Source organism: Bicyclus anynana, chromosome 1 (genome assembly GCF_947172395.1).
Source record: "Bicyclus anynana chromosome 1, ilBicAnyn1.1, whole genome shotgun sequence".
Taxonomy (NCBI): domain Eukaryota; kingdom Metazoa; phylum Arthropoda; class Insecta; order Lepidoptera; family Nymphalidae; genus Bicyclus; species Bicyclus anynana.
The window spans coordinates 6,175,738-6,396,970 of record NC_069083.1 but is presented as its reverse complement, the minus strand read 5'-3'; the positions used below and the strand labels follow the sequence as shown (position 1 = coordinate 6,396,970).

At 35.7% G+C, this 221,233-nt stretch overlaps 3 protein-coding genes across 10 annotated transcripts; 2 read left to right on the top strand and 1 right to left on the bottom strand.

The window, feature by feature from the left end:
• Positions 1-1,124: 1,124 nt before the first annotated feature.
• Positions 1,125-6,307, top strand: LOC112043013 (uncharacterized). 2 transcript variants are annotated; one of them, XM_024078256.2, is made up of 2 exons: positions 1,125-1,199; positions 5,814-6,307. In XM_024078256.2, the coding sequence occupies exons 1-2, from the start codon at positions 1,140-1,142 to the stop codon at positions 6,174-6,176; spliced, it is 423 nt and encodes a 140-aa protein (XP_023934024.2). In that variant the 5' UTR covers positions 1,125-1,139; the 3' UTR covers positions 6,177-6,307. The 2 variants fall into 2 exon arrangements, with proteins under 2 accessions (XP_023934024.2, XP_023934023.2); XM_024078255.2 differs by lacking the exon at positions 1,125-1,199 and adding an exon at positions 3,675-4,037.
• Positions 6,308-6,419: 112 nt separating this feature from the next.
• On the bottom strand, positions 6,420-34,030 carry LOC112043014 (adenylate cyclase type 2-like). The gene is made up of 20 exons (XM_052882734.1): positions 33,924-34,030; positions 28,230-28,412; positions 26,386-26,532; positions 24,959-25,124; positions 22,668-22,870; positions 20,558-20,707; positions 19,281-19,399; positions 17,934-18,078; positions 17,393-17,529; positions 15,473-15,622; positions 13,356-13,500; positions 11,954-12,028; positions 11,168-11,304; positions 10,645-10,812; positions 9,908-10,223; positions 9,468-9,831; positions 9,209-9,387; positions 8,761-9,022; positions 7,806-7,930; positions 6,420-7,345 (listed from the first exon to the last, which is right to left on the bottom strand). The coding sequence occupies exons 1-20, from the start codon at positions 33,924-33,926 to the stop codon at positions 6,902-6,904; spliced, it is 3,618 nt and encodes a 1,205-aa protein (XP_052738694.1). The 5' UTR covers positions 33,927-34,030; the 3' UTR covers positions 6,420-6,901.
• An 8,388-nt stretch (positions 34,031-42,418) lies between these two features.
• On the top strand, positions 42,419-158,264 carry LOC112052131 (tsukushi). Of its 7 annotated transcripts, XM_024091081.2 has the most exons (5): positions 69,897-70,894; positions 104,112-104,186; positions 111,423-111,449; positions 121,425-121,513; positions 153,971-158,264. In XM_024091081.2, the coding sequence occupies exon 5, from the start codon at positions 153,999-154,001 to the stop codon at positions 155,727-155,729; it is 1,731 nt and encodes a 576-aa protein (XP_023946849.2). In that variant the 5' UTR covers positions 69,897-70,894; positions 104,112-104,186; positions 111,423-111,449; positions 121,425-121,513; positions 153,971-153,998; the 3' UTR covers positions 155,730-158,264. The 7 variants fall into 7 exon arrangements, with proteins under 7 accessions (XP_023946851.2, XP_023946850.2, XP_023946848.2 ...); XM_024091083.2 differs by lacking the exons at positions 69,897-70,894; positions 104,112-104,186 and adding an exon at positions 42,419-42,698; XM_024091082.2 differs by lacking the exons at positions 69,897-70,894; positions 111,423-111,449 and adding an exon at positions 42,419-42,698.
• Positions 158,265-221,233: the final 62,969 nt, after the last annotated feature.

The following is a 221,233-nucleotide window of genomic DNA, read 5'->3' as shown; positions in this document are numbered from 1 at the left end:
TTTACCTACTCTACGAGTAGGTAGTCTTTTTATACGTACAATAACAAAATAGATTGAAAAAGGTTTTTCTTCTCTGATTACATATATGGTTTCACCGCCTACTCCAATGTTTCCACCTACAATAACCTACATTTTTTAAGAAATATTACACAAAGGTTTTAATGTACAATTATACTTACTTACGACTATTTTAAGTTAATTAGGCGAAAACCAGCTTAAATCATGTAGTACATACTAAATGTAGTAAGTAACTAGGTATGTAAAAAAAAGTACTATAAATACTTAGCATATAAAATGGGGTAGGGCCCATTTTATAGAAAGTAGTAGACCTAATGTAAAAAAAAGTTAAAATTTACGGACGGTAAAGCAGTATGTTGACTGAATTTCAGGCGGGCCAAGCAATCGGATTACCTCATGGTAAGTGATGGTTGTGAAATAAATGAATTTTGACTTTGACTTTGAATTTGAACCATGAGTTTGGTAGTGGAAACATAGGTTTAATTTAAAAGGAGGAAGGAGGGAAATAGGTGGAAACACGTATGAAAATTTATTCTTTATAATTCGAAGTGTAATGCAAGTCGGAAGCATCTGCTAGTAAATTAAAGGAAAGCCTGATAGCCTTTTTTCCCTCACATGATACTCGATATTGATTAAATAACAATACATACTTATGTAGGTATAATTACACTCATAACACTTCCTTTTTTTGTAGATAGGTAATATAATATGAATCTAAACCTGATATATAGTAGTACGGAACATACCTATGTTCCATACCGTCTATTTGAAATATCATTTTTCTTTTTTCCTAAAAAAAATATTTGTGTTACATACCTACCAGACATTGCATTGCATAGAAATTTCAGGTTATGTATTTACAATTATCTATTTACGGATCAAAGTACATTCGTGATCATCGGTGCTTACGATGATCTATGACTGAAAAAAGGATAAAATATGCAAATCAATATAAATAAATTAAAACAACAATCTATATAAGATAGATCCTGACACTTTGGTATTTAGTTTCGAAGTTATAGCTATCGTCTATTGTTTTGAATTACATTTGAAAACATAAATAAATAAATAAATAAATAAATAAATAAATAAATAAATAAATAAATAAATAATATAAAACTATGTCTAACACTTTTTGGTTATTTGCTTTCCTTTCGGTTGTAACCGTTTATGGAAAAAGGGTGAGTTTTGTAAATCTATACTAATATTATAAAGAGGTAAAGTGTGTTGTGTGGTACAGGGTAATCAATGGATCGACTGAACTGGTTTTGAAAATTCTTTTACCGCTAGAAAGCCACGTTATTTGCGAGTGACATAGGCTATATTTTATCCCCGTATCCTCACGGGAATGGGAATTACGTGGGTGATACCGCGGGGTGTCGGCTAGAATATTATATGTCTCTTTAGGTATTCCTTTGAAATACTTAAAATATTTATACTCTTTCAAATTAACTTTTTCAAAATGATATAATACGTCCATATGGAATTTAATTCAGCCGGAATTAAATGACCGTCTATAGATAACTAAAACAGGCCTAGGTATAAATAGGTGACTGCATGAAGATTCGTTTAAAAATTTCAGAGATTTCGGGGTTAAAAGTACATAAAGGGTTATTAAAATTAATCCAGGTAGGTAATTAGCTTTGTAGTCATTGGTCAGAATTTTGCCTATTTCTCTTCATATATCATTGCTAGGCGTATTGGATCCTTTTAACCGATAACTTGCAAAGCCATCATAATCCAAATTCCATAGTGACCTGCCTACAGTACTAACCTGCCTACTTATCGTAGTACCCAAAGTTTGAGCTTTCAAAAAATTACAAAGTAGGTATCACAAGCTCTTTGAGTAAATTTTTTTCGGTTGGATCGAAAGTCGTGTGCTATAAATAAACATAAAGGTTTCAGTTTTATTATATTACTAGCGGACGCCCGCGACTTTGTCCGCTTGAAAATATATGCATTCAACCCCTATTTCACCCCCCTCTATATTTTTCGAATTTTTTGTACATTATTATTAATCATTACACATAGATACAACTCAAAACATGAACGATTTAAGTTAAAACCGCCGACAACTTTTTAACCCTATAGGGGCAGAATTTAGAAAATCTTGATTACATTATTTTTAGAGTTTTTTGGCAGTAGGTAGGTACAAATACCATATTTACAAAATATGTAATTTGAAAAATGTAGGACTTTCCATAAAAACTTTCAATCCCTTTTTCCCCCACCCTGGTTTTATTTCCGCGACAAAAAATATCTATCTATCTAAAATACCTTCTTCGTTTTATGGTTTCTTGTGCTAAGTTACACGTGAATACATTCAGTAGTTTCAGCGTGATGCCCGGTCAACAAAAACACGGACACACAGGCAAAAAATAAATATTTTTGGCTTCAGTATCTTCTGTTATATAATGCCCTCCAATTCAAATTTTAAATAATATCAGGACCTCTTGATGTTTTAATTTAAGTATAAATAAATAGATATAGATGAGTAGATGCCTGTGACGTCATTTTACTAATTTAGCTATTATAAAAACCGAAGTATGTAGGTATAATAATAGTATTACCCATAGATTAAATTGAGATTCGTTCATTTTAGGCCACGGTGACCATTCCACCAGAATATGCAGCTGAACTAGTAACCGCCTCAGTGGGTTGCGTCCGGAATACTGGGGTGGACCCGAACATACTGGATCAGATAGTGCAGTGGAATTTCCAAGAGACTGACAATGTTAAAAAGTTCATATACTGTATGTCACTAGCTTCAGGCTTCGGTGATAGTGATGGTCACCTTATAATAGACAAGGTGGCGAGATTAGTTAGTGATTCTAATAAGAAAAAGGACGAATTGATAAATGCGCTTAAAGAATGCAATACTTTATCTGGAAGTGACAAATATGATACGCTTTTTAAAACGGTTAAGTGTAACCGTGAAAAACAGCCAATAGTGTTCAGTTTTTAATAGATTTATTAATAGTTGAAACACATTATTGCTATGAATACTATTGGTGGTTTCTGGTAATGTTTATAATTAAGAAGATATTATCAAAATCAAGTATCTTCTTACTTAAAGGGTTGTGTATAATGGAAATAAACTAAAATAAAAGGTTAAAGTAAAAATTATCTTTTAATTCGATATAGTGCTCCTTACATACAACACTCAAAATATATCATTATTTCTTACATAGATTTAAATGATACGAGTACCAAGGTTACGTTAGGTTAAAAGTTCTCACAGTAACATGGTTTGTTATTAAATGATTACCTCCTATTTAACTTAATGACATTCGAAATTAAACAATCATAATAGTGACAAAAAGTTGTTTGTTTAAAAGTAAAAATATTTATGATTTGTGTGAAACATATGTATGGAAAGTCTTTCTGTATATTACGAAGATTATCTAAAGGTTTCCACGCGGATTAAGTCATGGGCATCTACTAGTTGCTTAAAAAAAAACTTAATAGTCTTTTTGCCCTGAATAGAGACTCGAAAGCTTACATTCAGCTTTCAAGTTTAAATTCAGGGCAAAAAGGCTATTAAGTTTTTCTTTTAATACTTAGGTATATAAACAAAACTTAGGTAGGTATAATATGTTTTTTTAAACGTATGAAATATGAATGTAAACAGTTAGTACGTTACGTAGCGTCTTAAGAAGTTACCTACTATCATTTCTTTTTCTTCAATTTTTTTCTGTCTTTTCTTAGTTTTTTTACTAGACTATTGTATTGCGAGAAGTTTCAGGTTATTTACAATTAACTACTAAGTTATCAAAGTACATTCGTGATCATGGCGCAGCTTTGCTTATTATGATTGATGAAGGAAAAAAAAAGATAATTGCAAACCAATACAATATAAGATAGAGATTGATATTGCAACATTCAGTTACAAAGTTATAGAAGATACGAGTAGGTGCAATCGTCTATTGTTCTGAGTTAGATTAAAAAAATATAAAAGTATGTTTAATACATTTTGGTTATTTGCTTTCCTTTCGGTTGTTCTCGTTTATGGAAAGAAGGTGAGTGGTATATGTATGTAAATAGTATATATCTATCTAATATATGAAATTCTCGTGTCTGGTGTTTGTTACCAAACTCCTCCGAAACGGCTGGACCGATTTTTATGAAATTTTCTGTGCATATCGAGCATTTTCATACTATATGCTGCGTGTCTACAAAAAATTGTAGAGCCTCAATAGCTCAACGGTAAGAGCGGTCGGACTCATCACCGAGAGGTGGTTTTTCGATCCTCGAATCGATTTCGATCGGTCTATTGTCGTACCCACTCCTAATACAGTCTTTCCCGACTAGTTGGACAGGAATCGGAATATTGGTCATATTTAAAAGATATGGCACATATTCTTTATAAAAAAATACAAAAAAAAAATCGGTTATCTGTAAAGTCGGTTTACTGACGATAGTTGAACGTGACAACGTCCTAAGAAAATACTGGACTGGTAGCATTTTTCAACAGAAAATGTTCGTTTTTCTAAAATAATCTAATAATAGTAATCTTCAAAGACCAGACTTTATTTCTTGTAAAAAAAGTTGGCAACCCTAGAGCGAGGGAACGACGTATGACGTCATCTTTTATAGAGTGTGCCGGTTTCACCAAATTATAAGACGTTGTCACGTCAAAAAGCAAAATCACCACAAAAAAGTATAATCCGAATTTACGAGTAGGTAGCTCCATTGGAAGCACACATGCACAATTATTTTGTGTTTAAGTACATTATATATTTATGTATATAATGTACTTAATAGGTACATATATAGTTTATATACTTTCTGGACACAAAACATTTTGTTACCGGGTAGGTTTGAGAATCGGCGGTACGGTAACTGCTTCTGCTGCTTCGGTAACAACTTGCACAAGATCGCGATGAGGTAGGTGTTACCGGTCTAGGGTCTGTGCCAAAAGACACAGCGCGCCACACCCTACTGAATCCGTTAGGGCACACAGTCATTGTGTCAGGGGAAAACACTTACTGGTTTCCCTTCTTCGGGGAGACGGTTTTAGGCAGACTTCTCGCTGTTGAGCGCTGTCAATTACATACTTGACAGCGAAGTATGACCTCACGTTGCATCCTTTTATGAGACCGTTATCGGCGTAAAGGGATCGGAGCAGCTGAGAAAGCGGGCGCTTAAGGCTGACCTGGTCCGAATACGAAGAACGGGTGGCAGAAGGCGCCAATATGCGCACCTCCCTCCACCCTTGTAGACACCACTGACTGCAACGACGAACGCGTTGGGATGGGGAAAGTGGGCTCTTTTCGCCATCCTTTCCCACCCCAATGGGAACTTTAGAAAAACCAATATTACGTACGGGTTGTACATTATTACCTTATCTACATTATCAACCGATAGACGTCCATACATTACATATTACATAAGTATTATTATCATCATCATTATCAACCCATATTCGGCTCACTGCTGACCTCGAGTCTCCTCTCAGAATGAAAAGGGTCAGGCAGTCCACCAATCTGGCCTAATGCGGATTGGCAGACATCACATACGCAGAGAATTAAGAAAATTCTCTGGTATGCAGGTTTCTTCACGTTGTTTTACCTTTACCGTTTGAGACACGTGATACTTAATTTCTTAAAATGCACACAACTGAAAAGTTGGATGTACATGCCCCGCACCGGATACAAACCCACACTCTCTGGATTCGGAGGCAGTGATCATATCCACTGGGTAACCACGGCTCTTAATAAGTATTATATTATATTATCTTGTGTAGTAAGTGAGTATAAGTTTATATTATAGATTAATTGAGTTTTTCATTTTAGGCTACGGTGACCATTCCACCGGAATATGCAGGAGAACTTATAACTGCCTCAGTGGACTGTGTAAGAGATACTGGGGTGGACCCGGACATGCTCAATCAGATAGTGCAGTGGAAACTCCAAGAGAATGACAATGTAAAAAAGTTTATATTCTGTGTAGCAACAGCGACTGGCTATGGCGATAGTGATGGCCACGTTGTAGTGGACAAGGCGGAGAAATTACTTAGCAACTCTCATAAGAAAAAGGAGGAATTTAAGAATATTCTAAAAGAATGCAATAAGATATCTGGAAGTGACAAATATGATACACTTTATAAAACGGCTAAGTGCAACCGTGAAAAACAGCCAATAGTGTTCAGTTTGTAAAAAAAACTATGAAGAGTTTAAGCATACGAAGGTATTAACAAAATGAAGTAGACGCAAGGCTGTCTTCTGACTTTCAAGTTTAGTTTAAATAAAGGGTTGTGTTTAAGGGAAATAAACTAAATTAAAATATTTGAGTAAACATTTTATTTAAATTTGTTTTAGTGCTCAATCATTACTTAAATTTAAATTATACTAGTAGGTCAGTTATATGTTGAAAGGTAATTTAGTAACATGTTTAATTAACTGTTATGTGTTAAAAGTTAATTCATTATGTTTACTTTATTTATTATCTACTAGCGGACGCCCGCGACTTCGTCCGCCCTTAGACCTCTTTAATCCAGCCCTTACAGTAGTATCGCTGTAAAAATGGAGTAACTTCTCCCGTTTTCTCAACATTTCCCTTTACTGCTCTGCTCCTATCAATTGTAGCATCATGAAAAGTACACTATAACCTGCCCAGGAGTATGAAGAATAATTGTACCAAAAATACGCTAAAATCCGTTGAGTAGTTTTTGTTTCTATAACGAACATACAGACAGATAGACAGACAAAATTTTACTGATTGCACTTTTGGTATCAGTATCGTCACTAATCACCCCCTGATAGTTATTTTGGAAATATATTTCATGAACAGAGTTGACCTCTCTACAGATTTATTATATGTATAGAAGATTTAACTTAAGGACATTCGAAATTAAACAATCACAACACTAAAGTATACTTAGTCAGCAACGAGTGACCATAATATCATTTTCTGTATATGGCACACTAAGATCATCCCATTTAGATGTCGGAGAAAAAGTTTCCACATCTACTAATTCACTAATCGATCTATTAAACTTCCTCACATTTGTAAATTCATCTTCGTCTATATTCTCATTGTCTGATGAAATGTCCCAAGGGTAAGTGGAATTTTGTGAGGAAGATTCGAAAATACCAGTTTCAGCAGAAGCACCGCTGGCTAAAGTTGTTCTAGCTTGGTATGGTGGCCCTTTGTCATTGAATTTCAGGTAGTCTAAGGTACATAAGTTCTGCTTTACTAGATTGAATTCATCGTCTAGAGGCACAAAGTAAGTCTTTATCAAGCCCCTTCCTTTTATAAACACCTCGCCGCGACACTGTGTAATTATTCCGCATTCTTCTAAAATTTTTGCTGTGTTTTCCGTTACCTGAAATTTAGAATACAGTAGATATTATCCAATGTCGTATATTATTATCCAAGTATGTTGGTATGGTAAAAAAAATGTAGTATAATGTACTAATATGAGTTGGCTACTAAAGGTACATAATAGATATATATACTTAATATTATAAAGCTGAAGAGTTTGTTTGTTTGTTTGAACGCGCTAATCTCAGGAAGTACGGGTCCGATTTGAAAAATTCTTTCAGTGTTAGATAGCCCATTTATCGAGGAAGGCTATAGGCTATATAATATCCCCGTATTCCTACGGGAACGGGAACCACGCGGGTGACACCGCGCGGCGTCAGCTTTTGGTCATAATTAGGATTAATTTATATCTAATGGTCAAATGCGCTTTTTGAGTCACAACAGCCTAATCCGGTTTGGAAACTGCATTCGCATGGTGCTGAAATCTGACCACATGTCATAAACATTGCATATATACATACTTGAATCCGGCCCGATTCTCCAGTGGAGTCCATACGGGAGGCCATGTTGACCGCGTTTCCCCAAATATCGTACAGCGGTTTGAGCGAGCCGACCACACCCGCAGCAACTTCGCCGTTAGATATACCTTCGGAACGAATTATTTATTTATCAACTAAATTTTAGGTGAACTTTATTGAAAGGAGACTTTTTTGTACAGTTTTGGCGATTTGGTCTCCGCAAAATTATGGTTTCCACATTTTATTCCAAATAACAGCAAAATCCAACCTGTCTGTTTTTATGTGAAAGAGTTCATACCATCATTACTAATCAGTTTTTCGCAAATCTCGCGGGAACCATAGATTCTCCCAGAGTAAGTTATGTATTACTCTAGAAAATTATCTATTTCCAATACCAGCTAAGCCGGTTAACTAATCGCAGCGTTAATAAGTAACAATCTCGGTAAACCATGATTTTTTCGAGGAAAAGAGTAGCCTATGTGTTAATCAAGGGTATTATTATCTATCTTCACTTCAAACTTCTGTCAAATCGTTTAATTACTAGCAGCATGAAAGAACAACAAACATCCATACCTACTAATTTTCACGTTGAAAATATTAAAAAGTAGGATAATTAGCAAGGTCAATTATTTATCTTTGTGTATTTTAACGTAATTGGCTCAAATCTACCTTGATAAAAAAGGCAAAGATTTGTTGCAAAGCGATTTCGATGGATTTGTTTGTTTGAGAACATGTTGAAGTTGCAAGTGGCATTAATTTTATAATAGAATGCATCGTCATTAATTATTTGTAGAGATCACAATTAAGCATGAAAAAAACAACAATGAAAATTATCGGTCCTTGATAATTGCGCAAACTTTTAAAGGGTGAAAATCATTGTTTAAAGTTTCCGTTACAAACTAAATAAAGAAAAGATTAAAGGCGTGATGAAGATACTGCTGCACATTTGAATGCTTACCTATCCTGAGATTTAATCCTTCAAAACTTTGGAAAGATCCGCGATTAAAATTTTGCAACTGCATCATCATAGCTGCTGCAAACTCTACCATCGTGACGACTATTGTACGATTGTACGGAGTATTTTTACTTCTGTCAACGATCGAGGTGTAAGAATCAAATGAATCACGTCGAGTCGGGTCCAACCCGCAGGCTGCCATGTACGTCCAACCCGCCATTTTTATTTTCTCTACTTTGTGTTTGGATGATCCACTTAACAGGAGCTAAAATCATAATTGAAGAAACTTAATTTTATACTTGATTGAAAAGTTACAGAATAATTGCAGCATTGAAAATTAGATTTATGCATTCAGATAGAAACTTTGTAAAATGAGTTTAATAATATCACAATCCTTTTACATAGATAGGTAATCTAAATAAATAATACAGCACATTGTTATAATACGTACCCGATCAAAATCAGATATAACTTCGTCGAGTATGCTTAGGACGAATTTATCGCTCATCTCTGCATCGTCTTCTAAACCTAATTTATAATCTGTTAACGAAGCAAACATAACGGCTACGTTGTCGTATTTCTCATAATATAACTCATCTAGTGACCTATTCAAATCCAAATATACCTGTACTAAAACAAAAAGTTGGTGTGATTTTTTTAAATTCTCAAGTTATATTTATAAGCTACTACAAACACATTATCTTACTTACCTACGTGTGCAGGTAAAATATTCTCTAGCAACATGTTATTAACTTTCAACATAGTTTCGGCCTCTTCTTGTTCTTCACTTAGCTGTATTTGCCACAAATGATCCAATCGATTTCTATATTCAGTTGTTCTATCTACCCAGTACAAAGTTATAGTTATTATTATCACTGACAGAGTATGGGATACTCGTGGATCTAAGCCGACGTTCCAAGTTGTGTCGACAGAGAAGAGGGATGTTTTAATCTCCCAAACGATCCAGAGGTAAAATAAAGTCATACAACCAGCAACAATCCATTTAAACATGAAAAACACTCGGCTGAATAAGAAATTCAATAGTAACGCCAAACTCCAACACTGCGTAACATGCTGAAATAATAAATATCCTCAAATAAATAATAACAAGTTATTAAGAACCACAATACCAAAAGATAAATAATATTACCCAAGAAGACACACAATTTGATAATACGCTCTCCACTTCCGGTATGATTTTTACTTCTTTGCAAGCAATAACATTAATCATCGAAGTTCCAGCAAGGCCCAGACTTATCAGTATATATGTACCAGTTCTTATTTTTGGGCACTTGATTATGGACAACGATAAATCGTAAATAAATCTGAGAAATTTATTTCTTGGTTCATTGACGCCTTTATATTTTGTCCATGCAAATTGAAACCAGGACAAAGGTTGCATTACTATTAAAAAGGCCAATAACAGAGAGAGCAACATTACTGCGTACCATTTGAATTGATAATACCTGAAAGTAAAATATTGTTGATTTTTCTGGACATTTCATTAGACATTTTGTAACGTAACTTAATAGCGATGATGACAGTTTTTCTAAATCATATGTAAATTAAAATATGCTAGTAGTGAAGCAATCTTGTAAAAGTACTAGCGTATCTGCGATCATTACTTTCGAAATTACAAAGGTTTAAAGGTCAATTTTGCGGCTCTGCCACGGATCGCTACAAAACGCTCCATACTAAATGGTAGGAAATCGTTAGATTTGTATGGGCGTTCTAACAAAATTGTACTCCAAAAAATGAAAAATGTACTCTAACATCCAGAGAATCTTAGATTTTATGTATTAATTAGTTAGCATTGGCCTTATTTACCTCTTATAAAAATCAATATATTAAAACCTTGTCATCGCTATTGCAATAAAATGTGCTTACCAGTTTGTGGTTAACCCATTGATAGTCATAATCAAGCACAGCATTAGAAGGCAACACAAGATGTAGTATTTGAACAAAGGATCCGGCTGCAGGAGAAATGATTTTTCCAGTTTTAAGTTGTTGTACACGAGCGTAAATCTGTTAAGCCGAGATTCCTGAAATTGTTCCCTATGGATAAAATTCATTATTAGACGTGTCATTATTGTAGTTACTCGTGTATTTATTATTAAATTCTTCTACAATCCATTTTACTTTTCAACTTTATCGTGTGCCCTGATACAAAGGTCATAACTACTACTACTTCTCCTGAGCGTGATTTCCGTTCCCGTAGAAATACGGGGATAATATATAGCCTATGGCCTTCCTGGATAAATGGGCTATCTAACGCTGAAAGAATTTTTCAAATCGGACCAGTAGTTCCTGAGCCATTCCATTAGCGCGTTCAAACAAACAAACAAACTCTTCAGCTTTATAAATTAGTATAGGTACGTACAGTAAATAATCTTTTTTAATACGTACGTACTTTCCATTGCTCATGTCGTCAATTTCCTTAGCCATTTGTGCGTCGGCCGCTTTGAGCATTTGTTGGTATTCAACTAAATTCTCATCCATAAAGGTGGTTGTTCTACGAAGAGTTGATGAACTTCTATTTTCCAATCGCTACTAGAAATAGATAATATGATATTTGTTCTGAGATCAACTTCTATCAAAACTTGCATTAAAATGTAGCTAAACCTAACATTTGTAGACTTTTTAAAAAATACTCTTTATTGTTCTACTCAATATGTAGGCACGACTTCGAGTAACTTAGTAAATTATGTAATAGGTACAACCAAATATCCAGAGAAAAGTCCTTTATAACATTTCATGTGAAATGTAGGCTTTTTATCCTAAAAATATAAGCACAGGCTTTTTTCGAGTTATTTGTCTAACTGACAATAATAATTCGATGCATTTATTTGGTTTCACACTCGTAGAGAATATAGAAAATTTTCAATTAAGCAAATTTCCTCACGATGTTCTTCTTCATAGTTTATCTAGGTGTGTGAAGTCTGCCAGTTTGGCTGATGCTGATGAGATGCTGGTCAAATGCGGCCAAGGCTTAACCCCCCTTATTCTGAGACTGTGGCTTAATAGTGAGCCGAATATAGGCTGATAATGATGATGATAATTATGGTTTTTCTTATGCAATAAAAATTATTTGCATACAAAATCGATAAAACAGTAAAAAACCCTTTTTGCAGTAGGGTAAAAAAAGCTGGAGAAAAGGATAATTAATATAGGTAACTAAACAATATTATAAACTTACTCTACCACGTCGCGTCGGTATAATTTTATTGAAACCCACTGAAGCTCTTCGAAACGGTTTGTAGTCTATAAGTGGCTGCGAACAAATATTTAAATTTACATAAATATTATTGTTTATACTAAAACGCGTGTAAACATTAGCAAATTAACCATTTTAATAGATTGGGTACGAAGACTAGCTTTCTTAAAAACACAATAAATGGTTAGAAAACACTGGCATATGACGTTGTTACTAACACATTAGAGAAGTGTTTTATACTTTGTATTATAACTTATCTTCTCTTAGAGGCAGAGCGCAACGAATATTTTAATATGTACAGTCAGCATCAAATCGTCTCGCTAAAGTTAGGACTTAAAGAAAGAAAATTAGTTTATTTGACACACACATACCTACAATACATAGAAGACAACAAGAAAATAAATATTTAAAATAAAGAAAACTAAAATTAAAAGATAGATATCAAATAAAGCTAAAAATTATGTGTATGGTACTAAAATGGTCACCACTCAGCATGTGCTAAGCTAGTGATGGATCCACCAGCGCTGGTCTTCCGTGGAGCCATGTGGTGATGTGGTGTGGTACAGTATTACAAAATTCAATATTTTGCAATTAAATACAGTGGAGTCGAGTGATGCAGATGAAATCCAGAGTATTATTATTGAATCTGGTGTAACGTTGGTGCATAGATTTGTCATTGTTTCGCGGAAATAGCAAAATAAATTTATCATCATAAACTAAACGTTTGCTATTAAAAATGATTTGATGATGACATTCAATACTTTTTAATCGACGACCTCCGTGGCGCAGTGGTATGCGCGGTGGATTTACAAGATGGAGGTTCTGGGTCCGATCCCCGGCTGGGCCGATTGAGGTTTTCTTAATTGGTCCAGGTCTGGCTGGTGGGAGGCTTCGGCCGTGGCTAGTTACCACCCTACCGACAAAGACGTACCGCCAAGCGATTTAGCGTTCCGGTACGATGTCGTGTAGAAACCGAAAAGGAGTGTGGATTATCATCCTCCTCCTAACAAGTTAGCCCACTTCCATCTTAGATTACATCATCACTTACCATCAGGTGAGATTGTAGTCAAGGGCTAACTTGTAATGAATAAAAAAAAAATTAATTATTAGTTTATATGATTTTGCTAATAAAAATGTAGAGTATTCTGTAAGCTTCGAATTGTTGTTAGTTTGTCTAGCTAAAACCCAAAAACGGCTTCACTATTTTAAATATTTTTTGTTATGTTTGTTATAAGAAAGGAATAAATTAAATTAATTAAGAAAAATATCTACTTAGATTATTAGCTATTCAACGTAGGTAAGAGTATCTTTTTTTGATTGATCATTTGTTGATGCTGACTGTACTTGTGCTATCAAACTAATGTTACGGTATTTTAAAGTTTACCTTTTGCGGTCTCGAGAGTAGAAATGTTTGTAGCTTATTCTTCATTATGAATGGATCGTTCTGGGACGCAAAGTTCGGCTCTATAATGTATTCGCGTGCATGGTCCAACAGAAGATCTAGCGTTTGTTGCGTTATATGCACTTTTCTGTAACAAAATTACGACATTGTTTGATATGTTACTAAGTAAGGAGTAAAAACTTTTTATAGTGAATAAAATTGCTGGCTTTGAAAAGATAAAGATAGGGGAGATATTTGATACAAGATTTTGAAGGTAAATGTCATTTTATTAGCTACGAAAAAGTCGACTTGCGTATTTTATTTTTTTTATTTTAGTTTTTTACATAAGTCGAGTATACAATTTCTAACTAGTGTAAGTGTAGGATTAGCACAAATCTGGGTGCCTAGTGGGAGTTTTTAATATTTTCATACTGTTACTATCGCGTTAACGTTAACGCGAATTTGTATGGAGTTGAAACAGTTGTGCAGTAGTGTCACTAGATGGCGCTGTTTCTATTTATTAGAAATTCGCGTTTACGTTATCGCGATAGTAACAGTATCTAACTGCCACTAGATCCTCTGGTGTAGTGTTCGGAGGGTAGTTACCAACTTAGTGGCAAAGAAGTACCACCAAACGAGTGGAGCTTTAAACGAATCTTTTTTGTTTGTTTTATCTTTACATCGTAAGTTTACTATTATGGTAAAGTACCATAACAAGAAATCCTCAAATTTAAATAGTTAGGGGCTAACTTTTCGTTAAATGGAAAAAAACAGAAAAATCTGAGCGTATTTCCACTCTATGTCCTATACCGCGTGCGAATAGTCACTCATAGTTATACTTCGTTGGTCCTGCCCTGAATAAACAAAACACCGTTTTGTTCGCTTCTATTTCTGAACGAAATAGAACAGCTTTCTCGAAATTCAAATTCGTCTGCAATAACTGACAGAGGGACCCCACCTAGGATTATCCTGTCTTTCCGTCACTCCAAAGTGTCCTCATTTTTGAAAGGAACAAAAGGCAATACGAGAGTACAGGTAGAGTATTGCATCAGATTTATTTATTCAATTACACTGCAGCTTTCCAACAAATCAAGTTACAGTATTCAACGTTTTGTTGCATGCAGATAATCAATCTCTCTGTCCCATGTCGGTCTGTCTGCATGAAATTGCAGAACTATTGTTTTAATGACAAGCAATTCTGGCTTTGTGCGTGCGCGTCAGGATATATTGTGGGCCAAAACAATTACCAGATGTACGTGGATGGTAGCTGAAATATGGTGGCATACTCCATTAACCGCGTTGTTCTGTTTTACTAAGGCTACCATATAAATTACTAGCAAATGCCTTGCGGTTTCACACACGTAGTTCACATTCCCGTGATAATACGGGGATAAAAATATATAGCCTATGATAATCACAAATAGCGTAGCTTTTCAACGGTAAAAGAATTTTCAAAATCGGTTCTGTAGATCGAAATTAACCCCCTACTACACCATAAACTTTACCTACTATCTCATTAGTATAGATAAATAGTATTTATATAGATGATCATGACTTCAAATTAGGTAATGTGAAAATTATTTGTCTGATATGTACCTACTTTTGTTATTGAGTTTTCTATATAGCGCGAGTTTTAGAAAGAGAATCGATGTGTAAGTTGTGTGATGGACCTGCCAATGCATAGCTTTAAGCAATGTGTTAAAAACATTTACTTAGTCGAGGGTACTACAACATTGATGAGTTCCTAAATGATAAAGATGCTTGGAGGCTGTTGGATCAGCTTCCACCTTTACAGGAAGTAAAACTATAAGAAATGTAAACAGTAGTTGTTATCAATTGTAAATTATTATAATACTGTATGACTTTTTCAAAAGAGCAACTGTTGAGTTTCTTGCCGGTATCTTCTCAGCAGAACCTGCCTTCCGAACCGGTGGTAGAATCTTTACAAATAGTCAACTGACGTGTCAAAAGTGCTTGTAAACTGAGCCTACTTGAAATAAATGATTTTGATTTTGATTTTGAAGATGGCTAGAGGTCTGAATTTTAAACCAAAATTATTTACACTAATGTTAGTAGAATGTGTGTGGGTAAATAAATAGTCAATATTTCCGTTAACTTACCCCGCCTTTCCTGTAGATTCCATTTTATTTGCAATAGTGACGTCTTTCGACCAAATATCGAATTGCCACTTCCGAATGCCGATCAAACCGCTTAATATTTTACCTGAATGCACTCCGATCCTCATATCAATATTCAGAGCGCGCTTCTCTCTGGAAATAATAGTTGTGCTTGCTTCATTTTTAGCAATTTTCATGTTATCAAATTATGTACAAAACTATTACCTACTGAATTTATAATATATGTTTATGTATGTCTTTTCCTCCTTTACGCCGACTTTACTGAACCGATTTGGCTGAAATTTATAATGGAAATAGATTTTACCCAGGATTAACATAGGCTATGCTTTGTATACAGCGCCGGCCCGATGTAAATTTTAAAATGGGGCGAGATCCTATTATGGCGCCTCTCCTGTTTGCTCCTGATAATATGCAGATACCTATAGCAAATTATGAGTGTTAAGTAAGAATGGAATGCGAAGATCTTGACCATACTCTGGAGTGATCAATAGAAATCAGGCAGTACCGTCGGTACGGTTGAGTAGGATTATCATTTAGGCGCTCTCTAGGATTTGGCGACTGGAGCGACTGCTCTGTTCGCCGTATGGACGGGCCGGCCCTGTTTGTATATTTTCCGCTACTCTGGTTTTTAAGACAATTAAGTTATGTTTACTTATGATTTTATTGGTAGTCATCATTATCAACCCATATTCAGCTCACTGTGGAGCACGAGTCACTCTCAGAATTAGAGGGTTTAGGTCTTAGTCCACCACACTGACCCAATGCGGATTAGCAGACTTTACCTCTTAGAGAATTAAGAAAATTCTAAGGTAAAAGTTTCACATAATGCTTTTCTACTAGCTCTAGAAGACAATTCGGATGAAGTCTTACCACTAGACACAGTAGACACAGGGTTGGCTGCTCGCCAAACAGATTATTGTCTGCAGGTAAGCTATGATATTCATATAATGTGGGTGCTCGACGTGCTCAAGGTTTTAATGCATAGCCTTTTGTATGAGCTGTGCGATTTCCTCGTTTTTAATATCAAGATTTTTAATATCGCAAAAAAATATGGGGTTTTTATTAATGTTATAAGTTAACCTGGTAAATTTGGAAAACCATCGCCTATAAAATCCAACTATCCTACTAATATTATAAACGCGAAAGTTTGTGTAGATGTTTGGATGTATGTTTGGATGTTTGTTACACTTTAACGCCGCCACTACTGAAGCGATTTGGCTAAAATTTGGAATGAAAATGGATTTTACTCTGGATTAACACATAGGCTACTTTTTATCTCGAAAAAATCCATGGTTTCCCGAGATTTGCGAAAACTCACGCCTCGACTACTTAACCGAATGAACTGAATTTTGGTATTAAGATATATTATAGCATGGATTAACATATAGGCTACTTTTTATCGGAAAAATCCATGGTTCCTGAGAGATTTGTGAAAAACTAGAGCAATACTTCGCAGTGCCTGCGAGGAACAAAGAGCCGCTGTGTCCATCAGCCTGACGAGTATGTGGTATGTCTATTTGCCTGAAACAACCTTTTCAAAAGGAACACAGCAATGTTTGAAAATATAGAAATCCCTTGTAACCTTCTGTGACCTACTCCAAGATATCTCTGTAACACTAGATAAACCATGCTATAGTTATCTCATCAGCCGATGGACGTTCATACACATTGGTCTTCTGAACGGACTTCCCACGGTCCTGAGCCGCTTACATTCTGGGTATCCCTGTGTGACGCTTGATGTCGTCAGTTAGTGAGGGTTCGTCAGTCACTGCCCGTTCCGGTGAGGGTTCGCTATTCCAGCATCTCCCGTCCATTGCCACTGCAGCTTCGGGACTCGTTGGTTATTTAGTTTTTCTGCTAATTTCAAATCAATCAATCAATCGATCATGAAGAGATACTCACCTAACATTTTTAATTATGTGGATCATTTCAAGTCCCAGATCTACACAGTTCTTGGCATGTTGCTGCGTAGGTTTGGGTATACCACTCACGCAGTAGTAGCAGTCTCCTAAAAACTTGATGCGCAATACGTCATGCTCCTGAAATTGTGAATAGAAAATTCATTATTGAATGAAACCTGCTTAATTATTTAAGTAAATCTCAACAGTTTCTGTTATCGCTTAGAAACAATCAGGCAGCCTAAAGTGGAATACCTTTGCCTAAAGATACCCAATTTTGTAGGGAAAACAGAAGCAGAGCATTTCATACATTTGCAGTGCGTTTAAGGAATGAGGAAACCAACCAGTAGTACGCGTCCAAGGGATATCGAATATTAACGTAATCTCTACGTATAATGAAATCAATAGAAAACTTAACCGGCCTGCGAATGGTAAAAATCATTTCCATTTAATTTTAATGATTCGATCCCTTCTATTTTAGATAATTCCAAACAAAGATTAACATTTAAAGGTATTAGTTGGATAGATAGTTGGACAATATTTACCTCAGAAGCTTCATCGAATCTGCCAAACAGTTCATTCAGTAGTTCTACCATTCTCAAAGGCGACAAAGTTGTAGATATTTGTGTGTAGTTAACGACATCTGCGTATAAAATGCTAACGTTTTCATGTTCTTCCACGTAGAGTTGGCTGCAAAAGACATATAACCTCGTAAATCCTACATCCTACTATCCTACTAGCCTATCCTACTATCCTACTACCTATTTCTACTAATAGTATAAAGGCGAAAGTTTATATGTAAGTATGTTTGTTCCTCTTTTACGCTGCGGCTACTGAAGCGATTTGGCTGAAATTTAGAATGGAAATAGATTTTACTCTGAATTAACACATAGGCTTTTCATCCCGGAAAAATCCACGGTTCTCTCGGGATTTGTAAAAAAACTGAATTCCACGCGGACGAAGTCGCGGGCGTCCGCTAGTACATAATATTATTATATCCATAGTCCACACTAGGTAAGTCTGAATGTCCCTAACTTCTCTCAGTTAAACCGTAGAACTGATTTCGATTGAATTTTGGTAGAGTGATAAATGGGACCTTGGAGAACATAAGCTTCTTTTAATTATTTATTTATTTTCATTTATATATACTTCATTGCATAAAAGAAAAACGACAACAAAGAAAACAGATGAAACATAAAACACAAGTCAGAACATAGAACGCAAAGTCGGTCTTATTGCTACAAAAGAAAAACAACAACAAAGAAAACAAATGAAACAATATAGTAGCAATATCTGTCAGACAACCTTTGGATAAATGAATTAATGTAATGAAATGCGGGATAGTGCAAAAAATACACGGAGAAAACAAAATGAATATAATAATTACAAACAAAAAAAAAGGTACTTAGCTATAAAAATTAATTTATAAATACTACTTTTAAATTCCATTGATCAGAGGGGATTTGTGAATGCTCTGTGAATTTCATGCAAATATATGTACGTCATCATTTCCAAAAGCCTGGGTATTCGCTAACTCGATCTTCATCATCATCATTATCAACCCATATTCGCCTCACTGCTGAGCTCGAGTCTCCTCTCAGAATGAGAGGGGTTAGGCCTTAGTAGTCCAATGTGGATTGGCGGACTTCACTCACGCAGAGAATAAAAAAAAAATCTCTAGTATGCAGATTTCCTCACGATGTTTTTCCTTCACCGTTTGAGACACGTGATATTTAATTTCTTAAAATGCACACAACTGAAAAGTTGGAGGTGCATGCCCCGGACCGGATTCGAACCCACATCCTCCGGAATCGGAGGCAGAGGTCATATCCACTGGGCTATCACAGCTCTAACTCGATCTCTAACAGATATAATATAATCAAAATAAATACCTAAAAGATCTCATGTTGTGACTCTGGCTCGGTGACCTGATGTTCATGAACATATTTCGTATATCTTGTCTTACTCTTGAAACTATATGCTCTGGTAAAATGCTCAACATAAGACGTTCCTGAAAATAATGATATTCATAATAATTAATGTGAAAAATGCTTTAACCATAGCAAATATATATTCTTCTTTGTCGCGGTCTTCTTCTTTGTCGCGGTTCTTTGAGCGGTCGTGGTCTTTAGGACGTGTGACATTCGTCACTTCTCCCTTTATACAGATATAAATATATTCTACTAAATTTTGCTACAAAACTTTGTTACAAAAATTTAAATGCATTCACTTGAATATTTAAAATTGATGGTAGTGGTTCATAAGTAATTTGTGATTTTCAGAAATGCAAGTAATAGCCTATAAAACTTTTCCAACGAACGACAACTTGTAATTTCGCAGACGAAGTTAAATTGAAGAAATTGAAATTAAATTGTAATTTATGATACCTACTATTCATAAAAGAAGTTTTTGGAGTAGTAGGTACATTTATATGAATGAATGACCTACTTCAACAATAACCATAGTCTACTTACAAAAAGATATCTTTCTCTAGTAGGCAAAAGATGACAAATCATAAGTAAAGCTACTGTTACACATGCTCATTTCAAGAACGAAAGCATGCCACTATTGAGCAGTTGATACTTATTATATAACTATTGCAATGAATAAGGACGTTCAAACTTAGTAAGTTAGTTGCTTCGACTGGTGGTGAAATGAAACAGAAAGGCTGGTTCATTTTTTGGGCAAAGGATCAGCCTGCCTATTCAATGCGGAAATGCTACCAGTACTCTTGCTAGCATTCCATGTGGGCTTAATTTGTTTGGTTATTAGGAAAAGTCAGTTTAAGTTTCCCATAGTATTCTTTCTCAATAAAAAATAGTAAACTATATAAAAAAAGAGTTGCGATAGCCCAGTGGATATGACCTCTACCTTCGATTTGGAGGGCTTAGTTCGAATCCCGTCCAGGGCATGCACCTCCAACTTTACAGTTATGTGCATTTTAAGAAAATAACTATCACTTGTCTCAAACGCTGAAGGAAAACATCGTGAGGAAACCTGCATACCTGAGAATTTTCTCAATTATCTAGGTGTGTGAAGTCTACCTATCCGCATTGGGCCAGCTAGGTGGACTATTGGTCTAACACCTCTCATACTGAGAGGAGACTCGTGCTCAACAGTGAGCCAAATATGGTTTGCTAATGAAAGTACTCGTATGTAATGATCTTACCTCTTGATCCTTAACAAATTTTAGTCGTAATGTACTCTCCACACACGCGCGTCTGTCGAGGAAGGATCGTCGCGTGACTATCTCGTTCATCAGCCTGAAGTAAACTCCCATAAGGTTGACGCCAATTAGGTAGATAATTTCACACGCTACCTAGAACGAAGGGTCTCTGTTTATTAATAGATAAAAAAAAGATAGAATTAAGAGCCCCTTAGAATGGAATTTCATATTTCGCAACATAAATCGCAAATATATAAATAGTAGAAACCGAAATTATGTAACACTTTTTGTTTTTTGTACAAAAAAATAAGAGAAAATAATAAAAATAAAAAATGAACAACATTCTAAAACGCTGGTATGATGAAATTACAATAGTTTAAAAAAAGTGATTTTTGGCAACTTTTATAACACAATCACACAAAAAATTCGATTCGGAAAAACATGTAGCTGTAATTAGATTATTTAAAAAAAAACAAAGTCCACTCGCAAAAATTGTCAAATGTTTTAAGTAATTTACATAAAATTAAAACGATGGTTTTCTGTATATTATATGCTATAAAGTAATTGATATTTTGAATAAAATAAGGAAAAATTTCAAAATAGAGCTTTTTGAGAGAGGACCGAAAACGGATAGGTACTAGGTACCTTCCTACTGTCTCGCAGGCAACATCCCACTTATGGCTCTTGATCAATTTTTAAAAAAATATTATGATGTATAAAAATAAGAAATAAAAATAATTTAGGCACTTTATACTTTATCAGTAGTAAGTTAATATAATAGTAGTGTCAATTTAAAAATACTACTTTTATATATATAAAAATGCATAAATAAATTACGATTACATTGCACTTTTACTCCTGTACAGACATTTTATAAAAATAACTACAAAGTCTACATTAAAAATCTATCTTAGTAAGTGTCGTAAGTGTCAAGAGGATTATCCAATATCGATCATCATTTAAATGTTTTGCAGTACAAAGATAAATTTTGATTATAGTTTGTGTTATTGAATGCCTTTCACACAATCAACATTATACAGTTCGTTACTAGGGAAATAAATATCTTACTCGTAATATTATAAATGAGAAAGTAGACAGACAGACAGACTGTTTGTCTGTCTGTTACCTTTTCACGGCTAAGCGGTTGAACCAATCAAGATGAATTTTAGTATAATAGTAGTAAATGGGACCTTGGGGCAAAACATATGCTATGGTGCAAAATATATGGGTATACTTTTTGACCCTAAAATAAAAATAGAAGGGGGTGAAATAGGTGTTGAAAGTTTGGTAAGAAAATCCTTCATTTTTAACCGACTTCAACAAAAGGAGGAGGTTCTCATTTCGAGTGTATGTTTTATTTTTTAGAGTTCTGTTTTAAAATTTTTAAAAATAAATAAAAAGAAATGCAAAATATAATGTATTTAAAGAATTTTTAAAATTGGTGAAATAGGGGTTGAAAGTTTACATTGATTTCCACGCGGACGAAGTCGGAGGGCTTCCGCTAGTTTTGTAATAAATGAGTTTAATTTAATTAGTGTATTTATTTTGAGACAAACACCTAAAGAAGATTTCACTTAACTGTTGGATCGAGGGTCGGATACAGAAGGCGAGACTTCTTGAGACGGCGCGTATTGTGAGGAGATATCTCACTCTGGAGCCCTGACCAACGGTTGCACTCAAATGCAGCTGGAGGATTGGTTTTTTATATAGTGTTTTGTATTTTACTAAAATTGTTAAAATTTAAAAAAAGTGTGGGTCAACTCCGACGCACGTATGGAGTTTACTCTTTCAGATCGACTGTCTAAATATGTGTAAGTTGCCCCGCAGCAAACACTACTCGGATGTACGTCTCAATACCTACGTTGAAAAGTGAAAGGTGCGCAACTGAGGAGTAGCAGCAGCAAGCCGCGTAAGCGCCCGCGGCAGTGCAAGGTGATAGGTGCGCAGAATAGGTTGCGCACAAAAAACGTAGCGCTGTCATTCGTTCATCAAATTGTACTGCCCATATTTTTTTCAAGCCAGAGTAAACTCCAAAAAGGACAAATAAAAAATGAATGATTTCTGGTGCTCAGTTGGTAAAACCTTTGTAGATATGCTAAAAATGCCATCTTACCAGTAGTCCAACATCGGGCGTTTCGTAATACGTGAAGAATGCAAACACGAATGTGTATACAACGCTGACCACCACGCCCAAGATTATTGCCAGAAAGTTATTCCTCATCGGCAGGAATATGTACACAGAGAGTAAGGCCATGGTGGAGTAAGCAGGGCGCAGGAGCATGCCTTCGAAGGAAGTGAAAATGGCGACGGCAACATCTGTAAACAATTAACAAGATACATATAATCATCATCATTATCAGCCGATGGACGTCCACTGCTGGACATAGGCTTCTAGCATAGATTTCCAAACAAAACGGTCTCGAGCCGCCAGCATCCAGCGGTTCCCTGCAACCCGCTTGATTCAGTCCACCTAGTGGGGGGTCGACCAATACTGCGCTTTCCGGTACGGGGTCGCCATTCCAGCACCTTGGGACCCCAACATCCATCGGCACTTCAGCTTCGCGACTCGCTGAGCTATATTAGTGACTTTGGTTCGTCTGCGGATCTCCTCATTTATGATTCGGCCTCCTTTGTGATGAAATTCAGTTTGGGGTGCATTGGGCTATCAGTTTGGTAATGTTCCATTGGGTAGTGACTAGTGGCAAACTCATATCGGATTTCGAATATGATTGATTTATAGTATGAGGATAAATTATTGATTCGTAATTAGGTGCATTGCAATACATCAAAAACCTATGACTCATCGACTGCTGTAAGTGAACCTTTTAATATGATAAATTAGTATTTTTCATGACCTCTGCCTTCGATTTGGAGGGCGTAGCCTAGGCAGTCCGGGGTATGCACCTCTAACTTTTTAGTTTTGCGTATTTTAAGAAATTAAATATCATGTGTCTCAAACGGTGAAGGAAAACATCATAAGAAAATCTGAACACCTGAGAATTTTCTTACATGTATGAAGGCCAATTCGCATTGGGCCAGCGTGATGACTATTAGCCTAGCCCCTATCATTCTGAAAGACCTAGTAGGTATAATGCTGGTCTAGGATTAGAACTCAGGACTTCTAAGTCCGACGCCACATATGGTAACCACTGGAGCTATAGGACAATTGATGCTTACCCATAGTACCATTTATCCTTATCCGGGTATATCACAGCAATTTATATAGATTTGTCATTAGATAAGATAGTTTATAAGTACTGTTTTGTTCACAAGGACGTAAAAGTAAAGCTTGGTACTTTTGGATTCAAACAAAAAATCAAATGAATACACAAATCAAGCGGCTAAGTGCGTGTCGGGCCACGCGCAGTGTAGGGTTCCGCAGTTGTACGAATACATTATTATTTTTTTTATTTATTCTTAACAAGTTAGCCCTTGACTACAATCTCACCTGATGGTAAGCGATGATGCAGTCTAAGATGGAAGCGGGCTAACTTGTTAGGAGGAGGATGAAAATCCACACCCCTTTCGGTTTCTACACGGCATCGTACCGGAACGTTAAATCGCTTGGCGATTTAGCGATTATCAATGTTGACTTAAAATAATGGTTGGTTATCTACAATTTTAATCTCTACGTAGCTGTATAGTGATCCTTTTATTTAATCTATACTAATATTATAAAGCTGAAGAGTTTGTTTGTTTGTAACGCGCTAATCTTATGAACTACTGGTCCGATTTGAAAAATTCTTTCAGTGTTAGGTAGCCGATTTATCGAGGAAGGCTATAGACTATATCTACGTATTCTTACGGAAACGGGCACCACACGGGTGGAACTGAGAGGCGTCAGCTAGTTTCATTACATACTATTTCTGTGAAGTTGCTGTATAGAGCTTAGACCCACCATGCTGCTTCAATGAGAGTTGGCGGGCTTAGAGTAATAATATTTAAATATGTAACGATCATTACCTGTTAATAATTATTACCGGGTCGGCTTAGCGTGCTTTACGAAGCATGGGGTTGTAACATCAGCAAATCCTTATTCCAAACTGAGATTTTTTACTAAAAATTTCTTGGAAGAAAAAATAGCTCAATATTTCAGCCTGATTCTAAACTCAAACCCAGGATCTCGTGGTAACCACTGAACCTACGACATCATCATCATATCAGCCGATTGACGTCCACTGCAGGACATAGGCCTTTTGTAGGGACTTTCAAATATCACGATTCTGAGCCGCCTACATCCGCTGTCTGGCTCTGTGTCTTTTTATAAGGCCCATAGTCCAGCGAATTTCTGCGACTCGCTTTATGACGTCATTCCACCTGGTGGGTAATTATTACATCACCGAGGTAATTACAGTTAAAATTACCCTAAAAACTATTAATCCTAAAGGTACAACTAACAAATACCTGACATGACGAGGTCTGCAGTGAGAATGAATGTGACGAGTATAGGCATCCAATACCACCGATTCTTCAGCGGATCGTAGATGCATTTGCAGAATGAGAACGCTGGCACAGTTATTCTTAGGACATACATTCCCATCGAAAAACAGGTTGACCCCCACTGTATTTGCTGGAAAATTCCAGAAGAAAAAAAAAATGTAAGTGTGAGTCAGCCCATTGTGAGTTCCGTACAAATTTGTAACATAATTACGATATTTTTTTATGATTATTATTGAATTAAAAATGTATTATATATTATATATAGTTAAATGTATTATATATAGTTTCAGATTTTCCCTATAGATTGTAAACGTCTTATACCTACGTATTAGACGATATTATCCTATGAATTTTTATTAACTTAAAAGTGTCGAAACATACAATTTTGTGACACACGGGTGAAAACGGGCTTATAATTTATTTATTGGACTTTGAAGTTTTATTGATTGGTTTTAATTTTAACTCGATACCTCCACCCGTTTCCGAGGTATAGGGTCAGACAACAAAATTATTCTATAGGGTTCTATTTTTTTATCCTTTTGAGATACGGAACCCTAATTATAAATGTGACCTCAGGCATTAATTATTTCTTTAAACCCATACTATTACTCTCCTATTAAAGGTGGAGATTCAGAGCTTAGACTTACGGCTCAACGCGATTGACGCAATTAATATGAATTTTTCTTTACAGATTCTATAACAGTCACTATTAGTTGATGTTTGACAACAGAAAATAAGGCGCTTGACGACGTCTGTGGTACAGTTGGCCATGCTATGGTTCGGAACAGAATGGTCATTCGATTCGATTCTCAGCTCGGATCACTTTAGGCTTCTAAACTCTCTAAAGTGGTTCAGGCTATGCCTGGCGGTTGACATCGCCTGTGGCTAGATGCGCTAGCTTCAGGGGTTCTCTGCAACCGTTTATTGTTATTTATCCATCCAGTAGAGAGTCGAACAGAACACAGAGCTTTATGGAGAGAACGCCATTCCAGCGCCATAGAGGCTAACCTCTATCTATTACACTGTATATTTAAATACATATTTATTTATAAGTAAACTAACTTCTCTGTAAAGAGATAGCACAGTGGATATGACCTCTGCCCCCGATTCCGGAGGGTGTGGGTTCGAATCCGGCCATGCACCTCCAACTTTTCAGTTGTGTCCATTTTAAAAAATTAAATATAATATTGTCTCAAACGGTGTAGAAAAAACATCGTGAGGAAACCTGCATACCAGCGATTTTTTCTTAATTCTCTGCGTGTGTAAAGTCCGCCAATCCGCATTGGGTCAGCGTGGTGGACTAAGGCCTAACCCCTCTCATTCTGAGAAGAGACTCGAGCTCAGCAGTGAGCCGAATATGGGTCGATAATGAAACAACCTCATTTACATACCTGATTGTAAGTGTATACTATAACTAAAACAATATGGACCGTCGAAAAAATCACAAGAAGTGACACGTAGATATAAATTAATGTCTCTCTCAGCTTCTCGTCGTATTTCCGATATAAGCCTTCCAGATCCTTTTGATAGAATTGATCCTGCAATAATAGAAAACGATGTTTTAATTGTAATTGGGAGTTTTGAAATAAAGTAATAAAAAGTGTGATCAGCTAGTAGACAGAGAGCCAGCGATATCCCGACTTGCGACATTTTATATATTTATTTAGTAGGCACTTACAGAATATTACCTAAATTAAATTTTTAAAAAGAAAAATGTTTTTAGAAAAACACGCTATTTAAATGTTCACCCATGACCAAGGTATGCTGGTGTTATTTTTACCCCATTGGCAAGGCTTATCCTTTGGGACAAATAAGCGCCAGCACCTTGTGCCACCTCCGTGGCGCAGTGGTATGCGCGGTGGTTTGCGCGGTGGATTTACAAAACGGGATTAGCGTTCCGGTACGATGTCGTGTAGAAACCGAAAAGGGGTGTGGATTTTCATCCTCCTCCTAGCAAGTAAGCCCGCTTCCATCTTAGACTGCATCATCACTTACCATCAGGTGAGATTGTAGTCAAGGGCTAACTTGTAAAGAATAAAAAAAAAAAACCTGATGCATGGATCATTACCTAATTAAAGTTATTAAGTTACAACTATTTATTATGACACGTAACACATGTTACATATAAAATGAAAGCCTCATTAATGGAATATTAATATGGTCAAAACTCAAGTTAACTTAACAAGTTAGTAAAAAGTGTAATCTATAAAAATATTTAGTTTAAAAGCTAACAGCTGTAATGAGGTTGTTTAATTTATAGTAATCCGAAGTTAATCAGTACAAAAGACACAAGTCACCGTCGCAAAACATTTGTATGCGATAAGGAACATGCGGTTTTCACGGTTTTCAATTTATAAACACAAATTATACGATAATAAAATTTGTTTGCTCTTATCAGTTGGTACCTACGAGTGTAATATGTTTTCATATTTAAAGACAGACAGACAAACACGAAAATTTTAAAAATCTTAATTGTGTTTTAGTATTGTGTAATCGTAAGAGCTGTGATAGCCCAGTGGATATGACCTCTGCCTCCGATTCCGAAGGGTGTGGGTTCGAATCCGGTCCGGGGCATGCACCTTCAACTTTTCAGTTGTGTGCATTTTAAGAAATTAAATATCACGTGTCTCAATCGGTGAAGGAAAACATCGTGAGGAAACCTGCATACCAGAGAATTTTCTTAATTCTCTGCGTGTGTGAAGTCTGCCAATCCGCATAGGGCCAGCGTGGTGGACTATTGGCATAATCCCTCTCATTCTGAGAGGAGAGTCGAGCTCAGAAGTGAGCCGAATATGGGTTGATAATGATGTATTTCACGTGGAAGATGTCACGGGCAAATTTTAAATAAGAGTAAATAAGGTATGAAATGACACACGCGTATTATACCTTCATTTTAAATTTGTTCAAATCGAGTATGGCTACAGTACCTACCTATATTTATAAATGGCAATGGGCAGAGCATATAGTTCGAAAAGCCGATGCACGTTGGAGTCCCAAGGTGCTGGAATGCGTGTTGTTGGTCGAAACAATCCCCCCCCCCTCCCTACCCCCCTTCCCCCCTCCCCTAGCTGAGAGACCGAAGACATCAAGCGGGTTGCTGGGAGCCACTGGACAAACAGGCTCGAGACTGTGGTGTTAGGAAGTCCATCCTAGAGGCCTATGTCCAACAGTGCCTTCGGCTGTTAATGATGGTGATGATAGTTATAAAAAATAAAATATTAAAACCTAAACTCACCCTCAAATACTTCCAATTCCATTGCTTGCCGCCAGTTTGCTCAGACTCTTGTGTCCTAAATTCGTGCAGCGATGACAAGACGCTAGTCGCTCTGCTCGAGTTCATTGAATACCTCGCCAGCAGCTCCAAGGCACCCACTTGCAGTACCACGGAGCCGGTCGTCCGGGACCAGGTGCCATCATCCTGTCATATAAAAAATATTTAGGGCCGGTTTCACTACCTACTGCGCCAGTCTCCTCTCAGAATGAGAGAGTTTAGGCCTTAGTCCTACGTTGACTCAATGCGGATTGGCAGACTTCACATACGTAGAGAATTAAGAAAATTCTCAGATATGCAGGTTTCCTCACAATGTTTTTGGCCTCGCCGTTTGAGATACGTGATTTCTAATTTCTTAAAATGCACACAAATTAAATGTCGTAGGTGCAAACCCGGACTGGATTCAAGCCTACGCCCTCCAAATCAAAGGCAGTGGTGATATCCACTAGACTAGGCTATCAAGGCCCTTTCACAGTTTTCATGTATACATTTAAATAAAATTGAAGTGCCGTCAGTGATTTCCAGATAACTGTTTTCTCAAGTGCTCATTGTTATTTACACGATACTAAAACACAATCAATATATTTTTTTTAATTTTTGTCTGTCTGTCTGTCGGCTTATCTCTGGAAAGGCTGCACCGATTTGAAACGGGACTTTGGTACTTTTGGATACTGAAGATAGATTAACATATATAGTTTACTTTTATCCCGGATTAATCCATAGTTCTCTAGGGACATACGAAAAACTGAATTTCACGCTAATGAAGCTGCGAGCGTCCGTTAGATTCACATAAGCAAGAAAATCACAAAACTTACAGTTAGATTATCCGACACACCTATCAGAAGACTTAGTGGGTTTATGGTGCTAGATGGAACATAACCCGTCTTATATATGGAGGAAGGCTTAGCTTATAGTGGGCTGTTAATGATTTATTTATTTGCTTGCTGAGAATCCAGATTAACATTTCAGACGCACATAAATTTATTTATTCAAAAGGTACGTACATACTTTTTATTTGTAATCAGGCTACAATATTTTCAGAGACTTTCTTTCAGAAACCCGTTTTTTCGTTATACAAAAATATAACAGAATCAAACCCAAGACCTCGTGATCTGAAGCCACATAATCACTGGACCAACGAGCTACACAAATCAAAAGTTATTAGTTACATAAAAGCACATAAAGTTAGCCCACCATGTCTGTCAATTAAAAAAATAAAAACGTGTAAGCAGGTAAGCAGGTGTTTCCGGAACAACTTTATTTGGTACGGTACAATTTGACCGACACGAGAGAGGGACTTTACTTACTCCCAGAGGGTGTACAAAGAGCAGTTTTCAAACTTCGGGGGCTGATTTGAGCTTGACAAACCCGGCCTGAACCGAGACATGAGCCCTGGACTTCATGATTCATAAGCGTAAAAGCCAACTTGACCAATTTTACACTAAACTTGTTATGTAGCCATACTTGATAGAACAAGTATGTAAATAGCCCGTGTTCTTAAATATCCCATACTTCAATATTTTTTTAAATAGATTAAGGAACTCATCTAGGTGAGTAATTTAATCACGAATTTGAAGGTAGTTAGGGAGAAGTCCACCATGGTCAAATGCCAGCGCGAACCGCCATCATGAAAAACTGGGTGATTTGCTCCTGGTTGACTCATTTTGATGGTGAAACCCAGTCCTAGATGAATAAAGGAACGATCAATTTCTTTACCTATCCTAATAATAATACAGTCCAAAATTGTAATGCTTAGATACCTATCCAAAAATTTCCGAGACATCCAAAGTGAATTCAGTACGTTGTCGCCCAGCGAGCGATCGACGAGGTAACGGCGCGAGATAAGCTTGTCCAGAGTAGAAATGTTTCCGTTAATGTCCGAGGCGTAATAATGAGTTTTGACCTTGGAAAATATATTTTGTGTGATAAACATGAATTTTTTGTCTGGGTGGTTTGTATTAGATGTTATAAATATTTATTTATATAACGTTATATTAATAAAGTGTCTTAGTACCTACCCATAACACAGACTACTTTAGGGCTAGATGGTGATAATTGTCCTGGCACATTTTTTTTAGATCGGATTATGCTTCGTAGCAGAAATAAGTAAAATTGCCTGGAGGGACAAGTCTGGCATGATGACAACAATAAATAACGCTCCATACTCATGATTGCCACTAAGACGGGTGCTGTATTTAACCTAGTCAATCAAAGGAAGGCTTTCTTTGTGTTGTATTACTAACAGATTTAGTATAGTTTAGTATTCGAGTTTCAGAGGTGACGCTCTTAGAGAGTCGTTCCGCCCATACTCTGCTTCTGCCTTCGGGCCCATCAGTCGATTCTTCTGAGCTCACCCAAACCCCCCGGTGACGCTGCTGAGGTCCCCTATGCAGCCTACGGCACTTACACAATCAGAAAAAAAAATTGATGTGAATTTGATATATTTCGTAACTACTTTTCATACGCCTGCTTGAATTCCGCTGATAGGAATCTGTACAATGTACATGCGGCCCATTAAGACTACAGTGCTACTTCAGAAATCAATTTCGCTTTATCTATAGGTATCAACAAAGTTACTGATATACGAGTATTTTATTGGGTCAGGTCGGCGTTTTTAAATAACGCAAAATCAATAAAATGCTACTGGATAAGTAAAAATAAATTGATGTTAGAAATTGAGTAAATATAATTTTTTGGTTTGCGATATCAAGTTCAAGTTTAATTTTAATTACAGAATAGAAGCCGCTGGGAAGGTTAACTTAATGTAATTTTCTATTTCTATATTTACCTATTATTAGTTTATTTGTTATAGCGAATGCACTATAATAACTATACGTGAACTTTTGTCAAACAAAACGTAATAAAGTTCATATTTTTATCGAATGCCTAAAAAATCAGAAAAAAGAATTTCATAAATTAAAATGTTAAAAAATATTTCTCATAACTATACTAATAATAATTTTAAGAATAGAAAATTACATAAATTTTAATCGGTTGAATGACGACTCTTAAGTAAACTTTGACACATTACAAATCAAATAAATCTTTGGAACGTTGGAATTGGAGAAACAACGAGATTTAGACTAATAGTTTACAGCTGGACTTTGTTAATAATGATCAAAGTTAGCGATCGGATTTGTAACCCATTGTATTTTACGTCCAAACCCACACCAAGTTCCATTGCAATTGATATCAAGGAGAATATTATATTTCCTCTAGTATTTCTTGTTGAAGGGTGTTTATTATTTGACCGTTTTATTGACTGACAACATTTAGTGCAATTTGTAAACATTAGTATTCGCCTACACTTAGCTTAGTTCTAATCGTATCAGTATTTTCTGATAAAAACTACACGTTTCATTGTAAAACAAAATGTTTCTTCATCTATACTTTTATAGGTATTTACTATTAATATTCCGGTAAGTTCGGGAAAAACAGACAGACATTAAAATGTGCGTGAGTGATATTATATGGGTTCCGTTTTTGTACTACGTACGTTCAAAGTTAAGGTAATTAAGATGCTTTCGTTGAACTGCTGGATCAAGGGTCAGATACAGAAGATTGCTTAACCGGTTGCTTGGACATCAAATATCTCTACTCTACACTACCCTACCCTACCGCCATCCTACATCTATTCTATTCCTACCCTACCCCTGAATTAATTTGTTACAAAAAATGTGATACCTAAGTGAAGAATAGTTAACAATAAACTCAAGAAAGCAAGCTAGTCAAGTCGTCACGTTAAAAGTGGCATTGATATTTATTATAGGAACTAGCGGACGCCCGCGACTTCGTCCGCGTGAAACTCGATGTAAACTTTCAACTACCCCTACCCAACTCTACCCCTACTCTACCCCTACCCTACCCCTATCCTACCCTACCCTATCCCTACCCTACCCTATCCCTACCTTTTCCTGAATTTTCTTTGATAAAAACCTCACGGAGCCCGAGACCTTTCCAACGAATGCAAAACCGTGGAAATTGGTTCGTGCGTTCTGGAGTTATAGCGTCAGGAAGGAAAACCCGACTTATTTTTATATTTTAGATTAAGATACGTCACTGTTCCAATGATAGTAGCTAATATTGATAAATTCAAATTAAGGAACGAACAAAATAAATCCGATAGTTTTGTATATAAATAAAACAATATTGTTATCGATCAAGAATTCTTGCGCTATCCTTACAATGTTAGATTATAGAGAGATAATCATGGTTTTGTGGAAGTCGGTTTTTTTATGATTCATAATAATTAATTGCAACGGTAGCGTATATCTCTACTATATAAAAATAAGTCGGGTTTTCCTTCCTGACGCTATAACTCCAGAACGCATGAACCGATTTCCACGGTTTTGCATTCGTTGGAAAGGTCTAAGGCTCCGTGAGGTTTATAGCAAAGAAAATTCAGAAAAAATTTCAACGTAGGGTAGGGGTAGGGTAGGTGTAGGGTAGGGGTAGGGGTAGGGGACGGGTAGGTTTATATATGTGTAGGGTAGTGGTAGGGTACGAGTAGAGTACAGATAGTTGAAAGTTTTCATCGAGTTTCACGCGGACGAAGTCGCGGGCGTCCGCTAGTTACTGATAAAACTATGTAGCTGAATTAAGAAATAGCAAAACATACCATCGTCGTCATCTGGTTAAATAATTGGCTTAATAAAAGTATTTTTCTTGAAGAAAAATAAACGTCTTTTATGTCAAATCTAGGGCAAATGTTTGCCTGTGAACCAAAGCGGCGAAGTAATATATTATAAATAAATATACCGTATTTTTTTTGTATTATTTTTTTCTGTTACCAAACAATAAAACGAACAAACAAACCAATCATAAGTCTTTCAAAAATATCGTTGCTCAGGTTGTATGGTCGACGATCTTAGCTTGTCCCCGTTGAGGACAAATTAAAGATAAATTAAAAGTGTCGTAAAACGTTGCAGCAAACTTTTTTAATAAAATAATTATTTCACTATTAAAGTAGAATTATCAAGATTTTTTTAGAAATAAGTAAATGGCTGGGTAGTTAGGGTAGGCATGGACCTCATCCAGTTAATTAAACGGCATTCCCTCTAAGGGTGAAAGCGTAACAAAACAAACTCACTTTGATATATAAATAATATCATCATCATTATCATATCAGCCAATGAACGACCACTGCTGGACATAAGGCAAAAGGATCCCCAAACACCACGATCTTGAGCAGTGACGTGCATAAGGTATTTAACTAGGGTATGCATTATACGTTCAAATTGTACAAAATGAAAAATTTCTTTTCCATCTTGTTCGCAATAATCCGGGTATGCAGTGCTTCTATGAAGTGCACTCCACTGGTATTGAGTCATCAGCATCCAGCGGGTCTCCGTGATCCGCTTGATGATTATATTAATAACTAGCTTCCTGTGACTTCGTCCGCGTGGAACGTAACACGCAGTGTAAGCTCTCAATATGAATAAATCCCCCGATTTTGAAACATTCTTCATTGGTGTTCTCTCCTTTTAGGTCTTAGCGTGATAATATAGCCTATAGCCTCAATAAATGGGCTATCTAACACTGAAATAATTTTTCAAATCGGACCACTAAGTTTTGAGATTCAAGCAAACAAACACACAAACTCTTCAGCTTTATAATATAAGTATAAATTGACGGATATTTAAGTACACAATAACATACCATGATTATCGGATGACAATGGACATTCTTGTCTATTACTAAAACCAGATAAACGCACGACACTAAGTTTTCCGAACACAGTAAGCACAGTTCACTCTAGCACAGTACGTGAATCACTGAAAAGGAGCTTGGCTATGAGTCGGTCAAGTGATAATTGTTGATAACTGATTTGATAAGCACCACTCGTCCATCGTTATAACTAAATTACGATAAAATTCTTTGTATCGTATACAGGTTTTGATTAATTACCATAAACTTTCCAAAATCCTGCTTTATTTGGTACCATGATTAATTAGTCGTTATCAACCCATAATCGGCTCACTGCTGAGCTCAAGTCTCCTCTCAGAATGAGAGGGGTTAGGCCAATAGTCCACCACCCAATGCGGATTGGCAGACTTCACACATGCAGATAATTAAGAAAATTGTGTTGTTGTTTCCTCACGATGTTTTTCCTTTACCGTTTAAGACACGTGATATTTAATTTCTTAAAATGCACACAACTGGAAAGTTTGAGGTGCATGCCCCGGATCGGTTTCGAACCCACACCCACAACAATCGGAAGCAGAGGTCATATCACGGGCCATAATTAATTACTATAAATTTTTTTTTTTTTCAAAAACCTTCCATAGTTGAATGTGTAAAGGAATGCATGAATTCCTTTGGCGCTGACATGTGACCAAGTGAAGAGAAATAGACAAGATGTCAACCAATGGCGTCAAAGTTGTTCCAGCCCTATGTCATTCGTCCCAACGCAATGAAAAAGATAGCGGTATTTCCGGGAGCACCGCCATTGATTGAATTTCGTCAATGTAGGTCTGTTTATATCTACAGACATTTGCCAGTCACGTGCCGTGGCAGACAAAATAATATTCTTCTATACAGTGTTTATTAACGTATTTATTATATAAAGCTATCGTAACGCGGCTGCGCAGACGTAGTCAGACCCGGGCCGCGCCTGGCTAGTATTCGCGGAAATAATGTTTTGCAGTTCATGTCTGTAGAGTCTTTTTCATAAAACCTGAATTAAAGTTGACAGCGCCTTACACAAATTACAATAAGATCGCCATTACCAAATAACAATGAGAGCCAGTAAGACATTAGCGCCGCCTCTGGGAGACTTCTTTCATGAAAATGACTTTAAGTGTCTCTGTGACTTTAAGTGTGTGAGCTACCTGCTGCAGCGTGAATAGACGATGTCTGTGGGTGTCTGCCACGCTACTTGTAATGGTGTGCGAGTAGTTTGAGATATGCCTTGTATACTTTTTGTAGTTGTGGCCGGAGGCCCGTGTGCGGGAGCCCTTAGAGCTTAGACTACAATATTATAACGTTTCTAATATTATGTCACAAAACAGCCATAATTGTACTTGTGGGTACTTGATGATGTACAATTTATTACACATAGTAAACCTTTATCCAATTGCACTTGTAAATACATTAGTTTAGAATCATGATTACTGATATCACGACAATTGTGTAGGATTACGATAGGCGAATGTTTGCTAGAGCATGCGTATAATCTTAATAAAAAAATCTTATTAAAAAACAAAAAACCCGACTTAAGAACCCGGATCTCCTATAAGGAGGTAGTGGACTGTTAAAATTGGCTGATAATAATGAATGTCAATGAATAAACACCAGAATTTTTACACTATCACACACACTAATATTATAAAGGCGAAAGTTTGTTAGTGTGTAAGTGTGAAAGTGTGTAAGTGTATAAGTGTGTTTATTCCTCCTTTACGCTGTGGCTACTGACATGCTTAAATTTGGAATGAAAATAGATTTCACTCTGGATTAACACATAGTACTTTTCATCCCAGAAAAATCTATGGTTCCCGTGGGATTAGTGAAAAACTGAATTCCACGCGGACGAAGTCGCAGGCGTCCGCTAGTAAATAAATAAATTGAACCAAAATTGTACACTTCATATTATAACAAAGAAATGCAAAAGAACTTAGCACCTATAAGACTAGTTCACGTCATTTCAAACGTTGTTTAATCAGAACTTGGCAATTTTTTCACATATATGTTGCTGGCAGATGATTTACAAGTTCACACGGTCATATCCAAAAACGGCGAAACCAATTACACAATCCTCGAGCTAGAAGCAATGTTCTTAACGAATCACAGCAAAGTCCGTGTGAACTTGTAACTTACAAATTATACTGCTCCGTCTAATTGGCTCCCAAATTCATTAGCTTTGCTACTATTTGGAGCGGGCGTATCAAAGTTAAGTTTATCACATTACAACCCAGAATGGAGTCTTTTCTAACTATGTGAAATTTTAATTTTATGTCAAATGCAAGCTTATTAGCAAATGCAAATATTCCAAACGTTGTTTAATCAGAACTTGGCAATTTTTTCACATATGCTGGGAGATGATTTACAAGTTCACAATCACACGATAATATCCAAAAACGGCAAAACCAATTACACAATCCTCGAGCTAGAAGCAATGTTCTTAACGAATCACAGCAAAGTCCGTGTGAACTTGTAACTTACAAATTATACTGCTCAATCTAATTGGCTCCCAAATTCATTAGCTTTGCTACTATTTGGAGCGGGCGTATCAAAGTTAAGTTTATCACATTACAACCCAGAATAGAGCCTTTTCTAACCATGTGAAATTTGAATTTTATGTCAAATGCAAGTTAGAATGGAGCCTTTTCTAACTACATAATTTGAATTTTATGTCAAATGCAAGCTTATATAAAAAAATAAATTATACCTAACTAGCCAACGCGCTTTCTGTCGCTAGTCCTGTTCCCGTCAAGAATTTGGATATAAAATATAGCCTATGACACTTACAAATAACGTGGCTTTCTAGTAGTAAAAGAATTTTCAAAATCGGTTTAGTACTTAGATCAAATTTTTAAATTCAACCTACCAAAGTGCTTTTATACTAAGCCTACTTGAAATAAATGATTTTTTAAATTGAATATTGAGTTTGAAGACCTCATGATCTCAAACTACACAGTCTAAGCACTAAACCAACGACGTAGTAGGAAAGAAATAAATATAATTGTATTTAAAGTTTTTTTTTAATTCTTTACAAGTTAGCCCTTGACTACAATTTCACCTAATGGCAAGTGATGATGCAATCTAAGATGGAAGCGGGCTAATTTGGTAGGATAAGGATGAAAATCCACACCCCTTTCGGTTTCTACACGACATAGTACCGGAACGCTAAATCGCTTGGCGTCTTTGTAGGTGGTAGTGTGGTAACTAGCCACGACCAAACCTCACCGGATAGACCTAGACCAATTAATAAAACCTCAACTCTTCCGTCTTCCTCCTCCATGTTGTAAATCCACCAAGCCACGCCACGCCACGGAGGTCGTCAAAAAAATTTAATTTGAAAAATTAAGGATATTATCTCAAATATTGATTATAGATTGTGCTAGTTAAGCATGTTTACAAATACAAACAAAACACTACCGTTAGGTAAGTAATTAATAATGCCGACATATTAAATATTACAATTGCTCCATTCGATTCTAAACATTAAATACAAATATTTATAAAACTTAATGAAGAAACCCACGGCAGCTGATTTATAATGGACACAAAAAGTAGGCGGATGCTTTCTATGTTAGCGATGACAGATGTAATAAGAACGGGTGTAAAAATATTATAGTTGTCTATCCTAGTATAGGAGCAGGTGACATGATTTAATAATAAGTTTTAAGTTTGATAGTGCTAGTCTAAGAAAGCACTACAGATGTATTTTATATGTAGCATTTGTGTATTAGGGCTTTTGTTTAAGATTTCTTACAGGAGTAACTACAGAGAGTATTGGCGGTTTTTTTCAGCAGTTCCTGCCTTCCGAACAAGTCGATATCAGCTGTCAAAACAAGCGTAGAAATTTGAAGTTTCAAAGTACATATACTTGAAATAAATGTCTTCAATTTTATGTAGTAGCATTTCTAAAATTTCGGATTGAAAAGTAAAACCTGTAATGACAAGCACGGTTCTACAATGTACAGTACAGTGTGCAAACTGTATAGAACGGTGTGTATTTTTTTATCACAATTTTTTATTACAATCTCACCTGATGGTAAGTGATGATGCAATATAAGATAAAAGCGGCCTAACTTACTAGGAGGAGGATGAAAATCCTCACCAAGCTCTTCGCCTATAAAGGTAGACACATGAATATCTCGTATTGAAAGGGATTCAGGGTAAAAAAAATTGCACGCCCCGTTGTGACGTCGGCCATTGTTGGTATAATTCTTTAGAATGCCGCAGTAATTTTTCATAGCACGCCCTGAATTGACATGTCTTCCTCGAAGCGATTTATCTAAGTTGAGCATTCGGTCCTTTTTGGATACAAGAACGAATATAAATTGTAATCTTTACATTAACAGTCACAGAAGATAAAGTGGCGATTGAGTTAACAAAGAAAAATTGTTCTGGTTGTGTTAATAATAACTAGATACTGATACATTTATTATTATTGTATTTAAAGTAAACTGCCTCATTTTTTAATTGATTTGGTCATTTACGGGTACGGATCTTACGTACAGATACTAAAGCCATACTCGATGTGCATTGTTTATCAACAAACAAATTAAAAATGAGGGTATAAATCGCTAGTCATTTTACACTAAATATTAAATATACTCGTAATTAACTTACTGTATAAATGTATAATTGAAAATAAATTTGATTAATAAGCTTAGAACAATTACTACTCGTAGTTAATATAACCCTCACATTATGAGAGGAGACTCGAGCTGTGAGCCGTATATAGGTATTATTGTATTATTTATTGGGTTAAGTTAGCTCAAGTTCCTTTTTATTTCTCTATAAAAAGAAAAAGAAAGAATACAGGTTGATAATGACGATGATGATGAATACATTTTATACAGTAATTAAAAATAAATAAGTTATGAAATGACATGCGTTTTCTACCTTCCTTCTAATTTGTTCGTTAGTAAACAGTGTACATCGAATTAGTGACTGATTCTAATCCTAGGTCGAGCTTTTCTTTCTTCTTAGAAATTTTCAGTGCAGCCTGGAGTTGGAATTTCGGTGGTGTTAGCACGCTAAGTCGTCAGCGTCGGTCCCGATTATTATCATTTATAACAGCTGATAGTGATCGTTAAACAGTCATACATTATTTGAGTCAATCGCATTGGAGAAGCGTGGTGGGTCTATGCTCCATAACTCCTCTCGTATAAAGAGGGAGGCCCTTTAAAGTAGGCTGATAATGATTTATAGATATAGGTAACGCACATATTTGAAAATTTTGTAAGTCATAATTAATTTTACTTACACTGCATAAGGCTAAAAACTTTTAGCATATACGAGTAAAAAACGAAGGCCTGGCTATATCACGCTCTCGATCTACTTTATTGTCATAAAATAACTGTGACATTATAACTAAATACTTATATTGGAACCTGTTGACGTAACATTTAGCAACTTTCTTCTCTGACAATGTTATTATTAAAGTGATAAGTGGGTGCGATTTTTTTATCTTCTATTTATTTATGGTTAGCTGAGGAAGCATTTTTGAAATGTACCTCTAATAATTTTATTCTTCTGTTTATAGTCATAGTAAAATGCTAAACTGTTTGCACGCTCTTTAGGTATCGTCACTCGTATTTAGGAACATACGTATAAAACATTTTTGAAAATTACCATCTTTCATTTATATAAATATATTCTATATATAAAAATACGATTTATGCTTGGAGTATCTCTGCGTGACCGAATCAGAAATGAGCAGATCCACAGAAGAACCAAAGTCACCGACATAGCTCAACGAGTCGCGAAGCTGAAGTAGCAATGGGCGGGACACATAGTTCGAAGAGCCGATAGACGTTGGGGTCCCAAGGTGCTAGAATGGAGACCCCGCACTGGAAAGCGCGGTGTAGGTAGACTGATAACATCAAGTGAGTCGCAGGGATTCGCTGGATGCAGGCGGCTCAGGAACGTGGGCCTAACCCTTCTCATTCTGAGAGGAGACTTGAGCTCTGCAGTGAGCCAAATATGGGTTGTTAACGACAACGAGTTGACGAATTGACAAAAAATTAATTAACTGACTAACATCATCATTTTCAGCCCCGTTGATCATTCACTCCATACACCAAAGTCTTCTAAGGGCAACGGCAAGCACTCTTTGAGCCACCTGCATCTAAAGCCCTCCTGCTTCCTGTTACTTCTTGGATGTTATCGGGTAATGGAGAGTTACTACTAAATAACCATAAGTACTTAACATCGAATGTTATCTGCTTATAACATCAACTACCTATAATAATTATAATCTAAGGTAAAGTCCCCCAACATTTATCTAGAGATTTAGTCAAGCGCTAACTTATCGCCAGAAAAAGTAGTATTTCTTTCAAGTTTGTCTTGTACATTTCAAACAGGAATTCGCAATCTTAGGTATTAATCTCGGCACTTCGAGCATCGCCTGGTAGGCGGTAACAAACGCAGATACTTCGAGCCACGTCAGTTAGTTATCCTGATTCAGACGCCAATGGGCAACGCGTAGGCAAACTGCCAAGGGGGAATAATAGAATATGACAGAACAAACCGATGCGTAATATACCTAACCGCCATTAATCTTTTAATTATGTTTGTGTTCTAGTATGTTTTCGCTGGCAACAGCATTGTCTGTAATAAATCTCTTAACGAGCGAATATCTACTTGATGTTCATTTGAGCGATTTTGTTTGAACTGCATCTAGTGGTCTAAAGTCTGGCATTATAAATATATACATACCTACCCTCATCTGTTATTTATTAGTGATAAGAAATAAATGATTCATAATATTCACAGTCAAATAGGTTGCGTAATTAAATTTCAGTCAGACAATTTTTTATACAAAACCTAGGAAAGCGTGAAGTAGATCAAAAGCAACTTAATACAGTCAAATTAAGGATTAAATGAGCTTTCGTTTGACTTATTAGACGACTAAATAACTGATGATGATATTAAATAACATTACTCAACTGTTTATATCTGGCAACCATGTTGAAGTGTGAAAGCAGGCACCTTTTAAGTTCATACGTAAGCGTACGTTTTTTAATTAATTCATGAGGGAAGTAGATTAAATAACTTAAATAAAAAAATAATCGCTTAATATTATGCGATCGCAATTTTTTTTCTAATCCCGAAGAAATAACAGATGAGGGAATATATATATTTCTTAAGCTAGATCTAGTAGGTACTATGAGAGTGCATGCTTAATCTATATTCTCGTTCTTGGACCGAAAAAAATACTTACTATACCTACTAAATAAAGCCCCACTCGATGTGTACTGTTTACCAATAAATAAATTAAAAATTAAGGTATAAATCGCTAGTAATTTCACACCAAATAATAATTATAATTAACTTGTTTCGAAATTAAATTATATCGAATAAGCTTAGGACAATTAAATGTAGTTAATATATTTAGAATAAGACTTTTTAAGCATACCATAGAGTACATACTTAATTTAAAACAAATACGATTAAGTTATGGGAAGGCATGCGTTTTCTACCTTCATTTCTAATTTGTTTGTTGATAAACATTTTATACATCAAGTAGGTTTGTAGTATACTCGTAGTTCGTATATAACTGATAAGGTCTTTTGTTTTCTAGAGTTGGTAGAGAGCAACGTAGTTGTCATGGAAACGAACTCTCGTCAAAGCGCTGTAACTTTACAGAATCGCTATCCTGAACTTGATTTTTGTCCATAAAGATATATTTTCTTTCGCATCGAATAACCCCTTGTTGTTGAAAGATTCTTGCGATTTTGTCTAAAATGGGCCCTAAGTTTTAAGCTGACAATGACTGCTAATGTAAATAACATAATTACAAATAGAATAACTCATGATACGTGGTTACAAAATAGGTCACAAAGCTTTTTTTGGGAAGAATTTTTCACAAAGTTATTATGACAAGATATAAAAAATTATATTTCAAATTTTAATGATATTTTATTAAGGATAATGGCCCAAGAAATAAATTGTTAATAATAAAGTCAAGGTCAAAGGCCTTTTTTGTCTTTATGAAATTAGAGAAAATAGAAACATGAGCAAAAACGAGCTTTTTCTAGTATCACACGTACTTTAGTTAGGAACGTTATTATACAACGTTGAATTAGAGGGAATATAAAACTTTTCGTAGTGGTAGGAAAACATACAGTTAGAATTTAGTACAAACTAAACTAAAAATAATTATACAAAGCATAAACATATACTAAGCTACACATACACAAAGTCATAATACACATTCATAATCATCAAAGCCTTTTCGGGATTAAACGTAATAATGTGTTCTAAAAACACATTTAATAAATGCAGAATTAGGTAAAGGTAATTCAATTACGTTGTATGCACCCAAAGCGGGCGCCGCCTGAGCTCCAGCAAAAACAGCTTTTGACAGCTTGGCTTTGGAGCTTATGCGAAAATTTATAGAAAATTGCATGGAACACGCGTTGCGCTCGTAGGGTGCGCGGGAAATATCGGGGGGTGTATATTTAGAAAGCTTCAGGACGTAGACCGCCGGCAGTCTACGTCTCGCTTGCTAGCGGAGCGTACGTCTCTTCGGCTCCCTCCCGACATCGACGCACGCTCGATCCTCGTAATTAACATAAATGGAAAATAATTAATACGGTTCTAATTTTGTGTTCTGTGCCCCGAACTGGATTTGGACGTGTTTGTGCTGCGACGCCGCTTAAATTTGCTCGATAGTGACTGGTAATCTAATAACTGCCGCTTCCCTGTGTGAATGGACTCTTATATTGAAAATTGAAGCTATTTGTATGCGAGTTAAAGGTACGTGCAACTGTTAATTATTGCTATTAATTCTCCATATCAGCAGTTTCAATCAACCATTTCACTCGGTTGTTTCATTGTGTTGTTTATTGTATCGCGTATCAGAACTTTTTATTACCTCATTATCTGTATTTCAATTTTATTATCGTTAGGGTCACTTTGTTAGGTTTATCAATTATTGGACAATGACACGTGTTTCATATGAAACGACATTACTGAACGGAAAAAAATAAACAAGTATGAGTTATTGACCGTTCGTAAAAACTAGTTAAACTTACCGTTTAATTACATACCTCTCTTTCTTGTTGGAACTGAGATTGCTTCCTTATTTCTTCTAAAGTCTTTCAAATCGTAAATTAGAGTTGACATGACAAGCGACACATGATATACAAAAAGCTTATACGAACAGGAAATATTCATGAAACGGTACATGATTTATAGAACATTACGTGAATAGGTCGTATCGCAAATGTGACGTATAAGATATATTTATTGCTGTATCTTTTTCATGTTGAAACATTAGACGGCCGGTCAGTGAGCAGAGCAAGTGAGGCATGCGAAGAATTTCCACTATACGGACATTGCCCGCCAGGAAAATTCGCCTTTAGATATTTACAAAAACTCGACGTAAGGTTTCTCGGGGTGCGTGATACGGTTTATTTACCTTTACCGCTGTTTGATATTTTGTATATAATGCTGTGAATGGCGATGTTAAAGGGTTCTGTTATATTTGGCGGGGTAGAAGAGAGAAGAAGACTTAAACATAGGTCAAAAATTTTATTTATTTCATTAAACGTTTCAATTTGTTAGCATTTTAAAATAATAGCTAGCGATTTACTAAATTCAAATATCAAAAAGTTCATTAGTAATTTACAATAGATTTGTTTTTATTGAAAGTGCGTTTTCATTTTTATATTAAAATTCTGAAAATTTCATGACGATCATCTTTACTTAAAATAAATAATTATGTTTTCATTTTACTTTCGAAGTTCTTTCTGCCATAACTTTTAGATAATTTTGAACAATTTAGATGTAGGTATGAGTTATGGTTAGATTATAGAATATTATGACGAGTCAAATTACATATAGGTACTACCTACCTACTTAACTATATTTTTTAAATAAATATATTTAAGGAAGTCATGTTTTTTTATACCTAGTCAATACACAATATTTTACCTAGTCAATTTTATTTAAATTTAAGTAAATAAATAAGTACCTATCACTGTATTATTGAGTGGACAATTTTAATCTACAAAAACGTACTGTTAGCGTTTAGGAAAAACATAATTTCATACTGTATTATTTAAAGTAGAAATATGTAAAAAGTAACGGTATATTCAGACTGAAAAAAAACGGAATATAGGCCACAATATTATTATTGAGAGTAAATGACACGCTCTTACAAGAAATGCGTGCACTGAACCGTTTTTCATGTAAGTGCTCTGGGCGGTGTCTTTCTGTTTTATAAAATACTTTCGGGCTTCATTCACAAGAGCTTTCCGAGCAAAAAATCGTCAGAAGTGTTTCACATCTGCGGACGTGTATAAGATTTCTGCTAAACGTACTCTGTTACAATTTTAAGAACGCTTCAAAGGAAATGGAATTCATCTGCTTCGCGTGAACGCATTTGGCAATAGAACGTTTAATAATATTGTAAGCTTATGAGTATATACTCATAATACATATAATAAATATTTTGCTCTACTTTCGACCAGATCTATTTTCACTCATTCCTATCTTATTAAAAACTATCGGACGCCCGAGACTTCGTCCGCGTGGAATTCAGTTTTTCACAAATCCCGCGGGAACCATGGATTTTCCGGAATGAAAAGTAACATATGTGTTAATCCAGAGTAAAATCTATTTCCATTCCAAATTTCAGCCAAATCGCTTTAGTAGCCGCAGCGTAAAAGAGGATCAAACATACTTACACACTTACACACAAACTTTCGCCTCTATAATATTATAGTGAAGTGTGATTAATTTTCACGCCTTTACCAGTATTATTAAGTCACGAAATTACCTTTCATTGCGTATTAGTTACTCAATAATTACATTGCAACTTAGCAGAGCTTTTTGTGAAAACCTGGAACGATGAAGTAAGCTAGCGCCATGTTTAGTCCTTCCGCTAAAGACCATCGCCATTTACCAGTATGAGGGGCGCTGTAATTATATAGCTTGGCAAATTTGTTCGTAACACTCCCGATAGTGCGGCCGCGGCCGGGGCGTGTAGCGATGAATGAAAAACCCACGAATGATGCAACTCACGCGCACGCACGATTTCACACCCGCGCAGTCTTTCCACCCGTCGCCCGCATATCATGGTAGTGTCATCAATTTGCCAGACAATAGCAATATTTCTCTTTTGCTTAGTATAATTAAGGTGTGCCTGCATGACCTTCATTTTGCGTTGTTATAGGGATAGTTTGTACTACCCCTATAACGTTATAAGTTTTATTAACTTACAACCACCCTTACCCATACCTTACCTCAACATATTAATTGCATAACTTTGTACATAAAAATGAATTTGTTATGTATCTATATCTATTAGTTTGTTTGAGCGCGCTAATCTCAGGAACTACTGGTCCGATTTAAAAAATTCTTTCAGTGTTAGATAGCCCATTTATCGAGGAAGTCTATAGGCTATATATTATCCCCGTTTTCCTATGGGAACGGGAACTACGCGGGTAAAACCGCGCGACGTCAGCTAGTGTATTACTAAAACTAATTACTTCATGATACATCAAACAATGTTGTAATACTAAAACGTAACACCGTGTAAGACGATATAAAATGATTTCGCCTAAGATTTAATAGTCGCTCGGGACGCTCTGTATACTATTACCACCAATTAGTCGGTACAAGGCGGTTTACTTTGATAGCCGGCGGTAAGGCGATTGTAAACAGTAAATTGATCTGACCAGACCGCCCCGAAGTCACCTATAACACTCCGGGTTTAGATCGACTCTAACGATCATTAAAACTTGAAATTACTTCTTAATGCGGTTTTTATTTTGGTTACCTTCTTATTTATGATAGTAGATTTATCATTGCCTGCTACTCTTTTTAGTATTATAGTAGTTATAGATATATATTTGATTTTATCGTCATTATCCCAAGAAATCCTACTAATATTATAAACGCGAAAGTTTGCTTGGATGTTTGTTACTCTTTAGCGCCGCTACTACTGAAGCGATTTGGCTGAAATTGGAATGGAAATAGATTTTACTCTGGATTAACACATAGGCTTTTTAACCCGGAAAAATCCATGGTTTCCGAGGGATTTGTGAAAAACCAAATTCCACGCGGACGAAGTCGCGGGCGTCCGCTATTAGAATAAATATTAATGACTAGCTGGCCCCGCGCGGGAATAATATATAGCCTTCCTCGATAAATGGGCTATCTAACACTGAAAGAATTTTTCAAACCGGACCAGTAGTTCTTGAGATTAGCGCGTTCAACCAAACAAACAAACTCTTCAGCTTTATAATATTAGTATAGATAGTTTTTTTTACAGATTCTTATAGTTGACGGAACACACGGATGGTCTAACAAAGTAATGATATTACACAATATCACGATGTTTTATAGGTGTACGTGGAGTTTTTAAGGCATGGTTATTTTATAACCGATTTTTTTATTTAATGATTCTACCCATACTTCTGACGGTTTCTCCGCAGCATCGTATCAGAACGCTAAATCGCTTGGCGGTACGTCTTTGCCGGTAGGGTGGTAACTAGCCACAGGTGAAGCCACATTTATTATTATCACCAGACAAAGAAAAGCATCTCAATTCAGTTGTTGCATTATTTAATTGCTTAAGCTTAGCTTCATTAGCTGACCCAGTAAACGTTCTGCTGTGTATTTTTCTTTCATATAAAAATAGAAAAACTTGCCATAAAAAAAATTTAAATCGGTCAAGCCCTTTGCACAAATGATGTGGAAGGAGATTTTTAATTAGTGAAGAAAGCTGCGTTTATAGTAGTTCTACTTCTTCTTCTTCTTCTTCTTATAGTGCCATCTCCTATCGGAGGTCAGCAATCATTAAGGCTAATTTAACTTTGTTCACTGCTGCCCGAAAGAGTGATCTGGTACTCATACCAAACCATTGGCGCAAGTTCCTGAGCCAAGATGTACGTCTACGACCAGGCCTTCGTTTCCCCTTTATCTTTCCCTGGATAATAAGCTGGAGCAGGTGATATTTGGAGTTTCGCATTATATGATATACCCCATTATCAACCCATCTTGCTTCACTTATGCCTAGGATGTCTATGTGTAAACGGCACATCTCTTATTCAGTATTTTGCAGTTTTCCATCACTGTATAGGCTTCGCACGTTCCATGTTGCAATCTTCATAGCTGACCCGGGGATTCTTAGCACCCTCTGACCATTTAAGGTCCGCCGGAAACTGAGGGCCATTTTATAATTGTTTTCAGCCATAATGATTTTTCCTGGGAACATATAATGTGGTGGTATTCCGTTGCCTTCCACATCGCTGTTTGTAGCCGTATGAATGTGGTGTCCACTACTCAAAACGCCATACAATATCTGATTATCAACTGTTCCAGCCTCCTTAGCCTCCACTTAATAATCTATCAGTAGCGCAGCTGCCCGTTACTGAAGGAAAACGCTTATTTACTGACGGCGTTGACTCGTCAGGTCACAGAATTTTCATTGGATCTTATATAGCTTTTTGTAAGGAACCCTTTCCTAAGGAGTTCCCACTACATCCTCCAATTCTGCCGGTGTGTGGTCGGGAACTGCATACACAGTTAACCATGATATCTCAAGGTCATTCCACTATCCGCCACCTGTGGACCCCGGTAATAGCTCACACCTAAACCTTACCAGTTCTACTATTATATTCAATTTTTGTTTGAGCTTTCGTAATTTATAGTTGTGTTCGCTTAAGTCCTTGAATTGGTTTAATTAATATAACAGCACGACGTGTATTGGCAAACTAATGTACATGTATATTATGTTATCGATTAATAACGCTCTTGAAATCACCAATTAGCGTTGCGTAACTAAATCGATAGAATCTTAATAATAAATGAACCAATTAGTTGGCTTAGTGTTATGTTGATGAACCGGCATGAATTATGTAACTACCTACAGCCTACGGGTTAATGAAGAACGAATATTGCGGAAGCATTCCGTTGCTTTGGCTTTTATTTGTTTATTTTGGTTACTGATTGACTAAATTATTATTTGTTCTGTTGTTATTGAACAATTAGGCGAGTTGTGTTATTATCACACTAATATTATAAAGGCGAAAGTTCGTGTGTAAGTGTGAATGTTTGTTTCTCTTTTACGCTGTGGCTACTGAAGCGATTTGGAATTTGGAATAGATATAGATTTCACATAGGCAATTTTTCATTCCGGAAATATCTATGGTTCCCGTGGGATGTGTAAAAAACTGAATTCCACGCGGACGAAGTCGCGGGCGTCCGCTAATTTTTCATAAAGACTTGTTCTTAGCCTAATGATTATTATAAAAGGATTTTTATTAGTAATTACTAATTAATCTACTTTGCTATTATCTGCGAAAAACTGACGCATCCATCCTACTTTATATCACTCAGATTAAACAGAACTTAAACTATAGATTGTTATCATAAGGCAACTTAGATCAGTCTGTCTATTTTTTTGCTGTTCTATTAGCCTATTTATTAGAGATGGGCCGAGTATTCGGTTGATACTCGGTACTCGGCGTACTCGGCAGATTTTTTGATACTCGTACTCGGCCGAATAACTCGGTCGGTGAATGTACCTTGTTTAAGAAAATCATTATTTAGGTACATATAATTAAATCAACAGTGTTAATCAAAAAGTATTCATTAGTATTCAAAGGAAATCTTTGAAAATCTCAATTCAATTTAAATAAAATTAAAGTGAAAGATTTAATAGAGCAACTGTTGAGTTTCCCGTCGCTCTTCTCAACAGGAGACTGCGCCTTCTGAGCTGCTGGTAGAGTCACTACAAATAGTCAAACTTGAAGTTTCAAAAGTGCTAGTGCTAAGCCTACTTGAAAAAAACAATTTTGAATTGAATTAATACTTGTTTACGCGCGCGCAATGTGAATTTGATTGAACCGAGTTACTCGGCCGAGTATTCGGTTGAAAAAAAATTGAACCGAGTAAAACTCGGTATTCGTTACTCGGCAAAAGTGTTACTCGGCGCATCTCTACTATTTATTATTAGCCTAAAAAATATAAATACATTGCAGCAGTTAGGCACACTTTATCGGAGTTAATTATTGGATGGGTAATCTTTTTCAGCGTGTAGTTATTTTATGTGCCCTTCAAGATTCCATTCCATTACTGTCGAATACGCTTTTAAGTAACGGTTTCCAGAATCATTATCAGATTTCAGACTGCAGGAGATATGTCGCTTAGACCCACCATGTTGTTCATACATGAAAATTTCAATAAGGAAAGAAAAACTCAATATTTCATAATACAACCAAGGAGTCAAACCTACGACCTTTTCATACGGAGTCACAAAGCCTGAACCACAGGACCGATGAGGCAGTTTTCTTTATGTCGATTCAACAAAAATTAAAAAAAGAAAATTCATTCCAAGTTAGAGTAACTTTTTAAATACATTTCTGCTAAGTTAGAAATGTTTATTAAAGAACAGATATAGATCTTTAAATAAAAAAATGCCGATACAATCATTTTCCCATTAACGGACTCTAATTGTTTTTCGTCATTATCATACCAATTTGAAAATGTCAGTTATATTTTAATTGTCTGGATAGTGTGCTATTTGATGGCAGAGTTGTTTATGTTATTACAGTTAATTGGAGCTGTTAAAGTAATTCACCTTGATTCGTGATGGATTGTTTCAATTCTTATTAATTAATATTAACCGGTTATTAACCGGTTATTTTTCCGATCTTTTTTAAATTTTCACAGTTGCAGAGTGGAGTAGTAGCAAACTACACATTCAAATTTATTTAAATTATAGGTAATGAGAAAACTTTTGATACTTACTTGTACTATTAAGGGTCTGCGGGCCTATTTTGTATCTAGGTATAACCTTCAATTAATGAGTCTCTACATCGTTTCTCATCGTATTTTCATTTCATCGTATTTTAATTTAATAAAAAAATAATAATTATTATTATTTATCATCTAAAATAGTTGATTTTTAGTTACTAAGATCATCTAACGTGATCATTTCAACGGAATTACGTAAATACTACTTTTTCGTTAAAATAACGTTACTATCGGCTACTAACCACAACTGTACTAATTTTACTTTACGTAAAATGACTATTTATGTCATTTCGTTCAAAACACAATGTAAGATGATTGCAAAACGAAAATTCTACGAAATTATGTAGTGACTGATTGTTTGAATGGTACATCGAGGACTCTGGGAGGAGCATATTCTATGACAAATTAGCCCTTGACTGCGATCTAACCTGATGTCAAGCGACGCGATGCAGTTTATAAGATGGAAGTAGGCTTACTTGGAATAGGTTTAAGTCTACCCTTAGTTCTGACTGTTTCTACGGTAAATCGTTTTGGCGTAATACCCCAGTGTGGTAATTAGCCACGATCGAAGCCTCCAGACAAACTGCTGACAAACTTTCAGGCTTCTTAAAATGAGGTATAGCCTATCTCAGGTTCTTAATGTAACACTAGCGTGAAGTGAGGCATATAACTAATAAATAATGTTATTTTAAACATTATAATAAGATGAGCAAAATTACAGCAGCAGGATTTACGGGCTGGGTAGAGTTTGACCCGATGCCGGCTCCATGTAATCCGCACCGCGCGAAAGGCGTTAAAAGTTCCAAACAAACTCTAAACTTTGTTCTTACATTCATAAACATTTTACTTTGCGAACTCCCGACCCGATCCAGCGCACTTAATATTTCACGCCTAAAACATTTGAAAATGTTTTCTTGGTGTATTTTGTGTTAACTGGCCGTGTTGAAGTTGGAGTCGATTTGTTGATTTTTCTTTAATTGACTCGAACACTATGATTATGCCAACGACTTGCTGTTTACGTAGACAAAACTTAGATATCATGTCTTCAACTAAATCTCACCAATATTAGTGATCTATTTTTTGTGTGGTTTTTACAAAGCTTATAGGTACATTAGAAGAATACAAATAGAAATAGAGCCTTAAAATCTATTAAAGGTAAACTATAGACATGTTGTTGGCCTTTCAGTCTAAATGTAAGATTGAGTTATTGCGCCAATTTTAAAATAAGAGTAAAAATAAGTCTTTTGCTGTCCTAGATTTTGATTGGAAAAAGTCAAGTCTCTTTTATAGATAACTAGCGGACGCCCGCAACTTCGTCCGCGTGTAATTTAGTTTTTCACAAATTCCTCGGGAATCATGAATTTTTCCGGGATAAAAAGTAGCCTATGTGTTAATCCAGGCTATAATATATCTCAATACCAAATTTCAGCTAATTTGGTTAAGTAGTCGAGGCGTGAAAGAGTAACAAACATTCATATCATTAAAATCATCAGTTTTCGCAAATCCCGGGAAACCATGGATTTTTTCGGGATAAAAAGTAGCCTATGTTTTAATTCAGAGTAAAATCCATTTCCATTTAAAATTTTAGCCAAATCGCTTCAGTAGTGGCGGCGTTAAAGAGTAACGAACATCCAAACATCCATACAAACTTTCGCGTTTATAATATTACTAGAATTTTCAGTAAAAATCTAAATTTCGTCATACACCTACAGATACTATGTGCCCAAATAATTAGATTTATATCAACAAGTACCAATGTTTGAAGAAATTGGTCTTCAAGCACTACCTTACATCACATACCTACTCATACGTTTTTGAACCTAACCAAATATTATTATGAATAAATTACATTTATGTATCCCACCCTTATCCTGAATGGTGTACCTAACCATGCCATTAGTGGAACACAGTCGTATCTTAAAATTTAGATGCCTACATTTATATGCTTTTATCGTACGTAAAAGCTATGTTATGACGTTCTATATTGGCTTTTATTCAAATAAACTGTCACTTATCAGAGAAGTAACATCCTTTATGGACTAATTTTATAACCTCATATAGAAGTTACAGGGCATTTGATAGGCTCTTTAAGTGGTTATAAAATTTATAACAACTTTAAGGAATTTTTCGGCGGCAATACGTCTTCATAAATAATAAATGTTCAAATTAGGTGACAGTATTTATGGTTTGTGTTCTTGTTGCAATTAAAACTTACATGATGACTGCACTTTCACGCTGTTGCGCCTCAGAGTCTCAGGTTCGATTTATTATTAGCATTTTTTTTATTTAAATTCGTGTTTCGTTCGCTTCGTGCGTAAAAAAGTTTGTGCTTAAAAACGTAATCAGAATAGTTTTGGAATATATATTATAAAATATACTTTGTTTTATTGAGACCATACGTAGGGTAACTAATATTACCTACTCGAATTACCCATGCTTGCGAATGTATTCGCGTAACTGTGGTAATCGCTGGTATTTTATATGAGAAAATATATTCAAATGGGAGATTTGCGCTAACCTAGCTGCACTGCATTTGAATAACTACTCACCTAGAAAGAAAAATGTAGAGCACTCACTGCAAGTAATAAATTGAAAATCAATAAAGAAAATATCGTACACACAGTTGAGCACATAAATAGCGGTAGAGTAAATGCTGAAGTGTATGCCGTAGCCTATTATAATGGCACATAATGAAAGAACGGACACGAATACAAGCAGTGTGAATAAATTATTTACAGGCTTGTCCATTTTGTATGCTGGCACTATATGAGTATGCAGTATGCAGGGAATTATCACACTTATTCGGTTAAATCTGAAGGCCGCTTGGCGCAGTGTGACCCTGCTTTTTGCAACCACGGCCGAGGGTTCAATTCCCACAATTTGTGTGACCATGTTTTCCAGTGACGGGGTACGTTTATACTTTACATACGCACCTAATTAGTATAAGTACGTATAAATTCATACGTACGTATTTATATGTAGTAAGAACCGTGATAGTCCAGTGGATATGACCTCTTCCTTTGATAATCATGCTTCAAAATGCACATAACTATAAAGTCGAAGGTTGGACCGGATTCGAACCTACCTACAGGGAGTAGGTTAGGTGGGTGATTATTGACAAACAGTAAAGAAAAAACCGTGAGCCTATAACCGTGATATCTGAGAATTTTGTTAATTTTCTACGTGTGTGAAGTCTGCCAATCCGAATATGGGTTGTAATTGATTATAGTGATAGTGATATGAATATAAATGTATTTGATGAAATCAGCTATCTTATAGTAGGTACCAATAACACAGACCATGCTTACTTTGGGGTTAGATAGTGTATTGTCTAAATATGTTGATTTATTTATTTAAAACTAAAAAATACACGTTTCGCTGAATGATTTTTGTTACATTTATTCAGTGCGAAAACCGTCGTTAACATTCGCAAGATTGTGAATGATAAAACACACGCATTCTTATCTTAATACCTGTTTTGTAAATAAGGTTAAACAGACGCGGAGAGCTGAACAAATATTTCGCATTTGTATATGTTGTTACGCATCTACTTTTGTATCAACAAAATCTGACGAAGAAGTGTAACTCGTACCTACCATTAAGGGAATAATTTTATTTTCTAATTTAAAATGTCAAAATTGTCATACGAGCTTAGCTTAAGTTATTATTAATGTTTAATTATGTGAATTTTGTAGCTTGATTGAAACGTAGATTTGCGTGTATAAATTTTAACATGAGTATAAACTTAATTACTTTAATAGACAGAAAACAATTTACAAAATTTGACACACATTTTTCACAATTTTTCTATAAATTATTTTATTTAATTATTTAAAGATCTGATAACACGTTTTACATTAAAAATCCAAAACTGGTTGTAATAAATTTAAAATCTAAACTTGTAAATAAAGTAGGTACATAAATATTTACTTTTATAAACTTAGCATCCCTAACAATTACGAGTAGCAGCAAATTTTGTCGTATTTGATTGCTACTTAATTTCCCTATTAAAACTTTGTCTATGTTTTACTTTTATCTTTTTATCACCACCCTTTTTTACCCGCTTAACTTTTTTTTTATAAAATACATCCCATTAGTATGAGCGTACTCGTAATATAAACGAAGGGGTTAAATTGTGACGGAGGATTTTTTATCTTTATACATTTAGTGTAGTCGTGGGCAGAAAAATATTGTTCCATTTTATTAACGACCTTTTCTACCGTTTCACATTATTTTTATAGCCTCCAATCCAGTATTAACATCGCGAGGTATATCTACACGATAAAAAAATAAACATTTTTACGTGTTATTTTGACTTGCTGGGTTATTCATGAAACTTTATCACAGAGAACATTAGGTAAAAATTAATGAACTGAATGTATTTTCTAAGTCTTCAACAATAATATCATAGACCTAAACCAATAGACCAGTACCCTCTTTTTATGTTTTAGAGAAATATTGGATATTAAATATAAACTGAAATTTCTGAATCAATCTAGAATAAGTAATAATACAGAAAAAAGGGTTCCATTATTAAATTAGAATAAATATACCCATCAAATCTGCGACCTAACGGCCTAAATTAACTTTGCCCACAAATTGTCATAGAATGTGATAGCTCCTTGATTTGTGTTGTACGATTTAGGTTACACAGTCGGTGTTACATTTTCTTATTGGGAAAATAAAATATCCCCATTACAAATTCCTCATTTGTAAAATATGATAAAAAAAATACTGCAGTTTTTTATCTTTATTCATTAGTGCTTTGTTCTTCTTATTCGTACAATTCATATTTTTTTGGAATATACTGACAACCACTTCCAATAAAAAAATACTAAATAAAATTATTGAGTATTTTTTTAAAATATACTCACTCGCATAGAACCTACCTCCCGACCTGCAAAAGCTAAACAGCAAAGTCTTTTTGTTAAATTTATTTAAGTTAATATATTTAATCATATGTCAGAGTAAATTATTCAATAGTTAACATTTTAAAACGCAAATCAAGGTATTCTATTGTTTTCCAAGAAGTAGTGAAGATTCCTCGTTTTAGAGCCCTGACCACCGGTTGCGTGGGCACTTTTAAAATTATTTTGTATCATATTCTATTTAATTATTGAAAATTAAAAAAAAAGTGTCAATAAGTAATGAGAGACAAAAAAATTATTATTAGTTTTTAATAGAATGACTTATTTAAATAACATTAAATAGTTTAAAAATCTAATAAACATGCTTTTAGCACGCACTAAAATTACAAATATTGGATTTAAGTCACGTGACTATTTTTTTCGTATTCCTAAAAGCAAACCCTTTAATTTGATATTATACAGCCAGTCCGCCATCTTCGAGAGGCCGCCATATTGGATTTGTAATGATATTTCTTAGCTAGTCATGTATTGTCATCAGAACTCAGAGCGTGTGCAAAATTTAATCCTAATCGAAAACCGGGAAGTGGGTTAAATTAAGATTCCAAGATTTTCTTACATACATAGTTACAAGTGAAGCTAATATAAAGCGTCTAAAAAGATCTCTAATTTTTCACTATAAAGTGCATAGCAAGGTATTCTTTTGTTTTCAAATGGAATAATCGCCGAGTGGGCCAGTGTCTGGAGCCGGTAACGACCGACACATCAGGGTTAAGGGTGTGCGATCAATATTCAATATCCGGACAGATTCGCCTCTTCCGAGCCCGGATATACCCACTACATGTATAACCGGATCCGTCTTCCCGCTGCTTAACTGAGTAATATGGTAAAGCATTTGATTTATTTGACGATACTTACTATTAACATTTAGTTCGTCGAGTTCTTTGGAATGGAATATTTTGTGCCTTACGAGGGTCTGGACTTCTTCCTGCAATAAGTGGTATTAATTGTATTTCCCTATGTCTCTATTCCTTTGTATTCGTGCTGGGCTGGTGAATAATATACGATATCTAACTTAACTAACACCTTACTTTATAATCAGTTTTATTGTCCCGAGCTATATACTGATACTCATATATTTTTTTTAGATAGACTACTTTGTGCCTGAGGGTTAGCTACGATGAGGTTCTATATTTATTTGGGTATAATATCTGGACGATATGGTTTATGGTTTTCTCAATAGAGGTTTTTGAAGTTACTTTAGATTATGAGGTCACTTGCTAAGCCATTTAGTAATGTCAGTAATATAATTTGCTTGTTCTATTTATGTTAATGAAGGTTTTTATATTAAACAATTGATTTTAACCAACACAAGTTTGGTATGATCAAAGTGAGTATGCTTTTCGTTGAGCTTCTCCTACTGACACTACCAAGAATCACTCCGTCTCATATTTTTATTACTACCTACTAAACTATGAAATAAAAAGAAGTAAATATTTGTAAGTGAAATACGTGGTAAGAGGCACTCATGGTAGGTATAATATTGTGTCTGAGGCGAAATTTTAATTACTTAGTTCCTGTTTCGCAGTTTGAAAGGAGCTTTAACTTTTAATTTAGTTTATTAGACGACACGAGGAAATTTTCAGAAATAGTGTTTACGAAGTTTCCGAGCGTGTGTACCTACTTAATGTCGACCCGCAAACTTGTACCGTCGGCAACAGAAGCGCTTAAATGTACAAAATCATTTCGCGCTGAAGTGTATATTCTTGTTAAATCCTTTTGCGGAGCATTCCGAGCTCGTACTGAACTAACATACAGTGTGAACAGAAATTTCTTTTTTTTAAATTTAATTTTGTATAGATATTTCATTGTTTATATTGTAATTTATGGTGTTAATATGGGTCCTTAGGCCCATACTTAAATTTGTGAGGTTCCTGTTATTGAACCAGTTGGGCTAGTTGCTTAGTCTGGGAAAGGAAAATATAAGATATGTTTAAATTGGCTAATTTATCAAAAAAATCTCAATAAAGGTAAAATAACATTATTATGTAATATCTAGTTATATTTTCTTTTTTACTTTCATTAATGTATTCTTTCTTTTTAAATTTTCATAAACGATTATAAACTAAAAAAATAACTGGTAATGATAATGTATCAGCCGATGGACGTCCACTCCAGGACATAGGCCTCTCTATTCATGCTCATAAATTTTTATTATTTTCGGTTATACTTTTTTGTCCAGTATTATGGATAGTGATTCATTTGGTGAAAGTCAAAGTCATTGTACATTTTAACACGTTCGCTGCGTCACTGATTTTTCAGTACTTTACCAAAACAATACGAGGTTAATTGACCTCGTATCGTGCAATACGAGGTTTTTTGACCTCGCACTAAAACTTGTTGTGGTGTTTTACGAGGTTAATTGACTTCGAACCGCAGTGAACGTGTTAATAATTATGTTCTGCTGCCCATGCGAACACTGGGCAAGGCACTAGTAAAGTAATAACAAGCCGCAGTAATAGCATATTGCCCTAAAAACTCTTTGCTAACTCTACAATTTAAAACGGATTAAGCGCTACCACTGACATCGTTCTTTAGCTGGCTTTATAAAATATTGCGCGACTGCATTTTATAAAGAAACTAGCAGACACCGCGCGGTTCCCGTCCCCGTAGGAATACCGGGATAAAATATAGCCTATAGCCTTCCTCGATAAATGGGCTATTTAACCCTGAAAGAATTTTTCAAATCGGACCAGTAGTTCCTGAGATTAGCGCGTTCAATCAAACAAACAAACAAACTCTTCAGCTTTATAATATTAGTATAGATTGTAAATAATATAATCCAAGGTATTCTGGATTTTAAAATACCGAAAAATCTACATGAACAGTGAATACGAATTTAGGTAGAAGACACATTTAATATTTTACTTTACCGTCGAAATTAAATAATTCGTGGTGAAAGCTTGAAAAGTACAATTTTTATCCTTATTCATACTAGTATTTTAGGGAAAGTGCAGATAGATTTGGTAGGTATATTATATATAGTCATGTTCTATGATATATAATCTTATATATTACGAGTATCGTAAAGAAATTTGTTAAAAACATATCTATATATATACTCAAAGGCACATAATCTGCCCACTTTAATATGACGCGAGTATATTAAATAAATAAATAAATAAATATACTTAAATATACGTAAACAATACACATGACTATCTAGCCCCAAAGTAAGCATACAAAGTAGCTTGTGTTATGGGTGCTAAGATAGTTGATATTATAATATTAATATAAAATTATATTCTACATATAAATACTTATATAATGTATAAATACACACAGACACTGGAAAACACCCATGCTCATCACAGAAATATTTTCCAGCTGTGGGAATCGAACCCACGACCGTGGATGCAGAAAGCAGGGTCACTACCCACTGCGCCACGCGGCCGTAAATATACATATACCAACTTCCAAATAATTGTAAATGCTTCTGTTAACAATTAGGTAGTTTATAAACAGTCTATCGCGCTGAATCTAGTCAAACGCTCCATGTTTCTCCACATTTCATTAGGTAAATTACGCCGGTTCCGCTAGAAGTGCTTGCGTGTCTGCTCTTATCTAGGATACTCGTTAAGACGCCTTGCTAGTTGGTTAAGTTGTTAGGAACGGAGGAATTCCAATTGATTTTCGATTCGCATGCAATTACATTCAATCTACGTTCGGTAATTTCTGGGGCCCGATGTTAACGGAATGTTTGGATACTGGAAATTATATTTGGTAAAAGGAATCTTTTTGCTGTGAATTAAGCCAAAGAAATATTCGGTGTATGTTCTGATTTGTTCAAAATTAAATCATAATGCCAAACGCTACAATAAGTTACTTGCACTTTTTGTAGCGTTTGGCATTATGATTTAAGAATGAATCAAAATTCTAACCAATCAAAGTTATATAATTTCGTATTTCCCTTTTGGAAAATAACGATTTATGAAATCTTTAATAAGGGGTAATAATTATAGCTGAAGGATGTCTTTGATTCGGTTTATATCTCATATTTTTTAAATTAGTTCAGTTAAATCAAGTTTTGAAGATTGCAAGATTAATATTTACCCTTCCGGTGAGATACGCCTGCCAAGTTATCGTGTTGTTCTATGTATTACAAGTAAGCCCTTGACTACAATCTCACCTGATGGTAAGTGATGATGCAGTGATGCAAGATGGAAGCGGGCTAACTTGTTAGGAGGAGGATGAAAATCTACACTCCTTTCGGTTTCTACACGACATCGTACCGGAACGCTTAATCGCTTGGCGGTACGTCTTTGTCGGTAGGGTGGTAACTAGCCACGGCCGAAGCCTCCCACCAGCCAGACCTGGACCAATTAAGAAAATCTCAATTGGCCCAGCCAATTGGGATCTCAATTGGGATCGAACCCAGGACCTCCGTCTTGTAAATCCACCGCGCATACCACTGCACCACGGAGGCTGTCAAATTTTTTTTTATAGTCACTCATCATTACTTATTTATTTGTCCAAACTTTCATAACATAAAGCCCGAAATAAAATTTACTGGTACTAACATTTCTCCATAAAATCTGTTATCAGATCTCATCCCAGTTCGATTTTAATAGCTGGTTCGTTGTCCTTCGTCTCTCACGGCCCGGCCGCCGCGCCGCAGGTGCATCGCGCACACCTGCCGACCCGCCAACTCACCATAAAATGCGATTCAACCTACCCTGACTGAAGCGACTCCTACTCCCTCGCACCCCTTGAGAGTAACCGAGATAGACGTACAATCACGATCGGCATTATCTCAATATACGGCCGGTGGAATATCAGTTTTTACCGACGCAAAAACTATAGGAATTTCAAGTTTTAGACCGAGAGTCAGTCATCGCAAACTATTTTAACGAGTACAAATCTTTTGAATGAAGTCTATTAAAAATATCTCTTATCCCCGTTTCGAGATAGAGCGGGAATTATTTTAACTGGCAGCTGGTTATCACAAACGAATCTCGGTCAAGCCTCCGGCTCTTTTATGAGTTTTACTGCGTTTTTACAATTTCGATGTAGGCATCTGATGCTATAAATCGTATAAAGTGTCTGCCAAATTGTTTTTTATTTAATGTTTTCGATTACTGGCTAATGGCTCCAAGCTCCATATAGCTAATGGAATTAATGGTTACGTATCAATAAATAAAAATATACCGTACTTAATTGACAATTGAAAATTGGAAGCTTCAATAACTTGCAACGAATAATTAAATAAATACACTCGTGTTTTGTTATAACAGGGTGATTCACAGATAAAAAAAAGCTGCAAGCCACATCAATCGCCGTAATCAGGCACCGAAGCCGACCAAGAAAATACAAGTACTAAGTTGAAACACTAAAATTTAATGATGAAATGGTCGGGCGAGCACCTACGTACCCAATACAAAAAACATACATACAGCTGAACGTAGAACCTCCTCCTTTCTAGAAGTTGGTTAAAATCTATATCTCTGCAGGCATCGAAGCACGGTCGTGTTTCGTCCGGGACGCACACAGCAAACAGTGCATCAACTGCTTTTTATAAATCGTTCGTGAATTTTGATTCCGTGCCTCGTCCACGCTTCGTACGTGGCACGACTCGCGCCAGCTATGGTCTAGCATAAATCATTCCATAAAATTGTTAGCTATACCTTAGTAAATCTTTGTTACTAGCTCTTTGCCTATACAGACTGGTCGTCGTCGCAGCCACCAGTACGGAACTCACTCTTAAAACAATATCACTTTATATTTCATCGGACAGGTGTAATTTATGGAGCGCCCGTCTCCCTCGGTTGTAATTTTGATTTTTAGGGTTGCTTACACCTGGTATGAAATGCTTATGAGTGAATATGAGTACTCGTACGTTTTATCACAATCTTTTATTTTTATTAGAGGTAATGCATACTCTAATTTGATGTATTTATACTCTTCTGGTCATCATTATCAGCCGATGGACGTCCACTCCAGGACATAGGGCTCTCTTTATTATTTTCGGTTACACTCTTTTGTCCAGTATTATGAATAGTGATTCATTTGGTGAACATTAAACCGAAAGATTACATAAAGTTACGGAATCTTCTACTACTAGCTGTATAAGATTATTATTAATGGCGATGGACCGGTGCGGACCACTGCCGAAGTACGAGTACTCTTTGGCAAATAGACTTTAACGGTTTCTGACTGGTAAAACGCAGGAATAGGCGTGAACAGTTAAGATGGGCAGATGACTTAAAGTTATTCTCAGGAAATTATATTAAATCGAAATTATATGTATCACAGTCTGTAAACGAAGTATTATAACATGAAAAATATGCGGAACCTCAGTCCAAGCAGTGCCGGATCACTCTAAACCAATTTGAACGCCGCAACACTGCGCCGTGAACGTTATTCGCCTTCACAGTTTTATTTTACTTTTGTCTGGCGTACGTCTTGCAGTTGCTGTTTGTTTAGCAGTTTGAATTAGGTTCTCTTTTTACTTAACTCGCTTAGTTCGTAGCCCTGGTATTGTGGATTTTCAACGGGCATATTAGATTAGAAGTTGAAGTCTTTTCATGCTTGGATCGTTTAACTTCATAGATTGTTCTATTTGGTTTTGAAATTCATTTGTTTAAACAAGCTTTAAACTTTTGTAAAGTACTGCTGGAGTCATTTATATTATTTCTTATAAAATGTGAACTTAGATCAATAATAATTATTCTGTAAGCTTTTACATTTAATACATGCCATACTAACCATCCTGACTGTAGTTTGAAGCACACATCTACCTACACGGTAAATTTTCTGAGACTACGTATATTGTAATAAAAAGAAACATACATACAGCCGAACGTAGAAACTCCGCCTTTTGGGATGTCGGTTAAAAATAAGTTAATAGATGACTATGAAAACTCCAAACCAAATAGGGACTCATTTCAGTGACCTTTTTGATCGAAATTTTCACGTAGCTCTGCTATGAATAAAATTTTGAAATTATTCAAAAAACGATAAATGAGATTGGATAGGAGCTGGCGTTACTTTGCGAAAGTTCGTCATGAATATATAATAATTTATTTATTTTGCTATTATCCGCGAAAAGCCGACGCGACAACATCACTCAGGTCAGACAAAATACTCTCTACGTACGTTTCACCCTGAAACCGAAGCATCCTCAGGAGATGTTGGCTCTCGCGTTGGGATTCTTTACAAGTTAGCCCTTGACTACAATCTCACCTGATGGTAAGTGATGATGCAGTCTAAGGTAGCGGGCTAACTCGTTAGGAGGAGGATGAAAATCCACACCCCTTTCGGTTTCTACACGGCATCGTACCGGAACGCTAAATCACTTGGCGGTACGTCTTTGCTGGTAGGGTGGTCCCTAGCCACGGCCGAAGCCACCAGCCAGACCTGGACAAATTAAGAAAATCTCAATCTGCCCAGCCGGGAATCGAACCCAGGACCTCCGTTTTGTAAATCCACCGCGCATACGACTGCGCCACGGAGGCCGTCAACAATTCAAAAAAGGAATACATTTAAAAGAAACACAACAATCCAATTACGTTTGCAGCAGTAACAATTTCAATCGATAAAAATCAATTACCTATTAACATCGTCAAAGAGGGGCACGAAAAAAATTAAACCATTGTTACAAGAAAATAACTGGCAGTCAAAACGGATTGCTATATCAAAACATGAAATCAATATAGACGCGTGTCCGAATATCCATTCATAGAATAACGGGACTGCTGTTGTGTTCAAAACTTTTTCACTTCCAAAACTCTTTTGTTTCCTTTTGCATCGCCCTGTTTACAAATCAAATAGATAGCGGTTGTTTTAAAATGGAGCCTTTTGTTTTATATTGTTATAGAAAAACTAGACGGTTAAATCTGGTTAAATTAACTAAATTGTCTCTTTTAACTTGTCCTGTTTGAACTTACGTGTCTAATCTTAGAAGCTTATTCAGAACCACTACCTGATCTCCGATTGGAGTCAATTTTGGTATACTTGCTTGTTTATTTATTGATATACAATAAATAAATAATATATAACAATGACCACAAGAAACATTAATAATCTATACATAGGTAAACTTAAAAAGTACTAGTGCTAGACGAAGCCATCTTTTGTAGGTATCTATACTAATATTATAATGCTGAAGAGTTTGTTTGTTTGTTTGATTGAACGCGCTAATCTCAGGAACTACTGGTTCGATTTGAAAAATTCTTTCAGTGTTAGATAGCCCATTTATCGAGAAAGGCTATAGGCTATATATTATCCCCGTATTCCTACGGGAACGGGAACCACGCGGGTGAAACCGCGCGGCGCCAGCTATATACAATATACAGCATTGTTGTCTGTTGTCCGGTTAAATTAAACTACACATAAAATTACAAATTACATTTACGTCAAGTGTCCTATTGATTAAATTGTTAAATAATTACAATCAATCAATCTATACTAATAAATCATAAAATGAAACAGTTTAATTATAATGAAATTAATAAATCGAAATAAATTAAATGTAATTAAATGTGAATGAAATTGAATATAAATGCTTGTTTGGTGACAATGCGATAATATGGTACCTGTGGAAGCTAGTCAGATGATGATAAAGTTGCAAAATGGCAAGAAGCACTCCATCGAATTTGGGCTCTTTATGATTTTCTTTTCTTAATCTTTGCACAAATGATAATAATTGGTAAAAGAGACAAATTGATAGACTCTATAAATATAAAAACAAGCTCTGATGCAAATTATTTTTAATATTTTAATAATACACTTAGACGAAATAAGCAGATGGCCTACCTGATATAAAGTGATAATACATCGCCTATATAACAGAACATCACCTTGCAGGATAATGCTAGGAACGTGTCCTACTGCGTTCTGTGATCGTTAACATGAGATACCTGCTTATATAATAAGCTCTACTAGTATAGGTATCGTCGTTTTCAATCCATTTTCGGCTCACTGCTGAGCTCAATGTCTTGGCAGAGTTTTTGGCAGAGTTCACATACGCAGATTATTAAGAAAATTCTCTGGGATGCAGGTTTCCTCACGGTGATTTCCTTTACCGTTTAAGACACGTGATATTTAGTATAGGTATAAGGAACCTATTCTAGTCTAAGGGTAATTATATATCACTGTCTAGTATACTCAAAATAACTCGATCCTTTGAGAAACAATCTTACCCGTACTCCATATACAATCATTGATATGTTCGCATATTCGTAGTTTATTAAGTAATTATTAGCAGGCGCCTTGCGGTTTTACCCGTGTAGATCCCGTTCCTGGAGGTATATGGGGATAAAATATGGCCTATAGCACTCGGGGATAGTGTAGCTTTCCAACAGTGCCTAACAAAGCAAACAAACAAACATACAATCAAACCTTTCCTGTTTATAATATTAATATAGATTAAAAGACGCACCGCAGTTTCTCCCGCGTAGTTCCCGTTCCCGTGGAAATAAGGGGCTAAAATAGCCTTTCTATTGGTCAAAGAATTTTCACTCACTCAAATTCCAGGAGGTAAAGGTTAAGCATAACCATTTCATTAATAAAGATAAAGCACATGTTGAAAATAATGTCCACTTCCTTTAATTTAACCGTACGTTCCCTAACTTTCAAATCAAATATTAACTCTCAAACAACATCTAAATAAATATAAAGCGGGAGCCAAAAGGATATAGAGCAAGGCAAAGGCCAAACTTTTTAAAAGTCATGCCGCAGCCCGCTGAACAATACGACTTAATTAAAACCTTTGCGGACTGACGTTAGCCGGCATGCCATATAATTATTTGATAACGTGCGCCTAGATCGATCGATATCACAGAACGTAGAAAACGTTAACGCTTTTGATCGATATAGACCAGACTATATTTTAAGTAGTAGAGAAATGTAAAATAATTTGTACTTATGATTCAGCTTTGTCTACATAGTTTTAATTATTCTGCTTAATAAAATTCAGGTACAAATTTTGGTTGATAATCCTACTAATATTATAACACGAAAGTTTGTATGGATATTTGTATGGATGTTTATTTGGATATTTGAATGGATGTTTGTTACTGCTTAACACCCGCAACTACTGAAACTTGGAATGTAAATAGATTTTACTCTGGATTAACACATAGGCTTTTCATCCCGGAAGAATCATGGTTTCCGAGGGATTTGTGAAAAACTAAATTTCACGCCGGTGTCCGTTAGTATTAAATATTTTAACAAACTTTGTGTTAACTACTGAAACTTGGAGTTAGTGATGACCACATTTATTAAAATCAGTCAACTGATTAAGTTAATTTGGTATAATATCAGTAAATATGACTGAAATTTCTTAAAGTTTCAGTCATATTTACTGGTGTAAGTTACTATACTAAACTTTATGTATGTATCTAATTAATAAGTAGATTTTTGTAGCATCACACTAAAACAACCAAAACCATCTTAATGAAAATTTGGCTAGATACGTTATAGTTATAAAAGTTATCGTTTACCTTTCTAAATACGTGTAGGCGTACAAAAATTCTTGTAACCGTTGTTTTAAAGGTTCATACGTTCCTTTGAATAGTTAAATCGTACTTCTATTGTTTTGTAGAAAAATATTCAAGACATTTCACTTTAGATACACAGCCTATGTATGCTGTAGATACCGATGCTATCTACATCATACATTCCTTCATTTTACAGTAAAAAACCAACTAAACACCGAAGTAATTATACGCACAGAATCTGCATCAAAACCCGGCGTAGGAATTTGAAATTATGTGATGCGTCCGTACCTATTATTGTTCCCGGGAAGATATTACGTCTAGACCGGCAAGAACGCGACAAGAGCAAAACGAATGCACCTGGGATTGGCGCACAGGACACCGGCCTATTGTTAGCGTGATATGCCACAGTAAATCTAACAAACTACCACTAACATTTATCCCACTGTAATTACCTGATATAATTATACCATAAATCTCTACACTGTAACACGACCAAAATAAAAGAGAGACACCCATTGATATACAAAAATCTAAAGACGGACGGATTTTTTCCATCATTAATTCATTACTTTTATTTAGTTAGAATTATTTAATTAACTCTTGTTGCAGAATCACTACTTTATTATGGTGTACGGTTGTAGTAAAGTATGGTTTCAAAATACGTATTATATGGGTTGAACTTTCTTCAGAGCTTTTTTCTATCTTATTTCATTTGGATTTCAATCTAAAATTATTATCGGAATTGTTATTTTTGGCGTAAACAAGAACTGATGTTAAATTACCTTCGGTTAATTTAGATGAAGACAGAATATATACAAATTTTATGAATACCATTAAAAATCGGAGCTATAGTTAAACGTATATAAAGGTTAAAAATCAATATGACTATGATGCTGACATAACGTCACTGTAGTATTCAATTACCTGTATTTGCAACAACTTTATTTATTAAAAAAACGTACCTATATTATTTTTGCTATAAAACTGAATAATATTTAAAGATTCATCTATTATTCGATTCTAGTTCTTTTGCAAATTTTAACTTGGAGTTGTGTATTCTAGATTTTAATATCAATAGAGGCATCGCCATTAATTTCGATTTGCGCTATCAAGTTACGTGTTAAGAGACAACTGATTAATCGGTGACTTTATCGTCCCTAAGTATCGGCTTATCGGCTCTCAAAATGGCGACCATCACGCTCGTCCCGCTGTTCGTGACACACGGAAAATAATTATTTTCCATAGTCTACAGCTAAACAGTTAATAGTTTCAGATTTTTTACGTAATTAATGATAAATCCTGCACCTGATTACTTAAAACATCCCAGATATTATTTACACCTAATGAATAAATTCTACCAATCAAGAAAATAAAGACTTTTGATTGAATCGTAAATTGTCAATGGTTATAATTTACGAAATGTGTCCCGTACCCACATAATTTTAAATTTAATTAAGAATTTACAACATTTAGTATTATAATATGTAGAAAAAACAGCAACTTCATTCAAGTACAAAACAGTTGTTAGTTATATTTAGATTTACGCAAAGAAAACAATAGAACGAACCCACCAACCCCATGTTTAAATGGAACTCGTTTACGCGGCCGACAAATCAAATAAAAAAGCTTTTACTTTGAAGGCAAATATGTGAGTTTATTAAAACAAAACATCAACCACGCTCATTTTCAATTCCATCGGGGGAGTGCGCTTCTTAACATTCACGGGGAGCTTGCGTGCGGTAGGTGTATTTAATTTGAATTATCTCGGACTGACTGACGGAATGTCTAAACGACACGGGAAAATAACAATAAAAATGCCTATAGGAGACTGTGGTAGCCAAATCTTCCGAATTTAACAAAGTTAAAGTCAAAATACATTAATTTAAGGTAGACTTACTATATACTCGTAGCGCTGATAAGGTAAACTCCAAAACTTGAAATTATAGTTACGAGGGTTCCAAAGCTCAACAAACTCAGCCAGAGATTTAGAAAAGCTGAAAGTTTGTCAGCTCATGCTATTGCCTTAGGTAAGCATGGTAGGCTGAGGCTTTATAAGGTAGCATGTTTTAAACGGTACAAACCCTCAATTATCCTGAGACAATAAGAGTTTTTGTAATGGTACAAAGCGTATTTTTTCCCTAGTCCCAGTAGCCAATCACTTCGCCAGTTACATCGCGGTAACTGTTGATATCTCGTACAAAATATCAAAAAAAACTAATAAGTTTTATATTTGGACGAGTAATGCGTAGGAAGGAAAGTCATATTACTAGAAAAATGTTGAACGTGCAAGTGGAAGGACATAAGAAGAGAGGAAGGCCAAAGAAGAGATGGTAGGATTGTGTGAAAGAGGACATGTGTGTAAAAGGAGTAGATGATGAGTTGACGAGTAATAGAGACGAATGGAAAAGATTGACATATTTTTCCGAACCCACTTGAGTGGGATAAGGGTAAGGAGATGATGATTTGGACCAGTAAAGATCAGGACTCTTGAAGCTATTACCTCTCAAAGCCATCAACATCCAAACTCCAATGTCTTTCGTATTTATCTATGGTAGGAGCTTAGAAACTTTTAACTTTTATAAAATGAGGATGGTCTGACCACACAGGATCTTCCACTATAACAAGAAAAATTCAAAATAAAAGGAACTCATTGTGTCTCTTAGAATATTAAACGGCTTGCGCGATTATTCCAAAAGCGACCGCAACATGAGTTGCGAATGAAAAACTCTTGACTCATACGCGATTAAAAGGACCGATTTTAGACAGGATGAGTGATGCACGTGATTTTCTAGAATAACAATGTTTTTTTTAATACCAGCGGATATTATAACTTCGTGATAGGAAGGCTTCGCGTGCTGATGCATACAAATTAAGGCGCCCGTTTAGATTCAAATAAAATATCTATTTAATCGTGAATTTATTGTTCGCTTGTGATTTATGGTCGCTCATTCGGTGTAATCGCCTACACTTTGTCGTCTCGGGAACAAGAATGGAACGAATATTGCTGAGCTAGTAGATCTTGTCGCTAGCTTAGATCGTTGTGCTAATAAATCTCTTCGGTCGATGTTATGGTTCGCTGACAGAGTAATTATAACAAATTGGACATCTCGTTACACTGGTGGTGTTAATATAGATAGTTGTACTGTCCACATTTCATCCCAAATCCTAGATTAGACAAGATACCTAATTATTCGTATTCAAAGTGTACGGCTACATACTTCTACACCATTGATAATATCTTCCGAAAGCAAAAGTAAATTCGAAACCTTTTAAGGACAAAGGTTCTTAATAAATGCCCCTTCTTGTAATTATTATCTATAGCCGACGCCCCGTGGTTTGACCCGCGTAGTTCCCGTTTCCGTGACAATACGGGGATAAAATATAGCATATTGCACTCGCAAATAATTTGACTTTTTAGTGGTAAAATAAATTTCTTAATCGGTTTTGAATATCTAAAGATTATCCACTACAATACCACAAACTTTACCTCTATATAATATTAGTAGAAAAGTATACATGTATGTTTATATTATATATCTGTTATTTGTGTGTCTGTGTGGTTTGTTTTATTACCATTCGTTTTCTTTAGCAAAAATTCTTTCACTGCTCTTTGGTCGTGAGATCGTGTTTAATGATAAGCCCGCTTTGCTAGTTTTACTTTTGTATTTTTTTTATTACTTATTTCTATTTCATGTTTTATTTTTATATGCATTAAAGAGTTCATCTTTGTAACTTTTTTATTTTATATTAAGTATATCGCGTGGCTCAGTTTTGTGACCCTTTTATTATGGACAAGGTTTGCCAACGTACTATTATTATATTTCTTCGAAGCTGTTTCTGTACATTGTATTCCATGCGTTTATGGTTCCATTAAAGCTCCCGCAGACATACCTACATTTCTAAATTGACTGAGTTGGTACGTATGAATAAGTTTAATGATATACATATTGTGCTATAAGTTTTGACGGCTTCCGTGGAGCTGTAGTATGCGCGGTGGATTTAGAAGACGGAGGTCCTGGGTTCGATTCCCGGGTGGGTCGATTGAGATTTTCTTAATTGGTCCAGGTCTGGCAGGTGGGAGGCTTCGGCCGTGGTTAGGTACCACCCTACCGGCAAATACGTCCAAGTGATTTAGCGTTCCGGTACGATATCGTGTAGAAATCGAAATGGGTGTGGATTTTCATCCTACGCCTAACAAGTTAGCCCGCTTCCATCTTAGATTGCGCCATTACCATCAGGTAAGATTGCAGTCAAAGGCTTACTTGTAAAGATTAAAAAAATAGCATTAGCCCGCACAGCTCCATCTAAATCGTTTATATCAAAATCGAGGTTAACTTTCGATTACGCATGATTAAAAAGTTGTCCAACTATGTTATAAAGTACGCAATTTAGTCGTCCAGTGGTCGGCTAATTTAGAATTGTATTGTAGGTCTGTGGGAGCTCTTAGGCGAATGCTTTAACAGTGGAATTTATAGACGTTGCAGAGGCACCCCCAGGGGATCATTCAGCCGCTGAGTGTCGAATTTAACCTCTATTTGTTTGAGAATTTGACACTCAGCGGGTGAATGATCCCCTGGGGGTGCCCCTGCAACGTCTGTGAATTCCATTGTAAGTGTCGCCGGCGCGTGTTGCTGAGACTGACAGTTTGCACCTTGCAGCCTCGATAATCCAGTCTCGAACGCCACTCTAAATATAGAATAATATCACGAGATGATTGCAGTCGAACGAGTTTCGCGGTCTGCATGCTTCGTCTGCGGTTACCAGTTTTTCATTCCCAGCTAACAGTCTGTGTCAGTAATTCGTTTGCACTCCCGAGTTTTAATTCCACTACAGTAATAACTCGTTTCATTAAGACACTATCAATCATATTGTGTGATACACAGTGATACGCGGATCATTAATTGTAGGGAATGGTATATTTTTTGTTAGACGAAAATCACGGGCACATTAATCTTTCTCAACATTTACGCGCGAAAATCGCGCCGTTCCTCTGTCGCCATAAATCATTACCATCAAACAGACCTCCTCGCGACAACGTCGCTTTTCATCGGACGCTTTCAATCTGGGCCTCCATTATTTCATTACAATAAGTAATTCCTTCGCCTACAGTCCTGTCACATTTCGGTAAACACTACGTGAAATTGGCAATAAATTCCGATTAAAAACATTGTTCCGGCGTCGGGAATGCGCGACAACAATAGCCAGTGATAGAGACGTTCCTCGATAAAGATGTTCACTTGGATGTTTTGTTAGGATTAACAATACATTTTATTTGGCTACGAGCCTACGCTGCCCACACGCCTCAGCTAATGGCCAGGATTGTATGAAAATGTAAAAACTGAATGGATGCGTTTGTATGGGGCCAATAATAAGTTCTCATGGGGGCTATTGTTAAGATTTCTTTTTGCTTATCGCGGTCTTTGTATAATGGGGTAGGTGTCAATCGCGGGCAGGTGTACGGTTTCTCGGTCCGACGGTCGAGGGATAAAAATGCTCATAATTTAGTATTGCAGCTGCCCGACGGTCGGCCGGTCGATCCGGGCTCGAACTTATTCCTTTTGTTATAACGAATTCCAGAATTTCAACTCGCAGTCATCATTTTTAATTTGTGCTCGGTTACGCTCGGCGTGGGTTGTAATTAGATGGTATTCTGGCGTAACGCCGAATTAGCCCAACTTGTGTCTGTTATGAATATACACGGGTATGAGCTTCAATAAGAAATTTGAATTAAATATCGCCCGAGGGCTTTGTGCTGTGGTTTTATACATTCAATTCTGTTTGATGGTGAATCAACTGTGTATGAAGAACAATAGCCTTAGTGGTGAGCATTACATATACGTATCTACATAATTATAACTTTATTGTTGTGATATAGATCTGCCATATCATGTGTATATTTACTACTAATATTATAAACGCGTAAGTTTGTATGGATGTCTGGATGTTTATTACTCTTTAACGCCGCTACTACTGAAGCGATTTGGCTGAAACTGATTTTACTCTGGATTAATACATAGGCTGCTTTTTAACCCGAAAAAATCTATGTCGTTTCCCAAGATTTGTGAAAACTGATGATTTTGATGATATGAATGTTTGTTACTCCTTCACGCCTCGACTACTTAACCGAATTAGCTGAAATTTGGTATTGAGATAATTTATAGCCTGGATTAACATAGCCATAGGCTATTTTTTATTCCGGAAAAATCCATGGTTCCCGAGGGATTTGTGAAAAACTAAATTCCACGCGGACGAAGTCGCAGGCGTCCGCTAGTATTCAATAATTATGTTCACCATTGAAGTTATACGTGGCGTACCGAACTAATGGTAATAATTAAATTTAAGCAGTAATGAATTACTTAGAGAATATAATATAATTAGAGCAATTAATGTTGGCTTCCAAAATCAACTCCGCGTATAATTAATCATAATCAAGACACTTCAATAATATTATTCCAATACGCTCCGGTGGCGTTCCATACGGGCATAAATGGAATTTGTATTCTTGAAATTATTGTTTTAATATCAGTATGAAGAAAATTTCTGAGCGGCATGCTCGAAGCGCCGTTAATCTCCTTTGAATAATACATAAGATGCTCGATAGCGTTCTAGAAGGGTTAAGGCACATTTAATATGGCTTACTATTAACAATACGTAGGGTTGCCATTTATTTTGAGAAAAAACTGAGACTAAAGTATAAACCTATTTCTCGCTTAACCGATCTGAAGAAACATGGCATATAGATTAATAAAATGGTTAAAAATATCGTATTCTTACTACATATTGTTCATTTAGGTAATTACTTGATTTGATTGTAACGTCAGATGTTGACTCTTTGAAGTTGACAAATCTATTCATAAAGAAATTGCGCAAAGCAACGTCTTTTTCTAATAATGATATAATAATAATCATTTATTTGCAAGAATTATTGTTCTTTACAATATTCAACTAAATTAATAGTTTGCAAATATTATTCAATATTATTTGTGCAAAATAGTTACACATATTTTATTCTATGTAAGTGTACTAATTTCTATTTTCTCTTTTCAGGTAGGTACAAAAGACAGCGAAAGTTAGTGAAAACGTTTTGATCTAAAAAGGTATGTTAGACTATCCTTAGAAGTAAAATATGCGTATCTTATAAAACTAAGCGAAAAGTCTCACCAAGTATTTGAACAACGAGAGATAGTATCCTACTGCTGAACGCCAAGAGGTCTAGTCTAGGATTTCAGCCGACTCCGTGTCTTATCACACTAATATTATCAATGCGTAAGTTTGTGTGTCAGTGTGTATTTTTGTTCCTTCTTTGCGCTGCAGTTTTGCGAAGCGATTTGGCTAAAATTTGGAATGAAAATAGGTTTTACTCTGGATTAACATTTAGGCTATTTTTAAAAGTAGCGGGTTTTAAAAATCTGAATTCCACGCAGACGAAGTCGCGAACGTCCATTAGTCTCTAATAAATCTCAAGCTACATGGTGCGTTTGAAGGTTTTTAAATACGGGAATGAAATAAAAAATAAGTTTTACTCTGGATTAACACATAGGTTATTTTTAAAAGTAGCGGGTTTTAAAAATCTGAATTCCACGCAGACGAAGTCGTGGACGTCCGCTCGTTTCTAATAAATCTCAAAAGCTAAATTGTTTTAAGGTTTTTAAATACGGGACTCGTGATTCAATTATCTTAATGTGTGGCGGTACTACAATATGGGGCAACTGAAGTAATCTCAACGCACGCGCTCCTAATGCTACCAGCTTCCGCCGCTTAATTAAATCTCAATAAAAAGATACTCTCCCGAAAAGGGGAATTCGTAATGCGATGTTAATGTACATTTCTTAGATACATTTATGATTCGCGTGTAGGAGTCGTGCCTTGGTTATCTCGAACTGAATCGTTGCGTTGGCTAACCGTATATAATTGTATTGATTTTACTTTATGCTTGTCGACTTTATATCACTGCTGCCTTTTTAGCTCCGAAGTCAGTTGACAGCTGCAGATTTTAAGATCATTAGGTTTATCAACTGCTAAATAAATTGCGTATGTCACGTAGTACCTACAGCGCGAATGGTGTTTTATTTGTATTTTCGAAATAAATCTTCTAATATACAAACTGGAAAAGGAAGAGTTTTATGTTAGAAAGTCGTCAACCCATATTCGGATCACTGCTGAGCTCGAGTCTCCTCTCAGAATGAGAGGGGTAAGGCCAATAGTCCACTATACTGGCCCAATGCGGACTTCACACACGCAGAGAATTAAGATAATTCTCTGGTATGCAGGTTTCCTCACGATGTTTTCCTTCACCGATTGAGACACGTAATATTTAATTTCTTAAAATGCACACAACTGAAAAGTTGGAGGTGCATGCACCGAATTCGAACCCACACCCTCCGGAATCGGAGGCAGAGGTCATATCCACTGGGCTATCACGGCTCGTATGTCATGATGTTAGAAAGTACCTTAATGTAATGACCAAATATCGATTATATAATTGATACTTTATGACAAATATGGATAAAATTTATTAATTTTACATCTATAATACATACCTACGCCTAATAGTGAAGAAAATTAAGCACGAAATCATGAAAAATCTCAAGTTTCGTTGACGCCCAAATTTTTTAAAACTTTTTTTAAATAGTAAAATAAACAAATAATTCGTTGTACAATACTACGTCAGATATCTCTAATGTATTCAAATAACATACATGCATTTCAAATGTAATGTGGGCATACCGATTCGTGACGGTTTATCTCTTATAATTATACATTAGACTCCTAAATAGGATATTAAATATCGATATCCACGTACCTATGTGGTACGCCCTTCGCACAATCTCATCGTTTCAATTAACTCTCCCACGTACAACATAAACCTTCCTCGATCTCGGTGTCTATGGGCCAATCAATTTGTTTTATCTTGGGCTGCCTCTTATCGCTGAGTAAAATATTTACAGCACAATAAAAGTCGTCCCCAAAATAATAAACTTCATAACCGGATAACACGGTGTACGAAGTTGGCCAACTTGTCAAATAGTTGGTTGACGAGTTTGGCCAACTTGTCAAATAGTTGGTTGACGAGTTTGGCCAACGTTTTAACCAATTTTTTAAATGAAGTCATTGATATCTAAAAGTATCATTAAGTATTTTGATTGTGATTGTAAGTATTAATAATGGATTCATTAACCGTGTTTAAAATACGAAAATTCCTTTTATGATAACAGTAATTTAGAGGATGGGGCAGAGGTAAAATAAACGAACGTAGTAACTACATTTTTTGTTAATGCTAATCATAAGTCTACATGTAATGTATGTATGTAAAATCATAATCATTTAGGTAAACATTATAATTGTACATAACTTAAATTAACTGTAAAGTAAACTATCATTATCATCGTATCCCATTTCTATTGGTTTGTGATTCTAAATAAAAATAAAAGTCAATTAAGTAGACTTTAAATTCGTCTGACGTCTAAATTTTTCTGTAAATATATTCCTTGACCTATAATGTTCATTCAGCTAGTAGGCAGAATTTAAGAAAAACATACTGTTAACTATGAGATTGTTGGTCAAACGTGTTGGCCCAACCATTGGTTAAATATGCGGTGTGGCGCAATAAAAGATTGGGACACCAGTGTGATATGTGTACGCCTTTTTATCATTAAGTTCCTAATTTGATTTGGACGATGTAATAAGTTTAATACTTTCACGCTTATTTATATACTTTGTGGGTGTTGGTGATAGGTTTGTTGCAAACGATTAGTGATGTAGTGAGAAATATACAATCACTTTTATTCTCATAAGCTCGCTGAACGTTGTCCTGTCCAAACGAAAGATAATTCATATATATTTTTTATATATGAAGAAATTGGTGGAAAATAAAATTTTAGGGTTAGGTACCTAGGTAACTTCAGCTTTATATCTATACTAATATTATAAAGCTGAAGAGTTTGTTTGTTTGATTGAACGCGCTAATCTCAGGAACTACTGGTCCGATTTGAAAAATTCTTTCAGTGTTAGATAGCCCATTTATCGAGGAAGGCTATAGACTATATTTTATACCCGTATTCCTACGGGAACGGAACAACGCGGGTGAAACCACGCGGCGTCAGCTAGTATTAGCATATAGATGTTCGAGAGACTGCAATAATGATTCAAATTTCGAAAGCTCGTCTATATTTTTAGATCCTGGACTATAAAATAAATAGTTTTATAATTCTAAAGCAACTTATTCTACTGTTATGTATAAATCCTAACTTTAGTGAGCCGCCCGCTTCCGGGAGCGAGCATTGTTGTAGCAATAGGCAGCGCAAGTCACGAAACGAATGTAGGCGGTGCAGCCCCGGGCCGACTTGGGGTGGTCTACGTTTGTAATATGCTTTGTAGGTTGTTTACCCAACATTTTATATTAAGCCATCACGACTCGTAGGCAGAAGCATACAAAGTATATAGCAACTTTTTAATTGTGTAAGAATTTTTAAACGCGTCTAGTAATCGCATCTACAGTAGGTACTGTTGGTTATGCAGTAAGTAAAGTAAGTTCGCGTGGGTTCGTATCACGCTCAGACCAATTATAGAAGGACCTGTATCGCACTCATAGTCACGAACAAAATTGTCTGTCATTTTCTGAAGAAAACGAGCTTAGATTTGGTATATATCTTATACTAAACTAGAAGTTTTTGCCCGTTTTTTACACAATTCAATTACACAAAAAGGTATTTTTACGGAGCTCTTTAACCGACGAACACGATTACAACTATTTAACATCGATACTATAGAGACAGTTTCTATAATCGTATTAGATCGTTGATCATATAGTTTGACAGAAAAGTTACGTCTAGCGAGGCAGGTCCTATACAATAATTGGTCTGAGGTATCACAATACCCTTGACGGTATCCGTGGCGCAGTGGTATGCGCGGTGGACATACATGACGGAGGTCTTAGGTTCGATCCCCAGCTGGGCCAATCTTTATGGTCAAGTTCTGGCTGGTGGGAGGCTTCGGCCGTGGCTAGTTACCACCCTACCGACAAAGACGTACCGCCAAACGATTTAGCGTTCTGGTACGATGTCGTGTAGAAACCGAAAGGGGTGTGGATATTCATCCTCCTCCTAACAAGTTAGCCCGTTTCCATCTTAGATTGCATCATCACTTACCATCAGGTGAGATTGTAGTCAAGGGCAAACTTGTAAAGAATAAAAAAGCCCTGGGTTCGATTACTGAATCGGCTAATACAAAACTGAGCTTTTCTTTTTTTAATTTTAAAAGCTTTTTTTAAGCTTTTCTTTTTTAAAAAGAAATTTTCATTCAAAAAATCTTAGAGTTGTTGTTGTTGTTACACCTCCAAAAACACTTTAAGCCGTCCGTCGCGATCAATGTTATTAACATCTAATACTGGTCTTCCTAGTATGTCTTCCAATCCGTATTAAAGCAAGCGTGGTGGGTCTAAGCTCCATATTCCCTCTCCTATAAGTATAGAGCATGGACCGTTAAAATAGGTTGATAATGATGAAATTACAACCCACTTAGCACACGACATTCTGAATACTGATACTAGTACAAAATAATACACCTCAACACACACATCCCACTTGCATTCCATTATGTAATTATATACGATGTCTTGTCCAACTGTCGCATCTATTCTTTGGAACGTTTAACGCCTGTCCCATTATATTATGTAAGATTGGGGCTAATTTGCTGTATTCATTCCAGACAGGAAACATTGGTATAAAAGAATTCATTTCGCTCTACGCACGACTTAGCATCTCGACAGAATTAATTATGAGATGGATGTGGTATATTTAACCATCTGTAACCGGGGAGTGATATCACATTGAATAATATTTATGAGGAATTGAGAACAATCGTCTTCTATAGTATATGATGATAACATCATTTCATTGGCATTGATGTATTATAAATGAATTTATTTATAAGAAATGTAACAATGTGTACCTACTTAAATTGTGAAGTATTTGTTTATTGTGCTATTATGACGTGAAATGGACCAATAAATAGTCTACAATTGCTAAACTAAAAATAATAATCATTATCAACCCATATTCGGCTCTCTGCTGCTGCTTGAGTCTCCTCTGAGAATGAGATCCTTAGATCCTCAGTCCACCACGTAGGCCCAATGGGGATTGGCAGACTTCACACACGCAGAGAATTAAGAAAATTCTCTGGTATGCAGGTTTCCTCGGGATGTTTTTCCTTCACCGTTGATATTTAATTTCTTAAAATGCATATAACTGAAAAGTTGGAGGTGCATGCCCCGGACCGGATTCGAATCCACACCCTCCGGAATCGGAGACAGAGGTCATATCCCCTGGGCTATCACGGCTCAAAATAATAATATTTTACATATTTTCCGAGAAAATCAGAAGCTTAAACTTTTCAAGTTATTGAAAGTAAAATGCATAAGAAAAGAATAATAAGCATTTATTTATATTTCAACGTTTTAGTTATCAGCAAGTTTAGAAATTTATTAAAGTTTACAGTACACACAAATACATTCCTAATTATAGTAAAACGTAAAAAAGTAGGTACTTAACTAAAAGTGATATATTCGTAAGTAAACGAAATAAATAGTTTACAGGACTATTATTTATGCACCTAATTTTGTATTCCTAACCTGTTTTTTGCTTTTGAAATTATCAATTGTATGTTATGTATCATAGAGATTTCCTTAACTATAATTATTCAAAAACAGATATAAATATTCAGGGATCTCGTTCATACCATGGTCCAACTTATAAACTGGGTATTTAAAAGTGAACACACCGGATCTGCAGCTAGAGGGAGTTATTGTAGGCCTGTTAAAATTGTATGTTAATGTTGTGGACACCTGCTGAATATATTTAAGAGAAGAATCACAGGCGTTTACAAATATAGTCCCTATGTTATTAACAATAAGGGTGATAAGCAAAACACCTTTGAGTGGTATAGTCCGTCTACAAGTCTGTTTGAATGCTCAGTCGAGTGCACTCGGGTATGTAAACTTATTAATATAAGCAAACTGGCTATGAGGTGTTATGTAAATTGTTAGATGTACGTGGCAGTTAAGCGATTATGGGATTACAATAACTTAAATAAGTATTTTAAAGTATTATCTTGTTAGTTATTATTGAAACTATGTAGTCGGTTGTAATAATAATATCAATTCACGTTTAGTTACTTTACTAGCTGACGCCGCGCGGTTTCACTCGCGTGGTTCTTGTTCCCGTAGAAATATGAGGATAGTATAACTTCCTCGATAAATGGGCTATCTAACACTGAAAGAATTTCTCAAATCGGACCAGTAGTCCTTGAGATTAGTTAAATCAAACAAAAAAACAATCAAACAAACTCTTCAGCTTTATAATATTATAGTATAGATGGGAACATATTTTATATTTAAATGTTGCGTAACTTTATCTAACATACTCTATGCTAAAAGCTGAATGGAATTGTAATCTATACTGAAAATATCCTATGACATAGGTAATTTGTTTTAACCTTCAAAACAACAAACACAACAGAATACATAACACTAGGTACTTACTTAATAGGTATCGAAAATATTATTTTTTGTTAATTTAAATCTAACTATATTTTAGATTGGAATCTAATTTTTTTACGGAATGTAACATAAATCGAGCAATAAGACGGTTCATACAAACTGTAACAAAATACATTCATTATCAGACAACGAAGTCTACAATCTTGTTACGTTACTTAAGTTAGTACTGTAATATTGACAAGGTTTTTGTATCTTCAACTCTCATCTTGGGACTATCAAAGCCTTTCTGTGTGATTATCGTAATACAAGAAAAAAGTTTTTAACTTATCGCTGCTGTCAGAATCGCTAATCTTGCATCTTACGGAATGTCCGGACAGTGACGTTTCGTAATCGTTGCTGGACGAATTATTAGCCGTTAATACGGTGTCGTAACGTTTTAGAGCTTCATAACTGCCACTTAGGACGACTGTTCATGTTATCGCATCGGAAAGCTTTTGTTCAACATCTGGAATTAAAATATGAGACACCAATCAAAAGTTTATCGTTTAAATCTTTTATTCAAAAGATTGCTTTGAACACTCGTTTATCTTCATACTTATCAATATTAGCTTCTGTCTATGGTTGTTAATGTTCTCATAATTTTATACTTAGCTACGTTTTTTTTTCGATTAATAAGTATGTATTTTAAATACAGTATAAAATAAAGACGAGTTATGAATATTATGCTGTGAATTATGTGCCGTATCAAATGTTCGATCGTCGTGCCACTTTCGAAATGGAAATATTTTATCATTTAAATAAATCGATCACTTCTTATCGAGCATTTACATAGGAAGCGCATTCGAGACGCAATCGGCGTGATAGATATAAATGAACTAAAGTTATCTCACAACCAGCAGTTCGTTAATTAATGTACTCCAGTTCAGTATAGTTTGACAAAGAGCGAGAACTTCCAAATGCTTGTTACGTATTAAAAAGTAGTTTGGGAGCTTTGCAAAGTACTTAATTATGGTGAACTCGGCGAGTCATTATTGGAAAACAATTAAGGGAAACCTAAGGCAGCCCCATCCATTGCTCCTCTCTTTAATTGTGATCTCGAAATGTTACAGAATACTCAATTACAGTCTCGTACCTTTTTGTATATTGAGATAAAGTAAATACACTTGATACCGTTGCATTTGGTACCAAAATTATGGGTTAAGAATTAAGTAGCACTATCTGGTAGTCAGTTAATGAAATGTCTGATTTCACTTATTACACACCACGAGTATGTGGAACACTGACTCTATAATTTGTTAGCTTTCGATAGTACGAGTACCAAGGTACCGACAAACAAAGATTGTACTCGCAAGATTCGGTTGACCGGATAGATATCTATTAATAATATTCTACCAGTGCCGACGGTCAGATCTATAAATGATGAGTTTCATTTCAGATAAGATCGTATCCTACGCATGATTGATGGCCCCCGATGGAAATTACTTAGTAATTCTATTACCACTGCCGTATTGTTTTGGTCAATTATAGTTATGTTAGCGTGTATCGGCTTTGTTCCGAGTGATTTCCATTAGCCGAGATATGAGCTATGATTTTGCAAATAATACTTGCGAAAAAAATTGTTTTAATCCTGCTTACTAAGCTAATGTTTGCGTAGGTTTTACTAGTAGGTTAGGTTATTGACTTCATGTGTGCGGGCTGCGCTGACCTAAGAACAGCGGCCCAGGGGCCAAGGGGCAGCGTGGTTGCGCAAAACCTTATTGCACGCATGCTAGTAGACGTGGAAGAATGGAGGAAATACTCTCAGATGCTCAGAGCAATCATGATCAGGAGAGAGGAATGAGAACGGGCAGAAAAAAAGGAAAGCGAGAAATTATAAATAGATAAATAGAAAGTCAGTACGAAGAAATGCAAAGCGGTTCCGTACTGACTGGCAGGAAAAAAAAAAAAGGTTATTGACTTCATATCTGTTATAAATATCCCGACAATTTTTTAGCCTAATACGTAAAAGCGTTATGTGTGTCTTCTTAAGGATTGGGAATATAAAATTTATATTTTGGCTTCATTCTGCTATAGCCAAAGGCCTCGGCAACCACTTATTGAGAATGTATCATCGCTTACTCTCGGATAAGTTCGTTAACAAACAATAGTTTTTTCTTTTTTTTTAAGAATATTTGCCATATCTTTTTAAATTTGACCAATATTACCATTCCCCTCCAACTAGTCGGATAATACTATTTTAGGAGTGGGTATGACAATAATTTAAGAAATTAAATATCACGTGTCTCAAACGGTGAAGGAAAACATCGTGAGGAAACCTGCATACCAGAGAACTTTCTTAATTCTCTGCGTGTGTGAAGTCTGCCAATCCGCATTGGGCCAGCGTGGTGGATTTGCGGAGCTATTGACCTAAGCCCTCTCATTCTGAGAGGAGACTCAAGCTCAGCAGTGAGCGGAATATAGGTTGATAGCGATGACAATAAACCAGCGGGCGGGGACCTTTACCACTGCGCTATTGAAGCAGTAATTTTGTCATGGAAAGAAGAAAGATTTTATTTGGCAAAACACAAAAAAGGAAATCATGACACATAAAATACAAATAGAAAGATATTAAATATTACTACCAAATTTTTGTGAGTGCCCCAGCTATCTGAACTAGTTAGAAACTGTATCTCAGAAAGCTGGAACTTCCCTACTATATATACAATCCAATCCTATAAATATTATCATAAAATTATGCCCTTGTACGTTAGTATTTGTGTGTGTGCAATTGTGTGTGTGTGTGTGTAATTATGTGTGTGTGATTATGTGTGTGTGTGATTGTGTGTGTGTGTGTATGTGTGTTTGCGGGTGTGTGTATGTGATTTATGATTTTACATTTACATAACTATACACTACAATGATGATGCTAGCAGTCAGCCTCTTGATATATCTATAGTCCTATATATTATGTAGACGGTTTGATAAAGCGATTCAGATTATCTTAGAATTTGGAGTAATTCTTCTGTTTGCTCATAAGAGCGGGTCTGCAACCATTTTGTTAAACAAGTTTTACACTGTTTGATGGTAAGAGGATAGATGTTAATGATTCTGTTTAACTTGTTATAAATTCTGGAACTAGAAATATAGAAATGCCTCCGAGCAACTTGTGTTCTGTGTTTGGTAGCGTGACATACTATGTCAGATCTTCTTTTGTTTAGATTATTATGAAAAGCTAGTGTTGAGTGTTTTCGTAAAACAGTCTGCAGAATATAAAGTTGACGAACTGTAAGCACATTACAATCCTTGTATAACTCTTGAGTAGAATATCTGTAGGGCTTGTGAGTCATGACTTTTAAGATGGCCCTTTGGGATCTCTCGATACGCAACATAGATGTCTTAGAGCTACCCCCCCAAACAGTGATACAGTAACCAAGTATGGATTGCGCAAGAGCATAGTAAACGGTTAAAAGTGTAGATTTGTCAGCAGAAGTTCTCAGCTTACGGAAAATATGGATCAGTTTTCTAGCTTTTGCAGTAATGTTACAAATGTGTAAGTTCCAAGATAAAGTACTATCAATCTGTACACCTAGGTATTTTATGTCATGAACATATTCGACAGCTGGGCAGGAACAAGAACTGGGATTTTCAATTGGATTCTTACAGCTATGAATTTTGATATTTAAATTTTGAGATTGAGGTAGTGTACGAGAAGAAGTATGGAACGCTAGAAATTTAGTTTTCCCAGTATTTAAACTTAAGACATTTGTCGACAGCCAATTAGACACCTGTCGTAGGGCCTTTTCTGTGTTCGTCAAGGCATCCTCCCAGGTATCACCCGTTAACAATAGGACTGTGTCGTCAGCATATGACACAATTTTACCTTTCGAAATGGGTAAAAGACATAGATTGTTCATGTAGATAAGAAACAGGGTAGGGCCTAGGATGCTGCCCTGTGGTACACCAAAGGTCAGGTTAACTTCATCACTGAGGTGGTTACTTATCTTAACTTGTTGAGTGCGGTTAGTCAAGTAATCGGTAAAAATTTGTAATGCAATGCCCCTGATACCAAAATGGATAAGTGTAGATAAGTGATTAATCTTCTTCACGAAAACTTGCCGAATCCGTAGGACATAATCTGTTTCTAATGAATATTTTGGTAGATCCCATAAAAATAAAAACTGGTTCATTGTACGATGAATACTTAAACATACATGTACTTATTTATACGTACGTATGTTGTATGCTCCCGTACATAGATTCCGCACTCATTGTATGAAACCTACGCTTTCCATACACTTTTGTTTGGATAATGAATCCTCAAATACAAAATCGCTTCAATAGCATATCCAATTTGTTTGAAAATAACAAGCTTCGAAATCTGGCGTCAACAGTTTGCGAGTTCAATTTTAAATAAATCAGACCCTATAAAAGGGATGAATTGATGGCATAAGCGCGTTAATTATAAAGGTATTAATTAAATTAAAAAAAAAAAAATTAATATATCATGCTTATAAAATGGAAATCAATTCTTTTAGATAATAATACTGAATTTTGTTGGAGTCAAAATCTTGAAGCCGAAGAGTTCTTTCGTTGAAAGAATTATTTGTATTAGATGGCAACAAACAATTAAGGAAGGCTACAGGCTGTTAAACGCGAAATGTCATCACGATGGAATATGGCAGAGAGGTAGTTTATAGCTTGAAGGTCCGCTAAGAACGGATTTTGCGACAGGGTTGGATTCCCTACGGCCAGGAGGTCTAAGGTCTTTTATCTTAACACATAGGCTACTTTCATCCCGGAAAAATCTATGGTTCCCGTGGGATTGGTGAAAAGTGAATTCCATGCGGACGAAGTCGCGGGCGTCCGCTAGTATACGATAATTTTACGCTGAAACCGCTGACGCACAGTTAGTTGTAAAATTAAATTATACACAAATAATTTGACAACAGAGATGCGATAAAATTATTGTGGAGAATTTGAAGAAGTTCTGGAACACATCATTCTATATTTGAAATTACACATGACTTTTAAATATTCTCCTGTCATCATGTTAACGATACTCAATACCAACATGGAGTGACCGGCACAAACGGCATCCTCCTCGTGATTAAAATGACTATTGTTTAAATATTTCAATGATGTCGACATGCATGTAAGTTTGTGGGTAGCTACATATACAAAAGTTAGTATACTTTAATTTTGGTACTTTAATGGTCTATAGTTTGTTGTTTTATGACGTCACGTAAACACTAAACCTTAGCCAAATGGTTTAGTGTTTGTCAAAATTATTTGTAACTATGTTATTAGATTGACGTTTATTCCTTTAGGACGTCAAGTAATATTGTGTCATCACAAAAAGGACGACAGCGTTTGAAAAAATTGATAAAATACATAATTTTTAAATTAAGTTTTCTACGAAATCCTTAACTTTTATTAATTAATATCGATATATTTCGAACCCTCATTCCATGTTCGTTCGTTATCAACCCATATTCGGCTCACTGCTGAGCTCGAATCTCCTCTCAAAGTGAGAGGGGTTAGGCCAATAGTCCACCACGCTGGCCCAATGCGAATTGGCAGACTTCACACACGCAGAGAATTAAGATAATTCTCTGGTATGCAAGTTTCCTCACGATGTTTTCCTTCACCGTTTAAGACACGTGATGTTTAATTTCTTAAAATGCACTCAATTGAAAAGTTGGAGGTGCATGCCCCGGACCGGATTCGAACCCACACCCTCCGAATTCAGAGGCAGAGGTCATATCCACTGGGCTATCACGGCTCATTCCATGTACTATACTAAAAGTTATATTGTTTCCTATTGACAGACTTTGATACAGAGTAATTTTTTTAACTTAATTTTTTATAGTTTGAGATTACCTGGCAATTGTTTACAATCTTTTACTTTTTAAATTTATCAGTGAATGTGAGGCCCGTGTATATATAGATATCAAAGACGCATTACAATGTGTGGTTAGCTAGGCTCAAATACATTACCATACAAATGTGAATAGCGTCAGTGATACGGGCCCTTAGTTCACTTCCTGGTTTGCTTTGTAGATAGAGTGTTAACTATGTAGTAATAGACAGTTGGCGTTCAGTCACAGAATACTTATTAGTATAGGAATTCAGTATAAATCTAATAGCGGACGCTCCGTTCAGCGTAGTCTATGTCCATGAGAATGCGCGTAAGGTATACTTTATACCCGTATTGTCACGGAATATACTGGCTAATAATGTAGCTTGCCATGGGTGAAAAGTTTTTTAGTAGTTTGATCATATAAGTGTAACGAACAAACAAACTCATTCGCAATTATACCTAATATAAGTATGGGTGACGAACAAGCATAATTATAATGTACCATTTTCTAACATTTACATCCATAAAATAAAACCATATTGTATTATATCTATTTTGAAAATATAATTTTAATTTTTCTTATAATTGGTATCCAGTTTAAGGCCTCTTTGTAATAATAGGTATTAGTTTTGGTGACGATATAATTAGAATATTTTTTTATACTAAGTACCTAATCGACGTACCTATAGACCGCCTGATGATAAATGGCAAACTATCACCTATAAACATCCTTCACAGGACATGCAAAAACATTTCCTGCTAGTGCCGCCCATTGTCCAACAACCGAAAGCGTAGATGCTAAGCCTCATTTGACTGTAATTACGCCGGCACCCATGCCTTTCAGATCAGCAGGACTGTTCTGTAATGATGTTTTGTATAACTCCCTAGTGCGATTTGGAATTTACCTCTATCTCTTTCTAACACGATACTATAGAAAGAGAACGATAGATGTAAATTCGAAACTCGTACTTGCAAGTTACACAAAGCATTGTCACAGAATAGCCCTCTAAAACACACAGCAATGCTAGGTAGAAATAAGCATAGCGGTAGTAGGTACTTCCACAAACAAGCTCTATAATAAAAACTAAAGCAAAAAGGATTTTTTAGAATTTCTTCATATTCACCACAAGTAATGTAGGTTTCTTTACAGTACTACGTGCTCTAAATAGCGTATGATGAACCGTAAATTAAACTAAGCACATTCACTTTGCCATTAAACTCGTTTAATTAATTAAGTATTCACATAAAAAATAAGCATGCTATATTAGAATTTATGGGACGTATCTACATAAAAATAGTGTTAAACGCAAATGCTATAAAACATAAACCTGACCTGTAAAGTCGGTGAGCTTTTATATTAAAATATCGATAAGAATTACGTAGATCTTCGAAATTCTCTGATTAAAAAGCTTTTTTGTAATAAAATAATCAACACTGTTTTTATTTCTAACTTTTTGGTTGACAAAACCCTCAAATGCCCGTCCTTGCTAAGCATGATTTGATACACTAAACTTTTTAATCAAGAGTGATTATGATCTCTTAGGCAAGGGTATCCCAACGTCGACCTAATCACTGTTTCATCCATTGATAATGGATTGTAATCAAGCGCAGTATAAATAAAAAATTTAATAAACAAAATTCAACCGACTTCCAACTCAAAAAGTAACCTAAACTAAAAAGCAAAAACATCTTACCTATGAGCTATCTTAAAAAGAAAAGTCAAAAAAAACGTAGAACCTGTTCATTTTTGGAAGTCGGTTAAAAATACGATAATGCGTTTATCTTTTGACTGATTTCCAATTAATATTCACATTTTGGGTTCACAGATTTGGATTAAATAGAAGTTAAATCACTGCAGACTATTATTATATCGAAACCGAATGATCCATGATCAAAAGTTCGTGAAGCTAACATTGCATGAGTAATTTATTACACATTTGAATCATTCGATATTATTAAGTCGTTATTAATAAATAAAACATGGCAGACACGATACGTGTTCAAAATATTCGGACTATTATTTTTTAGTTAATAAAACTGGATTAATAGAGGCCGGCCAGTAATTCGAGCCTCTCTAATGGTTATAATGACTTAAATGACCCACAACTTCCCATCTTGTAGCTGATGTTTGTAACGAATAAAAAATCATTTAATGAATACGATTATAAGGACAGCTGTGAAATGGTCTTGTGTGAAAAGGTTCCGTAGTGTTTTTGATATTCGTTTACTAACAGGTAAAATAAATGCAGCAAATGTTTTCTTTTACATTTTGTAAGTTACTCAATATGTACAAATATATATAAATGTTACCCAATCTACATAAAATCTATCAATTTTACTAAATATAATAACAATTAGATGCATAATTGATTGATTGACTATCTTCTCGAAATCTCGAAAACTGTTTGATGTACAAAGTTGAAATTTGGCAGGGAGGTAGTTTATAGTTAGTAGTTAGTAGTATTAGTTAGTAGGGTCGGATCAAGGAGGTCTGAGGGCGGACGAAGTCGCGGGCCTCCGCTAGTATTATACAAATACATCCAGTTAGTAATGCAATCAGTTCACCTGCGTATTAGGATTCGATATTTTGGTATCTCTTTTTTCTAAATCAAACCTCATTTGAAAAGAAGTTTACCACCATTGCTTAACCTCCCAAATATATTCCCCATATGAATATATTTAGTATAAACACAAATACATTACATTAAAAACCTCGCGCACCTAAACACGAACCTATGAATAGAAATTCAAAAACCATTAAAATGAAAATCCAGCTCTTGCATGCATCTAAAGGAATACGTATCCCTAACAATCTAGTGAGCCGAAACAAAAAAGAAATACACATTGAATATCGGAACGGGACCACACACTCGTTCGCCTCTTGTTATTCTAATGATATGCACGTTTATTTGAGAGCAAACTATTCGTATATATTTGAACATTATATTACTATATAGAAAATAAAAGTACTTATAAAAATATTTTTTTGTTTTTACAAGTAATTTAATAAATTACGAGTACTGTATGTTAACGAAGCTCGAAAGCTGGAAAGTTATAGTCTGGCAAGTTCGTTGATAACACTCCCATGATATGCGGGCGACAGGGGGAAAGGCTGCGCGGGTATGAAATCGTAAATCTAAAAATGGAAATCAGTGACATTTTGTTAAGTTACCTATTTGACACGTCAGCAGCTCCCGTAATTATTGCTATTGCGAACGGCTTATATGTGGAGTAAAATCGGCAGTTAAAGGCCGCTTTAATAAATTGTTGATGTAGCAGCATCCAAGAGCTTAATCTCCCTTTCCGTAGCATATAGAAAAAATTCCATTTCTTATGCAATATAGACTTGCGCTTGTCTAAGTTGGAGCGCGTTTACCTAGAAAATGTTTATTCCTCATACCTATTGTATCAAAAAACATTAAATACCTAGGTAGGTAAAATAATAATAGAAGATAATATTGCTTTTAAAAAATATAAAAAAACACATTCTACAAGTTCTCACAATAACTAGATTATTCCTTAATTCGCATGCAAACTTTGATAAAGTAGAGTTTGTATCGTTGGATTTTCTTTGAATGCAAGCCAAATTATTATGTAAACTGGCTCAGTGCCCGGGAAGGAAATCTTGTTTTCCATAATATAATACTAACATAATGTCACCATTTTTCATAAAAATCTGCATAACAATAAATTTAGCATCCATTGTTATACAGGCGGTGCCTAGTCAGCTTATAGAAGCGAGGATATTGGCGCCCTTTCCAGAGTTCCCTAGTTAAATTTATTAGAAACCATATGTTCCTATTCCTTTTTTATTATTAACAAGTTATCCCTTGACTACAATATCACCTGAAGGTAAGTGATGCAATCTAAGATGGAAGTGGTCTAACTTGTTAGGAGAAGGATTGAAATTCACACCCCTTTCGGTTTCTACACGACATCGTACCGGAGCGCTAAATCGCTTGATGATACGCCTGTGCCGGTAGGGTGGTAACTAGCCACGGTGGAAGCCTCCTACCAGCCAATTCTAACTCCATGTATTTCAGCGAATATTTGTATTTTCAGTATCTGAAAGCTAATACTATATAAGCTGTTACAAGCTAGTTGAACCGCGTAGAATGTAAAAAAAATAGAAGTTACACTTTACATTATGATTATCAGCTTAATCATCGAAACTTAAATCTATTCAGCCGTTTCAGAGATTAAACCGCAACAGAGAGACAGACTAAGAAACGTTTTAAAAATATATATTTAGGGTTACGTAAACTTTCATATGCAAAGCAAATGTTTATTTCAAAATTACAAATAGTACACACTTAAATTTTATTTATTTGTATAAAATTATTTTACCCTTCAAAGCCTTGCATTTTCCTTTTCAAGACTGGAATACGTTTCAAGTGTAGATGTAGATAGTTAGATACGTACTTGTATATAAAGCGTATTGAGCCTAATTCAAATTTACATGAATTCCACCCCAAGCACAACGCATGTTAAACAATGATAATTCCTCCGTCGACTCCAAAAGGGCCAGCTTGTTCCTCTACCACTCCGTTGCAATATAAACTTTATGTTAAATAGCATAGAAATCAATTTCGTGAAAGTACTTGTGCGGTCAAATGTATGCTCCATGAAACGTATCGTAAGGCGGTGACAAGAATCCATGCTCTAATCTGCATATGGATGGGACCAAAACCATCTTATCTAGGTAATTTGCTGAGGGATTCGACGCCCTATATACTAGACGTTAAGGCCTAGTTACCTTTATAAAACGTCCGAATAAAGTATCCACTTTTAATTATCCGGTCCCAACTAAGTTCGTATGCATAAATAAAGTCGGTAACAGAATTTCATTAACAGAGTCATTATTTTTTCCAGCAGCCCGCGTTATTGTCCGAGTGACATAATACTTCATTTATATTTTTAACGAGGGTTGTAGATAATAATAGAGTTTTCGTATACAATGTTTTGCAAATAAAAATGTCAGCCTCTATTTATTTTTATTACACAGCTTCCAAGAAGCGCAATAAAAGTCGGGTAATAATTTCTAGTTATGAACCGTGATGGATGATTTTACACAGGTATGGGGGAGTATAATTTTTTTGGGATTAGAAAAAGGTTCACCCAAACATAAACATCATCTATTATTCGGATAACAAAAGCCAAACTGGCGAAGCGAGTTAAAATTCGTCACGGCTGTTTAACATTCTTAAATAGATTTTTTTTGTACATATCAATAGCCGTTAATAACAATTTCGTCTCATTAATAACCAGTGGAGCGGTGGAGAATGCTTTTACATTTAAAAAAAAGGTTAAATTCGTAGTAAGGCGTACTAGAGAGAAAACGATTTATTTACTGGACTTTGAGCTGACATCATTATTAACCTGGTCGTTAAAGGTCTCTTGTAAAGATTTCTAATTACCATGTTCTTAAGCATGCATCCAGCCAGGGTTTAGTTGGTTGGGTTTATGATGACTGCTGTGGCTAAAGGGAGAGGGGATACAGTAGTGCCGCATAAACCAAACTGATTCAGACCTCGTAGCGTGAACAACTGCATGAATAAGGATCCCGTTTGGATATTAAACTATTTCAATTATACCTGTATATTGTATTTCTTTGTGCCACATGAACTAGACATACGCTGTTATATCTCGACATAATTATCATGCTAATAAGGGAGGCCGATGTTGCCTAACATAATATAGTACAGGAAATAATTTTTTTTTTTAGGCACCAAGGACCAACCACATTAAAAATTGTCACATCTATCTAAATGTTTAAATTGTTTAAGAATTAGTAATAAATAAATTATTATTATTAGCTACTAGCTGACGCCGCGCAGTTTTACCTGCATGGTTCCCGTTCCCGTAGGAATACGGGGATAATATAAGCCTATAGCCTTCCTCGAAAAATGGGCTATCAAACACAGAAAGAATTTTTCAAATCGGACCAGTAGTTCCTGAGATTACCGCGTTCAAACAAACAAATAAACTTCAGTTTTATAATATTAGTATAGATTGATATTTTAAAAATCAACCTAAATAGAAAAAAATAGCGCTATTAGTGATTGATGATACTTTAAAACTTGGCAGGACTTCTGCTTTCGTGATGTTAGAATCAACAACGCTGGTTTTAATAAATAATGGTTTTTCTTTTTGAATCAGTGTACTACGGAGTCGCACAATACTTTAAACAGGAACACATAATACAGCACATTAATAACGTTTAATGTTTTCCATTCCGGTCGTATAATGCTTCGTGACATAAAAAGGGGTTCTAATTGTTATGGCGCGTGTGTAATTAATATCTATTCTCCTTTTGATAATACATTCGGCGGCGAGTGTGTTCCACTCGTGTTTACTTTGAACTTTCCGCCAAGTTTGCTTGCCATAACGTTATCATAATATTGTTTTGTGGGTAATTTATTTAGTCCGTTGGATATCCGTAAGTTTTTATGAGACCCAAACTGAAAAATACATTTATTTTTAGTTGTAAGTATAAATAGAATCTATTATATTATACTCGTATATAAAACAAAGTTGAATACCTAAGTCACCGTTTATAAGACAAGAATGACTGTAAACATTATACTACTAACCAAATCTTTGGAAAATTAAAAATAAACTTAGATACTAGAACTAAGTGTGAAAAATTTTGGAAAGAAACAAAGGAAGACAAAATATTTTTTTCATACATTTAACAAGTGTAAACGAGAATTTTTTGATGATAATCTTGAGAACTTTCATTGCATACCATGAAATCAATGTTCCGGTTCCAAGACATTTAAACAGGTAGGTAATGTCTGTATTACGGGTTTGTTAGTTAAATGTATAGGTAAGTATATCAACTTCCACAATTTATATTTTTTCTACTTATCTCTAAATTGGTATCAAATTGGTAATCATCTTAGAAGAAAGTATCAGGGTCTTATTATATCTAAGCTACAACCTTTTATATGCCTGCTTTCTAATGAATAAAAAAAAGAATTATTACTGTTGGTGTAATATCTTATAACTAATATATAAGACACACCCTGTATCTATGTAATTACGTATTATAAACCCAAAACATGTGGTAGCATATTATTGATAACAATACAAAAAAATGAAAACATTTTTATACCGCGGATACGAATGCACTCACACACCGCTGAATAAATTATTATTGAGGGTAATAGTTGAACTAGTTCACGTTCTATTGCGTCCATAGAAATTTTCAACCTTTTCAATTTTTCCGCATTCATAATTCTATACCGGCTAATTTATTTCGACATCCGTACTACCGCGAGCCCGTTTAACGTGGAAAAATTAAGTAATTCATTCGCCATGAAAGGGTGGACTGTGTTTGACGTAAAAACTCCGGGGTATATAGAGCCATCGTTCGAAATAGACGCGCATGGGTGATTCCCAACGGGCGCCTGCCCCGTTCTACCGACCGACGCGTTCTTATTCCGATGTTTAGATAAACATTAATAGGTCCCTATTCTATCTGAAAGTTCCCTTGTTTCAATTATTTCCGGGCAACGATTTATATTGCCACTGTTTATCGAAGCGAGATCTTATCGACTGTATGCACGCGGTGGCGCTAGTTGAGCTTTTTAACGTAATTAATTAAGACCGTTGTACTACGAAACATTAAAAGAACAAATGAAAGCGCTGCCGAATTGATAATTATTATTAATTAAACACTTTTGTGATACAAGCGTTTGTTTGTGCACGGTATTTAATTAACCACATGTGTGGAGACTCCAGTCGCGGGGAACGAGGAAGTATCACAATGGAAATGAAGGATGTGTGTCAAGAGGCCCTGGATAGCTTGAGCTTTCGTCGGAATGGCCGCCCGAGTGCTGAGCAAGCAAGCAAGTCGGCGCTCGGCGGCTAATGAAGATATGCGAGTGCACTCGACCGTGTAAACAAGCGCGGCCCGAGGCTGTGTTTCTGTTTGCTCCCGCGGGATTAGTAATTTAAAAGTCAATGCGGACACTCCGAAGGGTCAATCGCATCGCGCCGGCCGTATTGAAAACAGATACCCTTTTCTGTATTCCGGCGGTAGCCCGTGAAAGTTATAAGGGCCGAGTTGTTGAACTATGTAATTGACTCGGCTCTGCGGTCGCGGCCGGAGGGCGGCTCGTCTAAAACGTCTCTAAAGCTGAGAAACACTACGAAGTTGATATGTGGACTCGCCGGCGGTCCCTTGTTTGATTTGCAAAGAGCTATTTGCCCGAAGACTACCGACGGGCAGGAAATTGAGCGCCGCCGACGGTTTCGACTGCGCTAACACTTGTCCAATTACTTCCTTTCAACAGTTTAACTGTTAAACAAGTTGGAGCGGCAATCGTTTTAATAAAGGGCAGTGGACTCCGTCCTTTGTGACGAGGCAATTTCCGTGCGCCGGGCACACGTCGCGAAACTAATATGTTACACGGGAAAGTGAACAAAAAGCGGCCGTCAGACATGACGCCGCTCATAAAATAGACAAAAGCGTTTAGCTTTAACACGAATAGTGAGCTATTTAAATCTGAAGCGGTCCCCGCGCCATCAATTTTATTTTCTCGCACAAAACATGTCGGCTGTCGCAACGCATTATGCCGGCAGCGCACGCCACACGCAACTTTCGAACGTTTTATTTTGGGCAAACGTGGACGTTTCCAATGATTGACTTATCCGGGGGTAATTTGAGAGGCCACTAGCGAGTCGGACACCGCCCGGCCGCGCTGCCTCCCTGGTAACTCTACACTCGCTCACGACGAGCGGTGACAAGTATTAAAATAGAGGTCCTTTAATGTTACCGAAGCATATCGAAGATATTCTCAACTTGCCGGAAGCACATTGATTCGGCGTCTGGAGTTAATGAACGCAGGTGGATTTTTTTTTTTTTTTTATTCTTTACAAGTTAGCTCTTGACTACAATCTCACCTGATGGTAAGTGATGAGGCAGTCTAAGGAAGCGGGCTAACTTGTTAGAAGGAGGATGAAAATCCATACTCCTTTCGGTTTCTACACGACATCGTACCGAAAAACTAAATGTCTTTGCCAGTAGGGTGGTAACTAACCACGGCCGAAGAATTGCTGTGAGAGTACATATATATTGTTTAAAAATACAACCATCCTATAGGAACTTTGTCTCGCTCGTTCTATAGAATGTCATTATTTATTGCCGGTTAAGTATTGTGTTTAAATACAATTCTATATCTAGTATAAACAGTATAGTAGCAAACTTTATAGTTACCTACTATGGTTTTTGTGTAACACATAAAAATATCTATTTTTACACACCAATTTTACCTCCACCGAATTTCACCGATAGCCACTAAGTTATGTAAACCTATAAAGTTAAATTTATTCACTATGTGCTCTGTAAAGTAAAAATGTTATAGCCTTTTTATTTAGAGGCAAAATAGAGAGAATTTTAAAACATTTGTATCGTACACAAAGTTTTCTCTTTGCAGCTTCGTCCGACCCGCGATAATCCATCTTAGTTAGAAGCCGAACAGATACATTCGTTTATTTACAAGACAATATTGACGGTCCCGTAAGATTTAAAAGTCTTCTGTTTTAAGAGAAAACCAATACGGACGTACCATCTGCGTGTTGTCTTTTTCAAATGGCCGGGATACACGTAACCCGATACGCTACTCCGCACAGGATGGAGTATAAAACGAACAAATACCATTGTAGTGAATCTAAATAGCAGTACGTGACTTAGGAGAAATAATCAATGATACAAATGTACAAGAGCTTAGCTCAATGAAAAGAAAATAGATTCCAACAGAGCTGGCTTAACGCATCACCATAATTCAATCGCTACTCTACCAAAAGAGCATCGAATTTATTACAAAGCTTCGACCCCTGCCTATTATTTATGGCAGTCGGTTGGTCTGTCACAAAAAACGTACGGGTGCTTCCAACGACGCAGCGGGTAGCTGAGAGCTGCAATAACACGCACTTCCTCGAGAACAACGGCTTGCAATAAAGTGAACCTTGTTTCTTTTGACTTAAAACTGTTTAAAAAACCCGAGTGCGTTCATATATCAATGCGCCTTTGCTGTAATCCGGATTTATTGAATACTGGATTGGACGGTACTGAAGATAGGTTTTAATGCGTACCATGTGGCAAATGTGGGAACACCGCCAAGACTTTGCCCCACTGAATGATATTGTTACACCATTGTTATGTTGCTACAGTGTACATTTAAATAACGTAAGTACGCCGTTTACAATTCGTTTGTTCTAGAAAGCGAATTCCACGGAATATTACCTTTGTTGTACAAACAAGCTACGCTATCCAGATTTTAATTACGATTAGTTTACTTTTATCATTCGTGTTCAAAGAATGATTTATGTGCCGTTTAATTTGTGAATGCTAATTAGTAAGTAAACTGCGATAAAAGAAAATTTAATTAAGTTATGTTTCTATTATGGACCAGAAAAACACATTTTATAATTAGTCCTTCGATGTTCGCCGAATCTTGTTTCTTTGTAAATTATTTAAAACTAACTATCATCTTTGACTTCGTCTGCGTGAAGTGAATAGCAAAGTCAGTGGAAATATTATAGAATAGACTAGCTGACGCCGCGTGGTTTTACCCGCGTGGTTCCCGTCCCTGTAGCAATACGGGGATAATATATAGCTTATAACCTTCCTCGATAAATGGGTGTGTAACAATGAAAGAATTTTTTAAATCGTACCAGTAGATCCTGAGATTAGCGCGTTAAAATAAACAAACTTTTCAGCTTTATTATATGTATAAGTAAGTACAGATAGGTATAGGTACTTAATTAATTTGGAAGTAGATATAATACAAATAAATTGTCCGGAATCTTTTTGTATTAAAGACGTTGGATCTGTAATAAAATAATAAGGAAAATTAAAAAAAAAAAAACAAAATATAATTCTCAACACGTTTAAATACCTATTCTCAAAACCCAGGTGTAAGGCTCTATTCATAATGTTCTGAAGTACCTACCGTACCTTCACAAGTAGGTACTACTAATATAACCGGATACACATAAAAAGCTTTTCCATAAACCCAACGAGGTGATATCATTGAAATATCTTTAGTATAAACCGTAGGAGCATTCTTTGCACGAATCCCTTTAAAGCCCGCTTTTGTTATTGGAGAACACTTGAAAGCTATTCCGTTCCAATACTAATTATTATAAGATGTTCCGAGCGAAAGATTCATAAGCCATCTGCGCTATTTACATTTTGAGACACATTCAACAAAGGAAAAAGCCTTTACAGATGGGCCAACTCAAGTCTTTGTTTATCTTGTAAAGAAGACGATTGATTGCCGACAGTCTTTATGTTTAATGACTAGAAAGCTCTTGACTGCAATCTCATTTAATGTTAAGCAATGGTAATCTACGATGAAATGGCGTAAAGCTATGGGGTTCAGCTTAACTTCAGTCGTATCTATTGATTGGTTCCAACATAGTACTTACCACTGAAAAGGCTACCACAACTTCTAAGCCGATTTATAAAGAAGTTTCTACCCGAGCTGGGAATATGGTCTTAGGACTGGCTAGTTATAAATAAAACTTTCATTGAGAAATCGTTAAATAGGTTTTGAGGTTATAGCGCATTCATAAAGATTTTGTTTATTATTACTTTATGTATCAAGTTTAAATGTGAGAAGTTCCTTAAATGGATAAAATTCCATACTCAACTTGCATTTGCTTTGTGATAAATAAGACATTATATTGAGTCTGGACGAGTTGCCAACCATCGTCGGCAAAGTAAGGCTACTGACGTAAATCGGAGATGGAAGTTGGCACATCTGTAGACGCTTTTATCAAAGACACATTCAACAAAGCAAAGACTGTCGTTCGGGAGCGATCAATTTTAATCCTAAAAACGAGACAAATATCACGAAGCGGGTCAACGGAGCTATCTTCTCACGTTTGTTGACGACTTAAAGTGTGATAATATTTATTAAACGATCCAGTCAAGACGACCGACGTCTATAAATAACCCTGGAAGGCCATTAAGCGTCTTATAAGATTTACTATGTATGGTAACTACGGTTTTTTAGGGTTCCCTATAGACAAAAATAAATGAATGAATGTGGATAACATCAACGTTAATATTACATTGATGTAAATGTTATTATCTACGAAATACTCAAATAAATCTAATCTTATTACAAATATCGACAAAATATTAAATAACCAGACTAGGTACACTGATTATTCAGAACGAAAATTGAGGATAATAATATTCTTTACTTTAATAATAAAAAAATTACATGCTATAACATCTTATAAAAATACTTCTCATATTAAAATATAGGAGCATTATTTTTGCTAATCCTGTACTTACGAGTATAATCGTCCAAAACATATATCGTCCAAATCAATAGTGATTCGGTCTTATTCTCCCTTATGAATTTACCCATTAATTGACCATTAAAACTTACTAAAACAATACTAATGAATCCCAACATCTGTATATAACCTTTAATTTGGCACGAAAACTTACTATACGGCGCAAATAAAAGTTATTTCTAACTTTATTGGGGTATTATTACGTAACAAAATTTTATACCGGGCACGGAACCTTATGGACTGAAGGCGGAATGCCCTTGTCCATATTTTATTATACGAGTATGTAGTTCTCCTAAAGCCGTTTTATAATGCTAAGAATTTTGGTCGCGATGTTATCGTTATTATTTTAGTTGTAATTAGTATTTATTACTGGTTCGTTGGTGTGGTTGGAGGCGGTCTATGGCCAGTAAACACACGTATTTAACGGAATCCATAATTTACTTAGACATTCAATCTTAGATATTATGTATATTCAATCTTCTATACTTGTAATAAATCTGTAGAGAGGTCAATTCTGTACATGAAATATATTTCCAAAATAACTATCAGGGGGTGATTAGTGGTCGATACTGATGCCAAAAATGCAATCAGTAAAATTTTTGTCTGTCTGTCTGTCTGTCTGTCTATCTGTCTGTATGTTCTTTATAGAAACAAAAACTACTCGACGGATTTTAACGAAACTTGGTACAATTATTCTTCATACTCCTGGGCAGGTTATAGTATACTTTTCATCACGCTACGATCAATAGGAGCAGAGCAGTGAAGGGAAATGTTGGGAAAACGGGAGATGTTACTCAATTTTTTAAGCTTTCGCCGCGTGTGCAGCCTTAATAGGTAGGGTAGGGGTAGGGTAGGGGTAGGAACTAGGGTAGGGGAAGGGTAGGGTAGGGTTGGGAAGGAGTAGAGTAGGGCAGGGAAGGGGTAGTTAAAAGTTTACATCTATTTTCACGCGGACGAAGTCGCGGGCGTCCGCTAGTGTTCAAATAATTGTACCTACTATCTATAAGAAGGCTCAGAGTCACACAACGGGCGATGGAGCACGCTATGCTCGGAGTATTCTGCATGATCAAATCAGAAATTAGGAGATCCGCAGAAGAACCAAAGTCACCGACATAGCTCAACGAGTAGATCGAATCTGATGCCGCCCGCCCATTGCCATTGGAGGTTGAGGTCACAAAGTGCTGGAACGGCGCCCTCGCACTACAAAGCGCAGTGTTGGTCGATCATCAAGCGAGTTGCAGGCTCAGGATCATGATGTTTGGAAGTCCCTACAAAAGGCCTGATATGATGATGATGATGATGATGATGATGATGATCTGACCTGTAATTTTATTTTAATTCGAAAATCTTTTCTATATAAAAAAAAATCTTTTGAAGCTCTTAATTCGAATGAATTTCATGGCGTGTGTTGGAAGAAGCTGAGTCTACGTCTCACGCGATGTAATTTAGTTCTTGTATTAATTATAGGATTTACGTCTCCTCTCTTTGTTATACAAACTATTATTTAATTTAATTCGTTTGTATGTACTGTCTCAAGTAATCTGTTTCTCAAACACTTTCTGAGTTTCTGGCATACGATTGAGATGAAATTCGGTACCTATATAGTTTCGCAAATTGAATTAAAAAAATATATTGACAATCTAGTAGGTAGTAAGAGAGCTTAAAAAAATAAAAAATTCAATCGTCTTTCAGAAGAATTTGATATTGAAATGGTAAAGGGAACATAAAAAAGCTTCTTTAATGCATTTCAAATTATATACTCATCATCATCATCAACCCATTTTTGGCTCGTTGCTGAGCACGAATTTCCACTCAGAACGAGAGGGGTTAGGCCAATAGTCCACCGCGCTGGCCCAATGCGGGATTGGCAGACTTCACACACGTAGAGAATTAAGAAAAATCTCAGGTATGCAGGTTTCCTCACGATGTTTTTCCTTCACTGTTTGAGACACGTAATATTTAATTTCTTAAAATGCACATAACTGAAAAGTTGGAGGTGCATGACCTGGACGGTATACTTCGAATCCACTGGGCTATCACGGCTGTAAAAAAAAAGCTTTTTCAATTGTATTTAAATAAAATTGTACAACTCGTATCTGCATTAAGAACTGCGCATCGTATCCAAAGACGGCCGGTCTTTCATAACGAGATGGTTTCAAGTTTGAAAGCGGTCTCGGAGTGAGTAATGTGGTCAAAGAATAGATGACTTGAGCAATTAAAGCGGTTCTCGAATGGGCACTGGGCAGGCCATCTTAGATGCGGTGTTGCGATAGTAGGGGAATTTATATCTATATTCCACTATTGTGAGAGTCGTGTGTCAAAAGTGTATGAATAATGACGCTGATTCAATTACTTGGGAAGAACGAAATTAAAACATTCATTAAAACTTAATAGCTTTCTATGAAAGCTCCTCACATTAAGCCATTAAGGTCATATTAAATTTGTTAGAAGATATAATCTTAATACATTTTATCACAACAATGTTGTAACTTGTTTATAAAAGCAAGTATATAGCTTGTAAACTTCGTTCGTAAAACTCCTGATGTTTCGCGCGGGCCGGGGGGCGTGTAGCGATGAATGAAAAACCCACGACTGATGCACGTCACTTCCCCGCAGGCATTATTTCACATCCGCGCAGTCTTTCCCCCTGTCGTCCGCATATCATGGGAGTGTTATCAAGGAACTTGTCAGTCTATATTATTATTTTTTTTTTTATAACATTGATACATAACAATGAAAATGTTCCTCTGATCAGGTATGCACGGAAGATGAAATTTCATTTTGGTTACAAAATATTTCCCATAATATTTGGTATGTTTTGGAAACACAATCGGCCCACACAGATCGGTAGCGTGTTCGACAAGTTGACAAAACAAAAAATCGGCTACCGTCCTCCTCGTTCTTGTGAGAATTTGCCCACCATCTGCCGGGAAGGCGATACGACGATATTAATGTGCTAGTTAACGCTTAAATAACCCGGGCCTACCCCCGCCGACCCATCGTTCCGTATAAATCATATGATAATTGAATCATATGCTGTACGTCAAAAGTAATTAACGAACGACGATACGCATCTCGGCAACATGTGCTTTTTTAATATTATTCTCCCAGCTTCCTCTCGTACACGCGACTCACGCTCGAGATAGCATCGCATACCATTTCTTTAATGCGTATGTAATGAAAATTATTACTCTACTCACTGGGCAGAGATGGCTTTATTATATTAACTTCTTTGTGAGTAAATTGGTCGTCTGTGGTGCTACGGGTGAGTAGATTGCTTACGCAGATGTAACGACATTTTTTTTTCTCATACGATGTCATTATGGGCTGCTAGATAATTTAGCTGCATGTTGCGCATAGCTTAATAGCGTTTAAATATAGTTTATTTATGAACTTGCACAACAGTTTTTATAACAGATGTCCGTGACAAGGCGTCGTAAACACGGACCTTTAAATTCTATATACATTCAGTGGTTTGTGGAGCAATAAATCCTGAGAGCCAATTTATTGGATGCCAGAAATTGTTCCATCTTCATCTTGCCTTATATTAAATTTAGCCAGGGGCGCGTTCTGACAATGATAGGTCCGAACGTAGCCTAAAACGACCGCCTCGGGCTATAAAACCATTCTGAATTCGTACACCAAATTACCTTAATGTTACTACCAACAGAACAACCTTTTTTGCAAATCGTTCATCAGCCCATTCCCACGAAACGTTGATTACTAATGTAATAAAGGCCGTGCAATATAAATGTTCGGCGAACAAGATCATATTGAGTAACCGTCAATCATATTAGACAGAGCCGTTTTTCTAGTTCCACCTTCATCAGGGCTCCCTTTTAAGGATGAAATATTAGAGGTATCGCGTGCCGCTCGCCCCGTAATGAGGCCCTTAGGAATACGAAGCAATATCTTAATACTCACCTCGGCCCGGGGTGACAAATACAGGTCATTCGCGTGGAAACAGTAAATAATTTATAACCGCGTACTTTACGACGTTTCTAACTCGCGCGTTGACAACGGGGCCCGCGTAAAGATATTGCACGACAAACACCGGGCCACCTGACGAGTCGCTATGCCTATTAGCTTTCATCAGAGCAAAATCAACTCTCCGTATGTCGTCTTAAATCTCAAACTCGGTTGTACAAATTTCGGAGATTAAACACCCCTTGGCTTGGTACTAGTATAAAGTAGAATTATTGCTGACGAGCTTGCGCGAGTAGTTACATTTTCTCATTGAGGCTTAGTAATTTTACCTCTCAGACACTTCAAAGGTAAACGTAAGCGATATTCCACTCGAGAATTTCAAACTAATATAGCAATGGTTGAATGACAAATACGTAATGAAAATTCGTTTAAGGCTTGATCAAAGGTGGCGACTGGTAATAACTGTTTCGGATCTTCAAAGATATGGATATGGCGGGACACGTTATGTTTTACGAGTGAGGTATTAATTTATCTCGTCCTGGAAACAATCGGGCTTCCTAAGAGCGTCCTGAATGTTGAAATGAAAGCGCTCATAAAATAGTCGTAAACGGTCAACGAAGAGAGCGCGTGATTATTTTTGATGACAGATTCGCGTTCGACCATGTACACCTGACGGTATTAAAGATGCATTTCCTACTTAAAAATTATATACAACTAGAAGAGTTACGATAGTATACTTTTGTGTCTTTTAATAGATCTTCACTTTTTTATTATTGAAATTAAAAAGAAACAAAATGATAAAAAGCACTGTAAGCTTATATCAATATGAAAATGTAGACCAATTTCGGTCACGACTGTGATCTCATCTTGATTCTTGTTATCATTCTGATTTGCACCGGAAGTACGAGTATTTTGCACTCGTATATAAGTACCTATGTCAAAATATAGACCGTACACTTTCTATGACATAGTTTTATTTAGTCTATTCATTTATTTAGTCATTGCAAATAATCATCTGATGATCAAAATAGGGAATAGGAATATTGGGAATTATTTAAAAAAATATGTAAAATTTGCACTCCAGTAAAAGTCAAATATTGTATCTACTCTTAAATTGTTAACATCTTGTAAACATGTTTTTATACAAATAAATACAAAAATATATGGCAAATATACTTTTAAAAATCTGACGGGATCGATTAAAATCGTTTCAGAGCTAGCACGCAGGCGCGGATATTGACATCCGTGCTCCCTTGCGCCAGAGTCGACAAAAGTTGTATGTGAAAGAGCTCATAAAATGGTCGTAAAGTGTCTGTTAGGACTTAAGAGCGGGCGCGCTTTCAGAGTGGGCGATCGGCACTTTGATTTGTATGAGGCAGCTGTTTGGAGCGTTAATAACTTAATTCGTCAGAGTCGACGTTGCGGAAGGGGATTTTGAACGCCGTCTTGTACTGTAACATCCGATGGCGTTGGTTACATCGGCGCCGGGGAACATATTTCTGTACTTATCTATTTGTATTGTGCGTATTTATTAAATGCAACACGTGTGCACGTCGGCTTATAAGAGTATAACATGCTGGGTTTTAGTTTTGTATATAATTAACTGGAGTGACAGCTAAGGTCTATATTGGATACACTTCTACATCATCATCTCTTTACCCTTATCCCACTTAAGTGGGGTCGGAAAAATATGTCAATCTTTTCCATTCGTGTCTATTACTCATCAACTCATCATTCACTCCTTTTACACACATGTCCTCTTTCACACAATCCAACCATCTCTTCTTTGGCTTTTCTCTCCTCTTATGTCCTTCCATTTGCACATTCAACATTTTTCTAGTAAGACTTTCCTCCCTACGCGTTTAAATGTTCATACCAAGTTACAATTCTTCACAATTTTTCTGATGGAAAAAGAAAAAAGGAAACAGTAGTTTTCAACAGGACAATAACATGAATTGTTGGCTTTATACATGTAACAGAATTTTCAAAAAAAATAGGTTCAATGTCGATAGATCTTGAGATCACCTTATAAGTTATAACCTCACAAACTCCCAAAAGTTACATAAAAATATGATAAACTAGTAGACGCCGCGCGGTTTCACCCGCGTGGTTCCCGATCCCGTAAGAATACGGAGATAATATGTAGCCTATAGCCTTCCTCGATAAATGGGCTATCTAACACTGAATGGATTTTTCAAATCGGACCAGTAGTTCCTGAGATAACGCGTTCAAACAAACAAACAAACTCTTCAGCTTTATAATTTTAGTATGATATATAGATCAAAATCGCCACCTAAGAAGCATTTACTAAAATATTATTAACTTGCAAGTATCTTCCTATCGTCCATAAATAAACAAAACCGTTTCGGTTTCCGCGGACGCGTTTGTCGAAGTTTTTTTAGAGGCTCACTGATTGCCTATTGAGTCGGGAGCTATTTCAAACGCAGCTTAAAAGGATAATCGTTTTAAAACCCTCCACCAGTGTTTGAACTGAAATAGTTGTATCAATCAACTGAGGGTGCCGTTGCAGACACTTTCTAAACGGAGGATAACGCATTGATGTCTTCATTTACGCCTTTGGCTCTTAGGTAGGTACTTAACTCGCGAAGTGTTTTAAAATAATGGGTTGGAACTGTTTTATGAATGTACTACTAGCTGACGTCGCACGGTTTTACCCGCCTGGTTCCCGTTCTCGTAAGAATACGGGGATAATGTATAGCCTATAGCCTTCCTCGATGAATGGGCTATCTAACACTGAAAGAATTTCTCAAATCGAACCTGTAGATTAGCGCGTTCAAACAAACAAACACTCAAACTATTCAGCTTTATAATATTAGTATAGATTTTTATTTGTTTGAATCTAATTGTAAAGCAAGGCTTCGGATAGTCTTATAAATAATAATTCAACACTTACTATGTTTGCAAACTTTTCATTTTAATTTTGTTCAATTAAAAATATCCTCTCCAATTAGACATAAATACTATGTATACGATTCAGTTCAAAGTCAATCCAACGGAAGTCAAACCTATGACTTATCGGAGGCTTCTTAACAGTGTAGTGTGTAGTTACTGGGACTTCATAGATAACATTAATCAAATTGAAAGTATAAAACCAAATCATATACTCGTAATTTTAAATAAACCCATTTGCGTTATAATTATAGGGTTTTTTTTTTTTTTTATATTCTTTACAAGTTAGCCCTTGACTACAATCTCACCTGATGGTAAGTGATGATGCAGTCTTAAGATGGAAGCGGGCTAACTTGTTAGGGTGTAGTATGATAAGTACTATGTATAGTCTATAGACATTATATACTGATATACATGAGAGTTAAAACTAATAATTAATTCAATAACAATGATTGAAGTCACACAAACATTTCCAAGCTTTGTTATCATTGAATAAATAATTAAACTAATAACACAACAGTAATTAATTAAAATTCCTCTCAACAGGTATGCTCTTCAAACTCCTATGAGAACTGTCACCGTAATCGTCTTTATTTGTACACTCAAATCAGAAGCACAAGGGTAAGTATGATTAATATTTACACAAGCAAAAACAACCTTAATATTTAATAGCTAAAGATTGTTTTCCTGTAAATGTTTCTTGAGTGAAAACAACTTCAAATTTAGATTCTCTCATAATTCATACTGACGGTTCAGCGCTGAAGCCACTCTAAAACTTGTTAAGTATCATTGGAACTCACCTTAACATTATTTTTATAAGGCAACTAAAAATAGTCGTCGAGTGTCTCTCTCTTAAGCTCTGTATAAATCGTTAAATATTTCTAACAAGCTAAGCTGCATTTTTGATGTCGACATACGTCTTACAATTTCTTTTCATCGCCTACGTTCATCCTGAGATGTTTAAATAACTCTATTGTTATATTATTATTTAAGTCTAATTATTGTACTTTTATAATATTCAAAGTAAAATTAAATTAATGCGTAGAATTAGATACAGCTATAGTACAAAATTGTTTTAACAGTTTTGGTATTATAATACAGCGTCTTAAGTTATAAGCAAGATCATAGGCTACTAAAATAAAGTCTATAAAGTCGGTTTACTGACAATAGTTGAATGTGACAACATCATAAGAAAATACTGATGGAACGGATGAATTTTAAAAAAAAATGTCCGTTTTTCTAAAATACTGTTCATTAGTCTTCATAGACCAGAATATACTTTATTTCTTGTAAAAAAATTTGGCAACCCTAGTGCGAGGGAACGACGCATGACGTCATCTTTTTTCGTGTGTGCAGCCGGCTCCATCGAATTATAAGACGTTGTCACGTCAAAAATAAAAAGAACTTGGATGTATTTGGATAGAAGCTGACGAAGTCGTAACCGTTCGCTTGTTTATTGATATAAGTACTGGTGAATACAATGTACTTTGGGCATTTACTATTGAGTGGCTATTATGCATTAATGGAATATCGTCGACAAAGTACAGTGGTGTACATAAGTGCTACGAAACACCATTAAGGTTATTCCGACTACCGCGACACGAAAATGTTATCGTACACAGTTCCACAATAAAAGCGACATAAACTGGAAGCGTCACGTACTACGAAACGGTTCCAGCCTAACTAACGTTCATATTCTGTAGCCGTAAGCACTAATTGGAGACACGTATCTACAGTTTTAGCACGGAAATCGATAGTTCTTGTTTGATTAAACGCCAAGGGAATACTCTGCTGCCATTTTGCCGTAGTTCAATAGGCGTACCACACCCATCTCTAATTAACGGAATTGGCTCACTATCGAGCTGTTTTACGTGGGAAAAAGTTGCTCTACATAAAATCTGTTGTGTTATGACATATCTATTGATATTACTTTTATTTATATGATATTAATTACAACCGAGCTCGTCTGGTTCAACTCATCCTACTTCCTAGTAATATTATAAACGCGAAAGTATGTATAGATCATGGTTTGGATGATACAAACTTTCGCGTTTTTAATATTAGTAGGATACCTAACACTTTTAAGTCTCTTTGTCTAAAAATACCTATTTACTGTATTAAAAGCCGAAAACCTAAATACGCTGAATTAATTAATTATTATCTTCTTGTCTGTAGAATAGAACATTTTGAATTGACTATTCATTCTATAAATTCTAGATTTTATTACTTAATTTTCATAATTACATTTCACATGAATATACTCACTAATTCATGTTTTGAAAAAAAAATGACTAAAGATTTGGAGAACTGCACATATTTTTTAAAGTTTACTGTTTTACATTATATTTTAAGCAGTAGTTGGTTCTTACCTATTCCTTAGGTATCTATTTCCTAATGTAGAATGTGTTTTGATTTTGTTCGGATTAATGTAATTGGCTTGATTTACCCCTCTCCCCATTGATCTGTTGAAAAACTTTTTTATTACTTTTGCGTAATAAAATTTATGGACGTCTTTGTGTTTATTTTAGTGTTCTTTATTTAAACTTATTTATCTGAGATTAACAACAACTTCATATATTGGAACTAGCTTTAATAGCTTCAATGTTAACCGTGAATAAGTTCAGATCTGTGAATCCCTTAAAAATAATAGCTTCTATTAATTAAATATTTAATTACTTTCATTATATTACTAAAGAGATGTGATAGCCCAGTGCATATGACAACTGCTTTCGATTCGGAGGGCGTAGGTTCGAATCCGGTCCATATTATGTGCACTTTAAGAAATTAAATATCACTTGTCTCAAACGGTGAAGGAAAACATCGTTAGGAAACCTGCATACCTGAAAATTATCTTGGTTCTCTACATGTGTGAAATGTGTATTGGTTCAGCATGATGGACTAAAGCCTAACCCCTCTCTTTCGGCGAGAAGACTCATGCTCAGTAGTGAGCCGAAAATGGGTTGTTAATGATGATGATATTTCTAATACACTTTTTAACTTCATTTCATCGTTATGTTTTTCATTTCATGTCATATATTTGCAAGGTTACAAAAGACATTTGTTTTTTAAAAATAACATTATTGTAAAATCGACTTATTATACCTTCTTCAAAAGTTTTTATACTACCTGTATTCACCTACATAATAGGTATCCTAACTATTATTGAATAAAAAATTAACTAGATTTTTGGTAAATAAGAAAATTTTACGAACCTTCAACACTAATTGCTCTGTTCTCTAAACCAATAAAAACGTGAACGTATTTGTTTCCTATACTGCGACAATTCGTATAGCCGCCAATGTGTGAGTTTCAAGGGTCAACGAATTGTTCCCTCATTTAAAGTTACCTTGTCAAAGTAAACAACTCTCGAGTTTAGAGGAAGTTCTCAAAAATTTACAAGTACGCCCTGATTGTCATGTCTCTGTTGCACTTTTAGATACATTTATTTTATTCCATTTTGCTACGAAAATGTTTGTTGAGTTTGAGTTAAAATTGTCGCTAATATATTTTGTATTATGCTCTTATGATAATGTTTTTTGGTAATACAATATTTTAAAGAGTAAATTAACCTATCCACGAATATAAGCTAGCTTCAGCGTTGTCCATTTTTTGTGATTCTATCCATAGAGCCATTCAAAACAGAGAATTTCTATTAGTTGTATTTTGTATGTGGTAGACAAATATACGATTTATGGATATAATTTTACACTAAAAACATTCTGAATTATCTTTTTTCTTATTTATATTGAATAAAGTCTTTATCCGTAAGTACTTTAATAATAGTGCCTGTATGACCGGGTGCTTTGCTTGTTATTTTTTGGTACTTTTTTTTTATTATTTACAAGTAAGCCCTTGACTACAATCTCACCTGGTGGTAAGTGATGATGCAATCTAAGATGTAAGCGGGCTAAAATGTTAGGAGGAGTATGAAAATCCACACACCTTTCGGTTTCTATACGACATCGCACCGGAACGCTAAATCGCTTGGCGGTACGTCTTTGCCGGTAGGGTGGTACCTAGCCACAGCCCAAGCCTCCCACCAGCCAGACCTGGACCAATTAAGAAAATCTCAATCGGCCCAGCCGGGGATCGACCCAGGACCTCCGTTTTGTAAATCCACTGCGCCACGGAGGCAGTCAAAAACTAGCTACTAGTATTTTCTTAAAAACTATTAATCGCTGTTGAAACCACTGCATATTAAAATTTCATGAAAATCATTGGAGTCGTTTCCGAGATTCAGATTATACAAGAATTGCTCATTTAAAAGTGTTAGATAGATATATTATATTATACATTTTCTATTTATGCGCCTTCTTGGTATATACCAAATGTTACAGTAGCTTTCTAAGCAGGGCAACGTAGTTCTATGTACCTACGTCGCGATCTGCGATCTTTGTTCGCCTCACAAAGAGAAACAAACTGTACTTTACGAGCGAATGGCGATTGTACACTCTTTGAAATATCACTTCTATGTAAGAGCGTTAATCCCGCAAACGTATAAATATTGCCGCTTGACAGCAAATAAAGAGTTGAATAAGGAACGTGTGTAGGCAATATTGTGACTGTCGACGCTATTGTGGGGTTAATATCTGAATCCAACAAAGGCGAATGCACTCTCGTTTCCAAAAACGAATAAAAGTGTAGCACCGAGCGTCAGATTATAGGAATAAATTATTGGGCACTTTTGTCCAATCGAAGCGACCCATTCAATTACGTTCCAGTTCACATTCAAGGAGCGCGTCTCTTCCAGATATTTGTGTAAAGGATTAGTCCGGGATATCTGTGTCGGTATCTGGGCAAGATAAGTACGAATATACGTCAACGTCGGACAACTAAGCCGATTATTTTAAATGTATTCACTTCCTTAATGGACGTCGTTTTTCAACCGGCCCGTGACTCCGCTCTGACTTACTGAAGATTTGGTTATGATCCGGGCAATGACTGGACGGTATTATTGCTTACTTATCCGACATTTATTATATTGTCTATCGCTACCACCAAGGGGATAAAAAGTGGTTAATGGAAAAAATATGAAACGCTATAGTTGCCCCTACGATTTTTGAAAGTTCCCCTCGATTTGTCCAGGATTCCATCATGATTACAATGGGACCATTCCAGGAGTATACCCTTTCGAAAAAAAAAAGAATAATTCATATCGGTTCAGGCGTCTTAGAGTAATCGTTGAAGAAACATCTTCAGTCATTTTTAACATACACACAAAAAAAAACATGACTCGAATTGAGAACCTCCTCCTATTTTTTGAAGTCGGTTAAAAATGACTGAAGATGTTTCTTCAAACAATTATTGTAACGTAACAGTAAAGTAAAGAGCAGTGATAGCCCAGTAGATGTGACCTCTGCATCCGATTCCGCAGGGTGTAGATTCGAATCCGGTCCATGGCATGCACCTCCAACCTTTCAGTTGTGTGGATTTTAAGAAATTATCACTTATCTCAAACGTTGAAGGAAAACATCGTGAGGAAACCTGCATACCAGAGAATTTTCTTAATTCTCTGCGTGTGTGAAGTCTGCCAATCCGCATTGGGCCAGCGTGGTGGACTAAGGTCTAATCCCTCTCGTTCTTAGAGGAGACTCGAGCTCAGCAGTGAGCCGAATATGGGTTGTGAACGAACAGTAAAGTAGGAAAATCGTAACATAAATAAAAAACTAACAATTTTTAGACTAATATGAACATTTGTAAAATATGTTAAATTATATAAGTAGGTAAATTATAAAAACGATAGTATTTGAAAGAAAATATGAATAACAGTACATTCGAATTGAAAAGTTCTTTTGTAATATTTGTATTCGAAAATTCAAATTTCCACGAAACCAGACACGAGTTTGTATAATAAATACAAACACGGTAGATATAAAGATGTCACTAGATTGTAGATTGTAGACATACCTAATATATTATAGTGCTGTCTTGTCTGTGTACACACAAAAGAAACGGTTATACGGCATGTTATGACATATGTTTGCGTTTAAAGAAGATATTGCGCTACCAAAATATTATAAAGTAATAACTGTACGGTTCTGCCCACCTGCGCGGCGCGGGCACTGACAAATGCCACACTCATAATAATATCTACCGTAGCTTCACCGTACGTATAAAGGTAACATCACAAGCATTGTGAAAAGCTTATACCAGCTATAATGTGTTTTTTAATAATATTTGCCCTGCCTTTTAAATATAAACAATATTCCTTAAGATTAAATAGATATTTGAATAGTCGGAAAGTAATAAAGAAGTGTTAAGAGTGAGGATGACTATATCGGCGAATAGGGATCGAACCCTTGGTCTCTCGGCGTGAATTCGGCTACTGTACCGAAGACCATGAGGCTTCCAAGTGCAGCTAAACTTTATTTATAATGTGTAATTTTCAGTCTTTTATTTGTATTGCATGATAATAGGTCATGTAGTAGTCTACCCTGGAACGCGATAGCCTATAGGATGCATATAAAATTTTGACGTATGATTAGGTTAATTAAAAGATAAACAATTGCAACGACCTTTTGCATTTAAATTAACAAATTTGGCTATATCAATATTTTGCTCGATAAACAAAGTGATTACATCAAAGCTGATGTTAATTACTAATGTTATAAAAAGTTATTATTTTTTTTTCGGTCAGTAATAATAATGTTGTATTTATTTCTGTTTCGTGTGACAACACCCTAACATTGTTTCTAAACATATGATTACATTTTCACCAGACTCTGGTATAAAATATTCCTTACAATTAACACAAAACAGGGTGCGAGTAATTTTCTGAGAAACTGGTTGGAATAATGTGAAAACGAAAGATAAAATCAAGATATTTTAAGTTCTTACAACACTTGCAGGTGAAGAGATAAATGTAAGCATTTGATGTCACGAAAGCTGTCAATTTAACCTTTTTGAATAATAATTACACACTTCACGAGAAAAATAATATGTAAACTTTATACGAGCAAAATTCAATGTAATATGTAATTATATATGAATAATAATAAGTACCTTGTTAAGAACGATTGCGTGGAATATTTTTTCTACGATTATAAGCTGATGGGGTGGTTGTTTCAATAAAAGGGAGATTTTATAACAGGTGGGTTTCTAATTTATAGAAGGGTAACAACCCTTTGAGGGGGTTAGAAATTAACCGCATCGTTTGCATATTTTTTTACCTTAAAAACGCCGTTACAACATGTGGTCGTCCTCATATACTTTATAATGGTTTTAGTAACATCGCATACAAAATATATTAAAAATAATTTAACTTTGTTTGGTGCATTTCTATACGCCAACAAAATCATTACATTCCGTATTTTGTGCCTTTTTCGTACTAATAAACCCCATTATATTGGCAAAAAATATCTCTTTATTATAGGTAAATAAGTAATTAATAAAATATTAATGATTGCATCATCACTTACCATTTGGTGAGATTGTTGTCAAGAGCTAACTTGTAAATAATAAAAAATCCCTTGCCAAACTAAATGCAAAGTAAAGTAAACTAAATAGACTAAATATAAAAAGATCATGATCATTTTCATGCAGATCATTTAATAATAAGGGTTCCGTTTTAGTTCGTCCGTTACATACGTTCGAAACCCTAAAAAAAATATTTAAAAAAAAACATTTCTATTACATTTTCTCACCTTTTTTATAAAACACGTAAATGTATTTGATAGCAATCGTATTTTGGGTATTTCACTTAGGCGGCAAAATAAAAGGAAAATATAAACCGATCGGTTTATTTGCCATTCTCTCGTTCGATGTTTTTAGCGGGTATAAACTCCTAACCTCATTACTGACCCGCTTCTTTGGATAGTAAATCTTTTTTTTAACAGCTGCCTTTTCCTCTCTTTCTAGGTTACGTGAGCGATAAAAGCCCTCTTGGTATGTATCGTATTGTGGATCGCTGTTTCTTTTGCAACCTATTCAAAGGGTGTAAAATGTTTATGTAAGTTTGTACGTCAATTAACAAAATAATAATGTTAATTAATGAAATATTTTACGTTATTTGAGTTAATTATTATAACCTTGTACAAAACAGTATTATAATAAACAAGCCTAGACTTTTTAACGACACATGCAACACGCACGTTTCTACACACGCCGGGGGATTTTACATTAGGGGTTAAAATTACAATATAAGTTTTAATACAAATTAAACCCTTGTGATTGGTCTATGTATGTTTAAAGTAATATGGACATCTAGTAATAGTTTATACGTAATTAAAACTTTTAGTAGGTAACTAATATTAAGTGTTTAAACATGTGACACTTACGTACGCGACTGTACAGAACCCGCATATCGCGTGCGCCGCGCAAGGTGGGGTCGCTCACTTATATCACTTTTCTACATCACATTACACTATTATTATCGTTTATTTTAGTCTAGGACTACTACTTGAACATAAAGACTAATATTGTAGACATTGTAGTCTATGTAGATAACATACAAATTATGATTACTATAACGGTTAATAATAATACCTCAATAGTCCAGTGATTAGTTTATACTAATTTTACCTACTTACTGCCTATCAAAAGGAGTTTAGGTCAAAGTTAAATTTTGTCCCCTCAAACACGCCAATCCGCATTGGGGTAGCGTGGTGGGTCTAAGCTTTATGTCTCCTCTCCTATATGGAGCAAGGCCTTGTAGTAGACCATTAAACTGGCTGGTAATAATATTTAGGGCCTCAATAACTCAACGGTAAGAGCGGTCGGACTCATCACCGAGGGGTGGTGGTTCGATCCCCGACCCGTTGGTCTATTGTCGTACCCACTTCTAATGCAGTCTTTCCCGACTAGTTGGAGGGGAATGGGAATATTGATCATATTAAAAAAAAAGATATGGCAAATATTCTTTGAAAAACAAATAATAATAAATATACATCGGCAGCCTAACATATTTTCCGAGACACGGGGATACCATCACTAACTTCTCAACTAGGCCTAAGCTAGTATTTCATAGTCCGACTGAGGACTCGAACCCAGGACCTTATGATCCTAAGTCACATAGACTAACCAGGTTATAATGGTCTAAGAGTCGTTAAATTCAATTTGATGATATTAAAGAAAATAATCGACTGTAACATCAAGCTTACGCATCTAAACGGTCAAGTAAGGATCAAGTTACCCACTGTTTTTATTGGAAGCTAAATTCAACATAATTATCTCCATTGCATCAAATTACACTCGCCACGCCTCCAGGCTCTACCATAAACATCACATTTAATATTCACATTATGAGGCACCCGATATTTTAAACACGAACAATTGTGGAAAAATCCTAATCTCAATAATAAAATAATATTTAAAAATACAATTTTAATACCAAGCATTTATAGATATTGCTCTAAAGTTTAAAGAATAGAACAGTTGAAAACAAAATTAAACATCTTTTTCTTATTTGTACTAATATTAGAAAGAAATAAAGTTAGTGCTGTTACCTACAACACTACAAATTTTACCTCTTTGTAATATTAGAGGATAATCTCTGCATCTACTGAACCGATTTTGAAAATAATTTTACTTTTACCAATATAAAGCCATGTCATTTGCGAGTGTATATACATATTTTTCTATAGAATGAATGTTTCAATTTGTTTATTTAAATAAATGCTTTTATTAGTTACTAGCGGATGCCTGCGACTACGTCCGCGTGGAATTAAGTTTTTCACAAACCCCGCGGGAACCATGGATTTTACCGGGATGATTGATGGCCAATGTGTTAATCCAGAGTAAAATCGATTTCCATTCCTTTCAGCCAAATCGCTTCAGTAGCTGAACAAAGGAGGAACAAACATAGGTATATACTTACACTCAAACTTATTAAACAAAGTTTTATGCCCGTAAGTACCTAGGAAGAGAATCTACTAGAATGCAACATTAAATTAAAAAAAAAACTTATGAACTTTTCTAGTGCCTAGACACAGTATTCATGGCCAAATGCATTATCTAAAAGTATATAAGTCCTTAAGATGCTAGAACACAGGTATATAATTATAAAGTTGCTACAAGTACTCCTCAGAGCTTTCTCGGAATGTCGTCGACGAGTTTCGTCTCGTCTTCTTAGAATAAAATCTTATGTTTTGACTCATTCAGATCACACATCGGCTGTTTTATTTATTCGTGTTCAAGTTAGATTTATTGCATCGTATTTCAAAACTAAAGCAAAAAATTTAAAATTGAAAGTGAATAATGGAAATGGGGAAATCATTTATAACATTTACACAAGTATTTCATTTTCTTCGTGAATTTTAAGCACTTAGACTAAAGTAGGGCAAGATTTTTGGCTCGATTATTATTATCTAATATTTTTTCTCGAAAGCTACAAGCGCATATTGCTTCCTAGTTACTCTTAATAGCAGCACATATTTAAATATCTGCAAAATTTACCGTTCTGTCGTTTAAAGCCTGTTTAAAATATACTTACTTACTTAAATTTTTGCCTAATAATCAAACACCGTGTAAAAATATGAACAAAACCCATATACATATCTTCACTCGCTTGTAAATATGCATAAAAATTAGCAGTAACAACGTAAATAGAAAGAAAGGCTGAATGAACATTTTGAAAAATAGTTCGTTATCCCTGGAGTGGTCGCGTGGATTACAGGTGTAGTCCACCCATATAAAATGGAAAATATCTGAAAAACGGTTAGCCTTAGCTTATTGCACTTTTAGGTACTTTCAAATAAATTATATTTTATTATTATCGCGTTGTACATAATATCATCATAATTTTATACAGCGTATACACACTTAATTTCCATACTTTTTATATGAACAGATTGTAAGAAAAAAGTATTAATTAGTATTCCAACTTTCCAAGCTCAATTTTGTGTGGCCATAAAACTCGAAATCACCGTAAGCTGTAAATAGAAGTTAAGATAAGTATATTGTACAACATTCCAAGTGAATCTCTGTATAGATTCTCTGAAGATGTCCCTTAAATAAATCTACCCACGCGTCCTTAACGCCTCTCTGTACAGATAATAACCCGTCTTGACAAATCTGTAAGAATACGGCCAGTAAAGAGATTAACTCCACAGATACAGGGCAATAAGTGGCAATAAATTCGAAACCGGATTGTAATAGAAGATGAAAATTATTGTAGACATTCAAATACTGATCACGATTTGCGGAACACGTTGAGAGGTTGTTATTATATTGATAGCAGGCAAAACTCTATTCATCTTGTAAACAGACTGTTTATGATTTGTATCTAAAAATAACCATAATTATATTATACAGTCGTATATAAAAACTTTCCCTTTTGGTGCTCAGTATATATAAAATTTTAAAATGACAAAACTATTTTAGTACATTAAATTAAAAAATTAAGTAGTATCGATAAAAGAAAAGTTAAACAAAGCAAAACAACAGTTTTTAAGCTTATAACTAAATAATAGAGCCGTGATAGCCCAGTGGATATGACCTCTGCCTCCGATTCCGGAGGGTGTAGGTTCGAATCCGATTCGGGGCATACACCTCCAACTTTTCAGTTTTTATGAAATTAAATATCACGCGTCTCAAACGGTGAAGGAAAACATCGTGAGGTAACCTGCATACCAGAGAGTTTTCTTAATTCTCTGCGAATGTGAAGTCTGCCAATCCGCATTGGGCCAGCGTGGTGGACTAAGGCCTAACCCCTCTCATTCTGAGAGGAGACTCGAGCTCAGCAGTGAGCCAAATATAGGTTGATGACGAACTAAAAACGGGTTTCAGAGACAGATATAGATTGACATTTTTCAAAATAGGACACATAAACACAGACATCTCTCATGTAGTCGCAATCGCAAGCATATTCGAGCTTTTAGTATTTAATGTTAATTTTAATTAAAAGTACAAAACAACGGTTTGCTTTATCTGTGCAAAGGAAACGCCATTAAAAGCACTATCTGAAGTACATGCACTCGCGCGTAGAATTGTCGTGTTAGCATTTAAGGAGATTAAATCACGAGATACAAGGCAATTACGGCGCGCAAACTCAGGTATCAAAACGCAAGCTGCAACTGTATTTACTGCGCTGCTATAGAAAATTTCTCAAAGCGTTCTGAATCTCGAAAGTTGATGGAAAATTTAAAGAGTTTGTAAGGAAAATTAACGGAAAAGGTTCCCGCCAAAGTCATCGCAACTTTGTTATGTACACTTACCTCATTAACGCTATGGAAAAATTAGAAGAAAAAACTCGAATTAATCTGAATTTTTTTACGTGTTAAAAGAAATTCTCGTCGTTAATGAGCTAGACTCGCTTGGTTGACGCTCGCTTTGTGGCAGGCATAGCTTTGTGCAAACTTCGTTAATGCTAAATATGATTTTAGTGCGGAGTAGTTTTGAGTGTGCCGTAAATAATTTTCCAGCCATGTTCCAGTGTTGTTGTTTCATAACACGCTGACAAATTTTAATATCTCCTTTAGGCAGTGTCCTTTTAGCGGGAACTGGAAACATACAAAGAAATTACGCCGTATACAAAATGTAATATAATTTTCTTTTTAAATGTAGGAACAGGAAAATATGAAAATTTCTGAGGTGTTCATAAATTGAGACAATAATAATTAAAATCTCATTATTAATTTAAAACAAATTAAATTAATAATGAGTGATCTAGGGTAACATCCCCGCAATAATTGTCATGCCTACTCATATTAAGTACAGGCTTTTGGCATAGATCGAGGAAATAGCAAATTTACAGTGTCTTATAAACATGACAAAGCTATCTAAGGAACTAAGTTCTGTAGGTGGTTTATGACTACATTTTACTATACGAGTGTTGAATTGTGAAACAAATCTTAGCAATTTATCAAATAAAGACACATATCGCTAACATGCATAAATAATGATGGTAAAATTCGGAGTAATGGAAGAGTTAAATCATTCATGATATACAGTGACAGCGTGTTTATGCAAAATAAGAAATTCCCATTAATCTGGGTTAGATACGTGAAATATTTAGTCTACTTTTCGATGCTCCCGTCCATTTTCGACCCTAAGTATACTATATTAAAATGGATGTTCGACGGCTTGCTTGCTTCTTCTGTTACGACCTAACTTTTAAGTCACAATGTTGTACGACAAAAAGTCGTACAACATTAAGTCTTCTTAATGTTGTACGACTTTTTGTCGTACAACATTGTGACTTAAAAGACTTTAAAAAAAAATATTGTAGTGTGCAGTAGAGAATTCTGTACCATACTAATAAACTGACAACAACAACTTTACACTGTATAATATTTTGTCACCTTAATATCAAGTGCCCTGAATGTGTTATTCTATTGTATTGATAGTTCTTGGCTTGTTTTATATGATACCTAGGATACCTAGTAGGCTTAGGATGCGCACAACAAAATATACAGAGAGAGCGATTTTATAACGATTGTGCTGCTATTGGTTTTGTCTTTCTCCCTTTAGGATATATTATGTAGTGGCTCGCGCCTTAGGACTGATCAATTAAAGATCAACTTCAAGTACTTACTGCTTTAAACGGTTACTACAGCCTTGTTGGTCCAGTTTTAGTCTATGCGGTTTTGAATCCTATGAGAACTTATGAGACACTGAGTGTTTCTTTCTTCTAAGAAATTATCACTTAAATACTCAGCCCGCAGTTGGGAAGTTGGTACTCCCCAACTTTCCCCGTGCCTCGCAGAAGCCGTTTGTCCTGGTATAAATCATTATCACATCATCTGATACTTAGTGGTTTAAACCTGCCGACTCGCATTAGAGCAGTGTGGTGGATCTAAGCTCCATATCCCCTCTCCTATAAGGAGGCCCTGTAAAATAACCGTTAAAATATGCTGATAATGATGAACAACTTTTTGTCGAGCGCAATGTCGCTAATTTGGTCTACGCCTAAAATGGATACTTGGCCCGCACGCTTTCAGATAAATTTCCTCATTTCTCTTGCGCTCACGGGCCATCAGCGTATAAACGTTTCTAGTTTCTTCTTTTTTGTGCTCGCCACCGCCCGAATTACAACATAAATCAACCGAAATGAACCCTTTAGCGGAATGTCAAAAGGTTTATTCGGATGTATGAAGTAACGAGATGCTTTTAACAGAGCGAAGAGACTGAGACTTCGTCTCGAGTTACAGATGCAAGACATTGATAAATATTTTTCTAAAAATTATTAAAAGTTGCCAGTAAATCAATCAGTTTAGACTAGTGATTTATTTTAGGCACAATGTATTTGTGGCTGTAAATAATTACATCAGGAAATCTAATCTCTAGTATTTAAAACTTAAAACCGAAATCTAAGTTTTTATACTTTCGTTGCCTTAATCTGATTAATTCCCTCAATTTTAATCTTGAGGGCTCAATTAAGCAGTAAATAAAGGTAGGTATTAAATTTTTTCTCTGGCTGACTATGCAGTATGTTATTGTACCTACTTTCTAAAAAGTTAAGCAAATAAACATTTCATTGATTGCTGTAATAGATCCAAGTTAAAAACAATAAAATTGTTAACATTTTAGACTAATCTCAATAAAATTAGGTTACTTAACAGGTAGTTGGGAAATATAGAAAAAAAGAAAATGTTCAAATGCTTTTTTTGCAGTGCTACGAAAAATTGGTCTAAAATGATAAAAGAAGCCCAGGCCTATGTTATCTCACTCGGGTTATGAGTACCTAATAAATAACTTGAAAAAAAACACAACTACATATCTGTGTAGTAATTTTTTTTTTGTATGCTGTACAAGTCTCGAAATGGTTATTGTATACGGAAAGTAAGATAGACGGACTCTTTCGTGATGCCTCGTCGATTGTGATTGATTCAAATTCCGCAGGGTAACTTGACGTTCAGCTGAACAAGAGACTTTGAGTTCGTTCAGACTGATTTGAATTCATGAAATCGTTCAAGCAAACATTTCTAGTTGATTAAAGGGCAACAGTTTACCGAAATACCGCGTATTTGTGACTTGAGGCTTGAGTTTTGTACGCTTTTTGACTTTAAAAGTATAGTCTTGGAAAATTCCACCTGTCATGCCGTTATGCCATAGGGCGTAGCTACTAGTTGTAGCTTTTAAATGAAAAAACACTATTGTTGTTTCGGGTAATCCGTGTAAATTATATTTCAAAAATAATTGGTCTGTCGTTGGATTATGCCTTCATAAACATTAAGCATCTGAGTATTTTAAAATAAAGATAAATTTAAATTATTTTATATATTTAAACTTATAACTATATTAGGTTAATTGTGTTACTTGTCTTTGCTAAAATTACATAAAAAATACTATCTAAGCTTCATTGTTTTACACGCGTGGATTTCCTGAGCTAATTTTCAGAATATAATCTTTCTCAGTGTCAAACTTTCATATAGATTTGTTCAGTTATGAATTATCCATCTTATCCAAAAGCTTTGTATAAATATTAGATTAAATTAATATACTAAGGTTTTTGAAAATATTAACTATATAGATAAATGTTTGTATGTGAAACCGTGCATATAAGTAGAATAGGTTTGCCCCTTTCACCGAAGCCACCGATTGTAGTATTCAAGTCCGTAGAAAGGGTGGCTTTCAGGTGAATAAGAGAGTCACTTCCGTTATTCTGTAAGATGGAGCATCTTTGCCCTCGCCGTTGAATTCACCATCGTGTTCTATCATCGTTCGTTGGTCAACGAACTCTCAACAATGATATTACATCAACGTTCGTTATTTATCAACGAAATCTATAACATAATTATTTATAAAAAAAAAATACAACCGACTTCAACACATTAACATACGAAACTAAAAAGGCAAAAAGTAACATTATAATATTTTCTACCTATAGATCACTTTGAAGGAAACGTTAAGCCTATTTGGTGTTGATTTTCGTCGTTACTAAAAAAACCACATGGATGAAAAAAATATTGTCTGAGAAACAAAAATCTTCATAATAGGTACACTTTGAATTAATAGATCACTTATACAGGGTACTCGGGAGTATTTCCCATAACTTCAAGGTGTTGACGAGTCTACATAAAGGTGCAGAACTGCATAATTAAAGCCTTTTAAGAGAGACCTTACTCTATAGTGAGCTATTAAAAAAGCTGATTTTGCGGATTAAAAGGATGATACTAATTGCCAAAAAAGGCATTCCAACGTTGCGTCAACGTTGAATGTATAAAGAATACGAATCGATTCTATTTGAATTCGTCGAACCGTCCAAGCAAACATTTCTACTTGATTAGAGGGCGACAGCTGTTGGCCGAAACACCTGTGTCAGAGGCCCAGAGCCCAGAGGAAAGTTTTCCACGCGTTCTGTTTTTCAATCGGACTTGACAAAGTTTTATCGGTCCGTTCCAATGCGGGCGCCGTTTGGCTTTTACACGACGTAAACGCAATTCTATAGTTTCCAAGTTTGATACTAGAATTTTATTTTCCAGCGCCGTTGGTTTTCATTTCACTGTACCGGCGCGTTATTACGTCAAAAAACTTGTGCTTTCTGCTGCGGGTAGCAATAATTGTTTCTATCGGCAATACAACGCGGTTTTCAATATTTTATTTGCTTGCATTTTACTTGCTTGTGGTATTATGGTGTTGTGTTAAATCGAAAGAACACTGTTTATTATCAGACAATTAATTTGTGTTGTGTAATTACAAATAGCAAGACGTTGTGTAATTAAAAATAAAAGTAAAAAATTAAAATTTCATAATAATTTACTTAAATTAACAATTTTATATCGACATTATAACGCTAGCTTTCAAGTGAAAGCTGGAACGAAAAATAGGTCAATAAAAGCCTTAAAGTCCAAGGATACAATTTACTAATACATTTTTTATACCTTGCTGTTTTCTCGACAACGAAAAACCCTTTTTACGAAGATAGCTAACGTAACTGAGACTTTATTTTCTTGATGAACTGAGAAGTACCAACTCTGCCGTACTTCGTAACCTTAGATATAACTTAAGAAGTAAAAGGGATCATGAATTACGTAGATCCATAAAGTAATACTGCTTGTTTATGAAGGTCTGTTTTATGAGTCCTAAACGTGGGAATCCCTTATCGGCTCATTATAATGGTGGTTACGCCGCGCAAATAGATAATAAATAGATTTATGATGAGGGAGACATCCGTTATTAATAGTCGTTGAATATTTTTAAAAAATATGATGTTAGTTACTGGATATTTTTGTAAAAGTATAAAAGGAAGTCTTTAACAGGGTAAATGCGATCATAATACAGTTTGTTCGTTTGGTTTATTTTATAGTTTTGGTTTGAAACAATGAGTTTCAACAATTATTATTATTTGCATTAGATTATATCATTGATATTTGAATCACAGAATTCCTCTCCTTTCGAAATTTAATTAACCATAAATTAGCAAGACAGAACATAGCCGAATGTTAGCTAATAGCCCTCGTCAACTAATAGGCTACCCAACACATAAAGGATGTTTTCAGTTGGGACCACGTACATAGTTTCTTAGATCAATGCGTTCAAATAAACAAATTCTTCAACTTTCATGATATAAAAATCATATAGATATATAATACAGCTTTTCTTGACGAGTACTGTTTACCAACAAACAAATTAAAAACGAGGGTATAAATCACTAGTCATTTCACACCTAATAATAGTTTTAATAAACTTGTTCATAAATTAATGAAAATAAATTTGATCAATATACTTTGTATAATTGGATATGGTTCATTTATTTTGAATAACATTTTATAAACAAACCATACATAATTTAAAATAAATAAATCATGAAATGTATTTTCAAGCACTTTCTACCTTCATTTCTAATTTATTTGTTGGTAAAAAGTACTCGTCAAGAGAGGCTGTAGTATAAGCCTAGTAGTAGTACCTAGTAGTAGCCTTAATAAATATGGTTGCATTACATCAAGTTTGGTCCTAAGCATGTTGTTTTTATTGTTCCAGACGCACGCTCGTCCAAGTTGGCCTAACTACTAAGGCACATGACTCCGTATATCAAAAGTTTATAACATCAAGCCACTGCCTACACTTAGGTAAGTTTTATTACACTTTTATTTGTTTGTAGGTCGTTTCGCATTGGGCTAATATTGGTAATTTTTTAAAAAAGAAAATCTCGTTCAAATATTGGTAGTTGGTAACATTTAAGAATAGCTGGTATTGTTAGTAAATTTTATTTATAAAGCAAATTTTATATTTTATACTCTACATCTGTAGGTACTATTTGAGCCAAGTCCGCTACGGCGCCTGACCAAATTAAAAATAAATAATTATGGTTGTATTATTTTATGTCATGTACTCATGTTTAACAAAAGTTTGGTGATACTCGTATTATATTGTACGGCGCAAATAAAGAAATCAAACTATTGAAGGTAATTAACAATTATTTCACAAAACTTTGAAACATTTCCGTAGGGTATACTTAGAAGCATTAATTACTGAATTCATAATTCGTCTAAAACCCAGAAGCCTGGATAAAAATGCAATAAACTGTAAAGGTAGGACTTCTACTTCCTTCCGCCTTAGTAGTGTTATTCGAGAGTAATATTAAAAATAACCAAAAACGTTAGTGCACATTTCATAAGCATTACACAGCCCATACGGAATAAATCTTTTTAATACCGGCCTTAACCCTACATCAATCTTTGAAACGTGCAATGGTCCCTGGAATTTTTTTCAATATACCAACACCTGGGGGCCATTTGTGCGGTGTTCCCTCTAAGTTGCGAGTGTTGTAAATGTTCTGTCATTTGTAGCTAGATTGAAAAACTGTTTTGTACAACTGCAACAGTTTGGTTCGAGATTAAATCCGCTACACTTTTGAGCGAGCTCGCTGAAAGCCATACGATGTTACAATATTGTTCCGCTAAAAGACGTCCGGGCTTTGGCTTTTTTTTTTGAAAAAAAAAAAGTCAATGATTAGAAAGAATGGCGAGATTGCATATATTTCGGGACTAGCAGATAGAAGTAACGTACATAATGGAAACCCATTAATAGTTGTTAATCGTGATTAAACTAAGAAATAAGCCAACGATATCCAATCTTGAAAAGCAGGACGAAAAAAGATATACCTTAAAATTAAAAGGTACCCTATCTATGCATACACCGCCGCTGACATACAACTGCTTGATTGCTTTATAAATACGACAAGGCGTTTCGGTCTCAGGCCACAAGTAGAACAATTTTACTATGCTAAGAATAGAAGTAATCTTGATTCCCGTTCTGTAAAATCTTAATATTATTTATACAAGTATCTTATAAAATAATAGTTTTAATTAATACAAATGGATGTGTGTACGACACTTCTGAGTGTGACTCCCAGTTTGGCCATCCTCCTTTGACATTTACTATTATTTTAGCCCTATTTTTTTATATATCTGAGGGGTTTCTGTGCGTCTATAGTTGTGAGTGTTGTAAATGTTCAGTCATTTGATGCAAGATTGAAAAAATGTTTTATACAACTGCTACAGTTTGATCCCAGATTAAATCCGGTTTCGCTACACTTTTGAGCGAGTTCGTTGAAAGCCATACGATGTTACAATATTGTTTCGCTGAAAGATATCGAAGCGTTGCCTTTTTTTTTTGTAAAAGCGATGATGAATTAGAAAGCCCGACATTTTAACCGACTTCAAAAAAAAGGTGGAGGTTTCTCAATTCGACCGTACTTTCTCGAGGTGTCTCAATTCTATTAATGTTGTTGATTTTTCTACTTTTTTTATTCAGACATTCAAATTATATTAAGTCAAAGTATGTACTTATATAGATAGCGTTTTAATTTGTGACTAGCTGAACTTTTGACAAACGCCATGTTATGCCCGCGGTTTCAGCCGCATAGACCGTTTTCGTGAGATAATCTTTTTTTTATTTTTATTCTTTACAAGTTAGCCCTTGATAACAATCTCACCTGATGGTAAGTGATGATGCTATCTAACATGCAAGTGGACTAACTTGTTAGGAGGAGGATGAAAATCTACACCCCTTGCAGTTTCTACACGACATCGTACCGGAACGCTAAATCGCTTAGCGGTAGGGTGGTAACTAGCCACGGCTGAAGCCTCCCACCAGCCATACCTGGACCAATTAAGAAAATCTCAATCTGCCCAGCCGGGGATCGAACCCAGGACCTCCGTCATGTAAATCCACCGCGCATACCACTGCGCCACGGAGGCCGTCAAATCGGGCTATAAGTAGCCAATTATATCAGTAACTTTGTTTCATATGTACATAAACCACCATTATTCGATATATCGAATTTATTAATTGTAATATCATCCTAGAATTGCGTTGGTTTCCCTTATATGAGTTGGATTGTATAATTTCTAGTATAAATAATTCAATTGGTGCCCTACACTTTACTGCGTCGATGACACGCTGTCAAATGTGTTCACAAGCGAAATATGACCAATCATTTTTCAATGACACTCCCCTTTTGGACATACTGAATGCTGTGTTTGAGCGATGCGTATTTTCCAATATGTCAATCCCACGTCTGACTGCGTTTAAATGACCACGCGGGCGTACGACTTGATTTAATAGATCTGTCCAATAGCACTTTCTAGGGTTAAACATAAAGCAATGAATTACACAATATATTATTACGTACATTAAAATAATTTAGAAATGGGTATTATTATAATTTGCTAGCAATGCTTTGCTTGCTTCATCGGTAATAATCGAGTTATGGCAAAATGTTGTGTGCCCGTTACATAAAAAGTTACTAAATGGTGTAAATGCCCTTCTGTCTAAACTAAAGTATTTATTTAAATATTGGCAAATTTAAATAAATAAAGATAAAAAGTCTTTTATTCCCTAAATAGATTTTACAATCTGGTACGTTATTATAAATAAAGAAAAATTTTAAACAGACAAAGAAAGGAAAATATTTACAATGTACCATTTATATTAGGAACACCTCTCAGGTGAAGGCCTCTTCCAAGGATTGCCATTTTTATAACTTTGTTTCCATTGCGGTCCCGCTATTTTTAAAATTTTCTAATCGTCTTTTGAGCGTATGTATGGTCTACCTATACGACGGCAGTTTGCCAGATTGCCTGCATTGGATTGCCTGGCGAACCTCGCCATTTTGTTACCTATTCGTTCTTGTGATGATAGCGTTCTACTATTAGCAAATATATAAAAATAACCACTATAGATTTTTTGTCATGCAGCAATACCTAATGCATCACAAGTATACATATGGCACTAAGATGCATAAGCAGTAGTGTTTTTATTTGAATGGTGGAATTTAATTTAAAACAGTTTATTTTAAACATATATAAACAATCAATAACTAAAAAAATGTATTGAAAAATTAAAAATTGTTTATTAGGTCATTTCTATTCGACTGGGGTACAGTCACCTACGGGCTACGGTACTGGTATACGGCTATCATAAATTAAACTTTTATTATTCGATTGTTTAGTCCACGTCGGGCACCCTCATATTTATTGGATACGTATCCATTATACTCTAAAATTCTATACAAAAAGGACGATTCGACAGTTATTATACGCTCAATGCCCTTTATTTATCCGCTCTAAAGTATTTTATTGTTCTATAATAAATGTTTTGAAGAGAGACCATTTAAGTTACTAACGACTGCACTAAATTACGATCACTTTGTTCCATTCAATTGCAAGCGATGGCCATAGGTCATTTCTCTTGCATTCAAATTCGAAACTCGCACCTATAGTTCAAATGTAGTTAACAGACACCGTTAACATTAAATCATTAATTAATTTAGCTTGAAGTTTTATGAGAGATTAATCAGATTAATGTGATTACCACCATCTTCTTTATCATCATAATCATCTGCATATTTTTAATAATTTGCACAAGTGTTCTTATCTAATGCCTGGGCCGCATACATCGATAGTAGAGAAAAAAATAAAATAATCGACTAATATTTCATAGCCCACGATTCGAACCTAGGACCTCGTAATCGGAAGATACATAGGAAAATTAATCACGGTACTGCAGCACTGAAGAACCTATATAGGCCGATTCCCGCCGGGTTACCTTTAAAAATCCATACATATACATATTCCATAATGTGATGAATGGACGTATGTGAAACCAGAGTTTGTATCATCATTCATCATCATTATTGGTAGAGTTACTAGTCATCATCATCATCATTATCAACCCATATTCGGCTCACTGCTGAGCTCGAGTCTCCTCTCAGATTGAAAGGGGTTAGGCCAATAGTCCACCACGCTGGCCCAATGCGGATTGGCAGACTTCACACACGCAGAGAATTAAGAAAATTCTCTGGTATGCAGGTTTCCTCACGATGTTTTTCCTTCACCGGTTGAGACATGTGATATTTTATTTCTTAAAATGCACACAACTGAAAAGTTGGAGGTGCATGCCTCGGACCGGATTCGAACTCACGCCCTTCGGAGGCAGATGTCATATCCACTGGGCTATCACGGCTCTTAAGTTCGGCTCGAGTTTGTATCAAGCGGTATGAATTTCCTTTTCTTTGGCACGGCTTACCTTCGTCAAAATTCCATCCTTCGCCACTGCTGTACTGATAATATATAGATACACTGTACCTTACTATAAATATTCTATTACTCTAAACAATTTACAGAACAATAGAACCAGGAGCTTAAAATATTCAACAGGAGGTTTGAAATTTTGTATTTCGCACATTAGTAAAATTGGATTGTGTAGAATTTACACTCAGATATTCTACCGGGCGGCTGTGCAAACGCTGTGCGATCAGTTTCATTATCATACAAATTTTAGTCGGGCTCTATTACTTAGCAATTTCCCTGATTAAGGCTCGGTTATACGTTGCGAGCTGCTGACCTGGTATATTGCTCTGTGACATTATAAAACAAATAAGAAGTGATCCTTTGAAAACTTGAAGATTTGAAAAATGGAGGACGTTCTCAATTCAGTTGTGGCTTCTGTTATCTAAAACGTGAAATCGTGTGACATTTAGCGTTTAATAGTTTTTCATAGAAGATAGTTTTGCATTCCGAAGACACGTAGTATACTAAAATCTCCATTTCAAGTCCGAACTGACTATTAACAATTTCTTGAAAGATCGTAGATCGTAGGTGCTTCTGATACATAGCTCAAAAGTTTAGCTGAACTAAGGAAGAGTTTAATTTCTCTGCTGTAGTTAAATGATACCTTTATGAAAGTGTTACAATACATCTTTTCTTCTTCGGCAACTATAAGAAGGTACTTTGACGGCTAATGCAAAGCCGATATAAGTTATCTTCTTAGTGACTGTAGCATAATCCAGAATAGTTTTATATGAAGCTAGCATACAGTTAGTCAGGTAAAATAAATGTACTTGCTAAATGTGTACGAGGCTAGCACTGTGTAACCAAGCCGTTAGTCTCAATTTCCCTGATTAGGGTTGCTACCTATGTGGCGGCGACAGCGCGGCAAATAGGTCGATTGTACCCGATGAATATGTATATGTGCCTAGCGTAATGTTTGAAAACGGTATTTAGAAATTCAGAAATGGGATAGCCCAAATGATACCTTCATTTAGAAATAATTACTACGTAAAATTATTATTTTACGGTTGATGAGGGTTGCTTATGTTATAACTACAATTTAATTAGGTTCAAATTCTGTGCAAAAATATTATCTCATAGTTGAATGAGATATTCATCACATCATAATAATATCTTTTCTATCTTGGATCTGTCAGATTTATATCTATATTTGGTTTAAGCATCACTACGGCTTGACTAGTGAGCATTTAGTGTAAGAACATAATGACAAGAACAGATTATAGTGCTGCCTGGAGTTCAGGAATTGACTATTTGTAAAGATTCTACCACCGGTTCGGAAGGTAGGCAGGAAAAGAAACTCAACAGTTGCTCTTTTTCAAAAATCATACAGTAATATAATTTACAATTGATGACAAAATTACAACTTCTTATAGTTTTACTTTCTGTGTGAGGTTGGAAGCTGATCCAATGGCCTCCAAGCGCCTTTGTCTTTAAGAAACTCATCAATGGTGTAGTAACCTCGACTAAGTAAATGTTTTTAACACATTGCTTAAAGCTGTGCAGGTCAATCAGAACAAAAAGAAAATCAAGCCTCGAGCTGTCTACCCCAATAATAGTTAGCTTTCATTTATCAAGTGCCTTTACCAAAACAGAATTGTAAAGCGCCGCAGGCACCGAACGCATTTAATCGAAATAATTTTAAATTAATCCTCTTCAAAAATAATCCCTTACTTATTCACGTATCAATTACATTATAGCTTTAATATTTTATCGACAACCCCTGAAATAAATGACTGGACCACAAAATTAAATCTCTCTTTTAATATGCAAAATTCTGTTAACTCCCAATGTAATTTTGTGTGGCATTGAATGCGTCGATGGGTGTCCAAATCAAACTGAATATTATTCAACAATTAAATTTTACAGGACATTCTTGCACCGTTTATCGTAATAGGTTAGGGGAGGAGGTATTGAATTTTAAGTCTTTCAAAATAATTTCTACGATTATGTTACTAAATAATTACGTAAGATAAATACCTTAGTAATCTTTTAAGAACGATATCATATTATCAACATGTGAGGTCATTGTATAGTATCTACTGCCCGCTAAAATTGCCATTATTAAATGATTTAAGTAAGATTAAATCCTTGAAAATGTTAATTTTATTAAGAAAGACCCAAGTAGAAAGTAGAGTAGGCAAAGAGATTTATGATTTGGATCATAATTACTTCATTTACAATAGCCAAAGGAATTAGTAAGAATTGACTGCAGTTTTAATGCAACTGTTTAGGATTATCTCAATTCATTTAAAATCAAGAAAATAATCTATAGCTTTTACTTACTTGTTATATTTATTCGGACTTATCCTTCAAGTGTAGGTAAAACACTTTAACAAATTAGAAATGTTCTTTGCGAGCTGAGTTCCTATTCAGAGCAAGGAAGGACGTTGAAAAGCTCCTACGTATATAACCTTCTTTACACGTTAAGGCTTTCGACTGGTATGTCCGTCCTACTACTAGATAGGTTTATGTTCTTAAGACAATTCCGTCCACTTGGTCCGTTGTTCGGCAGACATTGATAGGGCACACGGGCTCTAAATTGGGGCTCCGACTGTCCAGACATTATGTTCCAACATCGACATGCTTTTGTCAGACGGATTCAAAGGTTATATACGAAAGTGGGTCAGCAGGGATTCTGTACGCCGTTTTAGGTAAATGTACTCCAGTTGGCGTACGTCTACCTACCTCTTTGTGTCTTGTCTTAAGACCTGTTATGTCGTTTTAATGGGAGCGAACTGTGTACATCTGGAGTATTGGCTTTGTCATATAATAACGTTGAAGAGTTTTGAACCGCATTGTGCCAAGCTTATGTACCTTATATATTATCAAATTAATAATGAGGAAACCAATTTCAAATATTATTTCGAAACTTAAATTCCTGTTATTAAAGCAACCCAATTAAGTACTTACTTAAGTTTTTTTATTTTTCCTCCTTCTTTCCTTCCTCCTTTTTAACATTTTCTGTCACTCCTTCCAACTCCTTCCTCTCTTCAGTGTCCTTCCATTAGCAATTTTAAATTTAATTTTCGGGTATATTTATAAATGAAGTCGTAATGTTGGATAAAATAAGATTTACTCTGAGATGAATCCCATAGCAAACTCAAGCTGTAATTTTGCTCCATTTTACAAACCAACTGTGTAGAACAAAATGTACCCGAATATTTTCCAGTTACTTGTATTTCAATAGCTTTTATTATCGTTTTTTATTAGGATACGCAAAAATGACGACAATAGGGAAAAATCCAACGCGAAGAGCGTTTCGTGCAAAAAAACCCGCCACATTTCACAAACGGGCCGTCAAAACAAATGGCGAGTGAAAAATTCAGGAGGAATAAACAAAGGCTTGTTTGCTAGGTTGTCGGGGGAGGAGGATAAGTGCTGGCGTAATCTGGGCTTGGGCTCGTGTAAATGCAAATTGTCCCATAAAGCCATCGAGACTCCCCTCCCGCTTCCTCCCTCTATCCCTTAATGAAGAGCTCCTCGGACCTCGAAGGCCGGCGTTCGTCATCTCAACGCTTTACTGCAAAATTAGAGTCGCCTCTAAATTGCTTCACCTATATATCGAGGTGTTATATCGGCGTGCTGGGAGAGGTTATTGCATCTAGACTACTCAGGCCTGCCTTCTAATTCATATTATGTTGCCGATGTGACAATCTAGGTAAATCAAAGAAGGGACAATTTAGACACTCGTAGTCACACATACTTTTTTTGTTGAATTTTAAAATATTTCTTTATTTAAAAACTCTGTCATGACTGCAATAGCATTCAACATAGTAGCGTGAGAATTTTGAAGGTTATTCTTTATTTTATTCCTTTAAAGACTTTTTATACAATACTATGGAAAGCTAAACTGTTTATTGCTACGTCATTATTGGTAGAGTTACTAGTCATCACCATCATCATTATCAACCCATATTCGTTTCACTGCTGAGCTCGAGTCTCCTCTCAGAATGAGAGGGGTTGGGAATAGTCCACCACGCTGGCCCAATGCGGATTGGCAGACTTCACACACCCAGAGAATTAAGAAATTTCTCTAGTATGCAGGTTTCCTCACAATGTTTTTCCTTCACCGTTTGAGACACGTGATATTAAATTTAAAATGCACATAACTGAAAATTTGGAGGTGCATGCCCCAGACCGGATTCGAACCCACACCCTCCGGAATCCGAGGTAGAGATCATAATAATGAATAACTAGTGACTGCCGAATATTAGTTGACTAGATCTGAGACAATATTTAGAATATATATATAGGTGAAGTGACTATACCTGCGACAATTTAGAAAATGTAGGTAGGTTTTGAAGTTTGTGCCGCTGAAGTAATAACATCTCACTTGGTGGGATTAGTTCTTATGTAATCTAAGTTTGAATATCAGAGTGGGTTAGAGATGCGTGACATTAATCATATACCTGTAGACATTTTGGTACCTATCTACTAGATTAGTAGTGTGAAACTGTTAGTATTTTTTTTTAAATTAATATATATAATATCCAACGATTTTATACTATTGGATATGTTACGTGCCTACGAAATCACCGCAAAAAGAGATCCGAATTTAGCTATTTCACTGAGCGCACACTTTTACAATTTTGTGTTTACTTAGATTATATATATATGTTTATATAATTTTTATACTTCCTGAACATACAACTCAACATTGTAGACAATATTTAGGTATTATTTGTTTAAATTTATTATTAAATAAATAATAGTTATTAAGTAACTTTCGTTTTTTACTATGCGACTAAATTGTTTATTCTTTGTTCGCCTCAGTTTCGACACGCTAATAACATATCTAACAGTATAAAATCTTTGCATGTATCAAAATATTCTTGTAGTATCTTTAAAAATACACAAAATCTACATGGACGAAGTTGCGCACGCACTGTAAAGTCAAATTGATTTAAACTAAAACCGAATATTCATTAATAATAAACTTTTAATTTTGACAATCTCCAAACTTTTTTGAAAATTATTATTAATTAGAAGCTCACTCCGTCAATCCATTGTTTCATGGCTCAATAGCTTGTCCTTACTTCACCCTAATTTGAAAGTCGCGACTTCATTAGCGATTCACGTCCTTTCTGAAGAGATTTAAAGGGTAAGAGCGGGCTAAAAGAACATTTTGATGAAAATTAAGAATTGTTAACGATAAGACGATTTATGAAGTTTTGTTTAATAAAAATAAGATTAAGGCGAATTCTCAACGTTTTTGGGTAAAAAGAAAAAAAAAAACCATAACGCACTTATTAAGTTAATAAGAAAGAAGCAAATGTTTTACAAAAACAAAATATTTTTTTTCCATAGTAATAAGGAAATTGAATAGTCGTTTTGTTTCTTTCGTTCCTTAGTTTAAATTAATTTTCTTAAATTCTAGAACTATAGCAAAATTAGTTTAAACGATAAAAAGTTCAAACGATTTGAGTTGTTTTTTAATGTTATCTAACACTTGGGTTCTAACATAAAATAAAAACAGCGTCTCCACACTCTTTGATAATAAGGATCTTCTTCAAAGCTGCTGCCTTAAAAATGGAAAAAAAAATAACCAATTGACCTTTTTTATAACATTAATTGTTGTTTTGTCCCTTCTATTCTAATTTAAAGATTAAAAGTCTTTGCGACCAATAAATGTTTCATGAACAAAGTGCTTCCCCTTTAGCGGTTGTAGGTGAAACAATACGTACGCCGCGTGGGACCGCGCGTTGAATTACAAATACAGAACTTGACGTGAATTCGAATGAAGATAGGATCACCATTTGGGAATTATTAAAAATGGGATACATTTTTTCTTCTTGTATTATGTTACAAGCGGAAGCTCGAAACTTCTGGTTCTTTTCCTTGTAAAAAATACTAACTTTCGAAATTGGACATTATTGTTTGGCATATATTTATTTATGACAAAAAATAAAATAGATGTCAAAAAACAGACAAATATTTTTTGTATTTTCAACAAACTTCAAAAAAAGAAGAAGTTCTTGATTCGATTATGTCTTTTTATAGATTTCTTTTATTTCTCACTTTCGATAACGATGTAACCTTATTATTTGTTTTGTTTTGTATTTTATTTGTTTTCTATGCAACCTGAATTACTTCACTTCACTCACTTTAAAATCTAAATCTTTTCACCCATAACGACAGAGGTTTGAATTTGCAGTAAGTCATTGAAAATATACTGATGTTAGCTAAATATTGCTTAATGTTAAGTTACATTGAAAAATGCAAATCCTATTTACAAACATATTAAGCGAAAACCTGGCTTGGCTCAGCTAACCTATGTGGTGTGGCAAATACTAAAAAAATCCTTTCTAGAATAAAAAAAAACTAAAAGATATTATTTTTAAAATGTGGATTAATAATATTGTCCTTAATAAATTTGAAAATTGGTGACCCTAAACAAGGTGGCCTATTTTGTGCCTCGATCCTGTATGGGTTATGGTTTCTATGCTATATTGTTACCTTTCACGTCACCTTAATGGCTCCACGGAAGATCAGCGCGGTATCCTTACGGACACTGCAATATGCTGAGTGGTGACCCTTTTAGGATCACATCATGCAAGTTGCAATGTATTTTAATTTATTGTTTTTTTTTTCTCTCTTTTCTTTGTATGATGTGTATTCTAAATAAACTTTTCTTTCTTTCTTTCTTTCTTTCTTTCATGTTATAGGTAGGACAAGTCATTCAAAAGTTCTTCTACCCTACCGCTGAATAGCACGGTTATATGTTAATAATTTACCAAGTTTCCCTCAAAAATTATGTGTACTTACTCAAGTACAAGCTACGTGCGTAGAAGTTTGTTTATTTTATGTTAGATACATAAAAGGTACTTGTATATTCTACTTTACGTATGAAGAACATAAAGCTGATCCAATGGTATTTGGTACTAACAGGTAACTTCATTGATGTTCAATTTTTTCTATAAGAACCAGACCTCATTTTTCTTCATTTTATAGAATCTGATAATTTTGTAAGCTTATGCTCTTACCATACTTACTTCTACAGTACAGTAAGGTAACTAGTAGTTGAACCATGGTAGATTTGGGAGGTAGCTAACTTTATTCATCAAAGAAAAATGCATTATCCATTCTTATACTAGTGGACCCAGTCAAGCTTGGCTTTGACTTATCAAACTTCAAAACAACACCCCATTGGCTGCTTGGTTGGTGCAGTTACACAAGCAACCAATAAGGTTCAACCTACCGGCGACAAACATGAACCTTAGCAGCTTATTTATGAGAAATACAAAAGTAAGTTTGTTTGTTATGCTTTCACGGGTAAACCACAGAACCAATATCAAAAATTCTTTCATCAATAGAAAGTTACATTATCAGAGAGTTATCTCCCGTATTACAATACTATTGGGAACCAGGCGAGTGAAACAGCGAGGCGTCCGCTAGTAAAGGAGAAATGTACAGAACGCAAACACAGCTATAGTCAATACAAACTGTTTCACAATTTCAGCAATTCCTATAAATATAAATGCTCTATCCGAAAAATGTAGAGCGAATGTACACGAGCGATGTATAAAAATTCATTCATCTCTGCTTGAACAGATGCGCGGACAAACATAAAATATTCATAGGGATGGAATTGGAAAATTCTTCTTTTAGGAAGTTGATTAATAAATAATTCCCAGCAAAACGGTGGAATAGAATATGCATATTGTACGATTACCTCTGACCTAAAAAGTTTCTAACTTTTTGTTTGTTTCCGTTTTGCGATGCGAAGCTTTACTGCCCATCTGGATGGATCTGCATAAAGAATGGATGCATCCTGTTTTTAGAATTCTGCTATAAACATATAAGTGAAAAACTGACGAGTTTCGTGTTATTTTCCCGTCAACTGCCATTTTTTTTTAATATAATTAAGATTTGATATTTGAAGGAACGCCAGGCAAGCTATTTGAAAAGTATCACTGTACATTATGGATCATTTATTTCTCATTCCAATCAAATGACAGATAAGGGTATATATTTCTTATGCCGGGTCTCGTAGTAAAAGGAATTATTAAAAAAAAAAACACGGCTGTATACTCATCATCATCATCATTATAAGCTGTTGGACGTCCACGTCGACATAGGCCTCTTGCATGGACTTCGGTCTCGAGTCGTTACCATCCAACGGCTCCGGGCAATTCGCTCGATATCCTCAGTCCACCTAGTGAGGGGTCGACCAACACTGCGCTTTCCGATGCGGGGTTGCCATTCCAACACCTTGGGACATCAACGTACATCGGTTCCTCAAACTATGTGCTCTGCTCATTGCCACTTCAGCCTCAGGACTCGCTGAACAGATAGTGAGTTTGGTTCTGCGGATCTCCTCATTCCTGATGCGATTTCGCAGAGAAACTCCAAACATAGCTCGCTGCATCGTCGGTTAAATGACTTTTAGTCTTCTTATAGGTATACTCGTATACTATAGTTAAAAAAATACTTGTTTGTTGTTTTACAAAAAAAAATCCATTTAAATAAAATGGTATCGTAAAGCGTGGAACACATCAGCACGTCACGTTTCTAATAAAAAAATATATCCACGCTGTGGTCTAAAAAACCACTAAGAGTTCCGTTCGGATCAAATGTAGATTAAGCTAAATTTAAAACGTTCCCACCGTTTCGCTTGAACGCCCGTGAATATAACATTTCAAAGTTCCATAATTATTTTTCTCATGAACCAATACAACGATTAAAACATTCGTCACGATTTACACTGATTTAAGGCCTATGAGACGTGCGGTAACAACTAGGCTGCTTTGAGATTTACTGTAACATTTTTTGCTAAGACTACTTTTTCATGGTATAAACGGTACGTTAGTCTTTTAGTAACTGCAAAAAGTGAGATTAGCCATCACCAATTTCATATAAAACATAGCTAATTTATTTTTTAACAGATTTTAGGACCTGGTTTTTAGAAGAAGAACAATATTTTTCTGGTTTTTGGAATTAGATTTTACTAAATCTGATATTTATTTTTAAAATACCAGTTTTTCGGTTTGCTCTTAAGTCATTGCAGTAAGTAGAAAAAAATATTAGTATTTGGTTCAAATTACAGATAGTTACATTAAAAAAGGTAAAAAATTCAAATTTTATTAATAATTGTATTTATTATGATTGGTTATTCTTAATTTGTATTAAGGATTCAATTAATTTTTGCCTTATCAATTCTTCTGCTTGAGTCGTCGCACCTATTAATTGATAGCTTCAAAACTACTCCTCGTAGACAATAAAATAACGTAACGTAATCCGAGACAAAACAGTTCACAGACTTAGAACGACTATTAGAAAATCATTTATAACTCATATTGTATATTCATAAAAAGTCGATACTTTTATTTACTTTAATCTGCGGTTTCATGGTCCATATCCCAATATCTGTTTGAAAATTTGAATGTACCGCATCTGATATCCGATAACCGTCCAGTGGGTTAAGCACCGCATGTACGGTTTACCGCACACTTATCGTATTTATACACAAAATTCTTGAAGCTAAATTAAGCCGTAACACGTTACAATAAACGTCAATATCGCGTAATCCGATAAACTGGTAATCGATACTGCTTGGCTATATTACATAGATCATCGGATAACTGAGCACGGCCACTGTGGTAGACTTGGGGCGTCTCGTGGGAGTTTATAAACACCTATATACGTATTTTGACGTTTACGAAGGTTTCACGGGAACAAATTTTCGATTTGATCACGGTAATACAAAATAGATCATCACAAAACACGCATACAAGAAACACAATATCGATTCTGACGTCACTAGTCAGCATCATAAATACGCGGGCAAAATTTTCGAGACAAACTTAAACTGAACTTTTTTAGGCAACCCATTAACAATATATTTATTGACATATTTAATTTGATATTAAATACTTTTCTTCCAGTAAACAGATGGGTGAAGGTCGTCGCTAATTCGTAAATAGGACTAAATGGGGATATCTTCAAGTCAAAAGTAAATAGACAAGTCTGTTCCAACTGCATCTTCGCGTACTAGTCTACCACGCTGGCTCAATGCGGAATGGCAGACTTGGCATACGAAGAGAACTAAGAATTAGGTTTCCTCATGATGTTCTTTCACCGTTTTAGACAAATGATATTTAATTTCTTAAAATGCACATAACTGAAAAGTTGGAGGTGTATGCCCCGGACCGGATTAAAACCTACAACAATCTACCTAACAGACTACAATATAAGTACGGAAATATATTAGTAAAGATTTACAAAGGTCAGATTACTCAGGAATCCTATAAAGCCTGATAGGTCCGATGTGAGTCAGAGTAATGAGCAGACCTTAGTAAACACACGGGGAATGCTTGCATAAAGTGAACTCTAGCACCGCCATAATAATTATATACTTAGCGAGAAGACATGTTACAAAGCTTCGAACTCTCTCGGGGAAAGCTTTTACTGTATACTGAAACGTTAATAGAATAAATTACTTTGCCGTTAGTTACTAAGAAAGTACGTAATGTAATTTGAGAAGTGATGTATATCAAAGTTTCTTAATATCATTTATTGTATAAAGTTCAAAGTGAGTCAAAGAGTTAAGGTACAATTAATTGTCTCACGACTCAATCAATCTCGATAATTTGATTTTGTTAGTCGATTAAATGAATTCAACCTTTCTCACAATTATCTTGAGCTACAGAACTTCGTCCACGTAATCTCAATTTTTCACAAATCCCGCGGAAACCAAAAGATAGATAATACTCTGGCTTAACATATAGGCTACTTTTCACCCCGAAAAATTTTATGATCCCGCGGGGTTTGTCAAAAACTAAATATCACGCGGACGAAGCCGCGGGCCTCCGCTAGTAAATAACAAAAATCTTTGTCTAAAAGCAGTGCAGCTTTGTCTAAATAACAAAAATCTTTGTCTAAAAGCAGTGCAGTTAGCAGTGGTGCTACAAACGTTTGGCTGTTTGAATGCCTCTGTACCTTCAACGTCTTTGGCACTTTAGGTTCACTTGGCTATTTTAATGAATCCTGTTACTTTGTAGAAATGTTTCCAAAGACTTATAAAGGACAGAAACTACCGCTCTCTACTTCCGGCGCTCCGTGCAAGTTAAAAAAGTAGTACCAGTCTCTCTGGCTTTGTGTTTATAATTTAATTTGTTAAGTTTTTTAAATGAGTTAACAAGTTGCGTTTATGAGCGAACTCTTTGAAAGTTTGGTGAACAGTTTTGATTAATTAGAATAATTGAAATAAATAACTAACTTTGAATATTCTATAGTTCATTCATTATTATTATTTATTACTAGCGGCTGCGACTTCGTACGCGTGGGTTTCAGTTTTTAACAAATCCCGCTGGAACCATGGATTTTTCCGGGATGAAAAGTAGCCCGTGTTAATCCATAGTATTATATATTCCGTTCCAAATTTCAGCCAAATCGCTTTAGTAGCCGCTGCACAAAGGTACAAACTTACACACTTACCTACACACATATTTTCGCATTTAAGTGTATATCAGTGTGATGTGATGTGATGTGATGTGATCTTTTCTTTGACGCAGGTGTAATATTTTGTATTTTTTGTTTATTGTTATATTAGACTTCAAGTCTTCAAGAAACTTCGATACTTATTTGTATATCACCCTACAAACAAAAATGTATAAAACGATTAATTGAAACTAGTCAAGGTTTAAAACGAATATTCCAAGCGTGATACCATCTTAGACTGCACCGTCACTTAACATCAAGTTGGCTATTATATAAGTGTTCCTTATAATTAATTTATTACCTACTTGTTTCCTAGTAAGTTTATTAAAGATCTGACTTCACCGGACAGGAAATACCAACATAATATCCCGTTAATACTTCGCCATTATGACACTAATAATAATTCTTTCTAGATAATAATACTACATATTTTATTTTGTGTCTACAGTAATCTAATGTTTTAATGATTTTATCACAAAATTTTATCATACGACGAGCGGATACAGGTTATGCCTGTGTCCGTCATCGCATGATAAAATTTTATTTTTTTAATTTAGTGAGAAATAGTTTTTTTTTCGTCCGATTATATATTCTATGTTCCGATCCTATTAACATTTAAAAAAAAAACAACTTTTAGAGGTTTTTGGGTCTCATGATACCAGTTTTGTTTTTTCAAATTTTACACTTATTTTTTTTAAATATTTTACCTGATTTTACTTATGCAGGTTTAGATTAAAAATACAATAATTGTATAATCTCGTATTATTTACCTATTACCAGATATTTCTTTTAATTCAAAACGAAAATGAATTCTAAGGAAATGTACAAGTTGACTTTTGCATCAATTAATTAATGAGCAAGTAGTTCTCACGGGAAAGACAAATTCAACATCCTCAAGCCGTTGTATGAAGTCAGTAGGATGTATAAATCACATGCCAAAAGTTAAACAGACTCATTACACATTCACGTAACCGGTATTTTATGCATATTAAATTACCTATTGATATAATTTGCGCTAGAGATGCGCCGAAATACTCTTTAAAGAGTATTAGAGCTTTTTTAAAGAGTTTTTTCCATATTTTTGAAATATGACTAATATTCCCCTCCTCTCTAATTAGTTGTTAGTAATGAGTACGACAATAGTCCTGCGGGCGGAGATTGAACCTGTGACCTTTATGTGTTCTATCCAGGCCTATTTGCCTTTGAGGCTTCAATAAAAATCATTATGCTCTAATCAACATTATCGATTATTTGAACTTCTTTATCTTCTTTGAGTTAGCTGACTATAAAATAAGAACAACGATTTATAAGTGTCTGTCCAGTCAAATTAAGCTTCGAAACTTTTATACAAAGCCATATATTCTTAAAAGCCTAAAAGTATTGCTGTAACTAAAGAATATAAAACGCTAGAGGTGACGTGATTGTTATAATTTTTCGAGATGTTTGGCCTAGTACTCGTTATCAATAAAACCGGTTCCATATATGTGGTCAAAGAATCTTTATTTATCTTAAAGAATCATTTATCTTACAGAGAAACAATTATAAGTAAATCTTATTACAGTCAGCTCAAACATTTTTTTTTCTTTTTTTTTTCATATAAATAGTTGAAACAAAACTGCGCTGTTAGCGCAATTCTTGTATTTCGCACATAAGCGTCGAAGGAAACATCAATAATCTAATGAGAGTGCTATCGGTAGTGCGATGACCCCCGGAAGCAGCTGACAAGCGATAAGGCAGGTTCAAATCGAGACCATCCATCTTACGGTTACGCCATTCATGTTTTTCTTAGCGCGCAGGATGCGGACCCGCTAAGAATTCCATGTTACGTTACAGTTTCTTTTATGGCCACGACTTGTCCACTCGTTATCCGTCGTACTATTGCGGGACTAAGGAACGTTCGAATTCCAAAATAAGTTAAATTCAGTAGTGCAATTTTACAAAAGGTCCTGGCTAGCGGTTTATCCTACCTACTAATATTATAAACGCGAAAGTTTGTATGGATGTTTGGATGTTTGATGTACTACTGAAGCGATTTGACTGAAATTTGAAATAGAAATAGATTTTAATCTGGATTAACACATAGGCTACTTTTTATCCCGACATATCCATGGTTTCTCGAGATTTCCGAAAACTGATGATTTTGGTGATATGTTACTCTTTCACGCCTCGACTACTGAACCAAATTAGCTGAAATTTGGGATTAAGATATATAATAATAGCCTAGATTATCACATACTTTTCATCTCGGAAACATCCATGGTTCCCGAGGGATTTGTAAAAAAACTAAATTCAACGCGGACGAAGTCGCGGGCGTCTGCTTTTATAATACAAGGGCACATTTTTACTTAAATTTTAGAACATCTTTTATAAGTATGTGGCTCGCGGTTCATTTTACAAAAGTTTTAAATCTAAAAACAGTTATTATTTGTATTAATTGCAAGAATTAAACTTTGAGAGAGATAAAGTAAATGAGATTAACCTTTACAAAAACGAACGTAGCCAACATTTCTAAGAATTTATCTGCTAAATTGGAAGTAGTATTGATTGCGGATACTTTGGCCGTATGATGCTATCGCTGCCAAAGTAAATCGATTTTAGTCTTACAGCAATTGCAATCAGTGTCCAAAGGGTCGAATTTAATCAATTTTGGCCTTTGAGCGTCGCAAACCATTTGCAGATACGTCGATTAATAAATACCGTCTCAAAATCGAGATAGTTCCAACTTTAAATAGAAAAAGTAGGTAGCCTAGTTACAATTTTTTAAACGACAAAGTCTTACATCAATATGAAGGATAATTAATCTACTATTTATAGTAGTTACCTGCTTTTCTATTCAATAATATGTATGTAGCGTTTGATATACATGGCTGTACAGGAGTGCTTTAGATTCACTTAATTGATAAAACATTAATTGAAACCTGTAACTGAATGTGTACAATTAGACTGCAGTGGTTGTTAATTAAAATTAGAAATACATGTTGGGAGAATTAAACGCTAGTTTAGCATTTGAGAGCCGTGATAGCCCGCTGACTTCCGCCTCCGATTCCAAAGGGTGTGGGTCCGAATACGGTCTGGGGTATGCACTTCCAACTTTTTAGTGTGTATTTTAAGAAGTATCACGTGTCTCAAACGGTGAAGACTAACGTGTGAAATCATCGTGAGGAAACCTGTATACAGCGTGTGTGAATTTACTTAATTCTCTGCGTGTGTGAAGTCTGCCAATCCGCAATGGGCTAGCGTGGTGGACTATTGGCCTAACTAACCTCTCTCATTCTGAGAAGAAACTCGAGCTCAGCTGTGAGTAAAATATGGATTGATAATGTGGCATTTACGAGTAGTTACACACAGTACTTACTAAAAAGGGACTAGTAATTGACCCTAGTTTATTATTACGTAAATTCGAAACTATACAATACAAGCATACCCCCGTGATATTATAGTGGTAGGAATACGGGGGTAAAATATAGTTTAAAGCACTTACAACCAACGTAGCTATCGACAGGTACAAGATTTTTGTAAATTGATTCAGTAGATATGGGGATCATCCTCACAAACTGTATATCTTTATATTATTAGATTTAAATCTTATTGCTGATTTTTCATGTCTTAGTCATTATTGCCTTTTATAAAACTAAATCTCCAGAGCTATGAGCCAAAAGTCAGATTAAGTGAAATACTGTAACAGCACTGTATTCTGCATTCGAAAATCTTAAATTTATTCCGCTCAGCTCCTAACTTTATGTATCGTAAAACTGCAACGTAGATAGAGACAAGCTACGGAACAGAAGTAATATTTTTATTACAGCGAAACGCGTATTGCTTATCAAATCTTGCCATCGTTTTATCACCCGGAGCGAACGTGAGGTGTCGCGGAGGTAATCTCTACGTCAGCAGTGTAAAAACCTGCGTTATCCAATGCGGACTTGCGGGGCAGCTCGACTGAATGGTTTCAAATGAAATCCTTCCATTCATTCGCTCATTCATAAAACGCATTACCCTCGCCGGGTGCCCTAACCCCGTCTCGGCTGCAAATATAGGATACGATGGGGAGAATCCCTCATGCGCTTCAGTACGGAATGGGTAGTGAAATGTTGGATTTTGTTGAACGTTACGCTTACCAGGCGAGCTTAGCCGTTTGGGTGCGGGATTTGTGCACGGCGTAGCGTCTGGGTTTATTCGCCATAAGAATAACTATGAATATTGCACTTACTATATCATTATTATACACTAGCCAACGCCCTGCGGTTTCATCCGCGTAGTTCCCTTTCCCGTAAGAATACGGGGATAAAATATAGCCAATGACACTCACAAATAACGTGGTTTTCTAGTAGAATCGGCTCAGTACATCCCCTACAAACATGAACACTACAATATCTTCTGCGTAAAGGGCTACTTTCAAGATTTCATGTAGTGACCGAATTAGTTCGGCAGTACATAACTATTTTACTATATTATTATTTTTATTTATCATACCAAAGTTTAGCAGTTAATTAATTAACAACAATAATGCAGATTAAGTTAAATTAAGTCTGCTTAATATACGAGTTTCAGTATAAAGCTTCGCCGATAAAGATTCGCTCCACATTACATTCTATTAGGGCACTAAGGTTTTACATTACCCCAGTTAATGGAACCGCCGTTTTCATTATTTCCAATTGGCAATCCGCCATAAGAGGATACCAATTTTTATCTGTATAAAAGGCTCCATGAATATTGAACGAAGTCAAAGTGTTGGGCTTATTTTATGGGCTCGCGTTATTTATTGGGAACACCAATTTCTCACTATAAAGGAGTTCCAATGTATTTCGCGACTCATTTCCCTAAAACCCACTCAATTTAATAACCCTAAAAGAGCCGCTAGATATCTCACACGGATCTGGGGGATTTTGGGCTGCGTCGGCGTTTCAATGGCTTCCCAGTTGATAAGCCGTATCCAAGTGTTCACGAGGTATTTTATTATTCAGCCTCACCAAGTTCGCAGAGATGCTCCCGCGATAGGATTGACTAATTTTCTAGTATTTTCTCGGAACTGTCGCGGAGTCTTCATTAGGCCGGGGCCATTTGGCAGGCTTAGGGGTCGATTCGCGCGATATCACCGACGTAAGCACGTCATTTGCAGTTCTCTGAGCCGCTTCTATTAAAATACCACTGATTTTACTTCATCCGCCCAACATTATATTATGATAATATGATCGTATATTATAATTTCATATTTTTTAACTTTTTTTGTTAATCATTTGAAATCGATTCTTATTCTTGTTGGAATAATTGATCGCGAACCTTATAGTGAAAGAGTAGATTAGATATATTTTTCCGAAAGTAAATTTTTGACGTGACAACGTTTTATTATTCGATGGAGCTGGCTGCACACACGAAAAAAGATGACGTCATGCGTTGTTCCCCCGTTCAAGGGTTGCCAACTATTGTAACAAGAAATAAAGTATATTCTGGTCTATGAAGATTATTAAACAGTATTTTAGAAAAACGAACATTTTCATCTGAAAAATGCAACCATACCATCAGTATTTTCTTAAACTATCGTTCAACTATCGTCAGTAAACCGACTTTACAGACAACCGGTTTTTTTTTAATAATCGATAGGATAGTAAATATTAATACTTGTGATTTCATCAATATTTACATGATGGCGAGTGGTTTTTACGTGGCATAATATCGAAACGCTAAATCACTAGGCAGTCACTTGTATGCCTTTGCTATTGGTAACAACAACTAGAACCACAGTTAAATCCTAACACTTAGATTACAACTAACATATCAAAACTTACCTACTAAATCGATCCGAGCTGGGAATAGAACTCAGAACGTCTAAGTTATTAGGCCGACGTAATGCACTTTACATACTTACTAAGATTGTCATTTTATATAATAGACCGCAGTATTAGTTGGCTTTGATTTAGCAGAAATACTCTTTCTTTAGTTTGAAACATTTGGTGCAAACTATTAGTATATGGGTACCGATAGCAACACAGACTGTACATACAACTATGAGTATAAGCGTAGAGTCACGAACCCGACACTCCTATTCCTAAACGCCCTTGGGAAGGAACGTAGCCAGTTGTTCATAAAACAAAGTTTCTCTGCACGTTGACATGGGAAGAAGAAAACTTCATACAAACATATAGCGCAAGGCTGTCCCAAACTGGCCCGAACGAAGCATTCAGCGTCTGAGTATTTTTTAATCGAGTTAGTATACAAGCTTGCTTTTAATCCGTGCCGTTCGCTTTGCCCCAAATTCGTTCATTGACTATTCATCCGTGCGCCGCATCCAATCGAGGCGAGTTGAGCGTAATCCAAGCGATGAAAGTCAAAGCAAGCAAGTTGGTGTTCGCTTAAAGCGCTTTAGTTGGCGAGTTAGCACGTGGAGAGGCGACCTCGGAGCATCGCCATTACGGGCCAAGAGGCAAGTTTTGTGCTCGCCTCATGGACGATTCATCGACGCCACTCGTTAGGGCACACGGCTGAATGCCGCCTTAGCACTCCTCATTATTGCGTTTATAAAGGCGCCCATAGAGAAGCCTGATTCACTAAGACTCGCTTGGCTGCGATGAAAGAGAAAATGGGATTGTGTAGAGGTTTTGTTGGGGTGACGTTCTTTTTATCCTTTTAGCTATAAGTTGGTGTTGCAGGAAGGATCTAAAGAGCGATATTCCGCGGTAACTTCATGTATTGTGTTCGTAACGACGTGACATTTCTTTCTTTTTCACCAGACACAACGGTACAAAAAGGGAAGAGTTATGATTTATAATTTAACATTGTTTATTCTCATGTAGGCGTAACCAACAATTTTCTTGTAGTCTTTGTAAGCGAAATAATGTAATAAGTGAAAAAATTCCGGAAAAAAATATTTCATATCCATTGTTAGAGGGTCTGTATAATTTTTTTTTTTTTACAATTTGACCTTATTTGATAATTTTACAAATCTGTTCATAATAATAATTAGGTATAGGTAGTGACAGGGCAATGGGGTTCTAATCTAGCTTTGATTATTAAATCAATAACGTGTAAGGTTGCCACACATTTGATTTATTCCGGGATTTTCTTAAAAAAATTAATGAAAATTATTATTGTTTTTGAATCACTTTGTAAAGAGTTACAATGTTGCAATATGCTAAACTAAAACCACAAGTCAAGACAAGACAGATAAGAAAATTTTAGTTATGTTACCAACTATGAAATGGAATAATAGTTCTGGAATTAAATTAATAACATTCTATTTAATGACAGTGATATTTTAATCCTGGAGAACGATTATGCCAAATAACAAAAATTGGCGGACTAAAATGTTTTTGATACTTAAAGATTTTGGCTTTCTTTGGTTTGTTTTTCCTTACTCTTACAACTTGAGATAATAACAAGAATGAGTACTTGCCATTCGGTGAGACCCTTGTTAAACGAGCCAATCTTGTACAAAAAATAAAAATATTAATAAAAAAACATCCTGTCCGAGACTTGGTCACTCTACTGTTTAGGGAGTGAACTATTGGCAGGTGGGCCCCTCGTAACATTAAAATTGGTTGTCCGTGGCGAAATAGGGTGTGGACACTTTATCATCGTTTATTTAGATTACCTTTCATATAACCTTAATTAAAATGACCCAAAAGACCGATTAGATAACTAAAATAGCGAAGATATTTACGTAATTGTCCTATAATATTAGGTTTTTGAAGAAAATGTTTGTACAACAGAGAGTGGAGGGTTTGTTTTGGAAAATTGAAATATAAATTCAATTGTTTAACACCCTAGTTTCAGCTATAGACGGCCTGTACTTGCGTTATCATCTACTTATTTTTAAGGCTCTCTGCAGGCCTTTACTGTTTATTATACGAAGGGTAATTTTGAACTTAGACCCGCTATGCAGTTTTTTTTTTTTTTTTTATATTCTTTACAAGTTAGCCCTTGACTACAATCTCACCTGATGGTGGATGATGCAGTGTAAGATGGAAGCGGGCTAACTTGTTAGGAGGAGGATGAAAATTCACACCCCTTTCGGTTTCTACACGGCATCGTACCGGAACGCTAAATCGCTTGGCGGTACGTCTTTGCCGGTAGGGTGATAACTAGCCACGGCCGAAGCCTCCCACCAGCCAGACCTGGACAAGTTATCAGACTCATGTTAATGATGTTTGACTCTGAAAAAATAATCTTAATATATATAACCCAAGAGTGATTGACTGACATAGTGATCTATCAACGCACAGACCAAACCACTGGACGGATTGGGTTGAAATTTGGCATGGAGGTAGATGTTATGACGTAGGCATCTGCTAAAAAATTTTGATCAATTATACCCCCCAAGGGGATAAAATAGGGGTTGAAAGTTTGTATGGAAAGTCTGTCAACAGTTGTTCATAAATCATAAAAAATAAGAAATGTAAAATTATTCAAGATTTTTATTTTTTCAACCCCTATAGTGGTGAATTAGCGGTTAAAAGCTCCTAGTAATTATAATAACTATGACTGAGACTTTTATATATTGTAATTTGAAAAAAAAAAGGATTCCTTCTATTTTATGAACATAATATATTCAAGCATACAAAGTCGCGGATAAAACCCGGTTAATTTATAAAACTATTAATTGAATCCGCTGATTTCAATTTAAATGCAAACTCATTCCATTCTCAACTTTATCCGGAAGACGGGAAGTTCCGTCATTTATTCTCCAACAATTTAGTGTAAAGTTGCAATCGCTATGCGACCGTGTCACTCACTTTGGTTTTGTTTGCATCCGCCCGTACAGTCGGACTTCTTAGTCACAACTTTCCTCATTACGCCACTTAGAATCCGACGCCACTCTAACACATTGTAACTACTTGAGTATCTCTTAAATTTCGGATCTAATGAAGAACTCTTTTTATGACAAAGTCTTTGGAAAAGTTGTGTATAACTGGGACTGCGTTTGGAAGGATAAATAAATCAGGAAGAGTTAATATGTAGGTACTTAGATCTACTTTAATTTTAAGTTTTCGACTAATTATTATCACCATTATCTGATGATATTATTACCTGACATATCGAAAGTGCTTGCAAACTAAGCTTGATTGAAATAAATAATAATTTGATCAAAATTTAAGAACGCGGTATTTTTCAATGAAACAGTTTTTTACGTGATCATATGCATTTTTTTTTTGTAAATTAATGTTTAATTACGTTTGATTAATACTTATTAACTAACTAACTTAATAACTAGTTAACTATGGGCCTTATCAAAAGGCTCAAAATCATTCAGCGGGCGATGGAGCGAACTATGCTTGGAGTTTCTCAGCGTCGAATCAGAAATGTGGAGATCCGCAGACGAACCAAAGTCACTGACATAGCTCAGCGAGTCGCGAAGCTGAAGTGGCAATGGGCAGGCTACGTAGTTCGAAGAGCCGATGGACGTTGGGGTCCCAAGGTGCTGGAGTGGCGACCCCGCACCGGACAGAGGACATCGAGGATCGCAGGAAACCGCTGAATGCTGTCGGCTCGAGACCGTTATGCTTGGAGGTCCATGCAAGAAGGCTATGTCTAGTAGTGAACGTCCATCGGCTCATAATAATGATGATGAATACTTATGAAAAGAAAATAAATACATAAGTGATCTACCGTTCATATTCTTCTATTTAAACGTATTTTCCTCAGAAAACTTATATCCTGATTAGACTTGACTATTAGACTACAAGCCCTTGAACAAAAATTACCTGTGAAATGTCCCAATGTGAATAACGCTTAGAAGGCTGTTACTATATCAGAAAATAACTCTGAACACTGTGCCGACATTTCTGATCGGTACTCAGAGTTATTTTTTGATTGGGCTTGTAGTTTATATGATTCCTAGATTGATGGAAGAATGCATATTGTTGCATTTGTTTTTTTTCATCCCTATATAGGTACTGTTGTCAGATGCTGAATACTAAAGTTTCGGCAATGAACTTTAGAGACAATATTATGCTTGTTGTTCATGAATTCTGGTTAAAACTAGTTGTGGCTTTATTTGCAAAATATTTAGGTACAAATAAAGCCACAACTTCATCTACCAGTGTGTTTAAACTTTTAGTTTAACTAATCTAGGTGCGGCATCCCCTGGTGCATCGACTTTAACCGCAAACATAATGCATAACATTTAGAACATTGGGTTTTAAAGAATTATATATATATGCTGTTTTTTTGTCGTTTTTAAAATGATTTTAAGCAATAAATTAAAGAATATTGTATTATAAAGCAACGCAAACTTGCTAACTTGATCTGATTTGTCAACCTGAGGTATAGTTGCTATGTATGAATGTATGTGCTTGATGTAGGTACCTAATTTAGCGGCAGAAAAGCTTGGTTGTAGTACTTTTTTTTTTAATCTTCCGAGTTAACACGGAACTGGCACTAGATCGTGCTAACTGCCTCTAAATTATTTTTCTTTTCTTTTTCTCTTCCTTTTCCCTTTCTCCCCTTCTCATCATTATATTCCGGAGCATTCGTCTGTGTAGCTGCCACTCGCCTTGATTGTAGTACTACCCGGGACTGACACTAGGAGTCCTTATTAATATACCCTTACACTAATATATAAACTATACAAGTACGAACCATGCACTCGTAGGAAGTACAAGTAAAATTAAGCCTTAGCTGCTTCATATGAAACTATATGAATACAAAAAGCACCCAATATGCTGGTAATATTATCTATACTATTATTACAAAGCTGAAGAGTTTCTTTGTTTGGTTGAACGCGCTAATCTCAGGAACTACTGGACCGATTTGAAAAATTATTTCAGTGTTAGATAGCCCGTTTATTGAGAAAGGCCATATACTATATATTATCCCTGTATTGCTACGGGAACGGGAACCACGCGGGTGAAACCGCGCGGTGTCAGCTATAGTTTATAAACCGGAAACGAAGTTGCGGCATGCTTTATTCATAACGTAAATTATAGGAGTGTTTTATATAGTTTAAATATAATTAAATTATAGATTTTTGGTTATTATGAATTACACTCACTCAAACTATTTTCAATAATTTAGTACTCGTATATCATTGCAATAACAGCTAACAGATCGGTAGGTAACTATTTTAAAAACGGCAGCTCACGACTTAAGCAACTCATAAAGCGGTGAAGGCTCGGGATATTTTCTTAGGGGGAAGAGTGGTTAGCCGAGTTTTACACCGGGTTTTATTGTCCCGGTCCCTCGTAAACCGTCCTTTGTGTTAGTAATGTCTCAAGTTGTATTAACACCGTGATAACTTTAGTGGGTTCGGTATACTGTTGTACCATACCCACGATAGAGATGATGACAGTTTTTAAATTGTATATAAATTAGTAGTATGCTAAAAGTAAAGCAATTTTGTAAAAGTAACAGGGTATCTGCGATCATTACTTTCGGAGATACAGGGATTTGAAGGGTCAGATTTGCGGCGCTGCCGCGGATCCCTGAAAAACGCTCCATACCAAATGGTACGATTTATTGACGTCGTCGTTGTTTACTATTGGTACATCATATCAATGAACAAGCGTTAGAAAATTCAATTTAACAAAAAAACAGCAAAGTTATACTCGTAAAAGTATACTAAGCTAAGATAAAAATAAGAACATAATATGAGTTCGGGCTTGGAAGTATATCCAGAAAAACTAGATTCCAAAAAAAAAAGATTAAAAGTTGAATCCCATCAAAAGACGCCGACGACGACGAGACGACGAAGAAGAGATAATTATCTTAATAAATATAGAGAGTATATTTATGTTAATAAATATACTAATTATAAAAATACTAAGTACAAACATACTAAGTATAACCATCATGACGTCTTTCCATCTTTATTAATCTTTCAAGACCAAGTGGTCTGGTACCTTAGTGGAAAGGAAGGTGTTGTTGCTTCGGAGAAAATGATCGATGCTTTATGCTCCTGATAATTTAAATGGGCCGATAATACTGTTATTCATAGGCGAGGAGGCTTGATATTCAATTTGAAACCGGGACGGTGTTTAGTAAATTACGGGCGGCTCTATAACAGTAATTATTATTATTATTATTATTGCGGTACGTTTGTTGATTATAGCGCAATATTGTTAGAACAAATCGTTATTAAGCGTCGCTCTTGTATAGGTACACTGTTGTAGTAAATCAATGCGCGTCCTAATTGTCATTCAAATTTATATATAGAAATAATGTACATGTATATGTATACATTCTATACATATACATATAAATAGAAATAATGTTTATTCGCTTGCATAACCTACTAATATTTTAAACGTGAAAGTCTGTATGGATGTTTGTTACTTTTTAACGCAGCAACTACTTAACCGATTTGCCTGAAATTTAAAACGAAGATGGATTATATCTTGGATTAACACATATTTTGCATCCCGGAAAAATCCATGGTTCCCGCGGGATTTGTGAAAAGTGAATTTGCTTCCGCTAGTTGTATACATAAATACATAAATATGTATGTACGAACACACCGTAAGAATACGGGAACAGGAACAACGCGGGCAAAACCGCGAGGAGTCGGCTGCTGTACTATGAAGATGAAACGTTCGTGAATTTGTGAGATTGTTAGGGGTAATCTTTAAATCTACTGAACCGATTTTCTGAAAACTCTTTTAACAATAAGCCACGTTATTTGTAATTGTCAAAGACTATATCCCCACAGGCACGGGAACAACGCAGGATACGTATTTAGGTATACAAAGCTTTCGTGTAACTTCCCACTCACTTTAGCGGATTCCGTTGATTAGAAACTTCGCAAATCATATTCAATGGATTTCGGGAAAGAATTAGAAGTCCATTAGACTTATCAAAATCTTCTCTTTATGTCAAAACGGCCGCCAAACTTTCCAATACGAAAACATTTAAATTCCATTACAGTCTAAGAAAGCAAAACCAAAGTTTGATTCACATTCGTTTTTATGAAAGGCAAATTAATACAGGGCCGGTGCTCATTTCGCCGTCTGTTCCGATGGGGAAGAATTTTCCAACAAATTTAGCGGTTTCGATCGATGACGTTTGTAATGGAAAAGTTCAATAGGCAACAACAAAGGCCGATACAAGTTAACGAAGCTCACGAAAGCGAAATTCACGACGGCAGCGCACCCTGGCGGACAGGAAATTAAAAGACAAAGAGTGCCGCTCAGAACAATGTTGCCTCGGAAATGGAGGGCGTGCCGACTGCCGTCCCTTTCGCTTCTTTATCAGGGGCCGCTTAACCGCGATCACCTCAGACCAACTTCAATGGTGATTCGGTGTTATTAAAAGTCATTATACCCTTTAAAGTGACAGTTATGACACCAATCTACGCTCAATAGTCACGACAGACGCTTTCACAAATGCTATTTACTTTAACCATATTCGGATGGCAATAACATTTGCATTGAACTATGGAACTGCATTGAGGTTGTTTATTATGAAAATGCATCTTATTTGAGGATGTTCCAGTATAATTGAAAGGGATGGATTATTAGCTATGTTAATTTTCTCTCAAATTAAAAGCTTCTGTTTCTTCCTATTTTACTACGCTTGTTGTTCAAAGATGTAGGTGAGTTTGAAGGCCGTAAAAAATAATGTCTCTATTACCTTGAAACTATACAAGGCATAAATGCAAAAAACTGCCTACCTTGGGAACTCATTACGAACAAGTATTTGAAAACGAATTTTCCATTTTTAAGTGCACGCCATACTCCTGTAGCTATTAGAAACCTTTTAAAAATAATATGATTTATATTTGAAGAATTTGAATAGATGCCCATACAATATATGCCTACATTTAGGCATATATTGTATGGGCATCTATGTTTCTTCATGTGATTAAATGGATACTTTTGGAATATACCGGAATTAATCCGGGCTTTATAAGGGAATCTCTAATGTGTATCGAATGAGCGTAGACATATGGTTTCTGTAATTCAGACAAGCTGAGGTAATCCATTCGTACAGGACGATATCGGATTTCTAAGGGAGAGACTTCTCGCGTCCTCCGGGAAGTGTTTGAGTCCTACCAACATTACTTCGAAATATTTAATTAAACAGTGTCAATGCTCAGTATTATTCAATTTTATACTACGTGCTTGACATTTTATTTTTATTTTTTTAAATACAACATGACTATATTTAGATTATTATACAGTCAAAAATTTAACCAAGATTAAAATTTCAAAATAGCAAACTTAAAGCTAATTTTAGTGAAAATCAAATAGTTAATTCGATTGTTACTCGTATTCAAAACTTAAATTTAATATTACGCTGACTTGCGCTTATCCATCAAAAGTTTATCTTCTAACTTTGTCAGCTATTTCAGTTGACTGTTGATTCAATCAGAGTTTCGCAAACCGAAGTCCAATAGGTTCTAGTGTTTATTTGCATAGCGAATGTGTCGTTATGAGTGTTTAGCGAAAACAGAGGGACTGTAGCTGCCGTTAAGCCGAGGATAACTGGCAAAGCGACGGGATGAACTCTATAATCCTGACGCTGTTTCCTAATTCAATTTGCATTCGGAATCAAAAACTTTCCGTGACACTGTTTTGCATTATTAATACTTTGGCATGGCGTGATCTCTCGAGGCGCACTAGAAGACATAAATTGAATTCCAACCTTCGCAATTAGTTGGTCCCGCGCGTGAAAACTTTCGAGATCGTTCGCCTTCGTTAACAGATGTTACGGCGCTATTCATTATACATTCCGTCGAATTGTAAAGCCGAACATTTAATTTAAAGTACCAAACGCTCCTCTGTTAAACATGGAAGCATTTTGTAAGGTATTGTGCAATCATTTGGGCGTCCGCGGATTAGTGAAACGGGATCTAGCCTCTAGCTCGGAATTTATAGGGAGCATTCATCTTAAAGTGGACCGCGTAGTACATAATGGATAGGCAATATTTCCCTCAAATGGCGTACTCGGAACTAGCTGGGATATTAACCCTAACGCATATGTATTTTTGATATATGAGGGTAATATACAGAATAATAAACGTTGCCTATTGATTTCATTGCCTGTACCATTCTGAATAAATTCTCATTTTAAAAAGGTCAATCATCCGACGTTCTGAAATAAAGGCTTCTCTGGTTCAAGGCCTTTGTTCGAGGGCAAAAGGTTGAAAGGTCATTGTTTTATGTTCGCGGCTCAAGGAAACTAGCTTGAATATAAAACAACTAGCTGACGCCGCGCGGTTTCGCCCGCGTGGTTTCCGTTCCCGTAGGAATAGGGGGATAATATATAGCCTATAGCGTTCCTGGATAAATGGGCTATCTAACACTAAAAACTTTTTTTTTTTTTTTTATAACAAAAAAATAAAAATCCGGTCCTGGGCATGCATCTCCAACTTTTCAGTTGTGTGCATTATAAGAAATTAAATATCACGTGTCTCAAACGTTGAGGGAAAACATCGTGAGGAAACCTGCATAACCTGCACCTGACAATTTTCTTTAATTCTCTATTTGTGTGAATCCGCATTGGGCCAGCGTGGTGGACCAATTGCCCTAACCCCTCTCATTCTGAGAGGAGACTCGTGCTCAGCTGCCGAATATGGATTGATAATGATGATGATATAGGATAATAAACATAATGTACGTAAGATATTCTTATAAACAATTTTTTTGAGACACTAATCTTAAGTATTGTATTGCAAGCAATTTGAATGTTAAAAGTTACTAAAGCTCTGATGTTGTAAAAGCAAAAAATGTCTTTTATTGCATTAATTTGGGTAACCATCCCCCAACACAGGAGATGTAAGGTGTGTTTGTTATCTGCACTCCTCGGTTGAAATTTTATTAAGATCGCGTCTAATGATAACGTTGTAAACATTTTTTATTTCTCCCATTCTAAGGATTTTCACCGGCGTTTTATTTTAAAAGGAAATTACGAAAGCGATGTATTACTTCAAAGCGAAAAATATCAGCGGAACGAGATTTTCTTTTATTCAAATAATTCCATCTAATGTTTAAGGCCGTTACTGTTAAAGGGTATGATTAGGTGGGAAACTTTTTATAAATTTTTGCAACCTATTATGTTTTGTTGCCTGCCTCGTTGGTCCAGCCTATATGATTTTAGATTACGATGTCCTAAGTTCGAATCCTGGGTCGGGTTATATGATGAGATAAAGAATTTTTGTTTTTTCTAAGAAATTGCAGTTAAAATTCCCGGAGTTGGGAAGTTGGTAACACCTCCGTGCCTCGAAGTGCTCGTTATGTTGTCCCGCACTACAAAGTGCAGTGTTGGTAGACCCTTACCAGGTGGACTGATGATCTGATGACTGATGATGATGATGATGATGGACATCAAGCGAGTCGCAGGGATTCGCTGGATGCATGCGGCTCAGTATCGTGATGTTTGGAAGTCCCAACAAAAGGCCTATATCCTGTAGTGGACGTCCATCGGCTGATATGATGATTATCCCTCTAATTGGCCAACCCGCATTGCAGCAGCGTAGTGGATCTAAGCTCCATATACCTTTTTCCCATAATGCAGCCTAGCCCTGTATTGGTTTGTTGAGAGTGATGATGTATCTAATGAGTCTTTTTCTGTTCATTGCAGGTCCCAGGTGGCGTATACATGAGATGTTATGGGCTCACGCGGCATAGGAAAGTGGCGGTGGTTGGTGGTAGTAGCGGCGTGGGTATGCGGCGCTACCGCGAGGACCCTGTGTCCACCGCGATGTGCGTGCGACGACGCCATGCGAGCTGCGTCCTGCGCCAATGCAGGCCTCGAAATAGTCCCCATACAACTCAACCCAGAAGCAACGCACATCAATCTCACCCACAACACCATTGCAGACCTTCTATACACCTTCGCCTTCTACACGCAGCTGACAATCCTCGACATCTCCTACAACAGAGTACAGGATTTAGGTAGTAAAAATTTCGACAACAACATGGAAATGACCCACCTCAACGTAAGCCACAATGCGCTCAAGAAACTAGACAAAGACACCTTCGTAGGTTTGAAGAGATTACTTGACTTGGATTTATCAAATAATGATATATCAACCATACACCCGCAGACATTTAAGGACCTCGCCGTTTTAGAAAGGCTCGACCTATCAAACAATAGATTAGTGAGTTTCGAGGCCGAAACGTTCGAGCCCCTATCGTCGCTTAAAATTTTGTCGCTGAAAAACAACTCCATTTTAGAAATTCCATCGACAAATCTGTTCTATGTGATCCGTTTGGAATATTTGGACCTATCTGAGAATTTAATTCAGCAAATAGATAAACATGGAATTCCATATTTGAAAGAGTTGAAGCATTTAGACTTTAAAAACAATATAATTGAAAGCGTTGATCAATTGGGCTTACACAATTTGCCTTCTTTACGCCATTTGGATCTCAGCGATAACAATTTGACATCCATCCCTACATCTGCTCTTTCTAAACTATCAAACTTATCTCATTTGTACTTAAGCGGAAACTTCTTTCATAACATTTCGTCATTGTCTTTCCAGAGCCTATTTCACCTGAAACATTTACACTTGAGTAGAATTTATGACTTAGAGAAGATAGATTCTAGGGCTTTTGTAGATAATATTAATTTGCAAAAAATATGGATGAACGAAAACGTAAAAGTGAGGGAAGTACCATCAAGACTGTTTCACGGAAACCCGAAGTTAACGCACATTTACATTAGAAACAATGCACTGGAAACACTCGAAGCTTCCCATTTTCCAATAGACACGCTTCAAGAACTCGAAATATCCGGCAATCCATTTGCTTGCAACTGTTCTTTATTATGGCTTTGGAAATTAGGAAGGAACAGTGAAATACGTGGTAAAAAGTCTGACAATACAAGTGCCATACTTAAAATAGATTACGAAGATGTAAAATGTTCTTCACCGGGACATTTGAAAGGTGTTTTATTTGTACAAATTCCAGAATCTGAATTTGGATGCTCAAATGGATGGGTGGTAGTCGCGGTTGTGGTGCTAACTGTAAGTATAATTATAAGTGTGGTCGGGGGGGTATTGTATTTCATGGGTCCGCTAAAACGATGTAAAGGTGATAAATCAAAGCAAGTAATGACGAGTGTCATGTTAAATGGCGATGTATCGAAAATAGGAAACGGCTTAGGTTATTCCACGCGTAGTAGAGAACAAGAGACAAAGAGAGACGTCGACCGATATCTTATGATCGGATCAACGGTCACAAATAACTTTCATTCATTAAATCCACCGTGGAACAGTGTTGACAAAAGTCCTTATTATCAAGAAGATAGCGAAGAGCATATTTATCAACAGTTTGCGTATGAAACAATACCTCACCATAGGACCCCAGAGAAACCGCACATAGTGTACGTTTAACAAAAGTTTTATACAACGGACAATTTGAAAAACGTATTTTCATGGCTTCGTCGCATTATGAAGGACATTTAAAATATGATAGTGTTCGACGGAGTCAATGATTTCTGCAATAATGTAAATAGTGATGTTTAAAATTGTAATATGTGATAGCTTTGTACATAGATATGTAAATATAAATAATTTTTACTGATAAAGACAATCTCGATTTTGTAATAAAATTATTTAGTAATATTGTATCCTTGATCCTCGAATTATTTCGCCAATTATTGTAATGATGCATTATAAGTGAAAGAGGTAGAGCAGTATGATGGCAATAACACAATGGCAATAAAAAAAAATATTTTAAGTAACCACAATAATTAAAATACATGATAAATACACACAATAATAATACGGTCAAGCCCAAGCGTGTGTGCAAACTATGCAACTCAATTAAGGCTAAGTTACACAAAGCAAGTTTCCCTAGACTACAAAATCACCATGATGTCAATAATTATATTTACAAATACTACATACAATAGTTCAGTGTATTAAAAATAGATGTTAAATTTGTGTATTTTGTCTGTAAGAACATGATCACCCAAACGTAGCGAATTGGTGTGTTTATCACAGCTCAAATTAGCCAATTATCCAACTATTGACATGGATGCCTCTTTTTGACTAACATCACCCTGTTCATTGTACTCGTATCTACCTCTCTTCACTTATAAGATTAATATAGAAGTGTCTGATTGAAAATAAAAATAGGTAAACTGAATGAAGTGCAGACGTGACTTAATGTACAGATATTATATATCTAGATCGTTTTGTTTTCTAGTTCCTCTCCCTTATGAATCCATTTGTAAAGATATTTAAAAAAGTCATGTCATGTATGTAATTATATGGACGAATACTCATGTATAATTGCATAGTTAGGTATACATATATTTTCAGAATTAGAACACCAAACTTAATGAGAACTTTGTACAAATAATTATGAGCAATATAGGGTTACTAATTTCAAATACTATAATAATATGTTAATTTTTATTAAAGCATTGTTATAGCGTAAATCGTATTTAGTGAAGAAAGGTAACAGAATGAATTAATCTGTTTTTGAGTACTGCTTAGTAAAACATAGCCTATCTACACAGCACACGACACTAGAACATTTGTTTATATTTAGTAAGAGGACACCATTTACAGTATTTATTTTGAAATTAACATTGTACTTTAAATACTACAAATATACGAAAATTAAAGATTTGATTGTTTATACGTGCTAATCTTTGGAAACTACTGTAATTTTGATTAGAGTATTTTTTCAATAAAAATCCATCAAGTTATATTCATTTTCATTGTCAACCCATCTTCGGCTCACTGCTGAGCTCAAATCTCTCAGAATCAGAGGGGTTAGGTTAATAGTCCACCACGCTGGCCCTATGCGGATTGGCAGACTTCACATACGCAAAGAATTAAGAAAATTCTCTGGTATGCTATTAAGAACTATTATTTATTTATTTTTACTTTCACGGAAGATAACCAGGCCAACTATTAAGTGTAAATCAGCGTTAATATGCAATTTGTACACGTACAAAATTTGTATTTGAAAACATAATTTTCCAAGTTAAATAAAAAAAAGCAAAATTCAAATATTTCTATTAGGCTAGTTTACAAGCACTTTGAAAACGACAAGTTGTGTCATGATATAATGGTGGTAGTTAAAGGCGAAAACTTAAAATTAAAGTTACGAGGTTGCAAACGAGAAGATATTATATGATCAGATAGTCTGCAATTTTTTCTGATTTATTGTATACTTTGTATGAATTTTTTAAATAACAAATGTTCTAGTGTGTCCACAATTTATCGTAAATAATATACATAATATGAACCAGTTGCTCTGATGGTGAGGGGTACAAATGAAATAAGGACATTATTTATTGGCTATTTTTGTAGGTTCATTTCAAGAGACTTTATTTGAAATATTATGTTGGAAAGATATTAAATTAATATTTTTATACTTAGGGAATATTAATTGTATGTTCTGTATGGTTCTCAGTTTCTAGCTAGACGCAAATTTGCCTATACGTTACGCGTAAGCGCCTAAGCCATTAAACAGAATTATTTATAATGTCTTTCACCAAAGGAAAGCTACATTATCAGCGAGAAATATATGCTATATTTTATCCCAGTGTTTCTAAGGAAACGGTTAATATATTTATCCTAATGTTTGTACGGGAACGGTTAACAAATAATTCAATAACAATGCCTAACATAATCTATTCGTATTATAGCTAGAAACTTAGGACCATGCTCGATAAAAATAATAGCTAAAAATTAACCTTGCAGTATACTTTTTTCTATATATTATCTCATATACGTTTCATAAAACTATGCCTACTTCATAACCAACATTATACCTATTCAGTCGATAGTACAGTCATAGTGATAGTGTAAGACTATTTATACATACTTACTACTTTTAAACTTTTGTTATGAAACTTATTTAAATATATAATGCATTGAAACAAACGACAAATAAACAATTAAAACATTTTTATTCGATTTTTTATTTTTCTCATCCCTTGAAAGACAACAATTAATATTTAGTGTTGGTTTCTAATCAACAACAACGGATATAGGAGGAGCAGAACCAAATTAATCCCAATTCCCACACACAATCCCGCAGAATATTAACCAAGATCCGGTGATCCGTAGACATAATGGGAAATGATCCCTTGCAGGCTGCATTCAGGGTCGTCCCTCCGGCACCATAACGTGGTGTCGCGAAATAAATCTCACCGCCCTCGCTGAAATGATACAGCCTCCTGGCGGTCAGATAAGAGTCACAATACACGAGTCAATTGGTTGTTAGACATGTATTTATGCATTCCTAGCCGACTTCATCCACGTGGAAATCGTTTCTCTACCATTTTTCCTTAAATTTCTCGTTCTTCCAGCCCTTTCTCGCAAAATCCATTCTTAGCGGATGTCTACTGGCTATAAACAACCTCTCTGCCGAATTTCATCATCTACGTCAAAGTATTACAGTTTTCGAGATTTAGTGATGACCGTTTCGGTTTTCTATACTAATATTTATAAAGAGGAAAGATTTCTTTGTTTGTTTTGTTTGGCTCTGAAACTACTGAACTGATTTGAAAAATCCTTTGACTACCCCCGTATGTCTTCGGAAACAGGAACAACGCAGTTGAAACTGCGTGGTATCTGCTAGTAATCAATACTAATATATAAAGCTAAAGAGTTTGTTTGTTTTTTTTATTGATTGAATGCGCTAATCTCAGGAACTACTGGTCCGATTTGAAAAATTATTTCAGTGTTAGATAGCCCATTTATCGAGGAAGGTTAAAGGCTATATATTACCCCTGTATTCTCACGGGAACGAGAACCAGCTACCCTAGCTAGCTAACAAGCAGCTAACCAGCGTCAGCAAGTCTGCTAATATTTATATATGTATTTTTTGAGGTCTTGATGATTATCATATTTTAATGTTTGTAGATGTAAGTGATTCATTAATACACTAATTAACTTACGTAACTTTGGATCAAAAGGTCTTGATTGAGGTAAGGTTGAGCTATGAATTAAAATATCCATCCCCATGACTTGAAGTACACGTTTAGCCTTCTTTCCCGGTCATTATGAAAGTTAATTGAAATCATGTCTTCACTTTCTATACGAATCAATCCTGCAAAAACCTTACTTGTTACGGATTAAAGAGCTTATGGTAGGTAAGGTCGTAAAAAATAGTTTTTACTCAACACACCATTTCCAAATACTTTTTTTGAAATTGTCTTTCATCAGGTTTGGCCCTAACGCGTGGTGGCTGAAAATAAATCTTACCACCCCCACTGAACGAGTAACGACGCTACAGCCTGCCGGCGGTCGGATAAAAGGGTCTTTATTTTTTCCCGTTAAAGCCCTTTATGTGATGTAGTTTGATTGGTCGGTGGTTTATTGCCCGTTGATTGCTGCTTTGGCCTTTTGATGTCTATACACCGTGCAATGTTAAAAAGTTTCGCACGTTTTTTATTATTTACAAACCATAGTATATTTTAAGGTCAGGAAGGTTCAGGATTACCTAGTTCAATATCCAGGATGCCATTGTAAAATCAACTGAGTTTTCAATCTCATCGATCGATGTATATTTAATCTCGATAATATTATCAAGAGGTAAAATGTATGATGTGGTAGGGGAACCTAATCCCTGAATTTACAGAACCGATTTCGAAAAATCGTCTGGCACTACAAAGCCACGTTATTTGTGAATATCATAAATTATAATTTCCATCCCCGTATTCTCACGGGAAAGCCAACTACAAGGGTGAAACCACGAGGCTAGCATTGTCCAAAGATAGGTCCCATTTCACCTAACTGAAATAATAGGTTTTCCCAATTCCCAAGGTTTAGAAGCTTTTAAACTTAAAAAAAAACCGAATCACCATTGGTCGGTTCGTTTAAAGGCTTCAATGCCATATACAGACACACAATCACAGCCAGGTATGTGAAACTTATTGTAATTGCCCGTCCTTTTTACGTTGAAGTCTAAAAATCGATTGACATTGTCACAAGCTATGCATTTTACAAAATAACCAAAATATTCGTCATTCTAATTCGATAAAAACTGAATTGAAATGCAGTTTGTTGACACACTCGTAAATTATTGAGAGAGGAGTTTGTAAAATTGAAACAAACTGACAACAGCTGGACACGAAATGAATTTTAATGAACACGACAGAAAACGGAAGCGATTTATGAATATGGTGGATTTTTTGCGCAGACTGATGAATTAAAAGTCAAATACCCTTTGGTGGATAGGTAACTGTGGCGTGCTTTGCATAGATGCAAAAATACACTGTCTATCTTGAGGAGTTATTATGAACCTGTATTGGAGAAGAAATTTTCCATTTTATAACCAAACTAAATGACGCCGCGCGGTTTCACCCGCGTGGTTCCCGTTCCTGTAAGAATATAGGGATAATATATATAGCCTTCCTCGATAAATGGGCTATCTAACACTGAAAGAATTATTCAAATCGGTCCAGTAGTTCTTGAGATTAGCGCGTTCAACCTAACAAACAAACTCTTCAGCTTTATAATATAAGTATAGATTGTACATAGAGTGCATAGTGCATACCCTAGTGAAACACCTTGTGCACAACACTGATAGGTAACATAGTAGAGTGAAAACCTGCAATAACCATACATAACTCAATAGAAAGGTTGAAAGCGTCAGCCCATGCTCTATGTCATGTTGTCAGTTACGTTAATTTATAACTAGGGTAGGTACTAGGTACCCACTATATGCACAAACTGTAAGAAATGGAAAATTTCTTTTTTTTTTAATGCAAAATGCAAATAGGCTCGCGTTTGACCATGATCTAACCTGACGGTAAGTGTAGATACAGTCTAAGATGGGACACGTTTGCCTAGAAAGTGCCTATTCACTCTTGTTTTGAGTTTTGATTCCTTCTTTAATACTTTCGTATCTTCGGTTCGTAATTAGTTCCAAGAGTAGGCAGTGCATTTTTGCATCTATGATCTGCACGCCACTGCATACTCTTAGCATAGGTAAGTAGGGCATATAAATCACGACAAAAAATTAAAGATAATGACAAAAAATAATTATTTAAAAGAGAAAAAATAAAAAACAACAAAGAGAGAAAAATTACGATTTTTCGCAAAATTTCAAGAAAGTATATGTATGTCTGTCTGTCCTTGTCCATAGGTATAAAGGAAAAATTGCTAAGGGCGCCGAAATTTACACTACAGTTCCAATTCTACCGAGACCATTAAAACTGTCCGTCCATCCGGATTGCAGATTTAAACCGAAACTGCCCACTGTCACGAATCCAAAAACATTTATCACTCTCAATTTTCCGCCCATAGCCCTGAGCAAGGACCATAACTATACAGTTGCACTATAAATATAAATGTAGTAGCCATTTTGTAGAGCCAATTGAAGCAAGGTTGGCACGGAAAGGTTCAGGGTACATTCCCAAGATTTTTTAAATTAATATTTCTTACTACAGAATCTATACTAATATTATAAAGTTAATAGTTTGTTGGAACGCGCTAATCTCAGGAACTACTGGTCCGATTTGAAAAATTCTTTCAGTGTTAGATAGCCCATTTGTCGAGGAAGCCTATATATTATTCCTGTATTATTACGGGAACGGGAACCACGCGGCGTCAGCTAGTAAATAATAAATGCTAACAGAAGAAATAAAGCGACAAATAAAAAATAACAATCCAAAAAAAACAATCCATCTAGTTCGTAGAAATTGTTAACTCTGATAGGGATTGTATAAAACACCTTACACACATTTCTATGGAAAGTATGTACGAGCCTATCTCAAAAAGAAGTATTTATTAGCTATTCATAAAAATTATTTAATTTATTCACACCTACTTTAGTTTGGAAGCCATTATTTTTAACGTTCTTCGATTTCGAGAATCAACGTACTTATAACAGAATCAATGATAATGCCTACGAATACTAAGCTTTACATTACAAAACTTCAAACATTATTATTAAAGAAGTCATAGTCACTCGAAATAAAACAATGGATTGTAATATTTGATTGATTAATTATTTTTTATGATTTAATAAACCTAATATACATAAAAAAATTTACTCGCTTTGCTAAGTAATTCTACTGATTTATCGCGGGATTCGTTATGATCCAAGAGAATAATAAAATAATAAATTGTTTTTATTTTGTATTATATTATTTTATTTCCAGCTAACACTTGACATGGTCATGTTTTTATAGTAAGTACGTACGTGTAAAGTAGCGAGTAGAGCAATATTCATTTTAACTATAGTTATGTCATGTGCCTACAAAATCACCGCAAAAAGTGATCTGAATTTAGCTCTGAGCACTGAGCACACATGTGAGCATTTTGTGTTTACTTACATTATATATTTGTCTATATATAGTTTTTACATTTCCTATTAAACACACCATTCGTTATTGTAGACAATATTTAGATATATTTGTGTTTAGATAACTTTCGTTGTTTAATAAGCAACTAAATTAAAATTTCAGCTTTGATACACTAATGCCCTATGAGAGTCGTTATAGCCCAGTGGATATGACTTCTGCCTCCGATTCCGGAGGGTGTGGGTTAGAATCCGGCCCGGGGCATGCACCTCCAACTTTTCAGTTGTGTGCATTTTAAGAAATTAAATACCACGTGTCTCAATCGGTGAAGGAAAACATCGTGAGGAAACCTGCATACCAGAGAATTTTCTTAATTCTCTGCGTGTGTGAAGCCTGCCAATCCGCATTGTGTCAGTGTGGGTCAGCGTGGTGGACTATTGGCCTAACCCCTCTCATTCTGAGAGGAGACTCGAGCTCAGCAGTGAGCCGAATATGGGTTGATGACGACGAATGCCCTATCTTTACTATAAAATATCGTTGGAATAGAGAAGTAGTAAAATAAAAGAAAAAAAGTTTCCTAGATGATTTTCCACTTGCTTGTCGTATAGTGTGCACCACTGAGCTAGAAAAAACCAAAATAAAGAGGGAATTAATTAAGCGAAATATATTCGAATTTACATTACTATGCGGCTCACAATTACGTTACAAGTATTTATTTGGCGGAATATAAAATTAACGTGTAACAATTTTGTCGACAGCACGTTAAAAATTCAATTATTCCACCACAATTATTCGTTATTCGCATTAAACGGAAAACAGGAGGTAAATGCGTTCCGGTAATGAGTTTCACTAGCAACAAGTTGATTATGATAAAGTCATTTGTGCCGGCATCAGCCGATGACGCTCATTGGCAGGCGATAAGTGGCGGACATTTTGTCTCTTGTAATATTAAATAGCTTTATTAAGGTACAGTGCAGTTCCATTAAAATAAATTGGCACGAACAAAGGTATCGTACGTACGATATTACGTAGCTTTGTTGTAAATATACACACATGGGCACATAGTTCGAAGAGCCGATGGACGTAGGGGTTCCAAAGTGACGGCCGCGTGGCGCAGTGGGTAGTGACCCCGCTTTCTGCATCCACGGTCGTGGGTTCAAATCCCACAACTGGAAAATATTAGTGTGATGAGCATGGGTGTTTTCCAGTGTATGTGTGTATTTATACATTATATAAGTATTTATATGTAGTATATAAATGTATATGAATATTATAATATCAACTATCTCAGTACCCATAACACAAGCTACTCTGTATGCTTACTTTGGGGCTAGATAGTGATGTGTATTATTTAAGTATATTTATTTATTTAAAAAAAAAAGTGCTGGAATGGCGACCCCGCACTAGTAAGCGCAGTGTTGGCCGACCCCCCACCAGGTGACGACATCCAGCGAGTCGCAGGGATTCGCTGGGTGCAGGTGGCTGAGTATCGTGACGTTTAGAAGTTCCTACAAAAGGCCTATGTCCTGCAGTGGACGTCCAACGGCTGATATGATGATGATGATGATGATGTTGTAAATGTTTTATTCACGAGGTTTTTAAAGTGAACATGGAATATCAGCTTAAAGCGCGTAGGCTCAGATGATCAAGAAAGTCTGCCTTTGGCAGACCTTTACACGGTCGCTTAGTTGGGCTTAGATGGGTTCGAAGGCCCATCGTATCTAATTAATTTGTCTAAAAAGTAATTAAATAAATTTGTAAGCACAAGTTATTTCATCATCATTATTGATATCCCAGTTTAAACCAACGGCTAGATCTCCCTCGTAAAGATCCTACTAATACTATAAACACAAAAGTTTGTATAAATGTTTGGATGTATGTTTGTTACTCTTTAATGCCGCAGTTTCTGAACCGATTTGGCTAAAATTTGGAATGAAAATAGATTTTACTCTGGATTAACACAAAGGCTACTTGTTATCCCGAAAAAATCCTTGGATTCACGAAATTTACAAAAAATAGATTTTAGTCTGGATTAACACATATGCTACTTTTTATTCTGAAAAAATCCATGGATCTGCAAGTAATGATATAAATCGGTACCAACTAATTAATGTAGTTACTCCCCAAAGGAGTAAAACTACCAATAAAACTACCCCAACTCTGAGCTGCGAATTTCTATTTACATTTCTTGAAAGAAAGTAAAGCTCAATATTTCATGGCAGGACTCGAACCAGAACCACGTGATGCGAAGCTATATAAGCTAACTGAACAACGATGCAGTTTCATTCAAATGAAATCCTAAAACTAAAAGCAATAAAAAATGAGCCCTACTTTCGTTAGCCATTCGTGTTTTTGAATAACCAAACAAAAACTTCGTGAATTAAGCAATAATGATAGAAATCAGTAACTGTACGGGTGGCCGGACTAACAGACTATTAATTAAATTGATTGCCCTCGCTATACCTATTATTGTCACCTGACAAACCAAACCCACCTTTTCTAATTATTTATTTCCATTCATTTTAAATAACTGGAGGTCGCCCACTGAGTGAAATTCGACCTATACTATAATTAATCAATATTGAAAGTTTGATGGTAAAACTACTACACAAAAAAATAAACACTTGGTTTTTACATTCTTTTTAAGTGACTTTCCATTACTAAACGTTAGCGGTCTGCTTCCTAAACTTTTCCTTCTCCATGGCTAGGCGACAGTTCTTCATCTGTCTTTATGCCCGTCTTATATTTCGTAGCCAAGTCTTCGTTCTTCTACTTACTCTTCTTTTGCTTGCAATCTTATAAATCATAATGGTTTTAAGCAAACGGCACCGTGTCGCAAAGTATTTTCGAGATCTTCCGCTGCTTGATGATTTTCACAAGCTAGGTCTTTTGCATTCTGCCAAGGACCTCAGTATTAAACAATTTCGCCGACCATGCAAATAACTCTATCGTATGTCCACATCTCAAAGGCTGATTACGTAGTTCTTCCAGTCCATGTCTATGCTTCACAGCCGTATAACACAATAGACTAAAACGGAAAATGATTTTAGCGGATTGTCACTGAAAGGTTTAAGATTTAAGAGGTTATTGACAAACGGCCTTCATGACGCAGTGGTATGCGCGGTGGATTTACAAAACCTGTTACTCTTAAACTCCGAAACTATTCAACCGATTTCGTTGAAATTTGGAATGGAAATAGATATTACTCTAGTTTAACACACAGGTTACTTTATATCTCGAAAAGTCCATGTTTCCTGAGAGATTTGTGAAAAACTAAATTTCACGCAAACGAAGTCGCGGGCGTCTGCTAGTTTAGATATATTTGTGTTTAGATAACTTTCGTTGTTTAATAAGCAACTAAATTAATCAGTTTTGATACACTAGTGCCCTATCTCTACTATAAAATATCGCTGGAATAGAGTAGTAGTAAAATAAAAAAAAAGAAGTTTCCTAGATGATTTCCCAGTTGCTTGTCGTAGTAGTGTGCACCATTGAGCTAGAAAAACCAAAATAAAGAGTTTGTTAATTAAGCGAAATAAATTCGAATTTACATCACTATGCGGCTCACAATTACGTTACAAGTATTTATTTGGCGGAATATAAAATTAACATGTAACAATTTTGTCGACAGCACGTTAAAAATTCAATTATTCCACCACAATTATTCGTTATTCGCATTAAACGGAAAACAGGAGGTAAATGCGTTCCGGTAATGAGTTTCACTAGCAACAAGTTGATTATGATAAAGTCATTTGTGCCGGCATCAGCCGATGACGCTCATTGGCAGGCGATAAGTGGCGGACATTTTGTCTCTTGTAATATTAAATAGCTTTATTAAGGTACAGTGCAGTTCCATTAAAATAAATTGGCATGAACAAAGATAACGTACATACGTAGCTATGTTGTAAATATACACACATGGGCACATAGTTCGAAGAGCCGATGGACGTTGGGGTCCCAAAGTGCTGGAATGCCGAACCCCCACCAGGTGACGACATCAAGCGAGTCGCAGGGATTCGCTGGATCCAGGTGGCTCAGTATCGTGATGTTTGGAAGTCCCTACAAAAGGCCTATGTCCTGCAGTGGACGTCTAACGGCTGATATGATGATGATGATGATGATGTTGTAAATGTTTTATTCACGAGGTTTTTAAAGGAACATGGAATATCAGCTTAAAGCTCGTAGGCTCAGATGATCAGGAAAGCCTTTGGCAGACCTTTACACAGTCGTTTAATACCTTAATAAGAATCCTTCGAAGGCTAATCGTACCTAATTAATTAGTCTAAAAAGTTATTAAATAAATTAGTAAGTACAAGTTATTTCCTCATCATTATTGATATCCTAATATATACCAAAGGCCAGGCCTCCCTCTAAATGGAAGGGATATGAAGGTAAGACCCATTTTCTTTTTTTTTTTTTAATTCTTTACAAGTTAGCCCTTGACTACAATCTCACCTGGTGGTAATTGATGATGCAGTCGAAGATGGAAGCGGGCTAACTTTTTAGGAGGAGGATGAAAATCCACACCCCTTTCGGTTTCTATACGGCATCGTACAGGAACGTTAAATCGCTAGGCGGTACGTCTTTGCCGGTAGGGTAGTAATTAGCCACGGCTGAAACCTCCCACCAGCCAGACCTGGACCAAATATGAAAATCTCAATATGCCCAGCCGAGGATCGAACTCAGGACCTCGGTTTTGTAAATCCACCGCGCATACCATTGCGCCACGGAGGCCGTCAAAACCCATGCTGCTTTAATGCTGGCTGGCGGGCAGGTGGTAATGTTACACTCTCGTAACAATCGCTATCATAATATGATACTATAATTAATGTAGTTATTCCCCAAGGGAGTAAAACTACCAATCAAACTATCCCAACTCTGAGCTGCGAATTTTATATACATTTCTTGGAAGGAAGTAAAACTCAATATTTTATGGCTGGACCTGAACCACATGATGCGAAGCTATAAAAGCTAACTGAACAACGATGCAGTTTCATTCAATTAAAATCCTAAAACTAAAAGCAATACAAGTTAACCAAATACCCAAAAACAGAATTTAAAATGAGCCCTACTTTTGTTAGCCATTCGTGTTTTTGAATAACCAAACAAAAACTTCGTGAATTAAGCAATAATGATAGAAATCAGTAACTGTACGGGTGGCCGGACTAACAGACTATTAATTAAATTGATTGCCCTCGCTATACCTATTATTGTCACCTGACAAACCAAACCCACCTTTTCTGATTATTTATTTCCATTTATTTTAAATAACTGGAGGTCGCCCACTGAGTGAAATTCGACCTATACTATAATTAATCAATATTGAAAGTTTGATGGTAAAACTACTATACAAAAAAATAAACACTTGGTTTTTCCATCTTTTTAAGTGAATTTCCATTACTAAAGGTTAGCAGTCTGCTTCCTAAACTTTTTCTTCTCCATGGCTAGGCGACAGTTCTTCATCTGTCTTTATGCCAGTCTTATATTTCGTAGCCAAGACTTCGTTCTTCTACCTACTCTTTTTTTGCTTGCAATCTTATGAATCAAAATGGTTTTAAGCAAACGGCACCGTGTCGCAAAGTATTTTCGAGATCTTCCGCTGCTTGATGGTTTTCACAAGCTAGGTCTTCTGCATTCTGCCAAGGACCTCAGTATTAAACAATTTCGTCCATGCGAAGAACTCTACAGTATGTCCACATTTCAAAGGCTGTTTACGTAGTTCTTCCAGTCCATGTCCATGCTTCGCAGCCGTTTAACACTACGGACTAAAACGGGAAATGATTTTAGCAGGATTATCACTAAAAGGTTTAAGATTTAACTTGACTCCTAAATGGACGACTGGTCGCCCATCGTATCCGTTACGTGACATGTAAAAAAATATGAAGTAAACTAAGGGCAATAGGCGAGCACAGTATCATGCTCCGCGCGATAGAGGAATATATAAAGATTTTTAAATGGCTCACAACGGAAGATTAAGACTGCATTCCCTGACTGTCGGCTTCTTCAACGCAGACGGGCTTTTCAATAAAATACTCGCGGGCAGCGAATGGTTAAGGAGGTTATTGACAAAAATGTATCTAATTTTTATCTTGATAAGATCTGAATTTCATGCGGATTAAGTCGCGGGAGTATACTAGTATAACACGTAATTACTTATAGGTACGTATATAGATATTTGACCAAAAGGGGACTTGATTGTATTTTCGTTGAAAGTTTTACTGTTATATTCCTCCACACAACACGACCATTTCCACAATAATGGCGTGCATTTACTGCTTACTCCTATAATAAAGGGGTGTGGAAGGGCACCGGGACCTATGCAGTCCTTTAATGGAGATAAATGAATGTCAAAGCGCTCATACCGCACGGCGGCGCGTGGAAAAGTAAAATTACACTGAAAAGTAAACCCGCTGGCCCCTTGTAATGGAGTAAACGTGTAGAACATTTATATAACAATTAACCATTTGCGGTTTCAGAGCTGCTGCTTTAAGACTGCAGTATGTGGAAATTAATATTAAAAGCTTGCATGATGATGATGACAAATTTTAAGCACATAATTATGTTAAAATCACACACATATATACCCTAATAATGTAATTTTTATTTTCACCTTTTTACCTGCGTAGTGACTGTTATCTTAAGAATACGGGAGTAAATAGCAGTAAAAGAATGTTCGAAATCGGTTTTGTAGATCAAGCGATTACCTTTACCTCTTATTAAATTAATATAAATTACTTATTACCCGTAGATATTCATAAGGTTGTAAGTTGCTCATGCCAACGACTTTGAATATCAATCTAATATAGAAAAGGCTTTATTTCTGACTTAATGCGGATCAAGGCACAACCTAATCTACTGATACGTAGTAACTGATATCTTGACCTAAAAGCCTGTGAAAAAATGAATAACCTATTTCAGAGTCCAAATAAATTAAATAGAAAAATAAACTTCAGATCAATTAAACCAAATTACGTTAAAACCTTTAACGTCAAAAGTAAAGACTGCACCGACCGCAAGGAGACTATTCGAACGTTTCGGGGGTGCCAAGATTTATTTGACGACAACTTTCGTTATAGCACTTAAGAGACGATGAGAATGTAGCTTGAACGAGAATCATTCCTTGTAGCAAGATCACTTACTTTTAACCGATCTTAAAAAAAAGAGGATCAACTGTATGTATTTTTTACTTATTTTGATAAATCTTTATACGTTTATTTTCGTAACTTTCCAACTTTTTCATAAAATTATATAGACCGGTATTAAGATTTCCTTCTTGTTTGATATGTTATAAGGGCAAGGTGTTACATTACTTTAGTTATCGTAACTATAACCCTAGCACTAGTAATTCTAATACGAACTTCTTGATTCATCAAGGCAGAGTCAAAACTGTAAAGACTAGAAATCTGATAATTAAAAAATAAGATAATTTTTGATTGAAACTAAGAAAGAAATTTTAGAAATTTAAAACTGTAAGGTTGGTGGGATTTTAAGAGTATTTCTGTCGTACCGTATCGTAAAAAATTTAAGAACTAAATGACATAATAGAATACAATATTTCACTACAGCGGCTATGGGTAAATATAAACTTTCATTTTAAATCAATAAAGCTTTAGATTAAGTTAGTGTTAAGTTTAATTCAACGATGATGCTTTTTAATAGCTTAATTATGTGACTTATTAAGTAAGAGTTAATGGTAAAGTTTGAAAAGTTCGTGTGGCCTTAATTCGAAGCTGTAGTTAAGGTATTACGTGATCATCTATATATACTAGTATAGGCAGTACAACGTACAACACTTCCTCTAAATAAGTTATATGAGTTCCGTGCACATCTAGATTGGATGTGGTTACGTGCTCTTAATTGTTCTGTAATTATAAATAAAACTTTCAACACGAAGAAAATTTTAAAATGATTTTTTAATTTTCATTATAATCTAGGTCAAATATTACAAGGTTGGTTTTGTTCTTTTAAAATCATAATTTACTTGTCGAGTAAAATTATTTAAAAGATAAGGCCGCAATAAATTTTCCAACATTTTTATTGCGAAAGTAAGCCCAATTAAGTATTAAATTAATTAAAAAAGATTGTGCAAAGAGTTATGCGACAATATCACTATAGGCTTTGGCACTTATGACCATACTAATTTTTATCTTGATCAAAAAATTGTTTTTTTTTTATTATCTACAAGTTAGCCCTTGACTGTAATCTCACCTGATGGTAAGTGATGATGCAATCTAAGATGGACACGGGCTAACATGTTAGGAGTAGGATGAAAATCCACACCCCTAGTGAAATGTGATTATGTTTTCTTTTTCAAACTATAAAATTCTCCAACACTTTAGATTTTTTGTAGTTTGATTTAATTATTTTTTTAATAAAAGGTACTTGATAAAACAAGCTTTGACAAAAAAATTAATCTATATAAATATAAAAAAAGTCGTGTTAGTTACTCCACTTATAACTCAAGAACGGCTGAACCGATTTAGCTGAAAATTGGCAGGGAGGTAGTTTTGAGCCAGGAGAAGGACAGGATACTTTTTATATAAAAAAAAGTCGGGTTTTCCTTCCTGACGCTATAACTCCAGAACGCATGAACCGATTTCCACGGTTTTGCATTCGTTGAAAACGTCTCGGGCTCCGTGAGGTTTATAGCAAAGAAAATTTAGGAAAAATTTCAACGTAGGGTAGGGGTAGGGTAGGGGTAGGGTAGAGGTAGTTGAAAGTTTACATCGAGTTTCACGCGGACGAAGTCGCGGGCGTCCGCTAGTAAAAAAATAAAACCGACTCCAAAAAAGTAAGACGTACCGACTAAACCAAAAAACGAAAAATAGCATCATATTATGTTCCTACTACTGCTTGATTACCTGCAGATCAATTGGAAGGTAATTAACAGCAAAGCAAATAATATGATGTTGTTTTTCGCCTCCTTGGCTACGCCCTTGACTGTAGACTAATTATACTATTCACATGTTAGCAAGAGAAACCCGAATTGATCGAATTCCTCCGTATTTGCAATGCACATTAGGGAATGAGGTTCCGATAATGTAGTAGAATAAGTGTAAATAAATTTTATAGTCCCAGATAAAACCCATTACGCGTGGTTTACGAGAGACACTCCCCTAATGATGTGCAGGGGCTGGTTGAGGGTAGTATTTGTGTTTATAACAAGTAGACAGTTACTACGTTATACGTATGTACTGGGTTCGCACGCAATGCCCAGTGCGTGTTTCACGACTGTATTATGTTAACAGTAGTAGGGGTGATATAACAAATTAGAGTAATCGTAGGTAACCTTATTTTTCTGCATATTATAAAGCATGCAATTCTATTGTAGTACTGAGTGCCCACCTAATGATTTTGTTTGTAGAACTGTACTAAATAGCAGTTAACTCTAACTGTTTGTGGTCTGTCTGGTGTAGTTTGTTACGGAGGCGTTGCCCCGGACTACAGGGGCCCCTTACGTGTCAAAGCAAAAATTTGTAAGAAGCAATCTACAATATTGTCTAATTTGGGAGGTGCTTCCCGGAAAAAAAACATACCAAAATACTGCAGACATGACAAAAGTAAACAGCAATACTTTAAGGTAAAGTAAATCAAGAGCTAAAGAGATTTTTCGGGATTTGCCACTCGTCTTGTGGCGTCTTAGAAGGCACACAAGCCCTTTAGGTCAGAACATAGCCATGCAGCTTGGAGGCGGAAATTTGTATGGAGGTAGTACTTCCCCGGATGAGCGTTATAACACAAAGCTTTGTTGCTACTATATTATTACTTAGAAAATATGTATTAATGTATTAACAGATAATAATTCTCGGATCCGTAGGTCAACAAATATGGGCTTCAACTTGGTCGGACTTATTAGAAGACTCAAAGTCACTGAGCGGGCGATGGAGCGAGAAATGCTTTGAGTTTCTCTGCGTGATCGAATCAGAAATGAGGTCGAATCAGAAATGACCAAAGTATCTGACATAGCTCTCGAGTCACGAAGCAGAGGTGGCAATGGGCAGGCCACATAGAGACGATGGACGTTAGGGTCCCGAGGCGCTAGAATGGCAACCCTACAAATGAAAGTGCAGTGTTAATCGACCCCCCACTAGGTGGACCGAGGACATCAAGCGGGTTTCAGGGAGCCACTAGATGCTGGCGGTTCGAGACCGTTGTGTTTGGAAGTCCATGCAAGAAACTTATGTCCAGCAGCATTTATTGGATTGTCTTAGACCAGAAAAAAAGATAGACGTCACAAGCTTGGTTCGATTGATTGATGATTTTCCGAACGAAATAAAAAAAAGAAAAAAAAAGCCCGTCATTGAGCTAAATTGAGTTTCTAATTATGTTCAAAAGGGCCTGGAGTATTAAAAAAATGCCAAATCTGTTAGGTCAGAACGGAAAGTTAAAACAAAATTACAAAAGTTTGTGTATTACTCGGCATTTTCTTTATTAGCATATAGCATTGCGTTGAAACGTTTCATTTCATGGGAAATGATCCGTTGTTGTTTTAAATTAAAAAGGATAACAAATCGTCGAGCTCACAGTTAAAAGGGTTTACGTTTTTGTTCTACCTTGTTTTATCTCAGTGGTAAAGTAGGGTGTGCTAATTGGTTTTGTTTTAAGGTAAAATAGCCCTTTTACTTTAGATGAAACCTTTACCAAAAGTTTTTTTAGGCGTGGCCATTACTTTCCAAGATTAGCTAAGATAAGACTATAATGTTTTGGTTGGAGATTGAATGGTAGACCTTCCTTTTGTAGTACAAGAATTGCTGTAAGTATTGCTAAGATATTTCTGACTCAATTTTTATACTTTTTTCAGAAAATCAATTATGAATAGAGTTATTATGTAACAAAATTGTCGCAAGATTTACTTTTCTGTGATTGATTTAAGCTATTAAAAATTACAAACTAATGAAATATAAGTACTTAAAGTTCGAGACAAGTTCTTTTACCATATAAATTGTGTAATGAATTTTTAAAAAAGTTTTAAAGTAACAATTTATCATTTTAGCGCATTTAGGAAAAGCTTGTTTTTGAAAAAGCTTTTTTATTTTTAATTTGTCTGTTAAGATGATACCGTCGATTGTTATAATATACTTAAATTATGTTTTAGGTATCATGATTTTTTACTACGCATATAAAAAATGGATGGAGCGAGCTACATTTGATTAATACTTATTAACTAACTAACTTATTAACTAGCTAACTATGGGCCTTATTAAAAGGCTAAAAATCACTCAGCGGGCGATGGAGCAAGCTATGCTTGGAGTTTCTCTGCGTGATCGAATCAGAAACGAGAAGATCCCCAGAAGAACCAAAGTCACTGATATAGCTCAGCGAGTCGCGAAGCTGAAGTGGCAATGGGCAGGCCACATAGTTCGAAGAGCCGATGGACGTTGGGGTCCCAAGGTGCTGGAATGGCAACCCCGCACCGGAAAGCGCAGTGTTGGTAGACCCCCCTCTAGATAGACCGAGGACATCTAGCGGGTTGCAGGGAACCGCTGGATGCTCGCGGCTCGAGACTGTTTTGTTTGGAAGTCCATGCAAGAGGCCTATGTCCAGCAGTGGACGTCCATCGGCTGTTAATGATGATGATGATGATGATGATGAATGAAATACAAGTATTTAAATTTCGCGACAAGTTCTTATATCATATGAATTATGCAATGACTTTTTAAGTAGATTATAAGTTTTAAAGTAACATTTATCATTTTAGCGCATTCAAGAAAAGATTGTTTTTGAAAAATGCTATGCAATTAAAAAAAAAAGTTAACATTCTATAAATTCACGTGCAACTATTGTACAGAGTTTTTTGCATTCTACAACGACCATTGAGCCTAATGCGATATAGATTGGGCAATAAAAAACAGTTTGTATTGCGGAATTCCGAATAGAAATCAATTGGTGGCAAATTACACTCGAATAGAATTTAACTGCGGCATTGCGTTGCTACAATTTGATTTACACCCTTTATGTAATTTTCAGCTCATCAATACCGTTTGAGCCGTGTTTAAAATTTTATGTGTGGTGTTGTAAAATTTTAGTATCCTATTTTATCTATAAATCTCTCTCTGAATATGTATGCATATGATATTTAACTACTCGATTTTGAAATGAAATTTATTTCACGTACCTACGTAATTAGCACACGATTTATCAATATGCAGATGATAATTTTTGTTATAGACGAACATATAAATGAGAGATATATAATATTCAAAATTAAATAATGAATTCTCATATACAATTTTATAAAATTTTTAAACCTATCTTTATTAACTACATATTATAAAAATAAAAAAGATAAAACATACTGACTAAACTAAAAAGCGAAAAATAATACAATTCTAAGTTCTATATAGATATCATATTATGTACTAACTGATGATCAGTCAGAGTCGTGGAACGAGCTATGCTCGGAGTATCTCTGCGCGATCGAATCATCAGTCGCGAAGCTGAAATGGCAATGGGCTGGGCACATAGTTCGAAGAGTCGATGGACGTTGGGGTTCATCGGGTTTTGGGATTTTTTTTTATTAAAATATAAAAACATTTTGCAAAATAATATTTTTTGTTAATTTATTTATATTGGTACGATGGATAGTGTTATATAGCGGCGCGTGTTAAAAGCTTTGAGAGCTGGCTCAGCGAGTTTCAGCGAGATAGTTGGCTCGTGCATGGCAATGTTTCGAGAAGCGCGGATTTCACTGTTTTTTAAAAGGATTCGATACACTCGGGGTGGTTTCGCCCGTTTTTAAAATGAACGCTCCAGATACACAGGCGGGAAACAATTTCCATACAGACACTGTGTTTTAAGTTTATTTTTATTTCCTAAGCTATATAGGTAAAATATCGATAGGTACCTATTCTGTGTCAATTATTTTATAGGCTATCAGTATCAGTTATTTTGTATGAAGTTAAATGTATTTACTATCAAATGATAGTAATTAAACAGCGCTAGATAAGAGCGCTTTAGTTATGATCTGTGACTGTGACAATCAAAGAACAGAGTGCCTAGTGGGAGCTTTCAATATTTTCATACTGTTACTATCGCGTTAACGTAAACGCGAATTTATTGAAGCAGTAGTGCCACTAGAAGGCGCTGTTTCAATTCCTTAGAAATTCGCGTTTACGTTAACGCGATCTTCACAGTATCAAACTGCCACTAGGCCCTCAGAAAACGCTAAAGTTAACGCTTGTGACAGTAGTAGATGTAAATATATGATCATGATCGAGTTAATTATCTGCCATATTTATAAACATGGATTAATATTTGAACATCCATTTTCTTCAAAGTAAAATGAACTTAATCACTTCAATTTAAAGTTTACTTTCCTTTGAAGAAAATTGAAGTCTAAATCCTAATTCAGTCAAAGACTAGACAACTTAGTGGGGGAATGATTAATGAATAACTAAATTAGTTATATTATTATTGATTGAGTATTACGAAAATACGAATGTTCGTACGTATTTTCACGATATCGACATGAATATTTGTATTCTTACTTCCATAGTCGCCTTAGAGTACTCCTCTCAAGTAGAGTACTCCTCTCAATTCGAGATATCAAAATAAGGTTGAATGGCTTCTTAAAAACTATTGAATTCAGGCAACAATTTCAACTGAGTACGAAGGCAGCGATGTCATGGCAAAGGCGTAACATAAAACGCAAAACAGTGGATAATATTACCACGCTTTAAATTTATGTTATTTATATTAAAAAGCATAAGTGCTCATTTACTTAATGTACGTTGCAGCTGTTGAATACGTACTTTATATACAATTCAAATCCTCTGGGATTTGCGTTATAGAGCTTCTGCTGCGGTTTTTATTTTATAATAAAAAAGGTTTTTATACTATCTGGTTTTGAAAATATAATTTCACAGAAATGTAGAGTAACTTCTACTCTAATAATTTATAAATAAACAGCAGTTCCTTTGAGTATTCGTTACTTATTTCAAATGCAAGTTACGCAAAGCGAAAAGTTTACTTACAATATTTTAATTTGCATTCACTATGCATTCCTAGAAGATCCGTGATAGCCCAGTGGATGACCTCTGCCTCCAATTTCAGAAGGCGTTGGTTCGAATCCGGTCCGGGGCGTGCACCTCCAACTTTTCACTTATGTGCATTTTAGGAAATTAAATATCTAAAAGTCTCAAACGATGAAGGAAAATCATCGTGACGAAACCTGCATACTTGACAATTTTCATAATTCTCTACGTGTGGGAATTCTGCCAATCCGCATTGTGCCAGCGTGGTGGACTATTGGGCTTTACACCTCTTATTCTGAAAAGAAACGCGATAGATCAGAAAGGAGCCGAATATGGGACCGTTGTTAGAACGATTAAATACAGTAATAATCAATATATTCAATAAATAGACTACTAATAAATAATTATATACAAATATTTTGTCGGACCTGAATGACGTTGTCGCATGGGTTCGTCGGCTTTTCGCGGATGATAGCAAAATAAATAAATCATTATATAATCATGATGAACTTCCGCAAAGTAACGCCTGCTTCTATCCGATACTAATAAATAGTTAAAAATACTATTATTCAATAAATAGTTTAAAAAAAAATCAAGTTAATTATATTAACCGTGTTAAAACACACGCAGGTGTTCCCGTGTTAAATAAATATGTCTACCCACACCTCGCTTCCACGAAAAATGGCATAAATTAAACGCTCCGAAAAACGAATTTATCTTATTTTACCATCAGCATACTAATGCTAGCAGCCCTCTATCCCCGGGGTGGCGTCCGCATCAATAAAATTAACATTGTAATCCACTTTAACTTACCAAAAAATTACAAGTAAAACGTGTTTTTCATTTTACGCAGATTCACTGAGAGGAAAACGCTTACTTATTTTTGTTAATGTAATCTATACTAATATTACAAAGCTGAAGAGTTTGTTTGTTTGATTGAACGCGCTAATCTCAGAAACTACTGGTCCGATTTGAAAAATTCTATCAGCGTTAGATAGCCCATTTATCGAGGAAGGCTATAGGCTATATAATATCCTCATATTCCAGCGGGAACGGGAACCACGCGGGTGAAACCCCGCGGCGTCAGCTAGTACTAATATAATTGTATGCCAACGAATTAAGATAGTCAGATGTACCTACTCTATGAAGGCTAAAAGTTTGTCAGCCCATGCTCCTACCTTAGATAGAAATAGAAAGAAAGTTACATTATCAGCCAGTAACATATACTATATTGTATTGTATTCCAACGGGAAATGACGTGTGTAAAACCACGGAGTGTCTACTAGTACACTTTTTATTATAAAGGCGAAAGTTTGTGTCTATGTTTGTTTTTCTATTGCGTTGCGGCTACTGAAGCGATTTGGATGAAATTTGGAATGGAAATAGATTTATTCTAAATTAACACATAGGCTACTTTTCATCTCAAAAAAATCTACGGTTCCCGCAGGATTTCTAAAAAACTAAATACTGAAGTCGCGGGCGTCCGCTAGTCCGCTTATAGAAGCGTTGTCTTAACCTATAAGTATGTATATTATAATTAATGTCATGAATAAATGTATAAGGTACTCGTAGGTACCTACGTTTGAATAATTAAAACGCCTAACAAATTAGGCATCCAGGCTTCACTTAGGCGAGACGTGGAGGATTACAAACACAGACCCTTCGAAAAATTTACTGAATTATTTAACGTCTTTTTAATTCTTGATTCCTTTTAAGAAAAGCAATTCCTCTTAACGAATTTTTTTTTGTTAAAAAGGTTTTATTTAACTCGAAGAGCGAATCCTTAAGTTATTTTCTGCTAAGTTCTTTTACTAATAAGGGTATTCAGGGGTGTAATTCCGCTATTTTACACTCGTTGACGAACTTTACGCCTATAACACGTGTTATTCGAATTTGAACTTAATTTTCATGTAATGCCAAAATTAAAATGTCACTACCTAACAATGAACTAAAAACTAAAGTGTCACTTTAGTTTACTTTTTTTATTCTGTACAAGTTAGCCCTTGACTACAATTTAACCTGATGGTAAGTGATGATGATATTGAAGTCTTACTTGTTAGGAGTATGAAAAACTACACCCCTTTTGGTTTCTACACGACATCGTGCCGGAACGCTAAATCGCTTGGCGGTAAGTGTTTGCCGGTAGGGTAGTAACTAGCCACGGCCGAAGCCTCGTACCAGCCAAACCAAACTTTACGAAATTCAGGGCTGATCAGTCAAAATACTTTTTAGTTCAAATTCAATAGAAAGAAAGAAATAAAGATTTTTATTTGGCATAACACAAAAAAGGAAATCATGAAACATCAATACAATAGAAAAATATTAAGATTACAATAAAATTTTGTGAGTGCCCCAGCTATCCGAACTAGTTAGAAACTGTATCTCAGAAAGCTGGAAAAATAGGTAGGACTAATTTAAAAGAAAGTTCAAAATGCCATGCTTACTGTGGAACTAACTTCCAGCAGATTTTTTCACAAATCTAAAATATCATGTAAACACTTAAACGGATATACAGATCCTTTAAAGTAGTAGTAGCATTAATATTCTACTAATGGTCATGACTGGCGGTGATCATTTAAAACCAGCTGACCGTTAAAACAAAGTTAAAAAAAAACACAAGATAATGATTATTCAGCCTGCCACACAGATTTTCGAAACTGCTAAACAGATTTGCTACGTTATTAATATGAGTTGGGCTTATTAATAGACAAATGAATCACATTTGAAAAATATATTTCCCTGAAAATTACAAAAAAAAAATCCTTATTTATATCGGTTAGTGGGCTGTTTAAAACTCATGACATACAAAAAAACTAACATAATAGGTACTACTACTAAGGTACTAAATACACAGGAAAAAAATACTATTACGCGAACAAAACTGGGAGTCACCCAGTTAGTAATATTCAAAACTGTATTACTGCAATTTTATAAAAGCTCCTTATTCAATTTATCTCTAATAGGACTGACAGTAATGTGATGCACAACGGAATTATATTAGGCGGGAGAATTAAAGCGGCTTTACGAATCATATTAACTGTGAAACGCATTGTAGGTACATGCTACAGACAAGACAGTCGAATAATATTTAATGTCAAAGACCACAAAGAAAATCCTACTACCTATTATAAACGCGAAAGTTTGTATGGATGTTTGTTACTCTTTAACGCCGCAAGTACTTAACCGATTTGGCTGAAATTTAAAAGGATGATAAATAATACCTAGAATTTATAGGCTTCATACTTTTCATCCCGGAAAAATGCATGATCCTCGCGGGATTTGTGAAAAGTTAATTCCACGCAAACGAAATCTGCTAGTAGTGCTAATAAGGCGCATTTAAAAGGGCAATTAAAAGCGTATCATCCCAATCAATATTAGTAAGTTATGACATCACAACTGCAATTTGATTACCTGGAAATACTAAAATTGCTCCAGATAGCTCCACGCCGAATCCTGGAACATAGAGTGATATGGACGAATTTAGAGCAACTAGTAATTTAGTTCAACACAAACATAAGTGACTACAAGTAGCTACGAGTGTATCTAAACAAACGAGATAGAAAGAAAGCTGAGCAAAATTTCCCAACAAAATGGATTTTTGGCAGTAATTGGTGCGTTTCCTAGGCAACACAAACACAAGCTACGCAGCGTCTTCGCCGGCGAATACGGAATACGAGGTCCCCGATATCTGACGTCACCCAGACGTGGGCTTTTTAACTCACGATCTCGGTCTCGGCCCGGACTGATACACTCAGGCCAAAACACCCTTCCCGAACGGCCCTCTAAGCCGAGGTCCGAGTCTCAGAGGAGACGCCCTTAGAGAGTCGTTCCGCTCATCTACTCTGCTTCTGCCTACGGGCCCATCAGGCGATGCTTCTGCGCTCGCCCAAAGCCCCCGGTGAAAAAATGGGTGCGTGTTGAGGAAATTGAGCAATATACTACGGAACAATTCGAAACTGTACTGTCGAAACCATTGCTGAATTTTATTGAAGAAATCTTTAGAAATCGTTAGGCGCGGAATTGTCGTATGTATGCATTCAACCTAATTTTTGAACTTAGTTCCCGGATCCAATGTCAAATGCAATAATGCAGAAACTTTTCCTAATGAGTTTCACCTCGGTTGAGTCCAACAAATTGGATTATTAATGTTAATACCACGATTCCGCGGGGCACTGCGGGGTACAGTTTTGCTACTACTTGGGGGATGCCACTGATATATTAGTTATAAGATACAGTTCCGTGAAATAAAGTCTCGAAACTGCTGCATTAATTAACTTAACGTGTTTTATAACAGAACACGTAAAGCCGTTGGTTGCGTTGGTCATTATCTATGTAATATTATGAAGAGGTAAAGTTTATGTTTTTTTTTTTTGAAAATTCCACTAGTGTTACGTTATTTATAAGTGTCAGGCATTTTATATCCCCGTATTCTAACGGGAACGGGAACTACGGGGGTGAAACCGCGAGGTTCTGTTAGTCGTTTATATAGTTAACTATCATTACAGAGTCAAGCTAAATATCATCTTAAGCTCATTAACCAGCAGTTAAAAATCTCTAGATGGATGGATAATGTGCCATAAATTAGACATTTTATATGTGCGATGATAATAATTATGATGATGATGATGATGATGATGACGACGATGATGATGATGATGATGATCACATTTTTTCCTATATTTCTTAACTAGCGGACGCCCGCGACTTCGTCCGCGTGGAATTCAGTATTTCATAAAGTCCGCGGGGACCATGGATTTTTCCGAGATAAAAGTAGCCTATGTGTTAATTCAGACTAAAATCCATTTCCATTCCAAGTAGTGGCGTTAAAGAGTAACAAATATCCAAACAAACAAACATAGTAGTAGGATGATTATAAAGTAAATTTTATTATTTACATTAGTAAATCTTCGCTTTGGTATATCATTGAGGGCTGGACGTCTATTATTCTCTTTTCAATAAGAAATAAATTACGATTTCTTATTACGTTTTTCATTATACGCGAATATTCAGCAGAGTTCAATTTGGCGGCGCGTATTACCGGGATTTTAATGAATATTTTGACGGCGGCAATAATTTCTTTTTCTATTAGTGGAAAAAATATGAAATTGTGTGTAAAGAATACAATTTGGTAAAAGAAAAGCGTGTTGTTTGGGGTACAGAAGGCTGTTTATGATGTATTCTGTTGATTTGTTATTGAATAGATTTCATAATGGAAATGGACAAGTCTGAAAAAAAAATCATGATTTACTTTCATTATCGGACCATAAGGAGGAAGGCTCTAAGTTCAATGATTATCATTATTAGGTTGATCATAATTAAGGCTCAAGAATTAAATAAGTACCTATATACTGAAACAAAAACACATACATACAGCCGAACTTAGAACGTCCTCCTTTTTAGAAGGCGGTTAAAAAAATTATAGCCCAGTGGATATGACTCCTGCTTTCTATTCGGAGAGCGTAGATTTAAATCCTGTCAGGAGCATGAACCTCCAACTTTTCAGTTATGTGCATTTTATGAAATTAATAACACGTATCCCAAACGGTGAAGGAATAATAATAAAAATACAACCGACTTCAAAAACATAAAATGTTTACCGACTAAACTAAAAAGCGAAAAATAACTTCATATCATATGATATTCTGATATTGTAATGTACGTCTACTGATCAGCAGGTGGAACATATTCTACCTGCTGAATATGGGTTATTAATGATGAGATAGAAATAGAGATGATGAGACAATGATGAACTAAAACATTTCAGGGTTTTAGTAGATGTTTATATAATATTTAACTAGTTAAATATAACAATTTTAAAAAGATTAAAAGGAAGACCTAAAAAAAGATGGCTAGATTGTGTGAAAGAGGACCTGCAAAAAATGGAAAAATTATCTGGGTGGGAAAGAAAGGCAAGGCATAGAAATGGATGGAGAAAAGTGGTTGAGGAGGTCAAGACCCACAAAGGGTTGTAGCGCCGAAGGAAGTAAGCGTAGAAGTAAATATAACAATTTTATTAAAACAAAAGAGTAACCAGATACACTGTAACAAAAGCCCAAATTATAAACAAAAAGCAATTCCGCTGTATCGCGATTCGCGACCGACAGTTTATTTCACTAATGCTTTTCGGCGAGCCAACTTTTTTGCTGGCAAAGTTTTTCTGTTAGTACCTAAAATGAATAACTTTATTGCATGTACTGTGTACTCTGTAGCTTGTAGTTCGTGCTACTAATTTGAAAATGGCGAAACTACGTGATGTTTTTTTATGATTTTTAAGGTGCATGTACACTTTGACATTGACATTATACAACCACTCGCCTGAATACATAAAAAAATAGCTGTAAATAATAATAAAATTTAGGAAGACATTATTTGATTTATTAATGAAAAAGTTGTACTATAGTGTCAATGATTACTTGAGTGAAAAAATTAAAATAAAGACATTAAAGATAATAGTGACATTTATATTAACATTAATTTTTAATTCATTAATTCGATCTTTGTTTTATTTTTACTATTTGTAAATTTGTAATTTGTAAATTAATTTGTAAGATTTGTTAACTTTTACACGCCAACTATGGCAGGATATATGTTTAAATATAATATAAAAGTTCTGTGTTTTACCTTGCAACTAACAATTGACTCAATTTGCACGTACGAGGCACGAGCTATCACATCTAGATCACCGATACTGGCGAAATAAAAATTGATTGATTGATTGATTAATTGATTGACAGTTGCGTTAAAGCTTATGTTCTGACAACAACATGGCTGCAGGTTTGTATTGTATGTATCTTGTGAGGGAGGGTGCCATAAAACACTTAAGCTGCGGTAATGAGGATGGTTGAATCTAAAACCTCTTGCTACTTCAGTCCACTCAAAGTATTAGAATAAACTTGAAGTTTTATAAAATAACGTTCTTAGATATCGATGAATCAATCAGTCAGACGATAGATAGGTCTACATTTTAGCTATATAACAAAGACTTTCTTTTCCTCCGCCCCAATTTTTTTATGAGAATCGATTCGACGGCGGCGATTTTTGCAAATTAGCATAAGGCCACTGAAAGATTCATGAAGACTTAACGTTTTAAAATAAATGTAAAGACTTTTAATTTTTTCCAAGTAGACGGGGAAAATCAGAAATTTATAATCGAGTTGACCCCAGCGCACCCTTTTGCTCTCGAGAGAAATGTTCAGTAATAATTATTGGCTAATTCAATTTTGTAGTAGATTAGCTGCCGCTAATTACGGAAATAAAGTAGATCCAGCAAGAGCCGCAAATGCCGCAAACGTCTTATAAGCCGCAAGAGCGGTGAAAGCCGTAACCGTAACGAAAGCCGTAACGAATTTTTACAACCAACTGAAACTATATTAAATTATAGAATACTCTATCAAAATATCATGATACTACTTTTATCTGTATCAGCATTTGCTCTTTGAAGTAGTAGAATCAATATAAAATTTGTAGGTATAAGTAACTGTAGAATAGAAGCATAAAATAATAATCATCAACTGAAATGAGCCTGAACTAAAATGAGATGAGGATTTTTCTGTTACAAAAGGTACAGTCTGTGTCACTCTACCACTTTATCTGACACTTCAATGGCTTAATGTGTGTAAAGATCAACCCTTATTCGGCTCACCGCTGAGCTCCTCTCAGAATGAGAGAGTTTAGGCCAATAGTCTACTCTGGCCCAATGCGGATTGGCAGACTATACGCACGTAGAGAATTAAGAAAATTCTTAAGTATGGTTTTTTCACGATGTTTTTCCTTCACCGTTTGAAACGTGATATTTAATTTCTTTAAATGCACATAACTGAAAAGTTGGAGATGCATGCCCCGGACCGGATTCGAACCTACACCCTCTGAATTGAAGGCAGAGGTCATATCCACTGGACTATCACGGCTCTAATTCACGGAATCACGGAATTCAAATAAGAACAATTTATGTTAGGAAACAGGTTACTATATTATGTATGGTTAGGTATAAATTTCGTGCTCTTAGCTTACGGGGTTCATAACAGCCGAATATGATTTTAAAAATGCTGTTTTGCTGTTTCAGATTGTGTAAAAACGACAGCAAAGATAAGCTTGCATGTCAAGTGCCACATGAATAAAAGTGAACAGACAGGCTCGGCTTTTGAAATTTCACTGATCCTCACACAAAATGTACAATGTTTTTAGAATGAATCTTTTTTGTTGGACTTAACTTATTTCAGTCTGATATTAGACCATGCCTAGAAGTTCCCATAATAGAAAACATGAAGCTTTTAGCCCTTGTATGTCGGGCACACGATGTTTAATATTTACACCACAGGTAGATGGACTCACGTTGAAACTTGTTCCTTGTTGTTTTGCACTATTTACAGGTGACATCTTTCTACTCAAACTTTGCTGGGCAGCATTCGGGAAACTTCACGATATATTTTCGTCCCAAATGTCTCAGTGTCTGAAGACAAAAGTCTTTGAACAGTGCGTGAGCCAGTGATGACTTAATATTCCGACTAAGACTTGGTCGGGAAAGGCGCAAAGTCACAAGGCAAGCGATGGATGGGTGATCGAATCAGAAATAAGGAGATCCGCAGAAAAACCAAATTTACCGACAGAGCTTAATGATTCGCGAAGCTGTAGTCGCAAAACGCACTAGAAAGCACAGTGTTGGTTGACTTCCCACCAGGTGGACTGACGATATTAAGCGAGTCACATGGATTCGCTGGATGCAGGCGGCTTAGTATCCTGATGTTTGGAAGTCCCTACAAAAGGTCTATGTGGTATGGATGATGATGATGATGATGATGACTTTCTAGTTTCCATAAGGTGTGGTGTGCCATCTGTTTGGTCCGCTAATGATTACCATAATAAAAACCAAGTAATAAATTCCAATGACACAATTTACATAGCAATAACGTTAAAGCAAAGTTTCTAACTAACTTTTCATGCCTCTCACGTAACTCGGCAGATACAGGGTTAAACTGACGGGAAACGACCTTGATTTTACATCGTCGTATCGTAAATGTTAACAGGCTAAAGCCCTACGTGACGTCGTTTGGTGCCATTCGTGGAATGTGCCTTTAGAATTAAACCTTTAATGAGAAATCAGCTTAAAATCACAGTTGATTTTTAATAGTAGTGAAATCTATGGTCATTTTTACATCTGTATTGTGTAATATCAATTGCCTCATTGATTTCGTGGTTAGCTGTTATGATTTAATTTTCTTATATAATCTAGCGCTTGTCTGCATTTACATTAGTTAGGAAGCAATGATGTATGGTGGAGCGTGCTTGCCTAAAAGATGCTCATTTACTTGACTTGAAAATGCACTCATTGTAGATAGTAGGAAAACAGAAGCTTAAAGGGAGTTAAATGTATTTGCAATGCGAATAAGAAATTACGAATCAAACCGCTTATTAGGCTTCCAAGGGATATCTACTACGTAGCGGTGTAGATCTCTTTTATGTAACTCTCCTAAGATAAAACGGGGTAGGAGGAACAAGATCGAACCGCTCGTGAGCATGCTTCACGAAATATATATTACAGAATTGCATTAATGATAATGAAGCCCAGGCTTCGAGATCAATCAAATCTAATATAATAATTTAGCAGAACTATTCCATATTTGCATGTGTGAATTATTATATTATCGTTTTGGAAATAAAACACGTACCAAGCGAGTAATAAAGCGAATTAGCCACGTAAACCTCGAGAGGAATAGCGGAAAGCACTTAATGACTTTCAAAATTATAAAGCTGGCTCATTAATATAATATTATGGAAATATCCAACTTCACACGTGTTGGCCGTTAGCTGTTAGCGGAAACGACAGCGAAATTCCATCAGCATTATGTCATAATAGACCCAGAGCCTGTGACGACATGACATTCGTCATTTCATAAAGCCGAAAGTTTGTCAAAATATTTTCATACCTTACGGATTTGTGGATCTTGGATCATAGTGACTTTGGGAGGTAGCAAGTTACATATTCTGAAGGCTTCGCCAACCAGAACGCATATTTAGCGTCTGTCAGATCGCCAAACGCGCTATAGCGTCGAATAGTGTTGTACTATGGCCACGGATTATATAATAGTATATTATAAGAGACAGACCACTAGCGCTAGATGTACACAACTCTCTGTCTTCAGAGTATTTAGTATTTATTTTATATATATTTCGCTCGTACTATTTGGCAAAGCTAATCTTTAATACATGGTTTCTCATATCATTTCGAACAAAACACAAATAAAATACGCTTTTTTCTTGGACGAATTACGGTTTAGGTTTATTGTCGTCTTGCTGCTGCTATTGTAGCATACAAGTGTTCTTTACCTACTACAGTTGCTGCTGTGTTTGTCTGTGGTAGGAGGACGACTGACAAAGCGTTTATAATATGACAAAGGCCTGACGATCATGGGCTCTTAGACCATAATAAGTCAACGCGAAAATTTGCGTAGCCTCGAGCGGCTTTTCATTAAGTGCGAATTGCCGCTGGAATTAACGTATGTACCACGTTGTTTATCCGATGTAAAATACACCAGAATAAAGGGAATCTGATTTTTTTATAGGTTACTATACGACGTAGTAGCCTCCGATGCATTGGTTATTAGTATAATTTAAAAGTATTTAAATGTTCGTATGAAGGTGGAGTTACGTGTGGGATGGATGCGAGATTTCCTGGCTGTGAGTTGTAGGCTTTAGTTGAGACGAAGGTTTGGTTGATTTTACTATGGGCTTTTCTACGAACATCTACTCATATCTTTAACTTTAAATTAACACAGTAAGTTTATTTATAGTAATGTAAAGACATTACAAAAGTGTTATAATATTGAGGAGTAGCGATCGCCCACGAATTCGTACGCTTGAAATTTGGTTTTTCACAACTCCCGCGACAAAGATGGATTTTTCCGGGGTAAAATGTTTGCATATATGTCAAAGTCAAAGGGTGTTGAATTTAGGCTTAAGCTTGGTGATAATTAGTCGAACACTAAAAATTAAAGTTACGAGGGTTCCAAACGCGCCTTGGTCCGATATGATTGCTCAGTAACCTTCTCTATCGTTCAATGAAAGTTCCATTAAAATCGGTGCAGCAGATATTTTACATTAAGTGGCGTGGTTTTGTGGGTTATATAAATAGATAACATATAATTATACAATATAAAACTTTTTTAGATTCCAATTTTCAACAACATTACTATGCAGTACCGTACATACCGGTCTTACCGATCGCTTGACCGTAATGGAGTTCAATAAAACATACCGATACCGAATACCCCAGGACTCTTGACTTTGTCGCTATCCTGCAGTAATATCAATTTGCATGCTCTCACTGTAAGGGCCATCGAATGTTGGTCCCTTTGTTACATCGTTTTTGCCTCTTGCCTCATTGAGTTGTAGTATTGATTCATGAATATAAATAAGAGATGTGTCATTTTTACGTTTTTTTGTATCCGTGTAATTTTCAAATTATTTTTCAGTTTGTTTTCTTCATAGTCCTCATTATCAGCCATTGAAAACATTGACCACCTGACTTTTAAACTACACAGTTTTAAGACGCCACCATCCAGCATCCTGCCATTCGCTTGATGTCAACTTCAAGAATCAAAACTTTTTTATAGTTACATTTGACAGAACTATCAGGTTGCCCAACAGCGAGAAAACGGCCTCCATGGCGAAGTGGTATGCGCAGTGGACTTACAAGACGGAGGTCCTGGGTTCGATCCCCGGCTGGACCGATTGAGGGTTTCTTAATTGGCTGGTGGGAGGCATTGGCCGTGGCAGGTTACCCTACCGACAAAGACGTACCGTCAAGCGATTTAGCGTTATGGTACGACGTCGTGTAGAAACCGAAAGGGGTGTGGATTTTATGATCCTCCCAACAAGTTAGCCCGATTCCATCTTAGATTGCATCATCACTTACCATCAGGCGAGATTGTAGTCAAGGGCTAACTTGTAAAGAATAAAAATAAAAATAAAAAACCATCATAGCATCACTTCGCAATGCCTGTAGTTGACACGTCCTACAATATGTTTAGACTTTAAATACTGCCTGTATATATACAATAAACATCCATTAAACCAGTATTTACAAGCTAAATATATTGTACGTATGATAATTTACTTTTTTCAGGCCATAATTATAACATACTGAAAATAACATAAAACACTTTTGATGTAACTAAAAACTTTTGAGAAAATGACCGAGAAAGCGTCAAGCAAACAGTCATTTTCCAATTATTGTAGTAAAAATACCGTATTACCTACATAATATTCCAAAACAAAATCAAGATACTTTCAAACATTAATAAAAGAATAATACTTGAGTATTGGCTTTATAATTATTATTAATAATATAAAAATGAATTGCTGTTCGTTAGTCATGCTAAAACTCGAGAACGGCTGAACGGATTTATCTTATCTTGGTCTTGAAATGTTCGTGGAGGTATAGGAAAGGTTTAAAAGGTGAGAAAAATTTGAATAATTACCGGGAAAACCATAAAAACAACCCTTTTCTATTTCCCATACAAACGTTTAAGAGTCAAGGGGTAGGGTATGGTAGGGGTAGAGTAGTGTAGAGTAGGGATAGGGAAGAAGTGCACATAAGTCAAAGCGAAGCTTGACCGGGTCCACTAGTTATTAATATATTACTAATTATCTGGTAGGGATACATTTGTCCCCCTGTCGTCAAAGGGTTAATGACCCGATGGATGTAACACTATCCAATACAACACCAATATGTTATTTATTTCTTTCAACTCTACTTGGAATTGAAAATATCCAGATAAAAGTCAAAGCATATAAGCTGACCACTGGACCAGCAAGGCAGTTTCAAGGTATTTCATTATCAACCCATATTCGGCTCACTGCTGAGCTCGAGTCTCCTCTGAGAATAGTCCACCACGCTGGCCCAATGCTGATTAGCAGACTTCACACACGCAGAGAATTTTCTTAATTCTCTGGTGTGCAGGTTTCCTCACGATGTTTTCCTTCACCGTTTGAGACACGTGATATTTTATTTCTTAAAATGCACACAACTGAAAAGTTGGAGGTGCATGCCAAGGATCGGATTCGAACCTACGCCCTCCGGAATCGGAGGCAGAGGTCATATCCCCTAGGCTATCACGGCACTAAGGTATTTATTAAATCCAAAATAGAAAATAGTAAAAGTGTTATTTTACTTTTTGCACGACTCAACTTTCGATTGCGAACTGTCACTGCTGTAAATGCAAATAACGCCACAAATTCACATCAACAAAGCTGCGGCGTTCATCGGAGCGAATGGAGCGGGTATTGCGTCAAAACATGCAGCTAAGCGGAATATCAGCTGCAACGCATTCGTGGCAAAGAATTTATCACATTTCTGTAGGTTGCTGACAAATTGCTATAACATTTGTTAATCTACGATTTAAAATGAGCGATAAAGAATTTATAAAATTGTGAAACTTATAATCGAACATACTTGGCGAATAATTTATATAATCGAACTAGATCAAAAAATGTATGATGACACTCCCTTGACACTCCCATGATATGCGGGCGAGAGGGGAAGAAGGACTGCGCGGGTGTGAAGTCGTACGCACGGGGCAAAGGGAAGGCCTGTGCGGTTATGAAATCGTGTGTGCGGGGCAAATAGAGGCGTATAACAATAGTGTGTTCCTATCTTATAGAACGATTCACTAGCGAAGTCGCGGACGTCTTCTATATAAGTATATAATTTTATTTTTCATACATTTAGTTACATATAGTACCTATTTAAAATTCAACCATATAATTTCGAGATAGTTTGTGTATAATAAGTCCCCATTTTATTCGCACGAGCGCTTTTTTAACGGACGTTAAAAAAGCGTTCAAATAGAACAAATGCATTCCCAAGTATATGTTTACACGTTTAAAAACGCTACGCTTTTTTTCAAGTTGTGTTGGATTTTCAATTTTGGGCGTTAGAAATAGACCTTCATTTCATTTCATTCTATATTTGAACGCCTTTTTAACGCCCGTTAAAAACACCCTCGTGCGAACGGGGGCTTATGTTATGATATCTTGTTGGAAGTCTCGTATTAAGCCCCGCGTAATTGTCATTACCATATTTCCATTAAAGCCATAAAGTGTCGGGTCTGTCGCCAGTACAACTGCCGAATATAATATTTATTTTATTCAACGAACTCAAACTTTTCTGCATAAATTTACAACTGGAGAGAATGTTCATGAAAATGTAATGAGCAAGAACTATTTATGGCTAATCCTTTCGAAATAAACTTCTGGGTACACTGTCCGTTTGAATCTACGCGTGACCGTTGTAAGAAAGTGTCTGCAAAATGTTTCTCGCAAAAGCAATCGCGCGGGAAAGAGATACACGTATTGGCGTAACGGGGGACTAAAAGAGATGGTTGCGAAAGGCATACGAATGAGGTACAAGATAGAGTAGATTTTAGAATTGCAAATGCGGGAAATGAATCTGCCGCCGCCGTGGTCGGGTCTACCCCTGGGCCGTAGTACGGACTTCTTCCGCCGTTTATAATCATCCTTAATAACGCGGGAGTGCTTTAATGAATTTATTTTGCGATCAAAGACGTTCGCTAAACTCGGATACAACTTAAGTATTAATTTGAAATTAAAATTGAAGCTGTTTTGAGATTTTATTTTAATGAAAAACTTTTAAAAATTTGAAATATTTTTTTTTTTAGATAAATGTTATAGTAAAATTAATGTAAATATTTTCTGTAGAAAATATATTCACAATAGAGTGTTCAAAAGTACACCGAAAATAAAATATATACAAAAATAAGGTTAATCAAACTAAGGATTAAAAGAAGATACCTCGGTGTTTTTAATAGTTGAAATTTATAGAGAGGCGAATATCTTAGCAATCTATAGATTTACCGTGCGGATGCCGAGTCCATCGCGTGGTAGACAGAAAAACTCCGAGCAAAGTCCAGGACTTGTGCCCACTGGATGTAGGGTTAAGGAATACCTTGACGATCGATCAACTCTCCCCTCGTCCGCTCGTGTTGTTCTCCCTGCCTAGCCAAATTTAATAATATACTATTAGAGCAGCTTTGGACGAGTATCGTTCTAATATAGGACTTGCTGCAGTTCTAGAGAGGCCAAGGTCTTTAAGTAAGTTATAGAGAGTCTTTGCTGGTAATCCTCTCGCACCTAATACGGCGTACAGATTAACTTATTTTAATTATGAATTCATACCACTACTAAACAACGATGGGAAGTAACAAATAGCACGTTGGCGTCGTGTTCTTTCCATGCCTAACACGCTGATTGGAGTACACTGCGAATAATAATTATAATTGTACTCAAAAGTGCCACGCGACGTGGAGTAAATATTTTGGACTACGCGAAGTGTATGTCTGAGAATTGAATTACGAATGTAATTTTTATTTTTTTAGATGACTCTGTGTATGTTTGAAATCCCTAACAAGATACTGTTATGTTACTTATTAGTATCTCATTAAGTTACTTATTAGTTATTAGTATCTTGTTAAGTTTGCGCACGTTATAGTGTAAAAGCACCTGTTGTCGTGAACATGGTACGATGCACACGGATGGTACAAATTTAATTCCACACAGAACATTCCACCGCAGATTGCATTCCTTGCAGGGGACTGTCGCTAGTGAATGAATACCAGTTACAGGAGACTGCAATCTCTTTGCCATTACACTGCACTATTGGTCGCTTTGGTTAAATTGAATTCCAAAAACAGTATTAATTTGGAATGTGTTACAATTTTCTTTAGCGGATTAAACAAAAACATTCATTATGATGATGTAATAAATGTTTTCTGATTATTAAATCAGAAATGAGGAGATCCGCAGAAGAACCAAAGTCACCGACATAGCTCAACGAGTTGCGAAGCTGAAGTGGCAATGGGCGGGGCACATAGTTCGAAGAGCCGATGGACGTTTGGGTCCCAAAGTGCTGGAATGGCGACCGCGCACTAGTAAGCGCAGTGTTGGCCGACCCTCCACCAGGTGGACTGACGACATCAAGCGAGTCGCAGGGATTCGTTGGATGCAGATGGCTCAGTATCGTGATGTTTGGAAGGCCTATGTCCTGCAGTGGACGTCCATCGGCTGATATGATGATGATGATGATGATGATGAATAAAAGTTTAAAGAACTATATAAAAACTTATTATGTTCATGGAGATTATGTTCATGATTTTATTTCTCTGTTGTAAAGTACCAATTTGGTACTTTATAATATTACGATCTAGCCTACTTAAGTGACTAATTAGTATTTATCTTTAACCTAAACTTATAATATACTATTATTATACTAAGATATTGTCCAATAACTTAATCTTAGTCTTTCACTGACTATGATCCTTAGGTCACTTTGTTCACGTGATCTTCCATATGTTCATGATAATGAGCTAAAACTATTTATAGCTAATAATGTACATAGGTACAGCAAATTTTGAGGGTTACTTCTTTCAGATAAAATCACTATTTCACGCAAATGCGTTAAAATGACGAGGCGCTACTTATACTCTTGATTCTATTACATACTGTAACGCATCTCTAGGTTAACTGCTGTTTAATATCTCTATAATATGCATTACATATCCATGTATTGTTGTTTTAAGCAAATTAGTTATGTTGCAGATCTTCGTCTCCATTTTCAAGACTTAGGCGTTGTTTTCTGTCTGCCGGTCTAGGCCTACAGTGACCATGCTAATTCTTGAACTTTTAGAAAAGACCTTTCGAAGTCTTGCGCGTCGTAGTAGGGTCAATAGTGAATTAATTTTATAAAGAGTTTACATGAGTATTGTAGTTTCCTTCTCAATCTGAAATTCGAATTTAACATTTTGTGTGCGCTGAGTGGAGTCGCTAAATTCTTATCACTATTTGCAGGGTTTTTTTAGGCACGTAACATATCTACAGTATAAAATAATAATCTTTGTATAAACTATTGTTATGTTGTTGTTAGTATTGTAACACGAGAACGATATAGCTTCACCTGTTGTGCCCTTCATGGCACAGTGCACGCGGGCTGTTCAAATTTAATTCCACTCAGAGCATTCCGCCACAGATTGCATTCCTTGTTGGGGACCGCTTCTGATGAATACGGGCTACAGGGGACTGAAAATTCTTTGCAATTACATTGCAATTGAAGTAGGTACTTTGATTTAATTGGATTTCAAAAATATGCTGAGCCCCCATTCGCACGAGAGTTTCTTTAACGGGCATTAAAAAGTGTTTCAATTCCCAAGTACCTATATGTTCACACGAAAGCGTTTTTAAAACACGACGCTTTTTTCGAACAGTGTTGCATTTTTAAATTTGGGCGTTGGGAATAGACCTTCATTAAACTTCATTGAACGCTTTTTTAAAGTCAGTTATAAACACTCTCGCGCGAATGAGGACTGACTATTGCAGACGCTTAAATGTTACTCGGTTGACGCAATTAAAAAAAAAGAATAACAATAAGAAACAATAACAAAAGCATCAAAATACTTGGACCTTGCTCACGAGATTACCGCCATGTGGAATGTTGAGTCAACTATTATTGTTCCGATTTATGTAGTTGTTTCTATCAATGGTCTTATAGCGAAAACCTTTCACCATCACCTTAAGAAGCTTTTGCTTAACTGTTGGATCAAGAGTCGGATACAAAAGGCAGTGATTCTTGAGACGGCGCGTATTGTGAGGAGGTTCCTCACTCTGGAGCCCTAACCCGCTAACCCCCTGACCCCTGACCCCTGTTTTGTATTTTATATATATATTGACATTGTTAAAAATTAAAAAAAAAGAAATAATAAATAAATAAGAGCTAGAAACAATAAAACTTTTACAGCACCTTTGGTTTTATCCCTACTCATAGAATTTTGTGTTAATCCGGCGACATTACCAGCAATAAAATATAAATACCCGTTCATCCGAGTTGCGGCTTTCGTGGCACGCAGCGTAATTTAATTAAGACGATATAAAACACCTTCGCGGTGTGGCTTAATTCTGCCCCTGATGAACTTCCCACGCGTGGATCGCTAATGGGGACATTATTCAGTGTAATGACGTTATGATTGCGTCTGAAGATTTGCGGTTATGCATTACTTCAGTAATGGAAGCAACCAAAGATTCGGGATTATCTGCGAACTCGATGTCTTTCGAAAAAGTTGCGTCTACCGAGACTGTGAATCTATGTTTAATTCAGAACATTTCACATTTTTTTTTAATTCTTTACAAGTTAGCCCTTGACTACAATCTCACCTGATGGTAAGTGAGGATGCAGTCTAAGATGGAAGCGGGCTAAGTTGTTAGGAGGAGGATAAAAATCCATACCCCTTTCGGTTTCTACACGGCATCGTACCGGAACTCTAAATCGCTTGGCGGTACGTCTTTGCCGGTAGGGTAACTAGCCACGGCCGAAGCCTCCCACCAGCCAGACCTGGACCAATTAAGAAGGAATCTCAATCTGCCAAGCCGGGGTTAGCCTATGTGACTTAGGATCACGAGGTAGATACTAAGTTGTAGTTCAGGGCCGAACAGTAAACTCCTGAGCTATTCTTTCTTCTTAGAATGATTCACTTAACATTTTCAGCATGTTAAACTGTAAGTCCAGTTCGATAGTGTTCGTTAAATAGTCAAAACATTATAACCATAAGCCCGCCAACCCGAATTTGAGCAGTGTGATGGGTTTAAGCTCCATATCCTCTCCCGTATAAAGAAGAAGGCAGGCAAATAGGCAGATATAACATACTGTTATATTAGCAGATTATGATAATATTAAAGCATATAATTTCGTTCTACTATGGCTAAGCAAAGCAAAATATTATTCATGGACTAATTTTCATTGGAATATTATACAAAACTTTTTAATGAAGAAATTGTGTTCTTACCTACCTATGGTTTTCGTGAAAATGTGGTTTTCTGAATAGAACAAACACATTGTGGAAACCTGCCCGACAGTTATTTTTACTTGAAATGGAACTTTACGCTTGATTCATTCCCATAATATACGTTTCAATAACAAACCCTTTCCGGCCCTTAAAACAAAGTATTAGGGGAAATTGTAACATGAATTCAAATTGATTTTTCTTTTATTAGGTTTTAAACTTCAATAAAATTTTCAAACGGTTTGCATTAAACATACTAAAGCACGCTTCAATTTAAATTTATGGAAATATCTGAATTAAAAAGATTTTTTTTAAAAGCCTTGGCATATTAAGCTGTATCACTGACAGTTATTATACCTAGAACAAATTTCTAGAATAAAGATACATTTGTCCGAAATATCTCCCATCATATAGAAAAACGCCGTCTCTTGGCTTTTTCAAACCAATCTCAATCAAGTCGGCTTTCAAACAAAAAAACGCATCCAGTATCCGCATAAAGTATGTGTAAGTATACCAATATACTTAGAAGTTACGACACCAAAGACAGACACACAGATACAAAGGCATCAAATACATATCTTTAAAAGCATTTTTAACCTCATACGAAAAAAGAAGGGTGTCGAGAGGGGGATGAAAGATTTCTTTTTTTTTTATGAAAGGTGACTTATGTGCGAGTGTTCTTAAACATGTTTAATGAAAATCAGCTGAGCCGTTTAAATGTTCTGGGGGGTGAAAGTGGGGAAGATTGACCGAATGTCTGCAAATTTACACGAGTGGGTCTCAAATGCAAGCGCCCTGAAAGCCAATATTGATGACCTTCGGAGGTTTTCAAAATTTTCAATTATTTACATCGAAGGTCATTGTACAGGTAATCGAATAGGTTATTTGTACAGGGTTAAAAATATGTTATTTTGGCTGGTGGGAGGCTTCGGCCGTGGCTAGTTACCACCCTACCGACCAAGACGTACCGCCAAGCTATTTAAGGTTCCGGTACGATGTCGTGTAGAAACTGAAAAGGGGTGTGGATGTTTTATCCTCCCCCCAACAAGTCAGCCCGCTTCCATCTTAGACTGCATCATCACTTACCATCAGGTGGATAGTCAAGGGCTAAGTTGTAAGTATTGTTGTAAGGGCAAATAATAATAATGAAAAAAAAAGTATACACAATCCCCGAGATAAGCATTTACCATCATCTTTATTGTAAAAGCGCGAAACTTATTTACATTTCTAAAATGAAGATGAATTTTCACCGAATTTCCACTTCGTAATTAGGCTGACAAACAAAATCTGTGCTCAATCAGCTATTTACATAATATTCATATTAAACTTTTTACATTACTCAAGATGTTTTCATATAAATAACTTTAAGATTGAGTACTTATCTTTTGTTTCATCGTATAAATAATTAATTATTGTTTGTTGAATACAAATTATGGTCTGGTTACCTGACTTTGGTCGTTCAATAAAAGCTGACAGACTCAGCTTTTACACTCGTAAACTCCAAGATCTAGCTTTTATACACAGATTAAAGAATAATACTATAATAATAAAACACGACGGTGTCGTAGCCGTTTCAAATACAAAATTCTAAAACGAATACATTCTCGAGTCCGTACGACACAAAGCGTCGCAACAGTAATTTTAAATATTATTCAAGATAAATCTTGTTTTTAAATATTTTAAAAACTGTTTACAAAAACTGAAAAAATTAGGTGCAGTGAGTATTTTTTATTGGTAATTATTGATTATTATCCACTTTCTAATACGTGCGATACTTAAGTCGTCGTAACGTTTTTAGTAGGTCGGCATCTGTCGAATTTTGGTAATTTTTGGCGATTTTGGGGGGCGGGGCTTATAGGGGCGTTTGTCTATATTTCTGGTTGATATCATTACGTTCAAGTAGTTATATTAATTTACGTTAGTGCTTTGAAATACAAATTATGAAAATGTTTGTATATGTGGATGTCAAGGTGACGCGTGACGTTTGTTTTTTTTATGGATTACCCACCACGCTGCTTGTAAAGACTCATTCTGGATCATTCTTTATTCTGTGCTTTTATACTCGTAGAGTACACTTAAAAGTACCGTAGGCGACCACGGTGTTTGGAGTTTGGACAAACGAAGTTGCTTTTATAAAGCCGCGGGTGTCAAGCACTGAATAATGGTTTCTAAAACTGGATGATTTAAGGGTGTGGACTCCTGCTACCTTCAATGATGAATTTCATATTAGAATAAAAAAAACCGGTTGTCTGTAAAATAGGTTTACTGGCGAGAGTGGAACGTGACAACGTCATTAGAAATTACTGAGTGGAATGGTTGCATTTTTCAAAAGAAAATTTTCGTTTTTCTAAAATACTGTTTAATAATCTTCATAGACAAGAACATACTTTATTTCTTGTAAGAAAAAGTTGGCAACCCTAGAACGAGAGAACGACGAGTGACGTCATCTTATTTAGAGTGTGCAGCCGTCTCCATCGAATTATAAGACGTTGTCACGTCAATAACAGTAAGGTTTACTAACGATAAAGTTTAACGATAAAAATTCTCTCTAGAATGCCCGGTGCATATATTCACATCAATACTAAAAAACAATAAAGTTAAAGCACAAAATACGAGCTTAAACAAGCCGTATAGTAAACAAAACTCACTGTCGACGAATTAATTTTCACGTGGAAAAGTATTTGTTTCGAATCGGTGGTGCAATTGATTTTTTTAGCGCGCTATGTTTACCGTCCTGCCCAATTTGAAGTTAAAGCGACTTTTCGGTAAATTAAAAATAGCATTTACATGTTTTAATTGTATATTTAAAATCAATGATTTGGTGAACTAAGATTTTAATCAATGATTAAAATGTTAAGTGAGGATTATTATAGTGCGCCACGGAGCGACGGCCTCCGAGGCGTAGTGGTATGCGCGGTAGATTTACAAAACGGAGGTCCTGGGTTCGATTCCCGGCTGGGCAGATTGAGATTTTCTTAATTGGTCCAGGTCTGGCTGGTGGGAGGCTTCGGTCGTGGCTAGTTACTACCCTACCGGCATTGTCGTACCGCTAAACGATTTAGCGTTCCGGTATGATGCCGTGTAGAAACCGAAAGGAGTGCGGATTTTCACCCTCCTCCTAACAAGTTAGCCTGCTTCCATCTTAGACAGCATCATCACTTACCATCAAGTGAGATTGTCAAGGGCTAACTTGTAAAAAAAATAAACTTCCAAAAGCGCTATGAAGCTATTTTCGAACACGTTTTTAGCAGTATTTTTTACATGTTCCAACAATGTGTGTATGTAAACAAAAAACAGTGGAATTGAAACAGTTGTGCAGTAGTGCCACTGGATGGCGCTGTTCAATTTCTTAGAAATTCGAGTTTACGGTTACGCGATCGTCACAATATGAAAACATTGAAAACTCCCACTAGGCACACAGAGCACCTCGAATACATATAGTTGCTTATGACACGTACACGTCTTCAGCGATTCTGCGATTTTAGCCCAACGATCAAGTTGAAGGGTTTATTTGAACTGGCAAATTGGGTAATATTAGTTTTTTTTTCGAGGCTTCTCCCAAGTCAAAAAGTCTTCATAATTTTATGAACTGAAACACACCTAGTGATATTATTGTTCCAACTAAGATGTGCTTATCACATTCGTCAATTTAGTCAATGGACATCCGCTGTAAGACAAGGTTGTTTGTTTGACGATCTCCGTAGCGCAGTGGTATGCGCGGTGGATTTACATGACGGAGGTCCTGGGTTCGATACCCGGCTGGACCGATTGAGGTTTTCTTAATTGGTACATGTCTGGCTGGTGGGAGGCTTCGACCGAGTTAAAACCCTGCCGACAAAGACGTACCACCAAGCGATTAAGCGTTCCGGTAGGACGTCATGTAGAAACCGAAAGGGGTGTGGATTTTTATCCTCCTCTTAACAAGTTAGCCCGCTTCCATCTTGGATAGCATCATCACTTACCGTCAGGTGATATTGTAGTGAAGGGCTAACTTGTAAAGAAGAAAAAAAAATCTTCTAAGCAACTATACTGCGCCGCTTGTAACCAGCGGCTTCCTCCCACACGCATATAGGTCTACTGCGCTATTCAGTACAGGGTTACCATTCTACCCCATCAGTTTGAACCCTAGAACTGTTATCTACTGTAGAATAAATAGCACTTTCTCTTGAGATAAACATCAATATGAAAACAATGCAAAACATCAAACGATAACATAAAATGTGAGTAAAATCCTTGCCTCGAGCGCACCGATGTTTTGCCCCAATTATTTTCCAAAATAAATAAGTACCAAACTCTTATCTTCTTTATTTACGATAATTGTTCTAAAAACTGATACGGACTCTCGCCAAAGTTTGGGAGTTATGAACGTTGTCCCTACCTATCTTTATAAACATCGTATTTGAATTCAGGTTGTTGTGGTAAATGTTTATAATACCTAATCGTGGTATTGACGTCTAGGAATCTTTCTATGTATAATTAAAAATGTTTTTAACATACGGAAGTTAGGCTCATTTTTATAGACCCATTCGGCAATTCCTAATGTAATTCTAGTAAACTTTTCTTTCTACTAAGAAATTTCTAGGTGGCCAGTTGGTGGTTTTAACCCCTCTGTCTTGAGGAGTTCCTGGATTCGATCCTCGGCTGGGCCGATTGAGGTTTTCTTAATTGGTTAGGTCCGGCTGGTGGGAGGCTTTGGCCATGGCTAGTTACCACCCTACCGGCAAAAGCGTACCGCCAAGCGATTTAGCGTTCCGATGTCGTGTAGAAACCGAAAGGGATGTGGATTTTCATTTTCCTCGTGACCAGTAAGCCCGCTTCCATCTTAGATTGCGTTGTCAGTATCAGGTAAGATTGTAGTCAAGGGCTAACTTGTAAAGCGTAAAAAATAACACGTTTAACAGTTACAGTTATTATTATCATTAAAATCTGATAGTGTTAATTTCGGAGTTAAATATTGTCACCTTGAAGCCACCAACATAAGCCGCCAACCTAGCTCGCCAACTAATAAAGCAGCATAGAGGGTGTAAGGCTACGACACTGAAAATATAAAATTCTAAATTTGCTTAGTAGGAAATCTAACTCATAATTATGCGTTCCCGGCATAACCATTGCAGCGTGACCTAATTAATATACACTATATATTGATGGACCAATAAATCTTGCAAAGCTTGTATGCCCTTGAAATACGTATAATGATAAAAATAAATAAATACTCAGTTTCTAGTTTCAGAGCTAATATAATATTATGTTTTGTACATAATATCTACTTAAACCCCAAAACAACTCGTACAAAGCCGGCGAAGGTCAAGGGTCAAATAAAATTAAACTTTTCAATTCTTCGAGTGGGTAGGTTCGAAGGTACTCTCCCCAACACCTTTGAATAATGAAGGGGTTGTTCTTAACTTCCACTTAACGGGAGGTTAAGAATTCCAGTGTTATTATAATATATCCATTCAAAAGTTAAATGGGTTAACAAACTTATACCCTATCGCTGTTTAGAATTTACACTTCAGTTTTATAAAATTTAATTTCCGGCTATTTTAAACTTGAGAGTACTACAGAAAACAAGATTATTACTCAGTAATAGGTATTAATAATTTAATCATTCATTAAATATATTATTAAATCCTACTAATATATTATAAACGCGAAAGTATGGATGTATGTTTGATTGGATGTCTGTTGACTCTTTAACGCCGTTACTACTGAACCGATTTGGCTGAAGTTTTAATTAGAAATAGATTTTAGTCTGGATTACACATATAGTTTTCATCCCGGAAAAATCCACGGTTCCCACGGGATTTGTAAAAAACTGAATTCCACGCGGACGAAGTAACGGGCTAGTAGTTAATAAGTGTCCAAGAGGAAAGTACTTGGGCCTGGGAATACAAATTATTTGGGCCCCTAAAAACTATAGATAGAACCTATTGCCATATAATGAACTACGAATTAAAAAATTTAGTGAAAACCGAATCAATAAAGGTAAACGTAGCTAGAGCACGTAGAACGGATGCCATATACTATAAGCCCTAAAGTGATGACAAAATTGAGACCACAGATAAAAAAATTAAAAGACGAACCTAAAATAAGATGGCTAGGTTGTGTGAAAGAAGACTTACAAAAAATCAAAAAAGTAGCTCTATGGGGGAAAAATTAATGGAGAAAAGTGGTAGAGGAGGCTTAGACCCACAAAGGGCTGTAGCGCCGAAGGAAGTAAGTAAGAAAGTAATAAAAACAATAAGTGTTTCAGCCCACTTTAAGTTTTCTCTAAAGAGGATACGTTGTATGTATAAAAATTGGTCATTGTATTTTGCAATTGCTCGTTGTAGAGTCAACATCTCCTGAGGATGCTCCGGTTTTGGGGTGAAACGGACGTAGAGAGTATTTTGTCGGACCTGGGTGACGTTGTCGCATGGGTTCGTCGACTTTTCGCGGATGATAGCAAAATAAATAAATCATTATATCATTGTATTATTCCATATAGCATAAATGTCAAATTTGAAGAGTTATTATTAAAGACCTTCAGCTTTCACAGCTTTCCACGAAGTGCTAAGCCGTTTTGTATCATACCTTCATTAAAATAATTGTTACTTTAATTAAGGCATGACAGGCACGCGAGTTTTATGTTATGAATATTTATTTTTACAGCTGGCAACCTCCCCCAAACTTTTCGTGCCTACTCGATTCATATTTTTATGTAAGTGTTGATAAAATCAAATCCGCTTGGACTGCTTTGTGTTGACTTCAATTAAGACTTAAAAATAAATTTTAGGCGCATTCGTGTAGGAAACGGCTGTTTAAGTTAAAATGTCGCGAAATTTAATAATCTTATAAATAACTGCTTTTACACGCAACTTTATCTATATACTTTACTCACCTTTACTGAATTAGTTAATAGTTTATTTACTTGGCTACCTAACATTATAGCTTACTTTTAAGGTGGTATAAATTACCAAGTTATTTGATTTAATAAATTATCACCTAAAACAACTTATGTTGTTCAAATATGAACTAGAATACCCGTTATTTTTAAATAACTGAACCGATTTGAATTGAATTATCACTGGCTCATGTTACAATGAACAACGTAAATAAAACTTAGCATGCAAAGGCGGCTTTATTACTAAAAGTAATCTCTACCAGGCAACCCCTGACGAGAAAACTTGCGAAGAAAGAGCGGGAAGGTGCAATATATTTTATTTAGTTATTTATATAAATAATAAAATAAGTATAATATAATTATATACGTAAATATAATAATAAAATTTACATATGTATTACATAATATATTACAACTAAAAAAATATAATATATAATATATACTACATAAATAATTAATAACAATAAAATAAATTGAAATGAATTAAGGTTGCGTGAAAATAATGCAGACAGACTGCATTGAAGACGATTGACTACTTGTTGGTAAAGAAACACAAAAAAAAGAGTCTTTAAATCCCTCTTAATTGCTTTTCAACAGCATCATTTGTTTACGGTTGTCTAGTATCTACTCAACCAATATACAGCTGGTCTAGATTTCTAAACGAAGACCAAAGACCACTCGGTGCCCGGTAAAGTGTTTCCCCGGATGGAGACTTTTAACGATCACTTGCAAACAACTCAACATACAAAACGAATTAATTAATCACGAAAATCAAGTTGGTGTAGTGAAAAACTTGGCGTCGAAAGTTAGACGAAGTTTTAAGGAGAAGCTAACGAGGAAAGGGACGATGAGAGACGAAAGTTCAGTTCAGACCGCGGCGAGCGCAGAACACGAGAATGGCTGCAATTTAAAACTCGATTAGAATTTGAATATTGAGTCGTGGTTATTAAAATTCTCGAGTAGGTACGTTTTTTTTTTTTATTTTGGTTAAAGTGATCGGGTTGAAACGTATTTTGCGGACAGGATTCGATAGCAATCAAATAAAAATTGAAAGACTTTGACCCATGCTTGGACACTATCGGTACAAAGGTCTGCTTACAAGGTATCGGTTTTTATCTTAGAAAAAGAAAATAATAGCAATATATTTATGAATAGAGAAATAAGAAGTTAAAATAAATATATAATAGAAAATAACTATGATTACATACATATTATAAAAGAAGCAGCAAGGATCCAGGTGGCTCAGGATGGTAGTGGAAGTCCCTATAAAAGGCCTATGTTCTGTAGTGCAGTGGACGACCATCGACTGATGATGATCAAAGGAACAACTCTTGACTTTTTGTCGACTCTTCGCAGTATAATTTATCGTCCGAACCCATAGCAGAGCCAACGTTAACACACCGACTTAACTTTTTAAAATCCGAACCGATAGTAGAGTCAACATTAACACACCGGCTTAACTTTTCAAAATCCGAACCGATAGTAGAGTCAACTAACACACAGTCTTAACTTTTTAAAACCGAACCGATAGAGTCAACAATAACGTACCGACATAATCGGTCTCTTTTTAAAAGAGACCGATATTTAAAACCGTTAACCGTTAATTCAAAATTACTCTATAATTTATGAAGACTTTTTGTTATAGTACCTAAATAACTCTTTTGATTTATTGTGTAGGTATACATAGGATTTCTAGAGTTATATCATTGTGGATTTCAATTACTTGTAGAACTCTCTCAGTTGTAAGGGACGATGGAATTAATTAATTGTAGCGTGTAGGGGAGGCAATGTCTTGTCTAAAAGACATACATAATATTAATTTGAATTGTTACTGATGCAATGCATGTTACATTCTATATATGTACGAGTCAAATGCAAATCTCCATCTCTAAACTTATGAGATGATGCTAATGAGAAATGTGTTTTGACAACACTTCGGTAATGTGTTGAAATTGTTGAATGGCGTTATTTTTTATTAAACCTTGTAACTAAACTGCCTCATGATCCGATGGTGGTCTGTGTGGCTTCGGAAGTCCTGGGTTCAAAAGTTCAAATGAATTTTGAACTTCGTTTCTTTGAAAAAAAAAATAAAAATCCTCAGCCGGTAGTACAGGTTTATGAATTCATGATGGATAGTTGTTTTTTTATTCACTAATAAGTTAGCCCTTGACATCTCACCTGACTTTAATTGGCTATTACAGTCTAAGATAGAAGCGGGCTAACTTGGACGAGGTACGAGTCTACCCTGACGGTTTCTACAAGGCATCTTCCCGGAACGCTAAATCGCTTGGCGGTACGTCATTGTTGGTAGGGTGGTAACTAGCCACGGCCGATGCCTATCACCAAATAAAAAAGTTGGACCGTGCCTCGGAGAGCAAGTTCAACCTACAGTCTCGTAAAAAATATATTATAATAAATTTTAATAACAAAAATTCAACCGACTTCCACAACATAAAACGATGATGTATATATTATTATGTAATAGCCATGTCAGAATATCATAATGATAATGGTTTTTCAGATAGTGTTCTATCATGTAGCTCTTGAAACGGCTTAAATTAACACGACCTCGGTTTAGCACCGCCTTCAAACTGATCAGTAGGTAGAACATAATGCAATGTTATTTTTCGCTTTTTAGTTTAGTCGGTACGTTTTATGTTTTTGAAGTCGGTTGATTTTTTTTTTTCAGGATCCTGACATAATGAAGATGGGACCACCTCAGGAGTATATATACCCTTTCGAACAAAAAAATAATTATTCAAATCGGTCCAGGCGTCTTCGAGTAATCAGTTAACATTACAAAAACAAAAAAAGAAAAAAACATACACTCGAATTGAGAACCTCCTCCTTTTTTTGAAGTCGGTTAAAAAAATAACCTAAACTACTTTTCTTGTTTAAATTAAAAATAAAACTTGGTAAAGAGAGTTTTAAACTATAAGCGCAATATTATGTTGTTCGTTGAATAAGTTGCTCAATAAATATCACGTGAGAGTTCCACAGTATCAAGAGTATTCAAAAAGTTTACACAGATAGTACGTGATCGGTTTCCATAATACTCTCATGGCTGAATATGAAATAAGAGACGTACTTTATTTGCATTTAAAGTGATAATACAAGAAATCGATGCGCTATTGGAAACCCACTTTACCGTTCCCGTAAAAGTAAGACGCATGGCAGTGAGACAGCCAAGTTTCTGAAAAATAAAGCCTAATATCATACTTATATTATAAATGAAAGCTTGTATATATGTATGGATGAATGTTTGATATTCAGTCATACCAGAGTGACTAAGAGGATTTCCAAAATATCTGGCACAAATATTTATAGTAGATAGGTACAATCTAGAATCTATGGAAAGCGCACGGTATATAGAGTATCATAAAAATAATACAATATTAGGAAGTAAGTAATTTTTAAGGCTCTGTATTTTGTACTCCTTCACGCCATAACTATTCTACAGCAAGTAAGTAAAAAAAAGTGCAATCATTTTTTAATTTCAGTACTCGACAATCTCTCACAAAATGACCTCTTATAGTCTCAGGACTCAGATTGCCTTGGTAGAAAAAAAATATTATTTTTAAGAAATACGTAACTTGGTCAATTTTAACATTTACAAATATGATTTTCATGTGATCTTATTTACCATAAACTAAACGAGAGTAACAAAAGGCACTGGCTTTGTTTACGGGCTATAAAGTAAATGGAATAATCTAAATACAATACGTATAGACACGAATACTAGAACGTGGCAATATATCAAGGCGCAAAATTACTTGTATATTTTATTTCTACTATCATTTCGTAATCTACTCTATATAAAACCTCAAATCATTACCACACGGGTAAACCATGCTATAATGTCTTTTTTACATATCTTGAAAGTTTGATATATTCCTCATTAAGTTTGATATATTCCTCATTATAACACCGGCTTCCTACAGACACGGTGCTAAAACCACGATGGCGAAGTGCGAAATGCAAGATTTTACTGATTTTAAGAACAGTATCGGCCTGTTTTAGCGGCTTCTTCAGGCCCCTTTCCTTTATATTTTGAATAAGAAAGCGCTTAGCTGCAATCACGCCTGATTGACGATGATGCAGCCTATGGTGGAACGCGCTTGCCTAGAAGATGCCTATTCACTCTTGACTTGAAGATACCCATATTCTAGGTGGTGGGGAAAACTGAAGCTGTGAGAACATTTCACATCTTTGCAAGGAAAGAGGAACTAAACCGCTTAGTACTCGGCCGAAGAATTTAGACAACATAGAGGTGCAGATCTCTGCGATGCCTACTAGTCCTGTGGTAAAACGACGAAGGTGGCACAAGATCGAACAGTTCCTGAGCGCACTCCCAGAAATATATCTTTCCTTATAGGAAAGGGGAACCTCGCGATTCAAAGCCACATAGGCTAATCGCGGAATCAGCGATGTAGATGTACTTTCAAGTAAGAATTTTAGAGAGAAATCTAGGACATGTAGATTTTTTTGATATAAAATTGCTCATTAGATGTCCAAGTAGATATAATGCTTTAAGATAAGCATAGAATATTAAAGTTCTTCTTGTTGTAAGTGAGTATTATGAATGTAAAGAAAGAGTAACTATTTTATAAAAAATTGTAATTCACGGCGCGTTCCACGTGCTCACGTGAATGAAAACTTCACGATGAAACTTGCATATCTCGCGGGAATTTGCGGAATAACTCTATATACCTTAAGTTAAGATTCCTTTCTTGTCGAGTTCAAGGAATGTGCTTTTAAGCGGTCCAAAAGAACGGATTTTTAATTCTTTTGTCTAGTATAGTATAGAATTACTCGTACCTTTAGGTACATTTTAATGCAATAACCTTTTTCATGTAAACTTCCAAGTTTATTGGTAAAATGTTGTATCGTGTAAAAATTCAAAATATGCTCAGAATTTATATGAAACTAGCGGACGCCCGCGACTTTGTCCGCGTGGAATTCAGTTTTTCACAAATCCCGCGGGAACCATGGATTTTTCCGGAATAAAAAGTAGCCTTTGTGTTAATCCAGAGTAAAATCTATTTCTATTCCAAATTTCAGCCAAATCGCTTCAGTAGCCGCAATGTAAAAGAGGAACAAACATACTTACACACTTACACACCAACTTTCGCCTTTATAATATTAGTGTGAAGTGTGTTAAATAGTTTATATGAATAAATAAATAAATAAATAGTAGCCTATGTTCAGCTCTAAGGTTTGGTTAACACTGTACTGAAATTTATTTAAATCGGTTCAGCGCTTTAGACGTGAAGACAACAGACAACAGACCGACAGACAGACAGGCTATCTTAATCTAGTCTTTGTAATATTTGTACGAATTTATCGACCAGATGAGTGAAATTATGATTAGGCAGATTATATATTAAATGAATTTAAAGGACAATGCCAGACAATGTATAGAGTATAAAAATAAATCCAAGTTGAAGTTTCATTTTAAAGATGAGTATATGTGCAGTTTATTATGAAATAGATAAAAAAAAAACATGCAATACATAAAAAAACGTGATTTTATTATTTTCAAATAACTTCGAGGTGTATTACGAGTTTTGATAGTTTGACAGTATTATGACAGTTTACTTTTACATTTTGATCTGTCTTTGCAGCTCTGGATTCTAGCCATTTTGAACATATAATAATTAAAATGCACTAAAAACGCTCTAAAGGGCTCAAACCCAAGGTCGAAATAAGGTTTTTAAAAAATAAGTAAACAATGTCAGCTATGAGGAAATAACGTAATGGATATAATTACTTTTTTTGGCAGATTTTTATTCCGGACTTTAAAAGTAAAAATGGTTTATTAAAAACAATTATTTAAAAATTAAATATTTTTAGTACATTTACATTTTCCGCAAAATTCCGAGTTAGGACTGGGTCAGGATCTGACATTCTCCTTTGAAAGTGATTTTTTCCAGTTTAGTAGTTCAAAGAGCCGATGGCCGTTAGGATCCCAAGGTGCTGGAATTAACTACTAACGCACTAGAAAGCGCAGTGTTGGTCGACCCCCCACCAGGTGGACTGACGACATCAAGCGAGTCGCAGGTATTCGCTGGATGCAGATGGCCCAGTATCGTGTTGTTTGAAAGTCCTACAAAAGGCTTATGTCCTGCAGTGGACGTCATCATCATCATCGGCAGAGATGATGATGATGATGATATTTCAAGTATTATAATTAAGATAGTCACTTACTTCTCAGTATGCTTCCATTACTGTGCATGTAGTAATAACCATTAAAGCATTAATTCCCGCGACCCCAGCTGTAGGATACATGGCGTACCAATCAACATTGCAAATGTGTGCAGTATTGCCACTCGCTTCGTTAACTGCCAGACTCGTTATATTTGTACTTTGTAAAGGTTATAGTGATGGTTTTAACAATAAGTTCTAATTCCAAGTCTAACTTACCTCTTAAATCACTTGTGTGCCTAGTTCAATGTTTTCATAATGTGACGATCGCGTAACCGTAAACGTGAATTTCTAGGGACTTGAAACAGCGCCATCTAGTGGCACTACTGCACAACTGTTTCAATTCCTTAGAAATCGTAAAGGTGATAATGAGGATTTTAACAATAACTTCTAATTCCAAGTCTAACTTTCTTCTTGAATCACTCTATCAGTGTGCCTAGTGGCAGTTTTCAATGATTTCATACTGTGACTATCGCGTAACCGTAAACGCGAATTTCTAGGGAATTGAAACAGCGACATCTAGTGGCACTGCTGCACAACTGTTTCAATTTCTTAGAAATTCTCGTTAACAGTTTCGCGATAATCACAGTCCTTTCCTTAAAAAATCCTTTACTTTTATTAATTAATATTTTCACCTCTGACTTCAAATAATATTTCGGACCCTTATTCCTGTATTTACTACATGAAATTAATATTTGCATTTTTACATGAAATTTGACATGAGTCAACTACCTTAATTAAGACCTTACGTTAACAAATACAACAAATATCTCTGAAAGATACTATCGTTAGAGATCGTTAAAAGGTGTCTGCGACTGAGCTATGTTCAGATTAAGGGTGCTTTTCCACCAGAGATGTGCTATGCAGCTATGCTGCGAAGTTGTGAAATCTATGCTACGAAAATATGTGACCTTTTCCACCTATACTAAACTATGTAGCTGTGCGAGGAAGATGCGGGCTTACTGTACGTACTCTGCTCTGCACATAGCTATCCACTCGCGACGGCCCATAGCACGCATCCTTGGTTGGTTTAAAATATTCATTATTTCACTAAGAATTAACTCATTCACTTATGTGAAACTTACAGGCTAGTACATTTCAGTTTGAGCGTACAAGAAATAGTAAAACGTAGTAATAATAGTAGTGCTAACAAATAAACTATAAACAATAATATAATAACAAAATATACAGTAAGAATTATAACGTGATAAACAAAAATACATAATAATTCAATTTTTAATGACTATTTGTAGGTAGTCATTGAAAGAAAAATACCAACAGCGGCCGGTCGACATTACCAGAGAGTATCCTTCCATATAAAAACTTAGTTGAATCCATTTTAACTAGTGCTAAGTGATGTGCACCAATGAATATGATTGGTGGATATCGAACGCTGCCATAGCAACGTACAACTCTGGTGGAAAATCACCCTAATGTCGATATACCTATACAAGTGACCCTAGCGCCGACTGGCCGGCGTCAATCAAAATTGCAAATGTGCCCATCATTGGTTCGTTAACTCCCAGACTCGACATAACTCGATAAGTGAAAAGTTTAAAATGGCGGATCTACGTACCTCATAATTTTGAAATTCACATTTTTTTTCTTCTTGAAATTTAAAAACACAGTACAGTTTCCTGACTTTTGACCATTTAAATCATTTTTCATTCATGGAGTTAGGTATGTGACTAATCTACATTGAATACACTCTGTAAATAATTTTCGTGCCTATTGCAAAAAAAAATATACATGTTTTTTTTTCATACACTCGTAGGTTAATTTACAATAATTTGAACAAAAACAATTGCAATTAACAACAATAAACAAATTTTGAACAAAATTAGAAAAATATAATATATTTCCAAACAACTATTTAAACCAAACAAAAATCTAATCAAATTAGTTTTAAAGATCAAACTTGCACTACATAATACTTACTCCATATTATGCATAAATATTCCATTTTACAAAAAGGTTTCAATGCAGACAACAAAAATATTTGAGCAATAAACCCTTTTAATAACTTAATATGACCACGCAGGCCAGTTTACGTCGGCGTTTATAATGAATAATGATCAATAAAATTCAGTCAAATGCGACCGAAGTCCGCTTTTAATAACCCAGAGTGATCGTATATAATAATACCATTTTGGTTTCTTTGATAAATATTTCGTGGAGTGAGTTATACTTATACGTTTGATCTTAGTCCCTCAAATAATATTAAGCGAAATGGACTCTGAAGGAGGGATCGTAATTAATTAAATTAAGTTCGGAATACGTTAGGAACAAAATTAGAGGTTAGTAGCGACTTGCTAATAGTGGGGGCTGATCCCTAGACCCCAGTGCGTTTGGTCCACTGGGAGATGGCCCCCGCATACTAATAGCCAATCATATTCTGTTTACATTCCATCACAGAGTATGAATAATTTGTTATTGTCTCAACAAACATCGCGTTACGTCACGGTCAGTATTGTCTGCCGGATTAATTCGAGTCCAGCACGAACGGATTGAATAGCAGAATCAAAGAACCAATTCCAGGCCCTCTGTTGGCGGAAGATTAATATGAATTGAAAATTGAATTTTGTTATTATTTCCACCCGGATTTCGTAATGTCGGAATCGCTTTTTGAATATTTAAATAACCTGCGAAATGGCACCGTTTTTGTTGGACCCGAATAGAACCGAACGTATTTGCGTGAAATTAAATTCACGCTATTAACTGCCGTTCAAATATGTTAATTAGTGTTTTTCACGCGAGTCTCTAGTTACTCAACAACTCAATGTAGTAATTTTACCAATCCTATCAGGTTCGAGTAAGTTTTTCTCAATGTAGCTATATAGAAAATCTTGTTAATATCAATATATTGCTTGCAAATATTTTATATGTTTAGATTAACCTAAATAACGCAAAACCACTACATTTAGATTTTTTAAAAATGCCACAGAGGTAGATTGTAATTTACTTTATAACTGTACTAACTGAAATGTTCCTGCTTTATTAAAAAGTTCATATTTTATTCTATAATAATGTGTATTACATACTAGAGATAATATATATATACTCATCACTTCCGTTAATTACTACTTAAAATGTTTAATTTTATGAGAATATCATCATCTTAAACCTTAAAATGTTCTGGCTAGCTAACGTTGAGCGAAACGCGTAAGCGCCATGAACGTCGTTTGATCGAGTGACTAGTAAACAATATTATATAAGCGACCTAGAGCTACATATTTTAATAGTATAACTTACGCGGACAAAATTGCGGGCATCAGATAACAAATACCAATATGATAAATGCGACCGTATACAGAGATGGATGTTTGTTATTCAATCATGCTAGATTGACTGGACAGATTTAGATAAAAGTTTGAAATAGCACATGGTTACATTTTATTTAGATAATCCTATTGCAACAAAGTATACTTGTATACCTATGCGAGTGTACCGCAGTATACTTAACCTGCACCAGTATAATATACTTGGATATTTTTTCTTAGTATTTATTATATTCGAACTTAAAGTTAGTGAAACTTAATCTGCTAATTTTCATTTCAATATGCTTAAATTTTCTTATCTTATAGGGCAACGGGGTGCAGTTAATACGTACACAAACGCTTACCCCAAAGCATTTCATGACTGAAGAAGAATATTTTTAAAATTTTAAAACTCCACTTACCAAATGCCTGCCCTATAAAAAATCTTTGTGCACGCCACTAATAAAAGGTTTAAGATATTATTTATTCTCATAAAATGGCTTAACCGCTAACATGAGAACATAATTTTTAACTTAAATTAACTTATATTACTTTGCCATCATGATTTTTGCTATTACTCACTCAATGCATCAGTTTAGTGATAATTATTTAAACTGCTGTGTGATTGATGTGATTAGTTATTATGTAATTAAAGTTGTTCTCGTTACAGGTAAAGAAGGGAAACTGGCTTGACGAGTTTTGTTTTTCCATTTGGTAAAAATTATGTTTGACGATTTATATTTAAAAAGAAGAGAAATAGTCAAAAGTCCACTAATTGGTGCGCAACCGGAATTATTGCTACGCCGAAATTGGTCGATATTTTGTCTATTTTTCTTTACGACATATGATGTTGGTTGCATGCTAAGCTTACTGGATCTGTAGTAGGTAAATAGGCTAATAATGATAACGAACTCATTATAACATTAGAACGGGTGATAATGACGCCACTGATAATGAGAAGAGAAATAGACAAAAGTCAACTAATTGTCTCTTTCATTGCTTTAAGACAAAGATATGGGACTTTAACTACTCCTCCGAAATTGGTCGAAATTTTGTCTATTTTTCTTTACGACATATGATGTTGGTTTCATGCTAAGCGTACTGGATATGTAGTAGGCTCATAGGCTGGCAAATAGGCAATATAACATTAGAACGGGTGAAGAGCCTACAACCAAAAACCACGCTACATGCCCTTAGTGCTATGCAGTTAATTAAAACCCAATATTGCCTAACCAAAATTGATTGCCAGCAACCGCTCGTCGAGTTTAATCAGCCTTCGCGACGGGAACAAAGCTCGCACCACTTGTTAAACAAAGTGTTATTTGTCTCCCCATATTGTTAGAAGTTACAGTCGAAATGCGTGCTATAATCCTAGTAAAGATAGTAAAATCGAATATAAATGTACTTCAATATTATTAAACAACTATTCAGTATTTTCAGAGGATGATTTGGTTTGAATGAACCTTAGGAGTATTTTCCAGGCTTTGTATATCCCTGATTGACTGCTATTGTCATAATACGCCTTTCGTAGGAACTTCCAATCACCACGCACGGCTCGCTTGATGTCGTCAGTCCACCTGTGTGGCTGACATGCGACTAGTGAAGAGAAATATAGACCAAATTTCGGCCATTGGAGTTGTCCCAGTCCCATTTCTTTCGTACCAACTCAATGCAAGAGATAGCGGTATTCCGCTATTTTTCATTTATTTTAATTATTTATTTCCGGTTCAGCGCCATTTTGGCTATTGGTCGACAATGTCTTTGTTTACATTATATGTATAGGCGAGCGCTTGGCTACAATTATGCTTGACAGTAAGCAATGATGCAGTCTATGGTGGAACACACATGCCTAGAAAATGCCTATTCACTCTTGATTTGAATATACCATGTAGGTGGCATGGAAAACGGAAGCTGGAAGGGCATTCCATAACTTCGCAGTGTTCAAAGTCTACAGATAATTAATTATTAGATATTAATTAATTATTACAGATAAGTAGTATCTACAGATAATTTACAAAAGATAACAACAGTATTTATTTTACGGTTTGAGAGTATTATAAGATTAATAGACTATGATAAATTATCCAAGCTTTTAGCAACTTAGTGGGAATGAAAACGCATCGAAATAATTCACCTAATCGTTGCATAATTTATGTGAAAACTGTCGAATGTAATTAGAAACTATCCAGTATCAAAGCACGGTATAAATAACTTCACGACAGCTGTTACAAATCATCCATAGAACAGTCACTGTCATGATAAAATATTGCTCCAAACATCACTAACTTTCAAATATTCTGTGCTTTCATTTGGATAATATGAAATGACCACGCTTGTATTGGAGAACTTAGATTTATAATAATGTATTGGTATTTTGCATTGTGAGAGCCGCTGGGAACTATAGATGGAATTGCATTCGTACTTCTTGTGCGTAGATATAAAAGATGCTTTATTAAAATGTTAAATATATTAGTTCAATCATTTTATCTAGCACTTTTTCTTGCAGTTCACATATAAACCTTTGCTCACCGAACTCGGCTGGGCTGCATTCGGGAAACTTCGCGACATATTTCCGTCCGAAATTCCTCAGTGTCTGAAGACAAAAGTCTTCGAACAGTGAGTGTTGCCAGTGATGACCTATGAATCCGAGACTTGGTCGCTAACTATGGGCCTCATAAGAAGGCTCAGAGTCACACAGCGAGCGATGAAACGAGCTATGTTAGGAGTATCTGCGTGATCGAATCAGAAATGAGGAGATCCGCAAAAGAACCAAAGTCACCGACATAGCTCAACGAGTTGCGAAGCTGAAGTGGCAATGGGCGGGGCACATAGTTCGGCACAATGGCGACCCTGTACCCCCCACCAGGTGGACTGACGTCATCAAGCGAGTCGCAGGGATTCGCTGGATGCAGGTGGCTCAGTATCGTGATGACGGAAATGATTAATAAAAAAAATGTACACTATTTTTTAAGAACATTCAAACACAATCCTAAAGCTTTGAGCAAAATATTCCTTTGATACGTCTTGTATTAATTAAATAAAATCTGTTAATGTAAGTCTTATATTCTTTGATAACCATTTTTATGTGTTTTTCGAGGATTACCAAAATAATTGTAAAAGTAGTTGTTTTTCAAGCTATGCCATAAGCTTTGTTTACACCGCCAAGATTAAGCTCTACGGGCGGTTCCAAGCAACCAATTTTAGTTAGACAATATTAGATTTTAATTAACTACAACATTGTTTGTGTTGTGTTACAACAAAATTGAAGGTTTTATGCGGTAAATAACGTCTTAGTAAAGTAAAACGAAACTAAAAGACCTAAATTATTACGGTATTATGCGAATCAGGTTTTTGTTGAAATTAAAAGTAAAATAAGTAAATAAATTTTCGGTTGAAGAAGATCACAATTTAACAGCCTTCTTAGTCGATAGCTTTAATGGTTTTCTCCGTGCCTCAGATAGGACAATATGCCGTAGGTCCAACACCTGAACTCTGTCTAGTTATGATTTGTAAGATTATCATGACTATCAATCCATATTCGGCTCAGTCCTGAGCTCTAGTCTCTTCTCAGAATTAGAGACGTTAGGCCAGTAGTCCTCCACGCTAGCCCAATGCGGATTGGCAAACATCACACACGCACAGAATTAAGAAAATAATCTGGTATGCAGGTTTCCTCACGATGTTTTTCCTTCACCATTTGAAACACGTGATATTTAATTTCTTAAAATTCACTCAACTTAAAAGTTGGAGGTGCATGCTCCGGACCGGATTCAAACACTCTCTCTCCCACCCTCAATCCTGACACTGGGCTGTAAGAAAATAGAGAGTACAATTGTGCATTATCACATTTTGTCTGTAATAGATCACAGGCGTCATAACATGGAATTGAACGCCGTAGTCGCAATTTGGTCGAAAGGAAGTTCTAATTATTGCAGAAAAACTTATGCATAAGGTATTTTGATTGTATAAATTCTCGTAACAATATTTTCATGAAATAGAAACTCAACATACGAGCAGTTATGGGATATAAAACGGCCGATCATCGAGTGCCGGCAATAAAATGAAACGGTATGACGGTAAAAACTGAAAACTTGTTAAGCTTGCAAAACGACTGACTGGTTAAAGCGAACACGCCAATTCAATAAAAATACTATTCCATTACTTCTTTGCTTTTGTAACGAATAGGTTGTTTCGAGGAGTACTCCGGTGAGTCGTTCTGGGCTGTGTTGAAGCTGTTTTATTGAGGTAGATATAGACTTTTTTTCTTTTTAAGAACCATGATAGTCCAGTGGATATATCTGACTCCAATTTCTGAAGGTGTAGGTTCGATTAAACATCACGTATTCAAAAGTTAAAAGAAAAATATCGTGAGAAATCCTGCATAACTGAGAATTTTATACGTTTCAGAAGTCTGCCAAACCGCATGAGGCAGCGTGGTGGATCATTGGCCCAACTTCTCTCATTCTGAGAGAAGACTCGAGCTCAGCAGTGAGCCTATGGATATATATATCAGCAAAAAAAAGGCCTGATAATGTTGATGAGATATAGACCTTTCTCTTACGGAGTTAATTAAAATGATTTAATGATGATTTTTAATTCAAATTTGAAATTATTTATTTTAGTAGATATGAAAAAAGAAACGAAACCCGTAAATGTCTCTAAAAGGTATTTGCTAAAGGATTTACACCAAATGCACAAAAGCAAGTAGTTTTGTACTATAGGCTGTGTTTTGATAGTTCTAACTATTCCTCTCGGTTTGTCCTGCATAGCATAGTTGCCGTAATTGTGAAATATCGGATTAAGAAGTAGTAAAACTTTTTGCACGTGTAGTAAATAAGATATTCTATAAAAACTGAATACCATGCCTACAAAGACGTGAGCATTAGCTAGTATACATAGACAATTATTGAATCGACTCCATTTAATACAACAAATATTCTCAATTCTCAAACTTAAAATATATCAACACACAAAGCTTTATTCGGAAAAGCGACCGTCCATCGGATATCGGCGTTAAAATAAAACGGTTTGCACCTATGAAGGCAAAACTGAAATATTGTTAAACTTGCAAAACGTCCGAATCGTTAAAGCGAACATGCCATTTAAAAACACTTTTTTGCATAACTGCGAGTATGTAATTTGCTCCTATTGAATGGTCGTTCTCTAGTGAAACAATGTTGTCATTGTTGGTTGGTTTGGTGACTAAAATTAGCTGTGGTCTCTGGTTCATAATCATTAACAACCCATATTCGACTGACCCCCCACCAGGTGGACTGACGACATCAAGCGAGTCGCAGGGATTCGCTGGATGCAGGTGGCTCAGTATCGTGATTTTTGGAAGTCCCTACAAAAGGCCTATGTCCTGCAGTGGACGTCCATCGGCTGATATGATGATAATGATTCGACTCACTGTTAAGCGCGAGTCTCCATTTAGAATGAGAGGGATTGTATATTAGTCCACTAAGCTGACCAAATGCGGATTGGCAGACTTCACACTCGTAGAGAATTAAGAAAATTCTCAGGTATGCAGGTTTCCTTACGATGTTTTGTCCTTCACCGTTTGAGGCACGTGATATTTAATAACTGAAAAGATGGAGGTGCATGCCCCGGACTAGATTCGAACCTATGCCCTTCGAATCGAAGGCAGAGGTCATATCCACTGGGGTATCACGTCTCTGGTAAATAATGGGTTTCACCCAGAAACATCAAAAATTGAATAAAATACAGCGTTTTTAAAATATTTTATTTTTTAGATAACATGGTTGTTTTGTGAGACAAGTTGTGAGTCTGTGAAATATACTCTAATCCCTCGACAACGATCCGTCCTGTATTATATCAGACAGTCACGTTTATATACTTTTTATTCATAAACAGCTTCGATCGAGGGTACTCTGATAGAATGATAAAATCATCTTTATGCGATCTCCGAACATCGTCGCTCCCATAGGACTTTGTCACAATGTTGTTTTTTATGAGCTGAATGTAAAATCAAGCGACGGTGCGCTCAGGCTATTGTGACTTGCCGTGTTATGATGTGGCTGGGAAATTTGAGCATAAATTAATTTATTTCATAAGTTAACTACTACAGTTTTAGATTTAATAATACGTTGAAGGCAAAATTAAAGCTTACTCCGATAATAAATCCTTTTTTCCCGGTCACGCGTTTAAAAGTGATATTTTTACATAAATAATGTTTACTTATTTCATGTTTTCTAAAAAGTAAAGGATTTCTCACAAAAAAATGCACATTGTAGGATTATTCTATTTCTATAGATTTTTATTTCAATTACAGCTCAAAGGCTGAAAGAAGTTGGATAAAACTTAGCACAGCTGATAAAGATTATTATCTAATAGCACAAGTTTCGTTTAATCCCGATTATTTTACAAAAACGGAATATAGACGTGCGAAACCGTGAGGCAAAACAAGTACATATTAAAATCCACTTAAAAGGTAGACAGAACAGTAGGCACTAGGGGTGCGTTGCGAGTCTTCAAATTTAGGAGCCCTTAAAAATAAAATAAAAAACACACTCACTCGAGTGTAACGAGCATAACAAGAGATGTCTGCTGGAAAATTCACACTGCTGGAAACATTTATAATAGAACTTTGCATTTTTAAAGTCACGCATATGTTTCGATAGAGACAGCATGTTCCTCTTACGTATTATTTTCTACACTTTACTGTTCTTACATGTTTTAGGATTTGAGCTTTTGTGAGAGTATCCTTTACAGATCAAAGAATATACATAAATATATCCTTGGAAACAGTGGTCTAACTGCTGCTGGCCTATCATTATCATTATCATCATATCAGCCGATGGACGTCCACTGCAGGACATAGGCCTGTTGTAGGGACTTCAAAACATCACGATACTGAGCCACATGTATCGCTTGATGTCGTCAGTCCACCTGGTGGAGGGTCGACCAAAACGGCGCTTTCTAGTGCGGGGTCGCCATTCCAGCAATTTGGGACCCCAACATCCATGTGTATTGTTTTAGTATATTTATTTATTATTTATTTATTTATTTGGTTCTTCTCCGGATCTCCTCACTTCTGATTCGATTACACTGAGATACTACTAACATAGTTTGTTCCATCGCCCGCTGTATGACTCTGAGCTTCCTTTCTTTCTTCTTTCATTCTTGCTGGCCTATACACTAATCAAATTATTAACTTTTCATCCCGGAAAAATCCATGGTTCCCGGGGGATTTGTGAAAAACTGATTTTTACGCGGATGAAGTCGCGGGCGTCCGCCAGTAAGAAAATAATTATAAGCTACTTTTAAAGCGTTCATATAAAGGAAGTGCACAATGTAGGTAGTAGGTACACACAAACATGCCCAATCGAAATTGCAAATTTGTGCAGGGGCTGCTCCGGTTCGTTAGCGACTTGTGTTTACGCGTAACCTACAGCCCAGGGTTGCCGGCAACCGCTAATTGAAGAACAAATTACCTACATGGTATCAGACCGGGCGCCCCCGAGATCGTGAGTAAAAAAGCCCACGTCTGGGTGACGTCAGATATCGGGGACCCCCCAGATTGTGCAATCAAGTGTTTCTTCTTCTAAAAATCGTAGTAATAGTCCAAAATCCCAGACATCTTAGATCTACTTCATTTTAGGAAAGATGACCTTTCCAGTTTCATCATCAAGTAAAGAAATGTGTATATGTAAATAAACATAAGTCAAAACAAAGCTTGACCGGGTCTGCTAGTATAATAAATGTAAAAAAGCAGCCTTTCTACTTTGACGGAAGTTAGGTACATGATTTTTTCTCCATCTTTGATACCTGCTACCTATAAAACGGCCCCCTTCCGCTTAGCGAGTATCCATTTTATATCTGTATATTATACGACCAATACTAAAAGATTCATCTTTCCTAAGATGACATAGATCTGGGGTGACTGGGATTTTGGACTATTACGTCGATTTTTAGAAGAAGAAATGTTAAAGGAAATTTCTAGCACAGATCTGTGATTTTGTTTTTTCAATTATCTTCGTAGTTAGTTAAAATCAACCAATGAATTTGCTTGCGTTTTGCGTTTCGGTGTGATAACGCGTAGTCAAAAATTCAGGGTTGCCAGCAACCGCTAATTGAAGCTGATTTACTTTTTTATTTGATTTTTAGTGGAAAATTTATTTCATACTTATTTAAATCTCATTATCACCTAGTATCTCTGTTAATAATAAGTCCGCTAGGGCTTATTTAAATCAATTTTAGAAATTACATTAACTCACCTATTCCAATGTTTTATTATAGACGTTTTAATTAATTAATTCTAGAATTTGTGCATTTCCATTGTTTTATTCTAGACATGTGCTTTTAAAACAACTCAATCTGAACAATAATCAACAATAGAGCACCTTAAAATATCTATTACAAAAAATTATCTCGCATTTTGACAACAAAGGCTATTATTAAGGTAAGAAAGATCCATCTTATAAAATAATGAAGAGTGACGAGTTCTTAATAAACTGTCAGATCATAGCGCTAATAAACCTTCCCACCTCTTTATATTATTAGGTGTTCTATTTAAAATTGTTTTATCTCTCATAAAAGTTCTCCACTGGAAATTTTCTTACGAGAATTTTCAGCGTGGCAGTTTGTTTTCAAAACTAAAGATGTTTTCAAGCCATTAAAACTGTGCAGAAGTTCGCAACGATTAAAAACTATGCTCTTGTAGTTTTATTTTATGGATTTTTAAAGTTCCCGACCAACATTCTTTATAAAGATAGCAAAAGAATTATAAATACAAACTGTGACGCGGGGTTTCGCCTGTTTCTAGCGTCCCTGTAGAAATAGCCTATTTGAAAGGAGGCTAATTGTCTCAATTTCATTTAGACTTTAGTTACAATATAGTCATCATCATCATTATCAATCACCCCATATTCGAGTCACTGCCGAACTCGAGTCTCTTCTCAGAATGAGAGGGGTTAGGACAATAGTCCACCACGCTGGCCTAATGCGGATTGGCAGACTTCACACAGAGAATTAAGCAATTCTGTGATGTGCAGGTTTCCTCACGATGTTCTCCTTCACCGTTTGAGACACGTGATATTTAATTTCTTAAAATGCACACAACTGAAAAGTTGGAGGTGCATGCCCTGGACCGGATACGAACCCACACCCTCCAGAATCAGAGGCAGAGGTCATATTCACTAGGCTATCACAGCTCCTTTCATTTTATGGGCACATAATTTTATCACTCCATTATATACAATACTTTTTGTCGTATGCGGGTTGCGTTGCTACGTTTACTTAGGCTAGTCTCACTTCCACAATTGTCTGAAATCCCCAATGTTGTACTTTATCTCGGTCGTGATAAGATTTTTGTATGAATCAGCGAGGGAACAATTCGTTATATTGTTTCCAGAGATCCCTTCGCATTACAAAATGCTGATTCGTTCCCCGATTGGGGATACACAATTTTGTTTACAGAAGCCCTACTTTCAACTTGCGAGTTTTTA

What these genes read in the sequence shown, in the direction of transcription:
- LOC112052131 (XM_024091080.2), top strand. Translation starts at nt 153,999, where the DNA reads ATGGGCTCACGCGGCATAGGAAAGTGGCGGTGGTTGGTGGTAGTAGCG.
- LOC112043014 (XM_052882734.1), bottom strand. An exon ending in AATTTGTTAAGGATCAAGAG is followed by an intron (nt 19,400 to 20,557) that starts GTAAGATCATTA and finishes CATTATTTTCAG; the next exon opens with GAACGTCTTATGTTGAGCAT. An exon ending in TTATATCTGATTTTGATCGG is followed by an intron (nt 9,023 to 9,208) that starts GTACGTATTATA and finishes TTATGATTTTAG; the next exon opens with CTCCTGTTAAGTGGATCATC.
- LOC112043013 (XM_024078256.2), top strand. Translation starts at nt 1,140, where the DNA reads ATGTCTAACACTTTTTGGTTATTTGCTTTCCTTTCGGTTGTAACCGTT. An exon ending in TAACCGTTTATGGAAAAAGG is followed by an intron (nt 1,200 to 5,813) that starts GTGAGTTTTGTA and finishes TTTTCATTTTAG; the next exon opens with GCTACGGTGACCATTCCACC.